A 278,590-nucleotide genomic window follows, 5' to 3' on the forward strand; every position below is an offset into this window, starting at 1 on the left:
ACGACTAAGCGGTTCGAAACGCTAATCTTAACGATTTAGCTAGACGTCTCTTAGCGTCCTTCGTCCCTCGTTTCAGCTTTGAGACTTATGTCACGAGACGTCAGGCGCACGCTGTTGCAATTCAACGTGAAATCTAAAGCTACGTTCACACCGGTGCAACAACCCTCCTCCCGAACAAACTCATCATCCCCCTTTCCAACTACCCCGCTCGTCGTCGTTCTCTCTCGAATATTCTTGCCGTTTGTCCCTTGAGATCTTCTATCCTTTTTTCCAGTCTCCTTGTTCTCCTTCCCGTTGCATCGTCCTGCTCGTCCGTGATACTTCATCGCGATTCTTATCGTGTGGGTCACCACTGGGCTCGGGCTCCTCGACGACGCGCTCATAACTTCCGTCTTCTTTCTTACGTTGATACGCAACTTCCCTGGGATTTCGGAACAGATGCAATCCTTGACATCTCGAAAGTCTTCTTCCACCGACGGCATCTCGTTCTCTCCTTCCTCTGGAATTCACGTGTATATCGTTTGAGAGAAATAGAGAGAGAGAGAGAGAGAGAGAGAGAGGATTTTCGATCGCACGCGCTCGATAAGCCATGACTCGCGAGAGAATATTTGATAATTGGACGAAATCGAGATAAAAAGGAAATGAAAATCAACGATATTACAAAGTGACTTTGTGCGCGGAAACGTGAATTACGTCATCGTCCTTTAACTACGGCAACGCGACCGATCGTAAATGTTTCTTCTAATGCGTTGCATAGCAACAGGGGCAGCCCCTCTTAATGAATGCACCCAGCCGAATGCAACCCTATTTTCACGGCTGCAGCATCTTTCTCTGCGCACCTTCCCTCGTACGACGCACCTTTCGCGCCTCGATTATCGCGCTTTTAATTTTCTAATAACGTTACGTGTACCGCCATTAAATCGCACACGACCTTCCAAACTACCGATCTCCTTTACGTTCTCTCTCGCCTATAAGCGGTTAAATCCGAGCCGATAATCGCCAACGTCGGAGGAAAGTTTACTGGCTTCTTTTAATTAGATTTCTTTCTCGCTCGCAAATTGATTCGATCAAATTTATACGTTGGCACGATATCAACGTAACAATCGTTTATGCCACAATTCCTAATCTATCGTGTATTATAAAAAAAAATAAGAAATAGAAGGAACTTACGGCGAGCCCGAAGAATGTTTCTCGTACATTCCTCGAGGGTGGCAACTTCCTTCGTGCATTCCAATGAGCCGACCTTCCGACTTCTTCTCTCTCTGAAAAACGTATTGAGCTTTCTCCCGCGAGATTCCCTTTCTCTCTCCTTACCGAGCTCGCTTACTTTCTCCAAAAGTTCGTCGAGGATGTCGTCCTTGTCGTCGGGTCGATCAGCCACGTCTGACTCGTTCAGCCGACCGCTCGCTAGCGACTCGATCAACGGTACCGGTGCTTCTGGTAGCTCCAGAGAAACGATCGTCAAATAGGCCGGTCGTTCCTTACGTATTCGTTCTTGCCATGATCTGTAACTGGGGAAAAGGAATAAAGAGAATTCTCGTGGTGGTTCGTCGAATACAAGGGTAATCTAGAATAGAACGTTTAAATCTAATAGGAGAATCTTAGCGTCGAATGGAAGCATCGAAAAAGAAAAAAAAAGAAGAGAAAATTGCCTGAGCGAGAATAGACTGGGAGAAAAGTGAGAAACGATCGAACACGTCGATGATAACGATGTATCGATATTGCGAACGTTTGCGTATATTTAATGATGCTACCTTTAATAACGTTGTTATTATCGAAGGCTTTTTATTAAGTCGTACAATAGCGATCGTTTGTTCTGTTCCGACCGTTAAATTTTAGTGCGTTTAATTAGGGGTTCCTAAACGACACGAAAGAGAAAGCTCGGGAGGGGCTCTTCTCTCTATTAAGAACTCTTTAAGAACGGTAACGCTTTTAAAGAGTCGCATTGAAAATAATCGAGGCTGCGCTCGAAAAAGACTTCGATCGAATCGATTCGATTCTCGACGCTTCGCTCGGCAGAGCTAATCGAGTAATCGTACAAATGATCGGTTAAGTTTCGTCGAAGCGAATAAAAGGAGTAAGAAGCGATCTCCCGACGTGACCTTCACGTACGCGAACGCAGCGGATAATTAAAGGTGGAGTCGGAAGGAAAATACCTGGAAGATCCACGACTGGAGAAGAAGGAGGAGGAGACGTATGGACCGGCGGGATGACAGATATGGCGCGGTGGCGTGCGCGACCTTGAACCGCTTGACCGTTCCTTCGCGCTCCGAGGATCCTCGAGAGTCAGGCGCCGAATGTAAAGTCCTGGCACCTCCTCCGCCAATCGACGTCTTCTCCCATAGGAAGCCACGACTCTTACCATCGATCGTCCTTTGTACCTTTTCATTATTTCTTATTCGTAAACGAATCGAGCAAAAAGAATCACGGTCGAGGAAATGGTCGTCGATAGACAACGAGCGCTGAAAACGACCAAGTAGATTTTCGTAACGTTGGTACGCTAATCGAGCGCCGACGAGAAGATCGATTCTCTCGTGGGCGAAGCCAATTAGCGACGACTCATCCTGCTGGATCATCGTCACGGACTGGACCGCAATCTAGCTCGCATTCTACATCCTCCTCCAAAGCGTTCCTACTCTTTCTCTATCTCGTTCGTCTGTAAATTACACGTCGCTCGTTAGAAATTTCTAAATCACTCGCGATTCTAGCAATTTCTTCGGCTTACCTTCGGTGGGACGAGTGACTCACTCGTTAAGCGCTTCGCGAAACGGCAGGTGGTCTTTGAACATTCGGAAGAGCCGCGAGACATTGAATCGACCTGTAGAAGACCGAACGAATGGACGAGGTAAAGAAGGGAAAGAGGAGAGGAAGACATTAAAACGTTGTTTAACAGGCTATTTTGAATTTTAATGCTCTTGTTGGAGCTAGCCAAGGTGTGGGATAGATTAGTTTTCGTTCGCATGACTGTCAGCTACTTGCCGCGGGCTTGACTGACTGACTATCTCTCTGCTTCGCAAACTGGACCGACCGACAGACCGACCGACCCGACCGACCGACCGACCGACCGACCGACCGACCAACCGAACGAACGAACGAACGAACGAACGACCGAACGACCAAACGACCGGCTTCTCTCTCTACTTGGACGATTCATTGCCGACCACTCGTTCGCATTTCAAGGGGACCACACCGATACTCGTGCTCTCTCTCTCTCTCTCTCTCTCTCTCAGATGGAACAGAAATGTTTATTAATTCGTGATAATATATACCCTTTGGAATAATACGTCGATCGCAGGTGTCGTTCGATGAAATCTTTTATCTTTAAATCTTCGTTTAAATAATTCAGGATAAGTTGCTTTCTAAACGGTCTCATGCACCGATTAGAAGAAGCAAACGGGAATTATGTACGATCGAGGAACGGGCCGTAGGTCGGACCAAGAAAGATTAGATGCCGATTAAAATTCATGACGTGTCGGCCAGTATAATTTGATTTCGTAGGTGTTCGAGCAGATCGAGTTACCAAGAACGACCGGACGCGCGGAGCCTCTTTTTAGTGGTTTAGGCGAAAGAACGACGACGTGGAGAAACGTTAAGACCGCGAAACGCGCGATCCAAGACGTTTGCCAGAATCGACTTTTCTTCGACGTCGTAAACGTGCGTGTGCGCGCGCGCATTTGCGCGTGTATGAAAGAGAATTCAAATTGAAACTGCCTCATTAGCGATTCGTCGCGCTAATCGAGCGTAAGGATTGAGACTCGTGAAGGGAGGAGGCGGGAGGGAGGGAAGGACTACGGCGAGTCGTATTCCGTTCGCGTTCCCTTCTCAAGATCGATAATAACGACGTAATCTCGACGTAAAACGTTCTCTGGTCTTTCTGAATTATCGTTTAAAAGTAAGAAAACTTTCTTATCGATTAAATATCCAATGAATTTCGATATTGGCGATAAACGAGAGATATAAGTAGATTGGAGATGAACGACGCGATCGTAATCGGGATCGCGAGGGAAAAAGAAAAGGCAAGATCGAGCTTGGCGATAAGTCGAGGAGGAGGAGGAGGAGGAGGAGGAGCAGGAGGAGAAGGTAGAAAGAGTTTTCCTCGTGGAAAAACAACGTTCTAAATCGTGGACGCGGGTGAGCTCGAGTTGGTCGCGTAATCCAGACAGATGGGACTCGTTAATGGGACGCGCGAGTAATTCGCAAGAAATCTAATAATACCGAAGAAGCCCCTTACACCTCGTCTCTCCCTCGTAACTCCGACGACTTTTCTCTCCCGTTCCCACGTTTTACGACGACGCCGAGGGTCGTTGCGGTTCGCGAATATTAAAATTCGCGATGACCCAAGACAGCAATCTTTTAAAAAATAACTCTTTCATTTATGTATATTTTTTATTCGTCGCGTTACAAATTTTTTAAACTTTTTGCAAAAAATATGTCATTTTTCCTAAAAAAAAAATAAAAAAAATATAAGAAAAAAAAAAAGGAGGAACGTATTCTTCTTCTTTCAAAAATTAGAAACTCGAAATCAAACGACAAAGAACATCGTGTGGTTGCAATGAAGGAAGAAACGAGATCGCTAAAGTTTGCTCGCGAATAGAATAGAAAAGGAGAAGCGTGGAAGGAGCGCGGAACTCGTTAAGCGCCCTTTGCGGTTCGTTCCCTCTTTCTTTTTCTGTTCCTTTTTTTTTCTCCCCACCCCCTCCCCCTTTAAGACACGCCTCTAATGTAAACATATTCCGCGAAGAGATCCCCTTCTTCCTTTCTTTTCCCTTCTACCGTTCGGTCCACCCACGACGACGACGACGACGACGACGACGACGACGAGGATGAGGTCGACGAGGATGAGGTCGACGAGGAGAACGGATCGTGCCGGAGTTCCGAATCGATAGGATCTTCGATATCGGATAAAATTCGTCTGGTGAATCGTTTCTACGTGCCGATAGAAAATAATCGTACGTATTGTAAATTGGAGGTAAAAATCGAAGGAAACGTTTGGACCGATGTAAATCGATCCTCGTAGGAGGTCGAACGTTCGAGGCGAGAAAAGAACTATTTTTATCGAAAACGTATTTTCGGAGAAAGCGCTAGTAGTAAACTCGACGGCGATCGAAGGATATCGAAGCTCACAACTCACTACCGTGCTCGTGTTCGCAGAAAGTTTCGCTACGCCGTAGGAAGGACCACCCAGGCGATTTGAAGGTCCGCAAGCGGCATCGCGATATCGTATCGATCTTCGCCATGGAACACGGCCGTCGAGACAACAGCCGGAGGAAAGAAACAAGGCAATTTCCGAAAAGGAAACACGCCAAATCGATACTTGCCCTGAGTTTCTGTTATCTGGGAAAAGTCACGGGATCGCGAGAAAAACCTTTCGGAGATCTATTTCTTTTCGACGATCGAGGGAAGGAAGAAGGAAGGTCCGGAAATTGTACGGAAGGAAATTGGCTACTGTTCATCGAAATCATACCCGAGATATCGTACTCTCTTCCTTCGTCGTTTCGTTCGACGGTGATGGCCGTTAAAAGGATATCGATAGCGACGATTGAAACCAATCGGCAGCTCGATCTTATTATCCTTTTTCTCAATATAAGAATATTTTCTTGCCGAATTAGAGACGTGCGTACGGAATGTCTATCGATTCGTAGGATCGTCGTCGAAGACAAGAAGGCACGTCGTCGCGAAGGCTAAACGTCGCGGAATTTCGAAGGTCTCTGCCCTCGCCTCTCTCTCTCTCTCTCTCTCTCTCGCAATACTCACATATATATATATATATATATATATATATATATATATATAGATATATATTCGTTCTATTGTTTGAGAACGGCACGGTTTGTTCGATCGACGCCCTAAGGCTTTCCCTTCCTCTCCTTTCTTCCAACGGGACTCTTCTTTGACTTTAAGGAGGACCACCGCCGATCCAGCGTAACGATGAGTAGATCGAACTAGGATATATATATATATATATACACAGAGAGAGAGAGAGAAAGAGAGAGGAGAAATGACGGCGATCTTTTTCGAAACACCGACTATGTAATTTCGATTGGTCGTTCCGCGAAAGCCGACGAAACTCTACGGTAATTGGCAAAATTGCCAATCCTGCCAATCAATCGTTAAATATCAAGGATAGCTTGCCCCCGCCCGTGTGATTCCGCATCTGTGTTCGCGCCTACGCGTACGTTCGCACACACGTGACTCTCCCTTTCTCTTATTCGCATCTTTCTTTTTGCCCCGTAACCCTCCGAGACGAATAAATTTGGTCGAAAAATTTCCGGGAAATAAAAAGGAGTCGGCACATAGACTACGACGACAACACGACGACAACACGACGACAACACGACGACAACACAACGACTAGACGGCTGTCTTACGCAACGCGATTTGTCCCGATATTCCGACGCATTTCTTGGCCCTCGTCTTTGTCCCAACGGGCTTCCTACTTTGGCTTACTCACGAGCAAAACTCCTTTTTCCTTGGAATCGTATCGTCGAGTTAATTCGTTTCTTTCCACTCTTTCTCTCTCTCTCTCTCTCTCACTCTCTTTCTCTCTCTCTCTCTCTCACTCTCTTTCTCTCTCTCTCTCACTCTCTTTCTCTCTCTCTCTCTCACTCTCTTTCTCTCTCTCTCTCTCTCACTCTCTTTCTCTCTCTCTCTCTCACTCGCTTTCTCTCTCTCTCTCTCACTCTCTTTCTCTCTCTCTCTCTCTCTCGTTCTCTCGATCGTTCTAATCAGTTTAATCCCCAATTTGATTTCGCGATGTTTTATAAAAACATGACTACTTTAGATGACTCGCACTCCCGAGGTTATGATGAAATAGTGGAAATAGAAAAGAATAGGCACTTGTGTAAATGTGAAAAATAAGGGGTTGCGTCGCGAGTCACGTCTGAGCACGGACTGTCGTGCTCGAGGCCTACACGCCGTAGCCTCGGCCACCCTCGACGAGTCGCTATTATCGAATCTTGAGTGTGTGCATACCCGGCTAGAACATTTCGATGTATGCAGACGGGTTCTGCGCTCTCTTGCATACCGTTGCGCGAACACGTAAGTGCATACGTGCAATGGTACCGCACGTATTACCGCGGACGTTTCCATGGATATGTGCCACGCACCTGACAGCTTTCCATTCCTAGCGTCTTATATTATCCAGCTGTGGAAAAGGATTACTTGTTGTTAGAAATAACAAAGGAATTAACATCCCCATACAATCGGTATGGGGATTCATATCGTGTCTTTTGGCAAAAGAGAATGGCTGCGACGTCGCGAAAGAGAAAGAGAAAGAGAGAGAGAGAGAGAGAGAGACGACCCTTTGCGTTTCTCGAAACGATGATAATTAGCGTAATTACTGGGAAGGGGGTGAGCGTGCGTCGCGAGGTGTCACCGTAAACTTTTGCGAGTTTCAGCAATAATTTACAGTGCTTTTAGCGACTTGCCAGAACGAAGACGAGCTAAAACTCGAAGACGAGGAAAAAGTCGTCGAGTAAAGCCTTAGAGAAGGGGAAGCTTTCATTTTCTTTTCTTCTTCTTTCCTATCCTTCTTTTTTTCTCCTTTTACTTCGCACGAAATATCGTATCTCGAAAAGGACGAGCTGCAAAGATAGGAGAGAGAGGGAGAGAGAGAGAGAGAGAGAGAGAGAGAGAGAGAGAGAGAGAGAGAGACAAGAATTTAAAGCTTTCTCGACGTCCGTTAGCCAATAAAGTATGGTTTAAAGATTAACTCGAAAAATACACGAAAGTAAGGCAGGATTCTTCGACGAGTAGACACATCTCGATAGACTCGTCCTACCTTCGAAAGGAAAGGAACGCGGCGCGTTTTTGCCCTTTGCCCTTTCAAATCGGGCAACGGTAGTAGTAGGCCAACCGAGAGTGTTTCGACGTCTCGTTCGACGAGGAGAAAAACTTTTTCCCTTCGTCCTACGACGTCAATGTAGAACTTCTCCAAGAGAGATCCGTCGGGTGAGAGGACGTCAAACAAAATCACTCCTTGTTTGATCCGAGATACCTTCGTCGTTACGTCATTATCAAACGAAATTGTTACTAAGCTTCGTCGATTCGAGCAAACTTTCTTCCCTCCAAACATCCACCCCACCCCCTCCCTCCTCCCCGATTCTTTTATTCAATTGTCCGAGTTCGTGGAAAGAGTACACAGGAAAAATAAAGAGGTATATCGTAAGATGGACCGTGGGACTATTAATATTTATTAAAAATATTTAAAAAATAAGGATAGGGCCGTTATACCGAGAGGCGCGAAGCACGCGTCGGCAAGGTATTTCACTGTCAAGCGTGTTTCCTTGAAACGTAGAGCGTCTCGTTAAGATTTCATCCCCCGTGTTGGCCAAGGATACGTAGCGGTAGACTACACGTGGCTTTAAGAGAGTTTCGTGTTTGGGGAGCGAAGGTCCTTGTACGCCTGTCGGCTACATAATATATGTTATATGCATACGTACGATATTATGATATGTGGCACGGCAAATGCCGTAATTCCAAAACTAGAGCGTGTTACCGACCCTCCTTCAAGAGGGGGCGCGCTCTCCGTTACAACGTTACAACGGTTGCTTTATTACGGAGGCTTAATGATTCGGCCAGAACGTTAGAACGGCCTAATATTTTTAATAACCTTTTCTTCTTTTCTTCTTGTTTTTTTTTTTTTTTAATTACACGCTAAGGAGAAACTTTCCATCGGTATTTTTCGAGGGCTGCCGAGCATATTCCCTTGGCACCGATCGATTCACCTTTCAGAAAAATATGTTTCTACTTTGGTTGCGAAGCATTCGGTGCCAGGCTCTGCCTTTTGAGGGCTCCTATTGTCAGTAGGAATGAGCATTCGTGAACAACCAACTGAGTGATGGACGTGCTACGAGCTACTAAAGAGTGAGCGAAAATGAAAATGAGCGAGCGGAATAGAGCGAGCGAGCGAGCGAGCGAACGAGCGAACGAGCGAGCGAGGGAGATGGATGAAGGGAAAGTTTTCTAGTTCGTAAGCAATTATCGTAGGCGAATAGTGGCCAACTCGCCAAGGCGTAGATTGGCCCGTGGTATCTATCCGTGGTATCGATCTCTTTCAGTTCCCCCCTTCCAACGTTGAAGGAAGAATCGATGATAAGCACGAATTATAATTCCCCGAGCTAAACCTTTGTTTTTCTTTTAATCGGATATCGTTATCTCGACGACGCGTATTAACCGCATATATAACTCGTACAGGGCCATTTTTCTCTCCTTTCGTATCGATTACTGGCAGGACAGATTGAAATCTTATTCTCGCCGTAAATCGTTGTAAATCGTCGTAAATCGTTGGCCGACGTTAGCGTGGTAAATGTCATCGGCAATGCTACGCTACGACTCGAACGATCCGCGCACACGTACGTGGCTAAACCCCGAAGAAGGTACAGGAGCCTCGAAATCGGTAAACCTTATCGCGTGCCCGTTCGGGGCTTCTGCTTTGGCGCGGCAGAAGAGCGAAAACGTTTTGCGTTGACGCAAAGTTATGGCATCTAGCACGCGAGAAAACTTGGCGGACAGTGAGTTTGTTTTATCGTTTCACCCTGCTTACCTGGTCCCTTATTCTCCTTGTTTCGCCCAACGTCGTATCGTTAAAAGCGACACGGCCGTCGACCGTCCTGAATATTACATCCGCCTAGCGAAAGCTACGATGTAACTTGGTCTCGAAACTCGTAATGTTGCCTGCGAGCAACGTCGTTTCTTCTTCTCGATACGCCCGCGCGTATCCTTTTATTTTTTAACGTCCCTCCGACCGTAACTCCTGCCATTTCTAACGAATAAATAATTTAAGGTACAACGTTGAAATTATTATGACGTTGATAATGATACTCGTTACTGACATTCGCAAGATGATATACAAAGGTGGCGATCGGGACGTTTACGAGACTCCTATGATTATGAACGAACCGAGATCATTCTGTACGATAACAATTGTCTCTTTCATCATTGACAAAATCGACGAACGAGACTCTAAATGATACGAATAAAGGAAGATGTTTAATCCACGAACGAATTTACAATCCCCAGTTTACTCGTACGAGCCAATTTTACATTCTATCGCGCACCTATCCTAAGTATCATAACACGTATTGGTATTAACGTCGCATTAATTTTAATTACTCGAACTAGTCTTTCAAAAAGCATACGGTAAAAGAAGCATCCTTCTTCGTAGCCGGTACTGAGGCAAAGGCTTGAAACGAGGAGTCGTAAAATCTTCCCCCGACGACTCGAAACGTTAGGCACGTGAAACTACGTGCCTATTAAAATCCAATTCTCGGAACGCATTCTACTAACGAACGTCGACCGATCTGCCTGGCATTAAGTGTTCCATCTCTTCTCATCTCTCTTTTCTTTTTTTCTTCTCTCTTTTATTATTTTTTTTTTCTTCTTCTTCTTTTTTTTTCGTAACGAAACTAATTATCGCCTCCGCAACGATTCCGAAAGCTCGCGTACGAAAGAATAACGAAAAGAAAACGCGATCGTTTTCAAATATTCCTAAGAATCGTAGAAAATGTGTCCGAAGACAATGTATAAACTGGGCCAGTAGCTCGCCATAGTTTTTAACTTTGTAGAACGTGAACGAAAAGCTTGAGAAAAATTCCTTGCGCGTAACACTATTTCTTCGCTATTGAAAAGTACGTTCTCGGCTTGGCGTATCGATAGACGAATCCCCCTTTTCAGAGTCGCCTTCTTTTTCACTCTCCCAAGTCACTCTTCCCCCTTTACGTCTATCGATACTTTGGTATTGGAGTCACGTGGTCGGCAGCCTCTTGTTATCGTCGTGGCAGCAGCAACCCTCCTCCTCCTCCTTCTTCTCCTCCTCATCCTCCTTGTCCTTTCTTTCCTCTTGCTCGCTCCAATAACGTAGCGACAACCCTTCGATACGATACACGTGTAGACGCGCGCGCGCGAAACATTTTCCCAGAGAAGAAACGTTCTTTCAGGAATTAGGACTCGAAAAAGTTTCAGAGTTACCTAGAACGCGACTAGAGTCTCTTTTCGGCTTTCCAGATATTAATAGCGTCTTTGATTCGTACACGTGCGAACGAACACGTGTACGCACGAGCTCCTATGTATGCGCCTTCTACGTACGTGGACGTTATATACGAGGGTGAATTATGTCCGCACTCTGCGAACGGCTTATGGCATTTATTAGAAGGTGGAGGGTGCTTCAGAATTACGAGTTTCCCTCCGTGGTACGCAAGACTCTCACTTTTTCATTTATACGCCCGTAAACGGTTGGTCGTTATCGGCCAACACCTTCAACGCTTCTCAAGAATTTACTGCCGGTCGAAGGGGATGATGTCTAGGAATTCCCGTGTAACGATTACGGGGGATAATTTCGTACACAGATACCAGATTTTTCCTTGGCTCGGCAAAAAGAAAAGAAAAAAGATCCCCGGGTAAGGGTATGATAGAAATATGATGGAAAAGCGGAAGCGGCAAGTCGATCGGGAAAAAAACGAAGCAAATACCAAAATTCCGTTCGTTCCTTTTCGATCGCGCAACTTTTTTTTCTTTAATCGACTTTGATTTACGCATCTTTTCTGATAAATGCTAATTACTATTCAAGTTTAGCCTCGATGGATTCTCTTTTTTTTTCTTTTTTCTCTCTCCTTCTCTTGGAAGGATATTCCACGTGTGTGAGCTCGTGCGTAGATATATTCGTTCGAGGTCTCGAACGAATCGGGAAGTCGAGCGACGAGGACGAGCGTAATCGATGCTTTTGATCTACCGAGAACTCGAAAGGGCGAACGAAGCTGTTAACCGTATCACAAAGGGTCGCCCTACTCCCAGCGTCCTTCTCCCTTCGACCAGTTCCCTTCTAGCCACGTCACTCCAGCACGCGAAAGTACCGTGAGCCACCTAGCGCACCTAGCGATTGGATTGGCTCATTGAATTTTAAAATATCAAATAGGGTTAACGCAGACATCAGAGACGGCCAAGTACTCCTTTCGAAAAGAGCTTCGGCTTTTTATCGGGCCCTCTTCTTTTCTCTCTTCCTTTACGCTCCCGCTCCTCATTTTTCATCCTTTGAGTATGAAAAATTTTCTATAACGATCCGTACCGCGGAGCAATCCTTCCTCTCTCTCTCTCTCTCTCTCTCTCTCGTTCTCTCTCTCGCTCTCTCTGTCTGTTCATCATCTCCCGTCGCAATGATACTCGATGGACTTCTTTCGAGAGATCCTTTAAAATGGTATCATAATTAATTAGAAAACTGAAAGCTATTGAATCGATCGTTGGAAAACAAGATCGAACGAAGCGTCCGAATAAAATTGAAGAAAAAAAAAAAAGAAGAAAAAGAAAAAAGAAATATAATAAAAGAAGGCGCAAAGATTTCGGCGAAACAAGATATCGCGTTATGGGAAGACTAACGACCCTCCGAAAGACACATATCGTTAGGGTAGGTCCTTCGTTCTGAGCTTTTTCCGGTCAACGATGAACCGAGGGGTGGCCTAATTCGTCATAACGTTTTTGTATCCCGTCGACGGCCAAGCTAATACCCTCTGTAAATCCAAGGACGAGACCTTCTACCGTTCTATATAACATATCCAAGAAAATCCAAAGAGGAAGCCGGTCGTTCTAAGAAAAGGCTTCCTTCCTTTCTCAACTCGACGAGAAAGATAGCGATAGTGAGAGAGAAAGAGAGAGAGAAGCAAGGTTAAAGAGAGAGAGAGGGAGAGAGAAAGAGGCGACGAGGACGGCGGCGGCGACTCGAGAGTTTATGACGCGATTAAATGTGTCGAGCGCTAATTGCTTTTTTTACGGGCACCGGCGCACGAAAAAACCGATCGAACCAAACGTTCATATCGGCGCGTTCCTCGAGCTCTCGCGCGTGTCACGTCGAATCGATCGTAAAAAGCGCACCGGTGTGCGCGCCTGAGGGCCACCGTGCGTGTGCCGTCTTTGGCCGCCTCGAAAATCCGGCATTCGATATTATTGCCTCTGAAATATTAATGAACGGGGAGTGTTCCTTCCTCTATTCTTTTTCATTCGTCCGCAAAACCGAATACGTTACTTTGTCTTTAATCCGACGTTGTGTGGGCCTCCTTTTGGCTCTGTGCCTTGATATTCATTGCTTCCTCTACTATTTTTTTTTTTGTTTTTTTTGTTTTGTTTTTTTTCCTTCCTTTTTTCTATTAACGGCGCAAGTTAATAACATTGTATCTCCGATGTGAAAGATTCGAAAATCGAAAAGGTTTTATTAGCTTCACGCTTATAATAGAGACACTTTTATTATATATATATATATATATATATATATATATATATATATCCCTCTCTCTCAAGAGAGAGAAATGTACTTTCAAAATTTCAAGGAACGTACGTTCAAGATTTCGAGTATCGTGAGAGAAAATTTCTCTCTTTGCTTCTTCTGGCTGATTGAGGCCAGTTTTCGAGCGTGGCCGGTGCCACCTTTTGCTTTAGCACGAACGATAATTAGAAGCGCGTTGCCTCGGTATCTTCCGTGTCGTACGTACATTCGTCCGTGTGGGAAGTTGGCCGAGTGTGGAGAATGCGGAGGTATTTCCGGCAATTGCCGGATAATTGGGCCGAGTCATGCGAGGATCACCGTTCGCCCTTTAATCGGCCGCTCGTTCGTTCGAGAAACGAGAGCCAAAGTGTTTGAAGCTTTCGTGCCTATTCGAATGTACCGATGCTCACGTGCGTATACCAACATCCTTCGATCAGGCCTGAAACATAATCGCGATAAAAGCGGATGACGTTAATTGATAAGACAAATATACCGAGACCTATATCTTCTTAATCTCTCTCTTTCTCTCTCTCTCTCTCTCTCTCTCTCTCTCTCTCTTCCTCCCTGTATCAAAAAGGCCGTAAAATAATTGGACGCGTTGAGAAAACAAAATGCTGACACAAATTTACGACTCTTGGTGAAAACAAAGTTTCATACATATATTTCAATTCGTCCTATTCGAGAAACATATAGAAATGTATTCTTCTTCTTTAGCCGCATTGTTTCTATACAAATTTCGAGACTAGGAAAACTTTCGACCTCGAAGGAATTCCATTCGTAAGGGTGCCGACCTTGAGGTGAAAGTAACCACCCACCCTTAAGCACGAGTTCACCCTCCCTTCCGACCCTTCTGAGCGCACGACGATAGTCTCAGCGTCTCTGTACCTTTTCCTATTCTACGAATCGTCGAAAGACAAAAGAGCCGAGAGGCAAGAGGGATAAAGAGAGAGAGAGAGAGAGAGAAAGAGAGAGAAGGGGTGGGCGGTGAGAAGATGTTCTTGAGTTTCTCGTTAAAGGATTTTCGAAAAATGAAAGGGGGAGAAGTAAGGAGGTTAGGTTCTCCGGTGGCGTCCTCTGGCGAGCTCTTCGCCAATCGATACGAGGGTTCGAGGGTAGACGTATCTTCGAGATGGGGGATTAGGGTGCGGCGACGTTGCACGACGGCCCGGAGAGACCAAGAAGAGGAGAAGGCGAAGTGGTAGTAGGAGGACGAAGGGGTGAGAAAGAGAAAGGGAGAGAAAGGGAGAGAAAGAGAGAGAGAGAGAGGAAAGCCTCGCGGATCGTGGAGGGCGCAAAGAGGGTCGATTCAGCGCTGGACCAAGGTCCACTCTCACTTGCCGGCGCAGAGGGAGAAGACGTAGACGAGTCGGTGGAGAGACCGAGCTGAGGCTGAGGGAAGTTACGGGGCAAAGGGGCCAAGGGAAGAAAGGAGATCGCTGCCCTGGGAGGGGAGAAGAGCAGCGAAAGAGCGAGCGAGAGAAAGAGAGAAGGAGCAAAGGGAGGACAAGAGTGAGAGCGAATCGAGAGCGAGAGTGAGATTGGCTTGCCGGGTGAGCCGAACGGGGTGAGACGCTAAAGGGTTCTCTCGTCCTCCCTCTTTCGTGCTCTCTCTTTCTCTCTCTCTCTCTCTCTCTCTCTCTCTCTCTCTCTCTCTCTCTCTTTCTCTTCTCCGCCCGGAGAAAGTGAACAGTGGTGATCAACTTGGACTTTCCTCCAAAGTCCAAAGCTCGGCACTTTTCTTTTTTTCAAATTACATCTATCATGCGAATTACCGTGATCGACGTTACATAAAAAAATTTAACCGCCATCTATCACCGTCTGCACGTAGAGAATTTGCACGTTCTTCCTGGCTCGCGAGTAAACGAGCTCTTTTCTTTTCTCGATCTTTCCTTGTCACGCGAATGTCGACTCGAAATCGTATAACATTTTCTAATTCCCGAGGTGGCTCGTTTCGCGTCGACTCGATACGAGTAAGAGATCGTAATTGCGTGTACCGGGGCTACCAGTAAAGTTGGTAGCGGTCGAAGAGCTCGCAATTATGTTGTTTGCGTTATGCATACAAATATCAACGGTAGTAATCTGTCTGCCGTAGCATTCCGTAAAATCCCCGTAGCTTTTCGCGCTTAGAACCGATTGCCTGTAGAACCGCTGGCACTACGTTGACTTCTCCTTTGTTCTTTAATACATTTTATATCGTTCTCTTGTGCGCAAAATTACCCTCTACTTTTCCCTACAAAACCAATGAATAATACGTGCGAAATAACTATGATTCCGAGTATTCTCGATTTGACTATTTTTAAAAATAAATCCATTATCTTTTCGATGCGAGTCGAAACGGAGTATAGTTTGAAGAATAGAAGAAGAACCATTGGCTTTTCTGACATTTTCTTTCACGAAGGAACAAGCTTCGAAAGAAAATACCTCTTTTCGGTAATGCGGTCCACTCGAAAGGTGGAACGAGGCAGCCTCGTGGAACGCACCGAAGGAAGGGAGAAAGAAGAAACGCTGAAAAGGAAGAAGGGGAAGAGGCTCTATTAGAGCTCGAAGAAAAACAAAGCGTCGGCAAAAAACATGGAGAGACGCCTCCCCTTTAAGTAACTCCGTGGAAAGTCACTCGACGAGTATTGTCTACGTGAGCCGCGGTCGTGCTGCCACTGGAAATTATAATTAAGGGGGTAGAAAATTTGGAATCATCGGCCATCTTCGTTGTGCCGAGACGAAGAGCTTTTGCCTTTGCGAAGGAGAAATAGGCGCGACGCTAGGGATTTCAATTAATTAAAGAAGAGAGGGCACGTAGGTGAGGGCCAAAAGTCGATCGTCGAATCGATAAGACCGAGCGCGTCGTGAAGTAATCCGAAGTAATCGAAACGTGACAGAACCAATTTTAAGAATTTTCATTTATCGATTTGAAGAAGAAAAAGGAAACGAAAAAGAATCGATAAAATCTCTTGCGCAAAGTTATATAAAGTTGTAAATAAGTTTTTACATTTGGCCGCGATCTTGCGAGTAAAACGTATTCATGAAAGTGAGATAATTATCAGTTGGCGAGAGACAACGTTTCAACGTTGGCATTACGGATGGTCTTCCTAAGCAAGGAAAAGGGAAGATAAAAGGGAAAAGAATTTTATGGACGCAGCGTATTCGGCACGGGGAACGTAAAGCGCGTAGGGAATCGAAAGGAGGGGAAAAGCATTCGAGAGATTGGAAAAAGACGAGCATGCAAATGGACCGGCCGCTTGAATTTTCTCCGAGCTCCTACGCGATTGCGTGCTTGTGTGCGAATTTGCGCGTGTGTATTTGTAAATACAGGGTGCGCGGGCACGTTTCCTCCTACGTACTCGTTTACGAGCGCATGTAGAGGCGTATTCGTGGAGACGAACCGTCCATCCTTCCAACGTAAAACGAAACTAAGGGAAATTGACCGGCGCACAGTGGTTCTCCGATCTTTCGACGATCTTTTTTTTTTCTTTCTTCTTATACTTTTTATACATCGTTTCTCTTTCATTAAAATGAAATAATAAGCAGGTCGAAGTAAAGGCATTATTTGGTGCAAATTCATTAGCCGCAAACTTTTAGTTAGATACTTTAAAAGAAGTCGATGGATGAGGAACTAATCCAAAAAAGTACGAACCGATTTTAAGCAATCGCTATTTGGCTATAATTTCAGAAGGTCCGTCCCCAGGGCCAATTAACTTAATGGATTTCACGATATTTTCCACGTAGACTTTTCCACGTGTAAAGGGGCATTATATCGTCGAATGGCTCGTAAAAGAGTAACAGGAAAATTTAATTGTTTTAGGTGTCGTTTATATAGCCCTTGTTGTCGCGTTAAATTCATCGTCGTACGTCATCGTCGACGACGAATGAAAACTTCTTTTCTCACGTATTTGATCCGAAAGATGATAAGTCATTGGAAACGAAGAATCCTTCGAACGACGGAAAAATTTCTTGGTGGTTGGGAAAGAAAAAATAAGGGAAAGAAAAAAAGTATAGGATCGATAGATCGACGAATAAAAAAAAGGCACGAGGAGCAAGGTAGAGCCTAAAACTGGCTTCCTTCGGGAAAGACGGATGCAAAAGGCGAAGTACTGCGAGAGGGGTTGGCCGGCTAAGAGAGAGTGAGAGAGAGAGAGGGAGACGAAGAGAGAAAGAGACAGAGGGAGAGAGAGAAAGACTCGACGGAGATGGAGGAGGAGGAAAAGGTGGTGGTAAGGTGGTGGGGGTGGGAGGGAGAAAGAGAGAGGAGGGTTGATATCGGTGAGAAGGTGAGCTTCGGAACGCAATGTCCGGCCTGGTCCAGCCGTCGGAGATGCGAGTATTGATCTAGGCTCAGACCCAACCACCCTTTTCTCCCTCCTCGGCCACCTCCGGCCACCTCCTTCGTCTCCTTCGTCTCCGCCTCATCGCGAAGCCACCCCTGCTTGTTCCTAGGGGGTCGCGTCGGCCAAGGAGAGAAAGGGATGCTCGATGCACGAGGTAAGAGTAAGCGAGAAGGAGAGGAAGTATTGACTAGAATGAGACGGAGCGTCGACTCTCGGTCGAGAGCAAGAGAGGGAGAGAAGAGAAGAGGGTCGAAGGCGGAGGACCTCGAAGTCCGGCTTTCCGAGCTGCCCCTTCAGCTACGCACGTTCACTCTCACCTCCGGTCTCCTCCTCTTACATTAGACACGCTGCAGCGGTTCTCATTCTCAAGCTCAACCTAGTTACTTCTACCCCCACAAATTTATATATTCTCAAACTCGTTGTCACTCTCTTATTTGATCGGTTTTAATATTCAAATAGACCGAAACGTTCCAACGAACAACTTTTCTTTTACTCGATAGAATTGCTTTTTATATGCCAGGTTAGTGCGATAGATTTTTTTTATCGATCGATAATCGTGAGAATACACAGGGAAAGGCTCGAGATCGAAAACAGCCACACCCTAAAACCCCATCGAGATATCGAGAATTTGCAAAAGTTATTCGATCAGAGCGTAACAATGTTTGAAACAAACCGTAAAGACGTTCAACGGAGAAACGGAATATCGTATAACCGAAAAAGGAAGAGCCACCGACGATAACGAACGTACGAACTTACTCGAATCTCAATAAATTCAGTCCCCGGTTGGCCGTGTAGGTTCTTGCACGGTGCGACTCGGAGATTAGTATTAATTTATAGCTCTGCATGATACGACAGAAAGGTGGCGAGATAGGGACGCCGGTTTTCAAAAGGAAACGAGTGAAAAGTGAAATCTCGCGATTCGTAAAAAACTTTCGTAAGTTATCTCGATTGATTATATTTTGTTATTTCGTTCAATTATACGAACATACGTATATACGTTAATTCTTGGAAGAAAAAAGAGAAGCGAAAGAAAGGAAAGATTTTTCATTATGGAAAGCAAACTACCGATCATAAATATTAACGCAAACTCTTTTTCTCTCTCTCTCTCTCTCTCAGTACGGTCTTTTTTATTAACTCGCGTAGAGGCTTAAGATGCGGTCGTCGGTATGACGGAAACCGGCCGAAAAGACTTTTATCGTCCTTATGGCGTTATCTTATTAAGCGTGTAACGGAGGGATGCTGGGTGAATGGTCGCGACCGCGCGGCAAGGAAGAAAAATGAAGAGGAGACGAGAACCTACCCCACGGTCCATCGGTCATCGCCCAAAACCATCCCATTTTTCTCTTCCCTGACTCTATTCGTCTTCTTTTTCCTCAAGCAAGAAACTTTTCACTTTCTCTTTTTTTTCGGCGCGCGAGCGCGTTTCACGCATCTCTTATCGTTAGTTAATGAATTTGTCACGTAAACTGTGAGATTTCATTTTGCGTCTGTCAAAGTGCTCAATGATTTTACATGGCAAAAGAATTTTTTTACTCTTCGTACAGAAAAATACCGCTTTGGTAGAAAATTTGTACGTATATAATAAAGTTTGACATTTATTTAGCCATAGATATATAGTTGGGTAGCAATGGATATAGAAGCGTTGAAAACGGGAAGTGAAATTGAAATCGGTCTCGACCTCTCGACCTCGAGTCGAGGAGGACGATCTCTCGAGGAAGCTCGCGAGGGACTTCGGGCAAAGGAGCCCTGCGACCCAGTCCCGAAGACTTTGACCCACATCATATCGCTCGTTTTTGCCTTTACCTTCTCCTTCTAAGTTTCTTCCCTCTCGAGACTATTATCTTAATCCCATACCTCCTCTTTAAGGGTCGTCTTCTTCGAGTTCAGTCGCCGCCAGTGTCGCGCAACAAACGCGTACGCACGATTCCCGAGATCCAAGAAGTATTATAATTCTGTCATCCGATCGAAACTTTTTCCTCGATAAAAGCAAAACGGAAAAAAAGAAGAAGAAGAAGAAGAAGAAGAAGAAGAAGAAAAAAAGAAAGAAGACGAGGCATTTACTGTAAAACCGTAAACTCGTACGATCCTCTCTCGAGTATCTATGAAAATGGAAAATAATCTGATCGATATAAAACCGATATACATAAAATCCTGCATAAAAGTCGACTGCACCGATACAGATAAAACTTAGAAACTTGTGTAAAATCGCTACTTCAACGAGAAAGTCCCTCGTAATACAATGAATGCGCGTTCGAAAGGTACTTGAAAAAAGTTATACGACGCATAAATCTCTTTGACTTCATCCTCGCTTTTGTCGTAAGACTTTTCGTAAGAACAACCGGATAGACACGTGTTGGTTGAAACAATTCTAAAGATGAAAGATCTTGATAAAGAGCAAAGGGAAAATAGGATTTTCTCGTTAAATGCAAAGTCAGATTTATTTACCCACACGTTGAAATCTGATTTGGCTCGCGACCACAGATTCGAACCGAGTAGGATGAGGAAAGGTACCACGAACGAGCGGAGATATCGTTTCAGGTTCGTGAAACGGGCTCAATGTTGGACCACCAGCGGTTCACCGTAGGCGCGTTTCGGTCTCGCACACTGACCGACATTCCTGCGGTCACGAGGAATGTCGGTGTACCGACAAAAGCCCCTCGCTTGACCCGCGGTGTAAGATTAAAAATCGTGTTACGCGCGTTCGTTTCGTAGAAGGAGGAGAAAGGAGAAGGAGGAGAAGGAGGAGGAGGAGGAGGAGTTCATTAAAGGATAATTCCATAATCGAAGAAAAGCGAAGAGACGTGCTTTTCGTTCCGTAGCAAGAGAAAGAGGAGAATACGTTAATACGTCCTTCGACCGTTTCCTTCCTGACCTTACCTCGTTTTGCTAATTCGTTAATGACCTCGCACAGCTCCAACCGGCCCGGTTCACTCCTTGTCCCGTATTATCGTTGCCGTTGCTTTCGCCGCTGCTTTCGCGGTCCAAAGAGCGCGATTACAAGTTTAAGGTAGCCGACGCCACTCGACTAACGCTGAGCGAAAGGAGAGCCAACCGATCGAGAGCGGTACTCGACTCCTCGTAAAATTATCCGTAATAAAACCGTGATTTACGTCCACGTTCTTGAAAAGCGGATCGTTCAAGCGCTCCAGCTCCTTTCTCTTTTCTTCGTTCCTTCCTTCGTTTCGTCGATCGAATATGACGAGGTTGCCGATGACGACGACGACGACAACGACGGCTAATTCCCTTGAAAAACATTCTGACCTTTCGACGAAAGAAAAAAGTATCGAGAACAAAAATTCTAAAGTAAAGGTTAAAGTCGCTTTAAGAACGACATACGGGTGATGGGTCTCATTAAAATCGTATAGAGAAAAAACGGCTTATAGAACAAACGCGTATTTGTAGATTTAAATTTCGTTACGATATTAGGCTCAGAGATCATCACGGAGATCAAAGTATGCGAACAAACGCGCTCGAATCTCGTAACTTTGAATTAACGCGTTTCTCATAAACTTAAAATGCCGCGGAGTAAAAAGCCATTCCATTTCACAAGTATTTTTTTCTCTCTTTTCTTTCTTTCTTTCTTTCTTTTTTTTTCCCCCCTTTTTTTTCGTATTTCTCGATATACATACGGAAGGGGAATTTCCAATGGTGCTGCTCGTAAACTTTTGTGAGACGCGTATGACGTAAGCGTAAAGTAGAACGCGCGGCTTCCATAAGTCGTAAAAAGGGCCTATAAAATTGTACGTCTACCCTCGAAACGAGTCCACGGCAATTTCATATATTTACGACAATCCTCCCGAGTCATGAAACTAACATTAGAATATATCTCTTCTCTTACCGTTAAGCCGACGACATCGTAGAGAAATCGCTTATTAACTATGATAATTAATGATTCGTTAAAGATTCATCGATAAAAATATCATCATTTTCGATATTGAAATAAAACAATTTTTGTTCCTTTTAATATTTCTAAAAGGATTTCTCTTCGGTCGTATTCTTGTATCCGTAAATTGATCCATGGGAGATGAGAAAATGTCACGGGAAGCCAAGGAGTAGAGAGGAAATTGTCTATTAAAAAAACGACGAGACCCGATCATTGAAATATACCAAAAATTTATTTACATAAAAACATGAATATAATACCTGTAATATTTCAACTGCTGCGCATTTTTCCATGTGGTAAAATACCCAACCAACTGGCGACGAGTCTCAAAATAATGGTATTGTCACGATATTAAGGTCGAACACACTTCCACGGTGAGAAACAACTCGTAAGAATCTAAATCTAGGCTATATCAAAATTATGAATAAAATGAAAGGTAGTAAACGAAAAATAATAATAATAATAATAATAATAAAAAAAAAAAAAAAAAAAAGGGATCGGCAAATCCAGCCGATCTGAAAAAAACAACGATATTCTATAGACGAATTCATAGAAAAGTTCCGTTCGCTCTTCACTTTCTTCGCACGAATTTAATTTTATCTTGGCTTTGATAAAAAGGAAAACAAAAAAAAAATTATATCTGTAGAGTGTAAAAGTTTAAAGAAGACTAAAGATCCGTCTACAGAATGTGATTTCTCTCCTTGTATCCTCCCCATAAATAATTGCGTTTTATATTAAATCAGTCACGATATCTTCGATAATAATTTTCTTCGTAGTTATCATTCGTTACAATATTTACAGAAACATACGTACAACTTAGGAAATATAAGTGAAAAAGGTACGATATAACGATAAAAGTATTACGATCGTCATCCTTATCATTGGCAATAATAATAATTTCCTCATTTCGTGTAATCTTCATCGTAATTAATTAACAGAGCTATGGATCGTCGGGAATTTGCACGGTCTTACACGTTCGCCGATTCTTTTAAGATTTTTCTTTTTCTCTTTTTTTTTTTTTTTTCTTTCTTTCTTTCACGCTAAGTGCTCTTCGAGAGCGAATTTCGATTTTTTTTCTAAATTTATCTACCTATTACATTTTTTCTCTCCCTCTTTTTTTTTGTTTTTTCTTTTTAATCAATTTCTTAGATCTTACTTTATATATATGTGTATATATATATATACACACACATCGATCCCTTTTACCGAGACAAGAATTTTATTCTATCTCAATCGATCCAAAAGAAATAGAAGAAAAATGGCGAGTTTTCGCGCCATACACACGCATACGAGTCAAAGTCTACAATCTCCATCGCGTATCGCGATTTCGCATACCAAATCGATTTGTCATCGACGTTACGTACGTACGTACGTACGTTCGACGTACATACGTACGACCAAGACGATCGTCGAACGACGAACGGTGAGCAAACATTTAAAGGCTTCAAACCACTAAGCCAATGACTCTTCGCTTTTAAAAGAATGCTTTTCCCATCCTTAAATCTCGTACGTAGCTTATAGCATAGAAGAATAAAATAAAAAAGAAGAAAAAGAAAAGAAAAGAAAAAAAAAGAAAAGAAAAAAAAAATCCTTCCTTCCTTCCTTGCGACATTGCTAGCTCTTAAGGATTATCGCTTTAGCGCACACAGATAAACAGTGACAAAGAGAAATAGATGGACAGATAGAGAAAGAGATTAGAATGAGCTGAGAGACATACGAACGATATTTTCGTAGAAATTCACGTATGAAAAGTTCTGACGTTAAATCGGCTTAGTCCCATAGATCGGTATATATCAATCTCAAAAATTATTTTATATTATTGGTTCAGTTTGATTAGATCGCGTTAATTGTTAAGACGCGAAACGCGGATTTTCACACTTATAATCGACACATCGACATTTCTGCTCGTTACAAGTCGGTTCTGTTATTTTCTTATTTACTTCTTTTTTTTTTTTGTTTTATAGTGTTCAATATACGATAGTCTGCGTTATAGCGATGTATATAATATGTACCAAAGGAATTTCGAGTCTCGTAGACTCGTTTGAATGAATTTCAAAGGTTACGCGGTCGATGAAAATCGCGATACTAGGCTGAGAGCAGAGAGTACGAGGGGTGTCGGCCCTTAAAGTTTTCCAAAAATCGAGATACAAAAGTATATATCAGACTTATTACGGTATACGATCATCGTACGTCCAAGTGTTACGAGTGTTTGTTCGTTTATCATTGCTGAAAATTCCATTGACGATTACGCGCAAGTAAAGTCGAACATCGATCCATCTCGCGTCAAAGCGATTCGATTTCCATCTTCGTCGTCTTTGTCCCTGCTCGAATCGATAAAATATTTTTTCTTCTTTTTTTTTATTTTTTTTTTTTTTTTTATTTTTTTTTTCCATTTTTCGTCGCTCGTTTCATCCTTCCTAAGGACGACGTAAAGAAAGGGAGTGCACGATGCACGTTATACAGGTATATATATATAGTATATATTATACGCAGGTGTCGTCGGGGTTACGACGATCGAAGTTTCATCGTTCTCCGCGATAGAGTAGCTCGTACTTTGTTTAAATTGCCACCTTGATCTCCCATTTCCTTCGTCTTCTATGGCTGGGAAATATATACACACACGTAATCGTATATCGTTTCCATACTCGGTGATATTTTTTTATCATTTCGAAAAAAGAAGAAGAAGTAGAAGAAGAAGAAGAAGAAGAAGAAGAAGAAGAAGAAGAAGAAGGAGCAAGCGGACACGATCATCTTGCTTTCATAGCTTCAATATGTATACATATACATGTCTTTATGTATATCATTAAGAATGAAACAAAGCGAACGAAGAAAAAAATGGCATAAACGAGATCTCATGTTTGTAAATACATACGTATACTTATAGTATTTGTATAATCGCGATGAAAAGAGTACACGAGTTTCGAACTCTCGAAGGAACTCATCTCCTCCCTCGAAGACGAATATGTAAAGAGAATTCGACATTCTCGTGTCTCTCGAGAAACGAATAAAAATCGTTTATTTTCTTTTTATTCCTAATTCATCGTGTCCACGTCGTTAGAGCGTACTTCGAAGGATACGGCATACCTACACATACAGCATCATTGTCAATTATATCGATATAAACACACATATGTATTAGTTTCTATATACATGTATACCTATGTATAAGGATCCTTTATTAAAAGCGCAAACGTCGATGAGCGGCGCGCTAACTCTTCTATCGATGTTACCCATTTTTTTTCTTTTTCTTTTATTTACTGCGTTGTAAAGCACCTTGGTTATTGGGAGAGGTGGGAGTGGGGGTGGGATGGGATTGGGGGTGGGGGGAGAAAGAAAAAAGAAAGAAAGAAAGAAAGAAAGAAAGAAAGAAAGGAAAGGAAAGGAAAGAAGAGCGCCTCCGATTCGCGAGAGAACATATGCAAAAACGAACAGTCGGAAGCGCGAGCATAATCAACACCGTACGACGACGCTTCCTCTTAATATTTTATTTTTTTTCTTTTTTTTTTTTCTTTTTTTCTCTTTTTTTTTTTTTTAATTATCAAGCGAAACGATACGCATTAGCATTCGATCGCTTTACGATCGTTCGACTAATAACGCGTCCTTCCCCTATCTCCGTTACACAAGAAAGTACTCTTCTTCTTTTTAGCGAGCAGGCAGGACCTTAAGCTTTATATTATATCACATCGTTAACGAGTGCGGCAGTGTTTTCTACGTGTCGAGTAGCGACCTTAAATCGAGCATTAAGCACGGCATCTACTCGAAGCACGATATCATCTCTTTCGAGATTATTTTTCGACAGCGATCAACGTTTCCAATCGGACACAACCATCACGACGTTTCTCGAATAGGAAACGTTTCAAGACGATCAAAGATAAACGTTCATTTGTCAAGCAGCGTCCCATATTTGCAAAGGATACAAAAGTAATGCGCGCTTGGAGAAAAATTGGTAGGACAAATGATAAAGCTTTGTTTTTATCCGACGCTGATATTCGCGCTGACATCGAACGTCTTTACGATATCGACGTAACAAACGAAGGGACTCGTTCGTATCCTATCGTTGAATCCATTTCGTTTTATAGGATAAAGTAAATTTTATCGGTCATTGATATCGTAAGAAAGATTCGACGAGGAGCGATAAAGCGAAGCTTAATCTTTTCAAGAGAGAAAGAGAGAAAGTGTAAAAGAGGGAGAAAAGAAAAGTGCTCTCTCTCTCTCTCTCTCTCTCTCTCTCTTTCTCTCGATTCGTTTTGAAATCAGGTAGCGAGGCGAAGCAACGTCGAAGCTAACGCTGAACCACAAAAGGGATGGAAGAAAAGGGTGAAAAATCCTCCTTTATCAGTCCTTCCACCAGCCGCACAAGCAGCAATACCATCGCCTCTCCGGATGAGGTTGTATTATCTGCTATTGTCAGTGCATCGCCCTGGTCGTGGTCAAATGCGTGGTCTCCGCCCTTTTCGGCGGTGGCGGAGGTGGTCTCCTTTTACTGGCGATCACGTTGACGATATTGATGCTACGATTTTCGTCGGCGAATCTGACGGTAGGCTGACGAGCAGGACTCGAGGCATATTCGAGCGGTGCATGTGGATCCGTCGTGTAAACGTTTTCATAGAGATTGTCCACCCCGTAATGTTCCTGTACCCAATTGGAGACATTGGTCTCTCTGTAATCGGCTACGGCAGGTGGCGGATCTCGAAAACCTAAGACCTCGTGGGGCGTCGTGGTCGAGTCGAGTTTACACTTTTGCGCGACCTGCCATTTCTTTCTCATAACGCGTTGTAGATCCTTCAAAAAGTCACCAGGTGGTGCCTGATCCGAGGCAGCTAGTTTTTTCGGCGAAGTCAATCTAGTACTGTCGGATCTTCTCGGTGGCATTGGCTTTCTTTGCGGCAACGCCGGACTACCGGGTTCTTGTTGCGCCGGTAAATTGAACGTTATCTTCTTGCCCGTACCGCCTTTCGACTTGGGTGAGGTCGGTGGTTCTTGAATGGTCACTCGGCGCTGTGGTTGCGGGCTAGATGCGGCTTTCAATTCGGCGAGATAGGGCGGAGCGGCGTAATGGCTCGTACCTTGCTTCATGGCACTCCTTCTGACCGTGTCCATGTTCGGATTGGGCCTGATCGGATTGGGTACGGTATTGTGGCCACTCTGATGACTCCCGTAGATCGACTCGGTTTTCGAATTTTGTCTCGTTAAGCTTTGCGTGCCGACGTGTTGCGCTTGAGAACCATAAGCCGGGGGTGGAACGAAGGGTGGTGGGGACGTGAAACTTGGTGAACTCGGTGCGTATGTCGGTGTACTGGCGCTCGAGCCAGGATAGGAACTGTGTGGAGAATTCGACGAGTTCGTCGCGGCGTTGCTGCTGCTCCCGTAACTCTGACTGTTTTGAAGAGCAGAAGCATTTGGCGTCGCGATACTCGTCGCGCTCGTATACGTCTGATTATTGCTGTTGGATGGCCTGGAGGAAGCGGCGTGCGTAGGCGTGCTCTCGGGTGTCATAGAATTCGCCGGACTCGAAGTTTTCGCCGGTCTCGCACGGCGTATCGTGCCGGTCTCACCGACCAGAGGACTCGGCGGCGGTGGTAAGGAGGCGAGACTCAATGAGGAGCCAGTCAACTCGGGCGTGTTACAAACTGGAAGTTCGCCTACCCCTGGCGGTGGCGGTAACGAGTCCAGGGAGAGATTCGAACGGAACATTTCTGGTGGCGGCGGTGGTAAAGGTTCGCTATCCGATTCCCCTTCTTCGGCGACTCTCGAGGGCGACGGTGGAGGTGGCAACGACGTGATAGAATCCATCTACGACAAATGATATGCTCACACATATGATATGATGGCTCTCCCAGTTACGACGGATCGTTCGTTTCTTCACTCACCATACACGGTTGTATAGGACTGGTCGGCGTCTTGGACTCTTGACTCTCCGTTCTCCCGTATCCCATAGGACTGGCTCTCTCTCTCACCGGCGTTCCAGGTGGTACAGGACTGACCGGAGTAGCGTTGCCGGATCTGTGATGTCTTTTTAGGGTACCCGATCCGTCCGAATCGGTGCCGCTTCTTCTGCGGCTGTGTCTTCTGGTTAAGGTACCCGAACCGGAGCTGGTTGGACTCGGACAAGAGTCCGGCTCGTCGCGTACTGTCTCGCCCACCTCCTTCAATTGCCTCGTGATCGAAGTTAGCGGAAGTTTCGGGTTCATGGAAGGTTTTCGCTTTATCGTTCCGGTTGGAAATTCTCCACACTCGAAGGCCACCTAAAAAAAAAAGAGACGGATATGTGATCCGTGGTCTTGCGTTCGAAGACGAATATTCGCAGAAGTAATAGAAAAGAAAGAACAATTTGGTACCTCGCAACTACTCGGTGCTCCATCGGACAAACATCCGCTTGAACTCGAACTACTGGCTCTGCTAAGCCTTCCATCGTTGTTATAACTTTGTCGCTGTTCCGAATTGTAACTCTGCCGTTGTTGACCATCGTATTGCCTCGCCGTCGCTTGGGTCTCGTGCCTTGCATTTTCGATGAATTGCCGTGCATTGTCGTTGGTCGTATTATATTGAGTTTGATTAGGTGGTACGGCGATCGAGCTGACCGAGCACGATCTCGCGTGCGCCAATAGATCGAGGTCTTCCTGCGCGAGCTCGTCCACCAATGTTCTGTAATTCTCCATTAGCTGCCTACCGTATTTGGCCACTCTAATGCCTACCATCCATCGCTCCAAAGACGCGTTGTCTTCCGCGCATAAAAACTTTATGTATTTCGTCGATTTGGGTTGCTGTAATCTCGGATGCTTTACGGCGAAACAAAAATCTGTCGGTGCTTTGTACTTTTTCTTCCAGCCGACACCGTAATAAACTTGGTTCACGTCGAACGTGGCTAAACATACGAGATCTCTGGCGGTACGAGCTTTCTCTTTGGGCCAGTAATAAAGGCCAGATGCTCGTAGTATGAAATGATACTTTTTCCAACCCTTCTTACTGTCGGACTTCAAGTACAACGGTCCTTCGACCTGAAACGAGAAAATTCTCAGTCAAGATGCGATAAAAAGGAGTACGAACCGTTTTCGTTGGATGCCCTCGTCTTACCTCGGGAACGCCGACGTTACTGCTTGAGAAAAATTCCTCCAATAATATATTACGCGAATGATCGTCGTATTCGTTGCTACACCTATCCGAGGGACCTAACAGGAATCTCTCAGGAGTTAGGAAGAGTTGTGTTTTGTCCGGCCTCTCAACGAATAACAACTTGTTCTTCGAATCTCTCGTCCATAGTAACAAATTTTCCACCAATAGCTCGTGATCCTCGTATACTCTTTCTGCGATCGACAATATTTCGTCGTTAGTTTAAAAAGGTTGAGGGGAAGAAAAAAAAACCAAAAAAAAGGAAACTCGTCGCAACGTTAACTCATAAATTACCCATAAAGAGATCCGGCAAGTGTTCGACCACGGCCCATTTTGGATCCATTGGCACGTGATTTTTGTCCGCGAGAAGCCTCGATACGTGAGCCACGCTCATTCCCTCGTCTACGAGGAGACTTTTGCCGCTCCCATCCAACGTGAAAGCTTTAATAAAGAGCTTTTGAACGCTTGCCTCTCTCATCTTTTCCAACGCCAGCCGTATCTTCTCGGCTTTCGCTCTGCTCGCGGCATCTGAAAAAATATTATTTCAACGTGAGATCGTCTTTTCGCATTTTATTTCTTTATACGAGAACGCTCCTGATACCAACCCATAAGTTGATGCGGCTGTTGTTGAGGAGCCGTATGCATGGCGCTCTGAGGTGGCTTGTGTCCCGAGCCGCTGCTGCTCGCTGAACTCTCGCTGGACAGCATCGAAACCGTGTCCGAAAATGCGCTATCGTTGTCGGGACTGTCCGTGCGAATGCCTTTACGAACGGGAAATATTCATTAATTGCAACATTAAACTTTGCGACAATGCGAATTTACATGTCAAATGTCAAAAATAATCCCCCTTACCACCTTCATTTTTGCCGATATCCGTGTTATCGGTGGCGGTGATCCTTCCGTTATTGGGACGTCCTTGTCTTTGAGAATCTTGTGCCGGAGTAGCCGCGATATCACCGTCGCAACGTCGCTCCAATGCGCACAGTTCACCGAGAATTGCATCCAGGTCGACATCTTGCGAATCTAGACGGACGAAATAAATAAAATTGTATGATCGAAGTAAACGCGATACGCATGGAGTATCGAATTTTAATTTATAGATTGTCATTATATAAAACGTTTCATCCTTGAGGAAATATAACGATAGGGAAAAAAATATGTGCGGTGTGCACGAAAGTGCGCATTTAAAGAGGCTCACGATCGGATATCTCAATGAAGTATCGGATATCCTGATCACATGGAAGCTTGTTCTCAATCAGTCGGTAATGCTCCGTAACCGAGATAATGAGAGTGGAAAGACGAGAGGCGACTGCGGGGCACGCTCGCCCGAGAAGAGAAATGTCTCTACCGACGAGGCAATATTTGTCATTAAAAATATTTTAAGTGCGCCACGATATTCGTATCTTTCGTAATAATCTGTAAAATGATATAATATAAAATCGGAACGTATCGATAAATCGATTACTCGATACGAAATCTGACTCATATCGAGCAACGTTTACAAATGGAAATGGCGCTCGTTGAGTTTACGCGATATATAAACACGATCGCGATAAAAATCTCGAATTGGTAATCATTTTATATATATATATATATATATATATATATATATATGTATATATATATATATATAAAATCATTTCCGATCGTAGGGATAATTTAGATATCCGTAAATTACGAAAGAAGTCGTATATAACGTACCATCCTCCGCGATATGGAATACGATTACAATAGAGAAGAGTGGTAATTAATTTTCGTCGATATCATTCGAGTGATATCGAGAGATAAAATTACGAAGGGAAAGCGTGTAAAGGACAGAAAATGAGATAAGAAAGGCGATGCCACGGTGAAGAAACGTTCGAGTAATTCACTCGAAAGCTCGAGAGGAACGTCCGAGCAAAAAGCGGATAAATCTAGGATCGGATAGGATAGTTGCGCGTTCCAATAACATAGAATGAAGTTAATGAAGATGGAAGGGAGGGAGATGCCGGTAAGAGAAGATCGGTGACTCTCGCTGCTCAGAGTCGACTTATGGGCGAGAGATCCCTTCGAAGAAAACCAGTTTTGCACTAATTGCCGGGCATTTCTATGTTCGTGTTTGGCATCCGCGCGAACGAACGAGGACGATTGCTCGTTCCAGCGTGAAACGAGGACTCCCACAACGCCGCAAATCCCGCTTACTTGTTAATCGGTCGATAGAAGAGAACGAAAAAAAAAGAAAAAAAAAAAAAAAAAAAAAAAAAGAAGAATAACGATTACTAACGAGAAATTCACCTTTATCTCTCGACTATTTTACTGGCAAAGTCCGCGACATCAATCTCTAATAATCGCACGTTTACGAGATTAGCCAAGAATTCCTTACGAAATATTCGACGAACGGTGTAAAGCGATCGCTGTGCGTTCAGCCGACAGCTCGATAAACGCAAAGGCAGAACGTGTGATTCTACAATTTTTACGAATCGTAATCTTCTCCTCTGATATAGCGAGAGGCCCCGAGTGAATCGCGGAAATGTGTGCAAATTGATTGATGAGCGTAAATGAGGAAGCATACGCGATGAGGAACGTTCCGGGAAGCTAGTAGAAATCTGAAACATTTTATCTATCGGAGTGAACGATGATATAAATCGAACTTGGATATAAAAGAGATACGATTATTAAGTTATTTTTTGACTCTTTACAATTTTCAAAGTTAAATTGTAAAACTTGCGTGTACACTAGACCGATATTATTAGAACTAAATTATCTAGTCAAAAACTCGCCGATCCTAGATGTGCCGCGTAGCGTAGTAATTATCGCGGATTGTTAATCGCACGTGATAACAAGAGGCCCGTAGAGTTCGTTAGTATAATTAACAAAATTAGCACGTGCTCGAGGATGAAACGCGAACATCAACCTCGCAACGAGACATTGTACGTTCGGGCAAACTCCTTCGACCGTGAATAGATCGTTTGTCTTAATAAGAAATGAAGTTTACCCGTCGAAATTCGATCGAGATGAGATTCGAACGATCGAGAGAGGTATAAACGTATAGGATTAGGAAAGAGTTTATTATGGGATAGACACATTTGCGAGACATCGTGCTGCCGATGCCTTCGTGGAAAACAAAATTAAGCTCGTTTCGCATCCAAGCTATGCGAGGGCGTTAGATTCCATCGAGTTCGAGAGAGCGACCGACCGACCGACGGGGCACGCGTGTGGGTTTCGACGATGACGGCCGATGTGCTTGCTTACTCAAAGTCGTTCTTTCCTTCTCCTGGAACGTTTTATGCATCCTCCTTCTTCCGCTATCTTCTCTCCGACAACGAGGACGGACCAAAGGCAAAGCGTACCCCGAAGCTTAGATCATAAATTTACACGATTTACTTCCTATTATATGGCAACCCGTTCTACTTTGCGATAGAAAATATTGCGACGATGCGAGTTTCAAAGCTGTCGTTTGTAATAAGAGATAAATTTCTTCGAGTAAGTTCGATCGGTCGACGCTTTCTAGCTCGATTCGTTCGTTCTGTACGTAAACGACGTCGGAAAATATAATTTCTGTCACGTCGGCGATACTCGACTCCCGTAAGATGACGATAGTCGTATGGAATGTGACACGATATCTCGCTCGAAACGACGAAGAAGAAAATTCTGTGGAAAAATGTAAAGGCGAATCGAAAGCATTTTTTTGTCCAAGAAATTCGAACTCGTTGCGTCGCAATAATAAATTCTTTTCGATCGAAAGAGAATCAATCGTCGAGAGAGATAGAGAATATGTCGTACAATCGGCTTCCGCATATCTCTCTCTCTTTCTAGTTCGTATTAAACGAGTGAGCTCGATCGACGTTACAAAGTTCGTAAGCTCGGTTCGTAGGGCCGTATCCTGCTTCGCCGAGTGAAAATAATTTAATATCCGGGTGCACGGTGATCTTTGCTGCGCGTTAACGTTCAATAATATATACGATCGAAAGTACGATTCCCGTGCAAGTAGATATCTCAAAGTCGACGTACGAATAATAGGACGCGTTCCGTTGGATGTATTATGAATGAAATGGAAACCGGAAGCGGAGCGGAACGCGACGTTGTTGCTCGCTCGTTGCACTTTCCACGTCGGCTCAACGGCGATAACGTTAACAAGAAGACTCCTCATTTGTTTTACTAATAGTTACGCGTAAGCATGTGAAAGAAAAACGAACGATAGGAGATCGTCAAGCGGTTAACCGTTAAGAAAACGTTACGCTGCCAAGGGGAACGTGTTGTCGTCGTTGTCGTCGTCGTCGTCATCGTCATCGTTTTTGCCTGAAACCATTCGAAAGTACGAGGATGACGTCGTTCGGCGCGAGTCGCTCGAAAGAAGTCTCTCTCCTTCGTATTCCGTACGAGGATGCTTGCTTTCTTGACACAAAAGCGACTTCGGGCACGTGAGTCACGATGTTCCAAACGAGGTAGAAATATCCTTACGGCTCGCGTAACACCGATCGTCCGCATCGAACGTTATCGTGCGGAAACTAATCGAAATTCAAAAAGATCTGGCTACGCGGAGTTTCTACGGATCGTCCGTACACACCTCTTCGTGGAAGAGATATTTGTTGTCGCTAATAATAAAACTTGAGGCTCTCTCGTCGACGGATTTTGAGTTACGAGGAAAATCTTAGATCTTGGAAGAACAAATCGGCAAACATTGTTTTCGATGAAGAGTACGAACCATGGACGTATATTCTGAGAAAAGTTAAACGCGCTAAGTCGGCTTACGACTACGATGTAAATTATGGTCTATGAAGGCTCGGTAAAACGTGCGTTTTTATTTATTTTTTTTTTTATTTTTTTTTTATTTTTTTTCTGTTTTTTCTTTTTTGAGAGTCTCGCCGACGATTATTGATTTTTTCCACTATAAAGAAAAAAAAAAAAGAATACCTTTCGTTGCTTGATACGAAAAACATTAAACGCGTTGGTGGTTGTTACGTTGATATAGAATAAAGAAAGACGATGAGACGTTAATTGATTTCGCGATACCCAAAAGAAAGGTCCTCCCATGTTTCGAATCGTGTCGATGATCCAACGGGTTCATCCGTCCAAACGAAATACTCCCGATCTTCGGATACCTTTTTTTATATTATGGGTTACGACCGATAACACATTCAAACACGGGATTCGTGTATACGATCGTACTATCATTCGTCATCGACTAATGGAATTTGAAGGATACGGCGAATTATCGAGTCAACGAAGTATCGTTACCTTTGACAGTAAGATAACCGAGTATGCTGTCGTTGCTGCCAAAGTTCGTCAGCATTCTAGAATCGTACGAAATGGAAAGCGATCCTCTGAGATTATTTCCGTTGCTGTTGTTGCTGTTGCTGCTGATCAACATCGCCGTGAAACACTATCGAACACTATCGAGGACAAAACAACCATGAGATAACACAGCGATGAATGATAAATCCAGCTACGCTTTTGTTTTTCCTTCTGCCATTTTGTATCCAAGCACGTGCAATAAACGACGAAACAAAAGCGCGGCAGAGCCACGGCAATTGTTCGAGGGATTAATATCCAGGAGGAATTAGAATAATCGATACTCGATAAAATCGAGGATCGAAAAGAAAATTGATAAGGCGTTCGAAGAAAATACAAGAGAAGGCTGATACGTAGAGATACGTGCAGCGCGCGTGACAACGTTCTACTGAAGGCCTTAAGGTGAACACTCTCGCCTCCTGCCTCGAGTTTTCCACGCGGACGCGCCTTTGCGCTTGCGTGTTAGTACGATTCTATAGTGTTCGTGTGAACGAACGCGTTGCCACACACATGCTTCACCGTTCTTCTCTCTTTTTCTTTCTCTCTTCTATCTACGTAAGCGAGTATACTCTTCAACCCGAACGATGCACACGCGAATAACACTTGTGCAAGCCCTGCCTGTTTATTATCAACCACCACCGGTATCGTTACTCTTCTAAGCATGGATCGTTCGACTGATTAAATGCGACTTTTTGTAAATTATGTTTTATTACAACTAAAAGACAAATATATATATATATATACATATATATATATAAATATATATATGAAGTGTTGTATTAATTGTAACTCTTTAATAGCGCACATAATGATCGAAGAAATGCTCCAATGTGCGAAACGCGTGGGCGCAGCTCGTTCCAACGTCGTAATATTAGTGGCAGGCGACTTGACGGAGCAGAAAATTTGTATTGATTGAAGTGTGGGCGCCAGTGGCGATTCGACGAATTACGAAGGATGCCTGTCGGAGAGCAAGCGGAATACGCGTTCGGAATAATTCGTCCGTTGTCCAAACGAATCGACCGGATAAATTGAACCAACGTAAAAATCCTAATAAATCGTTCGCGATGATCCAAGCTTTTTGCTCATAGGAGCTTTTTCGATCATAGCTTTCGTTTCGTTCTCTCTCCTCTTCTATTTTTTTTTTTGTTTTTGTTTGTCTACCGACGCGCCATAGCTATCGAATGGATCGTTTGAAAGTTTCTTTTGAAAAATGGATCACAGAATTTGTTTTTTTTTCTTTTTTTCTCCAACTTGCGTCAGATGATTTATAGAGAAATTTTGTAAACGCGTAGCGGTTATAGCGGTCTGACACGATATCTAAAATTTCCTTCGAATATTTTGACAAGGTATTAGAGAAATCATCGTATCGACAGAGTTCCCCAATCTCAAACGGTAACGACGCGACAAAGACACGTCTTTCTTTACGAGGACGTTCGCCAACAAAGAACGTTGATACTTATCTCGAACGTCCTATCTACGTGACGAGACTCTTTTTGGATTCAAGGACGATCATCGAGAGATCGAAGAGAATCATGAGAAAAGAAAGATCGAGCGTAGATGTCGTAACCGCGATCGATCGTGCAAAACGTTAGATCGTTATTATTCGTCGATTTTTGTAGTAGCTCCGACAGTCGGCACCGACGAGTACAAGGCGAGTTTCGATCGCCACCCAAGTTCATTCACCCTCTCTCTTTCTCGCGATTATGCGAATGCAAGCGCGTTACTTCGATAAGCTAGAATAACCCATATTAATCGAACCGGAGTCATACATTATCGGGCAAAGGCGCCTGCTCGATTATTCTTTCTTTCGTCTATCTTTTTTCTAACATTTTTCTTCGCAATACAAATCTTTCCGATAACTTTATTATTGAGCGCGACGATGAGTCAATTCGCATAACATTTCGATCCGTCCCTTATCTTTTGTCGCGAACGTTTCTATAAAATAATTCACTCCGACAAGTCGCATAATCGATCGAGACATTTCAAAGGACATTTATGCGCATCGCTTTTCACCGATATTCGATCAAAAGAAGAAAACGACCGTACTTATTCGAACGACGAGAAAACGCGAATTCTAAAGGGGCGATTTCGCAAGATTATCCTTCCGATTTCCATCGTAATACGATCGAATCTCATCGTCATTGCGATTAACTCGATTATTTCCGAGTCGAAGCGATTGAGCAGCACATCGATCGCAACCAAGAAGAAAGAGAATAAGAAAAAGAAGTAATAAGGACGATTCACGTCCGAGCGCGCCTTTTATCGGCAATTCTTTCAAGTCGGTTTCCTTCCGTCTTACCATAAGCAAAAGAAAATCCTTGCGAGATCTCCGACGACCTCGCTATTTCTAGACGATTTTAAAATCTCGAGACGGTCTTGCGAACACGCTTTGCGACGTCTTTTAAGTGCTTTTTTTTCTTCTTCTTCTTCTTCTTCTTCTTCTTCTTCCTTTTTCGAGGATCAACTTTTTGCGTAGAATTTGCATTTCGTACAATGTCAAGAAATTATTATTCTCGTCTCTTGGATAAGGCTGCGATTTTTGACGAATGACTATGCAAAAGTTTGTAAATTTTTCTCTCGTAAAACGTGATTCGAGCTCGACCGATTCAGAAATCGAGCGTAGAACTCGATTATAGGTGAAGTTTCTTTCAAAAGAATCGAGCGCACGCGCGTTTGTGTCGCGACATAACGCGTATTTATCGAGCCCACCGCACGTTCGTCTACGTGAAAAGAGGCCTCGAGCGTATTAAGTGTGTTTGAGTAACATTCGAGCGCAAATCAAACAATACCGAATCCGAATAATCGAACGCGAGCTACGCCGCTGCCTCGAGAGCCCTCCAGAGACGCGAGAGTATCCAAAGAAAACCAAGCCATTTTCCCAAACGATTCATTCGCGCTCTCGAACTTTCCGCCTCTATGCTTCCCTTTATTGCCATTCCTTCGATATGCCCCTTTGAATAATATTTCGATAGAACAACCGAGAAAACAATGAAAAAATGATACCGCAAGACAAAACGACTAAATCATTGCAATACTCGTCAAGGACGCAATACAGAAACGTTCGAATCATTCGTAGCTAATTCCCTGCCGCGAACGGAACGCTGCCGGAACTAATTTTCAAAGCCGCACCGCCGTGATCCCTTTCTCTCTCTCTCTCTCTCTCTCTCTCTCTCTCTCTCTCTCTTTCTCTCTCGGATTTTATAGAACCGCGCAAAATCATGTGCACATATTTCAATATTGACAGTTCCTTTGGATATTATTTTTCGCGAATACAATTCATCAAGTAGTAGATTCCCCGTAGTAGATCTTATCGGCGTACCGTTATCGTCTAACTTAATCGCTATTATGTATGCAATTGCAACAGGTGCAAAGCGTCGTTAAGTACGAGTTCATCGTGAAACGTATTTCTCGGGGTAGGGAGAGAACATTGAACCGCTTTCGTTCGTTGGACTTGGCACTTTGGTTCGCATAGATGCATAACGTTAAAAACGTACAATATATTTAACATCGAAATGATAGCGTTGAAAGCGAAATATGCTGGATTCGAGAATACGTTTTGCAATTTTCCAACACGCAAGACGTCAGTCAGTTAAAACGCTGACACAAAACCATCCGTTTTCGTCTGCCTTCCCGGAGATCGGTTTTTCTCTCTTTTCGACTTCCACTCGCTAACAATAATTCCCGTGATCGTCTACTTAATTGGCAAGCTTTAGCTCGCGCAAGGCAAACGACGATGACAATGAAAGCTGCATACTCGTAATCAAGCGATCTGAATGTCGCAATTACCGCGGCAATTTGCCGATACTGCCGTCTATCCTGAACGGATTTTTCGTTATCGTCGATGATCGCAAAATCGTCGCTTTGTCGTAGGGTATATCGATACCACGTGTACGTGCTAATAATTCAGATCCTACATGATCACGATCGAAGATAAAAATTTATAATCGTTTTATTCTTTTCCCGTCAGCACTTTAATAGTTCCGATAATGATCCGACCGGATTATAATATCGATTTCGCTTATCTCTATTCCGTTCGATCGTCGATTAAAACCGACGTTGAATGACGATCCTCGATCCTAGCGATTTATCGTGACAAAAAGCCGTTGTTAAAAGTTTATCGTTGCATTCATAGTTGCCCTTTAAATTAAGCTCGGACGCTCGTGTTAAAGGTGAAAACGAAAGGAAGAAGGTCGATTTGAAATCGCGTGAACGCGCTACCCTCGGTTTGTTTAATCAACTAATGAACCCCGCCCACGGTCACGAACGTAGACACTTTTATTCAAACTCGTAGTCGCGCACGGATGCATTCGCGCAACGAGATCGCGTGCGCACGCAAGCGATTTAGAAAAAGCGTGCCACGGGATGCGCGGAAAATCGCAAAAACGGGACTCGGAATTTACCGAGGTAAAATTTAATTCGATAGTTACGCCTTTTTGTCGACGATTACGCGAATTGACGTAATACTTGTTCATAAATAATTAAATACGTATAACATTCTTTGCTTGAAGAAAGGAGATTGGAACGCGAAGAAAGAAATGAAATAAAATAAAACGACAAAGAGGAAAATTGACGAACGTTGAAAAAGGTGAGAAATAACGACGATTACTATCTGCAATTAGATTAAATGGCGAACGTAATAAACTTAAAGTCTCTACTGGAAGGTGCCGGCGTAAATCGTTATTCCGCGTTTGCACCTAGCGTCAAAACGCGACCCTAATGACGACTGCAAGAGAACACAATGACGAACGGTTTAGAGCTGTCGTAAGCGTACGCTAATCTCGTGTAATCACTTTTGCGAGCAGTGCCCGAAGCGAGTTTCTCCGTAGCTGGTTCGTTCGCGTTCATTGTCATACCGTAACACGCTCGACGTACGGTACGAATTGTAAATTTCTATCTCTGCGAGGTATTCGAGCCTAGTAATAAGGCTGACAAACGTGCGCCGATTTATTACGATGTACAAGTCTGCGCTGAATTTTTCCTTTTTTAACCTGATCTAGACCGAACAGTCTTTGAAGATTTTGCGACGGCGATCCTAACGACTTGATCGAGTTAATCGTCCATCCGGCGTTCTCCGGGTAATCCTAGAAAATCAGAAATTAGTCTTTCCGATCTCGAGGAGATCCGATATCCTTTCAGCCCAGAGGTGAAGGAAATGTCGACGAAGTTGCCAGTGCGGTGTTTAAGAATGGTACCCGGTGATAAAGGCTTAGAAGAGGATTATCCGTGGAAAGGCGGAAGATCGAAAAGAAGTCGACGATGCGATTTGCTGGGAGACGTTGAAATCTAATACAACGACCGGTTGCGCCTCGTATCAAGAGGAAGAGGATGAGAGAGAGAGAGAGAGAGAGGGAGAGAGAGATAGAGAGAGTGAGCTTCCAGCAATTTCTACCTCGATCTTACTCGCTGTCGGTCGTGCTGTCGCGTGAGAAGAAATGATTTCTCGAAGAGAATAAATTAGCGAACCATAAAAGGAAGAAAAGGTGACGAAGACGCGTAGAGCCGACGAGTCGAAGAAAACGAGATGAGAAAGTTCGTGGAAGATGGAAAGAACGAACGACGAGTAGCACTTTCGTTCGATTTACAAAGTGGCTCGCGCTTCTTGGGGGAAAAAAAAAAGGAAAAGAAAAAAGAAAGAAAAGAAGACGAAGAAAGGTACAAGAGAAGAGCAAACTTAAAAAGGTGCTCAAATGAAAGAATAAAATCTAACATTAGTGGTAGATAAAAGTTATTTTCTTTTCAGTTTGAATTTCTATCGGAAACGAATTCTTTCCTCTTTAATTTAGCGCTTTAACGAGCACGCGTAGTGAAAAAATACAGGTTTACCTCCGTCGAGTTGCGATCAACATGACTCTCTTTAATTAATGACACGACGCGACGGATGCATAAGTATTCCAAGGCTTCTCATAAATCATTTCTCGTTACGAGACGAGACGACGTGCTCTCTTTGTCTGAGAGAAAAAAGAGAGAGAGAGAGAGAGAGAGAGAAAGAAAGAGAGAGAGAGAGAGTGTGAGGAGAATGGGGTGGGAGGTGGTCGATTTATTTATGCCCAAGCTCGTATCGTGACGAATCGTTCGACGTTGATCCATTTAACGACACGATCGTAAACATCTCCTCTCGAATGAAAAGAAGGATCATTGAAACTCTCAACGTCCTGGAATTCGAAGACGCTTGAAAAGTAGAGTTTCCATTGTTATTACCTGTCTCGATAGAAATGGGAAACCCTTCTATCCGTACTCGTACCTAGAGAGAAGTGGAGAGTCACAAACGACGTCCAGCATCCCCGACGACGTTAGATCCAGAACGCTTCGGATTCTCTCGTCGTTCCGGAATCCGACGTCGTTCGATCCGTCGACGGAATACTCGGTTAAATTTACGATCGCTCGTTCCAATTCGAAGGGGAAATCGGACATTTGCTCTTAAATTAAATAGCCATCATTACGGCGACGTCGAGTGTGTTTCACGATGTCAGAGATAAAATATCAAAGATCCATTAATTGATTTCGATTGAACGGGAACGTTTGATTTTTTTTTTTTTTTTTTTTTTTTAAAGAATTTTCTCATACGGTGCGACGTAAAAGAGACGATATGAAAAGTGTGGGAGAACTGCGCCACGATAAAATCAATAATTTAGTTGGATCGAAGTCGCACGCGCCATTTAAATTGCCTCGAATCGATAGGGTGTCTGTTTCGCGCGATAAGAAGATCGTAAAGTACTCCGTTGGTATCTACCGTGTCTCGCTCGAAGTATGGATCCGCTGCGATCGACACTGCTCGGTGTAGTCGCCCACCTGCTCGGCGCAGACGATCGTAAAACTCTCTTAAAAGCGGCAAAAATTTGCCGCAAAATGTTCCATCGCGCGGGAATCTTTGTTGAACAAAAAAAAAAGGAAAAAGAAAAAACAAAAAAAAACAAAAAAAAACAAAAAAAAAATAAAGAAAAAGAAGAAACGAAAGAGAAGTCATAGGGGATCTTCGCCGATAGAAAACGACCGATAGAAATCGTTTATGAATAAGTGCTTTACCAACGATTTCTGAAAAATATTCGAAAAGATCACGAAAGACGATCGATTATAGGAGTTGCGGAGCGTCGAGTGGGCGTTCTCCTTTATTCCTTTCACTCGGGAAACTCCATCTGATATAATATCGGCGATCTTACGAGTCACGCTGGGCGTGTAATGCGCACGCATAGATCCTATCTTAGGCGGCTTCCACGAAAGGTCTGCTTCCCTTTATCAGGGAATCGATAAAACACGCGAAAATGCGCGAGCAGATAAAGATTTAAGAAGCGTTTAACGAAAGTACTTGTTGCGATAAAAGTTTCGTTCATCGATCGTAAAAAAAAAAAAAAAAAAAAAAAAATGGTAATCGCGAATGGAGATGAAAAACAAGCGCTCACTTTTTCAAAGAAGAATATTTTACGGTAGATACGTTGAAACGTACGTTCAAGAGATGAGACTCTTTATAGTTTGACCAATCGATTACCGAGGGCAAGTTCGAGCGACATTAATATTAACGGACTGTCACTTTCACCTCGACTTACCGGTTAAAGGATGTAACACGGTAATCGCGAGCAAGCCTCCGTGAGTTACCGTATATACGTCCGTTAAAAGTATCTCGTACGATGTATATACGGTCTTGTGCATGCAAAAATGTCCGAACCGGTTAGCGAGCATACAAAAGTGTCGCTCGAAATTAATGGACCACGGACGAATCGATCGAATTTTTTAAAGAGAAAAAACAATGTGTTACTTCATAGTCCGAATAAAATGTTCGGCCGAATAAAATGTCACAGGCGTAAGAAAAAAAAATTGGCAGAGAAAAGGGGAAAGGATTTGTATATCTCTTAATTAAGACTCTTCGTATTTCGAGGAAAAATACTTTACTCTTTGTAAAGTGTACGAGCTTAAAACCGGCTTTTGGCGTTGTTAACGAGCGAAGGTTATCGTCGAGACGCGATCCTATTACGTTCTCGAGCGTACTCGTATAAACGAGTGTAATCGAAGCGAAGTCGCATAAGGATCGACTTGAAAATGAGTTGGCTAGGAAAACGCATTTTCCACCAAGAGAAAGAGGGAGAGAGAGAGAGAGAGAGAGAGAGAGAGAGAGAGAGAAAATTTCCGCAGTATCGTTTCGCTATATTACCGAGCATAAAGGAGCAGCGCGCGCTCTCCGACGTTGCACTTTATCAGGAGCGCGGGCTTTTATGTCGCTTTTAAAAGCTTTGCAAAAAACACGAGCGTTCGATCGAAGCGGGACTCTCTCTCTCTCTCTCTCTCTCTATCTATCTATCTATCTATCTATCTCTATCTCTATCTCTCTCTTTACGCGTCTCCTTTGGTAGACCGATCAAAAGGCCACGGAAAAAGCAATCGACTCTTTTTTCCAAAAATAACCATTGGCTACGTAATCGAAGCGTTTTATTTCCATACCTCGAATATCTCTTTTACGAAACGAAAGAAATTAAACATTTTAAATAATTAACGAGTATCCGACAACGGGAAAAGCAACAACGACGAGATCTCGTCGTAGATCAGAGACTAGATCTCGGAGACTCGATCGAGACATAGGATCTCGTTGGCTTTTCAAAGGAATCGCAGTTTCGTCCGAGCGAACCGTTCTCCGAGGCGTCGGTGGTAAATAAGTTCCGGAATGCTCGAGAAAGAAGAGGAGGAGGAGGAGAAGGAGGAGGAAGACACGAAACAAGCTGTGGAATTCAACGTTACCTTATCTGAAGAATGCCAGGAGAGGAGCGAAATGGAAGGAGCATAAGAAGAGGAGATGGAGGTAAATAAGGAGATGCTGCGCATCGCTACTTCTTTTCCATTCCGTAGCGATGCGCAGCATGCCGGATTCGAGGGACGCTAGCGTAATAGCTTCGAAGCTATTTTAATACGTGCGCACGCGAGAGAGTAAACGAGGAGAAAGAGAGATGATTGATTAAATTTCTACGAGGAGCCAAGACGCCGCGAGCTCGTAATTGAAGGCACATTTTATCTATCAGTCGCGATTCTTACGCTCCGCGAATCGGCGCCTCTTGGCGTCGATAACGGTCTCGTTTCGTGGAAACGTCTACGGATACCGACGAGAGCTAATCTTTCGTCTCCTCTCGTACTGCACGAGTCTATATGCCTCTCGAAAGAAGTTCGATGTTCGATCGGAATGAAAAAAAAAAAAAGAAAAAGGAACGCCTTTGTGGACTCGATGAAAATTAACGTAAAGTGGTAATGGGTCTGCGGAATCGTAATTCTATTACTAAAGCTTTACGACGAAACATCGAAGAGCATAAATTTTTCCGCAGAGGGGAGGGGGCGGGTGGAAGGGGGGGGGAGGGAAGAGAAAATATATCGTTCTCCGATATTAAATTCAGACCAGCCAGTTTATTCTGTTAGGCGATTCTGTTTCTTTCTCTCTTTCATCCGAGTTTCTCGATCGTGAACGAAGAGAAATAATAAGCACGTCCCTTTTCTCTTTCTCGCTACGAAGACAGAATAAATTCTGTATTACGTGTATATAACCATCCACGTATATTCTATATATGTGCAGCCGAGCCAGTTCTTCATCGTCGCGGCGAGAAACACAATATATTATCGTATCGATTGTCCGCCCTCGAGCGAACTCGCGAATCGAACGAGCATCGAAGCCGATCGCTATTATCCCTCGACCTTTCTCGTACGCGTATTCTCGATGGAAGAGAACGAATCGCGCGTAGGTGAACAATACGAAAGTATCGAACGAGAAAAAAGGAAAAGATAAAAAGAAAGGGATAGAAAAGTGAAAAGAAAAACTAGCTCGATACTGGCGAGTATTAGACTCGATAAGATCGTACATTGGACGAACGACAAAAATATTATTGGTATAAATATTTAAGTTGCCCTTTCGTCGAAGATAAGAGATGTTAAGATAAAGCGTTCGAAGGAATCTGATAAAAAGAAACATACGCGTTGGGCAAAAGCCCAAGGAGCTTGTTTTTCATGCTCGCGGATTTGGGAAAAGAAAAACGATGTTGTTGTATCTTACGGAGATAACGCTGAGAGTGAGAAATACAGAGAGAGAAAGAGAGAGAGAGAGAGAGAGAAAGTCGTTTTAGTAGGTGAAAAGAAGACGAAAAAGGAAAGGAAGAAGGATCGGCGAGAAAGAGCGGGAGGGTGGGGTGAGGGAGAGCAAAGTACAAAAGGAGGGGTCATGAAACCGCAGGCCGTCGGCTATGGCAGATTATCGACTGCCGCAACGCTGCGGCAGGGAGTGGGCCGAGCGAGGGGCAGAGAGGGACCAAGGGTGAAATGCGGTATCGTCGAGCATAAATCCGCAGATACGACGTGAAAGCCGACGCCGGGCATCGAGAAAGATTTTTGTCCGGGTCCCTCTTGCCGCTGTTACCGCTGCTGTTCGAGCTTGTACTTTGAAAGATATTGGATAAAGTCCCGACTCTTGCTCGCCTTGAACTCGCTAATATTAAATGACACGGTGCTCGTTCCGTTCTTCTTATTCTACTTTGGAAAAATACGAGTAACTTTTGCAAATAGCAATGGTTCGCGATTAGATCATAGACATGGAAAAATGGTTGATAAACGTAGCGAAAAGATCTTATTCCATGAAAAAAAAAAAAAAACAACACATGTACGTAGGTATAAGGATCGTCCACTCCGACAACAAATTGTTCAACGTTCGAGCTTCGAGTAGTGGTCATTATGTGTACGAGTTGGCCGATAACGCTGATTTATGGCAGCAAAACATCGTTATTGGGAACTAATATTGTAGAAAGAGCGTTGTCTAGAGTCTCTCTACCCACGCAAACGTCTCGTGTTGTTCAGTCTCGTAATCACGCAGAAATAGAAATATTAATATCGCCGTCTGCCGTCGATTTTCTACGCTTTGACGGATAATGCTCTTCGAACGATTCAACGTTGTTTCGAAGAAAACAACCATCTACAATTAATATTTATAGATCGTACAACCTCCACTCGTTCAATCGTTGTTCAAAGATCACGAACATTCGCGATCGATAGAAAAATTCTAATTCGATTTCGTCTAAATATGACATACAATCCATTTTCCTTTTATCGAGCCACCCTCGCGCGTTATCGAAAAAAGAGGATAAATCGTTCAATGGATCGATCGTAATGGTAAATGATCAATAACTTCTTACCTTCGAGATTGGCCATAGAAAACCTGTAGCTGTCGATTCTCGGAGTATTGATGTCCGAGTTGAAGGGCCTGAGGGTTGCCGAGCTCACATTATCGAGACCCTGTAACAAAAAGAGAAAAATACTTTTAAAGTCTGTCCTCTTTCAATTAATATTTCGAACGTGACACGATAAGAAATCGCGATTGTTACGAAATATATTCGATTGAAATAATCGTAAGGTGTAAAGGAATTCGTAAGGTAAAAAGTTCCATTGGTCGATCGTTAATCCTTTCTGGTTGTCTCTTTACGTAGGCGTATCTCAGCTGGAAAAGCGATTTGTAGGAGATCGTCGATTGGCTCACCCAATTTCCGCCGGTCGCTCGAATAATTTCACGGCAAAAAGGGGTGCGCCGTAGAGTTCCAAACTACGTGCAAGGGTGTTTCTATCTCCTGGAAGCGTTCGCTCGAAGAATATTCGAAGGGATCGATCAAGTAGTTTCTATTTTCCGCTGCTTCGTCGGACGAATATTGCCGGGCAAGTTTCGTAGGCGACTACGCAAAATGAAACGAGATTACAAGGTAACATCTTGCGCGTAAATCTCTCGTGAAACCAAATTTCATGGGACATAATCTAAAGGACTATGCGCGTGGTTGTGTGAAGCGGTCGATGAATCCCTTCGAAGATAGAGGTAAATCGAGACAAAGGAGCAAGATTCACGCCTATTAAGATTCTAGAGGATACCCAGAGTGAGGTTTCATGAGAGAAGGATGAGCGCGCGCGAAAGAGAGAGAGAGAGAGAGAGAGAGAGAGGGGGAGGGCAGTACATATCTATCGTTTTACCGGGTGGTGTGGTCAGCACGAAAGACACGTTCTAAGGCGAAAAGAAACGTTCTCCGGCGTTCGATGGACGTTCGCGCAAAAGCCGTATATAGCCGGCGGACTTCCGCGTTTTGAGCCATTAGCTGTAAATAATGTGCGAGAGCTTGCTCGCCCGCGCTCGAGCGTGTGTACACGGTGTGTGTTATACGGCGCTTAATCAACCAGGAGCGTCGTACACGCTGAGCACACAATGCCTCGTACCTTCGAACACACGACAAAATGTTGACTCGGCGATGTTCTATCGAGTGCACGCGCCTATGTGTGCGCGCTCGAGAACCTTCTCTCGACGACTTAAACTATGCATGTACGCCTAACATAATACGGATAAAATTAAGATAATAGAGATCTTAAATGGAACGTGATAAATTCCTTGAGAAGATATTATTAGAAAAATATGAAATGTAAGAAGCGCGATAGTAAGATAAATCGTATAATTATTTATAAGACTCATCACGTGAATTAGGAATGTACGAACGATATTAAGGAAGAAAGTTAACTGGCAAACTCGATCGATGCTCTTACTTTCTAACGAAGAACAGCCAAAGATAGCAAGAAAGTTCGTTAACGATGAACCATACGTATACGCGAATACACGCACGACCGACTCTTGTTGAAGATAGCCACGACGCATCGTCGCGTTTTCGACGCAGTGCCGCGTCTAATGCGACTCCTCGTTATATGTACGCAACGTGTAAGCTCACAACGTGGAAGGTTGACAGAGAGACGTAGGAAGAGAGAGAGAGAGAGAAACAGGATAATTAGGTCCCGTCGAATAAACAGTCTCTTCCTGTAACGCGAAACCCGTGGACGCAATTAAGCACGTCTTCCGTTAACTTTTATCTTCCGTCGAGAATCGTTGGGCCGGTTGCCGTCTGGATAAACGGAAATAAAGCACCGCGAGCGGCCAAATCGATTCCACGTTCGATAAAAATGACTGGGGATGTTTTTTCTCGAGAAAAACATCGTCGATCCTATTTAATCCTTCGTGGGAAAACAAATTTCTCATTCGTAGGTAAGCAACGCGAATGAAAAGAGCAGAGACTTTCTCGTCCACTCGGCATGCCAATTTACTTGTGCGAAGGGTGAAAAAAAAAAAGAAAAGAAGAAACGGTAGAAAGATAAAGAGACAAGATTTACTCTCGACAAAGATTTTCCGTGAAACTACGACTCTTGTGGCCCGTGTTTTCTTCGTGAATAACACGGGTCGAAAGAGAGAAACCTGAAACGAGCCTGGCGCCGGTTTATTTTCGGCAAGACCTTCGAACCTTTATTACTCGCGACCGTAAGACCGTCTTTCCGTTTAATTTGCCTACCGAAAGACGATGAAGAAGAGAGAACGAAGTTCTCTCAAGAAAAGTCGCTCGTTCCATCGACGATCCTATTTCAAGTAAAGACAATGGTCTTTATATTTTCGTTCCTTCGTGAATCCGTTCAATGTGAATCCTAACGAGAAAAACGACTGTAATGGACTTCCGTGGGATAAAAAAAAAAAAATTAGCATAAATTCGTCGCAACTCCGCGGCGACTAAAATGTTCATCGCAAAAAGCAATGAAAAGCGATTCGCGCGATGCCGCGCGAACTGGCTTACGAAGAGAAAGAAGAACAGGAGTGCGTGTGGAGAGTTTAACAGCGATATTTAAATGCCGCCAAGAGTAAGGGAAGGGGAAAAACAAGAGCCGGTGGAGCGCTTTACATACGATTTGCATTTAACATTCCGAGTCAAGAAGATGAATTTAACGTCGAGAGTCTCGACGGTATGTACACCTCGACTTCTTCCCTCTGTCCTTTATCGATCGTTTAGCGGGCCTTTCACCGATTATCGTAGCTTCCCAAACTCGAGAACTAAACTTTGATCGATCGTTTCACGAAAAATATTCTCCCCGTTTTGACAGGAAATGAAAAAGAATGACTAAACTATTCCTCGACTAGAGACCGCGCTTTCCTATCTTAGTTCCGTGTCTTAGTTGTTTCAACGTCGCAGACGACATTTAAACTACGACAAAGTTTATCACGATGAGACTCGAATATTATCGAAGGTGGTTCTCTACCTTTAAATATCTTCGTCGGATCACTGAACGGACGAAATGAATTTTAAAAGATCTCGATGACTTTATCTCTTTTAACATTTCATCTATAAATATTTTACGCTTGAAATAAATGCAATTATTTTATATGCGAATGCATTTCATTTGCATTCGGTCAAACGTTCCGTGTAATATCAATCTATTCCTTGTATGATTATTTGCATAATAAATGAGTTGCCTGCGGAGCATATCCTTTCTCGAAATTCAAATATGCGCGCGCGCGTGTTTTGTTCGCCCATCGGAGAGTAATACGTTCGAGGATAATTCATTTTACGGTACAAAAGCTGCCGCTCGTAAACATTCAATTCGTTTTGAATTTTCAAAGTCCCCGTATAAAATTTTCAAGAACTATTCCAAACTGTCTGATGCATGCATAATTTCATTTGTCGTAGAAAAAATTCGAGATCCCTGGGATCTACATTTTTTCTTTTACTTTTTATCTTTTCATCTCTTTTTTCTTTTTTTCTTTTTTTCTTTTTTTTTTTTTAATGCATAATAAAATGCGAATGGGATGCTTGGTGAAATACATAAAAGCGTACTCACGACATCGTGCGCCTTGTGGCTTTTCCATCGGAACAGCCTATCCATCTGTACACGCTGTGAAAACACTCGTCTTCGCTATTCTCTAAACGTACGACGAAAGCGTATAGTTCCCTTCTTCGTCTTTGCTTCGTCGTTTAATATCGATATTATCGGAGCACGTAGCTCGATCGGATGGAGAGTCACGTGGACCGTTTTCCGACGTTTCTCGCGTTCCTTCGACAAGGACGGCCAACGAAAGAACCCTATTAAAAGGCATCTTTCTCCTTGACTCGAAAATATCAACACTAATGACAAAAAAAGAAAAATAGTACTCCGTGCGACACACGGTTAAAAGATCGACTCGCGTCGTTTTATAAACTCATTAGACTTTGTTGACTTTAACTACCGATGAAAAGATTATTTCTCGTATCATTCAAAATTCGATTGGATCGACGATAACGCGTTGGCACGCGCGATGAAATCGCGATCGATTTTCTTTCTAAACGATCGTTTCTCGTAACGAACCGGTTAGGACAAACGGAGTAAGGATCGAGGAGAGAGGACTCTCTCGGCCGTGTGTTATCGGATCCGTCGTAGTGGTACGAGTACTGGATGCTGATCCGCGAGGGGATTCAACGTGGAGTCGAGCGGCGTTCTGTCCCTCGCCCTCTCTCTCTCTCTCTCTCTCTCTCTCTGTCTCTCTCTCTCTCTCTCTCTCTCTCGATTCCCTCCTTGCGACGTTCGTGTGCGCGCACACGTTCTCGGCCTCTCTCTTTTGCACGGGAGACCGCGTACTCGCCTCCTGTCGCGAGCGCGCATGTGCGTCTATCGATTCCGTCGACTCTCTCGCAGGAGCCAACGGCTTTTTATCCTGCGCGAAGGAGATCCGTCCTCTTTCGTCCTTTGATCGAGGATCTCTCAGCGACGCCTTGAAATTGCGTTCCCTCGCGGATAACGTCCAAACTTTTCCATCAAAGCTTCTCGACAACAGAAAATTTTTCCTGGAATATACTCGGACGTATCCAATGGAATATTATCAAAGGATATTCCTCGTATCGTTTGAAATGAATCAATGAATCGACAAAAGAAATTTTATCTTTTTATCGCGAATTGTATCCGAAATTAAAGAACGTAAACACAAGTATCTCTCCTCGTTAGTTCGTAACTCGGTGAATTTCTCTTTCTTTTCTATAATACTCTCGTCGACGGTATAACACAAACAACCAGTCGCTAAGGGGAACGCGAATCGAACCCCTGTAGAACAGGGGGTAAGCCGGTGACGCCTCGTCGAACGAGGATATTCGATGCAGTCACTCAGGTGCTGCATTGGCGCTTACTCGTGCATGCACGCGCGAGCGAGTGTGTGCACTCCCGCGACCGAGGGCTGAACTAACGCACCCTCCTCCTCGGTCGTAACTTGCTTTCTAAAACCAACCCCCCCCTGCCCCTTAGAAGGATCCCATGTTGTTTTTTATGAAAATACCCTGTCGACCCTCAAGTCGCCTCTCTTTTTTTCCTTTCGTCGACGCGCTAACGACGCGTACGATGGAATTTTCAATAGGATCGATCTAGAAAAGCTTCGAGCACGATCGACGAAAACTTTAATTCGTTCCTGTCCCGTGTTCTTCTCGAAATAGCCGCGAAGACGACTCGCGACTTAGGGCAGCGATCCGTGCGCCTCGCTGGAGGATATAATGGCAAAGATATAATTATAGACCAAGTTGCCAAGGGACGAGAAGAAAAACAGAGAGCAAGTCATCGAGTGAATCAGACGAAGCGCACCAACGACTAATTGTTTTGTACTAATTCTTCCTAACCAGAAGGATTAATTTGCTCGGAGGACAAAAAAAAAAATATATCTCGCGACCTTTCATTTTTCTCGTTCCTCCTTGAGACACAATGAAAGAAGACGCGTGTAAAGACGCGAATAAAAACCCGAGTTCGTCATTCGGCCGTCAATTTTTCTTGGCATTCTACGAGAATGCTCGGCGCGAAAGCGAGTATTCTACCTTCCAATAGAATTCGACGATCCATCAAATTGTACGGCACGACGTTCGAAGTCGTCGGCGTACCGTCGACGATCCGTCAGCGTCTTCGTCGATTTCGCGTCGACGACAGAGAGAAATATGCGACGTCTCTTGTATTGCCAGACACGTTCGCGGATAAACATCCGTCGCAAAGACGCATTCACGTGTTACTCGGCGCACCGAAGTCGTCGCGTGCTTGCATATCCGGTACATCGTGCACGCACACGATTGCGGCTCGACTCGTGCGTGTATCACCTTCGAGGACCGAGGCAATTCATCCGTCTCCTTCCGCTCTTTTTATCTCTCTCTCTCTCGCTCTCTCTCTCTCTCTTTCTCGCTCGCTCGTCTCTTTCATACGCCGCACTAGAGACTTGCACGTGTTCGCGCGATGCTTATCTCGATGCTCTTAGTTGCGCGGATAAGACGTTTCGTTGCTTCCTTTTTGCCAACCTTCACGAGGCGACGTCGCTCTCTCGGCAAGGATATTATATTCGCGAGAGAATATAATATCGAGGACATCAAGTTCAATTCCTTGAAGCTGATCGTTTGCTCAATCAAAATTCTCTATTCTCCTTCGAGACGAAAGATTTATAAAAAGATCGCTACGATTTATCGAACAACCGATTAAGATTTAACACGAATCCCGCGAGGGATTCTAGGCGTAATGAACCCTTCTATTAGACGGTACCCATGAGAACGCAGCGGTCCGGAAGTGGCGTTCCTTTAAAGCCTGCCGCTTATCATCGTACATCGTGCGATCTTTCGAGAGAACGAGGAGCATCCTGCTGGTTGAGTTGACGCGACCCATCTACTTCCCAAAAGTTCGACCCTAATGTTTCGTCTAGTCGCCGGCCGATTAACTTTCCCTCCGTCATTAGAAGGGTACCAGTAGAGATTTCAGACGCAATATCAAACGCTTATTAACGTCGCTCGATGGACCTTTCCGGAGTTCTTACGTCACGAAAGATTTCCTTGAGATTTGTTTTAATTTATACCTCATTTATAGTTGAAGAATATTAAGATTAGATTTAAAAAGAGAACGCGATAAAATCGAAGAATCCCTTTAGTCTCGAAGAGATACTAAACGCATAGGAAGTCTGTAGCGTGGAAGGAAAATTTTGTTCAGGAGAACTTCCAAGATTCGAGGATGCGCTTATCGTAGATGCGCATCTCGCGATCCTCGCTCGGGATCGAGAAAAGCCGTGTCAGCTGCTTGATAAATTAGATCGGATCTTCGAAACCCTTCGTAGCTGGCACCCTAATATTCATCGTGCCAACCCAAACGCGTCCACCTACGACGAGGCAACCCTTATTCATTGGGACGACGACGTGATTAATCGCGCGGCTCGACAAAACCGCAGTAACATATTGATTTCGGAGCACTTTTATGGAGATGCCATGTATATTCCTAAAAGCCAAACGAGAATCTCCTTTTCCGTTGAACACCATTTACATCAAATTTGATCGATCTATTTTTAACTCTGAGATATTTCAAAGGTCTTCGACGAAAGTTCATATGACACCGCAGAGAGCGGTGGTAAGTTCGAGGAGTCGATAAAGATCGATAAATCTATCCTACGACCAAAGATAAGATTGTGATAAGCTGCAAACTACTTCCGGAGTTTACTCGTTCTTAAAGTCGACCGTCTAGCCAGATTTATCGAATCGTTTAGGGCTTTTCGAAGATTAGGTATCTCGAAAAGGAGCCGTTGTCACGCACAGAGGGTTATTGTTTTTTATCAAAAGAATTCATTTTACAAATGCACCATATACGATTTACCATATCGAATTTCATTTCGATAAGTATGTTTAGTATTGCATGTACTTTTACGTAAATATATTTACTTCTCTAGTTGCCCTCGAGTTATTCCCTGATCACTGATAAAAGAAGATTTAATAACGCTAATGGACACGCGAGCCGTTCTGCCAAAGAAATAAGAGAAAACAATAAAATGCGATTAAGATTAATACGCATTTATCGAGCGAAAAGAGCTTTCTATGTTTTTTGTATCAAATTATAAAAGACATATCGCGAATAATCGAGAAAGCACGCTTTTCCTATTAAGGCAATAATTAATATCGTAAAATCGCCAAGGCAGATGCATCGTCAAATCTTTCTAGTTCGTCGCAGAGAATATTTTTGAACGTTTGCCAAAAGAAAAATCCTTTGAATATTTTTCCAGCATTTTTACTACGTTCTACTCGAAAGAAAGATGAGTAACTACCGATGCCGCTATATCCATTCCCGTTCGACTTGGCTCGAGATCACCGCATCAAAAGTTTGTATACGATAAGACGGGATCTTTCACGAATTTCTTTTCTACCTATCTTCTTTATAATGAAAAAGAATCTGCGAGAAAAGTTAGGAAATGAATAATGAGATGCAAAAATAGATTTTTAATTGACCAAACCTTCCCTTTTCTATCCGACCACGTTGGTAGTTTATTTTAATTGTCCCTCTTATCGAGACTAAAATTATATTCGCGAGAATACGTCGAGACCTGCTAACGATAGGCATTGTTCTATCTTGGAGATGCTCGACCGGACGAAGAGACGGTGAAACGAGCCACCAGGCGATAATTAAAATATCATGTATGTTTCTAAACGAATTCTCTCTCGATGCCATTTAGAGGCGTCGTCGTCGAGTAGAAAAAGCACCACTTTGATCGATAACAAATGAGAATAGTCGGCCGATTGCGAACATGCACGACGAGATTAATTATACCATCTCACGAGCTTAACGCTCGCTCGCTCGCTTGCACGTAACGACTGCAGAGAAACTAGCCATGAAGAAGAACTTTGAAAAATTTTTTGCGAACACAGACGGTAGTCTACAACACAATTGGATGATATTGAATTGCCGTCGCAGAGGGAATTGGCTCTTTCGAGGAAGCGGTAGTTCAGTAACCGAGAAACGAGATAAAATGAGAGAGAGAGAGAGAGAGGACGAGTGCCTATTTCAATTCGTTTATAACGAGCATGGAAAATCGAATCGTCTCGCGTGTTCTCGTGTCTTCCTGCTCAAACGATAATAGAAAGTTAATGGTAATGAAATACAACAAAGTATAAAAGTCGAACGAAGGACGATACGACGAAGCGGATAGTAAACATAAATACTAAAGTGTGATATTTAAAAGAAAAGCAAGAAATCGACTATGGTTTAATAGAGCTCATATAGCGAGACAGACATATCCTTCAAAGTGACATTCAAAGTGATTTAGAAACTGGATCGATATATATCCTACTTAATGCGCAAGATATTTATTTACATCGAACGCTAAGATACTATGTAGCCGCACGCATCAACTGTGTAACTACGTAGTTCGTATGGGTAATCGCTATGAAAACAAGTTAAAAATGTAATATACGATAAAATGATCGCGCGTTTGGCGGCCATCTTCTTCGTTCGGGCAAAGGTACTTAGCTTATCGGCCTTCCGTTTGACGCGTCTACAGCTGCAACTTGGACTTCCGTTCCTCGTGCACGACCCTCCGTATTTCCACGCATCCCAATCGTGTGGTCGTGTGGCCCGCTGGTTTAAATATAGACGTGCTTCTTTCTACTCGTCGTGTGTTCTTCGAGAGCCACGTCGATTAGAACGTCCCCTCACGACTTCGATGTTAAAGGAACGAAAAGGAAGAAAATAGAGGAGGTGGGGAGAAGAAGCGTCGACGAAGAAGAAGCAGGATGTGTAGGCGCATCCTTTCAAAATGCAAATCGTTTCGAGTTATCGGCCAGGCTATTCGAGGACACAAGCCGTGCCGTCGCACCTGTATCGCAAAAAAATTCAACTTCGACTTTCGCCAAGAATATAGAGTGAATTCCGAATTTGTTCCCTTAAGAACAAAGCCAAGAAAGAAATTGAACTTGGTTGTGAATAGCAAACGATGCCAAAAGCAATCGACAATTTTTCTTTGTTTGTTTGTTCATTTGCGAATTAAATTGTATCGTTGATGCTCGCAGAACATCTTCGTTATAACAATTGAAAATTATATGATTAAATTATTTTCAGGGAATTTTGTTAAATGGTTATTCTTTATAAAGCAAATTAATTGTTAATTAAAAATGTCGTCGTCAACTTCCGTTTCCTGCTTTTGTGAAAAATACCGCTGACAAAAGCAAAAAAAAAGTTTTCTATTTTTACGCTTGCCACGCAATCTGCGTTATTTTCTTCCGTCCGGTTTATCTCTCTACCATGAGATATTCGAGCGGCCATGTCGAAAAGGAAAGATCTCGTTTCTCCTAGAAAATAATTAAACTAAGTGTCGTTTAATTAACATAAATCCCATTGTAAAATTACGTACCGTAATGTTAAAAAAGAAATGGTACCAGGAGAATAGAGAAAAGTGACATCGTAAATATTGCGACATTGTAGAGAGAAGAAGATAGGACTGCTCGCAGATTATTCTCGGCGAAAAAATATCGTCCGAAGAATACGCCGACCATGACCGTCAAAGAAAATTCGTCTCGTGCGTTAGTCTTCATGGCGAAAGACGCGTTTTCTTTAAGGACAGAAAGAAAGAAAGAAAGAAAGCAAGAAAGAAAGAAAGAAAGAAAGAACGAGAAAGTCGAGCACGAGTCAGCGAAGAAATAGAAAGAGAGATGGAAAGAGCGAGAGAGAGGGAAAGAGAGACGCTTCCAATATTAGCCGAACGCGAGTAACTCCACCGTCTATTTATATACCGGGTGGTACAAGCACTCTCTTGAGAGAGAGAAAGAAAGAGAGAGAGAGAGAGAAAGAGAGTGCGGCGTGTACCACCGTTTGCATTCTGCGACGAGCATCGCGGTATCGCCGAACTCGCAGTATTTTCGTCCAAGGATGATTCAAACGTAGAATTCACCATTGAACGCCCAGACGTTCCGAACATCTAGCAGACATTTACGAATCCGAACGATCGTGCCAACATATTCTTTGGCGTCCCTGTCACCCCGCCGTCTTTTCGTCAATCGAACAATCGTTTTTTCGAGAGATATTCGTAAAACACGAATTGAATTTGCATAAATGATAAGCGATAATATTCGTCCGCTATGTTCGACGAATTCAAAGAGAATTCGACTCGAAAGATTATCATGGAATGGTCCAAAGAGGTCCGAGCAATCGTACTTTCACGGCACGATCCGTATTAGATGAGCGTACGTGTTGGTACTTGAAATCGTCTGCGGAATCCGCTTGGCGCGTTTCGAATCCTCTTTGAATCGTACTAGAAGAGACGTTTACTCGGACTCTCCTTCCGTGCCAAGACCCGTCGTCCCCTAGTACCCTTGCACTCGGCAGAGAACGTTCGCGATGCTGCCTCTCTCTCTCTTTCTCTCTTGTGTTTCTCTCTTTCCGTCTTTCTCTTTCTCGTCGCGTAAATTTTCTCGAGATCTTGAACGCCGTAGCGAAGCTTCGCGTGCTCGCGAAGCATCTCTTCTTCGTCCTCTCGAGATATTCTTCTCGAGTTTCTTTTATTCTAATCTCTTCCTCTTGCACGGTTCTACGTACCGGACGCAGTCACGTACATACCATGATTCTTTCTTTATCGTCTAGCTTTTATCTCCGATAGAAATTTATCGAAACCATCTACATATCAATTTTTATCGGACGATTTTTTTTTTTTAAATAAAGTTCCTTTTTTTTTTTTATCCATTTTACCAAGAAGTGAGTGAACGTTCAAACGAACGTTGTTTGTTTCTTTGCGACGTTCTCCTTGCACTTTGATCGCTTTCATCGGGTTTGCGAAAAGTTCAAATAAATTTGAGCTTGGTCAGACTTTGAGGATTTTTTTTTTCTTCTCAGGCCGAACAGTCAACGGTTCGCTTCGCAGAAACGTCCAGACCGGAAAGAAAACTTCCGACGATTATAATAGAGCCCACTTCCGGATCGTAGTCAAATATTTATACTATAACGGGCTGCTGACAGACGCGATATCGGTCCAGACCGGTTCATATCGATTACTCGCGATACTCGAAGTAAGAATAATCGTGAAAATGAATAGCCACTCCCGTTAGGAAAATCTTCGGTTGAATAAAATTCTACCTAAAGTCAAGTTTTGTGAACGTTCCAAAACCCATCGTCTTATGATAATACGACTTTCGAGTCGAGACCAGCGTCGGCATCGCGTCTGCGGCAAGAATAAATTACGTCGGCGGGAGAAAGGGGGAGGGGGAGAGAGAGAGAGAGAGAGAGAGAAAGTCATAACGTTTCTCGAAACGTCGCATCGTCCCGCTACACGAGTATCCTTCTCGGAGGCGTAGCTCGCACGCGCGGTCCTTGAATGCTGGAAAAATAAAAGACGGGATAAAGGAGACGGGGAAGGAGCATGGAGTGAGTCATCGAAGAAGGTGCCCGAAAGAGAGTAGAGAGAGGTGGGCCGTAGTAACAAAGCGTCGTTAAGAAAGGTGCGGGTGGCCTCTTCCAGCTTCTTCTGCCCATCTCGTTGTTCACGGTTTCAACGTTGCGGAGTCTTTCCTTTCTTCCTGGTGGTAGCCCCGTCCTGTCGGAGGACAACACCGACTGTGCGAACAAAGGAATACCCTCCTCCCTCAAATTCACCTGCGCTTCGAGGTATATCGACGGTCGAAACATTTTCTTCCGCGAAAATATTGCGAGTCCAACTAAAAGCGTCGTTCCTGGGTTTTGAATAATAACGCGTTACGATTAAAATAAATTATGAAACGACGCTTAGTACGTAGAGCATCGATCTTCTTGGAGTGACTAAACAAGTGGAAGGTCGACGTTTTTATCGTTGCCACCAGAAGGGTCTTCACCCTTCGACGTTTCCGAAGAACTTTGGCGAGGAAAAAGAGGAAGAAAGGGATGTAACGTCCTAGCGCGAAGGAACCACCCACGTAGGCTGTAAAGGGGTATGCGCTTTAAAGGTTCCTAAGAGAGACCTTGAAGCGGCATCAAAACTCTGCCGTTCCGCTTACAAACGGCCGGCCCTTTTTCACGCTCTTGTAAATGGGAGAGAAAAGAAAAAAAGTTAAAGGGAAAAAACAAGAGCTCGAAGGGAAGGGAAGTTACTCGCTGTTACTCGCGCACGCGTTTTTGAAGATGTTCCTATCAAGCAGGAATATATGAACATTTTCTAAAAGACAATAAATTTAAAATGCAATAAAGCTTATCATCGTGTATAGATAGATGCGCATAGTATAGATATATGTAACTAAGCGAAGAGATATAAATTTTGAACGACTCACGGACCGTCGTTCGCGCGAACAATATTCAATGAATATTCAACGAAAGACTTGTGCGCTCGGCGCGATTCAACGTGATCGAACTACCAACGACAAATGTTTATTATTAAGTACACCGCAGGCGCCTACATTATAACGTAATACTCGCATCTCTTGGACCTTTCAAATTCGCATTACCGGACGTGGTACGACCGAGTCGCTCGTTAAATCGTTACATCGTACGTGAAAGATGACATTACGCCTGATGAGTTTGTCAAACTATTATCCTTTCGTCGTTACTTTTCCATTTCTTCTCCGACCGAACGAAACCTGAACGGCCAGGGTAGTTTCTCTTTTTTTTCTTTTTTTTTCTTTTTTTTTTTTTTTCTTTTTTGTTCTTTCTTCCGTCCAGGACTGCTGGCAATAAAAGCATTATTTATTTTTCACGAAAGGTACGTCTGTCTCGATGCGAATCTTCGAGGGGACGCTTTTAAATAGTGACGGTAACATCGAAAAGCACGCTTTGGGGTGGAGAACTTTGGGAAGCCCTTTCGAATTCTCCTCGCGAATGAAAGTCGATTCCTTCGTTCGTTTTATAATACCGCGAAAGGGGGGAATCATGTTTCGGGATGGAAATTGGTTTGACTGGCTCGAACAAACGATAAAACCATTCGGAAGAGTAAAATGGACAGAAGAAGGATAGAGAATTTTAGATCGATCGGAACTTTTTTTCTCGTGGTAAAAAATGTCTACCGAGCGACGATTAAACTCGATGCAGCCGAGCATAGTCAGTAAAATAATTCCGGTTATCTACCCACGCCAAAGCGGACGCTAATTTATGCCGACGACATTTCGCTTCGTAAGCGTGCGCGCGTGCGAAAACGCTCGATGAGAAAGCAGGTCGTAGCCCTGACAAGTCGTACAAGAGAGATGGGAAGGGGGTAGTTTACTCACCACGGGAAGGTAAGTTCTGCAAGGGCATAAAGGGATCGCGTGCCTCAGGAATTTATGCGTCGACACGCGCCAACGTTGGCTCGCATACGATTTACCAAATTTTCGGAAGCATACCTCTAACTTTACCGACGAACGCGACAGGGCCATTAAAAGCGTCTACCAGACTCTACCGTTAATAAGCTACCCTTTCCTATCTCTTAACGTTCGCCTTTCCCTCGCTCCTTCCATTTAACGATTTTCCAAGAAATGGAAGAGGAAATTTCTTCTTCAAAAAAAAAAAAAAAAGAAAAAAAAAGTTTCTTACGAATATTTATGAAATATTTTAATGGTTTACATTATAACTTCGATATTTTCAAGGAATATAAGGAACTAACGACTCCCAATAAAAGGAACGTAATCGAACACCATCTCGTTAGAATATTTCTTACAGGAGTGTCGGTCGAGATGTGATTTTCGTTCCGCCCTCGGACGGTCTCTCGATTACGAGTCTCCGGAACGTCTCTAATCCGGACATAAAATGTTAGATTTTACGATGCTCCATTCAATGAACAATAGCCGCTCGGATATCCTTGGACGTCCCTAGGATAGAGACGAATCTAACTTCTTAAAACATCGAAGACGCATACAATGGACCGTGTGAAGTGTAAAATAAACGATGAGTCGTCGATTCGTAGCACGAAAGATCAACTTAACGCATTAAAATTCCTAGAGAACTTGACGTTCCAATAAGCATAACAGGCACGCTCCTTCCTTTCATAGATCTCGAATTTTTATGAAACTGTTCGAGAAATGGGAAGTAAAAAAGAAAAAAAGAAAAATAAAAAAAACAAGAGATAGAGAGAGAGAAAAGTCTAAGACAAAAGAAAAGAAAATTGAAAAAAGATCTTTTTCGTGAAGGTTAAAATACGTAAACTTGACCTTTCCCTCACTGACTGGCGATAGACATACGGTTGGACAACTTTTTCCCTCCATTGTCCTACGAATTCTAAAGTCCCGAGGCAGCTGTGAAGCTTTCGTTTTGAGAATCGTGCCCTACGGATCGTTGTTCTTCTTAAAGCAAAATCCAGCTAGAGCACGCGGGACGCGTTGGTAATAATTTGCTCTGGCAGCTGCGCGACATCTGCGGACTCTGTTTCGTTCGACTCTCTTTTTCTTCGATCTAGCCGCAAAACTCTCCGGGCCTTTAAATTTGTAGACGAGCTTGTAAAATATTTTACTTCTTCAGCGTTGTTCGTCGTTTGAAAATATGTAAAAGAAAAAGTCAGTCGTGCGCATGTCAACGCCAAGTCGCGATAAAAATAAGTAGACCCTTGGGATCGTTGACTTTTCTTCGGCGATAACGTGTTAAGTGCTAGAAAAAGAGGAGGGAAGAGAAACAGAGAGAGAGAGAGAGACAGAGAGAGAGAGAAAGAGAGAGAGAGAGAGAGAGAGAGAGAGAGAGAAAGAAAGAGAGAAACTTCCACATATGGAACGAGGTCGGAACGGAAACTATAAAAATATTCGCGGATAAGGTAAACTCGCACGCCTCGTGGAACTCGTAAAACGATCGCTCTGAAAGAACGATGTCCTATGAAACAGAAACATGGAGAAATATAATTTAACGTCGATTACGAAACGTGAGTTTCTTACATGTTGATGGGAAGTAATCGAGATCGAATGGATTTTCAGCGATACTAAGCTCGGCTTATTATGCAATGCGAACGTATAAAATTGACAGCGCGATACGATTTCCATTAGAAAGTACAGCGAAACTCTCTTTACGGGAAATAAAGGGATTCGCGCTGTCCGTTGGTCGATTTTCTCGATCGGATTAGTCACGGCGGCTTAACTCTACGTGCTAAAAACAGCATTCATTGTTATACCGATTTTATCCGATTCACTTCTTTCCTTTTATTTACCCTTCCTATCTGTCTCTTTCTCTCTCTCTCTTCCTCTATCCCTTTATCTCTTCCTTTGCCCTTCGACTCCAAAAGGTTATTATCTCTGTTATTCCATTTTGCTTAGGCTCGCGAAACTCTCTTTATTCGACAGCATGACGTATCCGATGGAATTAACTTGACAATAAAGATTTTGATATCGAAAAAGAATAAAGACAGAGAGAGAGGGAGAAAGAGAGAGAGTGAGAAAAAGAGAGAGAGAGAAGAAGAAAGGCATTAACTCGACGGTCGAAGAAGTTTTAAGGCCGTGGGAAGCGGCTAGAGTACGAGGGAAATGCATCGCGCTAAGTGCAAGCTGTCGTGTGAAAGCTTCTCTAGTCTACGAATGAAAAGCTCGCTCGTTCGCTCGCTCGCTCGCTCGGTCGCCACGCGCCGCAAATTCAAAGACACAGAGATATAAAGAGAAAGAAAGAGGAAGAGAGAAAAAGAGATGGATGGAAAAGACAAAGAGTAGAGTAGTCAAAAAGATCGCTCGACCGTGACCTTGCCAACCTTTCTCCCTCCGTCCTTCTCTTGAGAGCGCGCCTCCGCGAGCTACTCTTTGCCCTTTGTCTTTCCCTCTCCCACTCGTCGCTTCTCCTTCCCACCAGATTCTTCTTCTCTCTCTCTTTCTCTCTCTCTCCTCGACAACACGACGACGACGACGACGACGACGACGACGACGATGAGTTTCGTTTTCGCTCAAGGGAACGCTCTCTCTTTTCTCTTTTATTTCTTCATTAGCGGTACTTAATCTGCTAATAACGTAGCCGTGTTTGCGTTCGTTGAAATTTTATATTCGATGACACGATATTGATCTATCCTATCTATAATTATTGCACAAAGGTTGTGATATAAATTGTAAATATATGCGAGCTCGAGGTCGCATCTATCGATATCGATCTCTTCTTCTTTTTTTTTTCTTTTTTCTTTTTTTTCTTTCGATCTTCCGATCGGTCGAAGCCAAGGAAAGAATGCAACGATCGTAGCCGTCACGAGCGACGACGCACAATGAGGTATGATCGTGGATCGAGGCCGCATTTGTCGAGTGCTCTGTACCGCGTTCCGCTCGATTAATCCGGCTCGAGTGTCGTCGTGGCATTTCCGTGTGAAAAAGCACCCTTTTGTCAAGTACGACCGGGAGCACACTCGGCTATGCCGAGGAACGCGAACGCCTAAGAGAAAGAAGAGTAGAGAAGAGCAGAGAGACAACGATGGGTCCTAGGCACGAGGAGCCTGTAATCCTCGCATTGTCTCTTCGGCATCTCCCTCTTTCCCTCTTTTTTCTCTTTTCTATCTTCTCTTTCATTTTACCTCCATCTCCTTTCATCGTTTCTCTCGCTCGCTCGCTCGCTCGCTCGCGACGCACACGCAACGTTCGTGTACGCACATTGACGTAAAAGCCTATCCTTTGACGCAGCGAGAAGAGTAATAAGAAGGAGCAATCCCCATGGTCGTGTTACGAGTCCTTCGACTCTCACTTTGCGCTCTCTTGTCTCCACGTGATTCCTTTTACGGAGAAAGGATGCCTACCGGTGAAAGGAAGAAGGATCACGGTAAAGTCGACGAACAAAAGAGAGACGCTTAATGCTAACGGAACAGAAGAGATAGCTACTTTAAATAAAGACTTTGAACGACAATTATTTCGTAAAAAAATCGTATTAAAAATGTTTCATTTTTCGACGACGTCGAGAATTGAGAAGAGAAGCGAGCGCGGAAGAGTCCATCGACTAACCCATTAGGGTTGCGCACGAGGCAACGACGAAGGTCGACTCCGCCCTTTTCCTTCTCGTAAACTCTAGCAGGAGAACAACGATGGAAGAGGATTGACTCGCTAGACGTCTCACGCACGACCGGTTTATTCTTCGATCCTTGCGGTGAGGTCCCGCGGCGATCCCGAGGTGATTCCGTGGCAGAAGACCGCCTGGAATTCATGGAAACCCATGGATTCGATGAGGTTTTACTGAGTCATCGCGTAGCCTCTCGACGTTTGCGATTCGAGGATGAAAATATTGAAGGAAAGAAAGCACGCGTCGATCAAGCACGTGACTAGGAACGACGGCTATCTAATGATCTTGGCGAGTTCACCTGGGAATTAGGATGATAATCTACTCGGTATATTTCGCTTTGTACGTTCCCCGCAGCTGCCACGAAGTATATAATAAGAAAGTTGATATCCAGACGCGAGGTTATCCGTCGTTGCCCCGGGCAACGATTGTCATCGAAGTTGGTGCGAGCATAGCGCAAAATGGCGGTCTCATTGGATGCGAGATCGTAATAACGCTAAGAGAAACACTCCCTTTCGAGAAACAAGGAAATTCAGTTTGAATTCTGACGTTCCTCTTTACGAGCGCTCGGCCATTATCGACGAATCGACTTTCGTCGCTTATCTACGTTCGTTCTCTCTGCCGATCGTTGCGCCTCGGAGAACCACGAACGAGGAGAATTCGCAGCACGGACGAAGCGCTCTTCCTTCCTTCTTTTCTTCCTTCCTTCCTTCCTTTTCGTAGCTACCTCCCTATCCCAAGGCGAATAAAATAAGATAATTATTACCCTTGCGATCGTTATCCTCCGATCGACGATCTTATCTCTCGGCTCGATAGTTTTACGAGTAGAAAGGTAACGTTGGATAAAGTCGATCTTCGTAGGAAGATATCGGCAAAGTTTAACGATATTTAGCTAATAAATACCATAGACTATTAACTCTAAGAACGCTCTGCGAACAGACAGAGTCTAGATTACATCTGGTAGAGAGAAAAGAAGAAACTTTTAACAACGGGCTATGTTCCTTTTCGTTTTGAAGAACCCTATTAAAAAGAGAAAGAGTCTAGTTAACGATCGCGCGTCCGATAACGCGGCATTTAATTGGCCAAAAAATCTTTCGGGTTCTCTTTGTGACGACTACGGTGTGGTCCTAGCGGACTCCGCGCCGGTCGGAGTTTTCGTAGTCTCGAAGGGTCCTCGACTACTGTGATAAATGGCATTCCACGGGGCCCATGGTACCTAATCCAGTCAGGTAAAGGCTCTCTCGCGTAGGAATTTCTCGTGCGACGAAAAGTACCGCGTGCTCGTTGAGCGTCTTCTTCATTACGTATCGATAATTGATCGATCATCCGCTGCTGTCAACCCACAAGTAAGATGAACGAACGAAATAATTTTTATAACGCGCGAAATTGATCTCGAATGGATATAAAATAATTATACGGAAATCTCGGCGAATAGAATCTGCCAAAACCCTTATCGCAATCTCTCGTGTCTCTCCGATAAGATAAAAATGATTGTGAGCTCGAAAGTGACGTACGATACATCGACCTCCTGCGATTTAATGCAATCCGTGATGAATTCTTTTATTTCGTCGAGTCTTTTATTCGCACGAAAACAACGCGGCCGGAACGCGTTCTTAGCATGGGGATCCCTCCAGTCTGGCGCCAGGCAATAATAACCGTTCGCCCACGCTGAGCTCTCGAGGTTTTTGCACCATCGTTCAGCAGCCTCGTCCAATCGTTTTCCATCGCAAAAATTCTGCCTACGATTCATTAAAAAAAACAGCTAATTTGCTGCTCCTCCATAATATCGATTTCTCTTGCTGTCCGTCAAACGGATCTCATTCGCGATCACGACTGAAAATGAAAGAAGCAAAAAGAAAGGATAGATAATGAACGGCTATGACTAATCGTTAGCTCCAATGAGTATTCTCGCAAAGTAAACGCGATCAATAAAGGAAATGAAAATCTTGCGAAAAAAAGAAAGAAGAAAAATGAAAAGGCGAGAAACTCCAAAGACCATTACGAGCTCGTGAAAGCTCGTACCAATTCACCGAAGGCTACTGCTCGATCTCGTAGATACGATTCCCTTCAAAAGCAACGATTCCCTTCCGTGCTGCCCTCCGGAGCAGTCAATAATTTCGCAGGTTCGATCGATCAGGTACGAACGGCGATAAAAGCCAGCATACGTTGTTCTCGCGCGAACCAAACGGAGAGGCAAACAGACTCAAAGAGAAAAAGGGAAGATTGAAAGATCGAATCGGTCAGCAACCCCTAGCGTAATAACGATTATCTGCGAGTGCATTCCGTCTCTCATACGCCTGCGGAAGACATAAATCCGGCTTCTCCCCGCCTTCTTCGAGAGAGTAAGAGAGAGAGAGAGAGAGAGAATGAATGAGTCGTCTCGTAATCTCGTACAGACATCGAAACGCAATGGCAGACCCATCGAATTTTTCGTCCTCGTTGAAAGAAAAGACGACAGAGAAGATAGAGAACTAATGGAGAAAGAATATGACGCGACTTCTAACGGATTAATTTCTTGGGCAAACGCAATGACGACTGGACCACGTGCGTTTTAGGTCAACCTTTTTTTTTTTGGTTCGCTTCCTCGGCGACATCTATCCAAGCTGTTAGTCGTGAAATGATAAATGATCTGAGAAACCGGTATTAAAACCTCTAATGATACTTACGTGGATACTCGTAGATTAGTGGATTAAAATCAACGATGCGCGGTTTAAAAAATATTATTTTCAGTAGGAAATTTTTACTCGTGGTATAATTTCATTCGCGAGATATTATCTCAACGTCACTCGACCAAAGCTTCCAACACTTTCTGCCATTTTTACGTCTATCCCTTTCATCTTTCGCCGTTTTATAACACAAACGAGCCGTCGTTTTAGCTTCACTAACGACGTTCTTAATTAGAGACACCGCATATTCGAAACTTCCGGTACTCCGCTTTACGATCCTTTTTATCCAACTTAACGAATTTGCGATAGGAACGTTGCGATTTTAAATCTATCATATACAAATCCTATAAAATGTTAATTGAAATCTATCGTATATTTTTTACGTGACTCGTTAGAAATTAATCCGATCGCACGAGAAGTTTGGAAAAAAAGAAAGTAGATATTCACGGTCGAGCGAGCGTCTATGAAAGAGAATAAAAATGACCCTATCGAATGTTTCGACTTTTGTGAGCATAATGTCGGTAACGATAATTCGTTGAAACGGCACCTGAACCACCGCCACCACCCCATGCTTCGTGTCTTTTTTCTCGATATTCTGTCGGCGCGGATTATGTTAATGTCGTTCTCATTCTCTTTTGATCCAAAGCAACGAAGGGAGAGCGAGTCAGAATGAAAGAGAAAGAGTGCAAAAGAAAAGGAGAGAGAGAGAGAGAGAGAGAGAGAGAGAGAGAGAGAGAGAGAGAGAGAGAGAGAGAGAGAGAGAGAGAGGAGTGCGGGAGATTTCGATGAAGGGTCCCGGAGGGTGAAACTCGCAGCGCACGAGACAGAAAGCACGGGGGCGGCGGCAAACGGTGAGTCATACTTCATCCCCTGGCTTTTCAGGGGCGAGGGAAGTGACTGGTCGCCGTCATCCCCCGTTTTCAGGGCTACAGACGAATCCCCAACATCGCTCGAAACGACCCTACGCTGAAATTATATTTCTTCCGACGTACAGGCGCCGAAGCTTGCCTATCGAATCGTGTCTACCATGTTTTCGGATTGAGTCGTCCGTGATTTTTTTTTTACGTTCTCGTGTTCTTACTGAAAAAGAATTTTAGGAATTTCGAAAATAAAGTCATACCTAGCTATGTCATCATTTCAACGTGGATAACTACGACAGTAAAAAATCCTGTCAAGATTTCATAAAAAGATATCGTCAAAAGAGCAAAGCCACGGGCAGTATGCGTAAGTCTCAAGAGAGGCACTTTAATTTTGACTAACAAATTTCGGGGTAAGACTTTACGTGACACTCAAAAGAAGGAGCGAGCGTACGAAGGCCACAGCTGGCGCTGAATCATCGAGAGACCTGCTCCGCGCGAGCGTTACCAAGGTTTCCGTGTAGATTCGTGTAACTTATCGCTTCCTCTTATCGAAAGGACCAGAAAAAAGTACGTCCTCGAGTATGATAAAAGTCCAACGGAAAGGCACTCTGTTCGGCTACTACAAACACAAAGATAATTAGTATCGCGTACTACTAAATGACTACGCTTTCCTTTCTTTCTTTCTTTCTTTCTAATCTTTTCTTTTCTTTTCCTTCTTTTTATCATCGGCAAGCCAATGCACTCAGAGCACAGAGAGTATTGTGTTCCTAAGTCGACGATCGCTTTGGCTCTGGAACAACGCTTCGTAACGCGATAGCAAACCGAGAGCCCGGTATCAGCTGACACAGTGATCATAAATACACGAACCGGAAAGGCTTGAGAGAGCGGCGCGACGCAGCTGGTAACAATATTATTCTCTAAGTTACGGCTTCCCAGACCGGGGAGAAAGAAAAGTTGCGGTAAAAAGGTAACAAAACTAACAAAGCTATCTACGAGGAAGCATTAGAAAAATTGTGGCAAGCTGATGCCAAGCGAACAAGCGGATTGGATACGAAAGAAATTAAATTCGATGACAACAACGACAACGACGTTTCTTTCCTTTTGCTCTCGTAATCCGAAGCTACGGACTAATTTTTCCTTTGTTGGACATAATCGATCCCTCGGTCCTGCAAATTAAGTATTCACGATAAAAGTTCACGTGCGTATGCTGGGACACAATGATCGCATATGCGCCCTCTTTCTTTCGAACTTAACAGCAGCAATAGTAGTAGGTAGGTAACTAAAGCGACCACTTAGAAAGCAACAATGTGAACGACAATGACCGTAATCATAGATTCGAGGTAACTTTACGCTCGATCTCCATTTTCCTCTTTGCCCACTTAGCATCGCACTCGAAAGAGCGTCTCGAAGGAGTGCCCAGTGATGGCCACGGGAAAGGGGGGAGCTCTGCCACGCTGACGAGTAAAAAAAGAAAGGGTGCCGACGAGACACGTGCGAATTGAAATTTCTCCAACGGTCGATTCTGCTCGAATCATCCTCCTGCCAATTATCGCCAGACGCTGAGGGAGAGATCACGCGGAAGCTTTCAAAAGTTACTCGCCATTTTTCTCTTTCTTTCTTTTTTCTATCTTTTTTCTTTTTAATCATCGAACCATTTTGGATTACGTTCGCGTTGGAAAATTAGAAGCTCTCGGTTTTGCAACCGGATTACTGCTTATCGCTTCTCGAAAATTCCACCAGCATCGATCTCGTCTCGACGCGCGTTTCCCCATTAAAGCCGAGTTGCCGAGGGAGGTAAATTATTACGCGGGATAAACAATTATGGAGTTATGAATTATTACGCGGCCTTTAATTCCGCATCGTGGTATATACCTACCTACGTGCGCCATTGGACGCCGTAGCTTGGGGCGATCGCGGGAGACGACGGCGAGAGATGCTGTAATAGAATCGAGCGAGAGAGATAGGTATAGATAGAGAGCGAGAGAGAGAGAGAGAGAGAGAGAGGGAGAGGAAGAGGGGAAGTATTCAAGCAGACACGCTTTTGAAGTCTTGCGAAGGATAATCCCCGAGCGAAGAATCGAAGATTAACAAAGTCGTATTCGCGAACCACATGGCTCCCGGCACGAAGGAAACGAGTTCGCGATAAGAACGACTCTTTCGAGATACTCGCGAGGAAATAAGCTTGTCTTGTCGCGCCTTCTACGAACAAAAGCCCTTTTGATAAGAGGAAAACGATCAAAGAGAAAGGGCAGAATTATCGTCGAATCCTCGATGAATCCCGTCAAAGCAGGACGTTTCGACGAAACGTTTCATTTGAATCGACATAATTGTATACGATTACTCGTATTCTATCCAAAGAGGATTTTGTTTCCTTTGTCGAAGGATAAAAAAAAAAAAAAAAAAAAAAAAAAAGAAAAAAAACGATAGAGTGCTCGTTAATCGGAGTTATCTTTCAGTTAAAATGTATCACGAATATCCGATAAAAATGATTGATCGATTAATAGTCAAAGAACGTACCATGCCCTCGTCTATCGACGTATCTTCCTCGAAGTAACATTCGTCGGCATCTTCCGGCGTCAGGACGGCAGGAGTTTCCGTTGACTCCTCCTTGATATCCTGTCTCCTCATCCAATCCATGTTGTCGAATTTTCTAAGCGTTGAAATATTTTTTCCTTGATCGTAATAGACGTAAGAAAGAGAGGTCTTAGTAGTTCCTCTCTTCGAGGAACCAAAAAATAGAAAACTCTTTCGTTCACGATCACATGTCTCACACAACTCGAGGAGGTAACACCTGGGACATACACCGTTTGGTTTTCTCTCTCTCCGTTATCGTTCTCTGTTATTGTTAGCGGTTTCGCGTTCGACACTCGACTATTACAAGTCGAATACGACGTTGCCTCTCGTGTCTGACATTTGCGAAATGTCAAACCTTCACGATTCGACCGACCGAATTATCCTTCCCGGCGATCGTGATCCTCGATAAAACGAGATCTCTCTCTACTAACCACACAGAAAATATCGACGAAAAGACGAAAAATTATCGTCGATCACTTGAAATATTTTTTCAAAAAAAAAACAAAAAAAGAAAAACGAATATATATCATCACATGGATACGTTGAGATTAACACGAGCACATCGATGATCCGTTTCAGAAGGATTTCCTTACGAGCACGCAGCTCGTAAAAGTCAGCGTCGTTTGACCACGCACACGTAGTAAATACGCGAAATTCTATCGAGAGAGGTGGAAAGAAAAAGAGAAAGATAGATAGATAGATAAATAGAGAGAGAGAGAGAGAGAGAGAGAGAGAGAGAGAGAAAGAAAGAGAGAGAGAGAGAGAGAGAGAGAACGAGACAGAAAAAAAGGAGAGAAATACGCGCGCGCAGACGGCGCGTGTGCGCACGAGCGAACGAGCTAGCGAGCGAGCGAGCCACGACGGCGGTGCAGCTGCAACTGTGTGTGCACGCCGGGAATGCTGGAGGTGGTATGGAGGCGGCGAGCCGGCTTGCGTTCTCCTCTCCTCTCTTGCTTTCTCTTTCTCTCTCTTTCTCTCTCTCTCTCTCTCTCTCTCTCTCTCTCTCTCTTACTCTCCTACGAAGGCGCGCGCGCGCGTTCGTGTTTTCTCTCTCACTCTCTCGGCTTCTCCACAAAGCCGGCCGGAAAGCGTCTGCCTGTCCTGCGAGCTTCCCGCTGGACGAACGTGAGCCGAGAGAAGAGACGGGAGAAGGCAGGAGTGGGCGAAGAGGAGAGGTGGAGAAGAGAGAGAGGAGGTGCACTCTAACGAGGGTGGCCGAGGGTTCCTTTTCTCTGTTTCTCTCTCTCTCTCTCTCTCTCTATCTCTCTCTCTCTCTTTCTCTCTTTCTCTTTCTCTGTCCTTCTTTTTATTCCCACTCCACGTTCCAACTTTGACGCTCTTCGTCACTCCGAGCAGCATCCATTTTCTCTCCTTCTCTTGCCCCCACCAGCTAACTCGGTCCCCTCCACGAACCTCGACAATCCACCCCCCACTCTTCTCTGGAGTCCAACTCGCTGCGGGTTCAGGGACGATCCCTTTTCAGTCCAGACTAAGGGGTCAGCGCCTCGAAGGATCTCACAGATATACTCTGAAAGTTTTCTTTTCCTTTTCCAGGAAGACAAAATGCGTATCCTTACTTTATCTCACGAGAAAGGTTCCTTTGTTTCTCTCTATCCTTCGATTACTTTCTTCCGTGTCGTATAAAAGAGATTGGCTTGACTCGGCGGAACGTGCCTAGCTGGTTGCGAAATTATCATTCTCTCTATTTGTTTAACCAGGATCTAACTATATTCCATGAATATACGTACGATCCCTAGAAGCAACGATGTCTTCTGCTCATTCCGAGCGCTTGCCTTCGTGGAGAAAACAACACGGAGGAATATCCCTTTCGGCGATAGGATAACGGACGAACAAAAGGACGAGAACGCGATAAGCCTCGAGAGAAAATATTGCGAGTTCAGCGAGTCTCCTGTATGCTCTGAACAAACACAGTGTGTCCTCGGTCATGCACCGTTGCTCGGCAATGGAGTTAACGTAGCTACATCCCTGAGTCCCTACTATCCCTTGCGAACAGACAGAGAATACGATGGTCCCAACGCGTGCGACAAAGAGAACCAAAGATAACTCGGAAAGAGTGCAGGGCCGGCGAAAGATTGATATGAAATGTCAGAAAAAAAAAATAGAGAGAGAGGGGGGAAAGAGGGAGGGAGGGAGAGCACGACGCGAACGCACCTGAATAAACTCCCCGATGACTGTAACACCTTTACGAAATCGCGAGCGGAATCGTTAAAAATTAATTACTCGAGAAGCGTACACGAAATCCATTGAGATTATGTAATCCTCCTCGTATATATTTATATCTGAAATGACGTGGCGGAAAGGATAATTTTTATCGATAAAACTAAAAGTAATTAATACGACGAAGCACGCGCGGAATTTATTCCGCATACGATGCACGACAAGTTTAAACAGACGATCCTATCTTGGCTTATCGCATTCCATGATTCCTCAATGGATGTAAAATCCATTTAACATTGATTCCTCTCTTTCTTAATGTCGAGTTATATTGAGGAGGATTGAAGCGGCCAGACGGGAATGTCCGTCCGTCAGCAAATATACGTTGATTGAAAATCGATAAAATGAATCGAAGGGAAATAAAATGTTACCTTTGCTTTTCGTTTGGCGTCGATCGAGAAACTCGTAGCTACGTTACTGCGGGAACCACGAGAGAGCCGCGAAATGTTGAAAAAGGGGGAGAGGGAGAGCAAGCAAGCGAGAGAGAAAGAGAGAGAGAGAGAGAGAGAGAGAGAGAGATTCTGTGCAGTGTGTGTTAGTCATGAGTTGCCCATGGCAACCCACGCGGCAGCTACGCACGCGGCTCTAGGCACATCGTTCGAAACGTACCGCACACACTGACTACCATATCGTTTGTGCGCGTGTGTACGAGCTACACGATACGAAGGGAACCCACGATTACATGGGGGACTTGTATGCTCGTACACGCGCGCGCGCACACTCGCACACACAGACATAGGCGAGAGTGTACAAGACACGCATAGCTAAGTTAATTGATTTCGGCTCTGTCGGACCGCCTCGATATGTTACCACTTCGATCGAAATAACGCATCGAAAACGCGTTAACGCAATCGAATCCGAAGACCCTGGTTCGCGTTAAATAACGTTTCGTTTTCGAAAATCTCTACATTTTCCTCTTTCCTTATTATTTCAACTTTGTTGAATAATAAAAGCGTAGGAGTATTCTTGATGATTTTTCTCTGAGAGAAAAATTTATCGTCGCGGGGATTAGAGTAATCCGTAACGATGGCCTTTTTATCGCTAATGCAACAGGATGCAAAATGTTGCACAATTCAGATCGGGAAAATACGCAAAGAATAGTACGGTCTGTAAGGCGGTCGAGATGATCGTAAAAACTAGCATCAAGTACTATGTGGTGACGGAGTCAGCTTGACCTACAATATGGATTGCGTTAAATAACTTAGTTATGTCCATTGTCTTTATTCCCTTTGTCACGTTACGTCGTTAAAGAGTTTAAATCTTGGAGAAAATATTTTCTGAAATCGATTATTTAATAACAAAGATAATTTTAAATCCGTTTTAATGAAATATTTAAAATTTGATTGTACAACCGTTATTCGATCTCAAAAAAGCAAACTAACTAACGTGAATATTATTCTCATGTAACACGTATAACATGATCCTCGTAGTCTTCTGACCTCCAGCGTTATCCTTGCAGTGCGTTATTCTAGCCGCAACTATCGCATCGACCATCCTACTACATAGGTATGCAACATTACACCTCGTATCGAACGGATTTGCGAAGATGAGAAGAGGAAGAGAGAACGGGGATAATGGGAGAAGCATTAAATTCAAATGGACCGCAAACGAAATGTACTCGCGATATCGAAGCACGACAACCGGATCGTCCTTGGTCGAACGATCGTAAAATGTTGCGGTTCTATGAAATATTATGAAATATTAGTGAGCATCGACGATCGTAGAAAACGTCCGTACATACGTGCGTGCGTTCTCTTTTTGCGTTTCATAGAAACGACAAACCACCTACGCAACGATCAAATAAGAAAAAGATTTTCTCGAAATCTTGGCACCTTCTCCAATTTCTTACGAGCTCGGTCTCTTTTATTACCCGTACTACTTTCGAAACGTTAACAACTCTTTCTTTTTTTTCTTTCTCTCCTTCTTCCTTCCTCAAATCCATTTTGGCTAGATTTATGTTTCGAGAATCATGAAAGAAATTTTCGTGGAAAATGTCGTAATCTCGTCGAAAGATGGTTCTTTTTTTTCTCTCTCTCTCTCTCTCTCTTTTTTGTTTTCTTTCTTTACAATACTATGGAAACTTTTTAAACGACTATACGATCGTTAATAATAAAATAATAAACTTGGTCGAATAGGATAAACTCGCGATAGGATGAACCCAATGGAATCCCATTTGTTCATTAGATTATCCGAATCGCTTTGGGTTTCTCTCTGTCCTAGATTTATTCAGTAATCTCGTTCTGTGTACCTCTCATACAAACGGCTCGTTCGCGAACTGACTTTCTATGGAAGTACGTACCGGGAAATTCTGTTTGTCTCTCATCATTTAGGAACAGGCTATATGAGCGGACGAGCGTACACGACGCGAATAGTTGTATGTCTTTACCTCTTGCGAGTCAAATAGAGCTAACGAGCTCTGATTAATTTAAGAATTCTTGGTAAATATTTTTTTTACACGGACATCGCAGGAATCACGTATTATCGTACTTTCGAAGAAATCAAAGTTTAACTGGAAGGCTAAAACGACTTTGTGAGAAAGAATTCGCGTAAGATTCTTTTGAAGATTTCCGCTCACATGCCGCGAGAAGGCGAAAGATCGTTTCGAGAGATTTACATCCGAGAGGAGAAAAAGAAAAAGGAAGGAAGGAAGGCACAGGAGCGAAAGAGGGGACGGCGGACATATTCCGAAACCAAAAGGGTTCTTGGGAAGCTGAAAGAGATCCCACGAGAGAAGGTCCCTTCTGGAAGGTCCATCACATCTTTTCTTAAGACATTAACCAAGATACGACTCGTCCAAGTAAAATAATCGAAAGACTAGATCGTAAGCAATTAGGTCAGTTAACTAATTGTAAGATATTTCCAGGACACCGATGCTAACCATTTAAAATGTGACGATCGAAGGCACGATGATTTCGTCATCGTGACAAACCGAATTGTGTCGCGTTTTCTAACTAGCAAATGGTTTATCGCTAAAAATATTAGTCGGTCTATCAAACGACGACGGGAGGAGCAGCTGCCACGCTCATTATCCGACAAGAGATATCGTCTCGCTTCGACCGGCAAGAAATTGTCGCGTCGTGATCGCGCGAACGAACCGACACATCGTGCCTTCCCCCTTCTGCCATTAAATAATGCGATAAGTTTCGAGTATCTTCTATGGCTGAAAAAAAAAAAAGAAAAAAAAAGAAGAAGGAGCAGCTATCGGTCTAAATTAAAAATATGCAGCGACTAATCGTTTACTTTCAAACGTGTATCACGAACGATTGTAATTATTTAACGTCGACCTCTTTGGATCGTCCTCCTTCTTTTCTCCCAATCATCGATGATATCGATAGGGCAAAGGTAAAAAAAAAAAACAAAAAAAAAAAAGAAAAAAGAATTATCAAGAAGAAAGCCTGGGAAACGTATTTAACAGAAAGTAACGAGTCAATGATAATAACGTGAGAGAGATATCAAGCGGACTATCGATATCTCTTCTTTCGAACTTTCTCGACGAATGAAATAGAAATTCTTGCGCGGTCGCGATCGTCTCTTAGCTCTTCACCTTTATTTCTTCTTCTTCTTGAGAGAATTTTCTTCGGCCGATGTCCATAGCGATTCGTCGCGTTACTCACACAGAGAACGATTAAACCGAGTACGAAGAACGCGGCCACGCCCTTCGGCTACGAGTCCGTTGTCGGAGGCTTTAGGAATGTAAAAGCATTATGTTCCATGCTAACGCGTTCTTTCTTCTAAAAAGTCTATACGAATGTCCTTGCGATCGAGTCCTGCGCGTTTCAAGATGTCTCTCTCTCCCACCCTCTCTCTCTCTCTCTCTCTATTTCTTTCTCTCTCTCTTCCTTTCTCTATTAAACTTACGTAGGCGTACAAATACAAACTTACAAAAGATCGGATAACGATCTGTAAAGAATATTAAGAGATTCTCTATCGAAGAAGACGTTTCTTTTTCTCTCTCTCTCTTTCTCTTTTTCTCTCGCTCTCTCGTTCTTTGTAGAAAGGAGCGCTCGCTGACTAGAGAATCGCCTTTTGACGTCGAGTTCATGGCAGCCGGCATTTACCGTATTAACTCTAATTAGTGGTAATTAGGAGAAATTCCTCGTACGGTGCCATAAATTGAAACTGGCGTAAAATAGCGAAGAAACAGAAGAAGAGGAGAAAGAATGGGAGAGTACCATAGGAGACAGAAAGAGAGAGAGAAAGAGAGAAAGAGAGAGGCTTGGTGAACCGAAGCAAATCGCCATGCTCTAGCGAAATGAAATTGTAATGTGGTCGAGAGCAATGATCTCTCGCTATCTCTCTCTCTCTCTCTCTCTCTCTCTCTCTCTCTCTCTCTCTCTCTCTCTCTCTCTTTCTCCCTCTTCTTCCATTCCTATCTCTTTCTCCTATCCTTTGTTTCGGAGAGATTTTCGTTGGTCGCCCATGATTCTAATCGATTTGTTCCATAGGAAAATTAATCGAATTCGAGTTTATATCGCGCACGCTTGGAATAATTCTCTAATTAATCTCGTTCAACAACGGCAGGATGAAGTTTATTAATTGCGAGAGACGCGCCGGAGCCTTCGAAATGATATTTTCCGAGGATTCGAACGATAAAAGTGGCGCCATTCGTACCAGACTCGTACGAATCGAAGAAACGTTCGCGATCAGACGTGTTATGAAATGTTCTATCATCGCGAGAATTATGCTTTGACGTAAACCACCGGTACTTATACGCATGCGATACACGTTGCCTTGACGTAAGAGATCCGTCGTTTTCTTTGTTGAATATCGAGAAACATTGACGATCGAACGTCATTATGAAATTCTTTATACCTATCGCTCGCAAATATGTAATCTTAAACAAGCACATTACGAGAATCCGTAAATACTAGACGTTTGTAAGTTTGCGTACTGGCGCCGAAGACTGAACGAGGAGTTCTCTTGTTTATAATACGTTTCTTCAAAAAATTCTCATTGATTCTAAGGAAAACTCTTTGCGTGTCTTTGACCGAAGCGAACCAAAGGAGAAGCAATAATAGAATAGTTATTAATGATCGTAAAGGAAAATAGAGAAAATAATGGAACGGAGCGGAGTGAAATATCGAAGGCGCGACGAGATAAGGAAATATGGGACGCAACGTGGATGCAAGTTCGACGAACTTAGTCGTCGGTGGCGACGAAACGAATAGCCCGAGTTGGATCGTGCGCCGATTGCGCAATTTTGAAAGAACGTCGTAACGGCGCTCTATGGCTTGTTGAAGAACTTCTACGAGAGGGAGACGGTAATAGAAGACCGGAAGAACGATGAAAAGGAAAGAAAAACGTGTTCGTTCGTTGATAGACCGCAAACGTTAAGCGCGTGCCTTCCATCGTATATATAGCTGAACCCATTCGGATCTACGAAAAGGAATATTAGTAAGCTGCCCGTTGAAAAATCAAAAGGGATGAATCAGAATTTTACAGCGAAGGGACCGCCTACCGGAAGAAAAAGTTCGACGATTTAGGACGGATATAAATACGAAGGAAACGAAACGTTTCGATCTGCGACCAGCTGAAAATGCATCGTCAAAGATCTTGGAAACCATTTCTATATTTCGGTATCTGCAAACCGAGACAAGAATTATTGCTATTTGAAATAACACGAGACGCCCTTTTCCACGATATTATTTCCAACGATAATACGAGGTTAAATTTGAATTGTCAATTTGCCGAGAAACGTACGAGGAAGTCGACTTTATTCCGTGGTCAGGCTCTAACAGCGACTTTAAGAAAGATGGCCGGGCGAACGACGAGTGGACCCAAATCGCAGTGGCGCGATGCGAAGGAATGCACCGAGGTATTTCGCGACGCCAAGATCCGGAGGGAGAATCTCGTCGAAGCAAGGAACGGTGGTACACCGAGAAAAAAAGACGAAGAAAAAAGCTGGACAAAGACCGAAAAAGAAAGAGAGAGAGAGAGAGAAGAAAGGTGGTCCAGCCGTACACAAATTGCTTACAGAGAAAAAAGCGCTTCTTCGTTTGTCTTCTTTCATGTCTTTTCCCCTTCCGAATATTTTCTTTTTCTTTTTCTTTTTCTTTTTCTTTTTTTTCTTTTTTTATTGTCGTTCGTCCAGCGTTTCGGGAATAAAAACGTCGGAATGTAATTAATCGATAAAGAAAAGTCTCGTAATAAATGCAGAATCGTCCAAGGTAAATATCCCGAGAGCAAAGAATCGTTAAAAAATGCAAACGAGTTCTGTTGTTTTTAGATGAAAAAAATATGTCACGTTGTTAATCTAGCACACTGTTCCGCTCGCTCCACCTTGGTTTACCAAGGAAATTAACGTAGGTAACGTTCTGTGTGGCATGCGAAGAACTTTTTCACAGCAGCATTTAAAAGTTATCCTGTTGGAATTAGAGAACACCACGAGGTGCATACACCTCCGCTACGCCCTTTCCTTATTCATGAGTTCGCCGTAAAGCACGCTCGAATTCTCTCATTCTACGGGTACAATTTATATCGCGTTATTCTCAACGCTTTAAAAAATCTCATACAAAAAAGAATACATTTAAAATAAAAATTGTTCGAACAAAATCCTTGAATATTTAAGGTCCAACTACTTGGAGTCTTTTCTAACATTGCTCGAAATTCCTATCGAACAAAAAAAGTTGTAGAAAAAGCTCGTCTCGTAGGAGTCGATTCGACGGGGAATTCATCGGGGAGAAAAGAGGTCGGGACAACAAAGGATTTCTAATGGGCGTTGGGCAGCAGCATCCAGAGAGGAAACCTTATAAGGTAAAGCTCGCGAGGTGCCTTCACCTCCTTTTGGTCTCTCTCTCTCTCTCTCTCTCTCTCTCTCTCTCTCTCTCTCTCGCTGTTTCTCTTTCTCTTGGTCTTTCTTGTTCTTCCCCGAGCACACTCGGACTCCTGCGAACGCTCGGAGGCGCCTACGTGGCCGGATTTAGACCGAAAAAGAAGCAGCTCGACTTTCGGGAGGAAGACGACGAAGAAGACTTCGTCGCAGCAGCGCGACGAGCACGCTAAAAGGAACGCTATCGTGAGCTGCAGGCTCGATCGTGACCGGGCGCACCGCCGTTGGCCTTCGATCTCTCGATCGATACCGTACTCGAGTCCGGTTTTCGTGCAAAAAGCGCCTCCCGAGATTGAAGGGAAGAAAAAAGGAACAAAGAAAGTAAGGGGTAAAAACGAGGAACAATGAGAACTGTCTCGCACGAGCGTGTCCCCCTGCTCGATCCTGTCCTTGAAAAATAAAATAGCTTTTAAAATGGACGTATCGAAGAGTCTCTCTCTCTCTCTACGGTGGATTTTATTTCCTTCGTAATTTATCTCGATCTTATATATATATATATATATATATATATATATATATATATATATATATATACATACATACATACATACATACATACATATATATATATGTATGTATGTACCGTGGAGGAGTAAAAAGCAACGGTAATGAAACGAGAATTACGAGTTCACGTGACAAGCCGTTACCGTTCCTTTCACTAGCTATCGAGATAATTGTACTAGCATATTGTCGTTAAACGAGTATACTCGTAAAGTATGCATATGCGTGTTAATTGGAACGGGAGTGCTCTTAAAGTGTACCGATCGATCGTTTCGAATTAATTCGACCGGACAAGGGACACGCAAAAAAGTACTCCAACGTAATACCGACGGATCATTCGTCGTTAACCAAAAAGGAATGAACATTGTCCTTGGATGAAGATACCAGGACTTCTTCCGAATCGTCCCGATTCGCGAGTATCGATCCCGTGTACGAGGTCGATGCAAATTGTATAGCCAAATGCGCGCATGTATACGTAGGTAGATAACGACGGGTAGCGGCGGATCGTAGAGCATTGCACATGCATACATATGTAGTAGCATGACGCATTCGCATTCATGTATGTAGATTCAAGACGGTCGAAATCCTTTTGCGAAGCAATCGACCGGACGATGCGAGCCCTCTCGCGATTCGAGCGTGGCGCCAAAACGCAAAGGAAATAACATCGACGTCCATGGGGACAGATGCATAAGTTGTATGTACCATCTTTGTCCTTACATATTCGATAAACCCCGTGGGAAGTTTTCGTGAAGCAACCGATCGAGTTAAAAGGAAGGACTTGGACAATGGAGTCGTTCGATTTTCATTCGTAAAAAAGAAAAAAAGGAAAAAAAAAAGATATAGGAAAGTCGGCTCTGATAAGAAAGATCGACTTTCTCTCTCTCTTTCTAGAATTCGAACGTGCTTGAGAACTTACCATATTGAGCAGATCTTTGATCAAGGACGATCGAACGGTCGCCCTCGAGGATTTGGTTCTTCTAACAGCTACCAGAGAACCCTCTCGCATCGACACGATTCTCGGCATGGTGTTCGACCTCATCAACCGGTACTCTTCCCCCGGACTTCTCCTCTTCTTCTTGAACGTACCGCACAGCATGTTTGCGCACTCCTTTCAACGAGCTCTTAACGAAACGAGAAAAAGGTCCCATCAACGTAAGAAGGAACGTTTTAAATGGAGAATGCGTTCTTCTTTGTGACGGAAAGGTCCTCGTACTCCGAGACAGCGTCTTCCTCGTTGTGTAAAAAAGCGTTTACAGAAGCGCGCTCAGACCGAATATTTTTTCTCGCGGCTACGACACCGACATGGCGCCGTCCAGAGATTCCTGCATCTATTTACCTCCCTACTACCACCTTCGTTCCTCCCCCACCTCCTTCTCACGGTTTCAGAGCTCCTTTTATTCGATTTCTCTGTTCGTCGAGCGTTCCGCTAGCGGCACCACTTTCGGCATCCCTTTGCCTCCGCGTCCCTTCTTCCTTCTCTCCTCTTCCTCTTCCTCCTTTTATTTCTCTTCCTCTTCTTCTCCTTTTTCTTTTCTTTTCTTTTCTTTTTTTTTCCTTTTTTTTTTCTTCCTCCGACTATAGTCGACACCCACGTACTAATTAAGCTCCGACGAAGAGCACGTCGCTCTCTCGCCTTCTCGAACGACTTCTCGACGGCGACTGAGCGGAGAGCGATCGAGCCGAGATCCGGAGGTGATCGACCGGTAAAAGGAACTGGTTGTTGGATCGATACTCGCGATGCTCGCGGCCGCGCTCAAACCGGAGATCGTCGACCGATCTTGCTCGAATTTATCACGTACGCTACGACGATCATTTTTACCAAATGTAATATATTATTTTCCATCTGTATAGAAGCGATCTAATTTAGACGTTGGATTTCTCTTCTCTTTCAAAACTATCCGTAATTTTTTTCTTTTTCTTTTGCTATCGTCGTGACTACATCGAAAGTCTCAGAAAGAAGATGATCGAAGAAGATACGATTCCTCGGACGATAGGTCCGATTAAGTAAGTGCGTCCGCACTTACGTCGGAAAGTTAATTAACGGAATCTCAGGCAGCTCGAGTCGCAGTGAGAGCCGAGAGTCGACTGAAGGCATAAGGCTCCGTTGTGGTCGTCGAAGGAACCCCACCACGTTGATTTCAACAACACCCGGCACCCAGGCCGACCGGACGACCTGGTCGCGTGGCGCTCGGCACAGATACGCAGTGTTTCTCAAAAGTCCTGCTCCTTTTCTTTTTCTACTACTTTCTTGTTCGTTCTTTGCCGAATTGTCGTTCGATCAAGACGCGATATCTTTTGTACCTAACGATACTTCGTAGCAAGACTCGCCTATAAATGGATTTAAAACACGATAGATCAGCGTAACACCGCTGGAATTATATATCCACCTTTGCAACCGACTGACCCCGTTACCGATCTAGAATGTCGGAATTAATCGGCCTTCATCCATCCGTAATTCGAGAACAACGCGTAGAACGACGTAATCGAGGATAAACACTTAGGGTCTCGTTTTGATTTACGATAGGTCGTAAATTGAAAAGTCGAAATAAAGTAGAATCGTATAAAGAGGGAAACACTTTGAAATATCAAAAGGTTTCTTTTAAACCACTAATTTTTGTGGTTTTCATCTAACTTTTACGCTCCCTTCGAAAGAGAAGAGAACTTTTGCTTCTTTTTTCTTAAGTCCTTGACGCGTAACGAGGAAGGCGTATCTCTTCGCCAAGATCGATCCTATTCTTTTACAAGCGCATAAAGGACTTGCGTCATTGAACGGAAAGTGACGCGATGATCGTTCGCTTTTGCAAAGAAACGTGGTTGGGCACCGTTCTTCTGTTACTGCCTTTTATGACTAATCAAACTCACCTCGGATAAGTAATGTATTTACATGCGAATCGTAACACGCGATCGCTACGATTACTCGACTCGAAAGCGTTTAAAAACTGGGTAAGGGGGGGGGCTTGTTCCATGCACCCTTCGAAACGATACGAAAGAATATATAATTTTCGCGTGACTCATCGCGCCCTCACAAAACTGTCCGAATTAGTCAGAGGGTCTGACTCCGATTTATATCGTATCAATACTTTCTTTGTTGTCCTTAGGATATATCAATAATTCGAAAGGAGCGAGAAATTGCAAGAAAGTCCCTCGTATTCGTGAATTGTCTCCTTTATTCCATTTAATCACGATTGGTCCACGATAAAGAGAAGCTGCGCGACGAAAGAAAATTTGAGAATCCCTGAGAACCGCAGGTTTTACCTGGGGGATACGCATGCGCCGAGACCGACAGATGTTTCCTCCTCGCCAACTGTTGCACGCTCCCGAGAAGCGAGGCTGCATCTGATTTACCAAAGAAAGAAAAAGAGAAAAGAAGAAAGGAAGAAAAATTCTCCTTCTTTCCTTCCCTTCGTTCCCTTCGTTTCGCAGCCACCCGAAGAAGCTCGTGCTCCTAGCTCTTTCCGCTCGAAACGCCTCCAAATAGATCCCCGAGGAGCTAACGGGGGTGTGGACCTGCGAGCTTGGTTTAAACACCCCATTGAACGCTGCCCTTATGTCCTCGAATTCGATCTGCTCCGACGACAAGCAACACGATACTCTTCGGCTCGAGTGCTAGGCAGAAAAATCTATTGAGGAAGACCGACCCCCATCGGACCGTACGTCGTTCCTCGTCGTTAATAGATTCCGAACGATACCGTCTAATGCGATATCGTTGCTGACAATTTTCTGAACGTAAAACGACAGAACGTTGATTCCGTTGGCTCGTTAATCGATTTACATCATGGATTTTCTCCCCGCTTTTCGTTTCATACGATCTCTCCTACTGGTACAATCTTTCTAACATCGAAAAGCAAAAGGCCACTTTCTCCCGTGGCTTAGAACCGTCGAAGCGAAGCATTTTACGAATTTAACTCTAAGGTAAAATCGAAAGTGAAGCGTCTGAATATTTGAATACTTTACTGAAGAAAAAATATATCTTGCTTGAGAGAGATGATCATGGAAAAAAAAGAAAAAAGAAATAGGACTCAATCGAAACCACCTGCTTAGATCGAGATGCAACCTGGTCGCGACTCTGCAATTCGCGCTATAAGTCGCAGTGTGCCGGTGAGATTTATCGTATCTCGTGTATCGAGGAGCATGCGTCGAAGCCCTTATTACGGCTTATTAAGCGGCAGTGAGCCGGCACGTCGACGATCGTGAAAACCGGTCGTTGTCGTTCGAGACAAGCACGAAGCGATGCGAGGAACTCCGCATCACCTGCCTGCGCCTCTTCTCTTCTTCACCAGAGCCATCCCTATTTTCTTTTTTTTTTTTCTTCTTTTCTTCCCCTCCAATCTTTTTTTTTTCCTCTGACGAGAATCTTACAGCCGCACTACAAGGCTCTACTCTCTCTTTCTTATTCGTTCTGTAGACCGCCGCTCAAATCTTAGCTCTCGTCGAGGGGGAGGCAGATTGCTTAACGACGCCAACCACCTGCCTCGAAAAGAGAAACACGTGCTGCCTACTACGAGGCAGCTGCCATCCACGATACCGAGTCCCGATATGTACACAAGCGCGCATCGACTAACACCCAAAGCCGAGGTGTTGAGAGAGAGAGAGAGAGAGAGAGAGAGAGAGAGAGAGAGAGAGAGAGAGAGAGAGAGAGAGCGAGAGAGAGAGAGAGAGAGAGAGAGAGAGAGAGAGAGAGATTTGCAACTCGACCCTTCTTCTACGAGCGCTACTCTCTTCTTTCGCGAATCTTCGATGTAACCTGTTCGAAAGTAACATCCGACTTCCGATTTGACGTACGCGAATTTATCACCGAGCTTGATTTTTTTTCTTCGTGGAAGCAAGCAGATCGAAACGATGGGACTTAGATCAATTACGATGATTAACGCGATACGAAAGAGAGCTATAGCATTAACGTATTTTTAGATCCATGCTGGTAGTGTCTATATCCTATTAATGGAAGGAAGAAGCAACAGATGGCAAATAGGACGCGTGGCTGATGCGCCGATAGTGATTCCGTTCTTTCTTCGAATCTCCATGGAGAAAAGGTATAGGTCGATCGCCACGAGTAGCTGCTATCCTCGATTTTCGACTCGACTCTAAATAATTAAGTAAGAAAGAGAACTCGTCGTAGAAAGAATCGACCTTGATATTGATAAAAACAGAAGCCCTACGAGAAATACGGTAGGGAGGGCAGACGAAGGAAAACGACGAACCAAACGTGCAGCTGCCCTTTGCCACGTGCAACACGCACTTATACCTGAATGTTTTCTCTCCTTTCGAGGTCTCTCCCCGCTTCCTTCACGCTTTTTATGCGAGCACAGGCCTCGATCGCACAGGAGATAAGTTTTCCAAAGAAAAGATTTGAAGAAACCACTTTTACGACGTCCTACCACGTTGGTAGAAAATATTAATATTTATGTCGGTGATTTGAGAAAAATCCTCGGTACGGTAATTAAAGAACTTTTACTCTTTGGAATGATGGATGCGCCTGTCAAAGAGACGAGGAATATAATTTAAGAAATCGAGTAAACGGAAAAGCTTAAAGCCATTGATAAGATCTCGTAGTTAACGAGATCCAACGGATATAGTAATATTATCGGACAAAGACTTCTCATTCGTTCTCATCGGGACTCAGGATGCCGCGGACGTTTGTACGGATGCGGATACGACGAAGCCCGCATACTAATAACCGCCGGAAGTTCTTAAGCGTTCGTCTATTTCGCCAGGGGCATGTCTCGACCAATCTTGCGTCGCAACTCGATGTTATTATCTTAACGATTGAATAATATCGTCTACACTCCTATCTCGCTACGGCTAAACGATTCTTGGAAAGATTTTTTTTCTCAGCATTATGCGGGGCATCTTGTTCTCGTTACGATTAAAAAATATAATCTTCTCAAATGCTACACTCGCATTAAAGTATAGTTATCGTTCGATAGCGCTAGATCGTTTAACGTTAGCTTCTTATAAAATATAATATAACGATTAGGACGGGAACAAAGCGCGCGCTTTAAAAAGTTAAAAATTCAAATTACTCGACAATAGCGCCGCCCGTGTTTTGCGCAAGAACATTAAAGAGCCGAAGAATCTTGTTGGAATCTGCAATACCGACGATCGTTAGCAACCGATGTGGAACGTCGGTAAAATACCGCACGCGGATAATGCTGTCAAAGTAGGTCGCTACGAGATCGATATTTTCCTGTTCTTTCGAAGGCGATATATAGGCGTTACGGTATATAATAAATTATTAAGTTGTATACAACTTGTATTGCGTGCAAATCGTTGTTGCGATATAATTAAAACCCTCGCTAATTATTAACGTATTTAAAACGTGTGCGTGCAAAAGCTTCTGATGCTGAAAACGAGTATAAAAAAAAAAAAAAAAAAAATCTGCACCGACCTACATCTTATCTATAAATACGCCAATAAATCTTATCGTGACGTTAAATTAACAGCGATTAAACATATATGATATATATTTTAAAAATTACAACACATTTTTTTTTTATAGCGGTCTTCGTATCGCGGAATGTTAATTCCCCTTTCAAAAATTGCTAAAATAACTTTAAAGCATCGAGAGCAACGATCGCTCCATCCCTTCGATCCCATTTCGTATCAATTTTCGATCAATTTTTTTTTAATTATCGCGGTTTACAACGGACATTTCGTCCTTATATATACCTGCATCGGATTTTGCGGTTTTTCGAAAATCAACCGCTGAATTGCACGAGTATAGTCCTGCGACGGTCCCGGCACCCTCCCAGAGGTCACCGACCAGAGTGCAACGTTATCCGTTCCGCGTTGCCATGTTATCGATCTGTGCACGGCCGCCTTGACCGACCTCCGATGCAACTCCAAGTGCAAGTGCAAAAGCTCTTTCGTCACTGTGCTCTCTCTCTCTCTCTCTCTCTCTCTCTCTCTCTCTCTCTCTCTCTCTCTCTCTCTCTCGCTATCGTTCTATTCCTCTCCAATCTTTTTCACCCTTCTTCCGAATCAATCTCTTTTGGTTGCGAGAAATTGGTTCGTTTGTATTAATCGATATTTCGACAAAGTTTTATCCTTAATTGTCGCGTGGCAATCGTCGAATCGTCGTCTCATTTCATTTCTTTTATTCCATTTCTATTTTAGAATTGGTTTAACACGTCAGTCGCAATCGTAGTAATAGCAGAGCGAAGACCTAGTTATATGTTTTAGCTTTAGTTTTACTCGACTTTCTTTATATCGAGTGCCGTGTAATTAGTTTTATTTCATTCGATCAGGCTCGTAACGCGAGCATATGGTTTTGTTTTTTCCACTGTAAAGAGAACGAATAAAGTGAAGGATACGATTAACCGTTTCACAAGAACGTTATCCATCAAGGTGCTATCGATCTGGCGCAGTCTGCCAGGCAGTCGTTGGGAATGCGAAGTGCAAGTGCAAGTGCAACTACAAGTGCAAAAGCTCTTTCGGGCATCGACCGGCACTCGAACCGTGCTCGTACATCCTTCATTCCGTAACAGCTACTCTTTCTCTCTCTCTCTCTCTCTCTCTCTCTCTCTCTTTCTCTCTCTCTCTTTCTCTCGCTCTTTTTCTCTTTTTTTCTCACTCTCTCGCTCGCTCATTCGCTCGCTAGCTCGAGTAGAGTACTCGTCGTACTTCGAACCTTGCTAAAGATTCAAGGTTACTCGTTGCGCTACCGCGACTACTTGCATTCCCTCTTTGCACGGATCTTTCTACGTTCTCGCACTTCGTCCAAGTAAGGACCGATTCGACGATTCGAACCAACTGGTTTCCATCGTTTGTACGAGATTTACATCAGTCTGAGAAATTTATGATCATTCGATTAACGTGAAAAAAAGAAAACGTCACATTCGAAAAGAGTCGTAAGCTCGTAAAAATCAAGTTTTTCATTAAAATTGATAATTTCTTCGTACGTACTAATGCTACAAGCGTATAAAATTATTACTACGATCCTTTCAATTATTTAACGACAATCAATTTATCCGAGTAATATTTAACTATCCTTGATAATTCGAGTAGAACTCGTAGCTTGACGCACGTAAGTGCAAACTCTGCAGTTCTATGATTACGTTCGATTTCATCGAATTAACGCCCAGAATCCTACAACGAGAGAACTTCGTATCTGACAGGAAGAGCCCGAACTAACGGATGGGAATCCTCCCTCTCAGTCCTCTATTTCTCTTTCTCAGCAAAACTTATCGAGATGGACAAAGTTCGAGTCACGATCGTTTAATCGAGTCGATTGTCAGTAATTTATCGTCGAGTACCTAACCCATTAACGATAGATCGAGTTTCGAAAGTACAAAACGAGAGTAAAAACATTTCTTCGAATCGAATTTATATTCGAACAATAGTTATAAAGTAAGTAATACGTGAGTTAAGACTTTTGTAAAACTAGAACCGGACCGGTATATTCTTGGTGCTATACGGCACGATTATCGAGCATAGCCCAAAGGCTCAGTATTTTCCATCGTAGCTATGTGTAATATCGCGAACATATGCGCGCAATAAATAATAAAAGGAACGTCACATATTTTCAAGAATGTCTTCGCGCCGTCCTCGCCGTCTTATATCCGTATACATAGAATTGTCCAACGTAAGTCTATAGAGTCGTATTATTTAGACCACGTGCCAATTGACACCAATTGAGGAACGTAGAACGAAGCAGAAAACGTTTGTCTTCCCAAGTGACATTCTTATCTCACTTACAATTCGTTTCTAACAAACTTTCAACGTCGAACGATTCTTTTGGGTTACTGTCAACGATAGCGAACGCGACTGGATCAACGGTTGTTTCTAAAAATAACATCGAAAGAAACTTTAGTTGGACTCACCACGGTCAGACTATCCAACTCGCCGAGCCATTCGTTCAACAGCTGTTCGGGATCCGTTTCGTTGTCGCTGTCGTCGGCTTCTTCCTCGTAACGATCCATGATTAATTCTTAACTCGGCTTATAAGTGTCTGAGTTATTGGACTTCCTTAGTTTTTCTGAAAACGACAAAGACTCGTTATTGTTATCTCATCCACATAATGTTATCTACGTTAAAGTTATCGTCGCTTTACGGCGCTTTAACGACGTTATCTACGTTCGCGTTGATCTGCTTCTTTAAATTTGGACTCGACGTCCAAATCGACGACAAATACGTATAAAGATATGCAGATGGAAACGGTCCCTATTTGATCTAGGTCAAGCGTTACCGCGACTCACAAAATGGAGAAAACAAGATACGAAGCTCCGTATACTTCGACGACATCGAGTACGCATATAACGGGCCGAAAATAGCTCGGGAAAAAAAAAGCGGAGAAAGTAAAAAAAAAAAGAAAAAGAAAAAGAAAAAGAAAAAGAAAAAGAAAAAAGAAAGAAAGAGACATACGGCAGAGGTAGTACGTTAAAAGGCGGAGTACACGCGGAGAGATCGTCGCATCTTTTTACGGTGATTACGGTGCGTTCTCATCGATTTATTGAGAAACGATACGACGTATATCCTCGCCCACGCCGGAAGAAGAAAAAATAAGAAACGAATGAGTCAGACCGAGGACAGCGACCCTTTTTTTTCAAGAAATTCTTATTATTAAAGCGCCTCGATCCGATTCAGAAATAAGAAGCTCGAGATCAAAGTACGTAGGCAGGGGAGAGGGGGATACCAGAAAAAGGTTCAAGGTCGTGGCCGTGCTCTTGCTCTCGAGGGAAGCTAACAGGTGCTGGAAACGTGTACGCTTCTAACCCTTCGTCCGATTCCTCGAGATAACGCGGTCATTCATATTCCAAGATTAACGTCTCCGGCCGACTTTTAAACTCGGACCCTTTACGATGCAACTCGAACAAACGTGGGAGTGACTTTCCTCGAGAAGTGCATATATGCAAATCGATGGTTCCTTCCTTTCTTTTTTTCTTTTCTTTTTTTTTTGTTTCGTTTTGTTTTGTTTTAATCGCACGAGAGATTATAATCATCGTTCGTTGTATTCTACGCGGTGGGAACGTGACGCGTCGATGAGGATAAGACGAGCGATCGAAAAAATAAAAAAAAAAAGAAAATTAAATGAAAAGTAAGAGGAACCTGTAAAAAGTCAAATACGAATAGAGATAGACCTAACGAGACGACATCGGATATAATAGTATATGTACATATATATATATATATATATATATATATGTATATATATATATGTATATATATATATGTACGTGTATAATGACGCCATTCCCAGCTTAACCGGGAGAACGTAAACATAGAAAAAAAAACAGGTTCGAGGCGCCCAGAAAAGAGGTCCGAGGCGTATTTCTTTCGTGTCACTCGCACGCTCTTAGAAAAAGACTGCCTGCTCGTAAAAAGTTTCTCAATTTTTTGAACTTTGTCCAACCGGATGGCTCTCCTCTCTTTGTTTAGAACGAGGCTCTTTCATCTGCGACGAATCCTTTCGTCTTTTTTTTTCTTTCCTCTTTTTTACTGCTATATCATTCCAATACAGGTAAATGATATTCCATTCATTTCGAAATATTATCGAATATAATTTCTTTCGAAATAAATAGAAACACGTTACGTCGAGGAATCAAGAAGATTCGATTCGTTCTTTCAACAACTTGATCGCGTGGGCGAGCATAAGTGCGTCTAATTGTCCGAAATGAAGCGGCGTCGTTGAACGTATCGTAAAGTCAAGTAGTACCGAGACGAACATGAATTTGTTCTTAGAGTCAATGAAATAGGTCCTAACAAGCTCTCCTTAAATTTTCGAAATTACACCAGAGAAAGGAACGTTATAAATGTCTCAATAAGGAATAATCGAAGTAAGATAAATTCGTTCCTTTTTAAACGCCTCGATCGTTGTTTAAAGAACTCTCATTCTCTGGGCGCAATCCTATGATCTCGTAGTTTGAAAGAAAGAGCATAAGGTTAAAGGAACATTTAGAAAACGAGCTCGTTGTATCGCCAGATTTCTTAGTAAAAGTTTATCTTATATGCCTTCGCCATATAATGAATTAACCTTTAACATTTGCATCGCGCGTAACGATACCACACCGTGAGGATCGAGCTGCATATACCGAACAATACTCTACGATATTATCTCCGACCTCGGCACGACCAACTTCGAATTACGTCAGGAACTATTAAAGCTTTAGCGGGAAAATGATCGAATCGCGTTGGTGCAAGAGTCTTCTCGCGCGTCACGCACGTAAAATGTCGATGCGAGTAAAAACAAGCTAATCTAGAGAAAAAAAAAAAAAAAGGAAATGAAATGTGAACGTGAACGAAAGAGATAGTTTTTATTACATCCTGTGCGGTAGAGTTGTTTTTTCTTCTCTTTTCCTTTTTAATTCGAGAACGAACACTTCTTTAGAACGATAAAAAATTACGATACATAAACAGAAAAACGCATGATGCGTAGATGAGTATAGATACGCGTAAACTAATTGTAAGTGTGCGGAGGGCGTCCTCGTAATTATTTAGTCAAGCATATCCAAGCTCGCACCGCGACAGGCGAACGTTCGCATCCGAAGGGCAGATTGCATAACGAGATAAGTGCATACACGGACTCGGCTGCTGCAAGTACACCTTGCATTTAGGAGTAACGCCAATCGTTTTCCTCGTCAGCTCCGTAATTACGCTAGCTAGCAAACAAGAAAGAGAAAGAAAAGGACAAGTTTCTTTGATACGTCATTCCCAATGTGTCCTTGCAAGGTTTTACCGTGAAACGATACGATGGAATAAGAGAGAACGATTGGAAACGTTATGACGACGACGACGACGACGACGACGACGACGACGCGACGCATAGAGCGAAATATCGATTGCTCGATTAATAATGCAACGACCTAGCATGGGCCTCCTGCTAGCTTCTAGCGTTCAACCCTGAGACGGGCTTCGACGTCATTACGCAATGAAATACTCGCGTTTCTTTTTTTAAAGATATCAAGTTCTTTGTCTTTGTCATCGTATCCTTACGCATGAAAGAAAAAGAGAAAAGGCTGGAAAATAAATCGTGTCTAGTCTCTATGAGAACTGTTTGCGAAAGCAACTCCAACGATAGACGATGGGTGTAACGTCAACGAAGCGTAGCACGTTTGTAGTTCAGCGCTTGCCCTTTTCTCCACACACACACAGAGAGAGAGAGATAGACACACACATTTATGTACGTACAGGTCTTCTTATTTTACCATCGTAAATGTCGCTGTTCGTTATCCCACCGACCTACGAACGAGAGATTCGATTTTCTCAAGGAGTTCCATCTACAAAATCCTCGCGACGAACGACGCAACCCTTTATCTTTTATCTCTGAAACTCTACGTATTTTTTTTCACCCTTATTTTTACGACGAACGAATAAAAAGTATTACATAAAGATGATTTCATTTGCATATAACGAGCTTTCCCACTCTCTCTCTCTCTCTCTCTCTCTCTCTTTTTCTCTCTCTCTTTTACTTTTATACGGAATACACTCTAATACTTTATTATTCGATCTTTGTGAAAACTAACAATTCGCGCGTACACAATTCTGACGCACGCTGAGATACTTATCTCGGAATAAATAAACGTCGCTCGACGTATTTTAGTGCGTTATCGACGTCAATAGCATCTCTGAAATGTAAATTCCTTTTATCGGTACTTTCGAATTTGCGAGAAAAAGGAAAAAAGTCAACGTTATTCGAACGAATAAATTTTGTTACATCTTGCAAGCTGCACACGCGATTATAGTACCGTGAATAAGAGAAAAAGAAAAAAGAGAAAAGGAAGAAAAGAAAAATTCGTACACGTATAAGTATACGAAGAAAGGGCTCGCAGCTAAACCGTCGCTGAGAATATACATATCGCGCAACATTAAACAGCAGAGATTTCTCCCGTGACCAACTCCTCGTGTGCATGCAGTAATGCGATCGGTTTCGGCCTTCCGGCCACGTTTCTAATATGTCGTGCACACACCGGTAGCGACCACAAACTCGAAATTCAAGCACTACCAGCGCTTAACTCTGTGAAATTATGGAAACTGACGTACAAACATTTTTTTCTTCGTTTCGCTTGAAATATTCTACAAAAATTGATAAATCTTTCAACTTAATTATTCGCAAACAACAAATTTCATTTATTTCGAATTTCGATAAACTTTTATAACAACTCGCGTAAATATTTTCTCCGTCATGGAAATAATGATAGAATGGCAGAGAGTTTAATTACTCGTTGAGATCGATATAACGTATGCGGTACTAAAACCAAACTGGCGGAAATAAAATTAACTTTTGACCGATGAAAGTTGTGCGATAACCAAGCGCGTAGCAAATCAAAGAGATAGTATTTTCAGGACGTTGTTCTCTATCCCGCATTGGTATGGTAATTACATGATAATTAATACGAAATAACTTTGAATAATAATGAGTTGTTTGAGCCGATCTTTGACTCTTTGAAAATTTCATTTGAAAAGGTATTAAAATACGGTAGGAAGATAAATAACAATATTTTAATAAGAGTGATACGTGGGAAAAATATGAGGAATGCGCGTGGTGGTCAAAATCGTCCTAAAAAAAAACAAAAAAAAAAAACAAAAAAAAAATAAAAAACACTTTCTAAAAAATATTTTTCTAAGCGCCGCGAATCGATTTCATCTCCGAGGATTCGTTCAATTTCGACGATAGATGGAATGCCCTTTGACGGATTCGGAGCGTTGAACCGAGCTTTCGTAGAGCGAAATCGCAAAAGCGATGTGGTGCGCGTGCGTGTCCGAGACGTGTGCGTGTTCGCACGCGACCGCCAAATAAAAGCGAACGGATATCGATTGCCATCGATCTCCCCGTGGCTGTGTACACGCACACTTCTCAAAATCTGCCTGTGACTGCTGGCTGCCACACGCACGTCTGGTTACGTATCTATCGATATCCGTTTTCGCTCGCGAGAATATCGGAGGACGATCTATGAAGAAAAAAAATCCTTTCGTTTTCGAGAGTTCATCGTTGAATTTATATTGAGCCTAGGTGCGTTTGCAAAAATTGCGTGAGGAAAGAGTAGCAAAGGAAAAAAAAATATAATCGTGAGAAAAGAGAGTCGCGAAGGAAAAAAAAAAAATATATTATATCGCGAGATATCGTAGATACCGGTTACGATTCGATACGATAAATAGAACTTCGATAACAAGATAAGCGAAGAAACATGAAGGATCGCTTTTGGATCGGCATCATCGCGAGAGGTGACATCGTACAAACACATCGATCGACTCTTATCTCAGCCGTAATACCGCTGTGCCAAGCGTATTTATCGTCGTACGATACCATCGATGCCCAAATCACAAAGAGAAGAGAGAGAGAGAGAAAGAGAGAGAGAGAGAGAGAGAGAGAAAGAGAGAGAGAGAGAGAGAGAGAGAGAAAGAGAGAGGTCCCTTCTCCGTTAAGACGAGCGCACTTCAAATACCCGGAGGATCGTTGGTTTGATGATGAGAACGTCCAGTCCAGTCTATTCCTCTTTGGAAAGGCTCTCCTACGATTGCGTAATCGTCGATGCGGGATACAGAGACTGAACCTATGGAATCGACGGATTCCATTAAATGACTCGCTGTCGAGGTTCGAGTTAAGTGATGGCAAACATCCAAGCGTGTTCCTCGATCGTTCCTTAAACACTCATTAATGAACTCGAATAAATAACCATTGTATCCCCGATCGATCGAAGGAAATCTGTAACTTCAAATAGTATTACAAAGGACAATCGTAATAAAAGCGATCGGTCCGTTATACGCGTCTAATGGAATCCAATGCGAATATCGATGGAGTTTCACTTGTCAAAGATTTCTCGAATATTCAACGATTTTCTCTCGAAGGCAATGTTTGTGAAGAGGAAAGATCGACAACGTAGATTCTGCGAAGCATCTCGAAAAGGCAATCGAATAAGTCTCATGGCTCAGAAATAATCTGATAAAGCGTTTCCTTCTTCGAATATACCGGTGGAAGGGGAAAAAGAAGTTGAGGGTTGATGGTGTGGGGGTGGTGATGGGGAATACACCTTTTCAAAGTCTTATCTTTCGCCTCACGTAGACACGTCCATCGCGATGCCATCGCGCTTCACCCCTTTCGCGATCGATCCTTCCGCTCAAACGCTTTACATCGCAGTAGACTTTATGGAATATGAACTCTCTCGGGAAAATCAGAAATTCTCGGAGTGACGAGCGATTCGATGTCTTTTCAAGATTTCCATCCGTACAGATCATTGGAATTTTTGCGTGAGAACAAAAGTTCTCGAAAATGTCGCATCGAATTTTCATCTTAATTGATCAGCGATCGAGTATACATTTGTTTTTCCCTTGTGAACCAAGATAAACGAATTTCTTCCCGTCTCCGGCGTGCAATCTCATTTACTTCACCCTTAGTGAAGAGGAACCTTTCCACGTCCACCCATCGTTTCATCTTGTACTTTACTCGCAAGTGCAACGCCCCGATACTATCGATCTTTACCTTCGAACATTTACATCTTCGTTTATGCAAGCACGAAAAGTGGGAGAGGAGCGAAGAGAGTGCCGAAGAAAGTAAGAAAAAGGAAAAAAAAAAAAAGAAGAAAGGAAAAGAAGGAAGAGGTTGAGAGAACGCGAAAAGGAAGCTCTCCTCTACAATTTCTATGCGTAACGAAAAGTCTACGAAGGAAAGGACGAGGGAGAGGAATGTCGGGACAATGCATCAATTTCTGTTTTCTCCAATGTCGGCTGCTTTTGGAGGGTGGCACATGAGTCACGTTTGCCGTGGCTTTCGGGAAACGCCAATGAGAGGAGAGTCTTCTCCTGACCGAACGCTAATAACTGAAACCAAGCGTGCATTTCTCTCTCCTAATAAACTCCACGCGTTGGTTACGAACAATAAAATTGTGCGTTCAATGCGTAACTCGTACACAATGGCGTTCTCTATATCCTCAACTTGGTACACATGTACGCCTAAGTATGGGACAAAGGACACGGAGGAAGACGTATATTCGTTTCGCGTTTCCCCGATATTCGAAAATATATGGAACGAATTGCACGGTGCTCCAATACGTTTGCGTAGGAAGTAAGAATATGCTGTAATCACATACGTATATTTCCTAACAAGGACTATGTCTGAGTAGACGGAGTTATTTCGGGTAGAAACGGTACCGCTCGATAAGTCGGCACTGTCGTTGCCCATGGCGATGCTAAATAATAATGGCCCTTCTACTCGTACCACCTTCGAAGAGCTACCGTACCTACGTATATACTTTGCTTCTTACGTTCTACCTTCAGAGTACTACGATTAACTACGATTTACACGGATCGACGCACGCGAATTCGCCTCCGGAGAATCTTTAGTAGGTACGTTCTCGCTTTATACAACGGGGATAGTGAGCAGGGAAAAAAATTGATAAACGTCGAAACTGTTGATGCAAGCAAGTACTCCCGATTTATATCCGACATTAACCACGAATAGAAACGTAATACAATAGTTTAAAATTGTTCAAAGAATTGATCCTAAAGAGATGTATTCCGGTTTACATTCGACGTAAAAACTTACTGGTAAGAGTTATGTCTTCGGCACTCTACTAATCTCAGTGCTCAAAATGGCTTAAGCATCTAAGAATCAACGTCAGTCGCTACACGAATCTGGTCTTTCGTCGATCCCGTTCTTAGGATCTCTAGGATGGATATTCGACGAAGGAGATATCAAAGCTTAATTCGATATAACGCCGACGCGCCGATATTCGAGACTGGGTCGCTAGATACTTTTCTATACTCGTTCGAGTTCACGCGTCCACGTGATACAACGTAGAATATTTTCCAAACAAGGAACCTAACGAGTTACATTCAGACAGCTTCGGACAAAGCTCGATAGAGACGATCGAACGAAGCTCTCCAACGTTTCTCGAGTTTTCCATCAGGAATACGCTGCCGATAAATTCGAACAATGATTGGAACTGTCCGACTAATCAGAAACTACGATCGCTATGATTACACTTTAGTAAAAAGAGAAAGAAAAAGAGAAGAGATGAACGAGAGAGATAAAGACGAAGTCGAGGAAACCGATCGAGAACGGTTGGATAGAAGCGAGTGGCCTCCTTGACACCGAACATTGCGTAGGCCTGTAAAAAGTTGAGACCTTTTCAAACTATGATCTCAGCAGCGACAAAGGCGTATCGATTTCACCGAGATTGTCCGTTACTGTCGCTCGGGAAGGCGTCCGCGATTTATATCGTGGACGTTGGATACTAAATGCAGGCGCGTAGAAAGAGAGAGATGGGATGCACGTATTGATCAACCAAATGGAAGAACCCAAGAACGGATAGGCCTTTCTCTCTCTCTCTCTCTCTCTCTCTCTCTCTCTCTCTCTCTCTCTTTTTCTCTCTGTTTCTCTCAGCCCACGGCTGGATGATCAATTCGAGTAATAAATTTTCTACGCTTTTATCTCGGTAAGGAATAATAACGGATAAATATACTCTTTAGCGCGGCACGAATCTTCCGCGATGTCCAAGTCGATGACCCCCCATACGTACAGAGATATACTTACTCTCTCTCACTTGACCCTTAAAAGCGCGTCCTGCGGTTTACCGTGAACTTTATTAACTCGCTATTAATAAGAGACGTTTCATGTAATTTAATAGAAAAGTATAAGATTGATAAATAGATGCCAGATCGAAAGTGGTACAATCGAAAGGACCAAACGTTAATTGCGATCATCTTCGAGAGCGCAATTTCGACAAGAAGTCGATTTATATGACGAGAGACGGTGAGTTAAATTTTCATTGAAGATAAGATTCTATAAATGCTCGACCATCTCTAATAAGTTTTAGCGAGTTTTATCAACTATCAGAGACCGGATGTAAAGGCGACTAATGGCGATACGAAGCTGTCTTAGTCGTTTAAAAGAGCTATCCTATTTCAATGTCGTTTGCATGGCTGCCGTACGTCCCTTAACGAAGCAACCAGAGAAGGAGAAAGAGAGAGAGAGAGAGAGAATGAGAAAAGAGGGTCGGTGACTTCGTTTGCGCGACGAAACGTAAGGGTAAGAAAGGAGGGAAGGAGGAGAGAGGAAGAGGGTTCCGGTTATGAATGGAAATATGTTAACGGTTCCAAACTTAGCATCTCTACGCTCGCTGCTCTCGTCTCTGTCTTTTATCTCTTTCTCTTTATCTTGCTTACTTCATCTTTCCTTCTCTCTGCATACGTCATACTCGAGATCATCCACCGTGAAGGAGGATCATACGTTCCCGAGGCGCCACAAAACAAAGAACGAGTCCGGCCTACGCTGTTGAAACGAGCAGGCAAACGATCATGAAAAAGAGGGAGAGAAGAAAATAAGGAACGTACGTACGTGGATCATCAAAAGAAAATCATTTGGGAATTCTTCCTATCATACGAACGGATCTCACCGCATAGATTTTGCAAATCTTTTCAATCGGACTCTCAATTTGTGATGCATTAGAGAATGAAACTCGATATTTCTGATGTCTCTCTCTCTCTCTCTCTCTCTCTCTCTCTCTCTCTCTCTCTCTCTTTCTCTTTCTCTCCATTGAAAAGGTATTTCCCGAGGATACATAGGGCACGCTTCGTGCATGGATCAATCGAGTTCATTCGATCTTGATAACTCTTTGTAATCGCATCTCAAAACCGAGTTAACGTAGCGCGATGCAACACGAAATCGAACGTCCATTCAATCAAATGAAACAAAAGAGAATAAAAACGAGATGAAAAAGAAAAAAGAAGGAAGAAAAAAAAAAGAAGAAAAATTCTTCGGCTCTATGACGAATCACGTTGAATCGTTACTACTTTGTAAACAAATCGGAAACAATAGAGACGATTACGCATTACATTATGCGTGACAAAAATGCAACGAACGAAGCGATCAATTGATCGGCACTGCATTATACTCGATTCTCCAGGTATGCGTCAACTCAGAAGCAACGATCGTTCTTTCGTGATTCATTCGAAAAATAATCAAGTTGGACTTCGTAACACACACTCGATAACACATCAAGGACGCGTTTCCGCGGAAATTCTTTACGTATTCAAGATGAGCTGCTTTTTCTCATCCTTTATGAGCTATCTATATGCCGCAGAAATGTATATGGAAATTTATAAAATCCGAGAAAGTCGACTCTAAGGAGATATCACGATTCAAGGACGAGGAATGGAGGACAAGGTGTGCTAAAATGAAATCGTATGGAAAATATATGACTCGAAGTATCACTCGTGGCAGCATAGATAAAAAGCGCGCTTACGAATCGAGGAAGTTCTATATTTACTCGTCCTTCTGTTTTTTTTTTCTTTTTTTTTTTTTTCGATAAACGTGCATGCGTATCGTAGCACGCGTGTCAAGAATTGTCTTAAAATTACGACTATTTGAAAATTGCTCGGACAAGAGGGTTGTTCGACAATAACGAAGAACCCTAAGAACAACCGAAGAGACAAGATTTACGACCCTGCTAACTCATAAGAATTATTACGACATCAAACAGAATCGTTTATTACCGTATATTAATTAATAAGTAATGTTAATAATCTCGCCAAAGGCTGTTTTTCTCTTTTCTAAATGATCGATCGTCAAGATATATTATCGCGGAGGAAGGATTTATGTGTACGCGGAATAACTCGCTTACTATTAAAGTTAAAAGCGATGTCTTCCGGCGATCATGAATGATCCTTTTGTATATGGTATACGAGCGTGTCATTCTATTCGACGATGATTTTCTTCGAGAAGCGCGTATATACGAATAATCTCACGTAAATCGTGTTATTATAAGCAATTTTGAAAAGAGTAGCTCGGTGTACAAGATAGAATATCAAAACGAGTTCGTTTGAAACAACGATGGAGATGGAAGAGAACGAGAGTAGCAAAGGAGAAGCAAATCGAAATCAATCCGCATCGACCTTGCAATTTCCACGGCATAGTAGGATGGTACTAAATATAGTGATTTCGAAAGGCTCCCAGAACGAGATCGTTGCGAGCAAGGTCGCAATCCGCGTGGTAATCCTTAAGCGTTCTTGAATTTAATTACCCGCGAGACGAACGAGGCAAAAGCAAAGCCGAAGGATAACGTCGGGTTTCGAGACATCCTTTAAACACGACCACAGCTGTGCGTCAGGAACAAAGCGAACTTCTGTATTTCCCGATGCACCAAAGGATCTCTCTTCTATCTTTTACTCCGGAAGAAGAAAAAAGAAAGAAAAAAAAGAAAGAGGAATGACAGTGGGGCAGGGGAGAATCGACGAAAAACGAAGATTATAAAGGGACGAGCGATCAGAAGCAAGAAAAATACAGGAATAGCCGTGCCATACTTAACGCTTCGAACGTGTGCGTGTTCCCATCTCTAAATATAGATTTCTATTATTGGAATCGTCGATTCTATATCCGGTCCAACGATATGTACTCTTAGAAATTGGTCCTCGTTAATATTTTATACGGCGATAGATACATCTATTCACTTTTTCTTTCTTATTCCAGATATCACAAATACGATTATTACGAGAGAATATTTATATGAAAAACGTTTCTTTCCAGTCACAATATAATGCATCATGCAGCATTAAAGAACCCGTGGAAACGCGCTGCTACAAAGTGCATCGACCCTGAAATCAATATTTCTATTAGTCCGTGCATCAACGTGCGGTGGTAAAGCCACGTTTGAAATCCTCGTTCTTGCTCTCTCTCTCTCTCTCTCTCTCACTCCACAACTCCGCAATCTATCTCGTTCTTAGTATCTTTCGTCTCCCTTTTCCTCTATCTCTACGTCATCCTTTTCTTCTTTCTTTCATCTTACTCGTTTTTCTACCCAGAGAACCGACGCGTTCACGCGAGTTCGTTTCGTTGCGTGACGATCTCTACGCGTCAACTTTGATACCAGCCGCAAACTCACGCTTGTGTGGGAAATAACTTTCTAACGAATGCATTAATTTTGCCGTTATTTTCAAAAGAGATCCCAAAAGCTTTGAGCATTCGCTCGAAACAAATTTCAATCCGATTTTATTTTTCGTTACACTCATAGAACTCGTATTACTGATCGGTTTAACGATTCACCTTTGATTATACGAATACGTATAGGATGTCCCCCATTTATCTCGAAAAATTGGGATGATGATTGAAAGATGAGAAGTTTGTCCTTTGTTAACAATAGTATTATATTATAAGTTTTGCATCGTTAATAAAAATGAAAATAAATATATCCGATTCTAATGTTTCCCATGAAATTCTATCGTTATAAACGAGACATCCTGTATATTCGTATATTATCAATTTTAATATAACTTTCGAGTCAAACGTAAAAAGGAGACTTATTTACAGTAGCATTATTATAAAATTGCGTTTTCGAACTTTGTAACAGCAGTATGAAAGGTTTATTATAATCTTTTTGCGTAGAAAGTTACGGTTTACGACGGTGCATCCTACGGAAATAATGAATTCTTCGTTCGTCGCAGTTTATTTCTCATTTAAACGGACTTTGCGATTATTCCGTTTTTCTTGCGAGTGTTCACGGTTAATCTGGAAATATCTCGGTCCAATGCAAAAGTTTAACGTGCCAGTAAAAAATTTTCGATGGAATTTTATTAATACGGAAAATGGTGCACGCTCGAGAAATGGACTCTTAAAACCGTAATAATTTATTTTTCGATAAAAAGAAGATCCCAAGGAGCTTCGTTCTTTCTCCGATCCTTTTCCACAGCCTCTTTCCATTTGCTTTCTTTTAATCTCAATCAATGTTTGGGCACATTCCATGCCATATTTGGTCAAGGAGGAGCTCTCATGGGATCCTGTGGCGCAAGAAACTCGAATCGTCAACGACCCCGTGACCACCTTCGAACGAGATATATCGCGCCGAGATCATTTCTTCGGAGAGGATTCTTGAACAACTATGACGAATTACAATGGCGAATAAAATTCGAGAGGGAGTCTCTTTCTCTTCTCGGTCATCCGTCAGAGAATGCCTACCTTCTTGTCTCAATCAGTTCGATGGCACGCGAGATTCGATCGAATAGCGCGTACAAAGAATGAACTTTTTCAATTCCGTTACAGCATTTCTCCGTTCCGCTTCCGAAGAAACGAACGATCTAGGTCGATGACAAAGTTAATTACAAAAGTCCTCTTCTCTCGCAAACTTAACATTTAATATCCCCATGTAGTTTTGGTACTCGAACGTTTCGCGATTTAAATATGGATCGAGCACATGGCAAACGATATATATAAATGAAGAAATCACGATCACTGTTCTATCCGGTTAATATCCGTCCTGAAATGACGGGATCTCAAAGTTTGATCTCGATCGAAGTTTGAGATACATATGTATATTCCGCGTATCGTCTCCCAAGAAAACGGATCGATGTCTTTATTTCAATGGGCATCGATCGTATTTCCCGGCCTATGAAAGATCTCGTGACGCACGAACGACCGTATGCTCGAAGCGGGTCATTGTTGTAAGTTCGCTCGAATGCGAAGACAAAACAAAACGATCGAGAGAGCATGGATCGTCGATCCTTCGTGGTAATTCTCTCTTTCGCTCCCTCGATTTCGCAGTGTTTACGCACGGACGAGTTTGTAACAGCGCAGAACGATCTCCGGAGAAGCTGCGAGTTGCTGCTGCAACCACGATACCACACGAGAAGAGTAGCGAACCGTTACCTACGTAACTGCACTCTAAGTGCATCGATCGTACGTCAAGAATACGTTATAATCGGATTCCCACGCGGATCGTTGCCTTCATCGATGTTTAAGCTCGAGATAGCGGAATTTGTCGAGTTCGACTAATCGCGAATCCTCTTTCTCTTTCTTCCCGATAATAAGACGATTGTGGGAAAGCTTCATAGTCGAAAAAAAAAAAATAAAGTATGATACCTCGAGTCAAGTTGCGATATTTATATGGCCATTCGCTTCGTTGGTTAAAAACATACGTAAGTATCGATATAACGGAATCGCACGTTTACGAGTATTACTTGGAATAAATGTTGCAAATGAAAGCGATCGACCAATAATCGTTAATTCTATGTGCCATGGTAGTAGGACGGTCCTGGTATAAGCGAGTGTAACCAGGTGCAAATAAAAGCGGTGCTTAACACGGGAGGTTTAACGCGACGATCTCGCTCGTGTGGGTGCGAATCCGTAGCACGTGGGCAGTCGTTAGCCGGTGCCCAACGGTCGATCGAGCTCCAGATTTACCCACACGCCTGATTTCTCTTCGATGTAACTGACTCCAAATCGTTGCCCTTCATAATTAACCATCAAATTGGGTTATTTGACGTATCGTAAAAAAGGAAAAAAAGATAAAGATAAGGAAAGAAAAAAAAGGACGACACCATGAGATCGTCCATTTGTATTCCGAAAAAGGTGCGAGAGCTCTTTCACTTCGTTACAAATCCGAGCCGCTAAGAATGGTAATGGTCGGGAAGAGCATCGCCACACGCGACCAACTGCCGGACCACCCGGCTGCCAGAAAATTTCAAACGAGTTTCTGGCGTTCTTTAGAGATGATCGTAAATTACGGCGATTACGCCTACGCGTGACGAAACTTACAATGGCTAGGATCTAGGCACATTGTTCCCCGAAGAAGTGCCTCCTTCGCTTCCAAACAGCCTCCGCTCGCACACCGATGATGCAATTATATTTATCACCGACGCTTTACAAAATACACACCAAGACCTCTCCTATATCTCTTCTTCCTATCGACTCTCTCCTCTCTCTCTCGCTCTCCTCTCTCTCTCTCTCTCCTCTCTCTCTCCCTCTTTCTCTCTCTCCGGCCAATTATGGTGGTAATAATTTAATCTTCGCTCCGAGAAAAGCGTTTTATAAGCGGCGAAAATTTATCGTTCTCGCGTGTAAAAATGTTAACAAGATGTTCCTGGTAAATAAGCTTCTTATAGTATATAGAAAATATCGGATTAACCGCGATATATTAATCCACGTTTATCATGGCATTACTAATTATTTACGACGTTTGCGATATTAATTAACGGGACAAAGTGCCGACAGGGTCGATCGGCTTTAATTGAATAGAATCACGGGTCTCTTTGTCAACACCCCCTTTGCCGAAAGGTGCAATCTCAGAGGGAGCATAACAACGAGCATTATTATCGCGATAATAAGTAAACGATGCGTCGCGCCGAGGTATCGCCTTTATTCCTTTAACGATGACTACGCGGACCCCTTTTTTCATCGCTCATCGGAGCTAATTGTGACTCGAAGAAAGACTCGAATCTATATCGTGGATCGCAAAGTCATCGTAGCGGCAGAATGCAGTACGGTGCAAAGGTGTGTAGAGAGAAAGGAGAAAGAGAAGAGGAGCCGGAGGAGGAGGAGGAGGAGGAGGAGGAGCTGAAGCTGAAGTAGGAGGAGGAGGAGAAGGTGGTGGTGGTGGTACAGAGAACACAAAGCCTCGTTAAATCGAAATAACGATAATAAAATAAGGTTAGGGTGCCGCAACAACGTTACAACAATGTAGCTTGAAAGCGATCACCACGTTGATTGCCGGCGTATATGTACGAGCGTGACGATACCAAATAGCTAGTCACGAACGCGTTTCTAATAGTTTTCACGATGGAAATAAGTGTATATCGATTTTCTTCTTCTATCGATGAAATAAATGAGAAATTTTTTGTCAAAAGCTTTAATAAATAGAAGAGGACGATCAAAGAGGATGCTTTTAACGTTATGCGCACGTACACGTGGAACAGTTAGATCGCCTCGTCGTATGTAAAAGTTAGAGCGACGCTGCGACAGCAGAAAAATTCGAAGCAATTACGTGACCGATAAAGGAAGTGTAACGGTAGCCGATCGGATTTTCACTCTTGACACGCAGTCCCTTGAACCGATTCGTCTTCTTGCCTGAGTTTATCCCTTCGAGGGATTACTCGAACGACGGTATGACGTCGTGCCAGAATGGCGTTTATCATCGATCCTTTTTTCGCGAATACTAACCCCGATCTAAATCGTTGTCGGGCATCCTTTCCATCGTGATTACGGACCAACGATCGCGAACGCAAAGACAACGAACACAAAGGAATAAATGAATCTTTAATGATTCACGACATAACTGTAGAGAGTTCTATGCATTTCGAGGCACGTCGATGGAACTTGCCAGCGAAACCAATCAATGCCGTTTAATCGCGAAACGCGAATCACCGAAGTCCGTGAATTACGCGATTACGATTAATTCATTTATTTCGAACGCACGATTGCGAGAAAATATATATGACATGTTTATCGAGTAATCTTTGCGTATAAATTTAATGCACGAATTAAATTCATTTCGAATATCCTTCGTGAGGATGAGCTACGTAAAAGAAAAAGAAGAAAAAAAGTAAAAGAAAGTATTCGAGAAAGAGAAGAAACTAATGTCTAGATAATTTTACGGTATATCGTTCCCAAGCTACGATCAATTTCAAATTCGAAAATCAATGGAACGCATTTAATCGCGCCTATCATTGACCTTTCATACCGAAACTAATAGAAAGAGGAAGAAATATAGAGACAAGAACGACGAAGCGAATCGCCGTCATGGTACCAATTCAGCCGATAACGAAGCGCTGATTATCGTGGGACGGTATGCGAAGCTCCAATTGTAAATCTACTACGTGCGGAGTGTATTGCGTCCAATCGCAACGACGCACGTTTTAAGGGGTCGATAATGGTATCGTCATAGAATCATTCGAGTGTATCCGAGTATCTATCTAAACTCTTCGTCATTTTTTCTTCTTCGAACAAGCTCATTCGCAAACGAACGAATCCGGATAATCTGTACAGTCTTCGATGTAATATTTCATGGGAAAACAAGCACGCTCAACTACGAAGTTTTGCAACGAGCGTGAAAACAGCTTTACGTCCGATCTCGATTTAATTGCGTACTCTCGATCGACCACGAGAAGATCGAATTATTTACGCTCGGTGCCAAGAAGAGTAACAGGGAAAGAGAAATAGATAAGCAATTTCGTGCGCTTATTAAGAGAAGAACATCTATTTACCTGTGACAACGCGTACCATAGGGTGGGATTATTAACTGCGGTTGGCTTGGTTAGCCGCACTTCTGCCTACCGTGCTTACCTACGCACGGAAGAAAACAAATAAACGTTGAAGCTGCAAGGAATACGATGCACGTCGACTTACTACACAAACATATATACTTGCATATGTACGTAGGCACACTTAGACGTATAAGTTGCCTTTTAGGAAATGCGTCGCGCGTTCATCCTCATACCACCATCACGAATTGTGTCCCTTTAGAAATTCTATTTGCTAAATTTATTTCTTCTCGTTAATGTCACATTGTTTGCCCATTCCTGGACAAACGGAGTGCCATCGCGAATCGATAAACCGATACGTTCGTTTCTTCGAAGCGATCGCTACTCCGTAAGTTTCTTCGGTGATGTAATTAATGAAAGCAATTAATTTTATCGCCACCAAAGAAACGGAAGAAAAAAACTTGGGACAAAATCCGGAGAAAGGAAATAGGAGCAAGACTTTAGAAATACGACAGATAGCCGACACCCTATCCTCAACGACAAACAATTTCGATTCGAATTCTCAACGATACGTGCACGTAGATACTTCCTCGTATACGCACGTGGAACATCAATTCAATCGCGGAATAAGGAATCCTTTTTATCCAATTTTTCTATCTACGATCGAACGACCAAAATTTCATCCCTTTCGGCCGAACAACATTCGTGGTATCGATCGAAATTATTAGAGTGTAGCGAAAGACGATAGCGCGAGTGGAATCAGCTGCGTTTGTTTACACATCGGCCTTTATCAGCGATGACTACATCTTTTAAACGAGCGTATGCCTTGTAGAAAATCCATAAAATTTTATGTAACTTACGTAATACTTTTGTACACACGCATATCCCATTTGTTATCGTGCTGGTTAGGAAAAAAAAAAAAAAAAAAGAAAAAAAAAGAAAATCTATGAAAACTAAGAATACCGATAAAATAAGTGTTACAAACGAGCACGCATCTATATAACTTTAACATTTTTCTTCTTTCAAATAAATGAGGATTTTTTCCAAACGTTATAACGATCGAATATAATTATGACAATTAATTATGACAGTTAATGACGACCCTTTAAAGATCCTACGATTACAATCGTCGTTGGAGCAACGCCGTTAACTACGAGGATCGTTTGGTGAGCGAACGTTACATTAACGTATTATTCCATTATAGCGTAACTTCATTAATTACATCAGAATCGTGGGTTGCGCTCTAGGATATTAATAGATGAGAAGGAGAGAGAGAGAGAGAAAGAGAGAGAGGAGAGAAAGGTAGACCGTTACTCTCTGGCCCGCTCGCTATTCCATGAATATTCTACTTTTCTCGATTAGTCGTCTAAAAAGCATCATTGAAATTTCCACTGGTTTGCCGGCTATTCTCCGAGTTCTCACGTAACTCGCCATTCTCCAAGTTGAACGCATTAAATTCCTCTAAATGCCACCAAGTTTCAGCATCAAACTTCTCTTTCAAAGAAATTACGTAGAACTATGCTATATCGAGATACTTCGCTCAAGAATTCTTTTTAATTCATTCGTATCGATTCAATTCGTTCATGTCGACGTAAATGTTACCAACTATTATTACACAGAGGCTGTGTAATAACGATCGAAAGGAAAGATGGAATAAAAATGTCGAGTATGATGGACAAAGCGTGTGCGCATACGTGATCGGAGCAACAAGTCCTCGAGCGTAAAAATCGAGCGATCTCGATGAGAGACGTCCTCAAAAGTTCTTCACGACACGCTCTCGTCGACGGTAGACGAGGGTGTTAATCGTCGATATTTCGATGTACGTACGTTAGAAAAAGGGGATCGGAGAGCTCGAAAGTCATTCCTGGATTCCCTTACGCGCGATTTCTAAGCTCACGCCCGGAAACACTCGATCGGTAAAAGCTGCTTGTCCCTAGCCGGTACTTCCCGAGAGTAAAAGAGGAGGAACGATGAATCCTCTTTAGATCTTTCTCTCTTTCTCCCTGTCTTTGAAATAGGGGAGAGATGGACGACGACGGGACGGACAGACAGAGAAACTCGGAACTTGAAGAGGAGGGGACGCTAGCTTCGCCACGTTCGCTTCGACTATAGTCCGTCTGCTATCGTCGTTTCCTCTTCTTTTCTTTTTTTTCTTTTTTTTTTCTTTTTTTTTCCTTTTTTTTTTATGTGCTTTGACACGTTGCTAACTCGCGATCACGCTCGCGCTCATATCCACCCCCGAAACTCTAGTTCGTTACTCTCCTTCGCAATTATTTTTCTCCTTTGATTTTGCGCTCAAGATCGAAAGATATTTTCTCGTCGAAAGAAATTCACCGAGACTCGTTAGCACGATGAAGTACTAAAAAATCCGAATTAAATTTATGAGAAAAAGTGGCACAAAATTACTGAGGAAAAGTCGACTCTCGTGAAACTACTTCTAGCCGACTTATTTAAGATCATATTAAGTTCAATAGCTTTAATAGACTCGCACCGAGCTCGACTAATTAATCCAATCTCCGGAAACTAAATCGTCCTTTAATCTTACGCGAATGATTGTAAAAATGTATAAAGTAATTCACGACACTTTTTGCCGATTCAGAAAAAAAAGTGGGTCATGTTCCATAAATAATCATTTTTCTGAATACAACGCATTATGCAATACCGAGGCTTGCGGTTGCACGCGTCCGTTGAAATAATTCTGCGAATGGATAAAGGATTAAGTACGCACACGTTTTCCTTTAGCGAGAAGCTACCTGCATACGTGCAACATTTGTGCAGACTTCTTTTCGAGTCGTGCGACCGTATAAACAGCGAGTAGGTGTACGCACCATGCTTCGTGACGACAGCCATACATATGTACGCGTATACATACATACGTGGGCAAACATGAAATCGTCGTATTACCTGTGTGGGAAGCACCGAACGAGAAACTAGATGCACGAAAGAAACGAGTTGAACTTGGTATTTCCGAGAAACACGAGTTCGATATCTCTGTCAGTAATATTCCTTGCGAGTGCTTTGAAATCTCAAACTATCCTCTGTCCATAAATTTCTCTTGGCGTCAATCGAAAGTCGGCTGCTTTTGAAGACGACGATAAACAAGCCGATATTGAAATTAAATACGCCTCATTTGAAACGTTCGAACGTGAGAAACGCAATATGAATGAAAACCGATAGACGAGGAAACGTCGAAACCACAAAGGCACGAGTGCACGTTGGATTAAAAACGGTGCACTTACTAAGCGTTAACAAGTTTACTTGTTTGCACAGTGCATTTCTACATTCTTCCAACGCCTCGCTGTCGAGGCGCAAAGAACGAGTCGTTCTATGCGAGAGGTCGACAACATTTCGAGCACGATAGCAATAACCGACATCTCTTTGCTCTTAATATTCTCCCCGGCGTAATAATATTCTTTTTCCTAGAGACAATTTCGAAACAATTTAATTCGAGAGACGGCCAAAGTTTCCCAAATAAAAATTCTAATATCCACATAAAGACATGAAGGGAGTTGCAAAGTGAAGAGTTGAAAAGACGCCGGATAGGTTTATCATTTCCTCGTGTTCGGGTTAACGCGTAATAACATGCTTCCTTTGGCCGATAAAATGTCAGGCAGTAACTGCACTTACGTACCGCGATAGGTGGTGGTAGTGGTGGTGGTGGGTGCTGGGGGCACGAAATCCCTTTGGCTTCCACCAACTCCTTTAATTACTAAGCTAGACCAGAGCGTTCTACCGCTTCCGCGTTTCAACGCGTCGACGACGGATTTTCCCTTGAAGTTCGTCATTAATTCTTCGTTCTACGCTCGGAAGCTCGAAAGCCCTTGAAATACTTTTCCTCGGGTATTCTCGGAGAAAAAAAATAAAACCAAACTAAATCAAAAACGGAATCTAGTACTTTTCTTTTTCTTTTTCATCTTTGTCGACAATCGTTCGATTAAAAAGGTAAATGAGATAAAGAGGAAGTAGCTAGACCATGAAAAACTTGGGCACTTCGGACACCTCGTTAAAAATCGTCCCTACGATAGAAAAAAAAGAAAAAAAGAAAAGAAAAGAAGAAAAAAAACGTGACTCGTCGAGATAGCAACAGAAACTTGACTTCGCCCTTACGAGGCCGAGGGCTACCCTTCTCGATCTAGCAAAGGCCGCGGAACGTAATTGGGTAGCTAGGGAACGAAGGAAAGTCTCGAATAACTCAACGATACCGTATCTTTCGAACGATTACAAAGCGTAATCGTGTTAATTACGTCGACGATCGGTCGAGCACGTTATCGATATATCCCGTGGTACCATCGAAATAGATCGTATGACTCTTACTATGGCTGTAAACTTTCTGACCGGAAAGCGTGGTACCTACCGATAAAAATATAACGTTTGCTCGCAAAGACTCCGCCCGCGGCTAATTAAAAAGATATTTCAACGGAGACGTCCGTTTATGACGATGTCGCGATCTTCGACGTTTCAACTTTTTAATTAATTTCATAAAATAATCATCGCGACTGTCGAACGGCAAGCGACTCGATTCATGATTCGAAACGAATAAAAGGCGTTTTTATGAAAGCAAAATAAAACCATATTTTTCATTCTGTCGATGTTTTCATATTACTTTGATTAAAAAAAAAAAAATGAAAAAAAATGAAAAAAAAATGAAAAAAAATGAAAAAAAAAAGATATGTACACGTAGACCGTACAGTATATCGTATCGAATATCGCTTTGAATCTCGCGAACGAACGATCTTTTTTTGTGCAGAAGGAAAAAAAAATAGAACTCGTGTCTCAATTAAAAGCGATACAAAGCGGCAGAGCAAAGACGCTTTTCGTGCTCTGCCTTTGTACTCCCTCACAAATTATAATAAGTACGGGGCAAAGAAAAGGTTGGCCGGTGTCTACTACCGTATTGCCCGTATGAATTCGCCTGCACGAATGCACCTACGCGCAGTCGTGTAGGCACACCAGCTCCGCCTTTTCGTCGCGTCGACGTGCCTGATAAGGAAACACGCAGGGCGTGTCAAAACTTGTAAACGCATTTTTTTTTTTTTCTTTAATATTTTTTATTTCATTTTCAAGAGAACGAGAACCCCCCTCCTGGCATTAAATCATTTCAAGAATCAAGAGCATGTAATAAAAGAGAGAAAAAATAAGAAGGAAGAAGAAGGAGAAACGGATGAAAAGGAGAGGAGAAAGATTGCAAGTTTTTGTACCGTTTGTTCGACGTCGAAGGACGACGATCGATGAAATCGAGGTTCACGGCTTTTCAACGATACATCTTAATGAATTCCTCGGACGAGAGGAAAGGAAGGAAGGAAAGGAAGAGAAGAGACAGAGAGAGAGAGAGAGAGAGAGAAAGAGAGTCTCCCACGAGGAAAGAAGAGGTAGCGAAGAGATGTCGAAAGAAACGCCCATGTCGTATTTCTCCCTCGTACTTGCATACGCCCGAAGGTACGTCTACATAAGCGTGATGCTCCTATCGAATGCGATATCTCGACACATCCTCCTACGCGAATTCGAGCGTCGCGCACAATAACCTCCTCTTCCTCCTCTTGCTCCTTCTCCAGCAACTCCTCCATCGACACCGGGTTGAGACACCGAGTGGAAGTCGCTACGTGGGTGCCACGAAGGTAGCCAAGACTTCCTGTCGACGAGGAAGTACGCATTCGGAAATCGTAGAGAGTTCAGTTTGCTTCGAGGATCGGTGTCGCGTATAAAGAACGCGTTTTCAAATGGAAATCGAACGGGAATGGTTTAGGTTTGGGTTCAATGAACTTCTTCACCTAAGAATCTTTTCGAAATGACATTTGAAATGCAAATCACGTAGTTTTGAAGAATAATTTCTTCTTCTTCTTCTTCTTCTTCTTCTTCTTCTTCTTTTTTCAAAGGATACGCGCGAAAATCTCTAATTCAGGAAGAGAATTATGTCGTTAAATGGAACAAGGACGTTAATTACGAGCTTCTTCGAGGATGCAAATCTTTGAAAGAATAGAAAAGTTCGTAGAAGAAGTTGTGTCCTTGGAGAGCAAAAGACGGGAGCTAGCGATCTAGCCCACGCGAGTCGTGCGACTCGAATACTCGATGCCGTGGCCGTACCTTAATTGTCGATTCACGTCCGTGACTTCGTTGTTAACAACCTGTTGGCGCGATATACGCGCGTCTACGAGTAACTCGAGATACTCGGCGAGTCGACTGGTATCGATTCGAATAAACCAGAAACCCGTAAACGCCCACCGGTAACTCCAAAGTACCTATAGGTACGTGCGGAGTACGTATATCGGAATTGCACCTTGCATCGCCCTCGACTCTTCTTCCTGTCTGTTGAATCTACAAGCAATATTTTCGCATATTCCATTTATATAAAAATAGAATAGGGATTGGTAACGATCGTCTTAATTAATAATTTTGACGTCGAACCTGTGGGTACGTGGGGAAAAAAAAGAAAAAAAAAAAAAAAAAAAAGGAAGAAAGAAAAGAGAAAAGGGTCCCGATCGAGGGTCGAATCACTTACGCTCGAAAGATAAAAAGGAAATTGTACACGCTTCGGCTAAGTTCTAATCACGATCGTAAAACTCGAAAGAGGACGGATGTACCTACGCGACGGTAAATCGTCCATCGATATCGACGAGATAAAACGTGGGCACATACGGTAGTGGTGTACCTTTAGGGTGGAAACGATAAAAAAAGGTCTTAGCAGGAAGAAATACGAATTTTTCTGAAACGTAACAAAGGCAATGAGCTCGCGTTCTTTGTAACTTTAAAAAAGTTTGGCCGGAGGAAGCGAATTCGGTTGAAACGACGCGTCAGTTTTTTTATCCGAACTCGGTTACTATGCGAAATCGGAAGAAAACGTATCTCCGTTTTTCTCTCTCTCTCTCTCTCTCCCTCATTTCCGCACCGTTGAACGCGCGTAAAACGTGCAAGTGGTAAACACCGAAACAAAGACGTCGGTAGGGCAATCGTTACTCTCATAGCGGAAGAGGAGCCATGTTAACGACCAAACGTGTATCTCTTTTACTCCTTAACGTTCCGCGACAACGAACGTTAAAGAAAATACGATACGATCTCTCTAGGAGAGAGAGAAAGGGAGAGAAAGAGAAAGAGAAAGAGAGAGAGAGAGAGAGAGAGAGAGAGAGAGAGAGAGAGAGAGAGAGAGAGAGAGAGAGAGAGAGAGAGAGAGAGAGAGCAGGCGAGGAAAGGAACACTGAAAATGGACCGCACAGAATAGAAAACTAAAAGGAGAAAGACCGATGGTCGTTTCTTCATGGAATGCGCTTTAAAACGCATCAACTCGAACGTAAAACGACGATACGTTTTATCGTTAAGCTTTAAATATTACCACTCGCTGGAGTTACAGTCAGATGTTGATGCGTTACGAGAGAATATTATTTCGTAGTCGCGTCAGAATCATTTCGAGATACTCGAACATCATATTTTCTGTCTAACTTTTTGCTATCGTAGATAGATTTCCCAGAGTTAAAAAAATTCTTCTCGTCTTAAGACTTCGACGTAGTAAGAACAGTCCTTGCCGATTACTTTCAATCGACATTGGATGCTCATTTCGCTCGATGAACCTGTCGTCTCTTCTCATTCGCTTATCCTACGTTCTGCTCGACTTCTTCTATTCGTATCGTGCTTTCGAAAAGGTTAAGCGAAATCTCTCTTTCTCTCTTTCTCTCTCTTTCTCTCTCTCTCTCTTTCTCTCATCACAGCATTCTTCTCGTTCGAGGGAAAAGAGAGCGAGAGAGAAAAAGAGAGAATAGTTTCCATCTTTCTCTCTCTCTTTCTCTTCCTTTCTCCACCAACAATGGGGGCGTTCCGTTGGGTTTTATCGATCGTTTTCTCGTTTCTCGCGCGGAGGCATGCACACACACACACACACACACACAAACACACCGCAAAGCACATATAAATATATATATATATATATATATATATATATATATATACACACACACACCTATAAGCGTAAGCATTCTCGAGAACTCGAATGCAAGCACGACTTGGACTCGTGACTACTCGCGCGAACGTTGATCGACTTTTCGAAAGTCGAAAAAGGATCTCTCGATCGGTGTAAGAGCGAGTAACTTCTCTTCACCCTTTAGAGTAAGGAGAAGGAGGAGCATACAGCCGCAAGCCGAAAGGGCTCTAATAATAGGCCGCGTATATACATTAACTAACTTCCGCGATTGGCTGCCGTTAATGGTAACAGGGAAACCGGAAAGCCGAAAGGGAGTAGTAAATATAGCGGCACGGCGTGCTGTTCGCCTTCTGCTCAACGGGGCAGCTGTGAAAACTCTCTACGGTAAATTCCGAGACGTTTGCACCGAAGAAAATCTTTCTAACCGATTAAACGAAAAGATAACGCGGTGGCGCACAGTTGGCGAGATGATTGCTATTTTCTTTTCCTCCCTGGACTCTTTCTTCTACTTTTATTTAGTTGTCCGAGGAAAAAGTTAGTCGATCGCAGTCCAGCTCGTAGAAAAGTGAATGTCGTGTGAACCCTCTTTATAACATCGACTCTTGTTTCTATATTTAATACAAGTATCAGTACTTTGTATCAGCCACCGTGTTAATTGGATAAAAATCCAATAATAGATAAGCTAGAATATGTGGAAAATAAAATAGAGACGAGTAACTCTGGTAAAGTAAAAAATACGAGCGAGGACGATCCTAGCCGAGGAAGGACGAGGACGCGATTAAAGGGAAAATATGGAAAGGTCGCACGCGAGGCCAGGAAAATCGAAGGAACTCCCTCCCTCTCTCTCTCTTTCTCTCTCTCTCTCTCTCTCGCTCTCTTTGCAGGTGGAGGAAAGACCTCCGCTACTTTCTCTTCGCTATCGGTACGGTCTAAGAGCGCGTGCGTGCGTGAGTGCGTGCGTGCCCGTAGCATCGTGTAACGAATGACGAAATCGCGTGTAACTTCTCGAACGCGGTGGTGCTACTCGAAGGCACGAGAAAGGTACCGTCCTATTCCATTTGAAAACTAGCGAAGGCACGCGTCCTATCGCACAGGTGTATACTTTTTATTAAGCGTATTCGCGTATAAATTACAGGGATTTCGATAGAACGTTAAGAAAATTGATTTAAAAGAACATCGATTAAAATTTGTAAAATTTTTAATCGTTCTTTTTTTTTTTTTTAAGACGCGATAAGTCAATGAAAAAGGTACTTTGGTCCTTCGTGTGAAACGTACATACCTCTCGTCGTCGTTCTAATCCGAGGGTCGCACACGGTCACGACTAACTCAGCTCGGCCACTCCACTATTCCAAAGTGCGCCAAGATAAACCCTGCAAACATTCGCGATAAACGCAAGGTCCGCCAGAAGCTCGACGAGTACCGAGGAAACACCCTTCCCGAGACTTGAGAATTAACTATCGTCGATTAAAAACGACCGAAAAAGGAGAAAGGGTTAAGAGGGAGGTGTCGAACGCAAGCGAGGGTACAAACAGCCTCTTAGGAGAACTGCGAGGCTTTGTCGAGCTTCGTAATGCGTTTAATGCTCCATTGAATTCCATTAACTTTGACGAAACGGTAAAAACGGAAAAAGAGAGAGAGAAGAAGAGAGAGAGAAGAAGAGAGAGAGAAAAAACAAAGAAACATTTACGTTACTTAAATGCTCGTGAATGAAATTAATTGAATAGATAAAATTGATTCGCAATTTAGTGAGAAACGCTTTTAATGATTCGAAGGTCCTATTCGTTGGCAAGGAAAAATTTATTTAAAAAAAAAAAAAAAAAAAAAAAAAAAAAATAGAGAGAAAAAAAAATGTTTCCTAGAAAAAAAAACAAACTCGTGACTAAAACTCTCTAAGTATCGTCGTCGAATCGGTAAGGTTATCGCGATGCTCGAGGATCGCGACTACGAAGGCGTACTTACGCATCGCGGATATACTTTCGCGTCTACGATGCAGCGACGTTTGCAAATGACGACGATTCGAGATAAGCGACGGCACACAAGCGATGCGCTAAAGCTTCTGCGATAACATTCGAAACGTTCCGCTACCATAAACGCCGAGAGAACGTCTCGGTGTTCGCTTTCGATTCTCGAAAGAAACAAAGTTCACGAATTAAAGATCAAAAATGTTTAAGATAGCAATAGTGGCAGGAACGATTCTCCAACTCTTTCATAACTGTCGGATATAGACTGGTCCGATATACTTCGATGAGTCAGAAAGAGGGAAGAAAGAAAAGAAGATTAAAAAAAAGTTTATCGACTACTCGGTACTTATTTTTATTGAACTCCTTCTCATCCATGGAACATTGTTGAGAGTCTCGATAATGTATCACGATGGAGGATGATTCACGTAGACGACAAAAGATTCAAAGCTGAAACTCAATCGAAAAGCTAAGATTATATTTTATATAATCTCGAAGGACGCGATAAAGTACGACGCAACTGGGACAAAAATAAAACTCTTTCTTGATAAAAAAAAAAAAAGAAGAAAAAAAAAAAGAAAAGGGAAAAAGAAAAATGAAAACAAAAAAATATACTCGCCATACTAGAGAAAGAAACTGGGCTTTTCATCGGCTCGAAGTAACAAAGATATCGTAAAGCCAATACTTTATCGCTTAGGTGCTTCCGCAAAAGATCGAAAAAGAAAAAAGAAAAAAAAAGAAAAAAGAAGAGAAGAAAAAATAAATTTTCTCGACACCCGATGGTGAACGGAGATTAAAGAAAACGCAAAACAAGAAAGATCAAGAGAAAAATAGAAGGAAAAAGAGAAAGAGTTGGTGCGCGCGCGCGCGCACTAGCGGGAACCACTTTAAGGACTTATTTTTATTGGACACTTTTTTCTGTCTGGGCGCTGAGCCGAGGGCCCAGCGTAAAAGGGGATGCGCGCACGATGAGGTTCCGAGAGAGAGAAAGAGAGAGAGAGAGAGAGAGAGAGAGAGAGAGAGAGAGAGAGAGAGAGAGAGAGAGAAAGAGAGAGAGAGAGAGAGAGAGAGAGAGAGAGAGAGAGAGAGAGAGGGAGAACACGTATGCGAACGAACCGCACAAGTGTGCTTCTCCGGTGTGCGGCAAAAAGGCCGCACGATATGTACACCCGCCGTCGTCTCTTCTCCTTCGTCTCCTCGTTCGGAACATTCCGTCTCTCGAGAGTGGCGTGTATGCATCGACGAAGGGCTTCTGCCAGAACCAAAAAAGATAGAGAAAGGGAGAGACTCTATTAATAGCCGAAGCAGTTATGTCTTCGAAAAACGACCTTTTATCGACTCGAATAAGAATATCAACATTCTAGTAAGGGAAGAAGCAACGAGAAGACGATCGAGACGAAGAAGGATAGGGCGAGGCTAAGGGTCCGTCCAACGATGTTCTTTGATATCTTCCCGCGCCCATATAGCTATTGAGGTCATGACCGAGGTCAATAAAGGTGCACAGTCGACGAGGCAGAGTCGATGATCCCGAAAGACGATATTCCAAGATATAAAGATATAATTAATTTCTCGCGAGAAACGATAAATAAATGTTTTAACGATGGAAAATGGTTAAAGGTGTAGTCGCGCTGCTTGTTTAATAAAGGAAAGTAGGCGCGATAGTAATTTCATGCTCGTCGGCTGAAAGAAGCTCAGCGCGTCAACCATTGAAACGCGCGAGACATTAATAAATGAAGAAAGCTGCATTACTAAAGGGCAACGGAGGAGATTGGTTTGACACGTTAGGTGAGAACTTTCCGAGTTCTTCGAGGAAACTTTCGTAACGTCGACTTCCATCTCGCTGCTACTCGATTGACCGCTCTCCTGACTCAAGAGAGTGCTACTCTCCCTTCTGCATAAACGTGCCTCTGTTTCGTTTCGCGGAGAAGCAAACGCGTGCATGCGTATCGCCGCGTTAACTTCAACGATTTTCTTGCTCTCCTCACCAGAGCTCGGTCATTGTCTTTCTACTTTAATACATTAATGATCCGTGGAAACTCCAACGAGAATTATCGCGATCTAAATGAACTTTCCATCTCGTTTCCATCTCGTTTCCATCTAGTTTCTGTTCGAAGGAGACTCCAGATAGGAACGTAATTATATCGTTTAAGCTATAATGGAATATCTCGGTTATATCCAAACGAGCGAACCAACGATGATTGGAAACCACGAGAGAGAGAGAGAGAGAGAAAGAGAGAGAGAGAGAGAGAGAGAGAGAGAGAGAGAGAGAGAGAGAGAGAAAGAGCTTTATCGCGCGATCTAGACCGATCTATACGAGCGGATCCGTGGAATTTGAATCCCCGTTGCGTGATCGATACGACGTTCTACGTTCGATGAGAAAGTTAGAGAGAGAGAGAGAGAGAGAGAGAGAAATAAAAAAGGAAAAGCTGGAAAGAGTCCGGTATCTTGCCATGGCCGTTCGTTTTATTCGATAAAAAACGAGCCACCGGTTTCGCCCCAACGATAAAACGAATTTCTAGCCTAAACTCTATCGCATTTAATCTCGAAATACGAATCTTCCCTAACATTTCTTTTCCATTTCGATGCGAAGCGATAAAGGATTTTCTCGGCGTATTATTGTTAATAGACCGAGCGAAATGGTTCTTCTGGCTTATGTACGAAGGTAACATCCGAGGCGAGGTTACGATGCGACGCGCATACTATACCTGCCTCCTCGTTTCCGTTTCCGGTACTACCGTAACTACGAGAGGTAGATTATCTACGTAGTTAAAAAATAGTTTGCTCGTAAAGAGAGCTTGGTAAATATAGCGGATCTTCGCGTGGCTCGATGATAAGGAACAATATAAGTTTTAACCGATAACGAGCGATTAGATAGATCGTTTTCTCATCTCAATTTTAATTGTCTTCCATGTTATCCCTCCAATCGAGAGCTCAATAGAAATGCGTAATTGAAGCGTAGAATGTAAAAAGGAAAAAAAAAACTCGTTCGATTCTATCTAATTTGATACGCGTCGACTGACCATATCGTTATTTATCTCAAAGATCGAGCTAATACATTAACGACCAGATAAGCGCGACTATTTTCGTATTTCGAAAGTAGCTCCATTGTCCGAATAGGTGTATTTAGAATCTTGTAAACGAGTATCTCTCTTTCTCTCTCTCTCTCTCTCTCTCTCTCTCTCTCTCTCTCTCTCTCTCTCTCTCTCTTTCTCTCTCTCTTTCCCTTTATCGTTGAGTTGAACGTCACGTTTCGCTCGATTTAAAGCGTAAATGAAAGTCCGTTCTCGAATTAGCCTTCCCTATAGCTCGAGTGTCGTTGATCCTCCTCGAATCCTTAGACATCTAGAAATCTCTTGAACTAGGAGGCAAAATAATGTCTATACGTGAAAACTATTGTAGAAATTGTTGGTTCAAAGAACGAATGAACGAGCAGACGATACAAAAATAATAGAATCATTTACGAAACGATTACGAGTTTACATCAAGCGATACATGTCATCGTGCAAATGTACAGGAATACAGAATAGACACGATTCGTTCCGGAAACGAGTAAATTGAGCGTAACCCGTACGACCGTTTCATGAAATCTAATGAACAACAACGAGTATCGTCGAATTAAATGTCCAGAGATGGCTTTTCCACAAACGAACTTTTAAATATCCGTCCCTGTAGATTAATCATCCCAGGATCTTTCGTAAAAACGATAAAATTCTTTTCGTTCCCATAAACTGAAACTCTTCAACGACGCTAAGGATGCTAAAGATACTAACGTTCTTATCAGCACCGAGATATATAGGCCATCTAAACGAAAAATAGACCGAGACCATTCTTATGTTTTTTTTTCCTCTTTCTTTTGTTGTTTAACTCCTATCTAATCTAATCTGCCTATAAACGTTTAATCTATAATTAGTATAGAGGACCTACTACGTAATTACCAGACTAAATAGGACGAATATGTGAAATGATAACCTAGTAATCGTGAATCGTTCTACGTCGTTCTACATTTTTCGTACTTCCTGTTAAAGTTCGTTTAATCAGTATTCCGAAGACTCGGCCGTAGAAAAAAGTGATAAAGGAAATAGCATCAACTCGAAACGTCTTCTCGAGATCTATGTTATGTCGTTCGATTTCGCGGAGAAAATCAAAGACGTTTGACGGAAATCGGATAAATCTATCATCGCGAAGCCGGCTTTTTTTCTCCGGTATGAAAATATTCATACTTTATCGGTTCGAAATCGATCGATACTGATCGTACGAGAGCGTTCAGTATTGGAGTCAACGACCACACCTGTGGCGTCGTTTGGGAACGCCGTTGTGGAATAACGCGTGACCGACAGTGAGTGGGATGCTGCCGTTCGAGAGTATTATACTGTTTTCCGTGCTCTCCTTTCTTTTTCGTTAGGCACGAGAGCGAAAAAGAGAAAGAGATCGGCGTATTCACATTCACGAAGAACGAATCGATTCTCGTCCCCTCGAACGTTTTCCGGATCGTTAGGCAGCGTGTCAGAGCCGACCGAGCACCGGGTTCGTTCTTTCGTACACGTCCAACTTCGCGGCAGTACCATCACCATCCTTCTTCTCCTGGCACCGATCGGAAATGAAAACGAGAAGGAAAGCCGTCTCGTTCGCGGTACATCTCGTCTCTCTCTCTTTCTCTCTCTTTGCTCTCTTTCTGTCGACTACAGCAAGATGACGGTTCGATAAGGGAGAAGAGACGACGAAAGAAAGGAAGAAAAAGAAATGGGGGAGAGGGGAGGGGAAAGGAAAGAAAAATTGGAATAAAAAATCAGTTACATCGAAGGAAATGGTTGATTCGTTCCTCTCGTACCAAAAAAAAAAGATCCTTGCCTTGATATCTCGCGAGACCAGTTTTTTTTTTCTGTTCTTTCTTTCTTTTACCTATTTCCTATGAGAGGTTTTGTCAGGAGATCGTAGCTTATCGCGTATTCGAGCGAGTTCTTGTAAGCAGAGGAATATAATATATATATATTATATATATGTATATATATATATGGAAGGAACTGTAAGTAAGTGTACTTGACTCGGCTCATGACGGAAAAGTAACGTGCGCAAAGAGTGACGTTTGACTAGAATGCGTGTGGAAAGTGTGTGACGTTTCGAAAGACACGCAATAGGTATGACTTCCTTTGACATTGAACGACGATGACATCAGACCGGACGACTCATCGACGACTCGAGTATTAACTCGCGAAGACAATTCCTGTTCGTAGACTTTCGTACGAAAAGAAATGGCTTTGATGGAGATGCCGTAGGTAAGGTAGACGAGGTACAGGACATGAAGATAAAACAATTTAAGGAAGGACTCACCGGAAGGACGTGATACTTCCTCTTCACCTCTTCTTCTTTCTCTCTTTTATCCTAGACAGGGCAGCTCGCTGTCCTGGAATTCCAGAAGGATAAAGAAGGTCTTAGAGGAATGACAGAGGCACTTACTCGATCGGGACACGAGATACTCGCGTGACGCGAGAAGGAACGAACGTGTGCGTTAAGCCGGTCGCGCACTTTGGCGCAAAACGCGCCACGATCGCGTCGAACGGTCGCTCGCGCGCGCGCGCGATCTCCTGAAGAGGTTGGTCGCGGGGGGAGGGGGGAGGGAAAAAAAGAGAGACGGCTGGAAGGGAGATGGAAAATAAAAAGGGTGGAGGCTGGTTATTAGGAGCAGCAGCAGGAAGAGAAGGAGGAGGAGGAGGAGGACGATGAGGATGATAAAAGGAAAGGAATCGCGCAAGGAACGCGTAAGGAGGAAGAGATGTGCGAGATCAAGAAGACAGAGAGGGAAATAGTCTGGGGAAAGGGAAGGAGGAAAGGGGAGAGAGAAAAATAGATAGATAGGTCGGATGGAAAGAGAGAGACGGATGGACGGAGACAGAGAGACAGAGAGACAGAGAGAAAGAGAGACAGACAGAGAGAGAAAGAGAGAGAGAGAGAGAGAGAGAGAGAGAGAGAGAGAGAGAGAGAGAGAAATCCGGCGCACCGCGCGCACGCACGCACGCACTCGTGCCCGGCCGGGACGTCAGCTCGAGTGGTGGGCGATACGACGATATCGATACGGGCCTCGGGCCGCCATGCACTAACCGTCCAGACGTGCTACTCGCCCGTATTCCTGCGCATGTCCCCCTTCGCCCGATGCGCGCGCATCGTTCGCGACCTCCCCACCCTCTCGTTTCTGCACTGAAACACGAATGACCCCTCGCGACAATTGCTTGAAACTGCTGATCCTTTATTCTTACTGTTCTGCTTCCTGTTATCGATCGTGAGTCTTCTTCTTTTCTCCTTTATCCACGCAGATCCTTTCCCTGATGGTTAATGAAATACGATCATTAATATTACCGACTTAACTCATTCGATAAAGAAACGCGAGAACGACGATGCATCTGCAAATGCATTGTCGCCCTCGAAAAAAATTAGATACATATGTTTTGATTAAAATTAAAAAATTTTTGTTAATCTTTTCTTCTAATCTTTTTTTCTAATCCTTTTCTAAAGGTTTTACGATCCATACGATCTATATAATGAAATGAAAGATATTTCATTTACTTTCAACAGATATAAATATATTAATATCATTTTCAAGTTGCTATGTAATCTTACAATAATATGTATGGTAATGTATAAACAGCGAGGGACCTAGGAAAATATAAAGTATGATAAATTATGTATACATATACATTTACAACTAAAATAATTATAAAAACCTTACGCGGTACGTTATTAAAATTGAATGATAAAAACGCAAATAAAATAGGGCCCTACGATAAAACGAAAATAAAGAAATTATACATTATACGAAAATAAAGATATTATAATAATTGATCCCTTTTTCTTATACTTTTATTCCACCACCAATTCGTGATGATCGATATCTTGAAAAGTTTCATTGATACTTTTCACCCATTCTTCCATTCTTCGTATTTCGTATTTCTTCAATTTTCCATGCTTTTTCCTTTTTCTCTCTGATACGTGATTATTTTCTTCGTCTTCCTCGCTACCACTTTCAGAGAAATTATACGTGACATTACGTTTCCTCTTGTACGAACGCGTAGGAGGCTAAATAATATTCGAGTAAATAGATTAATCTCTCGAGCATAGGATAAGATATGATAATATTATAATGATACAAACCTCCGTAAAATGAGTAGGCTCAAGATCGGTAAACAATGGTATATCTGCTGAATCATTCTTTACCTCTTTTATTTCTCCCAAAACATCGAAAGTATCCGAAAAAGCAGCTGTATCTATGAGCCTGTTTTTCATCTCAGGTAAAGGTTCTTCTACTACTACATTTTCCTTCTCTTTACCTTTTTCATTGTTTTCACCAGCGTTTACTTTTTTTGACACTGTATCTTTTTTCATTTCCTTCGGAAAATATCTCATAGGAAGCGATGATATTCTTTTCGTTTCTTCAACATTCGTTTTCAAAATATTTCTATCTTGTACATTGTTACTCGTTAATTCAGAATAAATTGGCGATATATCTAAAATTATGTCGCCAGTATCTTCATTAAATCCAAAAGCATTATCCAATTCCATACGTTTTGTATCGGCTATCGTTTTTATAGGCTTGACATGTTTACCATTAATAGGCGTTGATTGTGCATCACAGAAAATACCATGAGCCGTATTTATTCTAGTACTCTGAGGCATTTCTGTTATATTTAAAAAAGCATTCAAATTTGTTTGTTGTAATGGTTTCTGATTAGGAGACTTCAATTTTTGTAAACCCGATGGTCCAGGTTGAGGTTCAAAAATTTCCTTACTTTGTTCTTGCTTTTCTTCTTGGGCACGTGGCAAAGTACCATTGTGACTAAATGTTTGCATACTAATAGGTTGTGATTGCATATTTAAATTTTCCTTATCCTTTATATGTCTTTTTTTGTGCAAAGGAGAAGAACTCGTATTAGTGACTTTTCTCAATCTCTTTCTTAAAAATTTCTTAGACTTTGAAGGAGATTTAGGAGCAGCATTTTCTTTATCTTCGTTTGTGTCATTGAATGCAGAAGAATCCATGGATGTAGTACCGATTGTATTCTGCAAATCCTTATTTGAAACTCTTAATTCCTTATTGCTTGCCATTTCTTCATATTGTTCAGTAATTACAGTATTATTATTTATTGATATAGAATTATCTAAATTTGTAATCTCTGTTCCAAATTTCCTAATGGCTTGTCCAACTTTTCTGTTTATGTAATTAAATTTATCACAAATTTTCTGCCTGTTTATATCCTCATTAATTATTTCTGATACATCATTCTTTTTAACGGTCTCCAAACATTTTATAGCTTGATCTTTTGTATTTGGTTTAATTTTACTTTGTAATATTTCTAACGTCCTAGGTTGTGGCGTACTTTGGAATAGATTCTTCACTTGAGAAAAAGTATTTATCGGTGATAATCTCCAAGGACTACCTACGTCAAAATTTACAAATGCTTTTTTAATCGGTGACAAAGATTTACTAATTAATGAATCATTTATCGTATTTTCTTGATGAGATTTAACTCTATTACAAAATACATTAGTTTTCCTAAATGGAGCAAAATTGTCTGGCTTTGATTTTAATGGTGTATCGATTAACAAAACTTCATTATTGTTAAGATTTTCAATAGAAACTATTTTAGATTTTGATACGATAGTATTTGGGTGCTTTTTTGTATCTTCAGAAACAGCTTGTGTTGACGGCAAATGATTTGCTTCTAAATTTGGCACATTATTAGATTCAGCTTCAAATTTGTTATCATCAACAGGTGGAGATAATTCATTTTGATTTTCAATAGCATCTTCAAATTTCTCCACGATATTGATTGATGGTAATAACACATGGTTTTGTTCATTATTATCTTCAATTTTTTTCATAGTACATAACGATATTACATCACTTGATAATCTTTCTATAATCACCTGTGGTACTTTTTTCTGTCTAGTACGTTTAGTTTTTTTTATTCTCTTTTGTCCCACCCGATTAACAATACGTCTTTTTCTTTTCCCTCCTAATTTCTCTTTCGAATCATTCTCATCGAATTTAAAATCATATATATCATTCACATTCCTTGAAGATTCTTCATTAAGTTTCACAGACTTATATACAGGCAATTTTAACTTGTCACTCACTCCTGGTTCATTTTCTAATTCTATATTTTTTTGCTCCTGAGATATATTTGTTTTCTGTAATACAGAATCCTCACAATAATTCCTACTCTCTTTTCTTGGACGAAGTCGTTTGGACAAAGCTTCCTGATTCGAAAAGGATTCTTTTAAAGACATTTGTCGAAAACTTGATGACTTATTCTTTAACTTCACTCCCTCTGGAATATTTGCTTTCCTTTTACTACTTAAAATTATGCGTTTTGTACTTCTATTTCCAGTAGTATTTTTTCTTTTAGATCTTGATACAATCTCCTTTTCTTCTTTTCCTCTTGTCATCTCTATTTTCATTAAATCAGATTTTTTAGATGTTGATCGTAAGGTTTTTATAGTTGTCTTTTTATTTTCCATTGCAGTACCAGATTTCATTGTAGATCTATTAATTTTATTAGTAGATGTTTTATTAGTTGTTGTCTTACTAGACCTTAAGTTTCTTCCGCTTGCCTTCATCATCACTGATAACTCTTGAGAAAACAAATACTTTCTATCTTTCTTATTCGTAAAACTGCAAAGCAAAAATTGTATTGTAACAATAATATTAATAATATTATATCATATTTTTAATTAACTTACACAAAGTACCAAAATAATATGTAGTTTGTTTGTATATATTGTAATATTTTATTAGGTCGTACAATTCGATCGATGATAAAATCATAAACTTTAAAAAAAAAAATGGTATAAAATAAAAATTTGAGAAAAAAATCTCTATTTTAGTTTCTCATAAGACGATTATAAATTCAAGTTATACAAATTAATTCATGACTTTCACTGTTTTCAATCTTTTCTCATGCTACTTTTGTATACGAAATGTAACACGCAATATGTTGTACATATTATAATGTATATGTATATATCGTGGAATGGAAAATGTCAATGCTTATATACAGTAACCTTACTTTTTGCAACGCTTCCCGAAAGTTCTGCTATGTGATTGGTTGAAGATCATTTTAACTCGGCAAAAGTATATCACTGAGAGACGATTTTACGAACTCTTCTCAATTTGAAACGTAAATCCTTTGTATAAAATGGCGTCACTCGTACCATACGCCAGTTAATTACGCATGCGTCGAATAGGTGAACGCGATCCAATGCCGCCATTACATTTTTAGATACACTACTGCCATCTACTGCGTATATCTATTTCAAAATGAAATAACAATAAAACATAACATATCATAATAAATATGACATATCAAAATGAGATAACAATAAACAAAAAAATTATAAAATTATATAATACCAATTTCAATTATATCTTAAGTCTTATTTTAAAAGGATGATACTTAAAAGTGAGTTAAATAATTATGTCAATATATAATGTCTGAAAAAGAATAATACTATTTTCTTTTCAATGATTTCCTATGTATTATTATTATCGACAATATTTTACATAAAATATATATATAATATATTACAATATTAATATTAATAAATAACGAACTTAGTAATAGCAATTTTTTAGTATTTTAATATCTTGGTAATCAATGTAAAGGCTATTTATGACATATTTAAGTATCACGTCCTAGTTTCTTCTTTTTTTTTTTCTTTTTTATAGAAATTGAGAAAATGTAATAAAAATGTCAAGGGACAAATGTGGGCATTTTTTTAAATTGTCACCTGACAGATTTATTACATATATTAACAGTTAAAACTGGTTTGGATCTAAAGTAATTGACTTACAATTAGTATGCAGACCATGTCTAAAATAATTGAAGCAAAGAAAAATATGCACTCTCCCTTAGCATTAAAAATAAAAATACGTGCTTATGTGTATATGTATCTGTATATACATCACGTTTTAAATACTTTTCTTTGCTAATAGTTTCAGAATGCATTATTTTTCTTTCTTTCTTGATTAAATTGAACCATAGCCACTGTTTTCTGACTTAAGTATTTTTTGCCCTAACTGACATGAATATTTATGAATATAATAATTATTCTATATTGGAATAGGGATAACAGTGTTATTCGAGTGTAAAAGTAATGTATTTGCATGGAAAATTATCTATCTGTCTTTTGCTCATTCTTTTTTAAATACTCTAATATACAAACATGTTGCAAAGCAGCAACATGCAATATCGTAAATACAGAATCATATGATAATACTTTAAAGAGGTCAAACTCTTAGGTATTATCTTAGGTAAAGATTTGCAATGAGTATATCTTAACAAAATTTAACACACACATACACATATACTATGTGTGGAACTTCTTCCAATTTGTGTAGACTAGAAAATGGTCAAATGAAACAATATTAACAAATATCTCATGTACTATTTTCATGTACTGAAATTTAGTGACTATGTGACCTACATAAAAGAAAGTAAACACATATTTACCTTAACTATTTGACAATTGTCCGTAAAAGAAACAAGATATTAAATTACAATTGTAAAACAAATTGAAATACTTTTAAGAATAACTATAATAACAACAATTCATAATAATCACAAACAATCATATCTTGGAATGTCAAGTGCATTGTTGTGTGCCAATAAGTAGTAAAATACCGAAGCATCAGTTATATCATTTAGGACATAACTTCTTCAATGATACCAACATGGAAGAGCCAAGATGGATCAGAGGTTGGTCTGAACACAGGTTTGAAAGGTAGCAGAAGATTTTTTGATTATACTGATTGTTGAGAGTATCTATTACAAATTTTTTTCGATTCTGTTCATGTTACCTTATCAAACTCGTATTCAGACCGACGTTACTCAGCCAGGCATTTTCCGATTTATCATGGCACCTAAGTCTTGAACAATTTGTTTTTGCTCACGATTAAATAATAAAGTTCTAGCACTTAAAAAGGATAAATCTGGTAATTGATTCAGAACCTTCATTGTCTCTGTGTGTACGGACATAGGTCTACCATACCTATCCACAGTGACATGTTCTGCATTTTGCAAATGTTCTCTTCTTGTCAATGACGACTTTTTATAATATAAGTCTTGACTTTTTGTAGCATTACTGCTTACTAGGAACGATTTATTATTTATTGATGGAGCATTCTTTAATACTTTATGCGGAAAACTTTTTCCTTTACCCCCTATTTCATGTTCCTCTTTTAATTTCCAATCGATCATGTGTGGCCCTGGTAGAGGTTCGATCATTTTGCCCGTTTGCATTTGTTTCTGAGACTTTAAGCTATCATTCAATCCACTATTGAAAGGATTCAAAGTACTTTTATTTGATATTTTCATGGATTGTAAATTGCTGTTCTCGGAGATAACCGTCGGATCTGACGAATCTGTTCAATAATAAAAGTAAATATTTCTTATGAATATTAATATGAATGATAAATAAATACAGTATCATCTATATAAAGTATATTCAAACTTTTTTATGGACAGCATATATAGAAAATACATTTGTAAAAGTTATAGAGTGCAAGGGTAAAGGAATGCTAGCACTACCACTTACAATAATATATGGAGTCCCGTGTGTAAGCAGCTGTTTGATGGTAGGATTCGGAATATGTGGAACAGTGGGGTGTTAGTAGAGGGTCAAACGGACACAATAAATCCAATGGTAGAAGAGCTGATAACCCACCACCTGTATTATTATTGTTTGTGATATTTAAGAGGATGTATTATATACATTTATATATGCGTGCATAGCTTAGAAAAATAGTTTTATTTAAAAAGCCAAAGCAATCTTCGTTTCATATTCTCCGCATTTTTACATATAGATTATTTTTCTCTATGCATTGTAGTAATTTTCTTTGAAACAATTTATACTTACTAGCATCTAAAGGATTAACAAGCCCTGAACTATTCCAATCAAATTGGGCAGCAGGTACTTCCTGGTATAATTATTCAAACATTAATTGTGCTTTAAATAAATTCTATTCATTTAAATTATCTGTAAATTATTATACACTTACATCCGAAGTAGACACTCCTTGTGCCTTATTTGTGGTAGATGGTGGAGAATCAACAGAAGCTTTTATAGGTTCCAAAGGTGTAAAACCAAGATTAGCTGCAAATCTTGGGACGCTAGTATTCCATCTTGGTCCAAATAACTGCAAATAAGAAAAGATTTATCATTTATTAAAAGTTATATACTTTATATGAAAAGAAAAAAAGTATACTTACAATATTACGCGAATCAATGCCAAGTGCGTTTAAAAGCACATTGTTACTAGTACTATTAGACCATTGATAAGTTAAAGCATTAGTTTCTTCTACATTTTTCAAGCACTGCCAGATTTTATCTGTTTTCGTAATTAAAGGTTTTAAATCAGTTTCAGGAAGCGTAGGCATCACGCAAAACATATTTGTTACTATATCTTCTATCTTGTTTGCAGCCTGGAAATAATCACATGATTACAAAATGATAAAAATATAGATTAATAACATGCAAAAAAGAAACAACCATGCGGTAAAAATGCTAATACTCTGAATGATTGTAGACTAAGCTAATAAATGTTTCGTTGATATATTCTAAACTCACATTCTTATTTTCTATCCGACACATAGATTCTCTCAAACTAAATTGTTGTGTTTCTACTGTACTGTTTGATGATTCAAAATTATTAAATTCTCCAAAGTCATCATCAGTTTCAGGTACTTTGGGATCAACTACATTAGATGACCATTCATCTGCCATGCTTGAAAAATTCGTAAAATCACCAAAATCATCGTCTGCATTTTCTGTGTTACAAAGTATTGGAAAAGTATCACTCTTTTTGTGTATTGGCATTGCGTTTTCTTGCTGCATTTCTTGATAATCGCAAAAAGCATCATTTTCGAAATTTTCTATACAGGTTCTATCATTATACGTGGCACATTCCAAATCTGAATTAATTTTTACATCACTATTTTCTGCCTGTACATGATTAGAAAATGTTTTATTGGTTGGCAGTGATACGTTTACAAAAGATGAGAGATTTTGTCTAAAATCCGTTTCATTTGATAACTTGGATAAGTCATCCTCAATTTGTACTGTGTTAGATAAATTATCAGATATGACATTTAAACTGAACTCAGATATTGACACTCTATCAAAATCTTGGGCAGATTTGAAATCTGTAAAATTAGGATCTTCTTTATCGAACGAATTATTATCTATTAAAGCAGACTCTATGAAAGTTTCTTCATTATTTAAATTTGTATTCACATCAAACGTATTTTCATTGATTGCAATCATACTTTTATTATTAACTATTCCACTTGTAACATTCTCTACTATATCCAGTGTATCAAATGCATTTGATTCAAGATTTGTATTTTCTCTCCATGATATATTAGGCAAGGTACCAATATCGTTATTTACAAATTTACAACCTATATTTGATTTGTCCCTTACAGTTTTATCTATACCCAAACCAGAACTGAAAGAGGTATATACAATATCATTACTTAATGTTTCACTTTTATCAAATGTATCTTCAATTTCTTTAAGATCCTCCTCAACAGTTAAATCACAGTCTGATTGAGGAAGAATGTCAACATTTTTTACATCCTTGTCTTGAAAGGGAAGAGAATCGGATAATGTTTTACTATTTTGCACAGAATCACACTTCTCAATGGTAATGTCAATGCTTTTATTACTTTCATTCTTCTTAATTCTTTCATCCATCGACTTGCATTCTAAGTGAGTATCATTGACTGTATTAACAATTGTATCGTTATATGAATTGCTTACAATTTCATACTGTAGATCAAGACAATTTGCTTGTGAAACTGACAATTCTTTATGCAATATTTTATTATTATCAAAACTACTCCAGTCTGCAGAATCTTTAAATTGTTCATAATTATAAAAATCATTGTCCAGATGTTGTAATCCATCTGATGTATTTGTGGGGTCATCTAAATCTAGGCTTAAAGGTTCTACATCATCATTGACTTCCAAATTATTTAATGAACCTTCATGCTCGCTCACAGTCTTCACACTATTTGCTAAGCTACTATTATTGCTACTGACTATACTCTTATTAATAAAATTTACTTTATCTAAGATGACCTGAGTACAAAGATCGTAAGTATCATTATTGTTTTCTGTAGCTTTTAAATCATTCTCACTACATAGATTTAAGTTATCGTGTTGAATGATACTATCATCATCAAAATTATTTTTTTTAATACTACTATTATCTGAATTATCATGTAATTCTATGTTGCTCACAATATCTTCTGCTTTCTCAACAATTAAAACATCATCTGGAATATTACATTTAAGGATGCTATCATTTTTAGAGCATATATTAGATGATGGAGAGTAATTAACTCCATTTACTTTTGGTGAAACATTTTCAGACATTATTGGTGTTTGAATAGGAGTGATAATTTTATGTGGTGAATCTGATGTAATGGATAAGCCTGTAAAACAATAAAAATTATCATAATATAGGAATTTTATATACAAATTTTTAATGAAAATAAGCAATTAAAATAACTATGAATTGCATAACGAGTTGACATTATAATGTAATCATACCATCGATTCCACCAGCTGTAAAATCTCCAAATTCATCTTCATCCGAATCTCCAAAATTATCCAAAGGTGGAGGTGTAGAACTGACTAAAGGTGGGAAAGCCATCTTTCAAACCTGCTTTAAATTAAAAATAATTAAATTAATAATGCTCAAGTGTCATTAATCTTTTATATCCTATACATATGACTTATACTATAGAATTATTACTTTTGGATTGAAATTGTGTTCCCATATAATATATTACAATGTTAATTTTAGATTTTAAAAATGACTCTTTTAATGTACATATTTCCTACATGGACATACTTAAATAATATAGTACATTTCTGAAAAATATTGAATGTTTTCCTTACAATATTTCAACATGGTAGATACATTGAACACTGTATTTATAGGTTACACATCGTTTGTATTCTATTGGAAAATATTTTGTTATAATGTAATACAAGAAAGACCTCGATTATCAGTAGTAAAACAACTAATTGGCTTTTATTTATATGTGTACTGTCTATAAAGAAAAATCCTTGACAGATGTACATACTTACACAAGTAAATCTCGTATCCGCTCCAAAAAATTAGGAGCACTTTTTTACAATTTTATCTTATAATTAGACTATTCATTTTTTAATAATTTAAGGAAATCGCCTATTTTTTTACACAATTGATACTGTCACAGCCAAATACTAAATATCGATGATCGTCCGTATGACGATTAAATACGTGACAGTGATAAAGTCATGAGACATTAGGAATATCACCTGTTCTCCGCACTATTGCGACGCAATTGCTATCTGCGCACCTGCCATTTGTGACACGCGCGTTTTACAAAATTTATTAGATATCGTACCAATATTATTTTTATAATAAATTTAGTTAAAATTTATTATTATTTCATAGAAATTAGTTCGAAATATATGTCAATGTTATTAAGAATAAAAATATTAAATGTTAATCTAAACGATATGAAAAAATCAAATAGTTTATTTTATAAATATAGATCTCACTGTTTATTGAAAATATCACAAACTATAATCGATGAAATAATTTGTTATAAATTTAAAACATTTACATTTCATTGTCCTTCTTGTTTGGCATTATGTTGAGTACGTCGATGTTTTCTCATGTCGCCCTTTTGTCGAAAACATCGACCGCATACATCGCAAGCATGCGGTTTTTCCCCAGTGTGAATTTTTATGTGATTGTTTAAAGCTTCAGTTCTTGTAAACGCTTTTTCACAATAATGACATTTATATCGACGATCACCTCTGTGTATCAATCTATGTTGATAAAATACAGATCCAGTTAGAAAAGCTTTATTGCAAACGTCGCATTTGAAAGGTCTTTCTCTTGTATGTTTTTTCCTTGTATGATCTGCTAGGTCAGGCTTTATGGTAAATCTCTGATCACAATATTCACATGCGTAAGGTTTTACTCCCATGTGAAATCTTTTATGTGTCCACATGTGACTAGATTGAGTATAACTCTTACCACAAATGTTACACACGTACGGTCTTAAACCGCTGTGCCTTCTTTTATGGGCATTAAGAGAATTTGCAGTAGGTAATAAACTACCACATATATCACACGGGAATTTCGAGCATTGATCACGTCCATGGTTTTGTATATTTTCCTTTTGATCAAATATAGATCCACAAAGTTCACATATATATTTCATATTACCAGTTTCAGAAATACGCGGTGCATGTTGATGTCTCTTTTGTTTATGTTTGTAAAGAAGAGATAATTCTTTCATATCTTTATTACATATATCACATAAGAATACAGTTAGTACTTTGAACATACGTGGATGCTCTTTCCAATGTAAAACAACTTCTGCGAATGATTTGTAAATTGTCTTGCATATATTGCAGCTATAAGGCCTTTCTACAACATGTTGATTCTGATGATTCTTTAAATTTTCAATATCAGTGAAATGCATATTACAAAATTCACAATGATATATCTTTGATATTAATAATTCTTCTATTAATATTACTTTATCCTCGTGTATTTTATAATGATTATCTGCATCATCGCAACAATTGAAAGTTGCTCCACAGCGAACACACTTCCATATAGTTTGATTATTTTCAATAATTATACCATGTGCAGCTGTATGTTTATTTAATCTCGATTTTTGCGTAAAACTTTTAGAACACTGAGAACATCTATATGGTTTCTCTGGTAGATGCGTTACTACATGTCGTTTTAAAGTATATCCATCTGAAAATCCCTTATTACATACTTCGCACACATGTGGTCTATTCTTACCATCAACGCACACATGCATCCTAAGTTCCTCTTGGTTACTAAATAATTTTCCACATTGCAAACATGAAACAGTCATATCCTTGCAATGATATCGCTTATAATGATAATATAATTTTAATTCTTTGCCAAAAGTAATTTTGCAAATTTCGCAGTACAGTGCTTTTGCACCTTTATGAAATTGCATGTGAAAATTTAAACGTTCCTCGAAAGTAAATGTAGCATTACATAAAAAGCATTTATATGGCTTGGAAGTGTTTTGTATATTTGGCTTACATTTATGGCCATCCAAAGTTTCCTTTGTATGGTACAGATTCATACATGCGCCACACTTCAAATATTTCTGCTTACTTCCTAAACATTGTAACATAATTAATCGATTTCCTGCTTCATAATCAGCCTTGAAATTATGAAATATCTTCTCCTCATCACTACTTTCCAAGACAATATCGCTATCATATAATTCGACTTCTTTTGGATTCTGTATTGCATCTTGACAAGTGTTCATATGTCCTTCTATACAGAGAGGACAAGATTTAGTATTATTTAAAACATTATCTGTTGCTGATTCTGTAATATTAAAGGATTGCTTCTCTTTAAGAATCTCTAATAAAGTTTCTTCTGCTTTGATACATTGAATATCAAATTCATCGCACCAATTTATTTTCTCAACACATCCAATGCAAAGTTGTTTAGGTAAAGGATCTGTTTTCCTTACCTGTAATATATTATTATAAGTTATCAGATTACTATGAGATATAAGAAAAATGTAAAGAAATTATTAAAATCATATTATTTAATAATACCTTTATACTCAAACAAGTGTTCATTTTATGAGCTAATTTCATCGACTCTCCCAATTCAGAATATATATATATAGGGTTTGGAGTTTCTCCTGCACATAATCGACAAAGAGAAAATACATCATTTCTCATTAATGCACTTCCCGGTTCCATTTCTAATATTTCATTAGGTGAAAGAGGATCCTCTTGGGACCAAACAATGGAACCATCTAAATCATCAATATCATCTTCCCTATCACTTACAGTACTCATAGATTCTGACTTTAGCATTTTTGTGTTACTATAATATATATAAAAATATAATAATATAATATTTATTAATAAAAATATATTTCTCCTATAATTATAATTGTTCACAAATTGATTTTATAAAGTTTTGAGATAGTAATTAAAATTGTAATTACAACAAATTATTATTAATAATAAAACAATGTACAAAGGATATTAAAAGATAAAAACATTGTTTAATTTAAAAGTTAATTGGATTTCCAATAATAATAAATAATTTTAATAAAAGTCACTGAAATATATTTTTTGGAAAAATTCTGTTAATTTATTTCTAATTATAGTGAACAATAAAAGGCAAATGAAATTGTCAAGTAAGAATTGGAGTAGATTACCTTTTCCTTGAAAAGAAGACAAATATTCAAATATTCTTTCATGGCAAACTCAATGTTCTTGAATTATAAAGCTTTTTAGTAGCTTACTATCGTTAAGACAACATTCGTAAATAAATTGTCTTGGTAACAAGAAACAAATAAATATCTACTAATTTTTGAAGCAACACGAATTATAAAAATGGAGGTAATCAATGTTACGACAAATTTAACCAAATCATTTAATTATATCTTTAAAAAATAAATAATTCTTAATTAAATAATACCCTATACCTGTACAACAACATATGTTTATTAATCTAAACACAAATATATTTCCAAATAATATTACAATTAATAATAATAAAGTTTTAAAAAAGATAGTTTAATGATTTGAAATTTAAACTAATTTTTACGTTTCATATAAAACTTTCTCTGATTGGCTGCTTAGTTATACGTAGTCTGAGATAGCAATATTAAATATTCACGAATAAATAAAATTTATTACGATTATATATAATCAATAAAAAATTGTTTCTTTTTATTGTCTAAATATATTTTTATTTAATTCTTATCAATGTGAATTAATAAGCATGATTCTCAACGAATAAAAAATTCCTAATGGTGATGTTTTTTTTTCACACTATGTGACGTAGTCTTCTAACGCCATCTAAAATAATAACAAATAAATATAATACTATGTTAATTTATAAAATCTAAAATAATTTTTTTTGAATAAATTATTTATATAATAAATGAAAATTTAGATTAATCTTTTTAACTTCGATTAATTTGGTTAATAAGTAAACTAGACAACTATATGAGCGGCAAATTTTCCCTCTTCTTTCTATACATCGACGTCGAAACAAGCTGCAGTAACGGAAGAGAACTGCGCAATCGCTGAAATTCCCTCCGTCCGGCATTATTGAAGCAGCAACCGGACAGAGTGGACGCCAGAAGCTCGAAATATACCGCGTCAGTTTACGAATTTATATACAGTGAGATTTTTGTAAATATATAATAAGAAGTAAGTAATTAACATATGCCATACACTATTTATGATATATACTATATTTTCAATATAGAATTTCAAAGTAGTTATATTAAAGTTCAGTATAAACGAATTACTTTTATATAGCATTCGATGTACTTTACCGCCATTTTCTTTGCTTTTCTAACTTATAACTTCTTGCTAGCTTCTTCAAAATATGCACTAATTTAGAATCGTTTGAATCGTTTTACAGTAGATTTTACTATTATCAAATTTATAAGAATTTGATTTTTGTGTTTTTATCATAACAAATAACAAAGACAAATATATTATTTATATTTCATAAGCATTTTTTACCTCTTATTTTTAAAAATTGCTAAAATTTCAAATATAACTTTTTATTTTTTATATAATTATATTAAAATATAGAAATATTTTTTTAATAAAATAGTGATCATATATTTGGCTGATACAACTAACCTAACTATATTCATATTTTAATTAAGACTTATCTATAAAGTGTTTTGTTTCTAATACAACTATAAAAGTGACAACCTTATATGAAAAAATAAATAGAGTGTAAAATCAAATATAGTTTATTTGTATGATATATTATAATTTAAATTCAGTATCATTTTTTATATTATATTACTTTACATCTTTTAGTTATTTCACATAAAATACAATGAGCAAATCAAAGGAATCGTCAGCTACAGAAGGAGAAGCAGAAGAAGAATTCAGCGTTGAAAAGGTTCTTGATAGAAGAGTTGTAAAAGGAAAGGTACGTAGTATGTCATTCATAGCCTGTATTTTATGTAAGAACAATATATGATTCTATTGATTAAAAACTTTTATATTGTAAATTTATAGGTAGAATATTTTCTTAAATGGAAGGGGTATTCCAATGATGAAAACACATGGGAACCTGAAGAAAACCTCGATTGTCCCGATTTAATAGCACAATTTGAGGAACAGCGAAAAAAGAAAGAAGCAGCAGCTTCTGGTAAAAGACACGAAGAAAAGGAACAAAAAAAGAGAAAGAGTTCGAGCACTCCTACGCCAACACAAGCGAAGAAAAAAGCAACTGAAGAAAAGAAACCAGAAGGTAAATTTCAACAATTGAAAGTTTCATATATATCAAACAAAACTAACTTTATCAATAGTAAATTTTAAGAGGTTAAAATTATATTGAAGCTTTTATTGTAGGATTTGACAGAAACTTAGACCCTGAACGTATTATCGGAGCAACAGATTCAAGCGGGGAACTCATGTTTTTAATGAAATGGAAAGGCACAGACGATGCCGATTTAGTACCTGCTCGTGTTGCCAACGAAAAATGCCCACAAATAGTAATTAAATTTTATGAAGAACGCCTAACATGGCACAGTCCAGCTCACGATGAAGAAAGTTCAGCGAAACCTGACCAAGAGTAGCATTTAGTATTACAGTACATGTACACAGCACGCTTTAGAATTTGTCGCATATAACGACAAATTATAATGCGTGGTTTTTTGTAAATTATCTTTGAAATATATTAATGTTGCACTGTGAGAATAACAAAGTCAAACAATTTTTTACTAATAGTACGTTAAGTGATTAAATTAAAAATACTTGCACATCTATCATGACTTTGCAACATATTACAGTTATATTATTGAATCAAAAATGTAATAGTATATATGGCAGTCTAAAATTAAGAATGATTTTACTTATTTTACCAAAAAAAGAAAAATATTTACAGTGCATTAATAAAGCGTACTATTTTACTTCATTATACATAAAATTAACATTGTTATGTTAAAGCAAAAAAAGAAAGCTTAATTGTCACTGTTATTTCTTTTTTTACTAAATTTTTTATTTTCTTGTAATATTATGTAAAGAAATAAAACATGTTTTATGTTCAAACGATTACAATTATAAGTGATAATAATACAACGAGATCTTATTTTAAAAAATATTGAATATATACTTTATCATTTACGAGCACACATCTATTTAATCATACCAATACTTTACGAAAATAAGATGTCTTGTTCTGATAAAACAACTTGGTAAAATTTAAAAACTTACAAAATATACAAAAATGAATACAATGATTGTTATTATCGTTTAATCTTTTTATTGTTTTTATTGTTCAATATTTTGACGTGTTTCCGTTTTTTTCTGTCAAAAGATCTAGTTAGTTTTTGATTCCTTTTTGTTTCCCAATCTATTTGTTTAGAAGTAGCACCATCCATTGTATTAAATGCATTTGTACTACCATGTTTATTTTTCGTTCGACTTTGTTCTTCCAACATTTGTGAAAATTTTTCGGCGGATACAAATATATCATTTAGATTCTTTTTATTATTCTTTTTTATCTTATGCTGTCTAATTGGATCATTACCCTTGATGTGTTTATTTTTTATATTTAACGTAACTCCATTTAGATCATCATCATTATTGTCACTACCTTCACTAAAATATATATCGCTTAGATCTTCATCTTCTATATCTGCTATATCAGAATCATCTATATCATCCAAACTATTATCACTTTCTTCATCAATATCTTCAGATTCAGTACCGCTATTAACATCATTTTCTTCATCTTCCATATGATCGCTATTTTCAAGATCATCTATTTCATCATCTATAAAGAATGTTTAAATTTCAGCAAATAAAAATAAATTCTATTGTATATAAATTTTACTTCATTACCTTTTTTATTTTTTATTGTTCCAATAGCTGCAGCAATATCCAAATCATCCAAAGTTTCATTGGTACTAAATTTATCTAACATTTCATTGAATTCTTCACTATTAACACTTTCATTGTCAGAATCTTTTTCATTATACACATTTGTAGATTCGTTTTTCCTTTTTAGATAACGATAAAGGAATAATTCATCTACTGGGATACGCTCTTCTGCCTCATTAAGATATGCTATACTATCAACAGGAAGAGAGCGTATACCTTTTGGTAGATAACCACTACGCTGTGCCAATGGATCATTCTTTTTTTGTACCTTCTTATTTTCTAATTTTTTAGGATTTTTAAAGACATATCTGTCTAAAAATCGTATTAATGTCAAATCTTCCAAAGGATCTCCAGTATAATTAATAGTTTTCTCTAAAAAATAAAATATTTTATTAAGCAAAAATTAATTTATTATTAACAGCAATATATAAATGAAAAATTACCTTGAATAATTGAATTTGCAAATAAAGATACACTTGGATGGAAATGTTTAGACAATGACACAAGTTCAGCATGTAAGCTTTTCATTGCATTGGCATATAAAGGATTACGACAAAATGGATTATATTGGTTTTGTGTAAAATCTTTAATGTCTGCATCAATATCCTGTTTCACATCAATATCCTGTTTTGGTAAATTTACTGTAGTATTAATGGTAACATCCATCATAATATTTGAATCTATTTCTGGTGAAACCATAGGCTCATTTTCATCAATATTAATAATTTCTTTATTTTTTGATGAATCATTCTCTTTTGCATTAGAGAAATTATTTTCTATTTTAATGGAATTTTGGGAATGTAACAAAAAGTGCTTTAAATCCTTACGCGATTGTAGAACTTTGGATATTACATATAAAGTAGCACAAGCCATATTTGCAGGAAAGTACAATGTAATTTGTAATATCCGTTTTATAAAAGCATACAAGCGTAACAAACTCTGATCATTTTGAAGGACACGATATAATAGATTTAAGAAAACTGCACGTTTATTTGCTATACCTATTTGTGGATCTAATAATTTTCTATAGAAAGCTGAATAAAACCTGTTCGATTGATCTTTACTTGTTCCCTCAACCTATATATAAGAGAGAATATCAATAAAAATTTATATTTTTTAACGAATCATTTTAATAAGATATTGATTGAGAAAACACAATGAGATTAAAAAAATACTTACATGATATAAAAGATTAAGTGCATTTAATGAAACATTAAAAGATCCAATATGTATAACTTTATATACAGAGTCAATATGATCACGTAATAAATCTGAATCTATTTTTGCAAAGTGATATGCTCTGCTAACTCCTGTTAAGATTGCTGCCATCATTCTGCTGTCTGGTTCTCCTTTTTTCAAACATGCTTTAAAGAATGCAAAATATACTTCTATAAGAGAAGTAGCAATTTCATCATCTGCTTTTCTCAATACAAATTGTGTTAGGAGACAAATTGCATAATATTGTGCACGTTGTCCCACATTCTTTCTGAATAATAGCTTTTCAACTTCTTTTAATATGACAAACTTCATATTAGAATGTTCATATAACAATTTTTGTAAACAGAATACAGCTTTTGAACCTACTTTGCAGTGTGGATCACCTATTTTATTTACAATTAATTCTAATAATTTATGTTCTTGTTCAGGATTTCCAATTAACAAATCTGTCATCACAGATATTGCTCTCTCACGATTTGTTTCCACTGTGTCTGAGGCAATATTAGCAAGTGATAAAACAAAATTTTCATATTGTTCACGCAATTGATCTTCAAAACACCAATGTGCCAATAATTTTTTTCTAGATCCATCTATCTTATTTATTTGATCTGATATCTCCAAGTTTTCTATTTTATCTAAATCTTGTTCTTCAAATTTTAAGAGTTTATATTTAGGATGAAGTAAGTCGGATAAAAAAAGATCTCTTAAAGCAGTAATAATCATGTTGCATTGATTGTGCTTAGCAGCTTTTACTTGCGAAATAAGAGATGTTAGTTGGACAAGATTATATTTTGGATTATCTTGTATCAAAACAACTGCGGCTGCAACTTTATCAGAAGTTGTACCACGTGATAATGCTGTTTTTAACCACATAACTTCTGAATTTCTAGAGTGTGATTGTTTTAATTGGAAAGCTGAAGTATCTGCATTGAGATACTTCTTTCCTTCCTCTTTTAAATTTAGTACTTCAAAATCTGATTTTGCGTGCTTATAAGGTACTTCTGCTTTAGGAAATTCCTCATACCATTTAGAAACACTTTTATTTTTAGTATCACTTCCATGTCCTTTCATCTGGAATAAGTATTTTCCAAATATAAAATGACTTTATAGAATGATTTAATTTTATGTACTACATAACATAACATAATGTGTTATTTACCTTTATGTATGTAATAAATATATTTTATTTCATACGTAGAACTTTCTAATGTGTATTGTTAATTCATAATATATCTTTTAAATATAATTAAGTATATTAATTTTTTTTTTGTAAAATTATTATATTTACTTCAAAAGAGTTAATCATCTAAACTGAATTGAGCTGAACATGTGCTTAAAATGAAACTCTTAATAATAATTCCTACCAACAGTGGCACTACCATCTGCGTCTAATAATGATACTAATAATGTAAAAAGAGAGGATGAAACGGAAGTGAAAATAAAAATAGAAACAAACATCTACAAAACTAAAGATATCTATTAGGGTTGATAACTGATATAAACAAGTGAATAATATTTATAAAATATACAACAATATGTACGTATATAGATAAATATATATATATATACGCATTTATTAGATATATAATAAATTTAGATTTTAAATTCTCGTTTTCAAAAGTAGAGATTGTAATAACTAAATAGTATCTTTTGGATAATAAGATAAAACTTTTGAAATTAAAATATAAGAATTCTTTTTTTCTGCTTATATTTATTTCTCAATTTAATAACAAGCGCCATGTTGAATCTTATCTCATTTCTAAAAGTATGTCGACCAGAGGTCTCTACAAACACACTTGACATGGGTGTTCCCTTTCCTTAGATGATGACACATACATACATGAATCAGTGCGAAGAGTCGGTCAACAATGAGATCTGCACATTAATTTAATGTAGTATGATTCTGGATGGACAGTTTTAAGATTTGACTATTTTAATTCTTCTTCCAATATAATTATTTTCTATTTGTGCAATTATATTAACTAAATACGATGAGGAATTGTGTAAATATTAAAATTAAATTATAGATAATAATAGTAGAAAAGCGACAACGCGACATTCAACAATGATCAAATGGATTTGTAAAATATCGTAAGTGAACAATTATTATTTTCAGAAGATAAATCTACGTATAATGAAAGAAATAATATCAATTATAACAATGTGATAAAATGTCTATGTAAATGTAAAAATCATATTTCATGGATAGATACTTTTATACAATGAAATAGTTATCTATATTTTGCTTAAGCCCTTATCAGTCCATTTTGATTATGTAGTATGATGGAGAATTTTATATTATCTTACATTTAATATATATATATATAATAAAATTATAGGTTGTATATATTTTATATAAAGACAAAGGTAATATAAATTATAATGCTATTACCTATTTCACTTCCATCCTTTTTATCCACATCATTATGTAAAGTATTATAGTTATAACTAATCATTTCAGTTTAATATTTATTTATATTTGATTTTAAATATGCAATTATACGATAATATCTATACAAGTAAAGTTATCTTATCATTGTGTTCTCATTAACAGTTCAAAATAAATTTAGTACGATACAACATCCATACACCAATTTTCAATACTTCTTTTTTATTTTATTATATTTATTATTTCATTATTTCTGAGATAAACGATTATAATTGTTCTTTTTTTTTCAGTTGTATGAGTTTATATATTTTGTTTATGACACATTGATTTTTATTTATTACAGTTTATAATCTTAGAAAACTATGGCACAAACAACAACAATTGAAACAGTTACTGTCACAAGACCTTTAAAGGTAAGTTAATATTAATTATGAAAAGATTTATTAATAATTGACATAAAATAGTTAATTTTTTTACTATGCTATTCTCTTTTATAAAAGTATTGAAATTCAAATCTAATGATGAAAATATAATTGTCTCCCCTTATGATGCATAAAAAGAGAATATAACAAAAAACAAATTATTTTACATTTAAGTAAAATAGAAGTTTTGTATATAAAGTCAGTAATACGAGGTTAAGTATGCACATTGAATAAAAGTAAATATTGTAATATATATACAGTAGTATTACTGTTTCTATGTAAAGAAAACATATATATATATATATATATATATATGTATATGTATATATATATAGTTATTTCTATTCATGAGAACAAAATTAGCATCAAACGAAAAATAAACATTGTTAGATTACAATAAATAATAGTGAAAGAAATGGAAGAGTGGTAGGAGTAGAAGTAAAAAAAGAAAAAGAAAAAAAAACAAAAAGAAATGATAAGATGGAGGTGAGATCCGGTAACAAAGAAAAGAAACGTAGAAAACAGGAAGAAAAAGAAACTGGGAAAGTAGAGGATTGGGGCCAGGTGGTAATGGGGTTGGGAGTTGCGTAGGGTAAGGAGGAGGAAGGGGAGAAGGAGGAGGATCGCGCAGCATCGGCCCGGACGCTGCGCCAGGCATTTAATGGGCGCAGCTGGGCGCAGCCTCTTTCGTAGGAAGCTTCTCTTTACGAGCTCCACGACGATTTCTTCCCGGTTCACCTTTGCTTCTTAAGTGATTAGTAGTCGTATGAATTCTCTAAACGATCTACGATATTTTAGTGACGTATTGATAATAAACAAATTCCTTACGTTCATTCGTAAAAGTTTTATTGCCGAACGTTCAACTACCTTTTACGAAAGTGCGTCCCCACTCTCGTGTATTCATCGTCTTGTATCCATCCATCGATTCATCTGTTCATTGACGCGAACTTGCTAAATGCACTTTCGTCTTTCTCGTTTGACCATAAATCACGGAAGAGTATACGATGTTCCTTAAACAATATTGTTTGTTAAGAGGTGAAAGGTGTTCATGAACGTTAGTTTTCATTATATTCCTCAAGGATAGTTCAACAATCGTTTTTTTTACAACAAGACGCGACTATCTCAGATACAATACCCTAATATAAAATGATCATGTATACAGTCGCGGAAGAACACATAAGTGATAATGAGATTGCACAGGTATACATTGTTATTAATTGATACTTTTAAAAAAATACATACAACATTTTAATTAATGATATATTTATGATGTAAATGAATAGAGCATAATTGGTACCGAATAATTTTTTTTTCAAGTGTCTAGTTTCTTATATAAAATATTGTTATATTATTATTTATTTTATGCAAATAATCTACATTATTTACGAATATAATAAATGATTAATTTTATTTGTAGGTAATAGCATTTATATGCGGGGTCATAGTAATACTTTTAATGATAATGGGACTTGCTTCGACGGATTGGTTAATGGCCTTAGGATGGAGGCAAGGACTTTTTGTACATTGCATCGAAGAAGGTGCACCAACTCCACTGCCATTTAATATGCCAGATCCACAAGGATGTTATCAAGCTAGAGATGTTGGTAAGGGAATAAAAAATCTTTCTATGTTGTACTCTTAGAAACAATGAAAACATTAGTTCACTTTTATTTTTGTAGCATATATAAAAGCTGCTGCTACTTTGTGTGTGATATGCCTCTTATCAGATATTATGGCAACAGTTTTAACGGGTCTTGGATTAAGATCACAAGATCATAGAGAAAAACACAAATTCTACAGATTTGCTGTTTTATGTATGGGTATTGCACGTAAGTATATTAAATTGGACCATATACACACACTATAAATTATATTTTTGTAATTTATTATTATTATTGTTTATTTTAGTCGTATGTCTTTTAACTGCATTGGTAATTTATCCTGTGTGTTTTGCCACAGAACTTAATCTTGGTAAGTTTTTTACTATTGTTTACACATTATATTTGTTCTATAACTATTGTTTATTTCAAGATTATTAAAGTACTTATTTTATTATAGGAAATAGAACAATGTGGGAATTTGGATGGGCGTATGGTGTTGGATGGGGTGCAGCTATATTTTTATTTGGTGGAGCAGTATTACTTTTATGCGACAAAGAAAGTGAAGAAATTTATTATAAGGAAAGAAAAATAGTTCGCAATGAGATGGGAGGAGGTAGTTCAATGACTGGCATGGGACATCATGGTGGACGAAGTGGTACGCAACTAGCCTAGTGGCATTGCACCCTGCCCGATGTTGTACTCTAGGTGATTCTTTTCTTTTTTGTTCTCACAGTTTGATACCCATGCGAAGAGTTGTATACGTGTATATGAAAATGAACAGTTTTTATACATGTTACCTGCATGTTAGATCAGAATATATTGGAGTTACAGACGGTTTGGTGTAAAATATATGGAACATGTCGTGCAAACATTGCTGAAATTACAAAAGTATCTATCAGTTGACTGAACATAGTTCTTTTAGTAAATAGTTACCATTTGGAATTATCATGGGAATTATAGTAATTAATACAATTTTGGGACCATTGTTATTTTAAGTTTTTCTCTATAGTATTATATATCCTTTATATATTCTAAATTTATAATTGTTTTAGAAAATTATTTGTTTTACACAAATTACTTTGCCAAGTTAATTCCGGATGTATAAAAGTAAATTTACTTTTTGATAATTATAATAATTATCTTATGAAATGTTCCAATGAATATTACATCTAGTAAAATTATTAATATTGTTTTATATTATTTATGTAAGTATATACATATTAATTTCACAATTAATATAAGTTATTTCGATATAATTTATAGTAAAGCACAAAAATAATAGATGAAATATTGAAAAATACTGCTAATTAATTCTAAAATTACTTTGAGTAAATAAGCTAGTGTTTTTTTTTATTTTAGTTGTTATGTATCTTATTCTTTACAAGTAAAATATTTACATTATGTTACCATTTTTAAGAAATACATAAAATTTTGCTAAGTAGAAAATATATCAATAAGTATCATTAATTTATGTTTTTTATTTATTGTTACTTATCAATAGTGCAGCTTTTTTTTTACACATAAGTTATACTAATGAGGTATCTTCCAAGCCTAAGATATTTGTGGGTCTTCTTTTATATATAACTGAATAATTTGGCTAAAATTATAATATACTAATTTATAAATTTTAACTTTTCTATTATTTAATTATTAGTTACAAAATTATAATTAAGTATTTGCTTTTGACATTTATTGTCACGAGCTGATCTTCTTACAAATAAAAATAATTTATATTTGTACCATAAATTATATGTTTATATTAACATTTTTATAAATTTAGTAGGTTGATATATACTCATACAAGAATATAGCTTATTATATTTTAAGGTTTTGTTTAATAATATTTTTCGTAATATAAGCGATTTATATTTCTGTAATTAGTAGAATATGTCCAAAGTACAGTCAACTGAAACAGGAGTAAGAGCAAGTATCAAACAAATTTTGATAAACTCGTATAAAATGTTCATTTCTGTAAATATAAATACATTAATAATATCAAAACTCTACAATCGCGGTAAAACAAAATTTATATAAATTATAATTCCAAAGTATGAAATGATAAAAAAACAATTTCTGATGTTTTACATCGATTAATGGGTTGTAATAAGTGAAAATCCCTTTTTTCATTTTTATGTAATCCAAGACAAAATCTTTTATTATGAAAAAGGAATATCTCTTTAATCAGAAATATTTTCTATGAACCAAATACATTTTAAGTTAAAATACCAATATTACAGATTTTATAAGTCTTTAACACAATGGAGGCAGCTCGGGCAGGTATTGTCATTACGTTATTTGCATTATATACATGTACGTATATGTACATATAAGTATCTTATAAATACTTGTAATAGTATGGTAATAACATCTATGGTTATTGTAATATTATTAATATGTTGTACATGCAATTTTCACAACATGATATATGGATGACCATGCATTTTATGAGAGCTTTATATGCAATGTTCGATTATATGTATATGCATTGTCAGTACATAAACCTAAGTTTATATTTAGAAATGTTAATTTATGTTAACACATACATATACAATTAACGTTCCAGTAAATTTTTATATAATATTAAACTAAACAAGACTGCGTTACATATAATATTGTTAGAAACAAAGAATATCATAAAGTATTGTAAATTGTATTGTCGACCAATATTTAAAACATATTTAAACTTTTGCAGTGAACAACGTTACGAAAAATCTAAGTCAATTCTAATCTTAGTAAAGCCATTAATTAGAAGTATAATATTTTGCCATATATTTTTTGTCCCATATGATATGGCAGATTTTCACAAAAGCATTTTAGATAACAATAAAATTTGAAATTAATGAGGCAATCTATTATTTGTAATAAATTAATATTTATATATCAAAATCATCACAAAAAATCATGTAAAGTTAATAACTCTGGGATTTATTTCAGCAAGTCTATATATATATATATATATATATATATATATATATTAAGTATATATTTATTAATGAGAAATAGTATATATAATGGGTAATATTAAATTAGTGTCTGATTTATTAGACTGTAGTTGCAATAACTCTATAGTTCCATTTGATTCCTAATTTCGTAAATGTATATTGATATATTAATTCGATCGAAGCTATGAATCAATAGTTTCTCACACGAATTGTCCGTAGAAATAACAGTTAATTAAACTATAGTCATAAAGAAATACACATCTCATTATTAATGAAGAAAAAGAAAACAAGATATATCGTTGGTAGTATTAAATAAATCACTAATACTACATTTAGCATTTATTAGTATTTCGTACTATAGAAGTAGGGAATATAATACAGATACTATGCATATCGTAATAATATTATAGAAGAAAACAGTACTGTATACCGATGTAATAAAAATTGTAAATCCGCTTGTCTTCTTGTTAGAAGATACAAAGAACATATAGACTTATGTATAATGTGTAATAGTCCGCCGCATTTTAATGTGAACCTCCCATATTGTACAAAGAAAAAAAATATATATACATCTACATTTAAAAGATACTATTCTATATTTAGTTTACTTGTAGTTTATAAACTCAAAAAAATAATGTAAGACAGATAAAAAAAATGATTTTATAAAGAGTCATTTTTCTTTCGAAGAAAACATCTATTGACTTGGCGCCCTTCATTTGAAATGGCAAAACTTTCGAAATTATCTACTAGGTAGCGCTATAATGATCGGAGCGCTATCTACCGTATCTTTTATGAACACTTTTATCAACTAATCAACTTATCTGTGCAGACGTATCATGCATACAATAAAATTTTTCAATACCGCATGTGATTGGTATTTGTTTATGTTTAAGAAATGTTTATTATTTAAATAATAAAATTTATATTAACATACTAATTTAATTTGTTATGTCAAATGTTATTTTTATGTTAAACAATATATTTTTTAAGTCATAGATTATATTATTTCTATTTTATAATGCGCAACAGATTTATTTTATTTATCTTCCTCATTGTTTTTTGTTTTTGCGAAATTAATTATGTTATATGTATAAAATCTCCTAATAAAAGTGAATTGCAAGGTGAAAAATATCCACCATGTGCTGCTTGTAAAATACTTGTTAATAGTTTTAAAAATGTAAGGATTGTTTTTACTAGATAATTATTATTAAGTTTTGCTTTAATTAATTGTCTGTCTAGTAATATAATCAAAATTTAATAAAACACTGAATGTATTTTTAAATAATGTCTCTATAAGTGTTTTTCTTGTAGGGTTTAGAACGTACAAGCCGTGGAAAATTTGAAGGTGGTGATAGTGCATGGGAAGAAGATAAGTTAGGTTCTTATGCGACAAGCGAAGTACGTCTCATAGAAATACAAGAACATTTATGTGAGGAAGTAGAGCGTGGTAAAGATCAATGTCATTCCATAGCAGAAGAATTAGAGAATAAAATAGAGGAATGGTGGTTTAAACATCAGAATACCTATCCAGATATATTTGATTATTTATGCATAGAACAAACAGAACGTTGTTGTCCAAAAGATCATTATGGTCCTCAATGTATGCAATGTCCAGGCTTTCCAGATAATGTCTGTAATAAGAATGGTAAATGTAAAGGAGCAGGTACAAGAAAAGGGAATGGTAAATGTCTTTGTGACAAAGGCTACGATGGAGAAACATGTAATGATTGTGCACCGGGCTATTATGAATCTTATAAGGATGAAAATAAATTACTATGTTCTACTTGTCATGCTGCTTGCAATGGTTCTTGCAAAGGGCCAGGACCTAAAGATTGCGAGATGTGTTCTGATGGATGGTACATGATAGATGAACGAGGTTGTTTTGATATTAATGAATGCTTAAAAAGTGATGAATCTTGTCCTGGAAATCAATTTTGTGTCAATAAAGAAGGAAGTTTTACATGTCTAGGTAGACTCATGAATTTAAGAAAAATATTAAGATGCTAAAATATCTATTATTTACAACTAATATTTAATAAATGTCTTATGTTATTTTAAATTTGTAGGATGTGATAAAGCTTGTAATGGTTGTACTGGGGATGGTCCAGATATGTGTATAAAATGTGCAGATGACTATCATAAGAAAGATAACTTGTGCATAAGTACATATTTTATTATTCATACATATTATATTAAATTAATTCAAGGTATTAATTAATCTATTTATTTTTCAGATTCAGATCTTCTTGGTCGTAAGAGACATGAAAATTTTGCACGATATGCAACATACCTTGGTCTTTGTGTAGCAACATGTATTATTTTACAACGAAATATATATGCAGCAAGTGTTATAGGCATATTAGTTGCAGTTTATATATCAGTATCTGAATACATGTTATCTCATAGTAATATTCAAGATACAACAGCAAATATGGATATATTAGGACCAGCTTGACAAAATCAAAAAACATAGTTTAAATACAAATTAGTTTTAATATATATAATTTATGATTTGTATGAATGTAATTATTCATAATAATGTATCGGACAAAAATATTTATATAATAATCAAGGATATCTTAATAATTTATTATCCTTTAATTTCTTCTATTGTTTTAATCCAATCCTATATCTATATATATTCAATATTATGTATATAATTCTATAATCTACATTTGTGTATATGCGAAAATGAATTAGAAAATATTCTATAATTATACATATAATTTGTATAATAATTTATCTTTAGTTGTTGGTTTATATTTCGTACATTTAATAGCCGATAGATGGCATAAACGTTCATCCTTTCCCAAAAGGAAAGAGTCCTAATACGTATTGAAAAGATATAGATATAAAAATTTCCTTTGCAATACTCATTCTATATCCATATTACAATTTTTGAAGAAAGCTACATGACAGTGCGGAGCTTTTTTAAAATAATGAAAACAAAAACAAATTATTTTCAATAAACTTATAAAACTGTTAATATTCGGAAAAAAGTTATAATAATATATTATCTATATTAATTTCGTAATTCGCACATAAAACAATTTCTCTCTTTTATCTGTAAAAGTGTTTAACGTGTTATAAAAAGTCCCCTGTGTTATTAATAATACATTTATCCTTATTTTGAATAACTTTAAGTATAACATTAAAAATAGGGAAAATATAATCGAAATAAATGTATAAATAATAGAATATAATTTTACAATCTTTGTGTTATCAAATATAAATTTATGAATATAAAATAATGGGCTATATTTTGTATTAGATTTATTTAATTAATGTTATTTCATTAAAAATAAAACTGTAAGAAAACAAATAAAGTTTCAACAATATACACGTATACAAAATAACAAAGATTTTATATATATATATATTTTCAAGAAGCTATTGTTATAGTAGTTATGCTCTTGATTTTATATAGAGATTTTTACGAGAAAATGCTGAACGATGATCTTACTTTCTATCACTAGATGGCTTAGATCAGGATACTTTTTCTCGCGGTCTAAACTATCTCTCTTCATCTATGAATGATTTGTATAAGGACTTAAGTTTTTGCAATACTCAATACTTTTTATATCCATATTAAAATTTTTGATGCAGTTATTACTAAAAACCGCGATAAACAATTAATAAAAATTGCATATAAAACCTCCACATTTTTTAATAATATATACGTAAAGTTGTGTTGGTTGGAAAATCCTGATCAAAGTCGTCCTAATTATTCATAAACTCATACGTGTAAAGATCTTCACATAAAAATAAGAGCATGAACTACTAAAACATTAGCTCATTGAAAATACATAAAATCTCTATTATTTTGTACACATGTCACAATTGAAACTTCATATATACCCTTTTCCATATCTTTTACCTTATTATAAACGAAAAAAATATAATCGTGTATAGAAAATGTTCATATGTACTCGAACTTTAAACATAATAAGTAACGGCCCAAATTAATAAAACTTACAATTTAAATCTAACGAGCTAAACATGGTTTTAACTTATGTGAACATCGTTTAGTTACTATATGCGATTATCGTACAGAATAACGATTTGAACATCATACTTTTTTTAGTAGCCGAAACACCGGCAAATACTTGTTTAAAAATTACTTGCTCATCTATGTATATGCGAAGATATATCGCTTCTTCGATATATATACAAATTTTCGATACACAATCATATTTTTCTTCATATAATAAGATATTTGACGGATAATATAATATAGATGACAGAAAAACTTTATTCTACCACTGCAAAATTCATTGGTGCATAATCAATGGCCGCTACTTGGGTTCATTTCTGAACGAACAATCGATAGTGAAACAATTGTTTGTAAAATAAACGAACATAATATACATTTCACTTTTATATAATATTTTTATACTTATGGGTATTACTTTAGAAAAAAATCATCTCACAATTAATTATTCGCTCAGGAATGTATGTATATTACGATAATGAATAACTTGTATATACAATAATATATATATACATTTTTTTTTTTTTAGAAATCAATATGATTATATAATTTACGAAAGACTTAAATGTAATAAAAATAATTGTTTCTACATTCATATCGTTGTCTATAAGAAGAAGTGCTTTGGAAAAATAATTGTTTATTTATTTTATACCATTGTAATAACAAATTGCTTTCGAATAATAAATAATATGGATATATCGTGGATGTTGAGTATTATTATTTTAGTTAAGTATACTTATATGCAAGATCCTTAAGTTTTTATGATAAACTACTTTCAGTTAGTTATTCATAGATGGCTACACTAAGCCTTATACTTCTCAAAAGAAAAATACGGTTTCTTTGATTTAAGAAACTTTAAAGCAGTGACTTTTATTTGCAATACTTAGGTTAAAGTTATATCCATATTTTTAATTTTTGGGGAGGAGTTACTTTCCGAGCCTCTTATCGATGACAAAAATATTATTATTAGTAATCTTTAATGTACTTTTTAAAAATGTTATCAAATTATTTTAGATGATTATCGTATTTAGAAACAGCGTTTATCTTGTCAAATTTTATTAAGAGTATAAAAAATATATCATTAATCAAAATGTAAATTGAATAAAATGTTAATAAATTGTCAATTTCTATAATATATACGTATATATATATTGTGCATATTTGTATATTTCACGTTTGTATCGCTACTTCTTAGATAGAGCTTGTATAAACTATATCATTATTGTATTATACAATATTGTATTATACAATGTATATATTGTATAAGCATAAGCTATCTACTTCTTCTGCCTTATTTACAATCTTTTACGAACTTATCAATGTATTCTTTATCTTATTAATCATTATCTTATATTTCCTATATGCTAATTTTTAATAAAAGACTGAATTTCTATTTTTTACTTTACTTTTTAAGGTAAAATTTTCTAATAATTATGTATACAAATACGTTTTTTGCTATTATAGTAATCACAAAGTCGCCATTTTGCTCACGCGCGTGTCCAAAGAGCCATATACACGCGATCCATCCCACAAACGTGTGCGTATGATTGTGTATCGCTAGGTAAAGTGAATGACTGGATAGTTGAGAGGAGGGGATACTTGACCCATCCAAGAAACTCTTCCGGATTGGTTCGTCGATGTCCGATGACGTAATAAACCATCGATGGACGGACTGCCTAGACTTAGAAGCGACGAGTAGAATTGATCAACGATAGTCTAAAAAATGTACCCACCCACCCATATCCCCACACGTGTATGATATGTGATAACGAATGTAGATGTATTTGCGTAGATAAACGCAGAATGGAACCATTTTTTGCCTTGCATAAAATATTCTTCAATCAGTATCAAAGAAATGTAAGTGCGAGTAAGACTATTCCAAAAATACTTATCTTGATGATTTTTTATGTTACTTTTCTAATGGATCTCATCTAAATGGATTGCGTTAATGAATTTAGCTCATTTGAAAATAGATACACATATATAAGCTTTACAAGCTATCTCATCACTCTTATTTCTGACTTAAAAATTTGATAATCGTTCAAAGGGTAAAATTATAATTATTAAAACTACAAAAAATCTTTAATTTTTGTGGTTTTAAATCATGAAAATAGTCAAACGTTTAGTTCAATTCGCTTATACATTAAAGTTATACGAAGAACGTAAATTAATTTAAAAACAATAACAGTTTAAATTAATTATATCTCACAAACTTATTGTATTTGCAATTCGTAGTTTGATTAATCTCGCAAAAATCATATTAAACAAATCGAATAATTCGAATGGCATTAGTTAAAAGAATGCGTACAATCAAGTAGATGACGTATAAATTAAAAATTAGATTTGAAACTGTGATAAAAGAAACGATCTCAAAAAAAAGAAATAAAGAAAATGATAGAAGAGAGAGAAAAGAGAGAGAGAGAGAAAGAAAGAGCGAGTGAAAGATTAAGTGAGAGAGATGGAGCGAAAGAGCGAACGAGCGAGCGAGCGAGCAAGAACGCTCTCGCATTCCGTCACGGGCGTTCGTGGCTGACGGATGCGTCGTACTCTTGTCGCGGAAAGAATTTCTATACTTTTTGATAAAATAATCAAATCAACGATTTCGCCGAGGCATAACTCGATAAAACGATTCGCGTATGAGCCGAAACATACGTTTTAGAATCAGTGAATGGGATCTCTTCCTTAGAGAGACTTTCGCGAGAACAGATTTATCCTTTCTCAAGTTTCCTTCCTTCTCACAACGCTAGAATCCGGTCCTGCGGGATGCAGCAGGTTGATCGTCGAACATGGAAATTCTTCTTTCTTCGATGTTCTACAGGTATTATTCTCAATATCTTTATATTTTCTTGCACGTTCAATGCCGTGGCTCTCTGACTTTTGAATAAATTGCAAATTTAATTGGCCTTCCCGAAACAGTACTGTTTCAGCACTAATTGCTTGCTAATGGTTTTAAAATGATCCTAGATATAATCAAAAGAGAAGCTTGTGTACGCCAACATTGATATAATTTCTCGAATGTTTATAAAAATACAATGTAAAACGTAGTCTGTTAAAAATGCGAAATTGATAAATTCTTTAAGAAATGTATATTTAAGTATTTAAATATTTGGTGATAAAGTACATAGTATCACATAAACATTCTCTGTATGCGATAAATAATGTCTAAATTTAATTAACACTACATTAAATGATAAGGATTTCATGTACATGTGTGTTTTCGTATCGATATAAAAACGAGATGATTTAATTAATATCGACATCACTTATCTTCCGATAAACATTTTCTTCTGACTTCTCCTTTTTAAATTTAATAATTTTCTTTTAATACGGTATATGGTTTTCATAGGAACTTAAAAAACTCACCTCTCTCTTTTTTTTTTTAAATGAGAAATCTAAAATCGATATCGAATAAAACACAATTAAAAGAGAACAGCGATCCGTTTCGGGCAGATCCAATGATTTTTATTCAATTTTTTCGTTATGGTTTATTGCCAAGATCCGGTTCAATAAAAAAAAACATAACTTTCCAATACTTATACGCACGAACGCATTTTGATGATGTATTTTTTTATCGGATTCTACTTTTCACGTCCCTAAAAAAGAAGATTTCTCTTTTTTTTTTCTTGTTTTCGACAATATTCCAAGGCTTTCTTTCATGTAATCATTACTATGTAACAATCGACTTTCTTGTCTTTCCATGTAACACACTTTCTTGACTTTTGGAGATACGGAAGAGGTAAAAAATAATGTTACGCTTATAATTAAATCACTACGATAATGAATGTGATAAGAAAGGAAGATATTATTAGCTTTAACAAAAAAAAAATAGAGATTCAGTATCTTCTTTCCATTTTCTTATTTTCTCTCGATTGACTGTGAAAATTACAATTACATCGTTTAATGTAATGGAAAAGAAAAAAATCAAGGCAATATATAAATGATTAGCACGTACTATTTAAAATGCATTTGACGTATATAACCAACATTGTAGATTATTACATTGATCGACGAGTTGATTAACGTGAATCGCCTAATGGGTCCTTTATCTCTTCTCTCTTCGTTCTCTATTCAAATGACGATCGATGATATTGACTACCTGATGAACCGACAAATGCGGTTTGCTTTAAATCCATCGAATGAATGTAGATGTTACAAAGGTGTTCTTTAAAGTACAATAACACACTCATAGTAAAATTGGTCAATTAATAGAACACGTTCTAAAATTTCGCAAACCTTTCACAACAAAGTTATTCGAATAATTACTAAGTAGAACATATTAAATAATAGCATAAAATATCACTGTCAGCTATTGCTGTTATTACTTCTACTGTTGCTGAAAATTTTAAGTTCAAAGCACGGCAGAAAGCTTCGAAATTCTTCGATGATGTACAATCGCTGGAATTTCAATCCTATCGATTCGGTTGAAAAGCTTCCTTTTCCAGCACCTTTTTTTATCGACACCTGGATCATATTGTTCTCCCTTTTACGTTACGCGAACACACGTTCATTCAACGTACGAAAGTACTGTTTCGAATCCCTTCCTCGAAAAATTTTCGACCCCGTCACCCCCTTTTTTACTCGGCGGGGAAGATATCGACATTGAGAGAGAAAAAAGAAAAAAGGAAAAAAAAGAAAAAACGAGGGAAGGGTCGAAAAGTGTGCGAATCATCCGTTTAAAAAAAAGTTGGAATTAAAAACGTTAGGAAAGGTCGAAGCACAAATTCAACGATAAGTTGAAAGCTTTTGTGGTTGTTGGATCGGCAAGATGGTTCCTCGTCGAAAAAAGGACGCATTACTATTGCTTATCCCTATCCTAACCTACTGTTGCTATGACAACGGAATGGCGTGGCCAATCCCACCCTTTGGATTGGGGGAGTCCTTCGAAGACCTCGAGGAAACTCGTTTCTATCTGACGGAGAAAAAATACAGTTAACAGCGTCTTCTCCCTCTCCTCCCCCTCCTCTCTTTCTCTCTTACTCATCTTGCAAAGTTCGTACAAGAAGAAATAATCAAACAATATCGTTCGACGATTACAAGACTATCCCTGATTTGTTATCAATTTTCTTGGAGATAAGAGAAAGGATGTATACAACTTTCTGGGAATATAATTGTTTTCATTTTATATGATTATCATAGTGAAAATTCCTTTGTTTTTCAATAACTTTCCTTCCGGAGATCTTCGCGAGAAATCTAAAAAAAAAAGAGGAACGAAAGAAAAGGGTTGAGCGTTCTCCATTGGCCGGAATCCTTTTGCCTTGGCGATGCTTGGCTGCACTACGTTTATTGCCAAGCGGAGAAAGACCGGCTTCTCGGTATTACATCGTTTCTAAGTGCATTTGCAACCGCTCTCCGTTCCTGCTCTTAGCGCTTGGTGCACCTTAGCGAAGGAGAGATGCTGTTCGTCGAACGGAACTCTCGATCGTTTATCCTATAATAATATCGCGCGACGGCATTAAAATCAAAGGTGTGGCGACCTCCGTCGAAAGATAAAACTTTCCTTTCCACAGAATCACGATACTTAAAGGTTTTCTCTCCTTCGTTAAAAGAAGAAAATTATTGACGTTCGGCCATTTCCTTTTTTGCCATATCCTGCTTTTATTGCATCTTTCACTATTGTTCGCGCAACACCAAGGAATTTATTAGCGAGCCAACGATAAAATGCTTTTCGCTGAATTTCTCCTTCACCGGACGTCGTCCTAGTGTCATTTCAAATGCGAAATGTACCTGTGATAATTACACGACACGTCTATGAATTCTATGAAAAAGGAAAGAAAAAGAGGGTCATTAAAATCCATCGTCTTGGTAATCACGAAATAGTGCCTTATATATCGCCAAATGATAAACAATTATCCTCATCATGGAGAGTCCTTTCTAAAGAAGAAACTCAAAATTGCACTTATAAAATTTATCGTCGCACTGTATTTAGAAGGAACAAAAGATGATCGTTCAATCGTGAATCTATTAGCTATTAGAGATTCATGGAATATTTCAATGTGTCGATAAATGAAATTACACAATTCCAATTAATTATCTTCACGAATTGTCATGTACACTATCGAAGACTCTATTCAGGAGGAAGGTAATTACCGAACATATTCGCTTAAATTCTTTAGAGAACAGAGTTAACAATCTCATTGGTATTGCCTTTATCTATATCGTTTCACGTTTTTTACTTCTTTCCAATCTTGGAACAACGAAGAAAGAAATAGAGAGAGAGAGAGAGACACAGAGAGAGAAAGAGAGAGAGACAGAAAGAGAGAAAGAAAAAATCGTTCAGAATGATCCAGATTCGTTTCACGAGCTTCTTTATAGCCGATCGGTGTATTCAGCGAACTACAACTTCTATTGGCTATCATGACTCGACGGTGTTATGCCGGTCATTTCAAAACTTTCCACCTGTACAACCACAATTCCCTCGACCAATCGATTTTTCGTTCTCCTTCGGACGAAGAAACGATGCTACGGGACGTTTCAAAGTACTCCTTCGACGTTCTAACCAATCGAATCAGCGACACTTGTATGAAAAGATACGCTCTTTGAGACATATCAAATTCTTGCTCATTGTTAGATGTTATTCAAAGATCCATTTTTCTCACAGGAAAGATCGCAATTATTTTTCTCATTTTCCGCTCATAATAGGATCACGTCGTTCTGTATAAAATAGACACATCATGCGAGGGTGAAACACCGTGCAATCACTGAAGCGGATTTTACAATAGACATTGTCTCTAATATCTAAATCGGAGATTTTTTAAAAAGACTCGAACAATCACTATATCGTTGGATTATTTCACAAAATCCGTTCCATGACTCGACGATCGGCTAGCACCATTCCCTTACGCAAGACGTCCGTGAAGTTTTCATCAAACCCACAAGATTTTTTTAAGGAAACCGATCGAACGTTTCAGGCTGCTTCCTTCGTGAGAGTCTCACGATCAAAGTATTCGATTTCTTACAACGTTCCTCGCTGATCTCCACGAATCCAATCCAATCCTCTTCTCCTTCCCTTCCCTTCCCTTCTCTTCTCTTGCTTCCTCCTCTCTCTCTCTCTCTCTTTCTCTCTCTCTCTCTCTCTCTTCTCTTCCCTTTCCAGTGGTATCTCCGACGCTGGATGGAAGATTTTTTCTCAAGGATAATAGAACCCGTCCTCTCGTTTTCTGCCGCATCACCGTGTATAACCACGCTGCTTCATAGTCCCTCGTAACAGCGCTTTAATGCTCTACGGCCCTAACTCTGGGCCCTACAGGCTTCTCCATCTGCCACCCCTTTTTATTCTTTCTTTAGACTCACCTCGTGCCGGTCCTGATGGTACAATTCTTCTAACCGATCTCTCATAATAAGGTCAACGAACGTTCCTATTAAAATTACCACGATAAATTTCTCCTACCAGGGAAACGAAGTTTTAATAAAGAACTGATCGATAAGAACTGATCAATCCAAGTAGAAAAATTGACGTCTTCTCTTTCAACTTGAATAGATCGCTCGTTTGATAGCAATTAATTGGAATAAAAGTAAAATACTTTTGGTCGATTAGCTGAATCGCAAAAAGAAATGATATCTTTCGCGTTATCAAGAGGTTAAATGTAGCGTGTATTAATGGTATGTAAAATTTTCTGTTAGAATATTCGAGTTTGTTCGATCGACCAGAGACTTTTTACATAAGAGTGCCGCTAGCAACAAAGATCGTTCACCAGGATGACGAATCGCCGTATCCGATTACGTCGATGCCAAGTTTCACGGTTTTTCGATAAGAATAGTGGGTAATAATTTGAAATCAATCTAACAAACCAAATCCAGTCTGCATTCATATTTGTCTCTCACGATTTTTAAGCGTACCACCATCAGTTTTTTATTAATAGAATTTACTGGAAAGTTTGAGATACGACGAAACGTACCTACTCGAAATATATTGCAGCTGCGCAAACAACATCAGGTGAAACCATCATCGAGAGACAGAGAGGAAGAGAGAGCGCGGACTTTTTTTTTAATCGCACACAAGCAAAAGATAGCACAAATCTTTTTCTTTAGACGAGTGGATTTTAAAAGCCATTAGGAATGGAAGTGCCGAAGAGAAAAGAAAAAAGGTTTATAAGCGAGATGTAAGAGTTAGTAACGAAACTCGCTAACACCGCAACTTTTTTTTCACAATCGTCCGTGCGAGACTTAACGGATCAAAGTCTACTTTCTATAGGGTGAACTCGATTATCTTCAATTATTTCAAGATTTAACAAATTCGAAACTAGACAAATTTTTACGTATTGGATTTACATATTATTTAGAAATTTGAGTGGAAATAATTACCAATTAAATTAGATTGATCTTTTCTCTTTCAATGATCGAATAGATTAATCGACATGAGGAAGAAAATTGGACCACCCTGTAGATCTCCGCTCGAGTACGCAACAGCTGCTTAAGAATTCTCGAGCGAGCATGATTTGCGTCCAGGGCCGTGCAATTTCAAGTTCAAACTCTCTCTCTCTCTCTCTCTCTCTCTCTTTCTCGTCTTCTCTCTATCTCTCTCTCCTTCTCTCTTCTACCTTTTCCTGACTCTTCTTCGTATTTCTTGTCTCCTCTCTTACCTTCGTTCGCAGCATGCGAGCACCAGTGTTAGCAATTAAGGGCATTCGATAATGATGAAACTGCATGGAATCAAGGAGTCTTAGTCGCTTGAAAGATGAAATCTGTCACTGTCGGTCGTTCATCATATAATTCGCAAGATCTAAAGAGTAAAATATGATCCTCGAAAGTGTTTCAAGTCTTTTCTAATGTCACTCTAGTAACATTAACGACGTGAGAGCTCGAGAAATACAAAGCGGAGAACGTCGTTTCGTTAAATTCCATGATATTAGCTCGTTAGGCTACTTTTTGTTATTCTATATCTAGTTCTACGACATTAAAAACGAAGAAAAAATATAATATTAGCGGTACGTCCGTGTCTCTTTCTCTCTCTCACTCTCTCTTTATTCGATGGATAATTTAGATAAAAATCGATGCGAGAGGATAAAAAGAGAGAGAAAGATGGATTTTTCAATCGAAAGTCGAGAGACTTATTCGAAATGTATTTGTTGAAGGATCCCAATTCGATCAAAGTTTGAATCGTCGTTGATGCTTTTAGGTAGGACGGCTGCGCCTGGAGCACCTCGCTTGGATTTTTACCCTCTCTTTTTACCTCTCCCATTTTTCTCCCCTTTCATCTCTACTTCACACACGGGGTAGTAGCACGTGCTCTATTCTCAGCTTCGCCGGCAGTCGATACGCTGGATTTTCGAGGGTAAAAAAGCAACGTACCGCCGCGGGGACGAATCTAAAAAGCGGGACACACATGGGATTACGCGAGGCGAAAACGAACGGGATAGGGTGCATTTTGTTCCCTTTCTCTTGTCCTAGAAAACGCGAACTCGTACGTGAAACCGTGAACGTGCCAAAAACGAGGTCTATCCGTCTATCACGTCTTTCGTTTTGTCGCTTTATACAACTAAAATCTATCTCTATCTAAGAAGCAACAGGTGTAAGACGACGAGTCCTCTTGGCAAAGAACACGGTGAAATACGGAGTAAGAAGATTGGAGGAAGGAGAAATAAAAACGATTTAGAACGAGAAAGGAGAAAAATTATTTCAATTAAAAGTAAACTATGAAAAAGAATGGCAGACACGATTTCTTCTCTTTTTCGATGCGCAACGAGCACTCGAGCATGAAGCGAGAACTCTTTTGCATCGAACCGTAATCTGCAAGAGATTAATAATGCTTTTCTTATAAACTAAAGTTTAATTTTTCTATCGTTTCGATAAAAAATCGATACTCTTAGCAGCGTTTGCTTATTCGACCAAGGCGAACTTTAGAAGAAAGAGAAAGAAAAGGAGAAAGAAAGAGAGAGAGAGAGAAAGAGAAGAGTGATGGATCATAATGGCCGTGTTGCATAACGTGTCGTTGACCACGCGGCTGGATTACTCACGTCTGTTCCTTCGATGACCTTGGATCACAATCGGCCGTTTAACTGGACACGGCTAGAACGTGCCCTTTCGAGGCTGCCCACTATACCTACCAAGCAGTCCTGGCCCGACGCGATCATCGGCCTGTGGAGGATTATGGGAGGGCAATGCACCTCTCTTCTCTCGACTCCTCCTCCTTCTTCTCCTTCTTCTTCTCCTTCTCCTTCTCCTTCTCCTCTACCTTCTTCAGGATGATTCCGTACTCTCGATCCTTCCCGCAAATCGATCCTCCGTCGATAATTCCACAAGTCTTACTGTTGATTCATTTTCTTTTCTACTTTCTTCTCTTTCGTAACTACGTATGTATTGTGCGTGGCTTGAAATTTTTTCATATATCTGTGATACAACGTGCAAAGTTAAAACGTGAACTGTTGCGAAACAAATTCGACGATATCCGTCTACGTATGCTATAAGATGGTACACGACTGGCCGATTAAGACATGTAACAACAATCCTCCACGGCTTGTGAATACCAGTTTCATTCAATTTATTTCTTTTGTACATTATAAGTATTAAAAATCGACGTTGTAGTGACGAAATATCGATTATTTTACATATCAATTATAGTAATTTTCTAACGTTATTTTCATGTATTAACTGGCCATTTTAATATCATCGAGAAGACAAAGAATCTTCGCTTGTGCCGCACACATTTGCCTTTCCATTCGAATCGATCGAGCGACAGAAATGCATTCGCATAACGAGCTTAATCTAGTCGGCGAGGATCGTCTCGAAGATCTTGCATAATGTATATATTCTTACCTTATCTTCGTGAGCCGGCGCTAATTAACAAAATGAATTACGATTCGGCGGAATCCACGTAGATTCTAATTCTGGTATTTTCCCTGTTTCAAAATTTTATGAGACGTTCAAATCGATAATTCATTTGAAATTATTTTAAAACTATAAAAATGAAATAATTGCGTTGGAAAAATAATACGTAACGAACAAAGCCGAGAAACTACTGACATCCATGTAGAGCCACGAAACTACGCAACTAATCTGATTATTCGAGCATAAACTCGCAGAACTATAGACTCGAGTAAATAAATAAAAACTTTTTGTAACGGTAATGTTATTGTTTTTTTTTGTTCTACTACGCGTAGAGTGGAAAGAGACGTACTAAGAAGCTGACAATGAGATCTTAGGTCCGGAAATACTCACATATACGATAGAAACGGAAATACGACAGGTGACGCGCGCCTAATCGAATCAATCTTCTTCCAGGAAGGATCCATCTCGCTGTGCAGAGGAGTGACGTCGACTAATTAATAAAATAAATCAACGGATGGTGGTGCAATGACCCCCGGTGCATCGAGGAAAGACGAAAAGGTAGAGAGGGTGAATTTGAAGGGTGAGCGAGTTTAGAAGAGGAGGAGGAACGTCCGACGTTGCTTCGCTGTCGGATCATTGTCAAATTACAAAGATCGAGAATATCTAATGGACGCGCCATATCGCTTTCCCCCACCGTATTGTTTCCCCTTAACCTCCTCCATTACGGCTACCACCACCATCACCATCACCACCACCACCACCATGATGCTACGTGGAAAGGACGATATCCAGGCGGCGTGCGCTGATGGCGTCAGCGTCGTCTTGGCACGACGCCGACGCATCGCGCAGAATCGCAACCCTCTTCTCTCGAACGCGAAGCAACCCCTACTTGATTTCCACCTGCAATCCTTCCGTGGACCTTCGAAGTTACGTCATTCGAGTTTCGGACTCCGAGGGCGATGGTAGCCCTTCGCTTCCGATCCCATTACCGTTTTCGAGAGACAGAGTCTTCTCTTCTATCGTCAATCCAGTGAATCTCGGTTCGTCCTTGGCCTAACCTCGGCTATTTAGTTTCTCAGGACTCTTCCTTCCTTCTACGAAGCTTTTTCCTACTTTTATCCTTTTATTTGATCGTCAGTGTTCTTTGATAAAGTATAATACGTCCTTTAAATCATTCAAAGGAAAGTTTGCGTTTGTAGTTCATAATTCTCGAAACGCGAAGATGTTTTCGTTCGTCCTTCGCTTTAACGTTTTCATTTAAATTTATTTCTTCGTGTGTGAGGAATGTACGTACATCCTTATATTCTATTTTCACTATTAAATCAATTTCTTCGCTACTAATAACAGTTATTTACGTAGGATTCTTCGCATCTTCTATCTTGAATTAATTTTTTCTATGCGTTCGTTTTTAACAATTAACTATTTTATCTGAAAATATCACTTTTTTATTTATTTTTATTTATCGATATACTAATTCTCAATATTATTCTTCTAGATTGGAAAATTATACATCAGTGTACGTACTACCTACATATCAGTTTAATCAGTGATGTAACAATTTTCTCCCATTAGAGGTATGTATGTTAAATGTTGGGAATGATCGAGAAGCAAGCAATCGATATCTATTTTGAACGTTCAAGTTAAAAATTCGATCTATTATGGATGACATTTAAAAAGATTACAATCGAGAAGCTAATTCTTCTTTCATAAACTCCTGTTTTCCCGCCTTAATGACATCGAAGCTTCTTAAGGATAAATCAAAGGTATGAAATTTTTTTTTGAATTGTTAATCTTAAAAAGACTCTTTAATTAATAATGATATTTTTCTATTACAAGTACTGGGATCACCTTTATCTATTCTTTCTCTATGAAAAATGCTCTTTATGCTTTTGATTGTTGCTCAGAAAGCCTTGACAATAATATTGGCTTTCGGGCAATAATCATAATCACGAAAGAGCAAAGATTCGTCATCTCGATCAACGTCTTTAAATCGTCTTTAAACCTACTAGAGGAACATTGTTCTCGTTTATCTGTCATAAGTTCAACAAAAGTATATGTACGATTTATTTATTGCGAACAATAGAATATACACATTAAGATTTATTATAAGTTACTTGTAAGATGTGTTGTGTGTGTGTATCTGTGTGCGTGTATGTGGACTCTTCACCAGCATTATCATTGTCACTGGAATGTATATGTATAATACGGACAAGTATCGATTACATTGAGAAGGCTAATTATATAATAATCCTATTAAGTTCTAATTTATACTATTGTCTACATTTCTCGATTTTCATCTCAAAGGGTTTGATTATTATTTTCGAATGAAAATATACATATATTTTATTACGTTTGTAATGAGTGTCACGAATTTTTTATATATAAATCACAATTATTATCTTAATACAAATAAATCTCTTATATAGAGCAATATGATGGTCATAATGATTTTCCTGTGCCTGTGATTGATAATAAGTATCGAAAACTATAAATATTTTTAAAATAAACATTTCATGCTTTACACATTTAATCATAAACTTTATAAAATCCAATGTATGTAGAGAATTTATATATCGATTTATAAAAGATCAAAAATACTAGTAGCAAATGGATGTTGAATCGTCGATGGATTTCAACCTAGATAAATCGAGGTTAATATTTATTCGTCTAGATACCTAAGTACCATTTACTTGACGAAATCCCAATAATCTGACAGAAGTCCAATGCTGCTATTTTGGATTATACAAATTGAAATAGTACATGTTGCACCTCAACAGGTGTCAAATATCGAATTTACTTAAACTCGAATCACTTCAAGAAGATTTTATTATAATTTTCTCATCATTTTTCTTATCGACTAGGTTTTGAATTATAGAAGAAAATAGTGCAATTTTTTTTAGTTACACGGTACCATTTTCGATGATGTTAACCCATCGAGTCATAGATTTCTTCCAGCTTATAGATTATTTGAAAACAGGATAGTACTCTATATAACTTTTAATCCCAATATTATATATATGTATACATATACAGAGAGATATATATAGAGATTATATATATATATGTATACATATACATATATATATAGATAGATATATAAAGAGATTATATGTATATGTATACATATACATATATATATAGATATATAAAGAGATTATATGTATATGTATACATATTAATATATATATATATATTAATATATACGATTTAATATATATATATATATATATATATATATATATATATAGAGAGAGAGAGAGAGAGATTATATATATATATGTATACATATACATATATATATATATATATATATATGTATATATATATATATATATACATATATATACATATATATAGAGAAGATCAATGAACTGTTTGATCTTCTACGTTTGGATAGTATCTTTGAAACGATATCGAAAGCCGATACAACAGTGCCTTCGCTATTCAAAGTGGAATCGCCTTCTAGCTTCAATTACGTTCCATTCTCGTCGAACATATTTTTGAAAGGAGCAAATTTTTTATATAACTCGAAATCGTTATCAATCTTACGATAATTTTTCGATATGAAAAGATAATTCCTATTAAAACTCGATTAAGCTCCCATCTTTTTCTTTTTCTCCTAGAATCTTTCTTGCGAAGCAAGGATCAGATATACGTCATATCGAGAAGTTTCTTCCATCGGTAGGCCATTAATATCGCGATGCGTAACGTCAATGCCGGCGCGCCTCGACGTATATTTTTCTAGAACTGCCAAAAGTTGAGACAACAAGGGTTGGCAGACGAGGAATAGGGTCGGTTTGTGAGAAGATGCGAGCGAACCTACTCCGGTTCGCGAAAGATCAACGGAGTAGCCGATAGAAAAGGAGTATGAGGAGAGAGAAAAAGAGAAAGAGAGAGAGAGAGAGAGAGAGAGGGATGAGAGAACAAGTATCGTCGGGCAACAATGCATTATTTAAATTTTAAAAGCGTTTCAAAGTTTTCCCTTAATTTTGCCGTCTAGTTAACCAATGCCCGTTCTACACCTGCATAGGTAAATCGTGGCTGAGGGAGCGAGAGGGTAAGAGGGGAGATGCCGACGCGGAGATGGAAGCAGGTTGACAGATTGACGTTTGGTCGCGCCCGTTCAGATCCTGCTGATGAATATTTTAGGTTTCTAGCTTCGCCTGTCAGTCGTCGGTGAAACATAGAACGAGAAAGAGAGATGGATGGATAGATAGATAGATAGCTAGAAAGAGAGATAGAAAGAGAGGAAGAGAAAAGGCGAAAAGGATAAAACACATGTGAGTGAGAAGATAGGACGCGCAATATGGAGAGGAAAAGAGAGGATTCTATGTATAGAGACGGTGCCCCGACGAACTTTCGACCCGAAATGACCCGAGAAAGATGCAGACGCTTCCACGACTACCCCCTCCTCTTTATCCTGTCCTGTCTCACCTTTACCATTCGTAATGATCGACCCTAATCCAGGCTATCAATCGATTGTACTATGAATACCAACAAATTACATATTTACATACATAAGGAAGATACACATACGTATGTATTTTCCCCACTTATTTTCATTTCTACGTTTCTGCGAAAATAAAATAAAAGAAAAAAGAAAAAAAAACTCTTCCGAATATCGTAGCTGTTTGACCACAATAGTAATTCTTAAAATACATAAGCTTTATTCATTTTTAATTTCTTCGTTCATTTTGTAATTATACACTTTTCTTAAAAATTTAACGTAACATCCACGTATTCTAAGGATACATTCAAACGTTCAATCTATGATTGCAAAAGTTGAATAAAATGACGATAAATTCGATGACAGTGTCGGAAGCGGAGAGTAGTTAAATCACAGGCGTAATGCACACACAACGGATGAAACTGACACCTACCGTGGACATCCATTGTCCATCATTGAATATTCATGGACCGTGAAAAGGGGTTGTCGAACGGGGGTCAGGTTCTTGAAGTGTTTGTTACATGTCGAAACTGACCGATAAATCTTTTATTTAAAACAATGACATTCGCGCGTACGTCATCGAATTCGAAATATTACTCTTTCTATTTTTGCTGTTAACATCTTTTTGATATCTACGAATATTTACGAATATTTCATTGATAGTTGTTATAAAACGATCAAAGATCGATTAGGACGTCGTTGACCTCGCATATTCAACGGTTACGCCACCGACGTATTTTTTTATAATTGACTAAAATAATTAATAATCACGAGCGAGAAGCTCGTGTTGGTCACTACGTTAATTGACAGAATGCAGAAATAGATACGGCAGTGCAAAGTGGATGGTATTTATTAGGCGCAATTGCGAAAGTTCAAAATATATCCAAATAGGAATCTTCAAATATTGAAAATTTTATTTCAAACATTTATATGTCACTTTGATATGTTTAACGAAATGTCGCGATATCGGCCATTCGAAGATAATTATTATTAATTCTATTGCATTCGATTTCGTTCGATTTCAAATGTCATGATTCCCACCGCGCATTTGTATTCTCGATCACATGACTTTTTGTCACGTGACATGCGTCACGTGTTAAACGTATACGTAGTTTATGTTGGATATGTGTAGCGGGTAACTTAATTTATACTTTTGTATATATTAATATAAAAAAAAAAATGATGGATAACATTGAGAATTCCAATTTATACGATCTTTTTCAAGAATCGTTGACAGACGATAATCTTTTTATGATGGGGACAAGTGTAGATACAGGTGAAGTAATAATATGAATTATCTAACTACGTGGATAATGATCATAACCTACAAATACATACTGGTAAAACAATGCCTATGTATATATATTAATGTACAGGTTTTGAATGGCAAGCAATCGATGAATGTCGAGAGAAGATAGATAAACGTCTTCATGTTGTTAAAGAACGTGGAAACATTTATTTCAACGTTCCTTGGCATCAATTTATCGATGTAATTTTTCACCGATATGCATTATGTGTTTTTATTTAAAGCTGTCAAATTTTTATTTTAGCATCATTTTGAATATACATTCTAGGTACAAAAAATGAGATCAATAGATAATATATTTATAGTTGGAAGTGTACTTAAACTTAATTTTGATGGAATCAATAAGGAAGCTGATTTAAAATTATGTACAAATGTTGTACATGATAATGTAAAATTGGAAAAGGCATTGAATGCGTGGAAAAGCATTACTCGATTCTCAGGAAAAATCTATCCAACTATTAACGAATATGAAGAGGCTCGAAAATGTGAGAAAATTTTTGATAGCTCAAAATCCACCGGTTCTAAAATCAGAAAAAGAGGACAAAATCCAGCTGATGCAGACCACAATGATGTTTTAAGATATAGAGTAACTTGTGAAAGAATAGGTAAACATAGCTTTGAATCTCCTGAAGCTGCTAGAATTATAGGAGGAGAACTACAAGATAAATATCATTGGCTAGTTGACTTATCTACATATCACTTGGAAATAATCTGTAAAATAATTAAAAGTAAACATTATTTTATCACTAAACTTGTTTAATTCTATGATACATTTAGATTACATTAAGTTATCTTTCTTTGTATGTAATTAGATGAGATAGTGACACAACTACGTACTACACATGAATCTAAACATCATAGAAATATTATGCATTTTGGACCAACTACGCTAAGAGCTACCATATGTTACAATTTATTAAGATTGGCACATCCAAATCCAGGAGATATCATAATTGATCCTATGTGTGGAAGTGGTTCTATTCCTATTGAAGTATGTTAATTTTAAACAACATTAAATACTATATACATTTATCATTCTACAAAATAAATATAAATTTTTAGGGAGGATTAGCCTATGAAAATTCATACATGTTATGTGGAGATAATCATACAAAGGCTGTGCTAAGATCAAAATCTAATATAAATATCTCATGTTTTAAGTCTAAAGTTGATCTAACACAATGGAGTGTTACTTATTTACCACTCTTAAACTCTTCCATTGATATTGTTGTGACTGATATGGTATCTATAAATATTATTTTTTTCTGCATTATTATGAATAATGAAATTCAGAGATACACTAAACATATTTTGTAGCCTTTTGGGAAACGCAGTGGCAAAATGTCAGACAACAGAGTGCTTTATAAAGAGTTCTTACTGCAATTAGGTCGAGTTGTGAGACCTACTACTGGTCGATTAGTATTATTAACATATGATAGACGTAGTTTTCATTTAGTAAGTCTTAATCATATAAAAATAATACTTCCAATTAATCACCATATAAATTAAATGTTCCTTATATTTTATAGGCATTACAAAAAGCTGGTAACTTATTCAGAATAACAAAAATATTAGGTGTTAACATAGGAGGACTACTTGCTGCTGTATATGTATTAAAACGAACAAAAATAGAATATAAATAATTCGAACGACGTACGAATAACGATCATACGATTACAAAACAATAAAATTAGTTAATTTTTTAAATAATTAAATTTTTATTTAAAAATCCATTGGGATTCAGTTTTTTTTTTTTTATACAAATCATCAGAAATAAATTTCTATATATATTTATATTATTGTTAAATTATATAAATAAAAAAGTTATTACCAATGAATTTATAAGAAGAATTTTCTTCTACTGGTTTCCATTTCATGTCGCCGCCCTTGAATAAGCCATTCATAGTCTCCATACTTACTATCAAATGTACCATGTTGTAATGATTTCAATTTTAAAGTAAATCGTGGACCTAACTCTTTTAATCTTGGTTTACCTGTCTTCAAATTGAATTCATACCTGTAAAAGTAAATGTTTATTTAATTTTAAACACACAATATACATTTTTTTTGTATTTCTCTTTATCTATGTATCATATCTTGATAAATTACCTATGATGTCTAAAGAAGATGTAATCTCTTTGATTATGAAAAGTTACAACTCTTCTACCTTTAAACTCAGGCTCATAATGGAACAATGCACCTAACATTCTTCCTACAGTATATCCCAAACGAGTTGTAAAATTAGTTAAAATAACTTCTGGCCTATGTTCTGTAATTTCTTTATGATTACGTCTTAATTCAGGTGTGATTTTAACGTTACTCAATTTAAAATATGCTGTTGGTCCATCAGGCAAATGAATTATTAACATTCCATCTAAAATATCATTAAGAAAATCAATGATTATTTGTGCAAAAACTTATTTCTCCATAATTGTAATTTTAATAAAAGAATACTTGGTACACAGCGATCTTCATTGACTATAATTAGGTCTGTAAAATTTCTAGCAATAGCACTTTTAACAATCTTTTTAACACCAGACCGATTTCTATACAAAGATATAGAATTTGGTATCATTCGTGTAAGTTCTCTACCAAAAATTCTAGTCTTCCTTGTTGGATTATCAGAATACGTTATCAAAACCTTAGGCTCATATTCTTTTCTATAATATGCAGCAAATTCATCATGCTCCAAATCAACTTTAACCTCTTCATTTTCCTCATCATCCAAATCACCAACTATTGCGGTTTCATCTTTTTCTCTTAAACTTTCTATTGTATGCGGTACTTGCTTTGGAGCACCCTCTTGTATTCTATTTTTTTTTGCTTCCTTTTTAGCTTTTGCTTTTTGTTTTAACAATTGCTTACACTTTTCGTACCTGACAGCTTTACATTTAATATGATTGAAATTACTTTCAGTTGGCAACATAACCTCTGCAGATTGACTCGATGTACTTGAATTATTCTCTTCCACTGCATTTTCTTTCTCCTTTTTAGGACGACTTAGAGGATTCTTTTTCAAATTTTTAATCTTCATTTTGTACTTTTTTATTTAATTCGTAAATAAAATAAATGTTTTAATACTCTCTACAAAACACGTGCTACGCATGTATACACATCTAATCTAATTTAACCTAAACTACTACACGACGCACTACAGACTAAGTATGTATTTCAGTATGGTAATATTTGAATGATGCTTAGTGCTTGATACTAGTGTTGCTTAAAATTATTTAATATCACTTGAAGAAATGTATCGAAAACATTAATTTGTAAAAAGATAGGCAATGAAACAAAATATCTTCCTCCAAAAGGATATCTCGGCAGGAATAGATTATCTGGTACTTGATTGGTTGAATCAATCATTTGAAAATTGAATCTGATTGGTTGATTTTCGAGAGCTTCGATTAATTGAATCGTAATAGATGAAGATTATTTCGAGCGATTCTTTTATATAAATATTTAATCAGTTTCTTTTAAGAAACAAATATAGATATCGTCTTATACAGAATAATATGAAAACTTTTTATATATGAAATATATATCATTAAAAATAACTAACAGTTGGTTTGAAAAAGTTATCATTGTCGGTAGATATATTTCATTTCCAATAATATAAGTGCAGTTTGAAGTTTAATCATTTAAATTTTAAGACTATCCATAATACAAAAAATACTGCTATGGAGAAAAGAAATAAATATAGAATATAATAATTATGACCAGCTTTAGCTAATCGTAAGACACGTCCAACAGATGCACCTAATGATCCACTAGTTCTTTCAAAATCATCATCCTAAAATAATACAAATTATACATATATTTGAAAAAAGGGGTAACTGTTTAAGTAACATAAAATAATGATAAATATCTCATGAGTTACAAACCATTCCACGTAAGACTTTTTCTTGATATTTCACTTCGGTTCCTATATCAATTGATAATGATTTAAGAGCATTAATTTTAGTACTTAATTCTTCTGTCATCTTTTCATTTTCATCTTCGAAAGCATTGTGACTAGATGTTGTTGGCAAAGGCTCATAATTATAACCTCCTATAAGGATGACCAAGTTAGAATGAAACAATACTTGCACATTTGCATATTTAGCTTTACTCACCCGAATGGGATCTTCGCATTTTATTCGCTATTTTGAAGCTTTAAGAATAATGTATTTAATTGTGGAATTATTTAATTATTTTATAGATTTATAACACAAATATTGTTGATATCGGATGCAACATCAATGTAAGAAAACTGTAAAGATGATAATTGTTACTAAATATTAAATAATAATCAACAATTAACTTAATACAATATATATTTAACCATCATTTACCTGCATTTATATAAATTCAATTATTAATCACTATGTTACTATTATGATTCAATCAACTTTGAAGGTTATATATCATTATTCTACTCATAACTTAATATTTACTTCATTCACTAGTGAAATCTAAAGAAATGATAACAAATGCCATTAAACAACAACTTGTAGATATATAATCAACAAATAACAGAAATGTCAGCAAGTTAGATCAAATTTCGCGTCATTGAACACGTTGGCACATTTGGGCAGATTTGCAATTTACTATAGCTGAGAAATCTTCCTTTTAGAGTATGAAATAGAAATATTAATATAAATAAAAGATTCTCTAAATGACATTATTATCAAATTATGATATCAAAAATTATCTTGGTTTATATAATATTAATATTTATCCAAAAGCAGATTTTGAACGCAGTTGAAAATGTTTTTAAGATAATCATAGAAATTGGATTAAATCATTAGTACCAACTGAAGAAAATTTCCAGGAAGCACCCTAGATTTAGGAAGAAACAGAGTATAATTAATATTTAAGTTAACAATCCAACAATTGTTTAAATATTATAAATCTAATAACTTTGACAAATTAAATATTAAATAATATAATTTTATTAATTTATTATTCGTATATTTATTTAAACATTGTATAACACCGAATACTTATTAGATATAAAATAACTTTACTTTAACATTTCAATACGATTAAATTTTGAATTCGAAGTCGAGTGCATTTAAAATTAACAAAAACGCACATTTGAATGACTTTGACTAATCGAAATATTAATCGAAATAGTTTTCTCTTGTATTCGGCGAATAAACAACGAAGCTCTATCTTTCTAAATGTGACACTTAAAAATAAATACACTCACTAATTTTATAATTATTTAAACAATCTTTAATGAACGCAGAGTATAATAAACTAATATTTAGACAATAGTACATTCGTTTAAACATTAAAAAGACGAAAACGCGCACAGGACTTAAAATAATTTTAATTTAAAATTTCGGTACATAAAAATTTTAATTTCGGGTTAGCTGGTCTTGTGTAATATAAACATAAACGCGTTTTTTCTTAGCTTTGACAGTTACCGAGTTAGTTTTCTCTTGCACTCCGACGTGTGTACATCACACTCTCTATTCCTAATCACGAGAATTTATAAATTAATATCCTTGGTAATTTTATAATTATTTAAACAATCTATAATCTATGCGGGATAGAATAAAATTATATTTAAATAACAGTATATTTGTTTAAACATTAAAAAGACGGAAACGCGGGCGAGACTTAGAATAGTTTTAATTTAAAATTTCGGTACTTAAAAATTTTCATTCCATAGTTGGCCTTTTTTTTTTATTAACATATACGATCTCTTTATTGACTTGGATGATTACTGGATCAGTTCTCCTTTGTCCTTTGACGAATAAACATCAAAAGTCTTTCAGGGTGTCTTTACTCCAAGGATCAATGAATATTTAAGGTAAATATATTTTTATATTGCACGTTTGTTTAATAATTTATACATTTTCTTATTGTAACAACGATAATAATAATTATATTTTTATTATTTTGTTTCAGAACATCATTGCAATCGCCTGTAAAGTAATGATGTAATCGAAAATTTGTATCGCTTAAATAAGAATATCGCGAAGTAGGAGAAGTATTCGTTCGCATGCGTTTCGCAATTTAAACGTTTTTGATTTAAAAGTTTTTGCATCGTCTGCGTGCAATGCAGTCGTTAGAGTGTTTGTTCGCAAAGTTTATTAATTTTTTAACAGTCGCACAGATTGTATTTATAAAAGACAGTAGTAGTTCGCGAAGTAAATTCAGTGACCGTTCGTTAAAAAATAACCATCGCGTAATAGAGTCAGTGCATCATTGAAGAGATTCTTGATCAACTTCGATGTCGTCCTACCTAATTTTCAACCACATACGAATCATCCACTCTCAATTTCGATCTGAACGAATGTTTTGGAGCCATCGCAGAACTTCTTAAGTAGTGAGTGCATTTTTAAGTCCCTCTAATCTCTTAACCATGTCGGGGACGAAAGGTTCAAATTGGCACGGGTGATTGGTTGTAATTAATTAGTAGAAAAGCATTAAGTGACCACAAGTAAATTTCTTCGGAGATTTACTCGTGAATGGTTTCTTATTTTTGATTTATTTATTAGATCAGGATAGGATCTTTTTGCTCAAACGCGTTTATAATTATTTGAAGTTTTGAATATTTTAATACATGTTTAAATATTTTACTCGCGCGGAAATAAGTAAAGAATTACTATTCATAAGATCTAATAAAGAATGAGCAAAAAGATATTCGCCATTCTGGATTACAAACGAAACTGTGGATGATTTTATTACAATAATTAAAATATTCGCTTATAAGAAGAAACATCTAAGGGTTTGCTTTCTATTTTTAAATAATTGTTAATTAAATATTTAATCAATTTAAATTGATAAAAGAAAAGTCTCGATGGAGTCATTGGTTTTGAAAGAGAAAAATCGAATAGAATGATTGCTAAAAAACAAAGAGACGTAGTCCGTAAGCCTAGATGATAAATTAATTAATTTTTAGCTCAGGATTTTCAGCAATTAATATACTATTATCTAATTTCTAATTTTTTTATAATTAATATCTAATTTCTCCCACACTGTGAAAAATTATCTCTCGAAAAGATAATAATAAGTTTTCAGATACGTTAGGATTGTGTTAGAGTTTTCTTTCATATCTTACAATTTGGTCGTCACAGTTAAAAAAATCACAAATCAAATTTTGTCGTTACAGTTTTAGAGTCATATTTTTCTTTTTTAGTTATGTTTTCAATTATATTTTCAATTATGTTTTTAATTACGTGTTTAAGTACGTGTTTAATTATGTTTTTAATTATGTTATTAATTATGTTATTAATATGTTCTTATTAATTATAATTTATAAGCCTTAGGTAGGACTAATTAGATGATGCAAGCTGTTTCAGCATCGTGCAGAGCTGCTTCTCCTTTCGTTTTTTTCTCTAGCTCTCTTATCTATTTATATATATTTATTTTCTATTTTATTTATTTTCTATTATATTTATTTTCTATTTGTATTCTATATATATATATATATATTATCTTCTATTTTATATAATTTTTTCTTTGTCTTATTTTCTCGTTATCTTTTTCTTTTTCATTATAGATCATCGAGGGATAGGTTCATCTGCAGTCGGATGCGTCGTCGCATGGCTCGATCCATCATCGATTTTTACGCGCGAATACGGGAAGAATAGGAAGAACAATGGCGCGTGGGCACAAGCGTGAGTGTTCTCGGGCGCGATTAAACTACATTTGATTGCTCGTATCGAAACCCCGAATTGTAAAGTCACCGTTTTTCTAACACTCACGTGGGTGTTCGAGCGTGATTAAAGGTCTTACCGTGGACTTCGTTTTATTTCTTCAAAATTTCGATTATATCACTTCGCGAATTTGAATTTAACAGTAGAATCAACGTTATTGTAACATACATGTGAGTGTCGCGAATGCGATTAGTAGTCCTTAAAGAGTGCGCTTTGATTGTTCGAAATTCATAAAACACAAATTCAGTTGTGCTTAATAATCCGTTATGTCTGAAGCAGACGGTGCAAATGATGGAGTTATCTGTAAAAGGGGTCTCTGTAGCTAAGTCTACATATCTTCTGTTAGTTAAGAAGCCATTGCACCCAAAACGGAAAGGTATCGCGGATTGGGATCGCGGATTTTAGAGTAATGTAGAGTCAACCTTAGCCCGTGGGTCTCCACATGCAGCAACTTCTACGTAGTGAGACCAGGGTCGGTATTACTTGCAAACTCTAATTATAAATCCTTTAACGCAAGTACTACCGAGCAAATGGTTGCATATTTTAAGATTTTTCCAATATCTTTTCAATCTAATTCCAACTAAACATTAACGTACTCCGCTTTTACATTGCTAAGCAGTTCAAATAAATAAATGATTAAATATAGTAGTATTCTAAAATAGTTTCTTAGAGAAATGGACAGATAACTTTTCTATCGTACTTATATTCACAATCATTTCTATTTATTTTCATCACCATTCCTTTGGGAAGTATTCTTCGGTCTGGACCTTTTAGTGGATCTCCTTCTTTCGGTATGCAGAAATCAATCTGGATTTTGATATTCTTGGTTTTATTCCTGATGAAGCGACTTTCGTGAATGTTGACATAGTTTAAATTTGGGAGGGTATAACCAAGGCAAGCTTATAGGTCATTACAATTGCGCATAGTGAAGACAGTGTTTCCCTATTGCTGTTGTAGTTCATATTTTGTCCATACTTGTCGCTGAAATCAGACATGCTTCGAGTAAAAGGTGATGAACAGTCTTAATTCAACTACACTTAAATACATGTATATATATACGCAAGCATTGTACCAATGAATCGTTTGCTTTTGCTTAACAAATGTGAATATTAATATAACATAAGTTCTGTTTTGTATGAAGAGAAAACACTATGCTTCCAGTACGTTATACACGAAATTTATTTCTCAGAGGAATTTGCATAATATATTTATCTGCTTTTCTCAGTTTCTATGTTCAGATTCCAGGTATGTACTATACTAAATTAATGAAATATGATAGCATTGGACGATAATTAAAAAGAAGACAAATATCAAAATAAGGATATAAAATAAATAATTTCAATTTATATATACTTAGGGTTATACGGTAATAATGGAATCTTACCTGCTAGAACGCAGTTAAATTTTGAAAGTCATGCATCATTAAATGAAAAATTTTCACAAAAGCCAACATTGATATGGTTCGCTCCATATTTAGGTTTAAATGTAGAATATATGCTTGATTTATTATCACTTATTGGAATAACACTTGCTTTTTTGGGGTAAGTCAGAAAATTTTATTTAGATTTTATATGATTTGGATAAGAAGTATATGTTAGCATTATTTATAATAATTATTGTTATTGTAAATATTATTATTATTACTTCTATTATTATCTTTTAAACAATCATTTTTGTAATCAAATCTTCGTTGTTTTCTTACAGATTTGTTTCACAAAAGTTCTGCGTTTCACCAGTGTTTATAACACTTTGGCTATTATATTATTCTTTATACCAGATTGGTCAAATATTTATGAAGTTTCAATGGTAGGTCTTAACAAAGTTTTTACTTTTTTTTATTATGAATCTCCATAAATTTTATAGAATTTTTAAATAATTTAACAATTTTTTGATTGTTTTGTAGGGATTCTCTTCTCTTGGAAACAGGATTTCTATGTATCTTCATAGCACCCCTTTTATATTCTCCACATAATAAAAGAAGTACTCCAAGTGACACTGTTACTTTTTGGACTGTACGTTGGTTACTCTTTCGACTGATATTTTCTACTGGTGCTGGAAAACTCATTTCTCAATGTCCAAGCTGGTGGAAATTGAATGGTAATATTTGTATAAACTTTAATATGAAAGAAATTTTGAAATAATATCTTATATGTTAAATGCTTTTTACAGCTTTGAACACGTATTTTGAGTCTCAATGTATACCTACTGCTTTAGCATGGTATGCACATCATTTGCCAGTTTGGATTCTTCGGTTCACTACTGTTTTAACAAATGTTACGGAGATTGTTATTCCTTTCTTATTCTTCTTTCCAAATAGATTAGTAAGATTAACAGCTTTCTATCTTCAGGTAAACATTAATTTTATTTTTCATAGTAAAGTATATAAAAAATTATAGTTAAAAAATGTTATTATAATTGTAGGTATTACTACAAGTTTTCATTATTATAACAGGAAATTATAACTTTTACAATTTTTTGATAATATGTTTATGTATCTCTTTACTGGACGATCGTATTTTTAATGGTAGAAAACATAAAAATAATAATGTCCTTGACAAAAGATCTGTACTTTTGTGCATCATGATATATACAAGTATATTATATGGTATGTGTGTGTATTACAACATACATATCTCAAATAATTGGACTATTCAAGCTGAAATTGGTAAATATATTTTTATATGTGTACATAACATATTAAGTACTTCATAAAACTATCTTATATTATTTCTTTTGTATTATTATTTAACTCTCTATTTCTAGCATTTACTCAAAAGCAGTTTAATAATTTTCTGTCATATATAATTCCTATTTCTATTTATATTGGTATTGCATCGCTTGGATACATAATAATAAATACAATGAAAGACCTGGTAATTATCACTAAAGGAACACAGAGTAAAGCAATTGTTAATCTTGTTACAATTTTATACACTGCTGCTGTATGTTTAATTTTTACTCTTAGTATTGTAAGTAAAAATAATATATACCTAATGCATATATTACTATTTCGAATTGTCATAAAAGTAATGTAGAAATGTATATTATTTAGGTACCATATGTTACATTGAATCCACATTACAATTTATCAATACCATCTCAGATTCAAAAGCTTTACACAAATGTTGAACATCTCCATCTTGTTAACAGTTATGGATCATACAGACCTATGAAAGGTATTGCTGGAAGGCCAGAAATAATTATTGAAGGCAGTAATACTATTGATGGGTCTTGGAAAGAATATGAATTCCTATACAAACCAGGAAATGTAAATAATGTATTACCATTTGTAGGTGAGTTATTTGATAAATATTATACTACATATATATATATATATATATTAATAATTATATAGTTATTAATATATAATAATTATTAATATATATATATATATATATCAACTATTTAAACGTTTTAGAAACTTTTATTTAGTGAGTTGTACATAATCAAAATTGATTAGAATAGATAGATCAAAATTGAAAAATATATTTCATTTTATTTTTATTATATTCTACCTATAGCTCCTCATCAACCTCGTCTTGATTGGCAAATGTGTTTTGCTGCTTCAAGTACATATCATCAAAATCCTTGGTTAATGTCATTAGCATTTCGTCTTTTAAATGGACAGCCCGAAGCATTGGCTTTAATAAATACTGTGGAAAATCCATTTAATACTAAGCCGCCAAAGTACATAAAAGCAAGTCTTTATCATTATTACTACGTGCCATGGAATGATACGTATGTACTTTTACAATGTATAAATTGTATACAAAACGGAATTGAGAAGATAATTTTTATGTTATGAATTTTTACAACTATTAGAAATCGTTATTTTTTAATTACAGACAAAGCAATACGCAAGCTTGGTGGACTAGAGAAAAAGTGGAGGAGTATATGCCAATATTTGCTAGAGATCATGTACCTTTAATAGAATATTTGTCAAAAAAGAAACTTATTCAAGAAAAACCAACTTTAAAAATTACCAATGGAAGACTTAAATCAACATTAGATGCTATTAGACATTTAGTTTCTAAGGTTGAAGCAAGTTTATTTTTGTGGGGAGTTCATACAGCAGGCTGGGGAATAATGCTCTTATGATTTAAATGCTATTCAAAATAATTTTATTTAAAAGAAAAAATAATTATATAACTTTTCATAAGCTATCACAATAATTATTAAAATATTGTCATTACATAAAAATAATAATTATAAAAATGAACTCATACTCAAAATATTAATGTATATAGTTTTTGATAAGTTTTTGTGTTTATTTAGTATGCACAAAGTAAAGCAATCATATTATTCTACTATGCAATATATTTCTGATTTATGAAATGGGTTTCTATAATTACTTTACTTTTAGAAGTCATTAGTATGATTAAAATTTGTTTATATTGTATGTATGTATTATTTGGTTATATCTGTTGTATTTAATTAACTAGTTTATCTAATTTATACTAAATAAATTATTACATATTATAGTATTTTTATTTTCTCAAATGAATTTTGTTTATAAAATGTATATAGATTTAAGTATACAGTTCATTCAATTGAAAAATTTATATACAATATAACTTTTTTAATATAAGGTGTAAATATATTTATAGATCTACATCAAAACCATCATTTCTATATGATCGAAGGACTTGACTTTATTTTTTCGCAATAGGCACAATCAATTTAATTCACATTAATGGGTAATACCATTTTAAATATTCTTGCAGGTTTTAGTTTTTAATATATTAGCTATTTTAGAAGTGAAATTATTTTAAGTGCTTATTGTAAATAACTTCATTTTTGGTACAAATAAAAAGACAATACATAAATCTAACCATTTAGAATAGAAACATAATCACATTTAGGAATATAAATTTTGGAAAATTTATTTTACTTTTCATGATATCAAGAATATAGGAAACTCGTTATATTCGTACACAAAAATACATCTGGAAGATTAAAAAATTTTTCCTAATATTCAATTAAAATAGAAATTACTTCGTTATTATAAGTTAAAATCATTTGATAAAACCATTATTTTGTATCGTAAACTTAAAAGCTTACAAATCTTTCAAGTAATGCTTGGCATATTTGTATCACAAATAAATTTTTCTGAAGGTTTTTCTTTAATTCTTTTTGCTCTAAATCTATTTTTTTGTACTGCTTTTCTCTTATTACATACTACATTTTTAGATTCTTCTAAAGATGATCCTGTTGTATTATTCATTTCTTCTAATGATAAATAAGACATACATATGGGATATTTAAATAATTGTATAAGTCGTCTTTTTAATAGTTCATATGCTTTTTCTGATTTGTAAGCTTTTTCAATATCTTTATAATTCGACTGAACGTTATTAGGTATATTTTCAATATCATATATATTCTTTAATGTAACTAAATTCCTATAAGTTGATAAAGTTATATAATTCGGTTTAATTGCTACGCCTAATACATTAACTAATTCTTTTTTATGGTCCATAGGTGATACCCAAAGAGAGGATTCACCAAATGATTCATAAACTGTTGTTTTTACTTTATACACTAAATAATTATTTTTGTTAATATAATTCTTTGGTTGTGTGAAGTTTAATTGATTATTTACATTTAAGCTACAAGATTTATCTCTTTCTGTACTATTAGGGAAATCATTATTTTTATGAACATTAAATTTTTTATGTATATTACTAATAGACTGAATAATTCTCTGCTGTTCACATTTATCCTTCTTATTACAATATAAAGTAGAAATTTTATTGAATTGTATATGTTCTTCTAAACCACCTATAAAATGAATTATCGATTCAGGTGTGTTAAATTCCATATTTACATCAACCACAAATTTTTTATTAGTATCAAAAACATAATCTATACTTTTCGTTTGTTTATGATTTTTAATATCTGCATAAGCTCCAAAAGGAAGCGGTGGTATAAAATGATCTTTTTGCTCTTCATTGTTCTGCAAACCAAACATTTTTAATTTGAAAGCTTCTACTTCTTTGTTAGAATTTTGTTTTTCAAACTTAGACTTAATGTATGTTTTCAAGGAATACAACAATTGTTTATCTATTTCTATTAATGGAAGGTAATCAAAATTATCTGGAATATGGAGATCCGCTTGTAAACTTTCTAAGATAGAATATAATTCTTTTGTATCTCTACAAAGCTTTTGAGAATCATAATAAAAGTTTTCATTATGAGAAGATTTAATAGTACTTAAATTCTGAAAATGTTCTATTAATAATTCATCTAGTTTATCATCAATATCATTCTCTATAACATCAACACAATATTCTTTGTCGCTAAACTCGGCATCTTCCATTTTTGACAAGTTTTCATTTTTAGGTCTAGGAATTTCAAATATTGATAAACCTTTTGATGCATATTTATATAAAGCAGTATATCGATGTCTCAGTTGTGTTCTATTTTTATGTTTAAAATTTTTTGCTATTTTTGACCAGTCTGGACCTATTTTCTTATATAAATCAATAAGTTTCATATCGGTTTGAAGCGTCCAATGATGAGTGGAGCCTTTTGACGTTAACGTTTGATAATGATCATTTAATTGTATCGAAGTTCTATCAGGCATTAATTGTGCAGCTATTAGAGAAAAATTAGTACCGAATTTGTGAACACCTTGCAATAAAGTTTCAGATTCTGCTTTAGTAAATCGTCCTTTTTTCAAATGTGGTGCTAATTTAAACATCCATCGAAAATAGAGTTGTTGTTTAGGTCTAAAATTCATATAACTCATCACTTCAGCCCAAGGTACAAAATTGCCTATTCTACATTTTGCAACAATATCACATAATCTTTCATCTTCTTTCATTGTCCATGTTCGCTCTGTTAGCTTCAATAGATTTCCCATAGAAGTATATTTAACAAAACATTGATATCCACTACGTTTAGTATTCAATTTTTTTGCTATATTATCCCAATCTTCGTACCTATAGAGTTTTGCAATTTTCTTTAATCTTGATTCTTCTGTACGTGTCCATTTGCTTTTATTAATGTCAGGATGTAAAAGAATGTTCCACATAACTGAACACTCATCTGCAGAATGTCTGCCATCAACATTCATGGCTGCAATTTTAAGCCAGTCAAATTTCTTTTCCCCGAGAGGGCCAATAATCTCATCTACGTTCCTTGCTTTTAACATTCTTTTAAATGTATCTTCAGATGAAATAATATTGTTTACTTTTGACTCTTGCATTCCTTCATTTTGTGAATTTTCTAATATAGATACCATAACTTCTTCGTAGACTGTGTTTAATACAACTTTTCTATCTTTAATCGTCCATATACAAGCTTTTTGGAAATTTGCTATTTGCAATTCTCCACGAGCTGCTTTAAGCTTTGTGTCGTGATTTTTGGGAGCAGCAAAACAATTCTTATCCTTAAAATAAGGCATGCCAGCTGCAGAGATGTTACTTTTCGAATTGTTCGTCCAATGTTTAACATACTTTTTCATTTTTTCATCTATCATTTGCAACTGTTCTTCGCAATCCTCTAAAATCGCGCTCACCTCATTCTTCGTAGTCATTAATTTCTCGATCATTTGTTTGTTTAAATCCAAAGCGGCTTTAAGTTTATCAATCGTTAAATCTTCTGGGGTTTTAGACTCTTCAAAACTTCCATCAATTTGAGAAAATTCAGGGATTGTTTCGATCGATGATTTTTCTGGAGATTTAAGATTCGCCGGTATTGTTGCCAATACATTTTCTAAATCTTTTATTTCACCCACAATATTACTGTCTTCCGAGTCACTCATTGCTGAAGATCGTCGAATAATTCACCTTGTCAATACATTTCAAAGAAACATATAAAGTTATGGAGGTAAAGAGAAGAAATGCACGAAAAGGAGAAATGATTGTTCGAGGAAGGAAAAAAGAACGAATACGTTTTCAGCGCGCGACAATCCGCGTTTTGACGTTTGACCGGAAGTTGTGCACATATGTTTCCTCCGAGATGGTATCTACGAGAAAGCGCAGACGCAGTGCGTATAGCCTGAATATGTCGGCTAGCTGAAAATACGTTAGCCTGTTATCATGATCAAGACGATTTCGCTTGGTTAAGTTTGTCGTGCGAGATAAAAGGTTTTCGATGGTTTAATAGAGCTTATAATCGTGGAAAAGATAAGTCAAAAGGAGCAGGATTTGAACGCGAAGAGTGAGAGAAGATCTGTTCGAGGATCGGCATATCGTACGGCGGTAAAAGTGAAAAAGTAGCGCGAGGCCTTATGTCAAGTCAGCTAGGTGTTGGGAGGGCCAACGACGTGTGCCAATATGAAGAAGCTCTTTTCGAAGATCGAAAACACGTCGAAGGAACCCAACAGTTATTTAGGAAAGGTGTTCGTAGTTGGACGATACACTGTAACCGTCGAAGAGGTTCTGGCGGAAGGTAGATATCTCTATATGTATCTTTCTACCAGCCTTGGATTTTCTGCCTTCCAAATACGCCTCTACCCGCCCCTCACCTTATCTCCCCTCCCTCCTTTTAATGAAGACTTTACAATCCACAGTTTTTTCTTTTAACTCGAATATTTCCGATTTTTATCCGATAATCTAATCTTTGTTGCACGACTTTCTTTCCTTTTACAACAAATTATTATCTACTTTCTTCTATTATTTCTCTCTACGTCTTTACAAATATATCATTTCAAGACCACAATTATCGGCACAAGATCGCGTACAACTTTTCTCGCAATACTCGCTAAACCAATTTGATCAAATTCGAATATTTAACTACGTAATCTCGTTCGAGGATTCATTAAGATGACATTTTATCGATTTTTAATAGACGAATTGTTTATTTTGCAATATTGAGCGGTCGATGTTTCATCGATACTATGTTTATATATTGCATAAGGTATACGGCAATAAGGCATAGTTAAGATCGTACAAATTTAGATGTAGTGATATTTCTTTGATTGAATAACAAATGAATAGATCACGTTGTATTAATACTACTTATTGCCTACCGTAGTTATATTGTAATATGATTTAATGTCGTCGTTTTAATACATTTTTTTTTATTTTCTTTTATTTTCTTTTTTTTTTACAATGGTATACTCATTTAATATGCGCACGCATACACGTACGATACACGCGTAATTTATTTTGATATGTTTTCCTGTTAACAAATATTATGATATTTTCATAGAATGTATAAACAATTAAAAATGCATTTATACCAATCTACTCACTTGGTACACTTGTATTACAAAGTTATTACTACATAAATATATTATATAAATTCTAATAAATATATTTGATAACCTTTACAGGCGGATTTGCCATAGTATTTTTGGTCAAAGCTTCGACCGGGCGATATGCACTTAAACGTATGTACGTGAATAACGAACACGATCTCAATGTATGCAAAAGGGAAATACAAATTGCTGTGAGTAAAAAGATTGCTGCGACAAAAAAGAAAGAAATAATGTGCTTATTATTTTATAGTACTCGTAAGAATTTTTAACATTGGAGACGTTTTATAAAAGTGACTTTTAAAGCGTAATAACTATTTTAGTTCCTTGTTTATGTTCATTTTTTTTTAAGACCAAAAAAAAAAGATCGATAAATTGAATAAATTTTATCTTTATGGTGTTTGTGTATTTTGTGCTTTCTTATAGAGCAATCTGAGCGGACACAAGAATATTATAGGATATGTAGATAGTAGTATCACACATACAGGTGGAGGAGTTCACGAGCTTTTACTTTTGATGCCTTATTGTAAATCTCAAGTTCTTCAGATGATGAACAATAGGTAAATATAATATTGTGACTAATTTAGAACCACAAATCGTTTATATATTCTTTCACAAACTGGAATATAAATTTACTAGATTGCAGACTGGTTTTAATGAATCAGAAATCCTTCAAATTTTTTGTGACGTTTGTGAGGCTGTATCTCGGCTACATCATTGTCAAACACCCATTATCCACAGAGATCTAAAGGTGAACTATTCATAATCTAATATAATAATAGTTCTCAAAATAGCAATATTCATATGTATATTTTCATAGGTTGAAAACATACTATTTGCCGATTCTGGGAATTATGTTCTTTGTGATTTTGGTTCAGCAACAGGAAAAGTTCTCAATCCTAGTATTCTAGGAGCTGCGATTGTCGAAGAAGAAATTAAAAAATATACAACTTTAAGTTATAGAGCACCGGAGATGGTTGACATGTATTGCGGGAAACCTATAACTACAAAAGCAGATATATGGGTAAATTATTGGTTTTGATGTTATTTTTTATTTTGTTGTTTTTGTTTTAAAATAACTCTTATTCCTTATACGTCCTGTTTTAGGCCCTAGGTTGTTTGCTGTATAAATTATGTTTCTTTACTTTACCATTTGGTGAAAGTACACTTGCCATACAGTCTGGTAACTTTACAATACCAGATAATTCAAGGTATGTAACAATGTATGTAATGAATAAAATTCTTATAATTTATGAAATATTATTATGGAACTTGTTTTTATAGATATAGTAAAGCTCTTCATTGTTTAATTCGATATATGTTGGAACCTGATCCAGATATTAGACCTGACATTTATCAAGTTTCAGCGATTGCTTTCCAAATTCAAGGAAAAGAATGTCCTGTTCAAAATCTACATGTAAGTTGTATCTCGCTAAAACTATTTCTAGTTTTCATACTATACGTATTAAGTTATCATTTTTTATGTATTTACTTTACCTTTTATAGAAAACTCCAACACCTACGTTAGATTCTTTGCCATGTCCTTTAATGGAAAATGATAATATTAAAAGATCATCATCTGTTAGAACTCCCAAACCTACACCTGTTACAACTGTAGAGGGTACCTCTGTTACTCCTAGACAAAGACCAAAAGGACAAGCTGTGAGCACAGGTCCTATAAACTTAAGTGGTCAAATAGTAGGACAAATATCAGGGCAAGGTAGTCAAATGCAACAACAAAACCCTGCTGGAATTACTCTTCAACAAATTACACCAATGAATACAACTTCAACTTATTTAGGCCAAAATGTACAAAATATTCAGACACTTCCAGTGAATCCTCAACAATCATTGCAACTGTCCACGCAATCGTCTTTTGGTCAAGTTTCACCACATGTTTGTACTCCAAATCAAAATGTTTCTTTTGCACAGTCACAAGGCAAGCAAACACAGTATAGTCAATCGCAGAGTCCTATGATTAATCATTCTCCTATGACTCGTCAAAGTCCTGTATCTGCTCAAGATAAAAATTCATATTATTTTGAATCGAGGCAACACGAACAAAGATCTACCACAAATATAAATGAGGAAAACTTGGAAGCATTATTTCCCCCATCACGTAATTTCAGTTATATTAATTTATTTAATAAACTCTTTTAGATGATACCAATATTAACATTTCTATTTAATATATTTACAGGCTATCCAGATCCTTTTAAGGATGATACTCGTACAATGCCACCTCCTACAAAAATACCACCACCTGTTGCACCTAAACCTGGATCTACTAAAGTTTTGCAAAAACTATCAAATTCTACAAATAGTTCATCTTCAAAAGTCGTGCCTATGACATTACCATCAAAATTAAATATTCAAACTGGGCCTAATAGAACAAGTTCATCAACAACTCCACCAGTTTTGCCCAAACCTGTTAACAAGACAGAAAGTTTGAGCCAAAGTATAAGCTCTAGTACATCACCACCTGATAGTCCAACATCAAATTCATCGAGACATAGAAGAAATGTCAGTGATACTAGCGCTTTCAATAAGTAAGCTCGTATTGATATCATTACTAATTTTGTTTATTCAATATTCATAAATAACAATGCTTTTAACACATTCATAATTTTAAGATATCTGTTTATTTGACTTGTACTTTCTTTTTATATAATTTCATCATGGAATGTTTAAAGACTACAATAGTTGCTTCACAACTTCCCATCTGTCAAAGCTGTTTTATTTATATTACAGCGGCCATTTCGATGTTCACAGAGCGTTTGCAACTGAGACAACCCAATTCTTAGCACCGTATGAAGTTTCAGTCAAATTGCGCTCGGAAGACATAACATCTCCTGAAGTACCAATCGATACAAAACCTTGTATAGGAACGAGTGCCTCGCATGTACGTGTTGTAAGTATATGTAGCGCACAGTTTTATTTGGTTCCATGTTAACCCTTTTAAATTTATTTGAATATTATTTTTAAAAATATGTTTGCACATCTTGTAAAAATTTTATTTTGCTTCAGCTTTTATAATTTAAAATATCGGAATTGCTTTGTATATGTTTATTTATTTAATATGACCTCATTTTAGCTTCTTTTTAAAGTTATTATATATTCCTTATTTATTTTTTGCACTATTAATTAAGAAAATCAAAATAATAAAAGAGATATTTAAATCTGTAAATATTCATAAATTATAAAAACGGCTTTATATATTTTTATCAGGGAGAGCTTTCAAGTTTGATAGGATCAGAAGGTAGATCATTGAATACTGAAATGGCTGCTTGGAATCCATTTGAAGATGTGCAACCTTTTGGTCAATTAACGGAAGATCATATCTTTGGCGCTGAATTTGATAAAATTCGAAGAGGTAGTAACACCAGCATTAGTTGCGTAAAGAGTCGTGAAAGTCTTGTTATGACTTATTCTGAATTACCTGAAGATCCATTTGAATCAGCACCATTCACTCTGCCAAGTAAGTCTGCGATTGCACTTTCAAAAACTAATTATAACTTCAAATATTTAGAGCATTTGTAAAATATAATTTTCGTAATTCAATATTTCTAATATGTCAAACTCAATGTCAAATTTTATAAATGTTTACATACATTAACATCGAAATTTTGTTTTAGCAGGAAAGAAGAACAAAATTGGATCAAAAGCTGCAGCAGTTGCTGGAGGTAATGCATGAAATCCTTTTTTAATATCTTTACCTTTCTTTTTCTCTCTAGAATTATTAGTGATAACTTATATCACAAATATATATATATATATATATATATATATATATATATATAAACTTTGTAATTTAATTTCTGTTTTATAACTTATTTCTTAAACTCTTAGAGATATTTGTATACTGCTTCTTGAATGTTTTTGCTTATTGATAACGTACTTTTTCATACTGGTTATTAAGGAAATGTGATTTTTTTACAAAAGGAAAAGATACGAGCCAAAAGTTATTTTGAAACTGAACAACTAAGTATAATTTAATTGCACAGAAAAATAGATATTAATTTTCTAAAACTAATACTATTTACTTTATCTACATTTTCTTTTTTCTATTTACACTTTAATTATTAATGTTTCTTTGTCGTTTATAAAAGTTAAAACCGACTGTGATGCAACAAATACCTTTTGCAAGAATAAGGATGAGTGTGTACTTGCGAGTAATTACAACTTCTAAAGCTACTTTAACATACAAATAACTACTTTTCTTGCTTTTCAATATATCAAATTTATATCACAATTTCACAATGTCGACGACCAATGTTAAAATTTCATTTTTATCCAAAAAATTACTTTTTTATTTCAAATATTTTCATTTCTTTACATTTTGGCAATAGATTTATATACATAGACATGTAAGCCATATTAGATCAAACAGTTGTAATATTGGTCGTCCTAATTGTTGTATTGAAACATAAAGTCTGATAAGAAACAAATTTATTTTTATTTTCACACTTGTTTTTAAGAATATTACTTTTTAATTTTACTTGAATTACCAAAGAATAAACTATAGACTCTGAAAATTAATTACTAATTACTTAATATAAAACTAATGATTTGGTAATATCGTTAATTTAAAAAGAAAAATAGACACATAATTTGGAATGTTCAAAATTATAAATACAAAAAACATAAAAAGATTATACATGAGTTTCATAAAGAAGTCTAGTCCACAAATAATAAGATATAATTATGAAAAATAAGTTTTGACTTTACATATAATAAATTCACGTATAGTTACCTTCAAAATATTCATGAGATAAATTAAAACGTGGGGTACTTAATTGGAGGTAATCTTTATGAAAATATATGGAGTTTATATAGTTGCTTGGAAAGGTATTAAATATTAATTATCTTGTCAAATGATTATTAGTAATCCATATATACATGTGCTGCGTTTTCTATGTTAGTGTAAAATTCATGGACAATTCATATTTTTCATAAATATATTTGTTAAAGAATAATTAAAAAAATTTTTTGCGACTTATTAAATGTAGTACATATTGCTATATATATCCATATTAAATTTTTAACAGTTTGATAAAGCATAAGAGTATTTGTAAAGAATATATTGTGATATCATTTTTACTCAGTTATTGTTATGCTTGCTTATAAACAAGATACTATAATATCTTCATATACAACAATATATTTATTTTTAACAGGAATAGAAAGATTTTCAGGAATTAAATGCATAATACATCGAATATTAGATTCATGTTAGGTGCAGTATGTTATCTATGTTATCAAAGTTACAATGTTTATCAATAATTGTTCAAATATTATGAACTTATATATAAGGTGATAGAAATTTAGATAGAAATTTTAACTTTATAATAGTTGTTCCTATTTAAAATACCAGATAATATGAATTTTCATTTTCTTTTTTCTTTGTTTGGTTTTCTTTTTCTTTTTTCTAAATTAAAAGGAACAATATATATATATATATATATATATAAATAAATATTAACTATACGTTATAAAATACATAAACTGTTTTGTTATTACAAATATGTATACATATAATGTGATATATATTGCTATAGGGTAAAGTATAATATCTTGTTCATATGAATATGTGCACACATATTGTTCATGATTACCAAATATATTGTGGTAATCACATAGAATTCATATTGAGGGAAGAAAAGGTTCAAAGGTACAATTCAGAACTGTGTCATAAAAATGATTAATTACTTTAATATAAATAAAGTGCTTGAAATGAAGTTATATAGTTTTTTATGGAATACACTTGTTTGAATAATTTACTCCTAAGCATGCTGATAATATTGTAGATATAAATAGGTACTGGAGATCACAATGAACTAATTCTTCCCGTATTAAAATACCTATGTATACACATATACTCTGTGTGTATGTATACATATGTGTATATACGAATATAAAAGTTATGTATAACTTAGTCTAACAACTTCATTAAACTGTAAGTGTGTAAGTATTCTAGACTACTCAAAGTATAAATTAAAGGTAATGATAGCTTGTATATGTGCTTATTTCTGTGAACAGAATTTCTGCAAAATCAAATTTATCTGTCCACTGTCTGGAACAACCTAATGAGTTTGGGAGGCACAAAACTTTTGGTTGATTTCTGAAAATTCTATTAACTATTTATGCAATTTAATGTCTTTATCTTGCATTGTCCGCCTTCCATGTTGTTTCTAATGTTACTGGTATCTCGGATATTCTAACATGGTGAGTTAATTGCATTGTTGCAAGGTTCATTCTGTTTATTAATACAGCAAATTCAGCATGCTATTTTTTATCATTTCGATGATAGAAGCCATAAACTAAAAATAATGCTATAAAATGAAAGCACTATGAGGGGTTGACAATCTTGGACATTTCTGTTTCTGCTGTATTAGAAGTGATTATGTTACAGCAATAAATATATACATTAGCATATGGAGTATTCTTTTTTGCAATTAGTATTACTATAAAACGCAGCAATTCTTTGTTTAATTGACAATATGGAACCGATACTCAATAGTGACAATCAATTAACTTAAGTATCCTATATATTTTTATTAGAAATATATATATATATATATACATATACATATATATATGTATATATATATATATATATATATATATATACATATATATGTATATGTTTATTCAAAGTATTACTGCGTTTTTAATACAAGCCCTTGACCCCCAAAATCTGATTAGGACTGTTCCAGACGCAATGGTGGAGGTACTAACATAATTTTGGATACAATTTAATTCCCTGAAATTTATTTAATGACTATTTCTTTATATCTGATAACATCAAATTTAAATAGATTTAGATTTAAATTATATTATAAAAGAGAAGATAGCACATTACATTTTATCATAACACATTCTCTGCAGCAGACCTAATCAGATATATCCTTCGTTTAAATTTTTTAAGTATACTTCTTTTTATTCTTTTTTTTTATACTGTATATATATTATAAAATCACAGTTCCTTATATAAAATTAACATTTTTTATCAGTAAATGTATACTTAGTAATTAATGTTAGTACTATATAAGCTTGTACATATATTCCTTGGAATTAAGGATATTGTAAAAAATGTATTATTGTACGTATAACAAAAAGGAAAAAAAAATCGTGTTACATAATAACAGTTCAGGTGCAATCGAATATAACTATAATAAAAGCACAATATATTAAAATTAGATAATAGTGTAAAATGTACATAGGTAAGTATAAGATTCAATTAAGTTATAAAAAGAGCTATGCTTATAGGGAAGTTATTTATTTAATAGTTAAAACATAACTATTCTTTTTAATTGTCTAAACATAAATTAAAAACTTTTTTGAAGAAAAATGTGATATTTTATTTTTCAGGAAGGATACAAAATAATAATATTAGGGTGCCTTTAAAACAATGGAATTCAGGGGTAAAACAGGATGGAATGGATGATGAAGCATCATTGCTTACCGAATCTAATCCCATTTCTCCACCTTTTGTCCGAGCTCCAATTGAAGATCGTTCAAAATATGAAAAATTAGCTTTTAATGCAGATGAAATATCAAGTGATAGTGATAAGGATGTAGCTCTAGAACGAGTGAAAAAGAAGAAAAAAAGAGTGAAAACCGTACTGAGTAGGAAGAAAAAAATGAATCAAGATTTAAATAATACTAATGTAGAATATGAATCTGATGATTCCATAGGTTCTGCTAGCGATCTGAAAGCAATAAATGATGAAGAGTGTAATCAAGAAAATGATGATGAACAAAAGAAAATAGATGAAACAATCTCAGAAAGTGTACGTACTTGTGGAAGTTCAGCATATCATGCAGAATGTGAATCTGTTGCAACGCATGAAGAGGAATATAGAATGAAAAAGACAAAAAAACATCACCATACTCAACACCTACCGACTATTGATTCAGATCCCGTTGTAGGACATCAATATGGAGAAAAACCTTTATTATTGGATGATGAATTAGATCCCGAATCTAAACCAGAACAATCTCATGGAGATCCATTTGTTGGTTTCCAGTATGGATCAAAACCTTTGCTATTAGATGCTAATAGTTCGTCGGATGAAAATGATAAATTAAGGTCATTAAATAATGGTGTTTGGAAAATAGAAGATGATGTATTTGCATTAGCACCATTTCCAAGATCTAGTAGCTCTAGAAAAAGTAGTGATAGTCGTGATAGCGGACGTAAACATTTTGGAGAAAACAGTATTACAAACTCTCCTCAAAATTCAAATTTGGTAACACCTATATCCAGTTCTCCAGTAACATCAGAGTTCTTAGGGAATGTAGAAAATAAAACTCAAGCTGAAATATTATCTGTATTACCTTCTAAAAATCTCACAGATATAAATATGAGTAAAAACAATTATGAAGTAGTAGATTTTACTCATTCGGTTCAACAATCACCAACCACAGCTCTTCTTTGTACTAATACTAATGAACAGGAAGATATGGAGAAAGATTTGTTTGGCTCTTCACCTTTCAGTCCAAGTGGTTTTACAAATCCCTTCAACAGTATGCAACAGTATATAAATGCTGAAACACATGATCAACCAATCTCTGCATTTATAAATTCACCTTCTTCTTATGTTAATTATGCTAATATCACTTCGCGACCTTATAGAACTGCAGATAATCATTGTACAGGCAATTCACCAATTATTTCTAATTCTAAACTTGGTGCTGTGATCAGTAATACAGAAAAATTGAATATGGAGTCTTCCAAAGATCTTTTTGGATCTGTACCTTTTGAAGAATTTGCAAATTTGCGAATGAGTGAACAACAAAGGCCAACATCTCTACCATTATCACAGTCTCCGAACTTTGTGAAAAATTCATTAAATACTGTGTCAACATGTAACATACATTCGTCAAATGCTGTTCCAATAATACCAACAACACTACCAACGTATACAACAGTGCAACATACTACTACAATAGCAGTTCAGGCATTAAATAGCATTTCAAAATTAAGTATTACATCGGAATTAATCTCTCCTATGTCTCCAGAACCTTTAGTTACAGATAATCCATCAAAGCATAAGAAGGATAAATCAAAGTCCGATAAATCTAAATACCATCTTATCAATGAAAATCATGGTGATGTTGTCAATGTTCTACCTACTAAAATATCTCATAAAGTTAAATCTGCATCTCATAAAAAAAATCTGAAGATAAAAAAGGGCTCCGCAGCAACATCTGGTTTCAGTAATATGAGTTTTGAAGATTTTCCTAGTGATGACAATGATGAAAAACAAGTTAGAACAAAAGTAACACCTTTCGAGGTAATAAGAGAACCAGAAAAGAAATTTGGTTCATTAAAAAGACGAAGCAATCCATTTACCTGAGAAGAAATACAGCTGACTAATAGCCAAGGTATTTATTACTAATATGAGGAAGAGATATATATGCATTTGATTCTGTATTTTAATTAAACATTAGTATTCTAACAGAAAATATAGTCTCGAAATAGTATAATGATTTGTGTTACGTTGTGCAATCATATTCACAACGTAATTGAAAATACAATAAAAATGATTAAAGTTCTGGAAACAAAAATTATATATAATGATATATATGTTCATTATCATATATGCAATATTTTGATATTTGAAAAAGAACTTATTTATTCATAATTTGATAAAAAAAAAGTTATTGTTATGGATAATATATGTATGAAGAATTCAGATTTGTGGAAAAAATTAAGATCTCAAATTCGAGAAATTCGAGAACTATAATCATTCAATAGTCTTGAAATAAAATTTTGAAAAATTTTATTTTATATTTTTTTAAAAATAAATAGATCTTTTTAGTTGCTAATATTTAAAAACAATTTAATGGTAGAACCAGCAACATAATATAATATATAAAGGCAGAAAATACCAAGAAATACATAAGTGAAGAAAAATTAATTAATATTATAACTAATAAATACATTTAATGTGAATTTTTTTTCTCAAATATATATATATAAATATATATATAAATTTTTTTATTTAAGTCTTATATTTTTTCACAAATCAATAAGAAATATTTAATGTGATAGCAGCAGGTAGCTGCATATGTGTATACGATAAGGCATATGCAAGTATATACATATATTTATGCCTGACTGACAAATGGTGCGTTTTGTAAAGATGACTTATGAGAATTGGAAAATATTAATCCATATAATGTCATCTTTTAATTACTTTTTGCATTTCTAGAAGATTTGTACAGGCAAATAGAATTAAGGAAGTAATCACGTAAGTGGTAATATTAATTTATATGAAGATATATATACTTTCCAAGATGTTTTTAGACAAAACCAAGTTAAAACTTGGCAGCTCGATACCAAAAAAAGAAAAGCAAAAAATTTGGTAGAGGAAGCTTATGCATCTATTTTTGCAGCTAAGCATTTTCACTACATTTATACTTGGAAATTTGTAGATATCTATTAGTACAGTTTGCAAGATTAGCTGTTATAATACATCTTTTTCAGAAAACTTTTCTGAAAGGTTGTTAGTTACATGTATACACAAATAAAATTATAATATAAAATTTTGTCAATATAATGAAAATATGCATTGTATAAATAATATTTTCGCAAGAGGAATTTATGCAATAAAATATTCCTCTCAAAAAGTATGAAAAACATTGCTTGTAGATTTCACAGCTATAAAGGCGCAGATAATAGCATTAAGGACATTTATACATGGTCCTAATTAAAGATCTGCAATATGCAATACAGAAATATTAAAAAAAATATTTAAACTGTATTTGTCTTCATTGGTTTGCCTAAAATATTGCCTTATTACGTAAGACTGAATTGTTGTTTAACAATCAGTAATAATAATTAAATAATATTAAGCAAATAACTTTTGTCATTAATACTATATAATATCTACTTGCTAACACAAATTATATTTGCACATTTTGTAAAGATCAATTATTTGAAGACCAACATAAAATACATGACATGTTCTTCATATAAGATAATAAACTGTAATTCTTAGTAATACCAATATTTAAGATACGAAATTAGTTAAGAAACAACAGTATTTGGATCTTATTGCTATTTTCATATTACATATATGTATGCTTTTTATTAACGAATTTGCAAATTGATATTTATAACTTAGTTTTTAATAAAGTTTTTATTAAAGGAGCTTTTAAAAACTGCGATTTTTGAAGAAAGATAAATTAAAGCTTGGAATGTTGACTTATTTATTTGGAAATCACCCCTCATTGCTAATACTGCGCCTTTAATGATATATATTACGTCTGTGAAATTTAGTTCACTATTTAAAGAAGAAGACAATATAATAGAAATGTCTATAGCTAATATTTCTATGCGTTGGCATATATATACACATATACACACGATATATACACTCGATGCATAACATATGCAACATTATTGTAGATATTAACTCATATATAATTAGGTGCCTTCATTTATTATATAGCCATTCAAGCTTGTACTTTCCGCTGTTGTATAGAATAAGATTACTGATATAATAAAAAAAAAGAACGGAGTCAATTTTATGTCTACAATGTAAGATTTAACGTCCGAAAATTGTTTTCAATTCAGTTCCTATACATTACTGCGAAACCTTTGCAACACAAACTGTTATTAAACGTAGTTCTCAGAAAAAAAAAAAGAAAAAAAAAATTAAATGTGCGAATGTATTTATCACTTCACTTTATATGAGAACATAAATTTGAATACTATATAAATTAATAATTTAAATCTGTATAAATATATACAAGATGTCAGTAAAAAGGAATCCTTGAAATGCACAATAATTTGAGAAATGATATATAGACAAATTGTTTATAATAATCAATTAAAAATATATATTCTTTAGATATTTTCAATAATTAACTCGAGTGATAAAAACTGTTGAACATTTTTATTAATTAAGCTGTTATTTCATTCTCCAAGTTCTCTAAATTACTCTTGTGCATTTCATGGATTTAAATTTTCTGCTATTCTGTATACTAGATAGTCTAGTATTTGTCGGCCTTAAAACCCGTCGTTCTTTACAGTATTTATATATTGTAAACAATAGGTGCTAAGAAAATATTAAAATATAATGTAGAAAAAATAATGTCTTTTCTAACGTAAAAAAACCATTATTCGAAATTGTTAATAATATAAAAACAATACATTCCTCCTTTTTTCATTAATAAAGCAACACTTTTATTTTATATATTGAAGTATATAATTTCAAAAAATAATATTTATTTTTCCTATCATATGATTTCATAAATTTCATGATTGTAATATTGCTATACTAAATTCAATTATCTTGAATTAATTTCATTTATCAGATATACTCAAATTATATAATGATATTTTTCGTAAATGAATAGACGTTATATGTACATAAGTAATGTATTAATAACATTTTCACTGTATGTATAAAAATACAGAGCATTGAAATAAATTGTATTATAATTAGTACGTTTTATATTTATATTAATATATTATGTCTATATGATGGAATGATAATGAATTTTAATAAGAAAGGACTAACAAAACGAATTATTTATTTATCGTAGATCAAATTGATGTTGTAAATTGATATTAAAAGATGTTACTTCAATAAGAAAATTGATTTAGCAACAACAAAAGTATTCTCCTAAAGTATTGAGTTTCTTTTTAGCCATGGTAAAACAGAGAAGGCATATAATAACCCATGTAAAGAAATTAAGCCATGTACAAATGATTGCGAGTTGTAATGCAAAACCTGTATTTAGTTCCTCTCCCCGTCTAAAATTATTAGCATCCGGTTGAAGATAATCCATATAGTCAAAAATTGCACCGCATGCGAGTCTATGTCGAATTACCTAGAATAAGGTATACCTTTATTTTTATTTAAAGTTCAACCAAAAATTATCATAAATAATATATTAGACTCATTAAAATACAAGAAAAATTAGAAATAAATCCTACATGAGCTTCACGTCCTCTGGAACCCAAAAGTTGTATCAAACCTCTTTTATATTGTTCACAAGTTTTATAAAAACCGTCCGTCATAACAACCGCGTGTGCAAGCGATAGACAACCAATCAAAGCAGCGCAAAATGCTGACGACATCCATTGTTTAAATGGAGTCCTTCTTTTAGGGCCAATTACGACGACTTGCCCATTAATAGTGGTTCTACAACATTTTTTATTTAACACAATAAAACATAAAAGACATCGCTAGAAATATAATAAAACTGACAATCTTTAATGAAATATAAAGCATCTTTAACTTTATTAATTTCGAATTTGATTTGGTCTCATTTTCAAATTTGAAAACAGGAAGTTGATGTTGATTGCACTGTACATGCGCAGAAAAGAAATGCTGGAAAAATATGACGCAAAATTTGTACGAATACCTTTTCAAGTAAAAACTAACAAGGATATTCATGTTCGGATAAGAATAAAGATAGGAAAATTATAATAATGAATTGTTATACCTGTTATTGTTGCAATTCATTGTCCTGGGCTCATCGAGACCACGATTAATACAGCATCTGTAGATATGATATACACCGAAGCACAAGCCGATTATAACTGTAGGAACGAGTCCGTAGACACCAAAATGGCATAACTTTATATCGCCACCCATAAACGTGCTAAATGTATTAATACCATATAATATACAACCACAGTTAACGCTAATGCAAACATTTAAGGTCATTTCCCAATGCTGCCAAATGATCGCGAGAGATGTCAAAGACACAATAGAAAAAATCATCGATGCATTATACAATATCGCGAGAAGAGTTTCTGCTTGCGAGGTCTTCATTATTGTAAATCAGTTTTCAATTATGACTTTCTACTTCCACGATAGATAATATCCAAAGTCATACATTATTCATTAGTTTTTGGCATATCGAAAAATTACATGTTTTATTTCGATTCGTTCAATATGTCCTTTCGAGGATGAGAAAATCACGTATAATCTACAAAGAAAAATTCGAAGTAATTGATTAATAATAACATTAAACTTAATATTTATTCGAAAAAAAAATATATCAAACATTTGTGTGCACGCTCCATACATTTGCAATTACTACCACATTTGTATTATTACCACATTCTATAAAATTATGTTATGACTTTTCAAATTTCTTTTTATTTCGCGCCTTTATTTAAAATCGAATCTGTTACTTTTCGGAACTACATAATTTATTTAAACAAACTTCAACGATTACCGATTTATCCTTTGATCGATCTAACAATTAAATGATAATGCACAGTACGGGTTATAAATCACTGTATTAAATAGGAAAGTTGAAGAACTTCTAAGCAGATTTTCACTGTACGATGTAAGAACCGTCTTTGAACGAATAAATATTTTAAAAGTAACTATCTTCCCGATCATCGTTGTACTATCGACAGATCTATTTTCAGAATACATTATATATCCATCTTCGTTTATGGAGACTGTAAACTTTTGCACGTTTTAAAATTGAAGTTCGAAGAACGAAAGGCAGAATATTTAGAAAACGAAGATTGATTAATAGGATATATAATTAATATCTGTCAATCTTTTTGTACAAAAAAATATCACATGTAATTCAGCAAATTTGTTGACACTTCCGAGATATAAAAAACAACGTGTAGTAAAATAACAATGAATATTTTAATATATTCACCATTCTAATACATTTACGCGTGCACAAAGATATTTCCGTTCGACCGATAATAAATAATCTTGAAAAATAACAAATAGAAGCGTAGACTGCAAGACTGCGTAAAGGATTAAAAATATCGGAACGTAAACTAATCAGATACCATTTCGTCGGCTGTATCATCGAATCGGTAAAGCACGTATATATGTGAGTACTTGCGTACATATATCTTGTGTATTTCTTGTTGAAATAAGCTATACGTATGCGTAAATCTTCGTCCCTACTGGTTTTTCTCCACGGCGGGAAAGGTCGTCGAAAGATTGAAGCTCAAATATTTGATCTTTGCGTTTTGACGTTCTTAAATCATACTCATGCGTAGTTGCATATAACGACGTATAGAGTCTACAATCAATTATTTCTCATTCTTTTAACTTAAAGACACCAAATCTTACAATGTGATGAAAGTATTATCAAAAAAGAAAATATTCTTATAATTCTTTACAGTGGAAATTAAATTATAAACTCTACTTTATATATGATACACATTACCTTCTTACCATGATTTTTTGCCATTCTTCTGAAATTTTTCACTTTATTAGCACAAAATAATCGATCATATTTAAAGAAAATTTTAAATCATGACAATAAACAAAATTTAGTTGGATATGAAATATTTTCTGATTATCCGGATGAGTAAAACCTTTATTCTATATCACTCTGTAATATTTTGAGATAAGCACAGATAAGATTATATAGCAATACCTGTGAAGCTTACCAATACTCTAGTCTACATATATATCCAATCTTCTATAAAACTAGAAGTAATCAAAAAGGTTAATGTATCCTAAAAAGATAATAGATCTAGAAAGCAAGCAACGATAAAATAACAAGTGTATAATCATATTCAAAATTCTTTAAAGAAGATTTCAAATAAAAAATGAATTAAATTTGAATGTAAAATTAAATATTTTAGGGTTTATATAAATGACATTGTTTTGTTGTTTCTTTATCAAAAAAATTTTTTATTTAGGCAGTAATAATAAGTGTGAGTGATTCTTTGTACTCATGATAAATAGGTATAAGGCAACGCACAAATAAAAATAAATTACTATCTACTAATCGATGTAATAATAAATATATATACATATACATACACATACCATATATATATGTATATACATACATTATACAATTTGTTCTTTTATAAATTGCATGCATTTCTCATTCATAATAATTTCTTTTTTATGCAGGCGTTCTGACCAGATTTCCTATTTATAGGACACAAAGATAGAATTTATTACGAATTTTCTAATGGTTGAGAAACTCGAATCGTCATTTCAATCTGCAAAAAAAAATAAAATGTCTCTTAGGAGCCTTTATCGATGAACTAATATAGTCTGTGTCTGTCTTTCATAGTATATATTAGTGTATATTTTATCATGATTAATTATTTTGGAGGATATGAATTTTATAATTTTAAATAATTATATAACAATTTTTATATTAGTATAATATAGAATTCATTCATGCCCTGAAAGATTGTAAATTTGAATAATTATTCTTTAAAATAATTAATGTGTTATTCAACTATGTGAATTAATTATAATATATAAGGCTACTAATTTTATACTAGCATATAAAAGACAATATAAATAAAAATTGGCAAATATATCTCTTTCTATGTATCTTAAAATTGATTGATACGTTGAAATCTTTAATTTTTATTAAATATCAATGGGATACGGTCAGAAACATTCAGGGCAGACAAAATTTGACTAAAGGGCTTTCTGTAAGTATACACACAATCTTATGCTGGATTAACACCATATCTTAACTGTGAATGTATTAACTGTGAATTCCATAAGCAATATAACGATGCTATTCCTAGTCCAATGCAGCCACTTAAAGCACATTTCCTTAAACCACCTGTAATATAATTACATGGAATAGATTATTTAATATTAATTCTTATAAATTAATAAAACAAAATAAAGCAGGATGTACACACTTGTGGATTTGAACAACATGCCAGTCGCGGTTGCTGCTGCTAATGTATTCCAGGAGTCATCGGTACTTCTTGCCCAAGATAAAAGAACACCGAAACCGCTATACATCACTGTAATTACTCCGAGTGTATTTGCTAGAGCTGATCCACTTTTCATAACATGATTAATCAACCTGTTTAACGAATGAAGAGACAAAATTTTTGTATATATATCTTGCATACATGATTTTGTATTTATGTATGTGCTTTATCTAAATTATATCCAAATATATTGAAAATACTTACACATATAACAAATGGAATAGTAAGAGAAAAGCAAAAACAGAAAAAGCTAAACAAGTACATACTGTGTTCTTCTGAGTTTACCGGTTTGTCCAGCTAGAGCTGTTGCTTTAATCCCTCTATATAAACCAGTGGTACCACCAATACCTGCTCCTATCATACAAGCAGCACCTATTTGACTAAAAGCTAATTCAAAACGTCCTCTTTGTTTTACAGCTCCTTCTGGAAATATATATTGTGGCTCGCGTGGAGGAAGGTATGATGGATCAAAATTTAAATATGGACTAAGTGGTGCTAATCCCTCTTGAGAAGTAACTGAAAAGTAAAATGAACAAGTTTTATAGTAAGTAAATTAACTTCTTTATTACTTCTACAAACTTTATTTTATTAAATTCAAAGTAAAAGATAAAGAATATAATAGATGAGCAAATATTACCGATTAATAATTACAAAAAGATCCTATTTCTTACATAATTTTACATGAATCTTCAATAATATCTTTTCATAAAAAGAATTGTTTTTTTCATGTAAATAATATTCATAAAATATTACATATTATTAGAAATCATGTTCTGTAATTATTTTTGAAAGAATGGTAATAAGCTCTGTGTAATTTTTAATTTATTTTTGTATTGAATATTAATAAAATAACCAAACAAGCACGTTGCATGTATATCTAGATTTAGTTGATAACAAAGATATGAAGTTCTTCTTTTACAATAGAGTATTATTCCTCGCGTACTTACGTGGTATATATTTATTATCAATTTTTCGATTGGCAGTTTTTGCATTATCATCGCGAAAATCAATCATTTTCAAAAAATTATATGCAATATACCCTCCTCCAGAATTTATTTGTAAAAATAAATGTCCATGAATTACAGTAGTAGTTTTAGAACGGCGACTCGCAGAACTAAAAGCAAAACCACCATACCACCAGAAACAAATTATCGGCCGATAAGTATAATAAAATAATTTACTCGAATAGTGAGAGATATTTAGAAAAATAATTAATCATAAATGATAAAATAAAATTATAAGAAGATAAACAATAAAATATTTATTTTATTCGATATTAACATTATTTTCTAATATCAAACACGTGCTAAATCAAAAGTATGATACTGTTCACATTTGTTATAAAAAATTATTCTTTCGTAAAAATATCAAAAAACGTATATAAACAAAAGTTTCACAATATTTATTAATTAAATCATATTCTTTTCATATGATCTTTTATCTTTGAAAATTAATAATAATTTGAAATGTCCCGCGTGCAATGGAAATTCTGTCGTTCTAATTGGTCAAAAATGACGCCATGACGCTTGGCTATTAATAAATAGCGCAGGCGCGAAGGTTGATCTGTGCGTATCCGCCATTTGCGTAAGTCGATTTCATTGTTTCTGTGTGTGTGAGCTTAGAGCAAAGGGAAACGTTGGCGATGGTAATATTCGTGTGCATTTGGAAAAACATGGAACGAGTCGATTAGCGTAATACCACGCACGCTGTAACGCACATATATCCGAATATATACTCTTCCGAAAGTAACGATGATATTTGGCAAAAATCTTTTCATGTAAGTTTTTTTCGCGAATGAGCCAGGCAGTTAAGGTAAAACTATTTTAGTCGCAAAATTTGGCGTTGCCGTAAATGAATTTTCTCGTCATAATATTGTACTGCTTATGTCTTTCCAAAGCTTATGCTTTTCTGCTTTAGATAAATACCTTATATATTTGCTCAGTGTATTGTGATATTAGTGAAGTATTGGCGGTACGTTTGCCGGTAACTGATCATTTTGATTCTATGACTATTAACGCGTTCCTACAGAAAATTATAATGAAAACTCCTTACGATGTTCAAACACTACTTGTAATTATATTATGTTATACTTATCTCTATTCGAATGACGAAAAAAATCTGTTAATTTCTGAAATATTTAATGCTTATCGATGTGTCATTCTAAAGGCAAAGTTCGATCATCGTACTCTTACAAGTGCGCATTTCTAAGATCATCATTGAAATCTCCTTTTTAAAACACAGTATTTATCATTGATATTCTTTAGATAGAGTTATAAATGAAACGCAATAACATTAGCTTTTCATATTGGCAATGAAAAAAAGAAAGGTTAGCTTACTTTTTTTTCTTTTATTATTTTAGGTAAAACGAAGAAAAGTATTAGACCATTGTACATTGAAAAATGCTGATTAAATAATATCAAAAAAAAACTGATTAGTCTACCAAAGTAGCAAGTATTTGATAAATACTATGGGGGCATTTTTGGATACTCCTAAAACAGATAAATATAATGAACATGGAGCTGGCAATGGATTGCGATATGGTGTTGCCAGCATGCAGGGTTGGAGATTGGAAATGGAGGACGCTCACAGAGCTATAACTGGCTTAGAAGGTGGCCTTTCAGATTGGAGTTATTTTGCGGTGTTTGATGGTCATGCAGGCGCATTGGTATCAGAACATAGTGCAGAGCATTTGTTAGAGTGCATAATGAAGACTGAAGAATTCAAAGCCGAAGATGTCATTAAGGGAATACATTCTGGATTTCTTCAGCTTGACGATGAAATGAGATACTTACCAGAAATGAGCTCTGGAATAGATAAATCTGGTTCTACAGCAGTCTGTGCATTTATATGTCCCAGAAATATATATATTGCTAATTGCGGCGATTCTAGAGCTGTACTCTGTAGTTCTGGAAGCCCGGTATTCTCAACACGAGATCATAAACCTTTTTTAACGGCAGAGAAAGAAAGAATACAAAATGCAGGTGGAAGTGTAATGGTACAAAGAGTAAATGGTTCATTAGCAGTTTCAAGAGCACTAGGAGATTATGAGTACAAAAATTTGAAAGATAGGGGTCCCTGCGAACAGTTAGTGTCACCAGAACCAGAAATATTTGTAAGAGACAGAGATGATGAACACGATGAATTTCTAGTTTTAGCATGTGATGGTATTTGGGATGTAATGAACAACGAAGACTTATGTAATTTTATACGATCAAGGCTATTGCTTACGGATGACTTAGAAGCAGTCACGAACCAAGTCATAGACACATGTCTTTACAAGGTAATTTTCTCTTTGGCATATATTATACATATAAATTAGTAAACTCTAATTTCTTAATTTAATGTTACTAATTATAAGAAGTTATATTTCAACATTTGTTATTAGGTTTCTTATAAATTTCTATTTTAAATGTATATTGGAATATCCAACATAGTTGATATAAAAATTGTCATATTAAATAAAAATTTCATTATAGGGTAGCAGAGACAATATGAGTATAGTCTTGGTTACGTTCCCTGCTGCACCAAAACCAAATTCTGAAGCACAGGAGAAGGAGGCTGAGCTGGAAATGGCCATTGAAAGGAGAATTAAAGGTTCTTTCACTTTTCCATATACACATTCATTATATTCTTTTTGTTGTTGTGTTAATACCAGATCACAATGTCATACATGACATTCCTTCTAAGATTTAGTTAAAGTAAGAATTAATAGAAAATTAAATTTGTGTACTTAAATCCTTACATACTTATAAATATTGAATAGCAATTTATTAAGTTATGTGAGTTGTTTAGTCTTTATAAACTAATATGAAAAGCAAATTGATTCGCGCAATATAGAAACATTATGTACAAATCTTGAAGTTCAAAAAAGAGATATATTTAAAGATTTGTCAATTATTACAATAATGTTCTGATTATATTATAGATATTATGTGCACGTGCACATATATGAATTTTCTTTGAAAATAGTAGTGATATTGAAGGTACAAGAATATTTATGAATAAAAATAGTACATTTCTAACTATAATAATAGGACATAAATTATGGACCAACATTATTTATATAAAATTTACTACAAATTTATCTATTAATTTTCTCTAAGATTTATCGTGTATTAAAAAGTGTCATTATATATTTTTAAAATAATTCTTGGTGCCATATAAGTAGATGATAATAAGATCTACGTTATTATATCTAATTATTCTCATATATCTGTATATTTGTCTTTGAATTTGACAACTCTAACCATCTTATATACAAATAGAAATAATTAGTTTGATTACTGTCATCTATTCTCTTGTAATTTTATCAGAATTGAGACGATAATAATTCTAATATATATTATGTGCTTGCTATCCACATGTAGCAATAAACCTATATATATTTAAAAAAATGCAAATAACAGGGTACTTCCACTCATATAAGTGAAAACTTTTGGTTTATATATCAATTTAGAAAATTGTAATATACTGACTTTTTCAAAGATTAAACTTACTTCAAATACAAAATTATTATTATTTAGAGATATATTCCACCCTTGGAGTTGACAGGTGCCTAGACAAACAATAAAATAAGTTAAAGTTATATTAAGGAAGTTGTTTGTTCCTCTCTTGATATATATTAAAGCAATGTAGCAGGTAGGTGAAAACCTTTTTAAAAAAGTCTAGAGGAACTTCACATAATGTTTTTATGTTATTTTGTAAACAATGCATTTCTTATGGAGGAACATGACAACTGAAAAGATCATATATATAAATAGTGAAGAAGAAGGATCTATACTTGACAATTCCAGAGGTGGATAAAGACGACCAAAAAATATATACATTACTTTAAGGAAAACGTGATATTAATGTATCTACTTAAGACAGGAGTATGCTTCATATATTCCCATAAGAAATGTACTGTAAAATATATTATTCCAGTCCTAAGTAGATGCACGTGTATGTAATTCTAGTTGATATATTTTCTTTTATATATATATATATATACGTATATATATATATTATAATTTTTATATAATAGAAAAAATACTGCATGAAAGACATTCTATTTACATACATGTTTTCTATTTATCAATTATATATATCCACTTTTTTGTAAACTATATAATATGCAATTGCTCAAATTTCTTTTTGATCTATAGATTCATAAACATTGCAATGTTTTTATATGATATCACTCATAGTATTTGATGTTTTTCATGTTTTACTATAGATGTTTCTATTGAATTCTAATTTTTGAAAATATTTATTTTTTCCTATTCTTATTGAAGTAATTTTCTAGTGTATGATATATTGAAATACCTATGACAAATGTTACATCCAGTATACACAGTATTTCCAACTATATAACTTTCTCGTTGCAACATAAAAATGTATTTTATTCATGTTTTTACATTATTTTCACTATTAAAATAATAGGAATGCATTTATTTTTTATAGTTAAGTGGCAGAATAAATATTAATAGTTTTTATTATTTTCATAGAAATAGTAGCAGAACAAAAACAAGAGGATAAGATTGACTATTTGAAACTATTACAACTTCTTGTGGACCAAGAGTTTCCCAATCTGCCTCCAGGTGGTGGTCTTTCAGCTAAGTAAGTATTGTTTTCTTTCTGATATATCACTTATACTTTTTTCTCAATTACATTTTTTTATATTATATAGTTACAGTTTTTTATATTGTACTTACAAATGAAAACAATGAAAATTATGTCTTTTGTATTGAAATAGAAATCACATTGCTTTTGCAACAAAATTATTATAAGATTAAATAGTTAATTTTACCACTAAGTATAAGGATATAATGGTCTTATAAATTTGGCTCGTTTTCTGATTAAAATTAGATTTTTATTGCAGGCAAGAATCCAATTATTTTCTCTTATATTATACACTTTCTATTATTATCAAGTATATAAAAAATATCCAAAATTTTCAACTTTTAACCAAATCTTGCAAATCAATAATATTTTTTATTTTTTATTACAGGCAACTTTTGATCGAACAAGTGTTTCGAGAATTATGTCCTAAGAAAGCGGATAGTGTAAGTCTTCTATATGATTGATTCCCTTTATATATATCGCTGATTTTTTTATACTGCATCAAATGTACAATTATAATTAATGGACTTATCCCGTTTTCATTCATATAATGATGCAGATTTTAAACCAGAAAAACATTTATTTTAGTGATAGCTCATGGTATGTAAATTTTGTTTTTGCTTTTTTCTTTTCTTTTTTTTTTCTTTTCTTTCTTTTTTTCTTTTTTTTTTTTTTTTTTTTTTTTTTTTTTTTTTTTTTTTTTTTTTTTAAGAGCAAGAAAAAATTGATATATTAAAATTGAGATTGAATGAAATAAATCTGTTATAAATAGTGTGCAGATTAAAAATATCCTTATATAACTCGACATCAAAAAAGTAAAAGTAAAGAAATTGAAACACGCAATATTTCTCATTCCAAAAGAAAACACGCACGTGCATGTGTGTGTGTGGTGTGTGTATATAATACACATATATATGTTAAAAGAAATGAAAAATACATATAAAAAACTTAAAAATTTACTTTGTTTGTTTACAGAATAATAATATCTGCTATGAGTTTAAGTAAATTATAATTAAAAATTAATAATTTGAAAAAAGTTAAGTCTAAAGTTGCATGGTGATAGGGGATAAAAGAATTGAACTTAAAATATTTATATAAAAATATTTTTTACTTAATTATATTTGTTATTACTTTCTAAACGCTTTTTCTTTAGTTATCTTATTTTGACTTCAACTTCAATTCAGAAATAGAATTTGCAAAATTATAATAATAAAGAACATATGTCAATTCAAGATTTCTTTTACTTAGTTTTTTATAACGCATACAAATTTTTTAGAGAATATTTTACTTGAATTATTTAAGAAATACACACAGAACTTTAAAAACAAGTATGCTATACATAAAAAATGGAAATAAAACTCATTACATTGCACGTTCTAAGATGAAGTTCTCAGAATGCATATTACAAGTCCTACAGCTAATTCCAATCAGTATTGGTATTGCTGGTTTTAATAATTATCACTATCTATTGTTAGATTTTATAAATTTCTCTTTATTCAGGAAATAAAAAAATGTTTATATTACAGTTATATGCAGAGGGTTTAGAGATATTATACTAAGAAATATGTGCATACATATTTGATTTTTTATTATTTAAATTGCACAATGTGAAGAAGTAATAAATAAATCATCTGTAAAAAATGATTGTAAAATAAAAATTGATTATCAGGAATTTCTAAGTATTGAACAATTTTGTTCAATGCATTGTTGGAAAACATTTCTCATCAAATTTTTACATTAAAACTAATGGTTGTATTTGACATAACATATATTTACAAACATCTGAAATAAATAATTCTTTTTTAATAATAATTAAATTATATAATTATTGGTATTATAATCCAAAGTTTTATTACCTTCCTAATAACTTAGTAGAGTATTTCTGTAATACCCTCTTGCTCTACGTTGATAAAAATGCATAATATTACTATAAATATTTATATATTTTTGTAGTCCTAGAGGGATTCATACTCAGAATATTTACTTCTTGGTTGGTCTTTGCTACTCTTTAATCAAAATCTGTTCTATACACATGTATATTGTTATTAATTCTATATTCCAGATTACCAGAATACTTACATGGAAAGAGTAGCAAAACTGATCACTAGATTTATCTAGTACTATCTCTGTATATATGCATAAAGTTATGTCTATGAAAGTGTGTATTCATATTTTACTCTGGTAATTGTAAAATTTAAGTGATAGTGGAATTATGTCGATCATGATGGCCTTGATCTTAGTTTCTCAAATTGATGTTTATTTAATCAGTCAAACAAATTTAATTCTAATCTAATTAAATCTTAAATCATTTCTGCATTATAAAATAAATATATAAAGATATGCAGTTATATTAAAATAATATGTGTCTGTTACAATATTATCTAATATAAAAGAATATATATATATATATATATATATATATGACAATAATTTTCATTATGGTAAACTTATATAAACCTTCAGTAGAAAATAACAGATAAAAGCATTAAGTATATACAAACAATAAAAATATATTTCAGAGTTATTCATTACAATGAATTTTAAAAAATTGTGTGCATTATTGTTTTTTTTTATAAATTTCATTTCTAAATAAATTAGTTACTTTTAGTATCTTCGAATAAAATGGAAACTAATTTTCAAGGCTATCCACTAATTTAAAACTGTAGCATAGATGTACCAAAGTACGTACCATTTCCGATTATAAGAAACTGTTCTCAAATTAACAAAACTGGATAGATTATTTTGAAATAATATATTAAAGTACAATATATACTTCAAATACTGTAGAATGATGGTCTATTTTTACTAAATGTGATTTTTCTAAATTCTAAAGCTTGAAACAATTGATACTTTTAATTTTTCTTATTTCAGATATTAATAACACTGATTTTATTGTTGCATGTGTAGTGCCCTGAGGGAAAGCAATTGATATCATACTTGTGATATGCAGCATTTTGCACATAATTATTCTGCTGGAGTGGATTATATCTCAATTGTAATATTACTAGCTATTTAGTTTGACATTTGACATTTACTTTTATAATTTAATATTTCAAAGCCATTATTTACCAATGATATTCTAAATAGAATTAATCGTATAACTGTGAACAATTGGACAAATGTGTTTGTCAATTTTTAAGCTTTTATATGATGTTTAATGATTACAACATAGTTCTCTTTTAAAAAAAATTACTTTACAAATAACAACATTGGTAGTGATTGGTAGTTGATACAACATTCTGGAAAAAACAAAAACATTCGTGAGATAAGTTTTGTGAAATTAATACAAATTAGAAAGGAACAGAAACCATTTTATTTTTGGCTTGCACTAAAAAAAAATATTCTTTAAATATATATAAATTTTAATTTATTAATGTCTTATTATTTGAACTATATCCTATTTATATGTAAAATATTATGAAATTGTTGACTCTGTGGGTGTGTGTATATATATAGAAGTATGATTTACGATAGTACAAACATTTAAAAGTAGTTTTAAATAAAACAGGTCTTTGATCCTAACTTGAATGTGAATTATAATTGTTTTTCTTTTTTCTGATAGTGAAGCTTTCTTTATTTATAGTCCTATTCTGTACTTTTGTGTTTTAATGTCATGTCAATAAAATAGAATAATTTAAATAAGTTTTGACCATAATTCTTAAAAATACTAGATATTAAAAGGTTTTTTTAATCATTTTACAATACTACCATGTAAAAATCCTATATTTCATTAAATTTTTTTTTTTTCTTTTTTTTTTTTTCGTAAAGAGCTAACTCTAAGATATGTATTTTCAGAATAGGACTATATTATATAAACAAAGATCGTGTAAAATATATATATCTTCATAAACAAAAAAGACTAGTAATTTATTATTCATTATTTCCAATTAATAATTATAACATTTTATAATAGTATCTTTGATTAATTTTATTGAAACAATGTGGTCATTAATATTTTGCAGTCAATTTATATGACTTGATTATTTTTCATTTTTATCATTTTTCCCAAATATTTTATTCTTCATTTTTAACTTCATCAAATTAATTTCCATTCAAAGAAATGTATTGTTTTTTGCATTATAGCATCATGAATAGGTGACTTCTATGAAATATTAATATATATTCTATTTCATATATGAAAAGAGAAGTTATATATTTACGATACTTAAGCACATCATTTTAAATTAACATAGCATCATTGAAAAGCTTTTTCTAAAACTAACTAGCATGGTTGAATGTTATCAAGCTTCATTACTACATTAATCACTATATGGTTACCCCAAAAATTTATAATCGTATTTGAAAATTGAAACATATTTTCATCTTCGAAATTTATTAATACAGTAAGTTTTGTAAATATTTTTCATTTTTAAAGAATTAAGATTAAAAAATTTATATTATTAATAGATTATCTAAATATACAAAATGAATATATATATATATATATGTGTGTGTGTATATATATATATTTTTTAAAACTGTGTTAACTCTATTTTTCATTAATTGCTTATATAAATATGTATATTCAACAATTAAAATACTATATAATGATGTGCTTACAGAATTCACAGTCCAGTTAGTGTACTGAGTATGTATACAGTTTGATACATGTATGCAATAGACTGGCCAGTCCAATAGTGGTGAAAGTGAAATGTCCATCAGCAAGAAACATAGTGGAGTGCTACATGAGCAGAGACTGTGCAAGATGGCAATAAATGATACAGACACATATTTGATGATTTATCATGGAAGTCATCATACATCATACTATATAGCTAATATCAAATTATAACTCTAAGATCAACTGTACAAAATACCTTATCTGTAGCCAAGGATTAAATATTGCTTTTTATTTTTTGTGGATTAATTTTAGATTATTTTGTGTTTAGTTTATATCATGTAATACATTGATATCTTTTGCTACTTATAATATTTCAAAACTATATATATATATGTGTGTATATATATATATATATATATATATATATATATATATATATACACATACATACATACATACACACACACATCTATTTGATAAGAATGTTTTTTTCAGTATAAAGAAGATAAAATAAAAACTTTCTTCATATATGTATCTCATATATAAAAGATGCTTTAAAGATGAGTTATATTATTTTAAAAAAGATAGATTATGTTTGAACTATTTCTTTTCTGTTAAATGTTCTAATGAAAATTAATTCGATTTCGAACTCGAATATCGAGTTATAAGAATATTTTATCACAGTTTACTGTATTTTTTATAATTGCATCTACCTTATTAAAAATGTATTTCTGTTTTATATTTCCAGTTAGATTACAAGTTTTTATAAATTGAATCACTGATATTTTGAGAACATATTACGATAATAATATATAACAGTATATGTTTTTGTTAGACTGCAACTAATATATGTATAGACTTTTACATTTTCTTTAAATTTATATTCTTTTAACAAATTCAATCTTTTATTTATTTAAATACTCAACATAATATGGTGGAATGTGTCTTAAATAATGAAAAATGTAGTAACAAATATTTATTATATTAATCTTCTAAACATTATCAAAGCTGAAAATGACAACAAGACTTCATTTTCACATATGATTTTACTTTTTCATATATATACATATGAAACTGATAAAATAAACTTTATTGGATATATGATAAATATTATTTTACATAATATGCTTAATTTTTTGAAATGTTTATTCAGCTATAAAAAATTATATTATACACAATTATCTACTGATAATGAAAATGATCAACATTTATATCATTCAAATTTACTATAATCTTTTAATACGACATTTTTGATAACATGTTTCGTTACAATCATATTTTAATTATAAAAACATTCATATATTAAATATCTAAATTATATTACATGTATTATTATTTTTCAAATTTATTGAATTATACATTCTTTAATGATTTTTTATTCTTGGCTATGAGATTTGGGACCAATTTTAAAGTTGATCCAATTAAATCAGTTAAACTTGTTCTTTAAGAATTCAGGCTAAAGACGGATGCGGTATTTTACAAAATATTATTTTATAGTATAAAATTTCAAATTTAGCACACAATATACTTGAAAAAAGGTTTATGTTATACAAGTGTCACATAAGGCAATATACATATGTCAACAAGATTACTTTATGTAAATGGATATGTTATGTAATAAAAATGAAATTGTAGTTGACTAATGTTTTGTATCATTATCACATATACTATTTTCATACGTCTAAAGCAATATTTCAGCGTCATAAAAAATAAATATTGTTCGCCATTAATCCAGTGCTTTCATTAATGTTTACTTATTCCTCATCTTCTTAAGGATGAATACACAATATTATTGTACCCAAGTACTTTAACAAACTTTATAATATATACTGAGAAAAAAATAATTAAGCATTTGTCAATATTATATATAAAATAATAAAAAGATAAGTAGTAAAAACTTATAAAAAAAAAAGTATCAAAAATAAATAGTAAAAACAAATCCTGATTTATTTAATAGAAATATATCACAATGACACATTTTCCAGAAAAACAGCCATGTTAATTAATATAAATCATTCACACACACATTCCTGTTTATATATTATTTATTAAATATTTTAGCTGTTTAGACACATGTTGAAATGTATCTTGTAATTCTCTATACTGAGTTTGTTCTTGATGAAAACACTCTATCAAGTTCAATATATATTTACTGATATTTGATATTATAAATATTAATAATTAAATAAAAAAAAAATATCCTTATTAATTTATATACATACAATTTTGTGCTATATTGTACAAATATAGTTAAATCTTTACTTAGCAATATCTACATAATGCATTTTAATTCGTTTCAAAAAATTTATGATACCATTATATATTTCTATAATTTTGAATTTCCATTTATTACACTAATTAATTAGTTTCTATGTTCAAAGATTCCTTAGAATTGCCACATTTGCCTTAATGTTACCAAATTTCAATTGCTCAAATAGTCTACAATAACATATTTTGCAAATATGTGTGTATGTATGTGCATCTATTATAACATTTTCGATTTATTTAGCTATTACATATCATTTTTATTTTTCAATCTACTCTATATTAATTTTAAGCAGCAATTGTAAATTAAAAATAAATATATTACTAATTATTTGCGTAACAGTAAACAATTCTTAGCTCTATTCAGCTTTATAAGTACTATATAAATTAATAAAGCAATTAAATAAATGAGCTAATTAAATAAATGACTTTATTTACTTTTTATAAAATTAAGTATAAGGCAAATATGACAATGAATTTGAGAAATGAAATTTTCTGTTTTTACGTACAAAAATAATTTTACTCTCTGATACTTAATAATTTATCTAAATCGCCCTGTTTGGTACCACTGCACTATATTTATGTGCACAAATTGTGATTTTATCATATTTCTTATTATATCGTATATATTGTGCTGTAAACTACGAATGGAATATTAGTCATTTACATAGTATATTCTTAACAATTTGATAAGTATATACACACGCACATGTGTATACAGCCAATACAGCAGTAATTGTAATTTGTGTGAATAAGTTTTATTTACAATAACATTCTTCAGTCACGCATGAAATTTCAATAGATTGTATGTTTTTGATTTTTTAGTTTTCGAACAAATTATCAGTATACTTTTAGAATGTATATAACGACTTATATAATACAATATTTGAATGCTATAAGGGTTGTAATAGTAATACAATATATAAGAATAAGTTAGTTTAATTAATATTATCAACTTTTTTGTGAGCACATTGGTTTACTTACAAATGTGCCAAAAAGAAAGATATAAATATTTTAAGTAATTTGTAAAGTTTATGAAATAATTATAAATTTCAAGAAAACATAAATTATTTTATGATATGTCCCTTGAAATTATTTAAAACATTCATAGTCAAGAACATACTAATCACATAACTTCTCTATAATTTTATAAATAAAGATATTAATACCATATTGCATTTAAGGAAGCGTGATCTATCTTAAACATTTTAAGACAAAGTAATCACAAAGTACTGCAAAAAAACAGTAATCACTAATAAGGCAGTCATAAATTCACATATGTTGCGATATTAAATTGTAAGAAAATAATTAAAAAACAATGTATTATAATATATCAGAATACAGCATGCTAGTTAAGCAACGTTTCTCGCTATAGGTTGTGCATTCAAAAAATAAGTCAAATATATATTTATTTTTTTTTTCGTCCTACTTCCGTCTTACAGCACACCATCTAGTATGCATTCTTTACTATACTTCCGGTAGTGCCTAACGATGTTGTCTGAAATGTATCGAGAATCTTATAGATAGCAATAAAAATACGTTTACAACCCTTCAGACTTCAATCATAACATAGTTTTAACATAGTAAAACAATTTGTATCATTAACTAAAATTCTTTAATATCGCATAGGATTTAAAAAATTTTTGTCTATATACGAACTATTTTTAATTTGAAAAATTACATCTAACAGAACAAACATTTTACGTAAAAGATAAATGATATTTTTATAAGACATACACCTTAAAGCATTTCTAAAGGATATATATTTCAATATGTACATACATATTGAAGTATTTAATTAAAATTTGTATAAAAAGAAGTGTATCAGTAAAAAAAAGCAGTCTATTTATTGGTTGTCCAACCACGCCAAATAGAGGCAATACTAGCTGCGGCACTCGTTACCAAGCCTCCAGCGACGCTCTGGTTCACTTGCATACTAGAAGATTGTTGATTAACCAAGGATCCAGGAATGGGAACTGTCATTTCAGGACATGCGACATTTGGGACCTTTAAAGAACATGAAAAATTTATTCAGACATTAATAAAATTTTAGGAAAATTGGTGTGACTTACTGCTTCCCATTCCCAATTAAAAGCATCTTCTTCCTCATCAGAAGCAGAATCATCACTGTTTTCCAAGTCAGGAACTAACTGACTATACAATTGTGCTATTACATTGGGATCAACTTCCATTGGACCGATCCTATGTAACAATAGATATTTACTGTCATTATAAATAATTATATATATTTTTTTTCTGATATAAAGTATTAGATATATCATTGTACCTTCCAAGATCACTGATTTCAGTATTGAGTAAGTGCATTAGATTTTGTAAAGTGTGCATTGGATGAAGCACTGCAATATCTGTATTTTGTGTAAAGCATAAATGTAGAACATTACTGTTAAGCCTTGCTACCTTTCTAGCAAATTTCTGATCCGACATTTCATTGCCACAAAATTCTCTAAAAATATATTAGTTATAATATTTTACTACGTGTGCATATTGTAAATCAATAAATAAATCTGACAAATTATTATATAGCTCATCACTTACCCATAACCAAGTTTGTAAGGTAATCTTACATTTACATAATATGCTATGATATTGACAAGTTGAGTGGCAAAAGTTAAAGCAGCACTGATATTGTATGCTGGATTGTGCAATGGTTCTTTATTTGTACCAGGCACGCCATCTTTATTTGCAGCAACTAAAAGACAAATAAAATAATAGATAACAACTTCTGATAAATATTTTTAGATAAATTGATATTTAAGATAATTACCCCATAAAGAATAAGCACTATAATCGCCTGATCCTGGTAATGTTGGAGCAATTATACGATGTTGTACTTCTGAAGCATTTTCTGCATCATTAATCCATCTACCTCTTACATATGATGTTCCTGATGCATCTGCTAATGCACAAGTAACCACATCTGCATTTACATCTTCTTCACTACTACATAAACTGTAATTATGTTAATACATATCATAATCATTATAAATTTTATTATTCTAACATGAAGTTTACCTTCTGTTGGATTGCACCTGTGAAAGTGGAAATATATATTGAATCAATTGTTTAGCAGCAATTCTAATAACTTTCTTTAATTGTTGTCGTTTTCGATCTACTGCATCTTTATGTTTCTCTTGTTTCAAACGCATTGTATTGGCCAATTTATGTAACCTTTCAATTCTTTCTTCATGTCTAGGAATTCTTAAAGCCAACTGAGAATTCACATCTTTCAGAACATTTAAACGTTGATTACCTATCGTGGATTGAAATTAATATAAAAGATATTAATATATCAAATTAAATTTTGCATGCAAAAATAATAAATACAATTAATAGTTATAGAAGCATACCTCTGTTTATACTTTGTCTGGTTTCATGAACTAATAATTGTAGAAGTCTAATTCTTTCTTTACAAACATTTATATCGCATATCTGTACAAAAGATGCAAAATATATAACACATTACAACAATATAAAATAATAAAATAAAAAATAGCAAGCATCAATTCAAGTCATGAATATTTAATCTCTTACAATATTCTTATAAAATATATTTTGTTAATACCAATTTATCCTTCTGTTTATGTTTTTCAAGAGCCTTCACGCATTTTTCTTCAAGTTGAGCCCTGGCAGCTTTCAAACGAAATAATCGTAGTTGCTTATCTGCAAAACTAAATAAAGAGAAATTTATATACTATCATACTACTATTTTAGTCATTAAGTATTTTTCTAATTTTATACAAGTAGTCTGGACACGTACAAGTATATTCAATTAATATCTTTCATTCTTATAAAAAATTTAACAAGACCTCTTGTATCTTATAGATAATCTTAATATTTTGACTAAAAGTTAAATAATTTAATTTTTATAATAGAAAAATATAATTAGAAAGATATAATCAGAAATAGTAATATGTATATATACCGTTCCGAGTAAACAGCATTTAAATGAATGAAATCTCCATTTTGAATACATTGTCGACAATAAAAAATTCGTCGACTATTATGGCACAGTGGACACTTTAATAAATTAACGGTTAAACGATTGGAAACGTCTTCTAATTCAGAGGAAAGATGAAAATCTGCAGGAGCGTTACAAGAACCGTCTGAACTGCTTGTCGCCATAACCAAAAACCAGAACCATGAACGCGGACTTCGTCTGTCTGTTGTCACTCATCAGCTGATCCAATATTTACTTGTAATGTTAAACCGCGCCACATTGTGATATTTGACCTATCAAATAATATTGCTTTTTTAACTTTTATTTAATATATATGACGAGGCACTTAATTTGACTTCTAATTTACGCGTAATTAACTATTTAAGTATCGAATAGTAACAAAAGTCAACATAAATTTTGACTTACGTATTTCATTGGTATTTCGCAGTAATGATTCTATTTACATAAATGTCCTTATATACATGAAAACGGAATAAATTACATACGTAATTAAAGTTCTCATTTCCTTTATAATATAATATAAAATATTAATTATTATTTATATATCAAACAAAATATATATACCAAATTTTTTATTTCATTACAATTACATCAGTGATACCTTACTTTTTGTATTTTACTTCCGAAATAATCAATTAAATGTATCTATACCTTTGTTATTGTTGAATTTTATAAAAAATACTGCGACAATAATTATAATTGATTAATAACAATTAGCCGTGGTATATAATTTTTGATGATAAAAATTCGTGTATATTAGCGTATACAAAATGAAATTGTAATAACCTTTGCGCAGATTCTGCCCGCGCATTCTCCAATGAAATGTCTCATAAATCGCTTGTGCATCGTATTTCAGATATATTTTCAATGATAAATTGTTATTCATATGAATTTATAGATTTATATTAAAAATTGACATTTATTTATATATATTTTTAATCATTTTCTCACGTATATCTACATATAAATGTAATTTTTCATACAATGATCAAATTAACCAATAAATTGAAGATCTATTTTAATGAAAAATTTGTTTCAGATGAGGGATTATTAAATATCTAGAAATAATTTAAATAGAGAATCAAAATGACATCAATTATAAAACTTCATGCCATATCTGGAGCAATGGATGAATCTCCACCTTGTTATATATTACAAGTTGATGAATTAAGAATATTACTTGATTGTGGGTGGGATGAAAATTTTGATCAAGATTTTATAAGAGAGTTAAAAAGGTACAAAATCCATAATATATATAGATGTTATTTGAGATTAATATTAATATATCTTTTGTATCATCTAAAGATTTAATTTATTTATATTGATTCCTTAGACATGTTAATCAAATAGATGCAGTTTTGCTTTCATATCCAGATCCATTGCATCTAGGTGCACTGCCGTATTTAGTAGGAAAATGTGGTTTGAATTGTCCTATATATGCTACAATACCTGTTTACAAAATGGGACAAATGTTTATGTATGATATGTATCAGGTATTATTCTTTCACAAAAGTATACATAAATAATTTAGCTCACTATGCATGATACATTAAAATATTATGTTTATTTTAGTCTCGCCATAATATGGAAGACTTTGATTTATTTACTCTTGACGACGTAGATGCTGCATTTGATAAAATTGTGCAATTAAAGTATAATCAAAGCATATCGATGAAAGGTAAAGGTTATGGTGTTACTTTAACACCTTTACCTGCTGGACACATGATTGGTGGAACAATTTGGAAGATTGTTAAAGTAGGGGAAGAAGATATAATATATGCTGTTGATTTCAATCATAAGAAAGAACGTCATTTAAATGGATGTGAATTGGAAAGACTACAAAGACCATCATTACTTATAACAGATGCTTTTAATGCCACGTATCAACAAGCTAGACGTAGAACTAGGGATGAAAAATTAATGAGTAAGTCATTATCATGATAACACATTCTCTCTTAACATTATTGTTAATTATTTTGTTATTCCTTTTTCTCTTGCTCTAAGCAAATATCTTACAAACGTTAAGAGGTGGTGGAAATGTTCTTGTCAGCGTGGATACTGCTGGACGAGTTTTAGAACTAGCACACATGTTGGATCAATTATGGCGCAATAAAGAATCCGGTCTACTTGCTTATTCATTGGCACTTTTGAATAATGTTAGTTACAATGTTGTTGAATTTGCAAAATCTCAAATAGAATGGATGAGCGACAAGCTTATGAGAAGTTTCGAAGGTGCTAGAAATAATCCATTTCAATTCAAACATTTACAACTTTGCCATAGTATGGCTGAATTAAATCAAGTACCAAGCCCAAAGGTACAATATAACAAAATATTTTGTTTAAAGAAAAATAAAATGCTTCTAATTTTTGATAATGAATTTTAGGTTGTACTTGCAAGTACTCCGGATATGGAATGTGGTTTTTCACGGGAACTTTTTCTCCAGTGGTGTAGTAATCCACAAAATAGCATTATATTAACAAGTAGAACATCTCCAGGAACACTTGCCAGAGATTTAGTAGAAAAAGGAGGAAACAGAAATATTTCTTTAGAAGTAAAAAAACGCATCAAATTAGAGGGTATAGAATTAGAAGAATATTTAAAAAAAGAAAGAATAAAACAGGAACAAATGAAACAGGAACAAATGTACGTTAAAATTAATATCTTTTATATAATTATCTACTATTTATTACTAAATAATTTTTTTTCAAAACTTTTACGAATTGTTATATCAGGGAAACTGCAGATGTTAGTTCAGAATCTGAGGACGAAATAGAAGTAGGAGGTGGAAGAGGAAAACACGATTTGTTGGTTAAACAAGAAAGTAAGCCTGGGTTTTTTAAACAAAATAAAAAACAACATCCTATGTTTCCATTTATCGAAGAAAAAATAAAGATAGATGAATACGGTGAAATTATAAGGTAAGATAGTTCTGTACAAAATTATATTTAAAAAGGATTGTATTATAATAATAGATTGTTCTGTACTCACTTTCCTTCATTATAGACCAGAAGATTATAAGATAGCAGAAACCATACCAGAGGTAGAAGATAATAAGGAAAATGTAGAGACAAAACAAGAAGAAGCCATACATCATCCAGAGGTACCCACTGATATTCCAACCAAATGCGTACAAGTTATGCGTACAATGACAGTTAATGCATCTGTCACGTACATAGATTTTGAAGGAAGATCAGATGGAGAATCTCTACAAAAAATCCTAGCACAATTAAGGCCACGACGAGTTGTTCTTGTTAGAGGATCCAAAAAAGACACAGAAATTTTAGCACAACAAGCACAAAGCGCCGGTGCTCGTGTTTTCACACCTGCGAGAGGAGAAACATTAGACGCTACAACCGAAACTCATATATATCAAGTAAAACTTGAAATGATTTTCTTTCAAGTTTTAATTGAATAATTTATTATTATATTAAAATAATTTTTTTCTACTCAGGTTCGTTTGACAGATGCTTTAGTAAGCGGATTAAATTTTTCAAAAGGGAAAGGTGATTCAGAGGTTGCATGGGTAGATGCTATGATCACAGCTCGCGATCCAGTTTGTCGAGATGCTGTAGCAGAAAACGAACAGTTGGAAGAGAATAGTGATAAAATACTTACACTTGAACCTTTACTGCTAAATGAGGTATAAAATTAAACAAATACAATTACATAAATAAGTGAACATATATCAAGATGCATTACAATATTTATAATATACGTCTAGGTTCCTGGACATCAAACTACATTTATAAATGAACTAAAATTATCAGACTTTAAGCAAGTTTTAAATAGAAGTAACATTCCATCAGAATTTAGTGGAGGAGTTTTATGGTGTTGTAATAATACCATCGCTGTCAGAAGGGTTTGTATTAAAAATTGTTTATAGAAATATTTGTAGGCCTATTAACGTGTGATAATAATTATCTGTTTCAGCATGAAGCAGGAAAAGTTATATTAGAAGGTTGTATTTCTGAGGAATATTATAAAGTACGTGAACTGCTGTATGAGCAATATGCGATTGTATAAATATGATTTGTGTAAATAAAATTAATTGATTCAGAATATTTATAATAATAAATACAGAATTTCTTACCTAAACTAATATTTTAGATTATTTAACAAATATTTTCTTTGAAAGTACACAATATTATATATATTCCTATACATCTTTAATATATATAACTTTTGTATTCTCTATATTACAATTTTCATTGATTTTTTTATGTAGACTATTTAATTACAGTAATATATAATTTTATTTATAATAAATGGACATATTTGTAAGAAATCAAATAATATAATGTAAAATTATTATTTTTTAAATTTGAAAATATTGTGCTGCTACTATTGGTTGTAAGTTAACTAATCATGACGTGTTTTAATAAATGAAACATTCGTAAATAATAGTATTAAATTAAAAATATAATAAAATAAATGTGATAACAATTGATTATAAAATATTTATTGTAGATCTTTTTAGATAAGATAAATAAGTTCGCTATACGAAATTATATTCTCAATCAAAATCAAACCTAGTGAATAATATAGATTTTTAAATAGAAAAAAATGAGTCTACCAAAAGCAAAGAATTAAGCTTCGTTTGTTACGGTAATTGGAATCAATTTAATACAAAAGAATTATTATATTATAATTTTTGCAAGTAAAATAATTTGTTACAGTGTTATGTTTGTATATAACCTCTAATTATCACGAGAGAAAATGTCAACAAGGAATGATAAACTAAAAGATCAAATAATCATAAGTGATTTTGGAGTTTCTTTAAATTGAAAAGCATTATTAATCATACACAAAACAGAAAAATGAGAAAATATTATCAAGCTGCATTAGCTATAATCGCTATTGTAAGTTTAATATCATTATTGTTCTATAGACATGAATATAATAAGTTAAGATATGTCTTAGAAGTTTTCAACTATTTTGGTAAACCAAATCAAAAACAAATCAGCACAAATTGCATAAACAATAATGTATCATTCATAGAGCATAATATAAAATTAGATGAACCTGCTTCATCTTGGCAAAGATTAAATGACGATTTGTATGTATATTCTGCATACAATTTAAGAAATAATAAAGTTCATGCAATAAGTTTTAGTAAAAAAAATGCTATATCAAATTTACAATGTATAATATATTTTGAACATGAAACAAAACCATTTATAGGAAATTATAAGTACATTGTAATCAGTAATACTCCATATTTTGCGAACGAAGAAGAAAAAGCAGGATATAATGGATATTACTTAATTTGTGCATATACAGGAAATAAATTACCAGTTGGGGTGTCATTCTTTACAGAATTTGATAAAGATGGTACTAATGCTCCTATCTTGTCTGTTGTGACACAACCACAAAATTTAAATAACAATGATATAACAGTTTGTATAATACCACCATTATTGAAACCTATGCATGAAATTGATATGATCACTTTTTTAAGTTTTCATGAATTAATAGGTATAAATAATTTTATAGCATATGATTTTGGTATTGCAAATATGTTGAATAATCGTTTAAAGGAATTATCTATAAGAAATGTTCCACAATCAAAGTTTGCATACATAACAGTACCATGGAATTTTCCTTTTAGTAGACTTGATGCTAATATTATAAGAGATATCATAGAAGCAGATTGTTTGCACCGAACATATAATAAAATTATGTATATTGCTATTTTATCCTGGCAAGAATATATAGCATTAAATTATCATCATTCAGTTGTAGACTTATTAGCTGATTATAAATCATCGAAATTATTAGCAGATCGTTATAAATTGAATAGTTTGACATTTTGTACAAAAGAACTAGATAATACTCTTTCTACAAACTTTACATTAATCATGTATAGAAAAATACAATTTGATACAGATCTTACAGATCATTATCCTATTTTCATATCAAAGCCACATGAGGTATTATCAAAAAATAATGTATACACTCAAAAAATGGCTAAAGACTTGATTCTTGTACATAATTATAAGACTTGTAATGATGTTAAGAAGATTCAAAAAGTTAACATCTTTAATACTTCTATTCCAAGATTTTCAAAGGACATAAGAAACTCGCCGATTTTTACAAAATTTATCAGCCATTAGAGGAAAAATGAAATAAATTTTTTTTGATATTGTCATCGGTTTTTTGCTTATATATTTTTATATACAATTAATTTTTTTCTTTTTTTTTTTTTTATTAGATTTATACTAAATCTATCGCCAAAAAAATTGGACATTTAATTATTAAATTATCTTTTTAGTATCATTAGTTACTTAATAGTATCATAATAGTATCATTAGTTACTTTTATATTGCTATATGAATTAAGAATATCTGATATAAAAAGTATGTATTCATTTAAATAATTACAATTTATAAGCAAATTTTGTTAAACATAAATTTATTACATAAATCCAACTAAAGTGTAAAGTATACTATAAATATGTACCATAGTTGTAAAAAGTTTAATGTTTATATAAATATACGTTTATAAGGATAAATCTTTTGTAAATTTATATTTCTTATTTTAATTGGACACTATATGCATATTTTAATGAATGCTTCTTACAATTCCTTTTGTTAATTTTTATATAAAACTATGTTTAATACAGCATGAGATTATATTTTTTTTTTTTAAATAATATGATTATAATGACATAAGTTTTGGAGCAAAATTAATTGATCTCACTATTTTATGAATGAAAATATAAAGAAATTTTGTTTTTATGCATGTGCATATATATATATTTTTTACCACCTAGTTATTTTCTGAATTTTATTAACTAAAGTCATAGGAAAGCTTATTTTAGTCGTTGCATTATGGTTGCATTTTTTAAACCCGTTTCTTCAATTGTTTTATCCTCTGTTAATTCCTTGGTTGGATACATAGTTAATAAACTGAAGTCTCTCATGGCATATTGAGGCCTCATACTAAAAGTACAATAGTAAAGGAAAATGTATTTTTTATCTAAAAGCATGTTCTTTTTTTATAGAGCTGCATTTTAAGTATATATATATTAAATATTACACATACGCGCACGCTCACGTACAACGTTATATCAGTCATATATACAATATTAAAGGATACGTTGTTATATATCTTCTGAGGTCACTTATGGTATGAGTTAAATTGAATTGCGCTCGTACACTACTTCCATCTGCAAGTCGAATTTGTATTGTAGTGATCGGTTTAGCTGTATCTAAATTTAATTGCTTTTTTGCTTGTGATTCATTGGCTGCTTGATCTGCTGGATCAGTTGGAATTGTCATACCAACAGTAGCTGGAGATGGACTGTAAATATTTGATGTAAATATGTATTTTATTGTATTACTAAATGTTATTGCTAATTATTAATTATAAAAAGAAATATGTGATACCTTCCCAACATATGCCCTTTCCCAGTAAAAGCTTTAACTTTTGTTTTTGGAGGAACATATTCTTCATGATGATGATCTTCCATATCTAGTCGTAATTCTGCATCTTGAACTTCTTGTCGAATTTCTGCAGGAATTTCTCCTCGCTTGATAGCAGCTAAAAATTCTCTATTTTCTGGATCACTATATGGGCGAATTTCACGATCGTTTATAGTAAAACCATCGCGCCATAATTTCAGAGTAATAAGACCAGTATTAGACTGTTGATTGGACTGTGCTCCTGACACAACTGAAAATACATTTTATGTTTAAAAATTATTCATTTACTTCTCATATTTTTTACTGAAGTATTAATGATATATAATGTTAAATTGTATTAATTAATTAATACCACAAAGAGATGAAATATTATTTATACAAAGTAACAGATAATTCATATAATTTGTACATAATAAAGTAGATTAGTTTTATATATGCACATGTATATGCACAGAAAATTTGTATATACCTTCTGTATCTGAATTAGTTTGTCCTAATTTATAACCAGTACCACTGAATGTATTTGGTCTTTGTTGTCCACTTGTTCTAGGTTCTATAGAAATAGATTGTTCTTGACACGATTTAAACATATCGCTTATGATATCATTTTTTTTCCCTGGACCAAGTACCTGTTGACCACTGTGTTCAGATCCACCAGCATAGAAGGCTTGTCCTTCTTCTTCTTCCGAACTACTATCTCTATTTTGTAAATCACTTATTGTACTAAATTTTGGTTTTGGTTTGGATTTATTTTTAGCTGTATTTTTATCCATTGTGCTAGCTTCTTTATGTTTCACTATATTCTTTGAACTATCTTCTATATCTTCTTGTACGGCACTTTCGACAGATTCATTTACCAATGTAGGAGGCTCATCGGTTTCATAAAAGCTTGCAAGTGCAACCTATAATCGTATTGTACAACATCAGATGTAAATTAAAAAGAAAATTTAAGTTTTGTTGTTAACTACATATGTACAACAAAGGATATTAAATAATATTAATAAAAAATATGACAATTATATTTACTAAAAGTATCTTTATACGATCGTTTTTCTTAAGAATTTATTATGTTATTGATAATTTTCGAATAAAACAAAAATAATAAAGAATACAGATATAAAACCACTTTTTATTAAAATTGTATCTATAAATTTGAGTAATATTCAAAGTTATAGATTGAAGGTTATATGAAATTGTTATAGATATATAAGCAACGTAATATGATAAATAATATTAAATAGTCCGAGACAAAATTTACAAGAAAAAATGCAATCTCACCTCGAGCTGCCAAGCAGATGACTCAAGGTAAAATTGTGCTCTTTCTGGTTCAACACCAGTTACATCTGTAAATTGCGAAACCAACTCGTCGTGGTTCGGCATGATATACGATTATTAAATCACTCACACAATGTATGACTGCTTCCTTTCTTGTCGATCGATGTATCTCTATTTAATTTCGCTCTATGAATTCTGCAGATCTAACAACAAAATTTTTTTTCTCGGCCTTAAACTGCTACTGTCATTCCTTTTGTCTAGATAAACGTGAACCGGATGTTACCGCGCGGACAAAATTTGCAAAATATTTGAAATTTCAACTTCATCATATCGCATACTTTTACATTATTTTTTTTTTTAAATAACGTTTTACAAATTTATTATAGATAATTTTTAAGATTTTACTACATTTAAAAAATTATTGATATTGTATATATTTATATGTGATTTTCTTAAAGAGTATTCGTTTGTTCATTTCAGTGAATTTCGATACAATTTACGATTATAATTAATTTACATTAGAAATTACTAAATTTAACGATACAATGCTGTACCACGTCTTATCCAATGTGCAACGCATATGTTGGTTTTTAAAGGTATAGTCATAATATGAATATGCAAACTTTGTATTTGATCGGAATGTGTAAAATTCGCATTTGATTTTTTAATGTCATTTTCCATGCAAATAGTGTACACAGGACATTTATACACGTTTTCTAATATTATTTCTTTTGTGACAAATTTAAGACAAATGATGGGCATTTCGTAACGATACGTACCAGGTACACTATTTGTTAATGTCATTTTTTGCGAATCCCATTGTGCACCGATTAAATATAATCCGTAAATGAAAAAATTATCATTAAATCTTTGTTCAATTTTAGATGGTTCATAAATTGCCAATATTTTGAAAGCCGAGTAAATCTTTTTAATAGGAACATTATGTTTTCTCGAAAACATAAGTTTTGATACGGAAAGAAACATTTTGCAATACGATAATGCACCAAAATGTATCAAATAAGGACGCTCATTTTTAATCCAATCTTTGATAAAGTTTCTTTTCTTTAATAAATAACTAATAAATTCAGAAAGGTTTATAGCTTCCATATTATTGGATATTTTTTTCCAGATATATGGAATTTGGCCATTGTATATTAATTTCCATAATTCTTCCAAATGATTGCTTAATATAATGTCACCATTAAATGCTGATCTCAAATCTGCCAATGTTCTTTCCATTTCAATTAATGTTTTATTAATTAATTCAATTTCATATATTAAAACAATATTCAATGGATTTGAAAGTGTAGAATGATAAATTTTTTCTACATTTTCAACGATGCATATATTTGATATTTCGGCTTCAATGTTATCGATAATAGTTAGTTTATCTGGTTCTATAAATTCATCGGTTTTTGATGGGATCACAGAACTCATTAAAGACATATATGTAAGAAATTCTGCAGTTTCTTTAGCATCTCTTATAGCAATAGCATTTTCATCCGTTCCAAATACTTCAGCAGAATGATCTATTGACATATTTTGTATATGTTTTATTATCTCATTATATTCACATTTTCGAGGCAATAGATATTTTGAATTGTTAGAAAAGAAGTATTGTGAATATGTTATATTATCATTGCAATAATAATTTAAAAGATAATTCATACATCTTTGATCAAATTTGTTCATGATTTTTCCACCATAATTACATTCACTAATAAAATATGATATTGCTTCAATTGGTACATGCTCATACTTGTTTATTAAATCTTGTAATTGCAAAATGGATGTTTCAAAATCGGAATAATCAAAATCATATGGAATATTCCAACCCTGTAGCCCAAAGTTATTTTTTTCCTTGATAACTATATGGAAGAAACATAGTTCATAGAGAAATTTTGTAAATATTTTTTCTTTTCCAGGACAGCAATCAAAAATATTTTTATTCTTTATAGACTTTGATTGAAAAGATCTCAATAAATTTCCTTTAATATTTATTGGATCATCTAATGTTAACTTTATACTGTTTTGTAAAATACTTATAGGGAATTCATTAATAGAATAACTAGATAGCCATAATCGAAAAGTTAAACATGTGTTTGATGCATTAAAATTTTCACAAATTTTTTCTAATTGAAATAACCATGGAACAGCAAGATGACAATTTTGAAGAAATACCCATCCACCATCTTTTTGTGCTTTTTTAATAAGCATTTCTGCTTTTTTTTGCTGTGTGTCTTTCATAGAAAGAGAAATATATTTTGATGAATAGCCAATGGTACTTGCGTAAGCAGAAAGAAAAGAAAGAGGCAAAGAGTAGCTTGGTAAAATAAATAAAAGCGGATGAAGGCAACTAGATTCTGCATACGATTGTGACATTGTATATTGAGATGAGTAATTAAACATTTTTCCCAGATAATTCTCCACAAAATATATTATATGATAAATGATCTTATCTGGCTCTGTAATTTTAGCTAATATTAAATTTTGAAATGGGCCTAACGTTTTATTCCATGGATCTGGTAATGTTCGAGTTTCTAAATGATCTGAGGTCCAATATATTTTCCAAGCTATATCATTAGAAGAAATATCCTGTACAAGACCATGAAAATTAGGTAAGTTATCATTTATATAACAAATTTTGTTCCACAACTTTGTTGGTAACCAAACTGGTGCTTTATATAAATTTGAAAAATTAGGATACTCTATATCTGTGACAGAAAAGAAATTAATTTCTTTTTCTGTTGTTTGCTTATTGTCTAATAAAATTTTAGAACACAGTAAAAACGAATAAACGAGTTTGTGTTTCTCAAACAAAGATCTACAGACACTTGAATGAAGATTTTGTGTAAATGAAAATTTTAATAATTTCAATCGTTTCTCAAGAGGAATATTTTTGTTTGATCCTTGGATGGATCGTGTAAATAATTGGATAAACCATTTGAATGAAAAGCGATACATATGATTTAAATTTGATAATGAATTAAGTGTTGTAAATAATCCAGCACAAAATTTAGTATATTGCATATAAGTACTTCGAACCATATTTATTTTATTTTTCATCACTTCAGCTTGTTCTTGTTTTCTTATTATTTGCAAAGAAAGTGTCTTAGAAGAATCCAATATTTGTATAGCTTTTTCATCTTCTATAATATTTACACTAGTAGATGATAATGTACTTAAAATTTTATCTTCTTGTGATTTAAGAGCTTCCCTATTGATAGCATCTTCTATCCAAATATTCTCAAATTGTTCTTGAAGTTCTAATCTTTCCTTTCCAATAATTATATCTAAAAGTTTATCTTGAAGAGCTTCACAAGAAAGTGAAAAATCTATTACAATAAGTTTATTATATACATGAGGTAAATAATGTGGATTAGATAATCTTGTTGTGACATACAATCTAAAATTGAGTGAGTATTTGATAATAGTTCGACCAATTTTTAAATACCAATCATCGCCATTTTTATAAATATTTTTTAACAAAAGTGAATCTATAGCAACTTCAAGTTCTTCTTCAATATTTTCTAACAAAATTGGATTACCATTTTCAATATTATACTGTATGATGGACATGTAGTCAGAATCTGTGAATTTTATAACTTTAAGACCATTCTTTTTCTCTATTTCTTTAATCCAATTATTAGCTTGATTCTGAGTATCAATGAATAAAGGCCATAATTTTGAATTCTCCATAATAATAGCATTCTCTGTGGAAAATCTGTTTTTAGATAAGCCATTAAGATACCATGAACTTATTTCAAATTCCACTCCAAGTATATTCACAAAATCATAAGATTTAGAATATGGTAATTTTAAAATTTGTAGAAGCTTAATCCACTTCTCTATCATTTTATCTCTATATTTGATGTTATATGGAGCCATGTAAGCTATTATCCCAGAAGAAAGTATCATATCCCCAGCCAAATTATCATAATTTAATTGAAGATTACATACAAATTGTAACCAACGTTCTTTTTCACTTCCGAGACTTGCAATCAAACTTTCTGCTTTTTGCAATTTCTTTGTACAGTTACTTACTTCTTCTTCTAATTTTAATTTTTTCTGTAAAGTATCTTGGAGGCTATTGTTCAGAGTAGCCAATTTTATATTTAAATTCGAAAGAGTTCGACGTTTTTCATTTAAAAATGCTTCTGCTTCATCACATTCTTTCTGAGCTGCTGCTAATTTCTCTTTTTTTGGAGCTACTACTTTAGCAATTTCATTATAAGACACCATTGCTCTTACCCATTTACAAAGTCCTTCTGCAGCACTTGATGCTTTAGCAACAATATGAGGTACAAAATTTTTATCAGTCATGTAAACATTTTTAACAATTTGTATAACAGTAGGTGGTATATTATCTTTATTATAATCTTTCAAATTTTGTAAAAAATTCATATCTCCTAAAATACGTTTACTTGGACCCCAATAATCTGTAATTTTTTTTCCACTAATAGAATCAACGATTCGATCTGGTGTTATGCCTAACATAACACAAACAGCAGCCATCACTAACTTTACAGTATCAGGAGGATTTTTCATAGCTTTGACTAAAGTAATGTCAGTTGGTTTTAATGTATTTAAAGCTAAAACAGCATCTTCAAGAATAGGAATAGCTACTGCAAGATCAGCTTCACATTCAGATTTGAGAGCTCCAGCAATATCTGCCTTTTTATTGGCAATTCCTTCTTCTTTTTTTATAAGGATTGTAGCTTTCTCTACAGTTAAATTTTCATTTTCAACTTCTCTCATTGTCTTTATAGTTCTTTCAGCAGATAGTTCTAATTCAGGTTTTAGAATTGTTAATGTCATACTCATTTTTTCTACTTGTTTTGCTGCTATTTCAAGTTGCTCTAAACCTATCATATATCTATTTCTGGTAGTAATAATTTGTTCCTGCTTCTTAGTCATTAAATGTGTATATAACTTTACAATATGTAAAAAAGCTGAGTTTGTAACATACATTGGTATTCCATTATCCTTTAAGTACATTAAGCTATTCATTTTTGCATCATTATGAAAATTTATGCAAGCTTTTATTACACTATCTTTTATATTATCTGGAATATGTGTGGTTTCTATATGAATTCTAGCTATTTCAACAAGAGCATCCTCTGGCCATGTATCATAACAATTTATTGTACAGTATTTAATTAAATTAGGATATAAATAAAAATATCTTCTCATTGTATTATTGATTGGACTAAAGCCAAGTACAAAATGTAAATTATTTTTACATTGCTGTATAAAATAATCCATTACAGCAGATATATCCATTTCTGCATTTGAATCACCTTTTTGAGCATGTATACGTGTTGCTGCTATGATATTAAGTTTTTCTTCACTTGAAAATAAGTCAGGTATTTCACCAGTGTTTAATAAACTATTAATATCTTGAAGGAAGATATTCTTCATCTGTCTATCTGTAAGATAAAATGTACAATCTTTTTGAGATTCTCCACATGTACGTAATATTTCTTTTAAATCTTCTCTCCAAATATTAAGATTATAATATGAATCCGAAGTAGGCTCAAAAAATTTTTGGTCCAGTTGTATATAACTAGCAAGTTTAGTTATTGATCTTTTACCAGATCTAACGGTAGAAATAATTATTACACTTCCACCGGGCATTGCCAATATTCTACAAACTTGTACTAGATTTATCAAAATTTGTTGTGTTATTACAATATCAATTTTTTCATTATTGGTATTATTATAATCCTTCATATAAGATATAATTGTATCTTTCAATATTTCTAAAGAACTTATTTCTTCATATTTTTTATACTTTGGTGAAGTTTTCTCGGATTCCATAAAATTACCAAATAGAAGGTATTTTAAACTATCTTTTGTAATTTTGTTATCCTCAAATTTGGACAAATGATCAAAAGCAGACTCAAACGAATCTTTAAAATATTTTTTCACAGATTCTTTTATACTTTGATATAAAATCTCTTTATCATCATCGTCTAAAATACGATCACCGAATACACGCAGCGTTTCATGTACCCACAAACGAATGAATATAATTTTTGTATCTACCGATTCTTTTTGGATAAGACTACAACCACTTATCACTCTGTATATATCTCTGATATTAAATAAATACTGCACTTTGGCAGGTATTGGACGCAAGATGTTGGATATTGAGTTGTAGACATCAATTGTAGCATTCGTTATACTTGTTACATTATTTAATACATCTGTGCTAAAAAGATTATTTTTTAAATTAGTTAAAAGCATATTAGAAAATATTTTATATATGTTATCTGTCGTAAGTTCAGGAAATGTGTAAACATTAAAATGTCGCATAAATCTAGGACAAATACTATGTTTGTCATGACCAGTAGTTATTGTTAATAAAAAGTTAATATTGGTAATGAAGATTTTTTCAAGCATTTTTGTGTCATACCAATACCCATAATTAAAATATTGTCGTATTAATTCTAGTACAGACTTTGAATCCATATTTGTATCAGTATTTAGATTTAAATCATCTATCAAGTTTATACAATATTTATCTTTTGGTAAAGCATAGTATTTTCTTTTAATTCTACTTAAATATGATAAAAATAAATACTTTGCTTTTTCTGCAGTTATAAGAGAAGAAAAATTAAATGTATTTGTTGAATATTTGTGCTTTGATAATTTATTTTTTAACAAGTTCTCTAAAAGAACAGTTTTACCTGTTGTAGTATTACTGCAAATAAGAAAAGGCTTGCAATACTTGATATGTGTAAGAAATAAATGACTATACTTAATAGAATTAAGAGTTGGAACGTACTTTTGATCAAAATTGCACATATCTGTTATTGTTTCACCTTTCAATAAATCATTGTAATGTTTCCAATTACCTACACCTTTAAAAATATATAAATTATCTTGTATCAATCCTTCAGTAGGCAAAACAATATCATAGTGCTTAATTTCTTCTGGACGTGGATATTTATTGTGAGCATCATTCCAAAGTGCAATACAGAATTCATTAAATTTTATTTGAAAAGCTGTGCATGAATTTCCTCCAAGTACCCATACTAAAGATAATATTAAAGCTATTTGTGACCATATGACAAAATGATCTAAATTTTCTTTTCTTTCTAACTGTTCATTACAAGCCTCTAGTAAATACATTTCAAATAAATTTAATGTTGATGTCACAAGATGTAATTCTCCTACATTTATTGTCATTGTGCAATTCAAATGTACGAACTGAAGACAAGCCTCTAATGACCAGTTTAATAATGAATACATTACTTTTTCGTACTTATTATACATTTGATTTTTACTTATATGAGATAATATATATGATTTCCATCCAATAGATTGTGGTTCAATGTAAATCATACCACAATGTGATACAATAACTGGAGATACATTTGCCAAATCTACAGTTTCAAATATTATAGACATTGTTTTTGTCATCAAAATCCTTTCTCCAGAAATTAAATGAAGCATTTTATTGCTATCTATTACAGTATACAAATTTTCAACCCATACATCATTCAAGGATCCATCAAATATCAACCACTTTTTATCTGATGAAGTATTTGTTGCAAAAATACGGAATATTTTAGAACATAAACCATCCTCCCATAAACTCAATTCTCTCTTGTACTGACCAAATAATTGATTGCTGTTAATGACTCCTGGATTTATAATCTCTAGCGTAACTTCTGCACCATTATTATCTTTCCATTTATGTAATAATAAAAAAGTATCTGCAAGAATCTGTAACATTTCTGTTTTTCCTGTAAGTGGACCACCAACAAGTATAAGAGCATGTTGAATATGCATTAATTCAAATATTTGTAAACATTTTAATTTCAGTATTTCATGAAAATGCAAAGATCTTGATTTGCATACATTTTCTAAAGCCATTAAAACTGTATCATTATTGAGAGATGGTAACTTAATGCAAGGAAATATACTATGTATTATATTTTGGAAAATTATTATATCTTCACTATATAATAAAGGTAAAATTATATCAATTACTGAACGTAGCAATAAAACATTTTCGTCTTCTGTTTGAAAATGAATTTTTAACATCCTTGCAGTCTTAATAATTGTTTTCATTGAGCACATGTTAAATTTATAATGTGGTCTATCTAATAATTGTTCTGATAACAATTTATAAATTACAATCAGTTTTGTTGCGAGCTCTCTTCCATTGCAAAAACCAGATGCTAAAAGTTCTATTTCTATTATTTGATTGAGATCTGGTTTTATCATAGAAATTTTGCGAAAAAGTATTTTCAAATCATCCGGTAATTCATAATATTTAGTATGTTGCACATTCGTAATAATGCAAATATTTCCATTTGAATTTAAATTTAATTTGGTTCCTTCAAACATTACAGATTTCAAATTCGTTGATGTTACTTGATGAACATTCTCGATTGTTTGTGTAATTGCAGATAGTACACTTAACTCCAATTTATCAAAGTTTTTAAAACAAATCCATGTTCCACAAGAAATAAGTCCTTTCAGCACATATAGTATAGATTTGTAAGTAAATCTTTCATTCATGTTTAATATGTAATAAGGCATTGCAAGAGAATTTATTAAATACTTAATAGTTTCTGTTTTGCCAGTTGCCACTGATCCAATAATAGCTCCATATAAATGATAGCTGTAAGCTTCCATTAATGTACGAAGACATCTATCAGTTAATGGTGTACTCACTAAATGTTGTTGATAATAATTATACTCATAGCCGTAATTTACTGTAGCATTACATAATGAAATTTTTATATCACTTTCAGTCCAGTAATAACGCATTTGTGCAAACCAGTTAAAGTCAGTAGAAGAATTAACATTGTTTTCTAATAATAATTTAATAATTTCTTCATAATTAGCAGTTATAATTATTAATGACATTAAAAGTTTTCTTTCTTGATGCATTATATTATTTTTAACTTGATCAGATAAGCAGGTAAATAATTCAGAATACTTTTTGTAAACTGTTTTTAATAATAATAAGTTAAAAGGTAAGTAACAACTTTGAACCAGAGAGGTCCAATAAATATGAGAAATACAAATTATTACCATACTTGGTACATTTTTAATCCAATCACATACATTCTTTTCTTCAAAATGCAAATAACATTCTTGTAAATTCTCATAAATTGTATCTTTTAATACCTTTTGTAAAGTACATAACCATTTTTCTTCACCATTTAATATTGTAATATTTGTATTAAGTTGAAGACTCTCATTGCAGTCTCCCAAAATGGAATAGATATTACAAGTTTTATCAAATTTTAATTTTTTGATACCAGGAAAACACTTTTGTAAACATAACTGCAATTTATCAGTATTATCTGATTCAAATAATATATTTTGAATTTCTATATTTGATAGAAAAAAGAATCTTTCGAAGTCTAATCTTTTGCCATCTAAATAATTATGAAGACTTTTCATTATTTGATCCATTTTAATATTTGCATCGTGTAAATTATTTAATACATCAGAATCATTCTGTATGGTATGAAAAGTAGCATTTTCTGAAATTCTGTTTTGAATATTTTCCAATGTTTTATTCACTTCTCTATATAAAGAATTTTCTTGGAAAAAATAAGTTTCTATTGCTTGGCACTGAAATATTGAACTTACAGAAATTTTATATTTCTGTATGTCAAACCAAAGTATTATTATTTCTTGTATCTTTTTGAGAGAAAAATGAAAATCTTTAAGAGGTGAGAATATAGATTCAACAAAGTGAGATGCTCTGATTTCTTCTATTTTTAAGAAATGATCTTCAAGAAGACTGTCTATATCATCTTGCTTTTTAAATACAAACAATTTGGTCTTGTCGCTATAAATTATTTCAAATGAAATTGTATACCACATTTGTTGCATTTCTAACAATTGTTGATAAAGATAAAGTTCTTTAGTAGCCTTTGTACTTATGATTTCATATTTCTTTATATCTTCTATCAGATTAAAATTAATAATTTTCTGAAGTGTTGTTCCAGCATTTGGGGTAAGATCAAATTGTGATATAATAGACATTTCTTTCCAATGTTGTTCCTTGAGTGCAGGATTACATACGCACATAACAAGTGGCAAATATACTTTAAATTGTTGGATATCATTAAGTGCTTGCCATGATAGTTTCAGTGGAGCAGGTTGTTGCATAGGGTCTGGATCATCTGTGATTCCAGAAAACTTAAATGATTTATTTGATGTAACATCCATTTTAATTCGCGACTTGAATTGTTTATTCATCTCTGTAATTTTTATAAAATAATATAAAGTCTTTTCCTTAATCACATCAGGATTCAAGTACTCAAAAGGTCCATTCAACCATATAGAATTATCTCTCTGCCATTGACGAATAACATTAACAAGACAATAAAATGGATTAACTATCTCTTTTAATTCAACTACTCTTGGAAATTCAGTCTCTGGAAATTTAAAAGACGATTCTTCTGCATTAATTGTAATAACTTGATCCTCTATTTCTTTGACTTTTCTGATAAGATCATCATAATGTTCAGAATATTCTTCAACTTTCTTAATATCATCCATATTATCTAAAATCATAAGAGATGGAAAGAGATTATCTACTTCAACATTTAAAGTATTTATACGCTTTTGGAGATCATCTTCAAAATCACTTTTAATTGCCTCACATATAATATTGCTTTGTGCAAATATGGGTTCTATTAGATTCAACCATCTGATAGTGTCTTTATATATTCTCATATGATCATCTGTTAATGTAGTTATTTCTAAAATAATACTTAACATTTTTGTTGATTTATGTATTCTTTCTTTTAATTCCTTTACCAAGATTTTTGAATCATGCAACATATAATCAATTAATTTAGTTAATCTCTTTGCATCTTTGGGTACATTTAAAGCTTTTGCTTTAAGATTTTCAAATTCAGAACAAATAAGTTGATTGTATGTTAGATGATAGTTTAGCAATTCCTTTGTAAGTATGTCTATTATTTCAGAGCAATATTTTATTAATGCTTCTTTTACAGGTTCTTGATTTAATTGACCTATATCATAATACACGTTTGTTACCATTGATTTTGCAACATCACGATGCATACTATATTTTTTTATTTCAGCTAGACAGACATCAAAATCTAACTTTTGTGAAATTAATAATTGAATTGTTTCTTTTACATTTGTACCATCACATATAATACCAAATTGATTAATAATAGTAGTAAGATCATTCATTATTGGTCTAAGCATATTTTCCAGTCTCATTTGTAATTTATTATAAGAACTTTTAACAAACCATTCTGGTAATTTTATTTTAATATATTCATGATTCGTATTTATGTTGAAATATTTTTCAAATGGAATCAATTCTTGAGCAACATTTTCAATATTTGAAAGAATATCATGGAATGTATAAAATAAATCTTTTGCATTTGGTTTTAAAATAATCTGATTGTTTTCATATATAAGCTTAATTTCGATTTTTGGTCAGCTATATTTACTCTCCATAAGATTTATTATATTATCAATTGACTTTATCATTATTAATATAATTTGCTGTGAAAAGACATTTGTTACACACTGTAAAAAATGTATTAAACGTTTTATAGGCATATTTTTTAATGTTTTTGCATTTATTACAGCTTTATATGTTTCATTATAAAAAGTATTTGTTATAAATAAAGCATTCCTATTAATTTCCTTGACACACATACTTTGCAATTGAGATAAGGTTATAATTTTATAATGTTGATATTTCTTAAGATCACAAATAATTTTTGGAAGTTTCAACTGTGCTGTTTCAACGATATTTCTTATTATCTGATGAGAAAGAAAATATTTTTTCATAAGAATACTACGATTTTTTATAAATTTGTCTTTGTATAATTTATAACTGTCAAAATTAGTTATTAATTTTTGACAATGATCCTTCTCAACGTACACAGCATTTTTACTTCCTAAACTTTGTTTTTCTTTCATATATGTAATTTCAATTTCATGAAAAATACGACTGATTAGCTTAGAATATTTTTTTCTATGTTTTTTTGGTATTAAAACTAATATGTCGTTTTTAAATTTTTTAGGAAAAGAATCCATAATTCAAAACTCTGTAACACTAGTTACAAATATTGGATAAAATATAACCATTGTTTTGTTACCATAGATACAACCCCTCTTTTCCACAACATTCCATTTTACATTCTTACTATTAAGTTCATGACTAAACGATAAAATAAATAAAATTTAATTAATGAATAAAAATTTGCTCGTTTTATTTTATTTTTTTTTTTTTTTTATTTTATTACATTCTTATTTATTCGAGATATAAACTGAAAGAAAGTACTGCCAAATAAAGTCACCATGTTGTGACGTTACATGAAAGTTGCGCAAATTGATTGAAAACGTACATACAGATTGAGGCATATATATGTAGACCATATATGTATGCAGTCTGCATATATGATGTGCGGTCACACTATTATATATATACACGCACACATATATATATATGTATATTAACAAGTGGCTGTTACAAGCTCAGTCACTATGCACGACGCAAATCATTTAGATGGCCTAACAAAGTTTATAGATATGCCTTAAAGAGCACGCCAATTTTTTAAAATAATGTAACGTGTATATACTATAATTTCAAGGTAATTTTATAATTATTGATATATCACTTTTTTCATCCAATATTCGTGTCGAACATATCAAAATTTTGTGTTTCTTTTTTTTTATAATAAATTTGCGTATTACTCATGCTGCCTAAGGGATATGGACCCAGGTATATTTTGACACAATTAGATTTTTTAACATATTAAAATATTATTTACAATTTGTATTGTAATTGCAATTATCTTTATATACTATTATTGACAAATAATTGAATGCTTTATAATAAGTTTTTGAGGAATTATATATTTTTAGAAAGTATAGGAAAAGAAACAATTGTAAGAGTAACTGATTGGCTACGTGGAATGTGGGAAATGAGACGTCGTAATAGCCCAGTTCAACAATGGGTTGATTCTATACCATCACCTATAAAATCAAGTGTACCTATCTCAATTGACGTTAAGTCTAGCACTTCGGTAATACCTACACCAGCTAAAGACATTCCAGTTTTGAAGGGAAACTATTCCAAGATTCCTACTATGACTGTATCAGCTCCTATAAATGTGCCTGGCTCATCAGCAGTCAATATGTCTACTAAAATACCTAGGTAAATATTTTAACAAGTGCATATATATATGCACATACATGAAACAAAATCAATAATATGTTTGTGAATGTATAAAGCATGACATTTTTCAATAAAATTTTTTTCTCAAGTTGTATAGATATAAAAATGATATATTTGTATTATAGTTCTCTTCCTCATGGTAGACTTGCACGAGACCAAAGTTTTCAATCAGATAGTAGCCATTGCAGTAGTATAGAAAGTTTATTAGAACTGAGAAAAGCAGATCCTGAAGCAGTTTTACTTAGTCTTGGATTTGGTGGTTGTTCCAATAGTCCTCAGGAAAGTGGTCCATTATCTCGTATACCTAAAAGGTTTTTACAACCATCAAAATTAAAAGGAATTGCTATAAATGACTTTGTTAAACAGCAACAAGAAACAAGTGAATCATTTGATTCCGTATCTTTGGGATATAGGGGTCTAACAGGTAAGCGAAAGTTTCATAATGTATATATCTTTTTAGATAAACTATATGTTACAATCCTTAATAGGATAAACCTACAATATTATCCAAGGTTTATAATATGAACAAAAACTTAACATAATATTGTAGTGTTGTACTATGTAACTGATACTTTATAGGAAGCGATGGCACATTAAGTATGAATACAAGTATTTTACATCGCAGACATTCTGGGTCCAGTACATTTGTAAGTTTAATGAATGCAATGTGCAACTACATTTATTTGCTGCAAAAACATGAACATCTTTTTTTAATTTGTTATATACGAAAGTCATAGCATGTATAAAAACATTGATTTATAATTGTTACTTACTCTCTTTTCTTTGTAAGGTATATTAATATTGCAAATATTGGTTTATTCTACATGCAAGTTTTTGTTACATGTGTGTGTTTATAATTAAATGAAGCTTATTCTACATATTTTTGTTAATATATATTTCAAAATGCATGAGTTTATATATAAGAACAATTATATGTAATAGAAATATGTATAGGAAGTCATTTAACATTAATTATAAGAGTGTTTGCAAGATAGATGTAATTACCTACAAACAAATCATAAACTATTTTGAAATTAAAGATTTCCTTTTGAAAATTATAGTTCAAAATGAGTGGAGTTTCTGCTTTTTTTTTTTTTTTTTTTTTTTTTGATTTAAATAGGATTAATAATCCTTTGATTTGTAATATATCATATGAAATATATTTTATTAATAATGCTTTGTGATATTTTATAAGGTTCGCCATATGTAGCACCATCTGAAATAGTCCAAAAAATTATGGAACGATTACGCGAGCACGAATCACATGAAATGGATGCTTATGCAATATACAATCCTTATGAACAATATAACAAAATATATCCGCAACCCAGACATTCCGTATTATCACCGGACAATAGACAATTTTTGGACCAACCACGATCAAAAAGCCCTGATATGCGTAATAAGCGCATGATTATTGGTAAGATAAAATATATTGATGTATCATCTTCTTCTTTAAATTATTTTCTACTTTATTTCATTATACATATTTAAGGACAAAAGTCTTTTGCTTTTGGACATAATGGTGATTTAATTGAGATATGCTTACCAAATACAAAAAAAACAACATCACATGAAAAGGTGAATGATTACTGTACTATTAACGATATTTCTAAATTAAGAGAATTAAAGGAAATGCATATAAAGCCAGAAAAATCATCTATTAATAAATCAGATGAATCTATCAAGAGGAATTTATCTGATCAATTTAATAATAGTACAGAATTTTTTGGAACTGACGAATTACCAAGTAATTATTTCGATGACCAAGTAACTCCTAATATGAAATATAAAACTAGAGAAAAAGAGCACTTCAAATCAATTGCTATTATAACAGAGAAAGATGACAATATTTTCTCTAAACATGTTGGTACTCGACGTGCTAGTGAAGGATATAATGAAGTTAATTTAGAAGAGAATAGTATCATCCCGGATGGTAGAAGATTTAGTGATAGTATAATCATGAAAAACCAAATTAATGAAAGTTTATTAGATAAAAGAAGAGGTTTGAAACGTCAAGCAAGGGTAAATGAATTGGATGCAGAAAGTTTCTATCGTTCAAACTTAATAATATCTAAAGCATCGCAAGATAAAGAATCTGAATCTGATCTATCATTTGATTCATACGCAACATCAGAAAAAATAATAGACATTAAAAAATTAAATTCTACTGTAGAATCTACAGATGAAGACGAGTGTTTAAGTACAGAAAAGACCAACGAAAATTACGGTCCATTTAATACTTATAAATATTCTCCAAGTGTAAGCACAAATACCTCAAGTACATCTACAACGACTTTATTAAAGACAAAAGATAAATGTTGTAAAAAGAAAAATCGAACTTGCGATTGCAAAGAAAAAATAGATCATATTTATAGAACTGAAGACATGCATGCAGATTGTTGCTGTCAATTCGATGATAGTAAATGCTGGGAGAAAGTAGAAAAAATAATGCAAGAAAATAAAAAATTAGAGGATATTGTAGCAAAAAGCAGAATAGAAATGGCAGAAATCCGTGATATGTTAAATAATGTTTTATCCGTCAGAATGGAACCTGGTTTTTGATAGTATAATCAAAAGATCTATTTAAATGAATTTTTAGCGGGTATTAATTGTTTAATAGATGATAATTATTTAACAGCATATAAACAACAAACAATAATATATTGTAGGAAGCAATCTGATATTTTTAAATGCTTTTTTCTAAATACTTTTACGAAATCTTTTTTTATAGATAATAGAAATAAGAGGCTACAATTTAATAGAGAACAATTAAGATAGATTAGTTTACTAAAAAGTTAGTTGAATTGTCAGCAATAAACGTGCTAAAATCTCAATATATAGAAAATGTTATAGGCCTATTATTTGGCTATTTTTATGTGCAAAAATATATGTACATGCAATGTATATACAAATATCTTTAAAAAAAAAAGAAAAGAAAGAAAAAAAAAACATATATCTTCGCGATACCAATTACGTACATCGTACGTATATATACGCGATATGTAGCAATGTTTTATTTTTTAAATGTTATTATTTTAATATGGGGCTGTGGATAAATACGAAAAGATATATTGCTTTATTATCCAATATTTTCAAAATATGGATATTGTTAAATATTTTCGTAAGTCATGATTTTAGAGCGACAATGTCTCAATATAACATTTGTGTTTTAGTGTATACAATAGTTATTATTATTAAAAATTTTTAATATTTTTAATCGACATTAATAAATTATAAATTGTTTTTTTAATTCATTAAAATTTTATTTAAGTTTATATTTGTTATTATTAAATATATGCACAAAAGGATTTTATATATGTAATTATTTAATATGAAGGTTTTAATGTCACATTACAAAAAAAAAATTAATTTGATATAACTGATATATTAGTTATATAAAATAAAAACAAAGGACCAAAAATTCCAGTCTTTTGTTAATTCTTTAAATATACACTAATTTATGTCAAATCAATGCTACTATATATATATATATATAGTAGCATATATATATATATATATATATGCAATGCAATCTTTTTATACGCTTTTTCTTTTAATATTCAAAACACACGTTTGCTTACATTCATTTATAATCTTCCTTACTAATGTATAATCTATTGGTTCAGTTAATGTAGATCATACTTGATTTTTTTTTAATTAAATTATATTTCATATTACGATTTAATATGATATATAAACACAATTATGCTTACGTACAGAATAAAATAGGATGATTAAACGGTTTTATATTCACGTTTTATACTTGTTAATAAGATTATGTAACTTTTATTCTATTCTACATTGACAATCAAAATTATAAATTATACTTGAGCAATATAAGAACTGTATGTGCAAGAATTATTTCTTGATTCACCTAGCATATTTACATTCTTATTTTAATAGTATTGGAAAACATGATATATGTTCTTCCCTATATTTTTACACGAAAAAACGCCATAAATTACATAACATTATTCATTTTTATTAAGATATATGGGGCTCATGATAAGATGTTAAGTACACGATATTAAATATTCTTGCAAAATTTATATCTTTACTGATGTTTTTTTTTATTTTTTTTTTTTTTTTTTTCCTATAAAGACCAATTTTGCTTTTATTATCAGGAGATTTACTAATTTTATATATATATACATATATATATAAAATATATATATATATATAAAATGTAAATCAAGATCAATTGTAAATGCTATTTTCCTTCTGTGAAGGATATTCACGCATTTACCTTTTTAAAGGTGTCACTTCGTTTGAAATTGTGATGATTTGTTACATTTTTCAATCTGCCTACGAAATAAAGAAGCACAATGAGATAATTTAAAAAATTTTAGTTTAGTTATGAAATAAAATAAAAGATGTATTAAGAGCACTGTAGAAAAAAGATATAATGTATAAATATGGGAAAACTAAATAAAGATCTACTATAAGATTTTCTTTATGCAATTCTCTTTTTCAATGTACGTTAGTTTATAACTTGCATCCGTGAAATGTTTCTATTAATCACGATCAGATAGACTCCATAAAGTTACGATTTTCTTATTCGATGAATTAAGAATTTGAATCAATCGTTTCCGTAATAAAAATTATTATTAATGCTGATATTCATTGTGGATTATGTCAAAGCAATGAATATTAATCTAAAAACATATAGTAATGTTTATGTTGAGCCACAATGAGAAGTTATTAAACTATAATCGATAACGGAAAATAATGAGATTCATTTGCGTAAGTAGCACCTTGTAACTTGGGTGGAAAACAAAAGTGGACTATTTAATTACCGGATGTTTTACTTTATTATTAAATGCAGCCATGTAAATGACCACTGAGTTTAAGATTTTTTTTTAAATCATGATCTTCATTGATGTCAAAAAAATAATCATGTTTTCCTAAAAACAAATTATACATATTTTTTAAACAATTAGTTTTTGTCATAGGCATAAAATCCCATTTAGTTTTACTTTACATATTATGTTATCAAACATTTCCATGAAAACGCAGAATCAGATATCTGCACTTTTTCATCGCAGTACACAGGTATTTTTTGGTAGAATCACATTCACTATGCCTAAAGCCACTCATTACGATAACGTTGGATCCATGGTTCACCCGATCTTAAATTTAAATATGAACCTGCTACATTACTGCTTCATGTTCGTGCATACATGTAATGTTTATACATAGAGCGTGATAATTACTGCCTTGCCAAAGTCTGCAGACAATATAAAATGTGCTATTACAGACTTGGTATTGGCATGCATCATTTCATATTGACTGTAGTATTTAGGAGGATGACATCTATGACGCTTTCTGTATTTTCATTCATATGTATATGTGGATGTAGAGGTATTCATCCTTAATATACCTTAAACCATATATAAACAAATAATAGCAAAACTCAAACTACATTTAATCTTCTTTTTCCTCCCTAAAACAGAAATTCTCTTCTTTAAGGGAGTCTTTTAAATAAATAAATAAATAAAAATAATGTGATCTTATAAAAAAATTAATCCACTAACTTTACAACTTCTTGTTGTTGTTGATCAAGATGAAGTTCCACAATTGTTTCTGTTCTATTTTGCACTTTGAAAGTTACCTGTGCTGCTAAATATTTGTCTTTGTTGCTGACTGACCACCCAGAATACTAGAAAGATTAAATGTACATTTATTACTTAAATGAATTATAAACATAAAATATATTTTTAAGTAATTACTTTATCAATAAATATATATACATACCGTGGAGGTACTTTTGTACAATGTTTTTCCATCTTCTTTAAAAGGTAAGAATTTTTGAAGTAATGCTTTCCCATCTATCCTCCACAAAGTTGGATCTTTATTTCCTCCGATATCAGCTTTTGCAACGACAAATGCTCCAGACTATAATTATATATTATAATTACTTGACATAATTTTAATATTACATTCTGCGTCTAACATATTATAATAAATTTTAACATACTGTGTAATCTTTTGGCGTTTCCCCTGATGATTCATTGAAACTATTATCATCAGAATCTTCTTCTTCATCTTCTTCTTTATCATCCTCTTCTTTCTTAGAACGTCTTTTCCTTTTGGGTTTTTTTTCTGCATCTGAATCGGATTCGTCGTCTTCCTCGTCGTCTTCTTCCTCATCCTCCTCTTCCTCATCTTCTTCTTCCTCTTCCGAATGTTGTCTTTTTTTAGCAGCTTCTCTTTGTGGTCTTTTTTTTGTAGCACTCTAAAAAGGAATATAAATATTATAAAATATTCTGTCAAGATTGATAATTTTTTGGTATAAAAAATTATAAATCATATATAGTTAGGAAGTAAATATTAATATTAATAAAAATTTGATCGAAATATCAATATACTTATCGTGATAAAGGTCGACATTAGATTCGCGCGTTTAAAAAATTTACTGCCGGCGCCACTGACCGGCCGGCAATGATGGCCGCACAAACATAGTCAAAATATAGAAAACAAACGATTTAACTTAGAAGAATACGATCTAGCAACACCTTTCTAGCACATTATAAAAATCGATCGAGTTTATATTTGAATAATAGTAATAAATTTTCAAGAATTATCACAGCACATTCACTCGATTAAAAAGTTTCATTTAAATACAGCATGAGTTATGAGATTTTGATACGTTTCTAACGTGTACCTAAAACTTTCATCCAAGTGTTTTTCTGTTCATATCGAATGCTTATAAAAGCAATAGCTTTTTACAAAGCTCGATGATTGAATATTTATTATACAAAAAAATGATAATCTTTGATCTCGAACAATTAGAAAGAAAGATAATGATTTCTTCGAGTGATGTTTCTTAGGAGGATTCTCACAATTTATTAAGAAATTCTCGACCGTTTGTGACGATTGTTCGATCGCAAATGAGGAAGAGTCGATTATTATTTTTTAATCGATAACATTGTTGCATCGACTAAGAAGTGATATAAAGTAAAATAAATAGAATAAGTCAAGGCGTAAAGTAATAGATATAAGTCGTAAAAGATGAAAAAGTTTCCGGTAGCGTGGGTTTACCTCAGCTCCTGCCTCTGGAGTCCACTCTTCCTCCGAAGCTCCTTCTACTTCTTCTGGATCGTCCGCTGAATATTCGTCTTCGTCCGACACATCCTTGGTTTTTTTCATGTTGCTTTTGCGCGAAATTTTCGTAAGAAATCCCGACGGGGCTCACTAAACGAAGGAAGAAAAAAACGACCGACAAGGAGCAAACCGTTGAACGACGTGCACTTACACCGCAAACAATATGGCGTCGCGGCGGCACCGAGAAGTACTTTTACGCGCAGTTACTTCCGCGCATATCGGAAGTTCAATTGTTTCATTCACTTTCCGCGCCTTTTTTCAATTTCATTTCACTTTCCTTTTCTCGTTATATACTTATTTAAGTTATTCATGATTTATCTTTAATGCTTTCATTTTCATCTTTTAAATAATCATTAATTTTTTTTTCTAATATCTTTCATTATTTATACTTAACGATTTTCTATCATTTTTATGTACATTGTCTTGTACGTATACATAGGCACAACGATATAAACGACAAATAATGTTTATACAGTATGATTTCCATTATATATATAAGATACGATGAAATTGCAAACGATTCATATGATTTTCGTTTTGAAAGGTTTTCTAGCCCGGGTCGATATAAAAGTTGGCGCATGCGTTCGTCCGTATTACATCCTAACGCACCCGTTGATGTTTACTACAGTAGCCAGTGAATTTTATCAGAAATAATAAATTAAGAAAAAGATGTTCGAGCTATATGGACTCAGTAAGGATGGAATGTTATATCGTTCACCGCCACCAACTCGAAAGGACGTTGATATATTAGAGGTAGAGCAAATAAACAGATATTGGTTATGCTATTCAATAGTCTTCCTATGCCGGTCGATTACTATCATCGTATTATCATTATCATTTTTGCTTTTCAATTTTATACAATAATAATGTTTGACTCTTATAATATGTATGTACTATAGAAATTGTACTATAATTCTTTCGTTAAAAGCGAATGATAATCATAGATGAATTTTCATAAAATTTTAGGATGTTATTAAAAAGGATCTATTATTTTTGTATTTTTTTTTAGACTTGCTTACAACTTTCTTCTCCAGAACTTATGAGAAAATTACCGAATGGCGATGCTTTACATCACGTTAAGGAGCAAAATGTTTCGACTTCATTAGATAAAAATAAAGATGCTTCGAGAGAAAATGGTAAGTCTTGGTAATGAATATTATCAATCAGTTTGAGCAATCTTTTTACTTATTTTGCACATCACTGAGTTTTGATTTGCACGACATAGCACATTGCTTTGTATTAAGCCCGCCAGAAAGATTTTCATTTAGCGGATTGTCGCTGTAAAAAAATCCGCGAAAAACTGGCGTAACGGTTAAGAAAGAATATCTTGATTTGATATGATTTCTATTTACGGTTCGACGAATTACTCAATTGCGAAAACAATGCTGACGAGGAAATTCAGCTGAAAGTAACGAAAGATGAAAGGAATCTTCGAGTCACCGTTATGGTAATTTCATGTAAGAATAATGTTACGCGCTTGATTACCTTTTTCCTATGGGAAGCTATCGACGAAGAATGATTTTCAACATATTTCGAAAGTTACAGTTATCTTTTACGTTTAACATTTTTTTGTTTCCTCGACAGGACGTAGCATGAGACGATGGATAATTACGGTAGGAATCTTTTTTTTCGGATGCGCCTTAGTCGTCGCCGTAGGATTACCATTGGGATTGGAACTTCGGAGTTCTCATCTTCTAGAAGCGAGATTGCAGGTCGTTCGGAGAATGCTTTCAGAAGTTCCATTGATCGATGGGTATGCAAAAAAAAAAAAAAGTTGGGATGAGTTGACAATTACATATTTTCTTTAGTCACAACGACTTCGCTTGGAACTTACGAAAACATCGAGGAAATACGAAACTGCAAGATTTTCCGTTCGACGAAGACGTCTCAAGAAACTCTACTTGGGGCCCTCAATGGCAAACCGATCTTGTACGTTTACGTCAAGGTATCGTAGGCGCACAATTTTGGTCAGCATACGTCCCTTGCGAGGCTCAATTTCTAGATGCGGTGCAACTTACTCTCGAACAAATTGATGTCGTTCGAAGACTCACTTCGAAATATTCGACGAAAATAAGACTGGTAACGACGAGTGGCGAACTCGAAAAGGCTCACAAGGACGGGGTTATCGCTAGTTTAGTAGGGATCGAGGGAGGTCACAGTATTGGTACTTCTATGGCGGTACTTAGGAGTTTCTATCGTCTTGGTGCACGTTATATGACCTTGACACACAAATGTAATACACCCTGGTAAGTTTACGCCATGGAAAAAAGGATCACGTAATCGTCAGGAAATTAATAAATTAAAAATTTCTTTTTTACCGATACTAGGGCAGACTCTTGTTCCGTCGAAGATCCAGATAGAGTAGCTCCTGCAGATTTTCAGAGTGATGGGCTTTCGAGTTTTGGAAAAGCTGTTGTCAGGGAATTAAATCGATTAGGAATGCTCGTTGATCTTTCTCACGCTTCGATCAGGACTATGAAAGATGCATTATCTATAACAAAGGCACCTGTTATATTTTCGCATAGCGCTGCCAGATCTCTTTGCAATTCATCTAGCAATGTACCAGACGACGTACTTCGAAATTTGGTAACTATTGGCTATAGGTATTTGTTTAATATCGTTAATTAGCTGATAATTAATTATTTCGCCAATAAACCCGACTTTATATTTTATTATTAACTCTATTAATGTTTCAAGTCCGTTAATGGTGGATTGGTCATGGTTAGTTTCGACAGTGCATACCTTAGCTGTGGAGATAAGGCTTCCATGCACGACGTTATAGGTTAGATAATTATTTATTATGCAATAGTTAATTTATTAGTAATGAACTAATTTCTTACTTTACTAATATTTTTTCCTTTTAGCTCACATAAATTATATACGCCGAATAGCTGGCGTTAATCACGTTGGCCTAGGAGCCGGTTACGATGGAATCCTAAGGTTTACGAAACGTTTAATGAATATTTGTTTCGGTAATATTTTCGACTAATTAGAGCACATTGATACATTTGTCGTTGCTTCTTTCAGTCCACCTACAGAACTTCCAGACGTTTCCGGATATCCATTATTATTGGCAGAATTAACAAGGGATAGACTGTGGTCCGCTTCGGATATAAAGAAATTAGTCGGTGGAAATTTGTTACGTGTTTTGAAGGAAGTAGAAAATCATGCTATTGTTGTATTACATCAATCTCCGGCTGAAGAATGGATACCACAAGAACTCATAGAAGATTCTTTTAATTGTATAAGTATAGATGCTTAATTGTAATTCCAATTAATTTTGATGACTTATTTTTGTTTTTTATAAATAACAATCCAGTTTAATAGATTTTGTTACGATAATGTTATAAAGGAATTGTTTTCTTTTCTTTACGATAATTTTTTTTTATTTCATAGCATCGATATGAAATATTCTATATTCCTACGAGGAAAGAAACGTCGGCTATTTTTGTCGAACATTTGTGTTCATAGCGATATTGCGAAATCGTTTTGAGAAGGGGAAGCCTTTCCGGAAATGTCCTTAACGCTTAACACGATCATTGGAATAGGGTGTACCTGGCCTCGACTATTTGATATTTTTTAATAAAGTGTGTTATCAGGCTATTATAAATCACACTGTTCCATTTGATTAAAATTTTTGTATATCGAGACAATGTATTTCCTCTTCGCATGACTCGTCATTTTCTTTTTGACCTATGCGTTCTGATAAAAATTCTAACGATAAGTTTATTTATCCTGAGTCAGAAACGAGTTAAGTAATAACGAAGAGTTTTACTATCACAAAGGAGTTGCCAAAATGAGGATGCACGTGTTAACGGCCTACGCTCCTAAGATTAAAGAAAATTGTCGAATGTATACGGCCAATCAAATCGTAACATTTGGAACCTACTGCCTTTATTAACTAATTTTATACGTTACTTTTTGACGATAATATATTTCAAACGCGTTAAGAACAATACGACATTTTAATAAAATATATAAACTTATCTTGAATAATATGATGTTGTTAAAAAATAGACGATAAGGATGATTGTATTATTTAACGAATCAAATGTACTCGTTAAAATGGAACGAAGAAGAAAAGTAAACAGGAAAATAATTAAGCAGGAAATATACTTAAATAACAAGAAGAAACGACTATCTGTACTAGTTTTCTTCGAATAAAGTTAGCTTCGATCAGAGCGAGGATCTTAACACTATCTTAGACAGTTAAGTGGGGGAATAGGATGATTAGACTCGCTTCTTCTCGAGCCGAAACTTCAGTTTGGTTTATCGCCTGTCCCGCAGCGTACATTCTTCGAAGCGACGAGCGATCTCGTAGGCGGTAAAAAGCAAACGTGAGAATCTTCAAACGAATATCGAATGAAATAGTACTATGACGGGAAGAGTCGCGAGCTCGAATTAAACTGACGGAGGAGAAATATTTTTTCGTACGCGCGCATGCTCGTCGTTCTCTCATAATCTTTGCCTTTTTCCTCGTGACTTTATATTTTGATTTCGATCGTGCACGGAGCGAGTCTACGCGTCTTCCTAAACAAAGAAATATATTCATAGGATTCTTAGAAAAAAACTCCTATTATAATATATTTCATGTCTTTCTAAGCAAGTGTATATATATACATATATATATATGTATATATATATATATGTATGTATATATATATATGTATATATATATTTAAAGAAATAAATATCAGGTGAGTCCATCGACTTTTCAGTGTTTTTTATAGTGTGTGTTTTCAATTAATGATTAGAATAAAAGAAAAAATTTTTATGGCAAACGATTCGTTTCGTTCGATTTTTGCTTTATATATTATTCCGTATATTCCTTAAATGTTCAAAGATCAAGGCAATAGACGCTAAAACGTAATAGATTTTAATGGCACGTGCCGGCTTTGCATACACGTGGTTAATATTTAATTTATATCTTACTTTCGTTATAATCTCCGAGCTGACGTAGTCGAGATCAAAAACCTCGAGTTCTTCTAAATATAAAGTTACATATTTTTACGCGTTTCGAGATACGTATTAAAGCGATTCTTAATATAATAGAAAACATTTGTGCGGGAATGAAATGAGAATCTCGTGAAACGAAAGTTTTGCGACTCGGAAAAAAACATAGCGCCTTCGTGCTCTCTTAATCATTTAATCTAATATTTCTTTTTTGAATGCTATTAAGCATAAATATAATTTGATAATCAAAATATTTTAAATTGTGATTGATAACGCAAAGTACAAAGTAGATAACGAGAAATAACATATCATTTAAATATTATACATATATTTTCTTCCTATGTTTAATATATTTATATTCTATTATATTTTATTTATATTTGTAATTGTTTTGAGATATACCTCTTGTTTTTTTCGTTTTCAATTATTTATTCTAATCGTATGATACAAACGAGATAAACAACTTTCTTTGCGCTAATTATTTCCAGTGAAAATCTTGATTATCTTTTCAAGAAAACGAAGCGTTTCTATTCTTGTTGTTTTTCGTTTTAATCGTTTTGAATTTTCTCTTCAACTCCTAATTAGCTGATATTGAAGACGAGACAAAGAGTCGTGCTGAGCTTTTCGTAATCATACAATGACAAGAAAAGTTACACCTAATAGAAAAAAACTCTCGAAGCAACGTTAAACCGAGTTTGATAAAAAAAAAAAAAAAGAAAAAAAAAGAAAGAAAAAGAAATGAAAAAAAAGAAAAAAAAAGAAAAGAAAAAAGAAAAAGAAAGAAAAAAAGTCTAGAAAATGAGCTTACGTGCCGATGTAATAGCGTAAATTGATCTATCTTCGTTACGTGCTGGTACTATCGGATATTATACAATGCACGATATATAGATATATATGCACATTTATCCGACACGATGTCAGACCGGTTTCAGTGATCATCCATTGACGCGTTTGTCTTCTTCGGAAAAACATATAAGCAATTATAGATTACATAAAAACAATTATGTTATAGACACGCGATAAACATTCGTATATCTTTGTCAATGCCAATGCCGATAGTGCATTGATTTCAAAACGTATGTAAAATTTCAATTATCGTATGTTAATTAAATGATATCTGCGAAAGAACATCAGGATTTATTTGCCCTTGATAGAGAAAGTTCCTTTTTTTACAATTTGTTTTAACTAAAAATAAATAACACTTTAAGCACAATGTTCTTTGAGAGTTTTAATAAAGATCATTTTATATGCGGATATATAACACGATCTTTGTATACCTCTAACTTTTAAAAGATTGATAGAGATGAATGATTAATGAAAAATGTGCAAATGTGTAGGCTATATCATAGTTGTACAAATCGAAATAATTAAAGAAACTGGGCGAAGGAGAAATGATATCGTTCGATGTCTGCGACACGTTGCGTACCTCTTTCATTCTATGCAAAGAAGCAGGACGATCATCGTCGTCATCGAACGACGCATTTTTTCTTAATAACTTAACTCTCGGCATTGTTCTTTGTTTCAGAGTTACGAAGCGATAGGACGAAACCGCGAAGTTGACGACGACGACGGGGATAAGGTTGAAGAGGAACGAAAGATGAGATACAAGGTTAGACCTAGTCCTTGCTTTTCTTCTTCTTTTCATTTTTTTTTCTTTTTTCTTTTTAATATATCTTTTTTTTCCTTTTCCTGCCGCAATCGTGAATCTTAGAATCATTATTTTCTTTAATATCAACTGTCCCTGGAGACGACACATTTCCCCTCTCTACCTCGTTTTGTGGATACGATATGTTGCTACACCTGCATAAAACATAAGACGTATACTTAAATGTTCGAATACGATTGCCTTCTTTGATCACTTTGAAATTCCAATATGAGCGTACAATGAAATAAAAGATCAATGGATGCGAGGATCCTTGTAGGAAGTTGTTTGTTCCTCGATATATGTATATGGACGAAAAATGATCTATTGATACGCGTGTCATTGTTAATGTTCGACTTTTTAAATGTTAATGAATTATGAATGAAAATTCGCAGCATTTCTAAAACGATGTTTTTTTTTCTTTTATGTATTATTCGAAGTAAATAGGTACATATTTGTTATAATATAACAAATACGTAATAGGTACATATGATGTTACATGTGTTATTTTAAAACGAAGGTCATGTATATGACTCGTCGTTTATTCTATAAATGACTTGCAATTAACGAAAATGTATATTAAGATCGATAGCAATGAGTATTTATTTCAATGTCTATTTTATGTTTCGTCATGATCGAAGTGAAATCAACGATCTCTTAGAAGATAAATGGAGCGTATAGATATCACCTTAAATAGGATATAGTCTGAGAGATTAAAACTAATAGGAAATCGAGCACTTGACACCAATAATGAATGTCTCTTCGAATATGTGCATTAGTATCGCTTTGCCTCTAACAATAATTATTAATTATAATAATTGTTTGACAAAGACGATAGATCGCCATCGATCGATTTAATCGCAAACTTTTTGCGCTGTAAAAGAAAAAATCAAAATAAACGAATCTCGTATGGCTGATAAAAAAAAAAAAAAAAAAAAATCATAAAACTTGCTCAATTGAAATATATTGTATACAGTTCGTACTTCGATTTAAAAAGTTGAAGATCTATAATAAGAATACTATCGTCGTATATTCGTATAAATAGAGTAGACTCGGTGAGAGAGGAAGATAGGCGTTATCGTTCGGCACGTCTCTTCTATACACACGATTGGAGCTAAATGAATCGATTAATTACCGTAGTTAAGGATTAATTAAAAATCATATCAATCGAACAATGACTTTTGACGATATAAATAAATATTATAATCGATAGATCTCAAGTGCGACTTCTTGTTCTTTCGATGGATATCGTGTATATACATATGTACGAATATATATATTCATATGTATGTATGCACAAGTAATATTCGTTTATAGTAGGAAGCTATTTTCTTGAAATTATATATTGTTTCGAAGCACCCTTACGCAACTATATTTCAATGATTTCCCTGACAGAGGGGAGAGGGGAAAGGAGAGAATATACTGTTCATTTGGATGGACTTTAATAAGAGGAGGATTATTATAGATTACAGCAGGATGTAAAGAGAGGAGGCGCGTAATGCCGAGGTAATTCCATTGATTCTAGAGCAAGGTGAGACCTTCGATCGTATGTTCTCGTGACGATGGTTAACACTAAACTAAGTTCGATTAGGTAAACCGATTAGGTTTTTTTTTATCATTAATCCTATAGAAAAAAAAAAGTATACAATGAGGAAGATACAAGGACGAAACGCTTCGAATGACTGAACGAGATCAAAATAACGCATACGATTTTTATACGATGGAATTATTTTTTAAGATCTCGTATTAGTTCTATTTTTTTGTATTTTCTTCTTTTTTTTTGTTTTAATTATATAAATAATGCCTCTTCGTTTGTTAGATCTGTCTGTCATTGATTCATAAATACTAATTAATAATAGATTAAATCGACGTATTTATTAAAAGGTCAATTGGTCTATTGTCGATTTAATGTCAATTGCTAGTTATACTCTCGATTTGAATCATAACTATTTTATTTTTTTTTTTCTTTTTTTTTATAGGTGAATGACCCTGAAAACAGTGGAAGGGGAGTGGACGATGGCAATAATAAAAATTCAGAACTCCCATGGTGATTATTATTAAAATTTTTTTTTCTTTGAATCGAATAAATATTTGAAAAACATTTTTATCTTATAGTCTCAACAATATATGTATATATATATATATATTCATATATTTTGTTAATATCTTGTAAACTTTTGACACAGGCAATGTAATCACGGAGACGAAAAATCGAGCAGAAAGGAAACAAGGCTCGTGATAATCGTTGTTTTATTAACGATAACTGTGATTACTCTTGTTGTTACCTTAACTTTGCAAATGATTGTATTTTATAAGGAAGAATACAAAGAAATGTGTCAGAGCGAAGAATGCATAAAAACAGGTATCGATTAAAATAATATTTCCTTTACATTTGTTTTTTGTCATCGTTATCTATTAATCTATCGATCAATAATATATTACAATTCCAAAAAATTTTGCTTCTAAGCTATTTTCTCGTCTTACGAATTAGAAGATAACACATCTCGACCCCGATTCATCATTATCTTCTATGTTCTAACGTTCGTTGAACCTTTCAAATATTAAATAAGATGATAACATGATTTCGACCAATACTTCCGCATTGGAAATCTTATTTGTTTTATCATTAGAAAATAATCTTCTCGTTTCAGCCGCGAGAGTATTAGAAGCAATGAATAAATCCGTAGATCCTTGCGACGATTTTTATAGATTCGCTTGCGATGGCTGGGTCGCAAAGCATCCGATACCTCAGAGTCAAGTATCCTGGGATCAATTGAGTCTCCTTAGAGAATATCTCCTCCAAGATTTAAGAATTTTATTAGAAATGTCTGATAAAGAGGATGATCTAAGACCTGTTAAGTTAGCAAGGTCTCTTTACAGAACTTGCATGGATACGGGTAAGATCAAATGTCCAATCACGAATCTATAAGATATCAAAGATGATGAATTATATTGTTGCATTATTCATAGTCACGTTTATGTTATTAAACATCCGCATTTATTTTGTATGTTAATGATATGAGAGTAATTTTCTAAACGCTTATCATGTATTTATGATATATCACGTAACGCTGTTTATGAGATCAGGTATGGTGATAACGTTAGAAACTATTGATAAAAACATAACCGGAACTTGTCTTATACATCTTTGTATATAAATAAACATATACTTTTTAAAAAAAATATATTTATTCGTATATTCAAGTATATTATTTTTAGCGAGCATCGAAACGTTGGGATTACAACCGATATTCGAAGTATTCAAAAAAATAGGATTACCGACGGATCCACCTTTACAAGTCAAAGTTCCTCCTCTTGATTTATCTCGAATTGCTGGTACAATCCGAAGAATATTAGGCTTGAATCTTTTGGTTAATTTGTATATTAGCGAGGATATACGAGACACGACGAGAAACAGAATAATGGTAAGATTATATTTTTAAACTTGCCAACTGTTTCCCAAAATAACTTGGTTATATTATTTGATGATTATTATTTGGTAGACGGAGCAAGTATCTCCAGCTTTTAGCGAACGATATCTCCTCGATCCTCAACGTTTTCAGTCAGAATTAGGTGAATATAAAAAATATATAAAAGCTATGATGGAATTTGCTGGGGCTGGAAACAGAAGTACAAGTTTTGCGGATGAAATTTTAGAATTTAGTACGAAAATTGCAAAGGTAGAATATGTTATCCTGAAATGATCCATTTAATGTCTTGAAAGATTAAATCTTATATCGATTCTTTATCCTTGAATAGATCATGGATACACCAGAGGAAAGACGTAGCGTACATCACTTATTTCATGATGTTACCATTGATGAGTTACAACAACTGACTGATCTACGTGTACAACAAGTAATATATCCATTACATATATAATGAATATATCCAAACGAAAATATATTTTTTTAGTGGAACTGGACGAGATATCTGGATGGTATATTTGAAAATACAAATGTGACCGTAAATACAGAGAGTGAAAGAATTATTGTAATGGATCTACACTATTTACAGAAATTGCCCCAACTACTTGCTATTACGCCGCCTGCTACGATAGGTATACTTATCTTCTCCATCATTGTTGAACTAGCTGCGCGTGGTTGTCTCAACACTTTAATATTCGTTCGTTATACGTACTCTAATATTCAACACATACATATGTATATCATATATTATATATAGGTCAAATATTTTTCAATGAGTATTTAGAAAGGGAGTTAATGATGTTTCATTGTTCAACTTAAAAAGGACTGTTGTTTCAAATGCGAACAATAGTTTACTAACGTTTATTTGTTATCATTTAAAAAAAAAAAAAGGATGAAAAATCGAATAACTAAAAGAACGTATCCCCATAATCTAATGAGGCCAGAGAGAGCAAAAGGTTATCGTACAACCGCGTTACTCATGGCACTTAGTGACATTGTTTTCAATTATTCGCTCACTTTGGCTAAAACTATCCGATCTTTGGAAAAAGTTCCTAATTAATACTATTACTGAATTCTTTTAGCACGTTTTATCTGGTGGAGCGTATATTCAGCGATTACGCCGCTTACACTGCAAAAGTTTCGTGATCTTGGCTTTCAATTTTCTCAAAAAGTTTTTGGTCTTAAAGAAAAAACGCCAAGATGGAAAGGTTGTACAGGAAATGTTAATGCTAACTTTGGCATGGCTCTAAGTTACGTCTACGCTCAAAAACATTTCAATGAACAGGAAAGGGAAAAGGTCAGTGATCTATATGTTTGAGATTTATCTTCTTAGATCTCTTCAAAGTTTATGTTAAAACTCGTCAACTTTTTGTTATGAAATTATAAAATTGAAATATGTAAAATATACAAAAGAGGATAATTTTAGGCTTTAGAAATGTTAATGGACATTAGGGCAGCATTTGATACAATGGTTAAAGAATTAGATTGGATGGATGCAGATACTAGACTACGCGCACATAGAAAATTATACGCAATGAGACCATTTGTCGGCTTTCCAGAGTGGATTACTAATCCAGAGAAATTAAATAAATTTTATGAAGGTGTAAGTTGGTATTATTTTAAAATAAAAAAAAAACATTTGAATCTATTGAACAATTTCTATTGCAGGCAGAAGTAATAGAAGGAAAATTGTTTGAAACTTTTCTGAAACTGACGGATGTAGGCGTTAAGAAAAATTTAAATAATTTGCGAGAAAAACCGGATAAAAATCGATGGATATCCACTGGAACTACTGTTAATGCATTTTACAGCGCTATTTTAAATTCAGTCAGTAAGTATATATCATTACATCAATAGTTAATAATTAATAATTAATAATTAATTTAATGTAATACCTTTTTTGCCATTTTCAGCTTTTCCAGCGGGTATTTTACATCCACCATTCTATGGAAATGGAATAGAGTAAGCTTGGTATAATTACATCTATTTTCTGTATTTTCGGAAATACTAAAAACATAATTTTGTTAAAAAAAAGAAAAAACCATTTGCAATATTGAAAATAATGAACATTTTTATATAGATCAATCAACTATGGTGCAATGGGTGCGATTATGGGTCATGAACTTACTCATGGGTTTGATGATCAAGGTATAATGTCCCAAATACATTGATTCATAGTAATTATACATTGATTTATAATAACGAAAAAAATTACACGATTTTTTTTTTATGTCAGGTCGCAGATACGATGAAAACGGCAATCTCAGGCAATGGTGGAGCGACGAAACATTGCAACATTACCATGAGAAAGTCGAATGTATCATCAAACAGTACAGTAGTTATCATCTTCCTGAGCTGGGTAACAATTTTACAGTGAGTAATATTCTCGTTGAAAATATACCAAAATGTGCCAAGGTATATTGGCTAATTTGCAAAGACAAAGAATTACTAATGATTTTTCAGGTAAATGGCATTACAACTCAGGGTGAAAATATTGCTGATAATGGTGGAATACGAGAGGCTTATAGAGCCTATCAAAGATTGCAAGCTCGTAATTCGCATCAACGAGCTTTACCTGGCCTTTCAGAATATACCCACGAACAATTGTTCTTCTTAGGCTTTGCACAAGTAAATATTTCATTGCAATTAATTTTATTTTATAACGGTCAACAACCTTTTTAAATACATATTTATTTCCAATTATTTATGAAAGAAAATGTAGCTACTGAACTAATCATTCTTTCTAAAATAGCATAGATCGTTATTTACTAAATTATTAATATACACAGAACATGTTTCTTAAGTTATTAAAATTAATAACATAACTTTCTCCAGGTTTGGTGTGGAAATTATACAAATGGAGCATTAAAATCTAAACTTATAGAAGGTGTCCATGCACCAAATCATTATAGAGTAATTGGAACATTGTCGAATAATGCAGAATTTGCAAAAGCTTGGAAATGTTCAACTAATAGTCGTATGAATCCAGAACATAAATGCATCTTGTGGTAAATGTTTGCTATTTGACTCAATCCAAAATATATTTGTACAATTGTGACAGAATGTATGAAAAAAGCATAAAACTGTCATATTTAATTTAAGATTTATATTTATATAGACTGATAGGAGCTAGTGAATAATTTATTATTACTCTTACATTTTGTGTATTCTGAACCTCATTTTACCAACTGTAAATATCATTCAAAAAATAACTACTTTTTCAAGTTACTGTTGTCTTTTTCTTTTTATTTGACATTATAGAATGTTGTCCCTCTTTTATCGTTTTCATTTTTTTATTAAGTTTGTTATTACTTTCTTCTACTTTAATTAATTCTATTTTTCTTTTCTTCTGAATATTATTACCAGATTCCGTATTTTTCTTTACAGTTTTTTTTATTTTTTTGGAAGATATCTGAGTAATATCTTGCACTATCTCATCTTTTTTTCTTTTCTCAATGTGTAAATTTTTCTTTTTCTTCTTATTATTATTCCTATCTTCGATTAAGCTTTTCTTCTTTGGTGAAGGAGAAGTGTCTTTTTCTACAGATTCAATACTTCTTTTATTCCACATATTATTTTTACTACATTGTTTGTCTGTATTTAATTTTACTTTCTTGCCTGGAGGATTATTATCTTCTTCTATCCATTCTGCTCTTCTTGAATTACTTTTTGATTTAGCAATTGATTTTATATCACAATTATCAACAGATGTCACTTCCCAATCATCATCACAATTTTCTTCCACAATAACTTCCTGTTGCAGTCGGAACATATTTTTGCTTTTTACTTTCTGTTCAATCTTTGATTGAATTTCTTTTTTATGAATTATATTATTATATGGCATTGCAAGCGTAAGACAAGTAATTCTAGCACCACAATTAATACTCTGCAACATATCTATTTTATGCTTAGTAAACCTCCAAAGTTTAATTTCACCAGAACTGGATGCTGTTACCAATAAATCATCTTTGTGTGCCATACATTTAATTCTAATATCATGTGCCAATGTATTTAATGTATGCACAGATTTATCAAGATCATAAAATTTAATTTGACCATTTTCTAACCCAACAGCAATCAAGTCATCTCTTAAAAATTCTACACACACGATTTTGGAATCAAACTGTACTTCATCATCAATGCCTGCCAATTCTACCGAATATATATCAATTTTTTGATTTACTGCCAAAAGGTATTTTTCTCCATTTGGACTCCACTTTAAGACTGTAATGTTTTTAGCATCCAGTTTTAAACGCGGTACCAAATTCGTAGCATATGCCTGTCGTCCTTTAACTAAGTTCCATGTTCTAAGAATACCATCAGCTCCTGTAGATAAAGCTAATTTCCCTGTCGGATGTATAGCTACAGTATGAACAGATAAACCTTTATGTGGCTTTTGCCAATGTTTTTCAATTTGCCAATTTCCACATCCAATGGCAGCTATTGTCCCATCATTACTACATGAAAATAAATGTGACGCTTCTGGTGTAAAAGTTATATGGTTAACAGTATCTACAAAGAATAATAAAAAATTTGATAAAACATAGGTTTAAAAATATAGATAATACTATTAAATATAATTATTTACCATTATGATGCATTAATCTGCCAGATTCTATTCTATTACGTAAATCATACAAATAGATTGAGTCATCTGCACCAGCAGATGCTAAATAATATTTATTGCTAGCAACACTTCTTATACTGGCCAGATGGCTATGTGTGACAAAACTTTTCTCAAGTTTATATTCCTATAAAAAAATATTTTAAAAACATAACCAACAAAATATAATTATATTAAAGTATGAAATATACAAAGTACTGTGTTTCTACTGTATTTAAATAAAAGATTATACATACTATTTCACATATATCTCAATAACAAAATTATATTAATATAAATAAAATATGATTTCAAAACATTCCGGTTAACCGGTTTTAATAACAGCATCCATAACCTATAAATGTTTTTGAAAAAGTTCATTACTTACATTTACGATATTAGATACTTTATAACCGAGTAAATACTGCTCGTAAGTACCCACAACAATTTCAAAAGGATCCAACGTATCTAAATCTAGTTTCATGACGACTGTCTTAAAGATACAATTTATTTAAACTCAGTAACTTTACTTACACGCGTAAACACAACGAAATGACACAACCTACTAACTTTGACTTCCGTAGTAAAGTAATACCTTCTCCCCTCCATTTCAATTGTATCCATACACTATTGGTTTCCGACACCAATGAGTGTGTCGTTGAGTAGATATATATATATTTATACAACTTTATACTTCAAACATCTCTAATTTTTCTATAAAATTGATAAATTTTAGTTTTTTGTCATGTTTATAAAGATATAATTATTTTTTATTGAAATAAATATTAATATACGGTTATACTTATTATAGGTGTACTTATCTTAGATTATATTTATATTATTTAAATTTGCATAAAATTTTTTTTTGGCTTTATTTAATAATTTTTCCAAAAACTGATTGTTCACAAAAATTACTTGAAAACTTAATCACTTATTCTGCAATACATATACAGAATTTTGGCATGTATTCATTTACATGTATTCATTCAATATGGAAGGAGTCCATAATGTGTGTACATACATTGACATTATTTTCGAACTTTATTAAACAAAATACGCTGCAAGTTGAGCCATTTTATCCTTTGGAGGACGTGGTTTGCCACGACTACGGCCTTTGGCATGTCCACGTCCACGAGTTGCAACTGGTTTTGATGCTACTGCTCTATGTTTTTCAACAAGCGCTCTAAATGCCGGGGTACAGAAAATACACCCAGATGTTTCAGTTGCTTCATCAGGTAATTTACTTTTATCCTAAAATTGAAAAATTATATCAGCAACATGGAAAATGTTATAATGTAAAGAACAGATTATTAATTATCACCTGTTTATATTCAACATTTATCAACTGTGCCCCACAATCACATACATCAGAATCTACTGTTATTTTGTGAGCATTTTCAAACAAATGAATAATAACATCACAACGATTGCACCCAACTTTCCATTTAGGTGCTGCTGAAGGATCCAAAACAAGAATTCCTGTATCACATTCTAAACAACTGGATACTCCATTAGAATTTAAACCATGGGGACATGTTGGATGTGTACATAAATTACAACCACTCATTCCTTTCTTCATATCTCTAAAAATTTCAAATATAACATTTATATTATTATTACACACTATATTGTGTATAAATTAAAATTTATACTTTGTATATATTTACCTAAAAGGTGGATTATTATAGCAATATGGACAAAATGTATAACTCTTGCCTCTTGCTCCAGTTGACCAAGATAATAATTCAAAGTCATCTAGTGGACACTTTAATTCTTTATAAATACGAATATTTCCATTTTGAGGTAGATTATACGTTTCATTACAGTGTGCGCAATGCATTCTTGAAGGTTTGGTTTGTATATACTTCATATAACGTCGACATTTACCACACCTGTATGATTTAATATAATATAACAAATTTCCAAAGTTAAATTGAACAAAAAAAAATTTACTTTGTACCTTGAATGTGCTTTACCAGAAGCTGAAAGTGGAGAAAAGGATACTTCAAACAACTGATCCATGGCTTCTATACTTTCTACAAAATAATGAAACTTTTGTCTAAAAATTTCCACTGTATGTTGTAAAACAGCATGAAAATCTGCACGACCCTGTGCTATTAAATTCAGTTGTTCTTCTACTGCCGATCTCATAGTTGGTAAAACTAATTCTGGATCTATCTAAATACAAAAATCATTATAATAAATATAAATATAACAAATAAATTGCATATATTTCATCATACAATGATGGATAACATTGGAAAGTACCTTTTGATACCCATGAACTAAAACTATACCTAACGAAGTAGGTACTAGTTTTCTTCCTGCTGCAATGGTAACATAATTTCGCATACAAATATTGTTTATGTGTACTGGAATAGAAGCATCTGTTCCAATACCATGCTTTTCCATAAGTGATATTAATTCTGCTTCTGTTAAATAATCCGGAGGTTGAGTGTAACATTCAACTAATTTGGCCTGTAAATAAGAAGACAATTTTGTTATAGTATTACGAAAAATATAAAAATAAAATTTAATAGATAATATAATTAACCTCTTGAATATCAACTTTCTCTCCAAATGAAATCTTTGGAAGCGTATCATTGGTTCCAAGTGATTGCCAAGTAAGAATACTAGTATATCCAGGATCTAGTAATGTACGCCCGGTTGCAGTAAATAATTCCATCCCTATTTCGAATTTGATTACCGTGCTCAAATATTTACAATCTCGTGCCACCTAATATTTGAAATTAATTATGTAAATAATTATATATAAATATGCACATTTTTTGTTTACAGTTTCAATAGAATTCTTACTCACAGTTGCAATAAAATGTCGCGTAATATAATCATATAATCTCCACGCATCACCATCTAATTCATTTCTAGTAGCATGTTTCATAGGAGTAATAGGTGGATGATCTCCAACATCTGTACCTTTTCTTGGAGTATTAATTCCTCTTTCTAATATTTTTTGTACTTGTTCCCCCCATTCTGGATTATTTTGTTGTTGCTTTAATACTGTCCTAAGAATAATAAAAATCTTAAGTAAATAAAAATGAGAATTTATTGTATTATATAATTATATATACGTAAAAAAAAAGTTTAAAATTAAAAACAATATAATATTAACTAATATACTCCTTTTTTCCTACTTACATTAAATCGAAATTATCAGGATATGATGTTGTTTCTGTTCTGGGATAACTAATGTATCCTTGGGTATATAAACGTTCTGCTATCTGCATAGCATGATGAGGTCCCATTCCCAAACCAGAGCTGGCTACTCTCATCAATTCTATCGTATTTAAAGCTATAGGACGTGGTTTTGTTTTTTCTGTACTTTGCACACTTACTACACTGAATATAATATAACGAAATATTTTGTGCTTTATACTATATATACTATATATGTGTCATATATTTATAAAATACTCACGTTGCATGCGTATACTCTTTAACATGATTTAAAAACATATTTGCCACTTCTTTATCAAAAGATCTTATACGACTCCAAGTCAATGTAATATCTTGTCCATCTGGTGATTTGATTGTAACCTATCAAATATTTAAATTCATATAGAAATTATTATTCTCATAATATTTTTATTTATTTTTAATAACAAAAAAATAAGTACCTGGAGGACCCAATACGGATCAGGCTTGAAAGTCTGAATTTCATCATGCCTTTGTACACAAAATCCCAAAGTTGGTGTTTGGCATGGACCATAAGAAATAAGTGACACATCTAAGTCACCATATTTTCCCTAGAATGATTTAAAAATTATACAATAATGTATTTTTTTTTTTATATATAGATAAAAAAGTATCAAAGAATTATACTTGAAAGAATTTTGTTTGAAATCTGGTAAATGCACAACCAATCCGCAAATCAAGCTCTTGACGTGCATCTACGCTTTTGGCTTCATTCTCATTAGGTTTAATAAGATTAACAAAAGCATTTTTTATATCTTTCTCAGTAATCGCAGAAAATCTAGCACGCCAAATATCCTATAAATTTTTTAAATATAATTAATTTAAGGAATACAATGTACATATAAAAAAAAAATTAGAAATATCATTAGATTACATTTGGAGTTAATTTTCTAGATGATCCTTGTTGAACAGCATGGATTACTTCAAAACAAATATTTTCACCTTCCTTATCACAATCTAACCATAATATTAAATAATCACAATGTGCACCTTCTTTTGCGAGAAAATATGGAATTTTTAGTTTTGGTGCTGCTTCCTTCTTTTCTGTAGGGCATGAGAATAATTCTACCTAAAAGATTGGTATTGTCTATAAAATGATTCCAATGCATACAATTTAATATATTTATATTATATATCAAAAACACACAGGATCAACTTTATCCCAATTATTATATTTGCCAATAAAGTCTAAAGTCATAACATGACCACAAACAGATGTCATTTTGAAGTTCACTGTTTCTGATCGGAATTGTCCTATCCATTCATGTATTGAACATGATCCATTGAGAGCTAAATAAATACAATTATAAAATATATAATATATATAAATATAAATTATCTAAGTTAAAAATAAAAGCTAAAATTATAGTAAAAAAATATCTAATTACCTTTTGTTGATGCACACCGACCATTACTAAGAATATTAGCAAGAGAAGCTGCCAAAGATGGCTTCTCTGCAACCATTAATGCAGTCTTCATATTTATTATATTCTAAATGTTATCCACTTTACATATCTTGTAAAAACCTTTTACAGAACTTTCTCCTTCAAGCTTAAAAATCTTAACATTCATTTACAAATGAATTGTAAATTAGATCAGTCGGTATTCTAACTATCATTTTTTAGATTTGAATAGAAGATTCTAATAAATAAATTAATTTATTTTAATATCACCTCTTTCAATCTTCCATTAGTTTATAATAATAATGTATAATAATAAATTAACATTCGCAAAATCTTATATCCAAAAAGTTTGAACAGACTAAAATAATTAAATCTCCATGTTATTAATGATAATAACCATGATACACAGTTAACATTAACTATTGTGTTTACTTAGAGCCGCCATCACAGAGGTCTCTGATACTTTCTCAACTATAGCGCCTCTAGTAGAATATTCAAAGATAATGTCTCTCTCTCTCTTTCTCTTTCTATATATACACACATTATAAACACACATACACACACATAAATGCTATTGTGTGCACTTCATAATTATATGATAAAGAGAAAAACAACATTTTTTTTAACTAAATATGATATTTAATGATTTCATTTTTATTTTTGAAATTGATGCATTTTTATCGAGGATTTCAACAATTCAAATAAGTAAAATTTTTGAATTAGGTAGTGCTTCGACATGGTGAATTTTGATCATGTGCCAAAAATATAAATAAAAATTCATCCTTTGATGACTATATTTACAAATATACTATTTTAATCCAAAATAAATATTATTTTATGCACTATTTAATGTATCTGCGTTATGATAAAAAATGGAAAACAGAGTGTTACATAAATTATAATATTTTCTTATTAACATACGAAATAACATAGTATAACTTGATTTATGTATTTTTATACATACTCGCTCGTAAATAAAGTAAGGATATAAAAATTATAAAATAAGACGTACCTGTCATATTAGACAAAGATGTGGCTACGTTCGAAAAATGTTTATAATAAATTTATGACAAGACAACGGAAGGTTATTTTAATTAACCAAAAACAAGTAAGGTTTACTTCAAAATCTACTAACTCTACAATTACAAATTCAGATGATTATCCTCCAAAAGAAGCACAAGTGGTTATATGTGGTGGTGGTGTTATGGGAGGCTCAGTCGCTTATTATTTATCTTTAATGGGATTGGGATCTGAAACCGTTCTTGTAGAAAGCAGCAGGTACATATTATGTTTCATTTGAAATTAAATATCAAAAATATTATTGTATGCATTACCTTTTTTTCCAATTAAATGGATGCACTTTCATTTCATTATTTTAATTTTTGTTATATCTTAAAGATTGGGAGGTGGTACGACATGGCATGCATCTGGTTTAGTCGGTGCTTTTAAACCAAGTTTAGCACAGGTGAAGTTGGCGCAGGATAGTATAGCATTATACAAACATTTAGAAGGAAAAGGTCTTTCTACTGGTTGGAAGCAATGTGGTAGTCTTTCTTTAGCACGTACAAGAGACCGTATGACAGCATTTCGACGAATGAAAGCTCAATCTGTGTAAGAATCTAGTATATAATACAACAATTAACTTTATATGTAGTATAACTTTAATATATAAATCTAACTTATTTCACAGATCACGAAATATCGAATGTTACTTAGTTTCACCAGAAGAAGCTAAACAATTGTGTCCATTATTACGCGTAGATGATCTCATTGGTGGATTATGGATTCCTGGTGATGGAGTAGGAGATCCATATCAAATATGTTTAACATTGATTAAAGAAGCTAAAAGCAATGGTATTCATTTCTTTTTTTTTGTAAATTATAAAAAACAATTTATAGAATTTGTTTATATCGTTATTATCTTGTTGTTTATTAGGTGTTAGAGTTTATGAAAATTGCAAAGTCACTAAAATCATTAATGAAGATAATCGTATAAAAGCTGTTGAAACCACACATGGCACAATAAAATGTGAACATTTTGTAAATTGTGCTGGATTTTGGGCACGTAACGTAGGAAAACTAAGTGAGCCATATGTAAAGGTTGTATTACTTGTTTTTACTTATATTATAATTAAAATTCAGTAGATTTGTCCATATAAATATTATCAAAATATTACCAGGTACCTCTTCATCCGGTGGAGCATTATTATTTGCATACGAAGCCTGTTAATGGTTTAGATCCTATGACACCAGTAATACGTGATTTAGATGGCTACATTTACTTCAGAGAAAATAATGGCTGTATATTAGCAGGTGGTTTTGAACCAGTTGCAAAACCAGCATTTGAAGATGGGTCCATACCTGGTTAGATGTAGATGTAAATCTGTTTTATGCATCATCGCTTATTATTTGTAGAAATACAATTATCTAATGCAATCATTTGTTAAAATATATTTAGTAAACAAGTATCTTTCTGATTGATATCATAATTAATTGCTTTCAGAAAGTACTGATGACAGATTTCTGCCTGAAGATTGGGATCATTTTCATATTTTATTAGAAGAAATGCTTCATAGAATCCCAAGTTTAGGAAATGTAATTTTAGAAAAATTGTGCAATGGTCCTGAAGCGTTTTCTCCAGATTGTAAATGGATCGTTGGAGAAGCTCCAGAAATACGTAATTATTACGTAGCCGCTGGTATGAAAACAGTAAGTAAACGTTTCAACATTTTTTATTTACTCTGAAATCCCTCTAAATAAAATTTTTAATAAGGTTGGTATATCAGCTGCTGGTGGAGTCGGCCGTGCTACTGCAGAATTAATAGTTAATGGATCAACTTCATTAGATATGTACGAATTAGATGTTTCTCGTTTTCTTGGTTTACACAATAATCGTAAGTTTTTACGTGACCGAGTAAAAGAAGTACCTGGAATGCATTATGCATTACAATATCCTCATCATGAATTTAAAACTGGCAGAAATTTAAGAATGTCACCAATTTATCCAAAGCTTAGAGAAGCTGGTGCTGTCTTTGGTCAAGTAATGGGATATGAACGACCATCTTGGTTTCAACACTTTAATGAAAGTGGTAATCTTATTACGTTCAATATAATTGCATAATTGCACATTAATGAAAATCAAATATACTAACAGTAATATTTAATATAGATTTAGATTCAACTGATATATTCCAGAATTATAAACTGGCATATACAAATACATTTAGCAAGCCACCATGGTTCGAACGAGTTAGTTTGGAGTACGCAACTTGTCGGGAATCAATTGGGCTCAGTGATTATTCTTCTTTTACTAAAATCGACTTATGGGTACTTATTATCTATAAATTAGATATTTATATTTAAGACAATAATTATATAGAATATTGGAATATATAATACATCATTACACAATATAACTCACATCTATTTTTTTAATTTTCTTAGTCTAATGGTATGGAGGTAGTAGATTTATTGCAATATTTATGTTCAAACGACGTTGATGTACCTGTAGGCAGTATCATCCATACTGGAATGCAAAATTATCGTGGTGGTTATGAAAATGATTGCAGTTTAGCACGAATTGCACCAAATCAGTAAGTATATTTTATACAGTTTATATATATATATATGTAAACTGCTTATTATATTTCAGCTATATGATGATTGCACCAACCATCCAACAAACACGCTGTAAATACTGGATTAGTAGACATTTGCCATCTGATGGCTCTGTTGCTGTATCTGATGTGACATCAGCATATACTGCAATTTGTATCATGGGACCTGCTACAAGACAATTATTGAGTGAATTAACTGACACAGATTTGAATCCTAAGAACTTCCCATTTTTCACATTCAAAGTATATCTTTGATAAATGTATTTTTTGTTTTTTCTTTTTTTTTTTTTTTTTTGTATTTTTTAAGAAATTTATAATTCTTTATAGGAGTTAGATGTTGGGCTTGCCAATGGAATTCGTACAATGAATTTAACACATACTGGAGAATTAGGCTATGTCTTGTATATTCCAAACGAAGTAAATGAAATATTTTTGTTTGTTTTAATATAACAATGAACTTATACCAAACTTAGAAGTAGTAATATAAATAAATTGTTGTATATTTTTAGTTCGCACTGCACGTTTACACGAGATTAATAGAAGCTGGTGGAAAGTATGGAATAAAGCATGCTGGTTATTATGCAACACGAGCATTAAGAGTGGAAAAATTTTATGCATTCTGGGGCCAGGATTTAGATACTTTTACTACTCCTTTGGAATGTGGTCGCGCATGGAGAGTAAAATTTGATGTAAGTAATAATACGACATATCTTTCCATTATCCATATACATATTTTATAATTTTACTAACAATTATGTTTTATCCGATAGAAAGGAGTTGATTTCATAGGACGAGATGCGCTTTTAAAACAACGTGAAGAAGGAGTGAAACGTAAATACGTTCAATTATTGTTAAATGATCATGACCTTGAATTTGATACATGGTGTTGGGGTGGTGAGCCAATATATCGAAATGGAAAATATTGTGGTATGACAACCACTACAGGCTACGGTTTTACATTTAAAAAACAGGTAACAAGTTTTCTCCTAATTTGTAACTTTAAAATCTTCTCTCATTCGATTAATCACCGAATAAATGTAAATGTAATTAAAATTGATTTTAATACATTAATAGATTAGATAATTTGTACTATAGGTTTGTCTTGGATTTGTACAAAACTTTGATTCAAAGGGTCAGCCACAAGAGGTAACAAATGAATATGTATTGTCAGGCGATTACGAAGTGGATGTTGCGGGAATAAAGTTTCACGCAAAATGCCACTTGCATAGTCCAAATTTACCAACTAAGTTCCCTGATAAGGAAAGAGATGCGTATCACGCGACACGTGATCATCATACTTTGTAATTTCTTGTAAGCGTAAGCTTTCGATTTCTGTACAAACAATGTATGTAGAAAGTTTAATAAATTATTTAATAAGTGTCATTCATAAATCACTACATCAAAAACTTGTTTTATAAACGTATTATATATATATATAAAGAGGAACACGCGCATTAAATACATTAATGTTTTTCCGTTTGCATTTCATGGCTACAGTCCTTAAAAAACTACACCACCATATATAGTATTTTTTTTTTAACTACATCCTATGTCACAGAATTCCAAATGCATCATAAAACATTTGGAAAATATTTACTAAATTAACATACCACGATATATTAATCTTAATGTCGAATGAATATATACTATATATTTGCTCTTATAACGTAAATTTATACTATTAAATTTAATCTAAAAAAGTTTTTAATGCTATAATATATTGAACACCATTATTTGCATGTATTTCTCAACATGATGCGTTTTATACCGACATTTGTGCTATAACATTTACTATGTATAATGACACACTCTCTCTCCTTCTTCTCATATACATTCTTCGAAAGACACGTTTCATGAGGCTGTATATTCGTTGCTTTCATTCCATTAATGCAACGATAGTTTTTATTAAAATATTAACATAATAATAGGTTTCACTTACTCTAGATCAATTGATACACTTAATATATATTGTTATACAATATCTAGCCATCGAGTAATATTAAGCCCAAAGTATGGTACATCTATTCGTACATCAACAACTTTTTACACGCGATTATTTACGATTGTTTGTTAGTTTTTTTTTTACTGTACATAAATCGACAATGGAAAGCAAAATATCCTATCACTCCGGAATCTCTGGTTCGGGTGTCGGCTGCACTTGTTTTTGAACCATACATGATCGAGCTACAGACTCGAACAATCTGCAATGAAACCATGAGTTGAATACCACCTATATATAAATATATACATATATATATATATATATATATATATATATATATATATATATATATGTATATGAAATAAAAAAGAAACATTTATACATACTTTTCAATTTCTGGAGCACAATGAACAAACTCGTGCGTCCAGAATTTGTATGTAGGATTCTTAATGAGTTCGATGAATGTAATAAGAAGGCCCCAAGGATGAGGTCTATTGACAATAAGTCTTTCAAGAAGAACCCTCGTAATTTGTTCCTGTATAGCTTCGGTATTAGCTTCGGCAAATAAATAAAGAAGTGTACAACTGAAATAATGCGTATGACTATTGGGATAGCGAAGCTGATTAGCAATTGCATTTAAAAATAAGTAACGACCTTCGGTATCGAGATCAACAGCAAGATTTTGAAATATGTCCATGTGAGCGGAATGTGCAATCGTGGACATGTTAGGTGTATGACCTTTACTGCGTATAAAAGCAATAGCTTGTGTTCCAACGTAAAGAACCAAAGCGTTCATCAATTGAATATTATACCTTACACCAGCTTCCTGTGAGACTTGTAAATTACTACGCAATTCTGACAAAAAGGTGACCGGAGCACGGGCTTTCAAATAAGAATCTAATTCCTTTTTAAAACTGAGTGGTTGAATCATCGAAGCAAAATTAGTAAGCACTCTAGGAGCATGTGCGATTTCTTGAAGCATATCGACTTTTAAATTTGGAGTGAACGGATCAGGTAAGCGCATATTTCTCGGGAATGCGCTTAAAATGAGATTTCTCATTTGTATACAATTTGGTGGAATTACGTCACAAAATCCATAATGATAATCGCAAAGAAACTCTGGAAAATCATGTAATAATACCAGTAACACTCGAAGAGTACCTTTATATAGGAGCGTTACGGGTTTTGCCAGTTCTGCATTACGCAGATACGGTGCTAGATATTTAAATAAATCGATGAGAAGTTGAGCGTACATTCCCCAACATTTTTGTTGTGGAGTAATAGCGAGCATACGTCCAATGAAAACCCTGTGCGAAACAAGCTCTAACCAGGCATAACAAAAGCCCGAAGCTTTGGCAGGTCTCAATATGTGTAACGTATGACAGAAGGCTGTTAAAACTTGATAATTGACTGCCTCTAAAACAGGTTCAGGGGCACAAAGCTCTAAAAAGAGCATGATGAAAATTCGATGATAAGGTAATTGCTGGAAATCTGTACCACGCATTTCGTGATCTTGCAGTAACACTCCAGCAACTATTCCAAGTACTTTGTTTAATAAGTTGATTTTCGTATGAGTATTTGTTGTGTCGCCAGAATGTTTGACTAAGAGCGCAACTAAGCGCACAAAAGCGTCTAACGAGTGGAAACATTTCGCGCGAACAACAGAAGGAACTGCATTGGTTTCGGCCAATGCACGATAACAAAGGTCCACGCACATTTGAGTGCTTAATTTAAAAAATCTAGTTATGAGGTCATCAGTTTTTAAAATGCCATGAATGTTCATTTGATGGACAAACATTCCAAATGCTTTAGTAGGATCACGAGCATGGGTAGGACTATGATGCATTGAAACCCATTCACGTAATAAGTATTCGGTCTTCTCCATTAATCCTGGTGGATCATCGAAATCACGGGCCTGTAATTAAGAAAAAAAAAAAACAAGTGACAATCGTTATAAGAAATGTCTTTGGACCTAAAATACCGCAGAATTTACTTACTCTCACCTGGAGAATTCCAGAGTGGATGTGTGCTGTCGGTCCTGCAGGAGCACGATCGGCTAATACTGCAGGGTCATGGTTTGCACGTAACGATTCTATTAGACTAGTAAGTCTAAAGAGTGGAATTCTATAAAAGCATAAATATGAATAACATACATAATATGTATATATATAAAAGAAAAAACAATATAATATTTGTAATATTAACGCAATATTTACCCTTCTGGTGGAGCTCTATGATGTGCTATTCTTACAAGTATTTCAATCGTATGAAACAGATCAGATTCTGTTACATGTGTCGTTTGTCTCTCATCAATGAGATATAGTTGAACCAATTGCATAGCAAATGCAGTTGCCATAGCATTACTAGCATCCATAGCTTGTGCTAGAGCTAAATCGTATTGTGGAAGACTGATCAAATGAGATCTAAAATCAAAACATTCGCATTATTTCATATAAATTTGCACTGTGAATTATATGCCGTAGCTATTGCATTTTCTATTTTTAAACATACCTTATTAAACAATCTACGGCTTCGAAATTATAACGAAAATCTTCTCTACATTCTGTTAAGAAACGGGTAACATGTTTGTTCGTCCACTGCATACCATAAGCACGTGGATCTTGAAGACATTTCAGAATGCGTAAATGAAGTTCTCTATAACGCAAGACGATTTCCGAATCCGTCACTCCGCTAGAAATAGTAGGACCATCTAGTAATCCTTCTACAGCCTGAAATATTTGTAAACAAAATTGATTTTGTTAATTAGATATTACTTTCAAATATTTTGTGTTATGGCGTTCTTACTTTTTTTAGAAGCGTCATTGCAGCACCTGCATCCCTTGATCTTCTAGTAAGGATGATTGACTCTAGAAGACTATGAAGTGCTACATGTTGTGGGGGTGGTGCAGCTGGACCCATTGCAGAAAGCAATACATCTACTTCAGCTGCAAGTTTTTCTAACATTGCTCCTACTTCATCGTTACTTACAGCAGCTGCATATGCAGCTACTTGTTGGGCCGTTGCTACTGCAACAGCTGGATTAGTAGCAAACGGAACTACTGCAGTTTCCTTAAAAACAAAAGGAAAAAAAAAAGAGAAAAAAGTGATAAGAATTGATATTAACGATATTATAAAAACATTATTTCATTAAAAGATTACCGTTACTGGTTTTGGCACAAAAAGTGCTTGTGTATCTCTTTCAGATAATGGTAAGAATCCAGGTATATTTCTGGCAAATTCTTCATAAACGGCCATTTGTTGAGGAGTTATCCCGCCTACTTTTAATCGAATCTGTTCTGGCATCCTTTCAGCTTGATACTTAGCTAAAGGATCACAATATCTTCTTCCTTCTTGTCGTGCAATTTTTCGTAATTCTATTTCATTGAGTAAACGTTTATCCATCTCTGGAATAGCTTTTTCAACAGCAGTCTTTTGTACAAATGCGCAAGCAAGTTCCATATTATCGGCAGCTACAACAGTTGCAGCTTGCTCTGCTAATTCTTTTTGCTGAGGAGTTGTACCCATCATAGCTGTTAGAAAAGCTTGCTTTAAATTTGTACTTATTGATGCTAAAATCTAGAAAAAAAAAATAAAAACTAATATATAATATAAAAAAGAAAAAAAAAATGATATATTATACACGATTGTATCGTATATTTTTTTATCATGTAAGTTAATACTTACCTGATCTCTACATGTAATCATAGCCATTCCAGCAGTTAAATTACGAACCATATGACGTGCTGCTGTTCGCATCCTTACTTCCTCAGGATCCAAAGCAAAGTCTTTCCTTACGATTTGTTCACTTGTAGTCAAAGCTATTTTAATAGATCGATCAACAACTGGATGAATCCATTCTTGTATAGCTCTTTCAACAGCAGGACGAACAAATTGTTTTAAATGAGGATGCGTTTGGAACAAAGGTAGCTGAAAATGAAAGATATAATGTAAGAAATTTGCAATCTCAATTATATCTTTCAAACGCTAAAATCTATTTATATATACTTGATTATTTATGGTGATATGTTGAGAGATATTGGTAATGCCTGTAACAGATATATCCATATAACTAAAACGCGGTTCTGGTGGTCCAGTAGGTAAAGATGGTGTAGTGTTAGCAGGAGGTGCTGATTGAGCAACAATAGTTCCTGTTGTCGTAGGTCCGACTAATTCTTCAATAGGGGCTTGTGTCTGTTGTTGATTATTTCCTGCTTCTGTTTTCTTATTTGGATGTGACAATTGATAATCTAAGTTACGTAATTTTTCAGGATCTTTTAAATAAACTGCTGGTTTTAATTCCTATACAATCAAATAATTACCTCATTATTTGAACAAACTAAACTAAAAAACAAACTAAAAAAATTATAGTTTACGTAGTTGTTGTAAAACTTACTCCAACATCGATGCTTAAGTTTTTACAAAGCACTTCAATTTCAAATTTTAAATTTAATTTTAAGTCTGGCTCTTGATGAAGTTCTGCTAGCACATTCATAATTGCCATTGTCCATGGATTAGGAGGACGAAAAACACGACTTTTTGCACAACTTTCCAAGACTTTTGCAACAAAAGGTACAACATAAAGAAGTTCTTGTTGACCTTTGTGATATGCTTCTACTAACAAGCTTTTTAAATCAATATCCACCTATTGTATTAAAATTGAAATGATATAATAACATATATAATGCATTTTACAAAGATTGTATGCATACAAACAAACAATTTGAATATACTAAAAAAAATTACCTGTAAAATAGGTTTATTTCTACCAAGGGTTAACATTCCAAGCCAATGCCCCAAGTTTTTTAAAAGAGATCGATCAGAAAAATTTGCTATTCCTTTATCACTCCGTAATAATACCTAAGAAAACATACATACATACATACATACACACACATATATATATATATAAATTGATAGACATCTAATATAAAAGATTTACATGTAAAGGAATGTTTTATTGTACTTACCTTGATATTTCTGAATGTTTCTCTAGTTACCATTTTATTAACTTCTGGAAGTTTTAAGCAATCAAGGAAGTTAGAATATAAGGCATGAAAATTTAATTCAATACTAGCACGTTTCATCACTAAATATTGAGCCATCCAAGGCCAATAATCTTCAGTAACTATTTCTCGAATTTCATCACATTTTTGTTGTAAATTGAGTTGACTAAGATTGTTAAAAATAAATGCAGTCTTGTCTTGTAACGCTTCAGGCGGTGTCGTAATTTTTTCCTCTTTATCCGTTGCTACAAGCAACGTATCAATATTAGTTGCATTTGCAATAGAGGGCTAAAATAAAAACAATCTTTTGATTATATAAAACAATGATGAATAAATGTAAAAAATGTTGTTAAATAAAAATATGCTCTAAAAAAATAAAATTTATCTTTTATCAACTTACTCTGGCAGAAAGTGAAGTAGTTGGTGTTGTAGAAGGTTTAGCCTGAGTAGTACTTGTTGTTATAGTTGTTGTTGTAATAGTTTTATATGGTGTTGTAACTGGAGCTAACATAGCAGCTAATGTTTTTGGAAGGACAGGACCTTGAGGTCGAGTAGGAGGTTCTTGTCCTTGTAGACCATATTCTATATACTCTATTAAATGTGGTGGAAATTCACTAAAATGTTGTATGTTCCTCACGTGTTCGCAATATGTTTGATAATCTTTCAAACGACTTTTAAAACGATCCAAAGCTGTTATACCAAAGTAATACATTTTACTACCATCTGGCTTTCTCAAAGCATCCAAAACAAATCTAAGTGCCAATCCAAGTGTCATGTAACTATTAACCAAACCTCTTTCAATAATCCCACCAAATAATTGTGCAGTTATTTGCAGTTCTTTATCTGGATATTGAGGAAAAAAACGATATTCTTCGAATAAATTTCGAAGCATACAATTGAATACCTCTCTTTCTCTTTTGTTTCCTGAATCTTGAAATTTTTTGAGCATATCAAGAACTTCATCAATTGACAATGTGGGATGAGGTGGATGATTGTATATACATTGAAAATAGCTATTCGCTTCGTCTTCAATTTCTTTAGATACATTTTGAGGCATATCAGGAAACAGATTTGATGTTTCCGGTATTCTTGCTTTTTCTATACCCGTTGGTGGGCCAAGTCGTCCTAATCCCCCAATTGTACTACCAGGTAATACAGAAGGACCCTGTGTTCCAACTGGGCCAGAATGGAGTTGTGAAGATAATGGTAACATTGGAAATGGGCTTGGAGAAGGTCCTGTTAATCTAGATGGAGATCCAGGTGCTGAAACTAAAGGTCCTAATGCTCCTGGCAAATTAAATGCTGAACTACTAGGTGGTCCAAGACTAGATCCTAAACCCATAGAAGCAAGACTTGAACTTAAATTTCCAAGTGGATCTACTTGCTTAGAAGAAAATAACTGAAATATTAAAATAGGTATGTGATTAAGTTATGGCCAAATATAATTGATATTTCAAGATACATGTGCATATATACCTGTCCTCCTAATGTCGCAGGATTAAATGGTTCTAATCCTCTGTGTCTTAGAACCCCTGGTGGTGGTGGTCTACTCATAGTGGTTTTATTTAACATTAAACTGCAATTTTGTACCATCGTCATTATTGCTTCAGAACACTCTTGAGAAACACTCCTAAAAATAAAAGATTATCCGATTATTAATGAGTAAACCTACAGGAAAGATTCTTTTTTTTTATGTTAAAATTAAATCAAAGAACTTTTATTGAAAAATATAAAAATACTAAAATTATGAAACTTACCCGGCACATACTTGCAAACAAGCAAGAATAGTTGTGAGTGTTTCTTGTGGAAGCTGACTTGCTTTTGGCACTGTAGGATCCTCTTTTATACCAGGACCCATCACTTGCGGACACCGTCTATGTAAAAATTTTACACAAGCAGCAACAAAAACTTCTCCATGGTCTCTAATTTTATCTGTCAACCATTTCTCTAATTTCAAATATTCTCGTCGAGATGCTAGACATGCTAGATCAATAACAAATGGAAAAGATTGCGCGTTCAATAATGCTGATAATGCTTTAAGATCTTGTGCAACATCTAAAATGCGAGACAATCTTGTCTGATCATGGTCACCACGTATGTACCATTCAGCCATTGCATGCATAATAATGGATTTTATTTTAACATTATTTGCATGCCACGCATGGTGTAAAATCACTGCAGAATTTGGATGATTCCCAAGAAAGATGGGCATAAGTGTACTGAGTAATTCTTGCCTAAGTAAAGTTATAGGCGGATTAATTTGTAATAAAGCTAAGACAAGTACGTCTGGACAATGTTGAATAGGCCATTTAAATATTTCTTGAACTGGTCCATATAAACCCCTCTCAGCCATATGTAGAAGTAGTTCAACGACATACAAAGATCTCCATGTTTGTGCTTCCTTGCTATCTCCTTCAGGAGCTGCTTTCAATACATCAACAGTAACTGAATGGTATGGATAATCAGCAAAACAAAATATGTCAGGACACTTCAAAATTTGTTGTACTAAAGAAAATTGACCCTCTACATTTTCCCAATGTCGATAAAAAAGTTCAACAGGGAACACATCTGGAGGATACCCTTGATGTTGCAAACCTAATCTTAAGCCCATAATTAGCAAATTTAATCCTTGTCTATCTTTAATGATAAACTCAGCATGATCCAATTTCACGATCACCTCATTCCACAATAATGTTGATTGCTGCAATACACACAAATATATAATGAATATTAAATATAGAGCCAAAAGACGTACACGTATTGTCCGTATATATTATGGAACATAAATATCAAAGTTGCTTATGTTACATACTATTTCCTTTAAAGCTTGAACAAAAACTTCAACGTTCCAAGTTGTGGGAGCAATACTTTCTGAAGTTTTTTCTTTATTAGCATCTTGAGTAGAAGCAGAGTTCCCCCAAAATGATTGTAAGCCTCCAGCATCATCAAGACTATTACAACTGCGTGCCATATGAGCTAAAACTCGAGCAACGCATGCTGGAGATATTTCTCTAGCTCCTAAACCAGCTAATGCCGATCTACATTCTTCTACGCTACTAGTAAATCCGTATCCTAATTCCATGATCAACTCCACTAATGAATTGCCATCCTAAAATAGCCATTTGGAAGTAATAATATGTTCTTAATAAAAATAAAAATAAAAATAAAAATAAAAGTTGTACCAACCATTTGATTGACAGCCATGTTTAATTCAATTTTGGCTTGCGGAGTTTCCCCGTCGCCTGGATACAAGAGTGGTGCTAGCACCACTGGTACCAGTTCACGGGGAAAATCGCGCCTTAAATTCTTGAGAAATTTTTCCTTTGCTTCGGAAGAAACACCAAATTGATTAGGAATATGAAAAACCTGTGAAAGTATAAGGTGCAAAACTTCTGGCGACGAATCGTGTAAGCCTTCCTCGTGGTGCTTATTGCTTGTCTCCGAATTAATATAATTTTTTATTAATTCAGGTAGTTGTTTTTTAATGTGCTCGTGAGCCAATGCACGAATATCGATATTTTCAGAATGTTGTAGTACAATCGCAAAAGCAACTTCCTGTACTAATGTCAGCCCAAGTACCTTCTTGAGATGTAAAAAAAACTTTGGCGATGAATTCAAAGTCTAAAAACAATGATTTAAATGAGCTATGGAGATAAACTATATCATTCTAAATAAGGTTAGATTCCTTCTTTATTATATTACTTCTTTTATATTTATCTATATGTCAGGATAAAGGTAATACTTGGTAAAATATTGTATTAGAAAATGGTAATAACAGAACATGCAATAATAAACCTTCTGATGATGTAAAGGATGATCTATTGCAAAACAGAAGTTAGAAATCAGAGAAGGCTTGCTGAGCAGATTGGTACACTCTTGCTTTAGAAGCTGTACTTGAAAATAATCCTTAGCACTTGATTCTGGTGGCTCTCCGGTTGAGAAATCGACGTAAGAGAGCAAAGAGCGCAGCAAATGTCGGTCTGCCTCCAGACC

General features: G+C 35.2%; 30 protein-coding genes and 1 long non-coding RNA gene across 83 annotated transcripts in view; 13 read left to right on the top strand and 18 right to left on the bottom strand.

The window, feature by feature from the left end:
• Positions 1-21,667: 21,667 nt before the first annotated feature.
• On the bottom strand, positions 21,668-119,808 carry LOC118450052 (uncharacterized). 7 transcript variants are annotated; one of them, XM_035885439.2, is made up of 10 exons: positions 119,044-119,808; positions 86,775-86,929; positions 44,983-45,082; positions 29,417-29,587; positions 29,170-29,325; positions 28,859-29,092; positions 28,529-28,758; positions 27,793-28,452; positions 27,325-27,699; positions 21,668-27,247 (listed from the first exon to the last, which is right to left on the bottom strand). In XM_035885439.2, the coding sequence occupies exons 2-10, from the start codon at positions 86,871-86,873 to the stop codon at positions 25,862-25,864; spliced, it is 3,411 nt and encodes a 1,136-aa protein (XP_035741332.1). In that variant the 5' UTR covers positions 86,874-86,929; positions 119,044-119,808; the 3' UTR covers positions 21,668-25,861. The 7 variants fall into 7 exon arrangements, with proteins under 7 accessions (XP_035741332.1, XP_085519837.1, XP_035741330.1 ...); XM_085663711.1 differs by lacking the exons at positions 86,775-86,929; positions 119,044-119,808 and adding an exon at positions 78,872-79,415 and having other exon boundaries at positions 29,420-29,587; XM_035885437.2 differs by lacking the exons at positions 86,775-86,929; positions 119,044-119,808 and adding an exon at positions 78,872-79,413.
• Positions 119,809-120,313: 505 nt separating this feature from the next.
• On the bottom strand, positions 120,314-123,912 carry LOC118450055 (uncharacterized). Of its 2 annotated transcripts, none has more exons than XM_035885446.2 (3): positions 123,774-123,912; positions 120,859-123,379; positions 120,314-120,783 (listed from the first exon to the last, which is right to left on the bottom strand). In XM_035885446.2, the coding sequence occupies exons 1-3, from the start codon at positions 123,821-123,823 to the stop codon at positions 120,568-120,570; spliced, it is 2,787 nt and encodes a 928-aa protein (XP_035741339.1). In that variant the 5' UTR covers positions 123,824-123,912; the 3' UTR covers positions 120,314-120,567. The 2 variants fall into 2 exon arrangements, with proteins under 2 accessions (XP_035741339.1, XP_035741340.1); XM_035885447.2 differs by lacking the exon at positions 123,774-123,912 and adding an exon at positions 123,448-123,752 and having other exon boundaries at positions 120,315-120,783.
• Positions 123,913-125,284: 1,372 nt separating this feature from the next.
• Afti (aftiphilin) lies at positions 125,285-130,074 on the bottom strand. Of its 3 annotated transcripts, none has more exons than XM_035885453.2 (8): positions 129,865-130,074; positions 129,322-129,433; positions 127,333-129,203; positions 126,975-127,187; positions 126,764-126,901; positions 126,622-126,682; positions 126,301-126,432; positions 125,285-126,127 (listed from the first exon to the last, which is right to left on the bottom strand). In XM_035885453.2, the coding sequence occupies exons 2-8, from the start codon at positions 129,422-129,424 to the stop codon at positions 125,595-125,597; spliced, it is 3,051 nt and encodes a 1,016-aa protein (XP_035741346.2). In that variant the 5' UTR covers positions 129,425-129,433; positions 129,865-130,074; the 3' UTR covers positions 125,285-125,594. The 3 variants fall into 3 exon arrangements, with proteins under 3 accessions (XP_035741346.2, XP_035741345.2, XP_035741347.2); XM_035885452.2 differs by having other exon boundaries at positions 129,322-129,436; XM_035885454.2 differs by lacking the exon at positions 126,301-126,432 and having other exon boundaries at positions 129,322-129,436; positions 129,865-130,071.
• A 168-nt stretch (positions 130,075-130,242) lies between these two features.
• LOC118450059 (uncharacterized) lies at positions 130,243-133,182 on the bottom strand. The gene is made up of 3 exons (XM_035885456.2): positions 133,011-133,182; positions 132,394-132,670; positions 130,243-132,305 (listed from the first exon to the last, which is right to left on the bottom strand). The coding sequence occupies exons 2-3, from the start codon at positions 132,658-132,660 to the stop codon at positions 130,392-130,394; spliced, it is 2,181 nt and encodes a 726-aa protein (XP_035741349.1). The 5' UTR covers positions 132,661-132,670; positions 133,011-133,182; the 3' UTR covers positions 130,243-130,391.
• Positions 133,183-133,853: 671 nt separating this feature from the next.
• On the top strand, positions 133,854-135,604 carry LOC118450063 (chromobox protein homolog 5). Of its 2 annotated transcripts, none has more exons than XM_085663706.1 (4): positions 133,854-134,013; positions 134,644-134,758; positions 134,848-135,082; positions 135,172-135,604. In XM_085663706.1, exons 2-4 carry the CDS (start codon positions 134,663-134,665, stop codon positions 135,408-135,410), a joined length of 570 nt encoding a protein of 189 aa, XP_085519832.1. In that variant the 5' UTR covers positions 133,854-134,013; positions 134,644-134,662; the 3' UTR covers positions 135,411-135,604. The 2 variants fall into 2 exon arrangements, with proteins under 2 accessions (XP_085519832.1, XP_035741356.1); XM_035885463.2 differs by having other exon boundaries at positions 133,855-134,013; positions 135,184-135,561.
• A 301-nt stretch (positions 135,605-135,905) lies between these two features.
• Positions 135,906-141,727, bottom strand: Noc1 (Nucleolar complex protein 1). 3 transcript variants are annotated; one of them, XM_085663704.1, is made up of 5 exons: positions 139,094-139,316; positions 137,896-139,005; positions 137,160-137,340; positions 136,678-137,088; positions 135,906-136,609 (listed from the first exon to the last, which is right to left on the bottom strand). In XM_085663704.1, the coding sequence occupies exons 2-5, from the start codon at positions 139,003-139,005 to the stop codon at positions 136,080-136,082; spliced, it is 2,232 nt and encodes a 743-aa protein (XP_085519830.1). In that variant the 5' UTR covers positions 139,094-139,316; the 3' UTR covers positions 135,906-136,079. The 3 variants fall into 3 exon arrangements, with proteins under 3 accessions (XP_085519830.1, XP_085519829.1, XP_035741348.2); XM_085663703.1 differs by lacking the exon at positions 139,094-139,316 and adding an exon at positions 141,613-141,727 and having other exon boundaries at positions 135,907-136,609; positions 137,160-137,793; XM_035885455.2 differs by having other exon boundaries at positions 135,909-136,609; positions 137,160-137,793.
• On the top strand, positions 139,327-145,288 carry LOC118450062 (transmembrane protein 47). 4 transcript variants are annotated; one of them, XM_035885460.2, is made up of 7 exons: positions 139,327-139,471; positions 139,757-140,025; positions 140,667-140,736; positions 142,163-142,349; positions 142,425-142,574; positions 142,654-142,716; positions 142,804-143,642. In XM_035885460.2, the coding sequence occupies exons 3-7, from the start codon at positions 140,686-140,688 to the stop codon at positions 143,016-143,018; spliced, it is 666 nt and encodes a 221-aa protein (XP_035741353.1). In that variant the 5' UTR covers positions 139,327-139,471; positions 139,757-140,025; positions 140,667-140,685; the 3' UTR covers positions 143,019-143,642. The 4 variants fall into 4 exon arrangements, with proteins under 4 accessions (XP_035741353.1, XP_085519831.1, XP_035741354.1 ...); XM_085663705.1 differs by lacking the exon at positions 139,327-139,471 and having other exon boundaries at positions 139,742-140,025; XM_035885461.2 differs by lacking the exons at positions 139,327-139,471; positions 139,757-140,025; positions 140,667-140,736 and adding an exon at positions 141,810-141,945 and having other exon boundaries at positions 142,804-143,001; positions 143,080-145,288.
• A 780-nt stretch (positions 145,289-146,068) lies between these two features.
• Positions 146,069-147,851, top strand: Creld (Cysteine rich with EGF like domains). Its single transcript, XM_035885457.2, has 4 exons — positions 146,069-146,465; positions 146,600-147,257; positions 147,355-147,450; positions 147,523-147,851. The coding sequence occupies exons 1-4, from the start codon at positions 146,307-146,309 to the stop codon at positions 147,741-147,743; spliced, it is 1,134 nt and encodes a 377-aa protein (XP_035741350.1). The 5' UTR covers positions 146,069-146,306; the 3' UTR covers positions 147,744-147,851.
• A 17,745-nt stretch (positions 147,852-165,596) lies between these two features.
• Positions 165,597-167,634, top strand: LOC118450045 (tRNA (guanine(6)-N(2))-methyltransferase THUMP3). Of its 2 annotated transcripts, XM_035885424.2 has the most exons (7): positions 165,597-165,766; positions 165,867-165,979; positions 166,065-166,524; positions 166,609-166,787; positions 166,859-167,038; positions 167,114-167,251; positions 167,326-167,634. In XM_035885424.2, the coding sequence occupies exons 1-7, from the start codon at positions 165,670-165,672 to the stop codon at positions 167,437-167,439; spliced, it is 1,281 nt and encodes a 426-aa protein (XP_035741317.1). In that variant the 5' UTR covers positions 165,597-165,669; the 3' UTR covers positions 167,440-167,634. The 2 variants fall into 2 exon arrangements, with proteins under 2 accessions (XP_035741317.1, XP_085519767.1); XM_085663641.1 differs by lacking the exon at positions 165,867-165,979 and having other exon boundaries at positions 165,672-165,766; positions 166,041-166,524.
• On the bottom strand, positions 166,283-169,233 carry LOC118450046 (putative ribosome production factor 1). Its single transcript, XM_035885425.2, has 4 exons — positions 168,251-169,233; positions 167,906-168,170; positions 167,628-167,813; positions 166,283-166,507 (listed from the first exon to the last, which is right to left on the bottom strand). The coding sequence occupies exons 1-3, from the start codon at positions 168,828-168,830 to the stop codon at positions 167,636-167,638; spliced, it is 1,023 nt and encodes a 340-aa protein (XP_035741318.2). The 5' UTR covers positions 168,831-169,233; the 3' UTR covers positions 166,283-166,507; positions 167,628-167,635.
• A 124-nt stretch (positions 169,234-169,357) lies between these two features.
• Positions 169,358-170,379, bottom strand: Bet1 (blocked early in transport 1). The gene is made up of 4 exons (XM_035885427.2): positions 170,128-170,379; positions 169,909-170,045; positions 169,678-169,844; positions 169,358-169,586 (listed from the first exon to the last, which is right to left on the bottom strand). The coding sequence occupies exons 2-4, from the start codon at positions 169,925-169,927 to the stop codon at positions 169,431-169,433; spliced, it is 342 nt and encodes a 113-aa protein (XP_035741320.1). The 5' UTR covers positions 169,928-170,045; positions 170,128-170,379; the 3' UTR covers positions 169,358-169,430.
• Positions 170,380-174,434: 4,055 nt separating this feature from the next.
• On the top strand, positions 174,435-177,806 carry LOC118450071 (lipase maturation factor 2). The gene is made up of 10 exons (XM_035885480.2): positions 174,435-174,693; positions 174,806-174,989; positions 175,153-175,254; positions 175,352-175,545; positions 175,618-175,796; positions 175,870-176,113; positions 176,212-176,417; positions 176,501-176,741; positions 176,970-177,186; positions 177,294-177,806. Exons 1-10 carry the CDS (start codon positions 174,600-174,602, stop codon positions 177,544-177,546), a joined length of 1,914 nt encoding a protein of 637 aa, XP_035741373.1. The 5' UTR covers positions 174,435-174,599; the 3' UTR covers positions 177,547-177,806.
• Pbp95 (proximal sequence element A Pbp95) lies at positions 177,799-181,232 on the bottom strand. The gene has a single exon (XM_035885479.2). It carries the CDS (start codon positions 181,214-181,216, stop codon positions 178,517-178,519), a length of 2,700 nt encoding a protein of 899 aa, XP_035741372.1. The 5' UTR covers positions 181,217-181,232; the 3' UTR covers positions 177,799-178,516.
• Positions 181,233-181,425: 193 nt separating this feature from the next.
• Nak (Numb-associated kinase) lies at positions 181,426-192,549 on the top strand. Of its 6 annotated transcripts, none has more exons than XM_035885474.2 (13): positions 181,426-181,845; positions 182,732-182,847; positions 183,080-183,213; positions 183,293-183,404; positions 183,474-183,677; positions 183,761-183,864; positions 183,938-184,070; positions 184,160-184,772; positions 184,854-185,202; positions 185,405-185,555; positions 185,882-186,131; positions 186,289-186,336; positions 190,025-192,548. In XM_035885474.2, the coding sequence occupies exons 1-13, from the start codon at positions 181,731-181,733 to the stop codon at positions 192,013-192,015; spliced, it is 4,320 nt and encodes a 1,439-aa protein (XP_035741367.2). In that variant the 5' UTR covers positions 181,426-181,730; the 3' UTR covers positions 192,016-192,548. The 6 variants fall into 6 exon arrangements, with proteins under 6 accessions (XP_035741367.2, XP_035741365.2, XP_035741366.2 ...); XM_035885472.2 differs by having other exon boundaries at positions 181,427-181,845; positions 185,405-185,564; positions 190,025-192,545; XM_035885473.2 differs by having other exon boundaries at positions 181,427-181,845; positions 185,405-185,564; positions 186,292-186,336; positions 190,025-192,545.
• Positions 192,550-195,076: 2,527 nt separating this feature from the next.
• LOC118450077 (uncharacterized) lies at positions 195,077-198,020 on the bottom strand. 7 transcript variants are annotated; one of them, XM_035885495.2, is made up of 5 exons: positions 197,839-198,020; positions 197,445-197,683; positions 196,121-196,609; positions 195,609-195,816; positions 195,077-195,502 (listed from the first exon to the last, which is right to left on the bottom strand). In XM_035885495.2, the coding sequence occupies exons 3-5, from the start codon at positions 196,450-196,452 to the stop codon at positions 195,272-195,274; spliced, it is 771 nt and encodes a 256-aa protein (XP_035741388.1). In that variant the 5' UTR covers positions 196,453-196,609; positions 197,445-197,683; positions 197,839-198,020; the 3' UTR covers positions 195,077-195,271. The 7 variants fall into 7 exon arrangements, with proteins under 7 accessions (XP_035741388.1, XP_035741389.1, XP_035741387.1 ...); XM_035885496.2 differs by having other exon boundaries at positions 197,505-197,683; positions 197,831-198,020; XM_035885494.2 differs by having other exon boundaries at positions 197,831-198,020.
• LOC118450076 (protein phosphatase 1B) lies at positions 197,394-211,168 on the top strand. Of its 4 annotated transcripts, none has more exons than XM_035885491.2 (7): positions 197,394-197,488; positions 199,785-199,911; positions 201,727-202,647; positions 202,844-202,961; positions 204,854-204,965; positions 205,357-205,411; positions 207,876-208,308. In XM_035885491.2, exons 3-7 carry the CDS (start codon positions 201,835-201,837, stop codon positions 207,909-207,911), a joined length of 1,134 nt encoding a protein of 377 aa, XP_035741384.1. In that variant the 5' UTR covers positions 197,394-197,488; positions 199,785-199,911; positions 201,727-201,834; the 3' UTR covers positions 207,912-208,308. The 4 variants fall into 4 exon arrangements, 3 of the variants coding, with proteins under 3 accessions (XP_035741384.1, XP_035741385.1, XP_035741383.1); XR_004840575.2 differs by lacking the exons at positions 197,394-197,488; positions 199,785-199,911 and adding exons at positions 200,931-201,144; positions 209,531-211,168 and having other exon boundaries at positions 207,876-207,963; XM_035885492.2 differs by lacking the exons at positions 197,394-197,488; positions 199,785-199,911; positions 207,876-208,308 and adding exons at positions 200,931-201,144; positions 209,531-211,168.
• Tim23 (translocase of inner mitochondrial membrane 23) lies at positions 198,311-200,474 on the bottom strand. Of its 4 annotated transcripts, none has more exons than XM_085663632.1 (5): positions 200,315-200,474; positions 199,634-199,883; positions 199,290-199,459; positions 199,132-199,207; positions 198,311-198,623 (listed from the first exon to the last, which is right to left on the bottom strand). In XM_085663632.1, exons 1-5 carry the CDS (start codon positions 200,379-200,381, stop codon positions 198,614-198,616), a joined length of 573 nt encoding a protein of 190 aa, XP_085519758.1. In that variant the 5' UTR covers positions 200,382-200,474; the 3' UTR covers positions 198,311-198,613. The 4 variants fall into 4 exon arrangements, with proteins under 4 accessions (XP_085519758.1, XP_035741396.1, XP_035741395.1 ...); XM_035885503.2 differs by having other exon boundaries at positions 198,312-198,623; positions 199,117-199,207; XM_035885502.2 differs by having other exon boundaries at positions 198,312-198,623; positions 199,085-199,207.
• A 92-nt stretch (positions 211,169-211,260) lies between the features above and the next one.
• Positions 211,261-215,937, bottom strand: Atg14 (autophagy related protein 14). Of its 3 annotated transcripts, none has more exons than XM_035885489.2 (9): positions 215,738-215,937; positions 215,378-215,483; positions 215,163-215,244; positions 214,828-215,065; positions 214,580-214,752; positions 214,351-214,504; positions 214,082-214,258; positions 213,867-213,996; positions 211,261-213,801 (listed from the first exon to the last, which is right to left on the bottom strand). In XM_035885489.2, the coding sequence occupies exons 1-9, from the start codon at positions 215,935-215,937 to the stop codon at positions 213,637-213,639; spliced, it is 1,425 nt and encodes a 474-aa protein (XP_035741382.1). In that variant the 3' UTR covers positions 211,261-213,636. The 3 variants fall into 3 exon arrangements, with proteins under 3 accessions (XP_035741382.1, XP_035741380.1, XP_035741379.1); XM_035885487.2 differs by having other exon boundaries at positions 214,580-214,755; XM_035885486.2 differs by having other exon boundaries at positions 214,580-214,764.
• On the top strand, positions 215,880-219,835 carry CPSF2 (cleavage and polyadenylation specificity factor subunit 2). Of its 4 annotated transcripts, none has more exons than XM_035885484.2 (11): positions 215,880-216,010; positions 216,813-217,008; positions 217,107-217,266; positions 217,346-217,697; positions 217,778-218,088; positions 218,158-218,417; positions 218,507-218,692; positions 218,778-219,147; positions 219,226-219,414; positions 219,496-219,633; positions 219,705-219,835. In XM_035885484.2, the coding sequence occupies exons 2-11, from the start codon at positions 216,860-216,862 to the stop codon at positions 219,795-219,797; spliced, it is 2,208 nt and encodes a 735-aa protein (XP_035741377.1). In that variant the 5' UTR covers positions 215,880-216,010; positions 216,813-216,859; the 3' UTR covers positions 219,798-219,835. The 4 variants fall into 4 exon arrangements, with proteins under 4 accessions (XP_035741377.1, XP_035741374.1, XP_035741378.1 ...); XM_035885481.2 differs by lacking the exon at positions 215,880-216,010 and adding an exon at positions 216,116-216,258; XM_035885485.2 differs by lacking the exon at positions 215,880-216,010 and adding an exon at positions 216,480-216,495.
• Positions 219,836-220,165: 330 nt separating this feature from the next.
• On the top strand, positions 220,166-222,238 carry LOC118450051 (uncharacterized). Its single transcript, XM_035885433.2, has 2 exons — positions 220,166-220,379; positions 220,451-222,238. The coding sequence occupies exon 2, from the start codon at positions 220,592-220,594 to the stop codon at positions 221,885-221,887; it is 1,296 nt and encodes a 431-aa protein (XP_035741326.1). The 5' UTR covers positions 220,166-220,379; positions 220,451-220,591; the 3' UTR covers positions 221,888-222,238.
• Positions 222,239-222,380: 142 nt separating this feature from the next.
• Positions 222,381-224,730, bottom strand: LOC118450050 (NSFL1 cofactor p47). 2 transcript variants are annotated; one of them, XM_035885432.2, is made up of 5 exons: positions 224,477-224,730; positions 223,668-224,100; positions 223,163-223,448; positions 222,873-223,076; positions 222,381-222,715 (listed from the first exon to the last, which is right to left on the bottom strand). In XM_035885432.2, exons 1-5 carry the CDS (start codon positions 224,576-224,578, stop codon positions 222,586-222,588), a joined length of 1,155 nt encoding a protein of 384 aa, XP_035741325.1. In that variant the 5' UTR covers positions 224,579-224,730; the 3' UTR covers positions 222,381-222,585. The 2 variants fall into 2 exon arrangements, with proteins under 2 accessions (XP_035741325.1, XP_085519856.1); XM_085663730.1 differs by having other exon boundaries at positions 222,575-222,715; positions 222,819-223,076.
• A 277-nt stretch (positions 224,731-225,007) lies between these two features.
• Positions 225,008-236,835, bottom strand: LOC118450011 (dynein axonemal heavy chain 7). 2 transcript variants are annotated; one of them, XM_085663713.1, is made up of 2 exons: positions 236,385-236,835; positions 225,008-236,263 (listed from the first exon to the last, which is right to left on the bottom strand). In XM_085663713.1, exon 2 carries the CDS (start codon positions 235,706-235,708, stop codon positions 225,008-225,010), a length of 10,701 nt encoding a protein of 3,566 aa, XP_085519839.1. In that variant the 5' UTR covers positions 235,709-236,263; positions 236,385-236,835. The 2 variants fall into 2 exon arrangements, with proteins under 2 accessions (XP_085519839.1, XP_085519838.1); XM_085663712.1 differs by having other exon boundaries at positions 225,008-230,687; positions 231,264-236,835.
• A 124-nt stretch (positions 236,836-236,959) lies between these two features.
• olf186-M (Ki-ras-induced actin-interacting protein-IP3R-interacting domain olf186-M) lies at positions 236,960-241,004 on the top strand. 2 transcript variants are annotated; one of them, XM_035885321.2, is made up of 6 exons: positions 236,979-237,096; positions 237,214-237,227; positions 237,371-237,662; positions 237,809-238,107; positions 238,879-239,103; positions 239,179-241,004. In XM_035885321.2, the coding sequence occupies exons 2-6, from the start codon at positions 237,218-237,220 to the stop codon at positions 240,246-240,248; spliced, it is 1,896 nt and encodes a 631-aa protein (XP_035741214.1). In that variant the 5' UTR covers positions 236,979-237,096; positions 237,214-237,217; the 3' UTR covers positions 240,249-241,004. The 2 variants fall into 2 exon arrangements, with proteins under 2 accessions (XP_035741215.1, XP_035741214.1); XM_035885322.2 differs by lacking the exon at positions 237,214-237,227 and having other exon boundaries at positions 236,960-237,096; positions 239,179-241,000.
• A 230-nt stretch (positions 241,005-241,234) lies between these two features.
• LOC118450017 (uncharacterized) lies at positions 241,235-244,864 on the bottom strand. 2 transcript variants are annotated; one of them, XM_035885335.2, is made up of 5 exons: positions 244,728-244,864; positions 243,664-243,921; positions 243,441-243,581; positions 243,221-243,345; positions 241,235-243,148 (listed from the first exon to the last, which is right to left on the bottom strand). In XM_035885335.2, exons 1-5 carry the CDS (start codon positions 244,833-244,835, stop codon positions 243,130-243,132), a joined length of 651 nt encoding a protein of 216 aa, XP_035741228.1. In that variant the 5' UTR covers positions 244,836-244,864; the 3' UTR covers positions 241,235-243,129. The 2 variants fall into 2 exon arrangements, with proteins under 2 accessions (XP_035741228.1, XP_035741227.1); XM_035885334.2 differs by having other exon boundaries at positions 241,239-243,129.
• A 536-nt stretch (positions 244,865-245,400) lies between these two features.
• On the top strand, positions 245,401-248,357 carry LOC118450016 (dipeptidase 1). Of its 3 annotated transcripts, XM_035885333.2 has the most exons (9): positions 245,401-245,543; positions 245,800-245,926; positions 246,375-246,543; positions 246,599-247,036; positions 247,118-247,376; positions 247,488-247,572; positions 247,655-247,730; positions 247,818-248,032; positions 248,187-248,357. In XM_035885333.2, the coding sequence occupies exons 1-9, from the start codon at positions 245,460-245,462 to the stop codon at positions 248,195-248,197; spliced, it is 1,464 nt and encodes a 487-aa protein (XP_035741226.1). In that variant the 5' UTR covers positions 245,401-245,459; the 3' UTR covers positions 248,198-248,357. The 3 variants fall into 3 exon arrangements, 2 of the variants coding, with proteins under 2 accessions (XP_035741226.1, XP_035741225.1); XR_004840559.2 differs by lacking the exon at positions 248,187-248,357 and having other exon boundaries at positions 247,118-247,393; positions 247,818-247,881; XM_035885332.2 differs by lacking the exon at positions 248,187-248,357 and having other exon boundaries at positions 247,818-248,181.
• On the bottom strand, positions 245,912-247,903 carry LOC118450018 (uncharacterized). The gene is made up of 4 exons (XR_004840561.2): positions 247,631-247,903; positions 247,109-247,281; positions 246,276-247,009; positions 245,912-246,192 (listed from the first exon to the last, which is right to left on the bottom strand). It is a non-coding gene; the product is annotated as an uncharacterized LOC118450018 (long non-coding RNA).
• Positions 248,358-249,046: 689 nt separating the features above from the next.
• Positions 249,047-257,825, top strand: LOC118450014 (neprilysin-11). 4 transcript variants are annotated; one of them, XM_035885329.2, is made up of 17 exons: positions 249,057-249,487; positions 251,269-251,352; positions 253,365-253,432; positions 253,572-253,747; positions 254,037-254,282; positions 254,605-254,810; positions 254,889-255,065; positions 255,145-255,243; positions 255,301-255,445; positions 255,896-256,110; positions 256,240-256,416; positions 256,482-256,644; positions 256,727-256,775; positions 256,894-256,961; positions 257,050-257,186; positions 257,277-257,441; positions 257,649-257,825. In XM_035885329.2, the coding sequence occupies exons 2-17, from the start codon at positions 251,341-251,343 to the stop codon at positions 257,823-257,825; spliced, it is 2,280 nt and encodes a 759-aa protein (XP_035741222.2). In that variant the 5' UTR covers positions 249,057-249,487; positions 251,269-251,340. The 4 variants fall into 4 exon arrangements, with proteins under 4 accessions (XP_035741220.2, XP_035741218.2, XP_035741222.2 ...); XM_035885327.2 differs by having other exon boundaries at positions 249,047-249,127; positions 257,050-257,441; XM_035885325.2 differs by having other exon boundaries at positions 249,055-249,487; positions 257,050-257,441.
• A 187-nt stretch (positions 257,826-258,012) lies between these two features.
• Positions 258,013-260,163, bottom strand: LOC118450015 (p21-activated protein kinase-interacting protein 1-like). 2 transcript variants are annotated; one of them, XM_085663723.1, is made up of 4 exons: positions 259,987-260,163; positions 259,805-259,909; positions 259,402-259,564; positions 258,013-259,325 (listed from the first exon to the last, which is right to left on the bottom strand). In XM_085663723.1, the coding sequence occupies exons 1-4, from the start codon at positions 260,038-260,040 to the stop codon at positions 258,034-258,036; spliced, it is 1,614 nt and encodes a 537-aa protein (XP_085519849.1). In that variant the 5' UTR covers positions 260,041-260,163; the 3' UTR covers positions 258,013-258,033. The 2 variants fall into 2 exon arrangements, with proteins under 2 accessions (XP_085519849.1, XP_085519850.1); XM_085663724.1 differs by lacking the exon at positions 259,805-259,909.
• Positions 260,164-260,209: 46 nt separating this feature from the next.
• Positions 260,210-264,485, bottom strand: Top3beta (DNA topoisomerase 3-beta). 2 transcript variants are annotated; one of them, XM_085663718.1, is made up of 15 exons: positions 264,021-264,485; positions 263,780-263,922; positions 263,507-263,701; positions 263,260-263,427; positions 263,055-263,183; positions 262,856-262,974; positions 262,576-262,776; positions 262,238-262,442; positions 261,971-262,153; positions 261,685-261,894; positions 261,377-261,594; positions 261,084-261,308; positions 260,738-260,999; positions 260,438-260,667; positions 260,210-260,352 (listed from the first exon to the last, which is right to left on the bottom strand). In XM_085663718.1, the coding sequence occupies exons 1-14, from the start codon at positions 264,109-264,111 to the stop codon at positions 260,461-260,463; spliced, it is 2,556 nt and encodes an 851-aa protein (XP_085519844.1). In that variant the 5' UTR covers positions 264,112-264,485; the 3' UTR covers positions 260,210-260,352; positions 260,438-260,460. The 2 variants fall into 2 exon arrangements, with proteins under 2 accessions (XP_085519844.1, XP_035741217.1); XM_035885324.2 differs by lacking the exon at positions 260,210-260,352 and having other exon boundaries at positions 260,461-260,667; positions 264,021-264,192; positions 264,306-264,485.
• Positions 264,486-264,721: 236 nt separating this feature from the next.
• LOC118450020 (pyruvate dehydrogenase phosphatase regulatory subunit, mitochondrial) lies at positions 264,722-268,957 on the top strand. Of its 3 annotated transcripts, none has more exons than XM_035885339.2 (15): positions 264,723-265,119; positions 265,190-265,313; positions 265,434-265,646; positions 265,726-265,889; positions 265,972-266,135; positions 266,216-266,399; positions 266,539-266,744; positions 266,809-267,124; positions 267,205-267,362; positions 267,480-267,628; positions 267,688-267,895; positions 267,980-268,069; positions 268,162-268,341; positions 268,423-268,623; positions 268,748-268,957. In XM_035885339.2, the coding sequence occupies exons 2-15, from the start codon at positions 265,240-265,242 to the stop codon at positions 268,955-268,957; spliced, it is 2,517 nt and encodes an 838-aa protein (XP_035741232.1). In that variant the 5' UTR covers positions 264,723-265,119; positions 265,190-265,239. The 3 variants fall into 3 exon arrangements, with proteins under 3 accessions (XP_035741231.1, XP_035741232.1, XP_035741233.1); XM_035885340.2 differs by having other exon boundaries at positions 264,724-265,014; XM_035885338.2 differs by having other exon boundaries at positions 264,722-265,313.
• A 756-nt stretch (positions 268,958-269,713) lies between these two features.
• The window catches only part of Not1 (CCR4-NOT transcription complex subunit 1), a 9,916-nt gene continuing 1,039 nt past the window's right edge, over positions 269,714-278,590 (bottom strand). Inside the window, exons 2-19 of one of the 2 annotated variants that reach the window (XM_035885337.2) lie at positions 278,393-278,590; positions 277,784-278,218; positions 277,410-277,706; positions 276,355-277,298; positions 276,074-276,227; positions 274,998-275,996; positions 274,562-274,885; positions 274,338-274,451; positions 273,988-274,236; positions 273,600-273,893; positions 273,279-273,521; positions 272,754-273,170; positions 272,400-272,663; positions 272,106-272,323; positions 271,811-272,017; positions 271,598-271,718; positions 269,981-271,509; positions 269,714-269,853 (exon numbers count right to left, since the gene is read on the bottom strand). The exon at positions 278,393-278,590 is cut by the window's right edge and continues 15 nt beyond it. In XM_035885337.2, coding sequence (XP_035741230.1) covers positions 269,775-269,853; positions 269,981-271,509; positions 271,598-271,718; positions 271,811-272,017; positions 272,106-272,323; positions 272,400-272,663; positions 272,754-273,170; positions 273,279-273,521; positions 273,600-273,893; positions 273,988-274,236; positions 274,338-274,451; positions 274,562-274,885; positions 274,998-275,996; positions 276,074-276,227; positions 276,355-277,298; positions 277,410-277,706; positions 277,784-278,218; positions 278,393-278,590 — 7,086 coding nt within the window. In that variant the 3' untranslated portion in view covers positions 269,714-269,774. Of the gene's footprint in view, positions 269,854-269,980; positions 271,510-271,591; positions 271,719-271,810; positions 272,018-272,105; positions 272,324-272,399; positions 272,664-272,753; positions 273,171-273,278; positions 273,522-273,599; positions 273,894-273,987; positions 274,237-274,337; positions 274,452-274,561; positions 274,886-274,997; positions 275,997-276,073; positions 276,228-276,354; positions 277,299-277,409; positions 277,707-277,783; positions 278,219-278,392 lie in introns of both variants that reach the window. The other variant, XM_035885336.2, reaches the window with a different exon arrangement.

The sequence above is a fragment of the Vespa mandarinia genome, chromosome 23 (genome assembly GCF_050613455.1).
Source record: "Vespa mandarinia isolate Hongniang chromosome 23, ASM5061345v1, whole genome shotgun sequence".
Lineage (NCBI taxonomy): Eukaryota > Metazoa > Arthropoda > Insecta > Hymenoptera > Vespidae > Vespa > Vespa mandarinia.

What these genes read in the sequence shown, in the direction of transcription:
- LOC118450050 (XM_035885432.2), bottom strand. Translation starts at nt 224,578, where the DNA reads ATGCCGAACCACGACGAGTTGGTTTCGCAATTTACAGATGTAACTGGT. An exon ending in AACTAATTCAGATACAGAAG is followed by an intron (nt 223,449 to 223,667) that starts GTATATACAAAT and finishes ATGTATTTTCAG; the next exon opens with TTGTGTCAGGAGCACAGTCC. An exon ending in CTCAGAAGATATATAACAAC is followed by an intron (nt 222,716 to 222,872) that starts GTATCCTTTAAT and finishes TTGTACTTTTAG; the next exon opens with TATGAGGCCTCAATATGCCA.
- LOC118450020 (XM_035885338.2), top strand. Translation starts at nt 265,066, where the DNA reads ATGTGGCTACGTTCGAAAAATGTTTATAATAAATTTATGACAAGACAA. An exon ending in TCTTGTATATTCCAAACGAA is followed by an intron (nt 268,070 to 268,161) that starts GTAAATGAAATA and finishes GTATATTTTTAG; the next exon opens with TTCGCACTGCACGTTTACAC. An exon ending in GTTTTACATTTAAAAAACAG is followed by an intron (nt 268,624 to 268,747) that starts GTAACAAGTTTT and finishes TTTGTACTATAG; the next exon opens with GTTTGTCTTGGATTTGTACA.
- LOC118450052 (XM_035885437.2), bottom strand. Translation starts at nt 79,051, where the DNA reads ATGCTGTGCGGTACGTTCAAGAAGAAGAGGAGAAGTCCGGGGGAAGAG. An exon ending in TATCGGCAAAAATGAAGGTG is followed by an intron (nt 29,326 to 29,416) that starts GTAAGGGGGATT and finishes CCGTTCGTAAAG; the next exon opens with GCATTCGCACGGACAGTCCC. An exon ending in GAGCACCGAGTAGTTGCGAG is followed by an intron (nt 27,700 to 27,792) that starts GTACCAAATTGT and finishes TTTTTTTTTTAG; the next exon opens with GTGGCCTTCGAGTGTGGAGA.
- LOC118450017 (XM_035885335.2), bottom strand. Translation starts at nt 244,835, where the DNA reads ATGAAAAAAACCAAGGATGTGTCGGACGAAGACGAATATTCAGCGGAC. An exon ending in AAACGCCAAAAGATTACACA is followed by an intron (nt 243,582 to 243,663) that starts GTATGTTAAAAT and finishes ATATAATTATAG; the next exon opens with TCTGGAGCATTTGTCGTTGC. An exon ending in TGTACAAAAGTACCTCCACG is followed by an intron (nt 243,346 to 243,440) that starts GTATGTATATAT and finishes TAATCTTTCTAG; the next exon opens with TATTCTGGGTGGTCAGTCAG.
- olf186-M (XM_035885321.2), top strand. An exon ending in ATGTCTACTAAAATACCTAG is followed by an intron (nt 237,663 to 237,808) that starts GTAAATATTTTA and finishes TTTGTATTATAG; the next exon opens with TTCTCTTCCTCATGGTAGAC. An exon ending in GGGATATAGGGGTCTAACAG is followed by an intron (nt 238,108 to 238,878) that starts GTAAGCGAAAGT and finishes ATATTTTATAAG; the next exon opens with GTTCGCCATATGTAGCACCA.
- Pbp95 (XM_035885479.2), bottom strand. Translation starts at nt 181,216, where the DNA reads ATGAGTGACTCGGAAGACAGTAATATTGTGGGTGAAATAAAAGATTTA.
- LOC118450076 (XM_035885491.2), top strand. Translation starts at nt 201,835, where the DNA reads ATGGGGGCATTTTTGGATACTCCTAAAACAGATAAATATAATGAACAT. An exon ending in CATTGAAAGGAGAATTAAAG is followed by an intron (nt 202,962 to 204,853) that starts GTTCTTTCACTT and finishes TTATTTTCATAG; the next exon opens with AAATAGTAGCAGAACAAAAA. An exon ending in GGTGGTGGTCTTTCAGCTAA is followed by an intron (nt 204,966 to 205,356) that starts GTAAGTATTGTT and finishes TTTTTATTACAG; the next exon opens with GCAACTTTTGATCGAACAAG.
- LOC118450071 (XM_035885480.2), top strand. Translation starts at nt 174,600, where the DNA reads ATGCTTCCAGTACGTTATACACGAAATTTATTTCTCAGAGGAATTTGC. An exon ending in ATATTTATGAAGTTTCAATG is followed by an intron (nt 175,255 to 175,351) that starts GTAGGTCTTAAC and finishes ATTGTTTTGTAG; the next exon opens with GGATTCTCTTCTCTTGGAAA. An exon ending in TAATTTTTACTCTTAGTATT is followed by an intron (nt 176,418 to 176,500) that starts GTAAGTAAAAAT and finishes TATATTATTTAG; the next exon opens with GTACCATATGTTACATTGAA.
- LOC118450015 (XM_085663723.1), bottom strand. Translation starts at nt 260,040, where the DNA reads ATGGATACAATTGAAATGGAGGGGAGAAGGTATTACTTTACTACGGAA. An exon ending in ACTTTACTACGGAAGTCAAA is followed by an intron (nt 259,910 to 259,986) that starts GTTAGTAGGTTG and finishes TGTATCTTTAAG; the next exon opens with ACAGTCGTCATGAAACTAGA. An exon ending in AAGTATCTAATATCGTAAAT is followed by an intron (nt 259,565 to 259,804) that starts GTAAGTAATGAA and finishes ATTTTTTTATAG; the next exon opens with GAATATAAACTTGAGAAAAG.
- LOC118450063 (XM_085663706.1), top strand. Translation starts at nt 134,663, where the DNA reads ATGAGCAAATCAAAGGAATCGTCAGCTACAGAAGGAGAAGCAGAAGAA. An exon ending in GAAGAGTTGTAAAAGGAAAG is followed by an intron (nt 134,759 to 134,847) that starts GTACGTAGTATG and finishes GTAAATTTATAG; the next exon opens with GTAGAATATTTTCTTAAATG. An exon ending in TGAAGAAAAGAAACCAGAAG is followed by an intron (nt 135,083 to 135,171) that starts GTAAATTTCAAC and finishes ATTATATTGAAG; the next exon opens with CTTTTATTGTAGGATTTGAC.
- LOC118450062 (XM_035885458.2), top strand. Translation starts at nt 141,892, where the DNA reads ATGATCATGTATACAGTCGCGGAAGAACACATAAGTGATAATGAGATT. An exon ending in GTGATAATGAGATTGCACAG is followed by an intron (nt 141,946 to 142,162) that starts GTATACATTGTT and finishes TTTTATTTGTAG; the next exon opens with GTAATAGCATTTATATGCGG. An exon ending in TTTATGTATGGGTATTGCAC is followed by an intron (nt 142,575 to 142,653) that starts GTAAGTATATTA and finishes TGTTTATTTTAG; the next exon opens with TCGTATGTCTTTTAACTGCA.
- Creld (XM_035885457.2), top strand. Translation starts at nt 146,307, where the DNA reads ATGCGCAACAGATTTATTTTATTTATCTTCCTCATTGTTTTTTGTTTT. An exon ending in TTGTTAATAGTTTTAAAAAT is followed by an intron (nt 146,466 to 146,599) that starts GTAAGGATTGTT and finishes TTTTTCTTGTAG; the next exon opens with GGTTTAGAACGTACAAGCCG. An exon ending in AGGAAGTTTTACATGTCTAG is followed by an intron (nt 147,258 to 147,354) that starts GTAGACTCATGA and finishes TTAAATTTGTAG; the next exon opens with GATGTGATAAAGCTTGTAAT.
- LOC118450045 (XM_035885424.2), top strand. Translation starts at nt 165,670, where the DNA reads ATGATGGATAACATTGAGAATTCCAATTTATACGATCTTTTTCAAGAA. An exon ending in CTTGGCATCAATTTATCGAT is followed by an intron (nt 165,980 to 166,064) that starts GTAATTTTTCAC and finishes TATACATTCTAG; the next exon opens with GTACAAAAAATGAGATCAAT. An exon ending in AATCTGTAAAATAATTAAAA is followed by an intron (nt 166,525 to 166,608) that starts GTAAACATTATT and finishes GTATGTAATTAG; the next exon opens with ATGAGATAGTGACACAACTA.
- Noc1 (XM_085663703.1), bottom strand. Translation starts at nt 139,005, where the DNA reads ATGAAAGGACATGGAAGTGATACTAAAAATAAAAGTGTTTCTAAATGG. An exon ending in CACTTAATCTTTTATATCAT is followed by an intron (nt 137,794 to 137,895) that starts GTAAGTATTTTT and finishes TCTTATATATAG; the next exon opens with GTTGAGGGAACAAGTAAAGA. An exon ending in AACAATAAAAAATAAAAAAG is followed by an intron (nt 136,610 to 136,677) that starts GTAATGAAGTAA and finishes CATTCTTTATAG; the next exon opens with ATGATGAAATAGATGATCTT.
- Bet1 (XM_035885427.2), bottom strand. An exon ending in AAAAAGTCTTACGTGGAATG is followed by an intron (nt 169,587 to 169,677) that starts GTTTGTAACTCA and finishes GTATTATTTTAG; the next exon opens with GATGATGATTTTGAAAGAAC.
- Tim23 (XM_035885502.2), bottom strand. Translation starts at nt 200,381, where the DNA reads ATGATTGATTTTCGCGATGATAATGCAAAAACTGCCAATCGAAAAATT. An exon ending in TGATAATAAATATATACCAC is followed by an intron (nt 199,884 to 200,314) that starts GTAAGTACGCGA and finishes TTTACTTTTCAG; the next exon opens with TTACTTCTCAAGAGGGATTA. An exon ending in CATGTTGTTCAAATCCACAA is followed by an intron (nt 199,208 to 199,289) that starts GTGTGTACATCC and finishes ATTATATTACAG; the next exon opens with GTGGTTTAAGGAAATGTGCT.
- LOC118450014 (XM_035885327.2), top strand. An exon ending in CAGAACTTGCATGGATACGG is followed by an intron (nt 254,283 to 254,604) that starts GTAAGATCAAAT and finishes TATTATTTTTAG; the next exon opens with CGAGCATCGAAACGTTGGGA. An exon ending in TAAATAAATTTTATGAAGGT is followed by an intron (nt 256,417 to 256,481) that starts GTAAGTTGGTAT and finishes TTTCTATTGCAG; the next exon opens with GCAGAAGTAATAGAAGGAAA.
- LOC118450055 (XM_035885446.2), bottom strand. Translation starts at nt 123,823, where the DNA reads ATGATCTTCAACCAATCACATAGCAGAACTTTCGGGAAGCGTTGCAAA. An exon ending in TTCGGGAAGCGTTGCAAAAA is followed by an intron (nt 123,380 to 123,773) that starts GTAAGGTTACTG and finishes TTTGCTTTGCAG; the next exon opens with TTTTACGAATAAGAAAGATA. An exon ending in AGCCTACTCATTTTACGGAG is followed by an intron (nt 120,784 to 120,858) that starts GTTTGTATCATT and finishes AATATTATTTAG; the next exon opens with CCTCCTACGCGTTCGTACAA.
- LOC118450059 (XM_035885456.2), bottom strand. Translation starts at nt 132,660, where the DNA reads ATGCTAAAGTCAGAATCTATGAGTACTGTAAGTGATAGGGAAGATGAT. An exon ending in ACACTTGTTTGAGTATAAAG is followed by an intron (nt 132,306 to 132,393) that starts GTATTATTAAAT and finishes AATATATTACAG; the next exon opens with GTAAGGAAAACAGATCCTTT.
- LOC118450077 (XM_035885493.2), bottom strand. Translation starts at nt 196,452, where the DNA reads ATGAAGACCTCGCAAGCAGAAACTCTTCTCGCGATATTGTATAATGCA. An exon ending in ATGAATTGCAACAATAACAG is followed by an intron (nt 195,817 to 196,120) that starts GTATAACAATTC and finishes AAAATGTTGTAG; the next exon opens with AACCACTATTAATGGGCAAG. An exon ending in CCAGAGGACGTGAAGCTCAT is followed by an intron (nt 195,503 to 195,608) that starts GTAGGATTTATT and finishes ACCTTATTCTAG; the next exon opens with GTAATTCGACATAGACTCGC.
- Top3beta (XM_085663718.1), bottom strand. Translation starts at nt 264,111, where the DNA reads ATGAAGACTGCATTAATGGTTGCAGAGAAGCCATCTTTGGCAGCTTCT. An exon ending in TTCAAACAAAATTCTTTCAA is followed by an intron (nt 263,184 to 263,259) that starts GTATAATTCTTT and finishes AAATCATTCTAG; the next exon opens with GGAAAATATGGTGACTTAGA. An exon ending in TAAATGTTGAATATAAACAG is followed by an intron (nt 260,668 to 260,737) that starts GTGATAATTAAT and finishes TTTCAATTTTAG; the next exon opens with GATAAAAGTAAATTACCTGA.
- Atg14 (XM_035885486.2), bottom strand. Translation starts at nt 215,937, where the DNA reads ATGGCGACAAGCAGTTCAGACGGTTCTTGTAACGCTCCTGCAGATTTT. An exon ending in ATAAACAGAAGGATAAATTG is followed by an intron (nt 215,245 to 215,377) that starts GTATTAACAAAA and finishes TCTTTTGTACAG; the next exon opens with ATATGCGATATAAATGTTTG. An exon ending in GAAATCAGTGATCTTGGAAG is followed by an intron (nt 213,997 to 214,081) that starts GTACAATGATAT and finishes ATTGTTACATAG; the next exon opens with GATCGGTCCAATGGAAGTTG.
- Afti (XM_035885453.2), bottom strand. Translation starts at nt 129,424, where the DNA reads ATGGCTTTCCCACCTTTAGTCAGTTCTACACCTCCACCTTTGGATAAT. An exon ending in TGTTAATCCTTTAGATGCTA is followed by an intron (nt 126,433 to 126,621) that starts GTAAGTATAAAT and finishes ATAATAATACAG; the next exon opens with GTGGTGGGTTATCAGCTCTT. An exon ending in ACGGGACTCCATATATTATT is followed by an intron (nt 126,128 to 126,300) that starts GTAAGTGGTAGT and finishes ATTATTGAACAG; the next exon opens with ATTCGTCAGATCCGACGGTT.
- LOC118450016 (XM_035885332.2), top strand. Translation starts at nt 245,460, where the DNA reads ATGTTCGAGCTATATGGACTCAGTAAGGATGGAATGTTATATCGTTCA. An exon ending in GAAGTTCCATTGATCGATGG is followed by an intron (nt 246,544 to 246,598) that starts GTATGCAAAAAA and finishes TATTTTCTTTAG; the next exon opens with TCACAACGACTTCGCTTGGA. An exon ending in ACGACGTACTTCGAAATTTG is followed by an intron (nt 247,377 to 247,487) that starts GTAACTATTGGC and finishes TAATGTTTCAAG; the next exon opens with TCCGTTAATGGTGGATTGGT.
- LOC118450051 (XM_035885433.2), top strand. Translation starts at nt 220,592, where the DNA reads ATGAGAAAATATTATCAAGCTGCATTAGCTATAATCGCTATTGTAAGT.
- LOC118450011 (XM_085663713.1), bottom strand. Translation starts at nt 235,708, where the DNA reads ATGAGACTGGAAAATATGCTTAGACCAATAATGAATGATCTTACTACT.
- CPSF2 (XM_035885484.2), top strand. Translation starts at nt 216,860, where the DNA reads ATGACATCAATTATAAAACTTCATGCCATATCTGGAGCAATGGATGAA. An exon ending in CAAATGAAACAGGAACAAAT is followed by an intron (nt 218,418 to 218,506) that starts GTACGTTAAAAT and finishes TTGTTATATCAG; the next exon opens with GGAAACTGCAGATGTTAGTT. An exon ending in AACCTTTACTGCTAAATGAG is followed by an intron (nt 219,415 to 219,495) that starts GTATAAAATTAA and finishes ATATACGTCTAG; the next exon opens with GTTCCTGGACATCAAACTAC.
- LOC118450046 (XM_035885425.2), bottom strand. Translation starts at nt 168,830, where the DNA reads ATGAAGATTAAAAATTTGAAAAAGAATCCTCTAAGTCGTCCTAAAAAG. An exon ending in TGAAGATCGCTGTGTACCAA is followed by an intron (nt 168,171 to 168,250) that starts GTATTCTTTTAT and finishes ATGATATTTTAG; the next exon opens with ATGGAATGTTAATAATTCAT. An exon ending in ATCTTCTTTAGACATCATAG is followed by an intron (nt 167,814 to 167,905) that starts GTAATTTATCAA and finishes TTACTTTTACAG; the next exon opens with GTATGAATTCAATTTGAAGA.
- Nak (XM_035885472.2), top strand. Translation starts at nt 181,731, where the DNA reads ATGAAGAAGCTCTTTTCGAAGATCGAAAACACGTCGAAGGAACCCAAC. An exon ending in GTCCTGTTCAAAATCTACAT is followed by an intron (nt 184,071 to 184,159) that starts GTAAGTTGTATC and finishes TACCTTTTATAG; the next exon opens with AAAACTCCAACACCTACGTT. An exon ending in AGCATTATTTCCCCCATCAC is followed by an intron (nt 184,773 to 184,853) that starts GTAATTTCAGTT and finishes ATATATTTACAG; the next exon opens with GCTATCCAGATCCTTTTAAG.